We start from the raw sequence: 227,319 nt of genomic DNA on the forward strand, positions 1-227,319 counted from the left end.
GAGGCTGAGGGAGGTTTAGTAACATGCCCAAGGCCACAGAGCTAGGGAGCTGTGTGGCTGGGATTGGACCTGCATCTATCTGGCTCCAGAGACCATGCTCTTGCCCACTGAGCTACGTTTCTCCATTTTTGTAGCCAGAGCTTTCTGTTGGCTTCAGGCATGCTTTACAAGGAAGGCCAAAGTGCAAAGGCTGGGAAATATCCACCCAATGAATATTTAACATTGGGAAATAGAGTGGAGATTCTGAATCCTACCATCCCACTGAAATGGAAGGTGATCTCCGTCTTCTGTCATTCTTTTAACAAATAGTTCCTGAGCATTTAACAACATCCGCACTATGCCTGGCATATATTGGGTGATAGATCAATAATTATTTGTTCAACTATGAATAAATGATTGAGTAAATGAATGAATGGGCATCTACTGTGTTCCAAGCATCCTGCCTGGGTCTAGGGATACAGTGAATAAGACTGACCTAAAGGTGCCCATGGTCAAGTTGGACTGTGATATATAAGAAATTATAATTCTCAGACAAATATACAGGAAATTATAATTCTCTGGGATAAACCCTATAGCAGCAGCAAAGACAACAATCATCATTTTTACTGAACTCTGACTCTGAGCTTTGCCTCATTTAAACTGGCCTAACCACCCTACAAGGTGGATATGATTTTTATTTTACAGGTGAGTAAACAGTTTCCAGATGACGAAACTAAGGCTTTGGTAGAGATAGGCACAGGGGGCTTCTGTAGCACAAAGGAGGGGGCCTAATCCAGATTGTGGGCTTCAGGGAAGGAGTCTTAGAGGGGACAACATCTCATTTAAAACCTGAATTACAAGTATGAGGTAATCAGGCCTGGGTGAAGAGGGGCTGCCTTTTCAGGCAGAGGAAAAGCATGCACAAAAAGCCTGCTGGTCGGAGGAAGCAGTTGTGGCTTCCCTTTCCCCTGCACTAGTGCCCATGGTTCAAAAGTCCCAGGGCAAGCATCTGTTCTGTGCCAGCTCTTCCTCTCTTCCCCCAAAGACCTCTTTGTCATCTTGTAGACCAGAGCCTGCAACCAAATTTCCCTTTGGGAGTGCCAGTTCACTCCAAATACTGCTAGGCTCCTAGGAACGGGTGGCTGAACTGAGGCCTGTTGGACTCACAGGGCAGCCAGAGCAAGATCAGTGTGGGCACTGCTGACACTAAAGCCAGACACAAAGTCAAGCATGTGTGTATGTGTGTGGGGTCCCCTTGGTGAGCCAGACGCTCCTCTAACCCCTGAATCTCCACCTTGAGGCTTACTCCTGAGGATCAAAATTTTCCTTCTAAAATATAAATGGCCCCCTCAAATGGGCATCTTCAACCCTTAACACCTTAGAACCAATTGTATCAGTTATTTGATAAGGAATGAGGAGAGAGATATATTTTCTCATTCAACAAATATTCATTGAGCAGCTACTTTGGGCTAGCCCCTGTGCTAGCTCCAGGGTGTAAACGGGATAAAGTTGCAGCCCTCATAGAGTTCACATTCTAATGGGGGCAGTGTTCCAGCTACTATGGCTACATAACCAATTACCCCAAAATTCAGTAGCGTAAAACAATAATTTATTATGCCCATGGATTCTATGGGTCAAAAATTCAGACAGGGCAGTGTAGATGGCTTATCTCTGCTCTGCCATGTCTAGGGCCACGGCTAGAAGACTCAAAGGCCAGGGCCTGGAATCATCTGAAGTTTGCTCACCCACATGTGTGGTGGTTGATGCTGGCTGTAGGCTGAGTCCTTATCTGGGGCTGTGGGCTGGAATACCTATATGTGAAGGAAAGAAGAGTGCCCTGAGGATGAGACCCTGCAAAGGGCTGTGGCACTATAATAACAGCTCATGTTTATTAAGTGTCTTCCATGTGCCAGACATAGGGAAAACATTATCCCGTGTAACCCAGGAGACTGGATGAAAAAGGATCATCAGTAGAGGGGGAAACCGGACAGGACTGAATGGAATTGTGACTCTACAAATTATTTGAACATGGCTAACTTTCTCTCTCAAAAATTCTGTGTGTGTGTGTGTGTGTGTGTGTGTGTGTGTATGGTGTATAAAATAAAAAGCAAGAATTCCACCCGTCTCAAATATCCCCTGAATCCCACTGCCTGGGACTTCTGTTGTTACTAGTGTGGCATGTATCCTTCCAGACCCTTTTCTTTGCATTTTTATCTCTCTATATAAAATTGTGGTTTATTTTTACATAAATGGAATCACACTATTTTTTTCTGCAACTTGCTCTTTTACACATCAATATATCATGGACATCTTTACACATTACATGCGGGACTACATTTTAATTTTTAAAGACTGTAGAGTATTTTTTTTTTTTTTTAAGATTTTATTTATTCAGTTTTTTCCCCCCAAAGCCCCAGTAGATAGTTGCATGTCATAGGTTCACATCCTTCTAGTTGCTGTACGTGGGACTCGGCCTCACGTTGGACGGAGAAGTGGTGCCTCGGGGCGCTCCCGGGATCCGAACCCGGGCCGCCAGCATCAGAGCGCGCGCACTTAACCGCCAAGCCACGGAGCCGGCCCTGTAGAGTATTTTATAATAAGAATTGTATCATAATTTATTTAACTAGTCCTCTATTGAAGGATATTTAAGTTGAGGTTAATTTTTTAGCACATTTGTAGGAAAAATTCCTAGATGTATTATTACTGGGTGAAAGGATAGGCAAATTTAAATTTTCAATAGATATTGCCAGATTGTTTGCTAAAGAGGTTGTAAGATTTACACCCCCCACCAACAGTGTATGAGACCACCTGTTTTCCCACATCCAAAAACATCCCTCATCACAAATGAGGTCAGGCGTACCTTTTCATGTGCTTTTTGGCCACTTGTATTTCTGTTCAGAGACTTGCATGCCTATATCTTCCTGGAGCTTGGTTTCTTTATGTGTAAAAATGGGGATGTAGACTCTGGGAACCCCAAGCGTGAGAATTATAAGATCAGGAATGAATGGCGGGGGCCGGCCCTGTGGCTTGGTGGTTAAGTGCGCGCGCTGCGATGCTGGTGGCCCGGGTTCGGATCCCGGGTGCGCATCGAGGCACCACTTCTCTGTTCATCCTGAGGCTGAGTCCCACATACAGCAACTAGAAGGATGTGCAGCTACGACACACAACTATCCACTGGGGCTTTGGGGGGAAAAAATAAAATAAAATAAAATCTAAAAAAAAAAAAAAAAAAAGAATTATCATTAAAAAAAAAAAAAAAAAGGAATGAATGGCGGACCGGCCCTGTGGCTTAGCGGTTAAGAGCATGTGCTCCGCTACTGGCGGCCCGGGTTCGGATCCTGGGCGCGCACCGACGCACTGCTTCTCCGGCCATGCTGAGGCCTTGTCCCACATAGCACAACTAGAAGGATGTGCAACTATGACATACAACTATCTACTGGGGCTTTGGGGGGGGGAAAGGAGGAGGATTGGCAATAGATGTTAGCGCAGAGCTGGTCTTCCTCAGCAAAAAGAGGAAGATTAGCATGGATGTTAGCTCAGGGCTGATCTTCCTCACAAAAAAAAAAGAAAAAAGAATGAATGGCAATGCTTGTGCAATTCCTGCCTCCTTCACCCCTACTGCCATGTGTGAGAACCCTACGAGTGATGGCTCTTTTTTTGAAGAAGGCCCCTGGCCCTGAAGGGAGGACACTAGGGACTTCTTCTCTGAGTGGCTTTTGAGCCCTTTTTGTAACTCATTGGAAGCCCCCAGCCAGTGGTAGCCAGTGATAAACAGCAACCACGTCCACTTATAATCCTAGGTGACACAGCTTTATGGCAGTGGCCAGAGACTCTACAAATTAAACACAAGAATGCTTGAAAGGCATCATGGGAGGCTCTAAATTGGCCCACCCAGGGGCCGGCCCCATGGCTTAGCGGTTAAGTGCGCGCTCCACTGCTGGCGGCCCGGGGTTCGGATCCCGGGCGCGCACCGACGCACTGCTTCTCTGGCCATGCTGAGGCTGTGTCCCACATACAGCAACTAGAAGGATGTGCAGCTATGACATACAACTATCTACTGGGGCTTTGGGGGGAAAAATAAATAAATAAAATTTAAAAAAATAAAATAAAATAATAAATTGGCCCCCCCAGCCCCTCCCTGAAGGTCAGTGTCCAAGAGGCAGAGTTGCCCACTGGATGGAGATTCTGGCATTGCCATTTACTTTGCTGAGTAATATTGGGCAAGTGGCTTCTCAAGTCTGAGCTCAGTTCCTTCAGCTGTAAATTGGGGATAATAACAGCACTGACTCAAAGGAATTGTAGGATTTGGTGAGCTAATGTATGAAAACACCAGGCACCTAACCAGGTAGTTATTATTCTTACAGGTCTCTAACAGAAAGTTTCTTTTTTTTTTTTTTACGTTATTTATTTATTTTTCCCCCCAAAGCCCCAGTAGATAGTTGTATGTTATAGTTGCACATCCTTCTAGTTGCTGTATGTGGGACGCAGCCTCAGCATGGCCTGACAAGCAGTGCATCCGTGCGCTCCAGGATCCGAACCCAGGCCGCCAGCAGCGGAGCGCGCACACTCAACCGCCAAGCCGCGGGCCGGCCCTAACAGAAGGTTTCTAACCTCTCTATTAATAGCTCAGTTAACATTGCTGTCAGTAGGTAAATAAAATCCCTCTTGCAATCTAATCTCAGTACCTCCTACTGCTGGTTCAGCTCATTCACGTGAGTTCTCTAGTGAGGGAAGGTCATTTTTTTTTTTTTTTTTTTTTTTTTTTAAATTTAAATCTCTTAACCTCTTTAAAGATTTTATTTATTTTATTTTCTCCCCCCAAAGCCCCAGTGGATAGTTGTGTGTCGTAGCTGCACATCCTTCTAGTTGCTGTACGTGGGACTCGGCCTCAGCAGATAGCTGCACATCCTTCTAGTTGCTGTACGTGGGACTCGGCCTCAGGATGAATGGAGAAGTGGTGCCTCGATGCGCACCCGGGATCCGAACCCGGGCCGCCAGCATCGCAGCGCGCGCGCACTTAACCACCAAGCCACAGGGCCGGCCCGGGAAGGTCATTTTTAAGGCCCTCTTGTAGCTTTTTCTTTTTTCCCCTGGTTCCGGGCACTGTCCGTCAAGGTGGCATGGGAGGGAGGTGTTCGCGGTGGCTCCTCCCACTCTTTCTTTGCCCTGAATCCGTCTCTGGAGACCCAGATGCTATCAGCTGCATGAGAAGGAGGGGGGAACCTGGCTCAGCTTCTGTGGCTTTAGCCTATTTCCACCTGAATCTTTATACTTCTCCTGCCAAGACCCCACGGGGACTATTGATCCCTTCCAGAGAAGGAGAGGGCGGGGTCATTGGGCCAAGTTTGGGATTGGGCCTCTGCCTAGGGCTTAATAATCATCATAAAGGCCTTCCTGCCTGGGGAGACTTGGAGCCTCTTAAGGGGCTTTCACATTCAAGATCCTCAGGCCTCCTTTGATCCCTCATCTCACCCTGAGGGGATGTCTAGCCCGGGCCTCCAGAGGTGGCCTAGTAAGGTATAACAATAGCCTCTTGTTACTGAGCACTCACCACACAGGATCGTATCTTCAGCACTTGGTAATAATAATAGCTAGCATTTACTGAGTGCTTGTTAGGTACCAAACTCCTCACTACTATTCTGGGAGGAAGATACTGTTACTGACAAGGATAAGAAGGCTGAGGGTCCTTAACTGCCCAAAGCGACAAAGCAAGAAAAAGTCCAGGCTGGCACCTAAAGTCCTGCTGGGATTCTGAAACCAGTGCTCTCAACCTCTAGGTCAGCTACACTTCCAAACCTGTCCATCCTGTCCCTCCTACTGGTACTTCAGCTTCCCCTGACCTCCCCTTATTAGGAGTTTTTTCTGGGCCCCTCTCTCACCTCCGGCCCACCCACTGGGATTTTCAGTACCCTCCATCCTCAATCATTCATTGGTCCCTCCAATTATTCAAGACCCTCCTGGCGTCACAAAGAGATTAGATCCCAAATCCCTCCCAGTCTAGCCACTCCTCCATCCTTTCTGGGGCTAGCCAACCCACCCAAAGGTCAAAGGTCACCAGTGCCCAGAAGGGGCTCTATGGAAGTATCCCTCGTCCCAGGGTTAGCCCCTATAAGTTGGGAGGTGGCCTAGGCCTTCCTAGGGTGACCAAGTCTGGATCCCTACCCTGCTAAAGAATCCCTTGGGAGGCTCTGGGTGGTGGAGAACTGGGGGAGCATGCAGGGAAGCTGGAGTGGGGTGGCTAACTGGTCCCATAGTTATTTTCTAGTTTTACTGCCCAGGGCTCCCTAGGAATAGCTGCAAATGCAGGCTGGCTTCTTCTCCTACCCACTCCTCTCCACCTCCTAGCAGCCTTATCTCCTAACTTGACTCCTAAATCTAATGTTAAATAAGCCCATCCGTATTTTGGCAATATAGTCAAAAGTGTGCTCCCTTTGACCCAAAAAATCCACATCTAGAAATGTATCTTGAAATAAATAAAGAGTCTAGTAAGGATTTTGTAATAAGGACTCAGTGTTATTTATAAACAGAAACAATCTCCACGTCTAGTGATCAGAGATTGGCCTCACACACACACACATCTCTCCAACACAACAGTCTACAGCCATTACAAATTATGCAGCAGAAGAAGGTTTTAGTGACAGGAGCAAATGTTCAGAATGTATTTTATTTAATTTTTCATATTTTTGAGGAAAATGATAAAACTTATCAAATATCTCTTCTTGTTGCTTATCTGTGGTTTCTAATTTATTTGCAAATAATCATGTATTAATCCTGTAATGAAGGAGGAAAAGCCCATATTTGGCAAAATTTGGTAGAGATGGGAGTTCATGGCCTTTGACTGGCTTTATATTTAGCCTCTGAATGGATTCCTGTCTCCCCATGGCCCAATGAACTCCAGAGTAAGAAGCCCCAGCAGATCTAAAAGTTTGGGTCAAAAGAAAAGCAGTAGCAAGAAAGAAGACCCAAGCACTTCAGTGGTCTCCTTTTTGATACTCTTTCATCAACAGTTGTGTCTTTGACGATCTGGAGAGCCAGGACACGACCCTGGCAATGCCAAGGAGGCTGGGGGCCCCTTCTCTTTCCTTTTTTTTTTTTTTTTTTTGCTGAGGATGATTCACCCTGAGCTAACATCTGTGCCAATCTTCCTCTATTTTGTACGTGGATTGCCAACACAGCATGGCTGAGGAGTGGTGTAGGTTCGCACCCAGGAACTGAACCCAGACCGTCCAAGCAGAGCACACCAAACTTAACCACTAGGCCATGGGCTGGCGCCCCCTTCTCTTTCTTTATTATGGATAATTGATGCTTTCTTACTGTCATGCAAATAGACCTCCAAAACAAGTCCTCCAGGGCCCCCTTCCACAAAATAGGCCCGTTGGCATTCCCTGGTACCCCAAGGGCCTGAGCTACCTCCTCTAGAGGTGGCAGCCCCTCCCCCAGTCTTTCCTCCGTTGTCTATTCCTCCATTTCCCCTGCCCTCCTTCCTCCATTGTCCTCTGTTCAGATGATGAACCCAGATCATCTGTGGGGGGAGGGTGTTCATCTTGGTTAAGGGGGACTGTGAATGATAACTACAGAGATTTAAGGGGAGTAGTTCATATCTGTTGGGGAGCCTGCAGAAGGCTTAGAGGATGAGCTGGACACTAGACCTTTGCATCTTCAATAGCCTCTTGGGTAAAGAGCATCAGGTAAATATTTTTTGGTCACTCCCTACATGTCATGTATGGCACTAAGCAGTCTTACATCATCATCTGATGCCAGTCTAGGCCTCTAACCACTGCACTACATTGCCTGCTCCTAGTTCACTTAATCCTCTCACAGCACTTGTTACATCTTGTCTTCATGGTCTACCCATCTCCCCCACTAGACTGTGAGTTCCAAGAGGGCAAGAATGACATCGTTCTATCTACCTTATCCATCCAGCATTGCCCAGCCCAAGGTCTGGCACACATATTGATAAGTACTGGGGAAGAATTGAGATGGTTGGGAAGGGGTTTTACATTCTGTGCCCCTCACCTCTGTGAGGTTGGCTCAGTTGAGTGGAGGCTTTGGATGACCTGGTTGGGGGGCTGAAGGACATTGGGCATAGGCCTGGGCATATCAGGTTATTTACAGGGGTCTGCTGGGGTCTAGATTGCCCACAGAAGCTGCCAGCTCAAACCCTCCATCAGTTTGCATTGTCACAGATCTGGCTGACCTCCTCACACGTGCTTGCCTCTGGTTTTCAGGGTACCAGCTGCTAATCGGCAGGTATCTCAGTAGCACCATTCCCACAGCTGGAAAAACTGCTCAAATGGGTGTGAAGCACCTGCTCCAAAACCATATAAACCAGTTCTGTCTGGAGACCTGACCGGGTTCCTGGGGAGGTTCCCCCTCAGGGGTTGGGCATCCAGTAGGGTAATGGGTGGGGGAATTCTTTTCTTTTCTCCTCTCTCATCCTCTTCCCTTCTAATATCTCAACTCAATCACCTCCCAGACCCATCTTACCCAGAAATAGGACTATTTTTGTCCCTAAAACTAAGGACAGAGTGCTCAAGCATATTTATAATTGTGACATATTGTTCCTTAGTCTTTCCATTTTGTTTATGATAATGCCAGTTCTAGGCATCTTTTTTTTTTTTTTTAAGATTTTATTTATTTTATTTTTCCCCCCAAAGCCCCAGTGGATAGTTGTGTGTCGTAGCTGCACATCCTTCTAGTTGCTGTATGTGGGACTCGGCCTCAGGATGAACGGAGAAGTGGTGCCTCGATGCGCACCCGGGATCCGAACCCTGCGCACCAGGGATCCGAACCCGGGCCACCAGCATCGCAGCGCGAACACTTAACCACCAAGCCACAGGGCCGGCCCTTCTAGGCATCTTAAAACTCTGGGATCACTGGCGAGTATGTGACAGGAAGCCTTTTGAAATGGGAGTCAAATGGTGAGGAGAGTTTTCGCAGGTAGAGAAAACGGGAAAAGGGTATTCAGGCCAAGGCACAGAGGAGTCTATGATAAAGTCAACAAAGGGTGTGGGGGAGGAAGTGATGGGAAGTGACAGGAATGAGACTGAAAGGGCCTTGTAGGCCAAACTAAAGGTGGGGACTGGATCCTGAGGGCAGTCAGAAGCCATGGAAGAGTTTGGGACAGGGAGTATATTCCAGTAACAGAGAGAAAAGTGTTAAAATAGATGACATTTATTGACCACTTGCTTCGTAATGAAAAAGATTATTTCATTTCATCATCCAACAATCTTATGAGGTGATATCTAATTTTAAGAGAAACTAGAGCATGGGAAGATTGTTTCTTCAGGGTCACAGCTAGGAGTCAATCCTGGAGTCTATTCGTTTAATCATCATGCTAGCGGGTCTGAGAGAAGGCAGAGGTCAGGGAAGGGTTCTGGAGACAGTTCAGAGACAGAATCGACAGCCAACTCCATGACCGTCTGGACGTGGGTGTGAGGATGAGAGCGCTCTATCAAGTATGGTGCCCAGGTTTCTGACTTGCGCACCTGGAGAAACGTGCAAAAACACAGACTTTCTGAGCAAAAACGCAGATGTAGGAGCCAGAACCGGCCAGCCAGCGGCCCTAGCCCCAAGGCACTGACCGCTCAGGCAGGGCAGGTCCGGACTTACAGCCCAAATGACGCTGGAACAGGAGCTGGCAGGCCAGGCAGGTCTTCCTGGCAGCTCGCTCAGCGCGAGCTGAGCGCGGCAGGCGGGGCCGAGGTGGACTGCTGGGAGCAGTGCCATCTAGCGGAGGCCGAGGCCTTGGCTCCCGAGCCCCATATGGTCACGGCCCGGAGGCATGCCGGGAAGGGCAGCCGCTGGGGCAGGTTTCCAAAGGGCCGGAGGGAGGGTATGGACCCAGCTGAGGTCTGGGCCTCTCTGGCCTCTGTCTAGCTTGGACTCAGCGCGTACCCGAGTGTGGGGCCTCCCGACTCTGGGGTCCCCGACATGTGGTACCTTCCCCACCCCCACCCTCAGGCAACGGCCACTGCCACCATGGTCTGTCCCTCTCAGACCCCTCAGATTCCACATTGGATCTCTTCCTCCCCTCGTCACACTCCTCTGACTTCCCTTTCCAGGTTTTGGCTCCTTGCCACCCATTCCTCTGCCCTCTGGCTGCCTCCCTTCCCTTATCTTAAAGCAGGTGCATTACCGGGTCCTGTGGATGCTCCTGTCCCCCCACCTCTCCCCAATCCGGCCACTTCTCTGTCCCCACTGCCTCTTTCCTGATTCAGGCCAACATCTACTCCAGGCTGGAAGGCCACATCAGCAAGCAGTCCTGCCCTCTTCAACCCATTTTCTACAATGCAGCTAGCAAAGGGATCTTTGTAAAGATTCTTGTTCCCAGGACAAACGCTCTTCAGCGGCCTTCCTATTCCTTTGGAATAAAGATCAAACTCCTCCATCTGACCCACCAGCCTTTTACAGCCTGGCCCCTGCGACCTCCAGCCCATCTTTCACAACACCTCCCTCACATGTGAGCCACAGTCCCACCTGCATCAAAATCACTGGTGAAGCTTGCTAAATGCGTAGATTCTGGGTCCCCACCCCAGGCCCACCAAATCAGAATCTCTAGGAGTGGCACCTATGTTTAAGAAGGCTCCTGTGGTTAAGACCCACTTCTTGCAGCTCCTCAGGAATACCAGGGCTCTCTTCCCTCCTGGCTGTACACGGGTTCCCCTTGCCTAGAGACAATATGTCCTTTAGTTCCTTCAGATTGAGTTTAAAGGTCACCTCTCTCCTGCTCTCCCCAAGCCCTGGGCTTACTCATAACACAGCACCTGTTAAGTGGAGTTTTGCCTGTCTGCTTCTTTTTCTGTCCCCCCAACCAGCTCCAATGGCAAGGCACCTGGCACAGAGAAGGGGCTGAATATTGAATGAATGAATATCTGGGCATACTCTAAGCTCAAGGCAACTTGAGGACCTGGCATGGTGGGGTGAGAGAGAAGAGTAACCTAGAATAAGCCAGCCCTGAGGATGGAGGCGAGGGAGTGAATGGGGGGTAGTGGGTCCTTCTAGTTCCCCTCAACCTACCACCCACAGGGATCTGGTTTAGGGGCATACCACCTCTCAAGGATGCCAAGGAGAACCTGCACCTATATATCAGCTTTCTTCTCTGTGGCCTCGTGGACCTATCCCTACTCTTCTTGTGGGAGTTTTGAGTGCCCCCTGAGCCATCCAGGGCAGCTGGGGATGGCATCTTTATACGCCAGCAGCACCTTGTCTCTCTGTTTTTTGACCCATTGGAGAAATCTCAAGCCCAGTCCAGACAAATGACTCATTATAGCCTCAAGGAATGAAAGCTGGAAAGCCAGGCTCACACAGCAAGGCCAGCCCCTGCCCAATAATAGGGAAGGCGCGAAGGGAAACTAGCCAGCAGATGCCCACTAGAGCCTACAGAGACCACTGCTGTGTCCTAGACCTTCTCTGGATACAGAATCAAGGTACTCTGCCCTCTGCCCTCAAGGATGTCTCCATCTAGTTGGAGGTTGTGGGAAGGACTTGAATTGGATCTTAATTACAATAGCAACAGTAATAGCAGCTATGATTCTTATTGAATGCTTGCCATGTGCCCAATACTATTCAAAGCACTTGACATGCAGCTTCTCTCACACCTCAAACAATCCCTTTGCTTTAGGGCTTGTTTTCCTAATTCAGATTAGGAAACTGAGGCTCACCAGGTCAAGCCCTTCCATACAGTTGAAGGGATGGGTATAAAGCAGAGTGGTTGAAAGGAAAATTTTGGGTGAGTTGAGAGGGGATACATATTCAGTTTGGAGCAGACAGTGCCGCAGCTGTTCAGCTGGAAGAAAAGATATGCACTGGATGGTGTCACGAGTAATGGATAAGCCCTCCTTGCCAGGCTAAGGTGCTTGTACTTGCTCCTCTAGGCTCCACACCAACTGTTCCTTTCCTCTATGTCTCTATCTTAGGTGGTCAAATGCTATGATTTGACCTAAGGAACTGGAGCTGGCAGTCCTGGCCCTGCTACAGTCTGGCTGTGGGACCTTAGGCAGGTTCCTGCCCTCTCTGGGCCTCAGTGTCCTCTCTCTGAAAGGACCCCTACTCAGGCACTTCCAACACAGCCCACCAGTCTCTATTCATAGCTCCAGAGCACAATTAAGCTCATATGCGAGAGCAGCTTTTAATTAACTTTAGCCTTTTCCTGAAACAGCCTCTTCCCCCCACCTCACAGAGGCCTCTAGGACACAGGACAGGCACAGAGGAGGGGGGCAGGAGAGACAGCAGAGGCCCTTTTGTCTGTATATACTTGAGTGGATGAATTGTCTGGCCCTCTCCTGCAGTTCTGGTTGGTCCCTTGGTTAGGTCTGCAGACCCAGAGAGACAGCATCTCTTCTTCCTTCTCCTCTTTACAGTCTGTGTTCATTCATTCATTCATTCATTCTTCAACGTGAGGGCTGCCTCTATGTCAAGCATTGTACTATGACCTGGGATACAGCCACGAACCAGATGGACAGGTAGGTGGTGAGGCTGCCTCTGTCCTAGTCCAACTGACCACCAGGTGTCACCAGTGCCAGCTATCCAGCCTCTTGCAGGTCTGAGAAAAGATGGGCTGGGATGAGGAAGTATGGACGGGTGAACTTGACCAGCTCTGCTCTGTCAGCCTGAATCAGAAGCAAGTTCCTCAAGTGGAAAAAAAAAAATCCACCTCCTCACCCCTCCCCTACTAAAAAGACACCGTCGTGACTTCCTCAACAGCTCGGCTCGCCTGGGACCTTGGGAACTCACAACCTCTGTCCAGTGTGGAATTCTCTCTGTAGCCTGTCCCTCATGGAGAGCCCACCAGGCTTTTTGTAAACCCTTTTAGGGACCACCGCTCACAGACAGCCTATATTATTAGAAGATTATTCCCAATTTAGAACTAAAATTTCACACTCACTTTGATTTGTCCTAGTTCTGTCTTCTGTGGTCAGAAAGAGGAAGGCTCTTCTGCCCCATGCAGCCCTTCAGACAGTTGAAGAGATTGCTCAGGTCTCCTGAGTTTGTTTGTTTATTTGTTTGTTCATCATTCATGACTATATACAAAGCATTTACTATGTGTCAGGCCTTGGTGCCACAGCAGAGAGCAAGCAAGGTTGATGCCTGTCCTCCCATGGCTTATAGTCTGTCCAGGAAACCAACAACCAAACCAGTAGTGACAATAAAGTATGCACAAGACTAAATAGGAGAGATTTGTGCTGACTCATGGCAAGAGGTGAGGCCCTCACCCAGCTTGGGAAAACTACCTGGGCAGACTTCCTGGGGAGATCTCCCTGTGGTCAGGCAAAGGATGAGCAACTTCAATGCTGTTCAAATATCAAAGTTTTTAAGAAAAAAATGGGAGAGTTTTGCCGGTGCCCTGAGTTTAGTCTGCTCATTGGGAAATGCAGCATCATGGGGAGGGGTGGGGTGTTTGGGGGACAGCACAGGGGACAAGAAGAGCCATCCAGGCAGTGAGAGAAAGCACAGAGTGTCTGGAGCACTGACAGGGCCCAGTCTTGCTGGAGCACACAACTGAGGGAGGAGCTGTGAGGCAAGAGCCCCAAAAAGAAAGAAGAGGCACCTTCAGGCTCTTCAATGGCTTCTGGACACCAGTGTCCAATGCCCAGATCTGGTCCGACGTGAGGTCTGGGGGAACCACGAGGTCACCTCCTTTGATGCAGATACTGCATTCCCACAAACACAGTCCGGGAAGGCAGTGGCCTTTTGATGGCAACTGGCAGTGCGCTGGTGGTACTCAAACTGCTAAAAGGGCAGAGTGTTCTCATTTGGGGATCACCCAGCTGAGTTAATGAACCTCAGACTGAGCTGTATTTCCATTGTTCTCTTGCTCATTTCCTTTTTTCTCAGTTTCGATTACACAAACAATACGCATTAATTTTAATAAAAACTTACAAATGTGATAAACAAAATGAAAATCTAAAATTACCTTGTATTATTGTATTTATTGCTATGTAACAAATTACCCCCAAACTTAGCTTCAAACAACAAACATTTATTCTCTCACAGTTTCTCAGATTCAGGAATTTTGGAGTGGTTTAACTGGGTTTCTCATGAGATTGCAACCCGGATGTCAGCCAGAGCTGCAGTCATCCGAAGGCCTGACTGGGGCTGGGGGTTTCACTTCCAAGTCTGCTGATTTGTATGCCTGGCAAGATGTTGCTGGTTGTTGGTAGGAGGCCTTGTAGCTCACCACTTGGACCACTCCATAGCTGCTTGAGTGTCTTCTGACACAGTGGCTGACTGTTTCCAGAGCAAGTGATCCAAGAAAGAGAACAAGGAAGAAGCCACAACACCTTTTATGATCTAGTTAGTCCTATATTTGAGAGGGGAATTAGGCTCCACCTTTTGAAGGAAGGAGTATCAAAGAATTTGTGGATATCTTTTTAGACCTCCAGCTACCCCAAATCCCCTTCCAAAATAAACCTTATAAACATTTTGTTGCATTTATGATCAGAATTTTTCTCATGCAAATATATACATCTACTTTAAAAAATAAAAATGGTGTCATAATATACATACTGTGGTTTATTACTATTTTATTTAATGTTTGAATAGGTAGTAATGCACACAAATAACACTTAAAAGTACAAAAGCACAAAAAGATTTGCAGTTAAAAGTGAGCCTCCCTCTCTTCCTTGCTCTCAGCCTCTCAGTTCCCCTCCCTGAAACTCACCACCTTCACCAGTGTCTTGCATATTACAAACAAATATCTGTATCTATCCTTTTGTTTCCACACTCACTGTTCTGCAACTTGCTCTTTCACCTTACTATATATCTTTCAGCTATTTCCATATCAGTACATATGGAGCTGCCTCATTTTTTAAAGAGCTGCACAGCATTTCATTGAATGGAGGCACCAGAGTTTGTTTAATATGGACTATTATGTAACTAGTTCTGTGACTTAAAAAAATACTATAAACGTCTTTCAGTGTCAGTAAATCTAGTGCTACACCATCATTGTTGTAGTTGTTCATCATGTACTGTCATTATTTTAACTGATCCCTTGGTGTTGAAAGTTTGGGTTGCTTCCAATTTTCTCATGGTGGCTTTTATTTTATTTATTTATTTATTTTTTTGTGAGGAGATCAGCCCTGTGCTAACATCTGCCAATCCTCCTCTTTTTTTTGCTAAGGAAGACTGGCCCTGGGCTAACATCCGTGCCCATCTTCCTCCACTTGATATGGGACACCGCCACAGCACGGCTTGCCTAGCAGTGCGTTGGTGCGCACCCGGGATCCGAACTGGCGAACCCCGGGGCCACCGCAGTGGAGCGCGCGCACTTAACCGCCTGCACCACCACGCCGGCCCTCATGGTGGCTTTTAAAGCAAACAGCATACATCTAGTGAGTCTTTTGGTACTATCCATCAGAAGCCTGAAAAATATGCATAATCTTTGACTCGGCAATCCCACTTCTAAGACTCTCTCCTAATAATCAGAAAAGGAAGTGCATGAAGATGCACCTCCTTATGTTTCTTGCAAAGTTGCTTATAGCAGAGAAAAATGTAAAAGAACTTAAATGACCAATAATAGGTGACTAATTAAATCAAAATTCATAATTCTATACCATGGAATGCTGGGTATATACCTAAAATTATTACGTAACTTTATTTTTATTGACACACAAATATGCCTATTATATGTTCCTTAGTTAAAAAAAAAAGGTTACAAAACTGTAGGTCTAATAAAATTAAGAAAACAATTCCATTTATAATATCATTAAAAAGAATAAAATGGAGGGGCGGCCCTGTGGCTTAGCAGTTAAGTGCGTGCGCTCCGCTACTGGCAGCCCGGGTTCGGATCCCGGGTGCGCACTGACACACCGCTTCTCCGGCCATGCTGAGGCCACATCCCACATACAGCAACTAGAAGGATGTGCACCTATGACATACAACTATCTACTGGGGCTTTGGGGAAAAAAAAAGGAGGAGGATTGACAATAGATGTTAGCTCAGAGCTGGTCTTCCTCAGCAAAAAAAAAGGGAGGATTAGCATGGATGTTAGCTCAGGGCTGATCTTTCTCACACACACACACACACACACACACACACACACACAAAAAGAATAAAATGGAAAACTGTTTGGTGCTTCCTTAAAAAGTCCCCCCCTCCAAAGCCCCAGTAGATAGTTGTACGTCATGGTTGCACATCCTTCTAGTTGCTGTATGTGGGACGCGGCCTCAGCATGGCTGGAGAAGCGGTGCATTGGTGTGCGCCTGGGATCCGAACCTGGGCCACCAGTAGCAGAGCCCGCACTCTTAACCACTATGCCATGGGGCTGGCCATAAAAAGTTAAACATAGAACTACTATATGACCCAACAATTTCACTTCTAGGTATAGGCCCAAAAGAATTGAAAAGAGACTCAGACACTTGCATGTGAATACTCACAGCAGCATTATTCACCATAGTCAAAAGGTGGAAACAACCCAAGTGTCCGTCAGCAAATGAATGAATAAACAAAATGTGTTATATACAGACAATGAAATATTATTCAGCCATAAAAAGGAATGAAGTTCTGATACATGCTACTACGTGAATGAACCTTGAAAACATTATGCTAAGTGGAATAAGCCAGACACAAAGGACAAATATTGTATGATTTCACTTACATAAAATATCTAGAATAGGAAAATTCATAAGACAAAAAAGTAGATTAGAGGTTACCAGGGTCTGAGGGGAGGGAAAAAACAGGGAGTTATTTCTTTTTTTTTATTTTATTGATGTCATGATAGTTTATAACATTGTGAACTTTTAGTTGTACATTATTGTTTATCGGTCACCACATAAATGCATCCCTTCACCTCTTGTGCCCACCCCCTAACCTAGGGACTTATTTCTTAATAGGCACAGAGCTTCTGTTTGGGATGATGAAAATTTTCAGAAATAGGTAGTGGTGATGATTGTAAAGCATTGTGAATGTAATTAATACCCCCGAATTGTACATTTAAAATGCTTATAATAGCAAATTTTATATTATATATATTTTACCACAATAAAAAATTCCAGAAAAAGAATAAAATACCTGGGAACAAATTTAACAAAAGAAGCCCAATACTTATACTCTATACACTATAAAACATTGCTAAAAGAATTAAAGATCTGAATAAATGGAAAGACAGCTCATGTTCAGGGACTTAACATTGTTAAGATGGTGATACTCCCCAAACTGACCTGTAGATTCAACGCAATCCCTCTCAAAATCCCAGATGACTTCCTTAAAGAAAGTGACAAGTTGATCCTAAAATTTATATGGAAATTTAAGGGATCAAGAATAGCCAAAACAATCTTGAAAAAGAAGAGCAAAGTTGGAGGACTCACACTTCCTGATTTTAAAACTTACTACAAAGCTACAGGAATCAAGATGGTGTGGACTGGCATAAGGATAGACACATAGATAAATGGAAAAGAATTGAGAATTCCTAAACAAACTCTCACATTTACAGTCAGTTGATTCTTGACAAGGGTGCCAAAACAATTCAATGGAGAAAGAACAGTTTTTCAACAAATAGTGCTGGGACAACTGGATATCTACAAAAGAATGTGAACCCCTAAATCACACCACATACAAAAAACTCAAAATGGACCACAGACCTAAATATAAGAGCCAAAACTATTAAACTCTTAGAAGAAAACATAGGCATGAATCTTTGTGACCTTGATTAGTCAATTGTTTCTTAGATATAGCACCAAAAGGACAAGAGACAAAAGAAAAGATAGGTAAATTCGATCTCATCAAAATTAATAATTTTTGGAGCCAGCCCTGATGGCCTAGTGGTTAAAGTTCAGTGTGCTCTGCTTTGATGGCCCAGGTTTGGTTCCCAAGCATGGAACCACACCATTCATCTGTCAGTAGCCATGCTGTGGCAGTGGCTCACATAGAAGAACTAGAAGGACTTATAACTAGAATATACAACTATGTACTGGGGTTTTGGGGAGAAAAAAAAAAGAGGAAGATTGGCAATAGATGTTAGCTCAGGGTGAATCTTTCCCAGTAAAATAATAATAATAATAGTAGTAATAATAATAATAATTTTTTTGCTTCAAAGGACACCATGAATAAAATGAAAAGACAACACACAGAATATGAGAAAAATTTTGCAAAGCATATATCTGATAAGGGACTTGTATCTAGAATATATAAAGAACTCTTAGAATAATTACAATAGTAAATAATAATAATAAAAAGACAAATAACCCAATTAAAAAATGGGCAAAGGATATGAATAGACATTTCTCAAAAAAGATCTACCATGGCAATAAACATGTAAAAAGATGCTCAATGTCATTAGCCATCAGGGAAGTGCAAATCAAAACCACAGTAAAATACCACTTCACACTCACTAGGATGGCTATAATCAAAAAGACAGATAATAAACAAGTATTGGCTAGGATGTGGAGAAATTAGAACCCTCATACATTGCTCGTGGGAATGTAAAATAGGGCAGCTACTTTGGAAAACAGTCTGGTGGTTCTTCAAAAGGTTAAATGTAGAGTTACCAAATGACCCAATGACTCTACTCCAAGAGAAATGAGAATATATGTCTGCACAAACACTTGTACATGAATGTTCATAGCAGTATTATTCATAATAGTCAAAAAGTGGAAACAACTCATATGTCCTCAATTAATGAATGGGTAAATAAATGTGGTATATCTATTCAATGTAATATTATTCAGCAATAAAAAGGAATGACATTCTGATGCCTGCTACAACATGGGTGAACCTTTAAAACATGATAAGAAGACAGATACAATCACATACTGAATGATTCTATTTATATGAAATGTCCAGAATAGGTAAATCTATAGAGACAGAAAGTAGATTAGTGGTTGCCTAGGGGCGGAGTAGGGGTGAGGGTGGTTGGCAAGTGACAGTAACAGAATTTCTTTTGGGGGTGATGAAAATGTTCTAAATTTGATTGTGGTGATGGCTGCACAACTACGTGAATATTCTAAAAACTACTGAATTTTAAATAGGTGAGTAGTGCATTTTCAATAGGTGAGTAGTATGGTATATGAATTATATCTAATAAAGCTGTTACCAAAAACTAACAAACTAAAAACAACTGTAGATCTCTCCACCCTGCTGGATAACTCCTTCCAGGAGCATGTGGGTCCATTATTCACTCCCTGAAGATACAGTAGCTGAGCCAGCTGTGCTTCTCCATCCCCAATCATGCATCATTCAGCCCCTCCTTCTCTATCACATCTACTGGGATATTGTCCTATCCAGGAAAGACCATGACACACTAGTTGGCTCCATGAGGGAGCAAAAGAATTATAACAAGGAGGTGGCTGGAGTCAGACTCAGAACCACGCATCAAATCTCTGTGTCTGCTGGAGAGGCGACTTGAGCCCATGGTAAAGGCCAAGAAGACAGGGCCTGGCAACTCCAAGAATGTGATTGTCAATAGTGATGATGGTGGTAGTGATTAGAGTTAGCAATTACTGAGCATTTATAACAAGTCAGGTCTACAAGTGCATTATTTCTTTTCATCCTTATGGCAATCTTATGAGAAAAAAGGTATTACCATCCCCATTTTAGGTATGAGGAAATTAAGGCTCAAAGAAGTTAAATAATTGGACCAAGGTCACACAGCTGGGAGAGGCAGAGGCCAGATTGGATCCCAGGTATACCATGGTCAACGGATATTAAATCTCTCCAATGTCCCTATCCTAGCAGGATTCAGGGACCTTTACACATGAATATCAGAGACCTTTAAGCATGAAAGGCATTGTCTGGGCAAAAGAGTGACTCCTTAGAGGCCAGAGGCCTTCCTACCCTACTCATGCTCTGTCCCAGGGCCAGTGTCCACTGAACAAGTGCTTAGGGGTTTATTTCTCTCCCAGGAACACTGATGATGAGTTTCAGGGAAGACCCCTGGGAGCTGTAACCGGGCTAGACATAGAAACAAGAGCCATCCCAGACCAACTTCCGGAGTGTCTAGAGAGAAGAAGTAACTATCAGGAAGTGAGGAGGAGGCCCCAGGAGCAAGCAGGTTGTGGAGCAGGGTGTCGGCACTCAGCAACATTGGCCTGAGGGCAGCAGCCAGTGAGCCAGGCAGCCTGGAACTTGGGCCTAACTTCCCTCTGTGCTCCTCAGCTTCCTCCTTGAATGCCAGATGGTCAGTCTAGAAGAGCTTGAAGGTCCCTGCCCATCAGCACAGCTGGTCTGTCTGAGAGTTGAAGACAATCTCATCCATGCGGCTGTCATGATGCTCCCCAGGCCCTGGCCTCAGCCCACAAGGCTCCCACCCACTCTCCAGTCCCCTTCTTACACCACTGATCCTCTTATAGGTTGAATTGTGTCACCCAAAAAGATATGTTAAAGTTCTAAACCCCTAGTACCTGGGAATGTGACCTTATTTGGAGATAGTGCCTTTGCAGATGCAATTGAGTTAAGATGAGTCATTAGGGTGGGCCCTAATCCAATATGACTGGTGTCTTTATAAGAAGGAGAAATGCCTGTGAAGACAGAGACACACGGAGAAAAAACCCTGTGATGATGGAGGCAGAGACTCAGGTGCTGCAGCTGCAAACCAAGGAACACCTAGGGCTGCCAAAAGGTGGAAGAGGCAGAGAAAGATCCTCCTCTAGAGGCTTTGGTGGAAGTGTGGCCCTATGAACACCTTGATTTCAGACTTCTACCTTCTAGAACTGTGAGACAATAAATTTCTGTTGTTTTTAGCCACCAAATTCGTGGTACTTGGTTATAGAAGCCTTAGGAGACTTAATGGAGACCCCCAACATGCTTACATGCTCCAGCCACACCTGCCATTTCTCTGTTCCTCCACAGGCCGAGCTCCTTCCCACCCTAGGGCCCTTATATATGCTGTTCTTTCAGAATGTTCTACACCCACACTCTTCTCCCACGTCCCTCTCTTGCTCCTTCCAAAATGGCACTTCTTCAGGGAAATCTGGACTTGGGTATTCCAGGCTCCCCTCAGAGCAGCAACAGGAATGCATTCTTCAAAGCTCTCACCATATCTATAGTTAATTACCTACTTGTACACTTATGCAATGCCCATTGCCCCTGCCCAGTGGTAGGTTATGACAACAAGGCCTGGCCTGACACATTTACCAGCATGTCCCATGCCTAGCACAGTCCCTCACACACAGCAGAAAGTCAGCATACAGAGTGTGGACTGCATGGATGAAAGGTGTGTGGAAACTTCTGGCCTGGCATTGGAAGGCCCAGATGGTGGGGCCTCTGCTCCCTCAGCAGCCTTCTCTCCCTCTTCCCCTCTATAGGACCTTTCTCTCCAGTCAGACCTGGTCCCTAACTCTCCAGCCTCTGGATGGCCTCCCTGCCTCCCTGGCCCCCATCACTCCTCACTCCTCTCAGCCAGGCCACATCTTTTACTGCCTAAATGACGTGGCCCCACAGCCTCCTGCAAAGCCTCAGAGCAGGTTCAAACTCAGGAAAAAGAGCCCAGAGCAGCAGCAGGCAGCAGAGGGCCATGAGAACAGAGGGGAGCAGAAGGAGGCCCCAAGGAGGAGGCAATGTTGGGATTTTTTCTTTTTATGGCATACTGTAAGCATCAAACAACTAATATATGTTCAATGTTAGGAAAAGAAACCCTAGAAAACATAATCAGCAAAAAGGGGAAAATATACAAGAAATCACCCATATTCCCACTGTACAGAATAATCATTGTTAGCATTTTGTCATATATCCTTCTAGACCTTTTTTCATGCAATGTCTATGTCTTAGAATGCAATTATAGGGGGCCGGCCCTGTGGCGTAGCGGTTAAATGCACGTGCTCTGCTGCTGGCGGCCGGGGTTCGATCCCAGGCACGCACCGATGCACCGTTTGTCAGGCCATGCTGTGGCGGCGTCCCACATAAAGTGGAGGAAGATCGGCATGGATGTTAGCTCAGGGCCAGTCTGCCTCAGCAAAAAGAGGAGGATTGGCAAGGATGTTAGCTCAAGGCTGATCTTCCTCACACACACACAAAAATAATAAATAAATAAAATGCCCACTTGGAGATTAAAAAAAAAAATGCAATTATACTGTTTTGTACTCTTCTTTTTTCCAGTAAGAAATATACAATAAGCATATTTAAGAGTCAATAAATACAAAACTACACCATCATTTTTAGTGGCTGCCCAACGTTCCACTCTAAGATGAACCATGATTTAGTTAACCAGTCCCCTATTGTTGGGTGTTTAGATAATTTTCAGTTTTTCTCTGTGTAAATCACACTGCCACAAACATCTGAAAAATGGGCATCTTTGTGCTCTTGTCTGATTTTTTTTTTTTTTTTTTTTTTGGTGAGGAGATCAGCCCTGACCTGACATCTGCCAATCCTCCTCTTTTTTTTTGCTGAGGAAGACTGGCCCTGGGCTAACATCCGTGCCCATCTTCCTCCACTTTATATGGGACGCTGCCACAGCATGGCTTGCGAAGCGGTGCATCGGTGCGTGCATGGGATCCGAACCGTCGAACCCTGGGCCGCCGCAGCTGAGCGCGCGCACTTAACCGCTTGCGCCACCCGGCCGGCCCCTGTCTGATTATTTTGTGATGAAGGATTCCTAGAAGTGGATTGCTAGGTCCATGATTCTGTGTGTTTTTTAAGGCTTCTGATGCATAGTGCTAACCAGGCATATAAAATAGAGAATCTTCCTCCAGGAGAAGGGAGCAGGGATGAAGAACAGGTTGTGGGAAATGATGACCAGTGTGGAGCAGTGGAGCTGGCAGCAGAGGAGTTAGTGCTGGGCAGCCGGGCAGGATCCTGGAGGCCTGAGGCTGTTTGGCACAGCTGGACCTTGAGGCAGCTATGGAGTGCCCACTCTGGGAGGACTCTGCTCAGGCCTTCTCTTGGGCCACTTTGACTTTCTTTGGTTTTGAAGCAGCTGGGCCCTTGCCCACCTCAGGGGGCCCGTTCATGAGCCAATTGTAGGGGAGAGAAAGTGTATGGAATCCTCTCCATTCTTAGGAAATTATTTTCAAAAACAAGAGTATTTTCAGGAAGCCTCCTGGCTCCTGGGAGGCCAGTGGCATCTATGAATGTTGTGTGTCTTCTCGTGTCTGGTTGTGATGTGGGGAAGGGTGCAGGCAATGGCCCCCTGACCTGGGCAGGAATGAACTGCTGCTGCTCTGTGGGGCCACCCCAATCCCACTCTTCAGGTCTGCCCCATCCTGGAATCTTATCAGTTTATCAGTTTGCCAGGGAGCAGCCAGAGACACTCCTCACCCCATGGGAAACTGTAAACATGAAACTTGCCTGGGCATCTTCCACCCCTTTCTGGGAAATCAAGGACCGGAGCAAGCTGGGCTTTGGAGCAACCCACCTGCTTCACATCCCCTCTCCCTCATTTACTAGGTGAGGGACCGGGGCAAGTTAATTCACCTCACTGAGCCTCAGATTACCCAACTGTAAATTGGGGATAGTATTATTTCTATCTGACAGGGTGGCAGAGTGGATTAAGTGAAATAACATATGTAATACTCTGCATAATGTCTGGAGCATGGTAAGCACTTTATTATTATTATTATCCACACAACTGCCTTTTTGGCTGAAACCACTGGGTTCACTCTGAGAAGTCACAGGCGTGGCCATTTCCTATGAGAGCCCAAACCCCACCCCTCCGCAGGCTTTCTGCTCCTACCAAGCCCTTTACTGGAAAGGCTGTTGTTACAGGAAATAACCGCCCACTCTCCCCACCTCCCTCATTATATCACAGTCTTCAGAAAAAGCGGATCTGCCTCTGGAAATCAGAATAAAATAATCAGGCAGGGCAGCATGGTGTAGTGTGCGTGCTGCCTTTGGCTGAGTGTGCGCAGTCCCGCGTGGGTGTTGGTAGAGTGTGTTTTGATCGTGGGGGTTTGAGGGGAAGCTGGTGTTCAGGGTTGTGGCTACAGGGAGCGTTAGGGAGTTTCTGAACACCCTTGGTTTGGGGTAGCAAAGAGCAACGGAAAGAGGGCCTTCCCAAGCTTTTCCCGCCAGCCCACGCCAAGACTGGGGCGTGGCTCGTCAGCGCTTTGGTGGGAGGGCTCCTCCTCCCTCCCTGGGGAGCAGGAAATATCCTCCTCCCCAGCGCACTCTAAACTGGTAGTCGGGTGAGCTGCCAGGGCTGGAGTATTGTGGAAAAAGCTTCAATTGCTTTTAACCTTTCGTTTTTCAGGCTGCACCCAGAGAGGCTGCCCTTGGTCGCTGGGAGCCTTTGCACCGGACCTTCTCTCCCTGTCGTCTTCCAGAGACAACCTGCGGTCTGGCAGGTAGGAGGTAGGACAAGGAGCAGCCCAGCCAGAGCTCTAAGGCTGAGGCCCTGGGGGACCTAGAGGTGGATGGCAGCCTTCTGGCTGCCCTGCCCCCACCCCCTGAACTGCGGTTTTCAGCTTTGCTGACTAAGGTCCTCCCTGGGGTGGATTCTGGGGAGAGGGAAGCCCAGGTCCCCACGGGTCCCTAGATGGGTGGCACCTCACAGGACACTTTGAGGTCTGGGTCTGGGACAGTTGCTGCCTTCTTTCTTGACCACATCTGTGGTCTCACTGGGGTTGGGTGGGGTGTATATGTGTGGGTGCATGCACTTCTCCACCTGCTCTGTTTTCAACAAATCTCTCCTGGACAGGAGCTCTGCGATGCTGTATGCCCAGCCTGTCTCCTAGAGGTGTCTCCAAGAGCAGCCTCTGGGTAGAGAGCTGGGGGAGGTGCTCAGCCAGGGCCTCAGTCCCAGAGCAGTAGGAGAGGGAGGGGAGCACAGCCGTGGACTTCTTGGTACCCACAGATGGCCCACTCCAGCCTCCACCCATCCATCCCGCAGCCCAGGGGTCACGGGGCCCAGAAGGCAGCCTTGGTCCTGCTGGGTGCCTGCTTGGTGGCCCTTTGGGGAGTGGGGGAGCCACCAGACCACACGCTCCGATGGCTGGTGCTCCACCTAGCCTCCCTGCAGTTGGGACTGCTATTGAAGGGGGCCTGCAGTCTGGCCGAGGAGCTGTGCCACATCGATTCCAGGTGACTCCCTGCAGTACTCATAGCAATCGGGCACCCATCATGTCTCACTCCCTTGACCCCAGCCCCATCCTTCCTTGAATCTCTCTGGCCGAACTAGGCTGGAGTCTGCGGCTGGGCTGTCACCTGCAGGTACCAGGGCAGCTACTGGAGGGCTGTGCGGGCCTGCCTGGGCTGCCCCATCCGCTGTGGGGCCCTGCTGCTACTGTCCTGCTATTTCTACTGCTTCCTCCCAAAAACGAATGGCCTGCCCTTCACTTGGATCCTTGCCCTCCTGGGCCTCTCACAGGCACTGAACATCCTCCTGGGCCTCCAGGTATGACACAGAGGGAGGTGTGGAGGGTGTTGCCAAGTGGAGGCTGTGGCTAGTGTGACCTGCTCTGAGCTCAGTACTGGGAGTAGGGCTAGTTTAGAGGTTGGTCCTTAGATTGGAGCCTATGATGTCCTGGAACAGTGAGTTCAGCAATGGCAGAGAAGGGAGCAAGTAAGCAGCAGGCTGGGAAATCTTTTTGGAGGAGGAGGGCTCTGGTTGTCCTTCATGGAGGTTCCCCAGCCCTACCCTGCTGTCCACAGGGCCTGGCCCCAGCTGAGTTCTCTGCAGTCTGTGAAAAAAGGAACTTCAATGTCGCCCATGGGCTGGCATGGTCTTATTATATTGGGTACCTGCGGCTGATCCTACCAGGTGGGCCATCCCCTATGCCCCTATTTCCAGATCTACAAGACAGACAATAAGATACATGGCCTCTTGTGTTTCCAGAACTTGCTATATTTTTCAAAGAATTTTCATGTCTAACAAATCATTTGATTGCCAAAGCAATCTTGTAGGCATGAAGGATATTATTATTATGCCTGGTTTACAGGAAGGAATATGGGGCTTAGAGCCATTAAGTGACTTGTCCAAGGTCACCCATGAATTCTTTCAATAAATATTTACTGCATGCTCTGTGCCCTTCATGTGCATTTTCTCTTTTAATTCACACCCTGTGAGGAAGGGATAATCATCACTCCTGTTTTAGAGACAACAAAATTGTGGTTCCGAGAGATAACGTGACTTGTCCAAAGTCACACAGCTTAGTAAGAGGAAGAGGCAGGATTTGAACCCAGGTCTATCCAGAGCCTGGACCCTTGACCACTCCACCGTGAGCTCATGTGTTGTGTCTCATTCTTCTGACTTGCTGGCCAAGGCTCTGGTTCTCCCATAGCTCATTGCTGTCCTCCCTTGACACCAGGGCTTCTGCTAAGAAACGGGTCTAAAACCAAAGGCCTGGCTCAGTACACCTCAGAATGCTGGGAATGTCACCTTCCAGAGCTCTGCCTGCCTCTCAGAGCCCTGAAAGCTGTGGTGGGAAGGAGTGGGGCTGACACAGAAATCTGGACAAAGGACAAGTGAAGGGAGAGAGGGGTGGTGGAAGTAGGTGAAGGGGTGGGGAGGGTTCCTGGATGCTCTGCCCCTGGTGGCCTTCTGGATAATGTGAGTGGAATGGACCCTTGATTCTCTTGGACCCACACATTGAGGGGACCAATGACCCAGGTCTCTGTGCTGGGTGCAGTGGAAGACAGGATTAGTGGGAATGACTTCTTGGGCCTTTCCACCCAGGGCTCCGGGCCCGGATCCGAATTTACAATGAGCTCCACAACAACGTACTATGCAGTGCAGGGAGCCATCGGCTGCACATCCTCTTCCCATTGGATTGTGGGGTGCCTGATGACCTGAGTGTGGTTGACCCCAACATTTGCTTCCTGCATGAGCTGCCCCAGCAAAGCGCTGACCGTGCTGGCATCAAAGGTCGAGTTTATACCAATAGCGTCTATCAGCTTCTGGAGAACGGGCAGCCGGTGAGTTTTCAGGGAGGTCTGCTGGGGAGTCTCAGGCCCAGAGCCCCAGAACTTCAACCCCTGGCCAAGCACTGATAAAATTTCACTGCCCTTCTCTGAGCCTCAGTTTCCCCAATTGGTCCCAGGGCTGGGCAAGATTCAGCTCTGAATGATGATAATGATAAGTACATTTATTGAGCACTTACTGCACGCCAGACGCTATTCTAGGTGCTTCATCTGACACCTCATCAAATCCTCACCACCACCCCATGGGGTAGGGACTGTTATTGCCCCTTACTTTACAGATGAGGAAACTGAGACTTAGAGAATTAGCAAGAAAGTGGATGATTTCAACCTGACTATACCATGCTTTGGACCATAAAGCTGCCCTAGATGAAGGTTGTGAGAATATTTGAAGGATTTCATCTGAGTGGAAGGAAATTCAGACCAGGGTTGAACCCCAGAGTCCAGCCCCCAGACTCAGTTTCCAGCAGGAGCACTTGATAGCTCAGCTTGGTGGGCCTTGCCCTGGCATCTTAGGAGGAGATCTGTGAAGGGTAAATTTAGCACAGCCCTGCCCTGATTTTAGGAATGGGGTGTCAGAGGCAAAGGCCAACCAGACAGCTTTAGACCCCCATCAGGGTAGCCATCTCCCAGGATTCCATCTCTACAGACTGAGGGAGTAGGGCCCCAGCAGTGGCACTGGGGTCCAGAGTCTGTCTGCCTGGCCCCTGGTTGAGTCTGATCTTCCTCTCACCTCCTCCAGGCAGGCTTCTGTGTCCTGGAGTATGCCACCCCCTTGCAGACCCTGTTTGCCATGTCACAGGATGGCCGAGCTGGCTTTAGCAGAGAGGATCGGATTGAGCAGGCCAAACTCTTCTGCCAGACACTTGGAGACATCCTGGCAGATGCCCCTGAGTCTCAGAACAACTGTCGCCTCATTGTCTACCAGGGTGAGGGGTTGATAAGCTGGAGGGCAGGAGAAGTCAGGGGTCCCAGCGGTTGCCCAGAGGGTCAGAAGGAGATATGGCAGCACCATGCCCTGGGCCTTCCCAAGTGGTCATTCAAGCCCTGCCCCTTCCTCACTTGGGACACTTGATTGCTTTCTGGGTTCTTTGGCTTTGGGTCCTGGGTGGAGCATGAAGAGGTGAGCTCTAGGGGCCTCTCACTTCAAATAGGGATGCCAGAGGAAGCAGATGAGTCCCAGGCCAGGAGCCAAGAGACTGGGGTTGCAGCCTTAGCTCTGCCAATCCCTTGCTGTGTGACCTTGGGCAGGTCTCTGCCCCTCTCTGAGCATCATCTCTAAAAGAGAGAGGGTGGAATTCTGTTATATGTAAAACGACTTCTAGCTCTAGGATTCCATGAAACTCTAGCCCCAATGGCTAGGGGTGGGGAGGGGGTGCAGGGAGGTAGGAGAGAGGGAAGGTTGGAGGATCTGCCCAGCAAGTCCTCTGGGTATGTTGGAGTGGGAATGTGTGAGGGCCTCACTCCACTCCCTGCACTTTCCCCACCTCTGTTCCAGAATCTGCAGAGGGAAGCAGCTTCTCCCTGTCACAGGAGATTCTCCGGCACCTGCGGCAGGAGGAAAGGGAAGTTACTGTGGGCAGTACGGGGACCTTGGTCGTGCCCAGTTCCTCCATGCTGTCCCGAGACCCCGAGCTCCTCATCAGTGGCACAGAACAGCCTCTCCCACTCCGCTCGGATATCTTCTGAGGCCCACGGCCACCTTGCCTGAGCCCCCAGCCATCCCCAAGACTCCAGATTGAGGGCTTTCTTCAACAGCTGGATTCCCAGCAGAGCCATTTTGTCTCACAGGAGACCTCTCAGAGAAGGTCCCTGGACTTAACATCTCAAGATGAGTCCCATAACTTTGGGCAAGTTGTTTCACCTCTCTGAGCCTCAGTGTCCTCATCTATGAAATGGGATTATAATCATTGCCCTACCTACCTTGCAGGGTTGTTGTGAGAACTATGACTATATGGAAGTTCTTTGTAAACTCTAAATGCCAAGTAAACTTAAGGGATGTGCCAGGTGTCTTCCACTGGACCCTCTGGACCTACTTTCCACCCCTCTCCTCCTCCTCTGCACTGGGATGACATCAACAGGTTCCCTTGCCCTTTGGCTTCCGGTCATGTTCTGTCAGTGGGGAGCCCCAGCGAGAGAATGGAGGGAAGGAGGAGGTTGAGGTGTTTATTCCCCCAGCTCCCTTCCTGTGGTATCAAGGTCACTGTGGGCTCTCTGCAACTCTCGACCGCAAGTCATAGTTTGGAGACCCTCTCAGTAACCATGTCTATCTCTAGGTTCCATTAACTGCTTCCTCCCCCTGCCCCTTCAGGCCTAGCAGCTGGCTCCCCCTTGATGCTCATCTTGGAGCACTCACTCTCACTTGTGGTTTCCTTATACCTGCTCTTTCTAAATAGTCCCCTTTGTAAACACTTCTCTGATTACCCATTTTAGTGTGCCATGTTTTTCTGGCCGGACTCTGACTGGTGCAAGCAATTGGCGTTTATTATCCACAATGTCCAAATCTGCTTGCACAGACATACTTCCTTACACCCCTCCTCATCCTAGTACAGGGCAGTGGGGTCGTGGGACAGAGCCTACCAGTCGGGCTGTGGGCATAGAGTTGGGCAGCATTCCCCACTCCACCTGCCCTTTCAATGTCCTTGTCACTAGTGGTAAGCTTGGGGGAGAGGGAGGGGCATGATCCAGCATGCAGATGCCATGAGGGGTACACAGCTGCGTCCTGGGCAAGAGGCTGCCCAAAGGAGCAAGGGCCATTGAATAAATGCCCCTAGATGAGAGAGCCTGCGAAGGGATAAGGGGGGAAGAGGGTTTGTGTGAAGAGATGGACGTACTCTGGGGGACCTTGGACAATACAGCCGGCTACAATACACCTGCTATATCTTATGCCATTACTGTTAGGAACTGAGCTGCTGCAACAATACTCTAGTGGCAAAACTGTCCCCATCTATGAGGGCAGGTGACCCATTTCTACCAGTTCCATCCATCCCACCCAGGACTTGTTCCCTCCCTCCCACCTTTTTTTTTATCACAAATGTTCAATATGAATTTCTGAGTACAGCATCACTGTGAGAAAGGCTCCACATACAGACACACATTTGCCAGAAGGAACTGACTGCCCCCAGGGATGACAGAACCAAGGGACTGAAGGGGGAAACAGCCCTCTCCTCTCCCCAGCTGTCTCAGCCATTCTGCCCCCAAGGCCTGAGGATCCCCCAACATCACACCAGTCACTCCTACACCTAGAAAGCAGCCCCAAATCAAAGGCCTCCCCAACATGACCTTCCCTCACGCATCCAGCCCCCAACATAGTGCTCAGATGTGGAGCCTGATGGCCCTGGTTTCAAATCCTGACTCCACCACTTAGTACCTGTGTCCACCTGGGTGTCTTGATATCTCCAACTGTAAAATGGGGATAACAGTGGCTCCTCTTCCCAAGGTTTTTATGAGGAGTGCACAGTACAATATCTGTAGGTCCACAGATGAGCCTGGTGTCCAGAGCATAGCTGGCCTACAAGAAGGAGCAGCTATTAACATTATAGCTGCCTCTCACCAGTCCCAAAGGAAGCAAGCCAGTCCTCTGCACACATTACAATCTCAACCTCTGTTCCTCTTCATCTTCTGGTATTTCCCAGCCTCCCTGACTGTGCTGGGGTCTCACTGAGGGCAGGCCCCAGGGTTGACTTGCTGCCCTCAGGTGTTCCGGAGGGTAAAGCACCCAGAGGTCCCTCCATAAACGTCGATCTGCATGTTCTTGACTGCACATAAGTGACATTTCGAGGTGTCAGGGAAAGGGGTGCCTTTCCAGAGAGCCACTGGGAGGCTCAGCTTTGCCTTCCTGGCCTCCTGCATCTTCCCAACCTCGATGTCCCTCTGCCTGCAGGTCCTCTCCCCACTTCTTCCTTCCCTCAGACAAGCTCCATGGAGCTCCTTTTCCTTTCCTGTTTTCCCACCAGCTGGAAGGTTCTGGATCTGGGAAATCTCCTAGGATAAATTCTAGATCGGTTCCAACAGGCCCATGCGCATAGAAAGTGGGAGGTAATGGGAGCCTCCAGATTTCCCCCATCCCATCCTGGGAAGGCAAGGCAGAGTCATGTGCCAAGATAGTGGGAGCCATTTAAAAACAATTTGGGGAGCTATAATTGGTACTTGGGGCTTTGCAAGGGCATTGGAAGTGTTGACAAGGCCTGAGCCCTCACAGCCAAAGGGATGTCCCCCAATTAGTGAAGTGCAACAGATTTTCCTTTCTTTCCTGAGTCCCAAAGACGGCAGACCCCTGGGTTCTTTACCTTGGCTCTCCCTGGCTGGCTTTCACGGGACCTGGGGACTGTGGGGGCAAGGCCTCTACAGGGAACCTCTGACACCCCTGCACGGGGGTGGGGTTGGTGATGGAATCTTCCAAGCTGGACTCACTTTGACACCAAAAAGGGAGGAGATTAGGGGTAGGAGGAGGGAGGAGGGACTCAGAGAAGGAGGTTCAGGGCTCTGGTGGTCCCCGAAGAGAGGAAAGTAGCTTTGTAGGGGCAGCCTTGGGCACTGGGAATGCTCACGGCAGCATGTTTCTGGGCAGGGCCCTCAAGCTTCTTTTATTTCTCCTGTCCACACAGGGCTTTCTCTATAAATATTCTGCTGAGAGGGCAGCTCGTGCTGAGTCCACGTGTGCCCTTCCAAAGCTCTGAAGCCCAGGCCCCAAGCTTTTGACCTAATTCTCTGTCCAGTTTCTTGTTCTGAGCCACGTCAGGCCAACTTTCCAAAGTCTCCCTCCTACAGATATGTGACTTCATCAATGCTGAGCCTAGGCCCATTTGGCACAAGGCAGGAGCCAGAGACAGGAGGTCCCTGCTGGGCATCTTCGTGACTGTCTTGAGGGCCAAGCACTCGCCAGCGGATGAGGTAGATGCCACCCTCAGGCTTTGGGGCTGGTGGTTCTGTGGAGAAAGTGGCATGGCCCTGGTGTAGCCTTGGCCCAAAGTGGACTGCCACCACGATACAGACTGCCAGCAGGACAAAGGCAGCGACGATGACGGTGAGCAGGGGCAGCCCATTCCCTTGAGGTGGTTCCCAGGCCCCGCTCAGCACCTCTGGGAGCTGCCTCTGGGGCTCCTGCCCCGCTGAGCTGTTCACAGCTGAAGGCCAGGGATAGTGGCCAGCCTGGGAGGGGAGTGGCAGAGAGAGAAGGTGACATGAGCAAGTACACATAGAAAAAGACCAAAGGAGAGAGAGACAGACACCCAAAGGGAACTGAGAGAGAGAGAGAGACAGAGAGCCTCAGAGAGAGAGAGATAGAGAGAGAAACAGACATAAAGAAAGAGAGACAATAAAGACATGGAAAGAGAGAGAACAGAAAGACAGAGAAACATAGATAAACACACAAATAGCAATAGAGAGAATAAAAGAAAAAGACAGATGGGGGGATACAGAGAGAAAGAGAAAGATACAAAGAGAAAAAAAGAGAGATGTAGAAAGAAAGAAGCGAAGGTAGATACAGAGAGATAGAGGCAGAGAGAAAAGAAACAGAGATAGGGAGACAAAGTCACTCAGAAAGGGACAAAGAGGAGGCTTCATTACAGTCTGGTATGTAGAGTTTGGCCCCCCAAGTCCTCCTACTGCTCTCTCTTCCCAGGTCTCCAGCAAAATTCCTAAATAAATCCTATGTCCTGGGTCAGGAATCTTAGCGCACTATGGGCTGCTGTCCCACGTCCTGGCCAGTGGGCAGGGAGCGGCTGTTTCTTCAAATCCAGGGAAAAGGGAGTCATTGTGTCCAGCATCTTAGGTGCTCACTACTCTCGACTCACATGGAAAGCGGAGGGGTGGTACCCGGGGGGAGGGAGAGAGGAAGAGGAGACATGAACCCCAGAAGCTTGGGGTGAGGCAAAGGGGATACCTCATCCTATAATGTCCCCCCCAGGTCTCAGGATCAGGTTCAGGGGCCTGGAGAGGAGGGCCCTGTGTGGATTCCTGGCTCTGTCCAGGATGGATTGAGGAGACCTCATGCCAGCCTCTTTCAGGGTCCCAGCGTTCTTCTGCCAAAAGCTGGAGGTCACGATCCCTACCTGTCTGTCTCCAACCTGCTAAGTGTTGAGTGGGGGTGGGGTGATTGCCATGAAGGTAGCAAGCCTCCAAAATGTAAATCCCAGAGCTGCCAAGTTCACCACAGGCTCAAGAAACTTTTTCTGTCTAGCCTCCCCTTCCTCAGCTAGACCATCAGGAGCAGACCCTCTGGGGAGGAGCCCCTCCTCTCACCCTCAGCCCTCAGCCTGGCCCTCCCCATGGGTAGGCAATTGAGGTCCAGGAAAGGCATTCAGGACAAACCCACTCCCTTTAGTTCCTCAGTCATACTGTCCACCCCCTCCCATCCCTAACACGTGTCCCTTCGCATGTGGAAAGCAATACCCACCCCCGCTTGAAAGTCTGAGGCTGTCTGAGGCTCAGGCCAGACAGCCCCCAGGGCAGGGGCGGGGAAGCAGCTCCGGTTGTACAGGCAGAAAAACGGAAGCGCAGGCTGGTGACAGGCTTGGGGCCCCTGCTGGGAGTCAGGCCAGCCTGGCAGGAGGGGGTGAGTCCGGGAGAGTATACCTGATGCATTGTCCGGGTCGGCGCAAGGCTCCCTCAGGACTGGCGGCCAGCTGGGCAAAGGAGAGCCTGCTGCCCCAGCTCAGCCCCTACCCGGAGCTGCCACGTCTGTGGGGCTCATGGGGCACACACCCTCTGCACACACACCCTCACCGCTCTCTCCCGCGCTTTCACTTCCGTGAACACCGGGTCCACCCTGGGCCCAGCCCTGAACTCTGATAGTACCTTGACCTTACTCTTTGGCACCTCCTTTCATGCCCCCTGCCAGCTTCAGGAGCCTGGGTCTGCCTGCCCACCCATCCTCCACCAGATCCCAGACACTTGGCCAGCCCCCACCCTGCCCTGTCCCCACCAGGACCTGCCAACCCCCCACCCCAACTGATCTCAGCAAATTACTGTCCTTTGATTTTTTTTTTAATGCAGTATCTCAAAAACACTGGAAAGTGTAGACTATAACATATTAAATCTATCTGGCCCAACCACCAGCTCTGGGTCCATCTCAATAGTTTGTCACATTTATTTCAAAAATTTTTAAGAACTAAAATATTACAAATAAAATAGAAGCCCCACTCCCTGACCTCTCCCCTCCTTCTCACCCCAGGGATAATCATTTTGTTGAATTTGATGTTTATCATTCTCGTGCAAGACATTCTTTTCTCTTTGGGTTTTTCCTTCTTCAGTTTTTACAAATATGAATTCCGTATGTCTCTTTGCATTTGTCTGAATGTAACTTCATTTGAGAATGTGTGTGCTTTAATGTGTCAAGTCACAAAAAGTGCCCACCAGTTTCCCCTCTCTCTGGAGAGTTTCTAAAGGATAATTTTTAGTCCCAACTAACTCCATGGGACCAGCCATCCCTCATTCTGTCCCTTGCTGTGCATGCACCACACTCTGTTCCAGTCTGGAGACATGGACACCACCCAGAACTCCCCTCACCCAGTGGCTTAATCCCTGGAAGCAAGATGTAGCCTCCTGATTCCTTGTCTCTCAGCCATGCTGCTCCACACCCTGACATCCAGGAATTCATTCAGATCTCCAAGCTCAGCTTTGCTCAGGTCACTGTACTATTGACCTGACCTGCAAAGTGAGTAAGACCAGTGACTGGCTGGCCTTGAAGCCAGCTAGGAGGCTGACCCCCTCCCAATGCGATCAAAGGCTCTGGTCATGCTCTCCCTCTCTTGCTGGTCCACTTAGACTTCAACCAGAGGAAATCTCAATTCTGCCACAGTCCAGAGTTTTAGCCACTGCTATTCGCTTCCTGCCTCCTCAAGACACGTCTCATTGCTCTCACAGGCACCACCACTGGGGCTCCAGTCCCTGAGTCCAAAAGCCCAATTTCTGATCCTTCTGATGGCTAATTCTTCCCTTTCCCTCCCTCATCAATCCTGGATCTATCTCCTAAAGGGCTTCAGAAAGGATAAGGGCTTTAAGAAAGGTGGAACTTCTGGGACCAGACCAGACCATTGTCCTAGCCTTATCTCACTTTTCCATCTCCATGCTCACTGTTGTGAGCTGCCCTTCCCACCATCTAAACCTTAATCATCGTTTATAGCTTAGTTCAAGTGTCACCTCCTCTAGGAATTTATTCCTCAGCCCACTAGACGGAAGCAGCTTTCTTTCTTTTCCTTAAACCCTATAGCAGTATGTTTCTTACCTCACTCCTGACATTTGTCACACTTTGTCTTATGTTACAGGCATGTGGGGCTCATTTTTCTTCCTAACCTGTGAACCCCATCAGGGCACTCCTGTCTGTGTCCCAGAGTCTATCAGAGTACCTGGTACTACACAGCAGGTGCTAGACAAAAGTTTGCTGAATAAAACTGGAACCTGGAAGAATCTCCCCACCCCCATCCTGTTCTTAGTCCTGGAGGCTTGTAAGCGAGTACCCTTCACCTGTGGGGAGGGCCCTTCTGAGTCACTACAAGTGTTCACTTACGCACTCCCTCTGTCTCTTTTTGGCTTTTTGTTGTCATGGAGCCTCTTAGATGGGTTCAGAGGGCTAAAATGATCAAGAATCTGCTCTTATTTCACAGAGAAGGAAAGCCCTGACTTTTGAGGTTTGAGCACTGGAACCAAAGATGAAAAGACTCTGGGGTCCTCCCCACCATCACCCCTCCGGGCTGGAGGCCCCTGACTTGGTTCTGTACACTGGGGTCACTTCTCTTTTCTAATTCCCCAGGGAGGTGGAAGAGGCCCTGTCAGCTTAAAGCAAGCAAGGAGCAGCCCTTCTTCCCTCTCTCTGACCCCACTGAAGGAAGCCAGGGTTAGAGTCTGAAGCGGGAGCTGAAGGAGAGGGACTTGTGGAGAGACTCTGAGCAGGCCAGCAGGAGGTTGTCATGATAGGGGAGGTCTGAGAGCCAGCTGACTTTCGGGCCTCATCTTAAGCTCAGGGTCACTGGAGGTGAGCCAAGAGCAAGGCTACCCATCTCAACCATACCCTACTTCCAGCCTTCTTATTAGAAGCTATAGGTCTGTAAGGGGTGTGGGATTTCTTTGCAGGGTAATGAAAATATTTTAAAATTGATTATGGTGATGGTTGCACAAGTCTCTGAATATCCTAAAAGCCACTGAATTATACCCTTTAAATGGGTAAATTTTGGGCTGGCCCCGTGGCTTAGCGGTTAAGTGCGCGCGCTCTGCTGCTGGTGGCCCGGGTTTGGATCCCGGGCGCGCACCGATGCACTGCTTGTCCAGCCATGCTGAGGCCGCGTCCCACATACAGCAACTAGAAGGATGTGCAGCTATGACATACAGCTATCTACTGGGGCTTTGGGGGAAAAAATAAATAAATAAAATTAATAAAAAAATAAAAATAAAAATAAATGGGTAAATTTTGTAGTATGTGTCTTAGTCTGTTCAGGCTGCTATACCAAAATACCATAAACTGGTTGTCTTATAAACTACAGAAATTTATTTCTCACAGTTCTGAAGGCTGAGAAGTCCAAGATCAAGACACCAGCAGATTTGGTATCTGGTGAGAGCCCACTTACCGGTTCAGAGACAGTGCCTTCTTGCTGTGTCCTCACATGGCAAAAAGGGCAAGTTAGCTCTCTGGGGTTTCTTTTATAAGAGCACTAATCCCAATCATGAAGGCTCTACTCTCATGACCTAATCACCTCCCAAAGGTCCCACCTCCTAATACCATCACCTTGGGAGTTAGGATTTCAAACATATGAATTTTGAGGGGACACAAGCCTTCAGCCTATAGCAGTAGGTGAATTATATCTCAGTGAAGCTGTTAAGAAAAACCACAATGAAAAACTACACACCTATTAGAATGGATAAAACAACCACAATAACTACAACAACGTGATAGGCCTGTTGCTGTTCATGGCAGTATCAGTCATAGAAGGAAAAATTGGAGGCAGTTTCTCTCTGTTTAAATATTCAAACAGAGAGATGATTAAGTAGACCACAGAATACTAAATAGGTTGCCATTAAAAATGATTCCAGGCTGGCCCCGTGGCTTAGCGGTTAAGTGTGCGCGCTCCACTGCTGGCGGCCCGGGTTTGGATCCCGGGCGCGCACCGACGCTTGTTGGCCATGCTGAGGCCACATCCCACATACAGCAACTAGAAGGATGTGCAGCTATGACATACAACTATCTACTGGGGCTTTGGGGGAAAAATAAATAAATAAAATTAAAAACAAAATGATTCCTATGAAGACTGTGAGCAGGAGAAAATGCTTATAATTTTTTTTTTTTAAAACAGCCCGTTTAATAATTTTATTTATTTATTTTCCCCCCAAAGCCCCAGTAGATAGTTGTATGTCATAGTTGCACATCCTTCTAGTTGCTGTATGTGGGACGCAGCCTCAGCATGGCCGGAGAAGCAGTGCGTCAGTGTGCGCCCGGACCCGATCCGGGCCGCCAGTAGCGGAGCGCGCACACTTAACTGCTAAGCCACGGGGCCGGCCCAGAGTTTTGTTTCTTTTTTTTTTTTTTTTTTTTTTTGGTGTGAGGAGGACCAGCCCTGAGCTAACATCCAATGCCAATCCTCCTCTTTTTTTTTTGCTGAGGAAGACTGGCCCTGGGCTAACATCCATGCCCATCTTCCTCCGCTTATAATTTGAAAATAAGAGAAAAGCTTCCTCTTCCTTTCCCTTCTGGAACAATTCAATCCCAAAGATGAGGCAGAACAAGGTCGGCAATGTGCCTGTGGGGTGGGGGGAGTCACTGTGGCCCAAAACTGAGTGTCAGAGCCCACGAAGGGCGAGGAAGGCATCCATATGGTGAGGGAAGAGCCCAGCGTAGAGGGTCAGAGCCTGAGTGGGGTGTGGAAGGCATCTGTGAGAGAAGGGTGGTGGCAGAGATGGGAGCTTGGTTACAAGGGGAGTAACCAAATAAGGATAATCAGAGCCAGATTTCAGAGAAGGGCCTTGGAGAAGCTCCCAACTACTAGCAATGAGCACACCCACCACCTGGATCTCAGTTTCTAAATACTATTTGCCACTAAAAGGAACTAGGGCTCCTTGGAGAAATAGCTGATTCCAGGACTGGGGCATGAGATAAACCTGGAACATCTCGTCATGCCAGAAAGTAAGGAAGTGCTCAAAGAATGATGGAGACATGTCGAAAGAGCATAGAAGCCAGCTTGAAGGGGCTCCCAGCGACCAAAATGGGGACAATTTGAGCATCGAAATAAGTGATTGTACTGTGTAACATTCACATACTTTCAAAGTATCTCCCCACAAAATACTTATTAATTATAAAGGGGAAAAGAATAACTTTAAAGTGGAGAACGCTAGCTGTAGTGGCTGCATGGTGGCCCCCCAAAAGATATGTCCATATCTTAATGCCAGAACATGTGAATGTTACCTTACTTGGGAAAAGAGTCTTTGCAGATGTAACTAAGTTAAGGATCTTGGGATGAGGAGATCTTCCTGGATTATCCAGATGAGCACTAGATTCAATGACAAGTCTCCTTGGAAGAGACACACAGAGAAGGTGATGTGAATGATACTGGCTCAAGACAAGGTTGACATAAGGGAAGCCATATTGTAGAACAGAAGCCCCACTGTAACTCTGAATGACCTCTGACTAACTAACCCAGCTGGATACGCACCCTCCAAGAGATCTAACTGACCTGTAGATTTTACGACCCCAGCTTGTGCATATACCTCCCAGTTGTGATAAGAAGATAACTTTGTTCTTTTGAGTTCCTTAGGAATGTGATGACTCCCGAACAGAGAGTCTATGTTGATAGCCATCATCAATGAAAACTGAAAGATCTGGTGTGGCACTCCCAGTCTGTAACACCAGAAGGTCAACATTCCTAACCCCCTTCCCTATAACTTAATGGCCTATATAACTGCTGTAAGATTTTGTGCCCCCTCAAGATGGTTCTTTGAGACATTAGTTGGCCATCTTCCCCCTTGCTAGCAAGCTGTAATAAACTATCCTTTCTTTTCCACCATCTTGCCTCTTGATGACTGGCTTTTGTCTCGCAGTGAGCAGATCATGCCCTTTATGCGGTAACGTAAAGACGGAGGCAGAGATTGAAGGAATGTGGCTGCAAGCCAAGGAATGCCCAATGGCCACCAGAAGTTGGAAGAAGCAAGGAACACATTCTCCCCTAGACCCTTCAGAGGGAGTGTGGCCCTGCCAACACCTTGATTTTGACTTCTGACCTCCAGAACTGTGAGAGAATAAATTTCTGTTGTTTTAAGCCACCAGTTTATGGTAACTGGTTATGCAGCACAGAAAACTAATTATGTAGGAGACTGTCCTTGTTTGTACGAAATATACACTACAGTATTTGGGGGTGATGGGGCATTCTGTTGGCAATTTACTCTCAAATGGCTCTTGGAAAAAAAGTTCTATGTAATGTACTTCCAACTTTTCTATACATTTGTGATTGCTTCAAAATAAAATATTTATCAAAAAATAAAAAATAAGGGAGAAGAGGATACCAATCATACATATGATTGCATACATATATATATAGTTACCGACTGGAAGACATAGACCAGAAGGAAATCCACAACAATAATAATATCTATATTAAAGAGGTAGGATTGTGGGTAACATTTCTCTGCTCCTAAATTTTTTGAGTTTAGTTCAATAAATATATGCTGAGGATGTGCTATATGTCAGGCATTGTGCCGGGTCCTAGAGATACTGAAAAAAGTGACAATGCTGGCCTGTGTCTGCAGGAGAGAGTATCGTGGGGATACGTGCTGGATGGATGCTAAAATAGGGTGCTGCTGGAGCACAGGAACTGGACCCCAACGCGAGGGGAGGGCAGAGGAAGGAATGCCAGGAATGTGGTCCTCTTGTTTTTCTATAAGAATAAAAACAATGTTTTTAAAGCCTCCCTGAAAGATTTTGGGAGTCCCATCTGCATTGGGAGCCCTGAGGAGGGAGAGGAATGTGGAGAATTCAGAGTCTACAGAGCATGGGCAGCTGGTAGGCTGAGCTTTAGGACTCAATCATGAGATAGGAGGACCGGGTCTGAAACAGTATGGGGAGAGATTGGAGTTAGACTCCAGGAAAATGTCCAGGTGGTGTGTGGAGGGACCTGATGGAGCCCTCAGAGAGGAAGAGAGGGGCATGGGGCCAGGTTGCCATCACTGGTCTTTGTACACAGGCCCTGGAGGAGACCACAGAGGCTCTAGCCCAGGCCATGCCGAGCCCCAGGCAGAGTCCCTGTTATTTCAGCCTTACATCCTCATCTGGGCTGCCCGGCTAAGCAGGGCCCCTGGAGCCAGTCCCAATCTGTTTCCTTCTATTCTTTGACAGGAAGCTCCTGGAGAGCCAGCCCCCACCCCCACCCCACCCCAGCACTCCCTTTCTCTTCTCCACTATGGATAGAGCCTCTACGGAGCCAGAAGCTGCCTGCCTGCCACAGACCCAGCTGACATGGGGACAGTGGGAGCTACGCAGTGTTGGTGCTGGGTGATCCTCGGCTTCCTCCTACTCCAAGGTAAGAAGCACTTGCCACTCTCCTTCAGAAGTTCCTGTCCCACAGCTGGCAGTCCTGGGCGCACTGTCCCTCCTTCAGGGCACACACCACACATGCTCTCCTTCCAGGGCTGTGCCCAAGGGAAATTCCAGGTCTTTTCGTGAAGGGGATCAGTTGGATTGTGAGGTGGTCATTACCAGGCAGGGGTAAAATTGAGATATGGTTAAACTCTTTTGTGGGAAAATGTCGAGGGTGAACTGGGGCCCCCATAGAGGCTGGCCTCCTGAAATGTGGGTAGTGACTGCCTTGGTGTGAGATTGAGGCCCAAAAGTTCCTTCCAGGGTATTCTAGCACAAAACTGTCTGTACCTTGGGCTTTACAGGTGATCTTTTTTCCTTTTCCATATGAGGAGTAACAACCTGGGAATTCCAAATATTGACTTTAAGCTCAAATCACAGCAAAAGGGACTCAGGTTAGATATAAAGAACTATTTGCCAAAGAGGATGTATACAACATCCTCACCGAGGGGGCTAGATGAGATGACCTTCGAGGAGATGACTCTGAAACAACACCTCTCAGACAGGGCTGTACTAGCTGATGAGTTGTGAAGCAGCTCATAAGGAATCCTCTAATTAGGGAGCAGTTGCTGGGAACCATGAGAAATCCAGGAGATTCTGACTCACAGGGCAGCAACTTCCCTTCGGTCATCCCTTCCCCACCCCCACCTCACCTTCCATAGTCCTCTGTGGAAGATCCATGAGCCTGTGCTCAAAGCAGCAGCAGAGAGTGCAAGAGTGCTCTGATGGGGAGGGAGGATGGCCCTTTCATGGTGTGGGTGAGAAGGCATGAGTACCAGACACTCTGCCTCTTGGAGAGGTCAGACATTTCTCTAAAAGCCCATGGGCTGGGGGTGAAACTCTGATCGCCCCCATCACCTGCACTGCCCCCCCGCCCCGCCCCGAGGATAGAGTCATACATTTGATCTGGGGCTGGGGGAACAGGCTGTTGTAGAAACTGCAGAGGTGGCAGAGGGGGAGATTAAAAGGTGAGACTATGAGGTGGCATTTTCACAGGGCTGGGCTTCTCCCATCTTCCCTACTGTCCTGTCCCAGGCAAATGCCAGGGCTAGGAATACCCTGTGTGAACTCTACCTAACTCCACCTACCCTGTGTGAGCTCACCCCTTGAGTTTCCCAGGCTCCCCTCCTGAGAGCTCAGAGCACTCACTGTCTCCTTCATTTTAGTGGACTGAGGACATTCAGGCCCACAAAGGGACTTGACTGTGGATACACAGAGTCAGGGCAGACTTGAGACTTGGGGGACTTAAGAAAATGGGGCAAAAATAAAGACATCTAGCATTTATTGAGCATGGACTATCTGTCAGGCACTGTGTTAAGTGCTTTATATGCATTTTCTTATCCTCACAACTTATGCGGTACTAAAATCACTTGCATTTTAAAGAAGAGAAAACTGATACCCAGGTCAGATAGTAAGTGATAGAAGTCAGGACTTGAACTCAAGCCTGTCAGACTCCAAAATCCATGATTTTAACTACTAAACTATGCCGCTGAGGAAAAGAGGTGACAGTGGTGGTGGAGGGGGAGGATAGAGAGGCTGGAGGGGAAGGAAGCAGGTAGGGATTAGGGAGGGGAGACCTAATAAGAAAATAAGAAATGCCTGTGGCCAATGTTCTTCAGGTATCTCTGTGCCCAGTGGTTAGAGGCATTCTGGCCTATAGAAACAGATGCTCCCTAAGTCCCTCCTCTACCATCAAAGGAATCTACTGGTGACAAAAAGTTCCCATGGGGAAGAGGCGGGAGACAAAGAGAGAGCAGCTACTGGGACTTAAAGCTTCTGACTTGGGAACTCCTTCCAAGACATTAGTTTTGTTTCTCGATAAATGTGGGAAGGCAGTGCACTGTGCTTCCCACTAAAAACTAAAGTTATAACCTTATAGAGCTTAGACAGTACCTTAGATATGCTGGATCAATAACCGATAGATGTTTTCAGGATGAGCCTCGGATTGAAAGGGTTCTCCCGGGGTCATCCCCAGCTGGGAAGAGTTCTCTCTAGCCTGGGGCCCCTACAGGTTTTAACTCCCCTCTTAACCCTGACTCAACAAGGGAAGGGGGCTGTCAGAGATGGTGACCTGGAAAAACACGGCCCAGAGTTTGGGCAAGCTTGGGCTTGGAAACCATTAATTCCACACTATCCAAGTGATAGCCCCATGGAGGAAGGCAGTGGCTAAGGAAAATAAACAGACCAGCAGGCTGCCACAGGCTGGGTGGGCCCCTGGCCTCTAGCTGCCTCTGTTCACCAAGGCCTGGGCTTGGTGCTTCCCTGATGATGAGGGACTGAGGGAGCAGGAGGGCCAGGCCAGGGGCTGCAGTCCCAGCCCCGGTGGAGGGAAGGGAACCCAGCTGGGCGGCTCCACTTTCCAACGTTGTTTTCCTTTCACATTGTTCATGGGTTTCAAGAATGATTTCATTATGGAAAATGAAATGAGCAAACACAACCCGACCTTTCAGGTCTCACACACACAGGGGACACATGTATGGGCAGACAAGCACACACACACATTTGCATGGCCTGCCGGCATACACATGTACATGCAAAACTAATGAGGGCTTCCGACTGGGGCCTCCTGGTAACTGACTCCTGTCTGCGTTTGGCAAACAACGACCAATTTGGAAGTAGCCTCTGGCTGTGAGAGTAAATTGGTCACTCCTTCTACCGCTTCCCTGCCTGCGTATATACCTCAGAACTTATGTCCTGTGCAGGCCTCTATCTCCAGCAGGAGGAGGGCAGATAGCCTGGATACCAACTCCAACCCCTAACCCCATCTTATTCACTACATCTTCTCATCCTCTTCCCTTGGGGCAGGACCAGGATGGCAATATTCACAGGGGAAAATGGATGGCTCCATGGTACTATAGCAAGAACATTAGCCTAGAGACCTGGAATCTTGGGTCCTTGTCTAGATGTGGCAGGTCACTGGCCCTCTATCCTTAGGCATCTCACTAGTTTGAAATAACCTTCCCCTGACCTTGTGTCAGGTTGGTATGAAACCTATGTGGGACTGAAGAGACAGGAAAGGACTCTGGGACACGGAACCATGAGGTGGTGGTGATGGTGCTATTGAGTCACCGTGTCAGAGGAAGCCAGCACCGTGAGCTGGAGCCACATCCTTTCGCCCTCTGCCAAGCGTGTCTGCCTTCCAGCATGGGAGGCTTGGAAAACCAAAAGGACTGGGTTCTTCTACGGGCTCTGTGCTGGGCAGGAGACTCACCAAGCTAGTCTACGTGTCTTGCTTTCTCTTGCAGGCCACAACTCCCAGCCTTCCACAACGCAGCCCTCTAGTCCTCAGGGTAAGACCAAACACACAAGGCCAACTCCAGCAATTAGGGCTGGGAGCTCAGGAAGGGTGAGAGGAGCTCTAGGTCTGTTTTGCACTGATCTCAGGTGATTAGGGCTGGAGCCAGAGCTCTCAGGACATCCAAGGCTGAGCTCCTCTAGGGACCTTTTTCAGCTTGGCCCAGTCTAACATGCTTTGACAGAGGAGAGAGAGAGATGGGTGGAGATGGGGGTGGGGGTAGGAAGAAAGACTAGAAAACACTAGCTATAGGGAAAAAGAGAGGGAGACAGAGCAATAGGAGGCAGTGGACCTTCAGCTTCAGATGATCTGTTTCAGGGTACTTCAGCAGTCTAAGTCTGACCATAAAGCCAACCTCTCTAAGTGAGTATGGTTGCTGAGGGACCAATCCCTAACTCCTGCCCAGCCCTTCAGACCTGCTCGGAGCCCAAGAGTTCTCAGATGGGCAAGAGAGTGTGGTGTTACCAAACCTGCCTCACCTCCAACTTCCCCTCTGCCTCTGTCCTTGCAGGAGATAGGCCTTCCTCAGAGACTAACAGCCCAAGCCTTCCCTCCAGCACAAGTACCCCAGGTACTCTGCCGCTCAGACTACAAATGCCATCCAGGGAGGGCCCAATGAGGAAGCAGACACAGTTCCTGCTCTAAAGGAGAATACAGACTGGTGGGGGAACAGATAAGTGAACAGGACAATTACAAAGCTGAGTGAGAAGGGCTGTGATGGGCATAAGCAGAAGGTGCTCTGGGAGCCCAGACAACTGTCAGCCACTTCAGACTTGGGGGCCAGGGAATACATCCGAGAGGGAGTGACCTCTGAAGCTGAGGCCTAAGAAGGAGTTAACTAGATGAAGACTGTGGGGCAGAGGGTGGTAGGACAGATTCCAGGCAGAGGGAACTGCACAGGTAAAGGCTTAGAGGTGAAAGAGAGGATGACTCTTTCTGGAATTGAAAGCAGTAAAGAAAAGGAGGATTTTGGATGAAAGAGCCCTCCCCATGTACATGCTGGCTGAGGCCCTAAGCAGGCCCACGCATGCTTCCTAATCCACAGCAGATTCAAAAGAGGCCTCACAAGCCTCCATCGTAGCCGGTAAACCCGTGACGCCAAGGTCAAGCTCCGTGGACGGTCACTCCCCGTCCTTGATGGGCCTGACCCCATCACAGACACAGAAGCTCACATCAGGACTTGGTGAGTACCTGGGGCTGGGGGTGCAAACACTGGGGCAAGTCTGGCTGGGTTCCTTCTTCCCCTCTTCAGGAGGCCCATGTCCTGCTCCACAAGGAGAGGTCTCAAGGCCAGGATCCACATCAGCAGCCCCCTGGTTTGGCAGAGAATGAGAGAGATTTCGTGGGGAGTAGAGACAAGAACTTGGGCCTGGTCACAATGAAGGTGAAAGGCGCCTGGACTCAGGACTGATACAGGCCTAGATGGTGGGGCAGGGGTAGAGAACCCCAAATGATGGAAAGGGCTACAGGCTTCTCAGAGCAAGCTGGCCTTCCCCCAGCAGTGTGGGAAAGAGCTGGGCGGGGTGGATACCCTCCATCTTGGCCCTGCTATTTCATGGCACAGATACAAGTGTCCCAAGCAGTGGCAGCAGCAGTGGCAGCACAAGTGGAGGTATGTCCCATCTGCTCACAGTGAAGAGCACCCTGACCCTTTCTCTCATACTACCCCTTGGCTCTGAGATTTTTTTAAGTCCCAGACTTATTTGGGAGGTAGGTGAGGATAAGGAAATGGAACAGCAATCAGGCCTGCAGTACAATGAGTTAAAGAGGGGAAGAGACAGGTGACCATACCACTTTTAAGAGGGCCAGAAACTTGTGCCCCTCAACTGGTAGCCTGGCTTATTAGATCAGTGCTTGGGGACAGACATCTGGTGCCCTTCTTTCCTCCCACTTCAACCTTGGCAAAACAAGGATGGCTCTGTCTTGGCCAGTCTGGCCCCCTATCTCTGCAACATAATCCCTTTCCTCTGGGCCTCAAAGGGGTGATGAGAAGAGCATAATGAAGGAAGCATCCCAAACTTTCTGGAGTCTTCTGGAACTAGTAACATGAGCAACCAGCAATATTATTCACGTGATCCCACATCACCCAATTCTGGCCTTCATCCTCATGGAATCTGTTCAGAGTGGCAGGGAGGAAGTCTTTTTTTGTAGGGCGTGAGCTCTCTCTTCAGTCTTTTGCCTGGGGGAAGCAGGAGGGGAGCAATCTCTCTCTGGTAGGCTGTCAGTCCCTTCACTGACACACCCATCCCCACTCCATTTTAGACATCTCTCAAAATGTTACTCCCAAATCAGCTACTATGAGCCTGAGGACAACACAAGACTCAACCATCCTGCCCAGCCCCACGTCAGAGACCGTGCTTACTGTGGCTGCATTTGGTGAGAGGGAGAAGGTGGGGTGTGGCAGGGGACCCACCCTTGAACTGACTTGGACTCTGGATCTGGAAACACAAGTGCAAATCTCATCCATTTGTTCTAGGAGAGTTTGGCTGATGAAGAAGGCCCTGGTGGGAAGGAGCCTCCGCCAGCCCCCCAGTCAGCTCTTCTGGGCTCTGCCGGGTTCCATGTTCTTATGGGAGAATGGGGCGGGGCTATGGAGCCCGCTCTGGCCAGGGGCAGCAGGCTGAGAGCTCATTCATTCAGCAGAGAAAGGGAATTCACTTTGCTCCCAGAGCCTGTCTACACAGCACTTAGCTGAGAAGGGAATTTGGACTCCTGTTGCCCCCTTTGTCCCCTCATCTTCCTCCCCTTCACTCCATCCTTTTCCCTGTTCAGGTGTTATCAGCTTCATTGTCATCCTGGTGGTTGTGGTGATCGTCCTAGTCGGTGTAGTCAGTCTAAGGTTTAAGTGTCGGAAGAACAAGGAGTCTGAAGGTACATGCCCTGACTCTCAGGGCTCCCTTTGCCCCTCTTTGCTGGTGAACCCAGAGCTAGATTCTGGGACTGACACTCAGCCTGGAGCTGAGGGAAGGAATGGAACATAAGCACGATTAGATGAAATGAAAGCCCACTTGGGTGGGCTTTGAGGGACAGAGTGGGCTTCTGAATTTACAGCATGTGACCCCCAATCTATGCCTTTGGATTTTTACAGATCCCCAGAAACCTGGGACTTCAGGGCTAACTGAAAGGTAAGACAGTCAGAGGTGTAAGGGAAGGATCATCTATCTGACCTCCCACTCCCCTACTCCAAGAGGGAACCAACACTTTCTGCCTTCTCCACACACACACACACACACACACACACACACACACACGGAATCCTGACAGCCTCCATTGAGTGAGTGGGCAGGACAGAGGCGGACCTGAAAGGAAACAATCAGGTGACAGAAGATGGACTGGAAATCTACAGCCCCATGGTTAAACCTCTATAAGCCCTTCATGAAAAGTATAGGAATTCAGATTCTAACATACCCCTTAAATAAGAGGACACTTATCTAAGGAACCACTTATTGAATACCTTGCATGTGCCAAGCACTATGGTAAATATTTTGTAATATTATCTCAAATCCTTACAGCAATTCTTCAAGGCAGATATTACTGCATTTTATACGTTTAAAAACTTGAGACTTAAAGGAGGTTGTAACTTGATCAACATCACACAAGTAGTAGGTGGTAAAACTAAGTTAAATACAAGTCTTTTGGGCTTCAAAGCACACTCATTTCATTACGGTCCACCAGCAAACTACAGGTTTATCAAAAAAAGGGTCTAAGTTTCAACTCCCCCATCACAGTTCCTTGACCCCCACATTGCCCTCCTGCTCCTCCTCTCTATAACCCATGTTCCCGTCCTATCCCTAGCTGCTCCACAGCCAATGGTGAGAAAGACAGCATCACTCTCATCTCCATGAAGAATATCAACATGAATAACAGCAAAGGACGCACCTCAGCAGAGAAGGTGCATTTTTCCTTATTCCTTCCTCCCTTCTCCCACCTCCTCCTCCCTTCAGGCTCTGGTTCCTTAACCAGAAAGAAGATACTTTCAAAGACTTGGGCTCCTCTCTCCTCTTCCTCACCCCACCACTCCCAAGAAGTTCACCGTTCCTTATTATGTATTTATTTTGCAGGTTCTTTAAAAGCAACTTTGGGATCCCCATGGGTCCGAGGATGATGCAGCTGCCCTGTGACTGTAAGGAGGAAGGTGATGGGATTGATAGAGGCAATGAACCACATATAAATTATTTTGTTTCACATCTACTCCCAGATCTAAAGGACACACATTCCTCCAGATCTGGGAGCAAGCTACCAACATGAGAGACTCTTTCCCAAATGCACAGCCATTCTAGAAACACAGCTTGCTCCTCCCACCTTCTCAAAGAGACAGGAAGGAGGAGTCTACAGAACAACAGCAAGGAAAATGACAAAGTGGATTGGTCCTTTCTACTTTGTATTAAAATTATGTTCTGGCCTGCAGTCTAATTTCTTTGAAAGTCTATGCTCCTATGAGCATTTCTTAACAGCAGCTTTGGGGCCTCCTTTCCTAGGCGATGCATGTATGCAAGTTTCTGCCCCTGTGGGGAGCTCTCTGAGAAACCTGAGAGGTGGAGAGAACCTTTTGTCAGGTCTGCCTCAGTTCACCTGGTTTATTAAGTAGGGATAAGGTGACTGACTAACCATTCCAATAGAAGGGAGAGAAAAGGAGCTGTAAACAGCGACCAATCGCCACCAGTAAAGAAGTTTTAAATCTGAAGCATGAGAACATGGGAGGCACAACGCACTCTGACTAGGAAATTCCAGTGGGGAGAGCTGAATAGTATGAGGGCAAATGTGATTTGCTTGCCCCAGGGTAGCATGCCTCGTTTTGGTCCTAGCTGTGGGAATAACACTGGGAAGGTTTGGAGCAAGGATAGGTCTGTGACTTCATAAACCAAAACCCCACTCACTTTACCCCATACAGCTATTATCTTTGTGTCCTAGAAATTGAATAAAGAATCACAAATACTGTAAAGTAATTTAAAGAGAAGGAGGAAAAGAAACCAGTTGTCTGTTTTCTTAGGAATCTCTACCATGACACTGGTTTGGATATGAATCTTGGCTGGGGAGAGTCAATGGAAGAGTCATCTGTGTACGTCTGCATGGAGTGTTTAACTTTATCAGCATCTGCTAGTCGGCAGTTTAGAACACAGGGAGAATGCAGATTATCCATTCTGAAGCAACAATATGCTCTTTTCTTCTAGATTTAGACTCTACAAGGTGATCTGAGAGGGAAAGCCTAGAACAAAAAGTTTCACTCTGTCTCATTGAAACTATTCAAGTGGACTGAAGAAACCCACAGATTTTCTAAAATCCTCTAGGGCAGGGCCTGTAACCTGCTCATGTCTGTAGCTCCTGTGTGGTACACTGTGCCCAGCATATCAGAGTTCATAACAACTGGCTCTCCAGTGCAAGAAATCTAGTCACAAGGCTGGGCTCTGCCACAGACTTGCAGCTTGACTTTGGTGAAATCACCCCCATCTCTGAGCCTATTTTCTTACTTTTAAAGTGAAGGGGCTGGGCCGGCCCCGTGGCTTAGCGGTTAAGTGCGCGCGCTCCACTACTGGCGCCTGGGTTCGGATCCCAGGCGCGCACCGATCGGATCCCGGGCGCGCACCAACGCACCGCTTCTCCAACCATGCTGAGGCCGTGTCCCGCATACAGCAACTAGAAGGATGTGCAGTTATGACATACAACTATCTACTGGGGCTTTGGGGGAAAAATAAATAAATAAATAAATAAATTTAAAAAAATAAAGAGAAGGGGCTGGACTACTTGGCCTTCACTATCTTTGCTGGCTCTTATATTCTACAGTTCTATAAACTCTAGATGTAGGAAAAAATGAACACAATCTTGTTTTTTGTTGTTGTTGTTGTTGGGAAAGATTCACCCTGAGCTAACATCTATTGCCAATCTTCCTCTTTTTTTTTTTTCCTCCCCAAAGCCCCATTACATAGTTGTATATTCTAGTTGTAGGTCCTTCTAGTTCTTGTATGTGAACCGCCACCACAGCATGGCTACTGACAGATGAGTGGTGTGGTTCCAGGACCAGGAACTGAACCCAGGCCGCTGAAGCAGAACACGCCAAACTTTAACCACTAGGGAATGAGGGCTGGCTTAACACAATCTTTTCAGTAGAGATCACTCTGGGTGGGAGCCAGAGACAAGTCCTGTGATTAGTCTAGGTGACTCTGGGCAAGTTTTTGACATTCTCTGGACTTAGATTTCCCTGTGTATTAATGTGTATTAAGGGAAGGATGATCCCTACCTGGCCCTGTCAACCTCACAGCCTACTTGGTAGGTAAAAGGAATAGTAAGTGTGGAGATACTTGGGAAGTAAAATTACTAGTTGGCAACAGTAGCAGACAACATGGAGCACCACCACCCAGGTCCCACTTCAGGATCAAGACATTTGTTCCTCTAGCTGCTGGGAGTGTTGGCTGCTGAGGGCTCAAAGCTAGTTGATGACTGGTTGATGGGGGTGGGGGTGGGGATGAAGACCTGGACATCCTGCCTCAATTTCTCCCTCTGCTTAATTCTATTTCCCTTACTCCTCACAGCTGTTGTTCCCAGGAGCACTCACCAATAAACCTTCAGCATGCACATGTCAGAGTCTCTGAGTCTATTTCTTGGAGCACCCAACCCTTGACAGAAATACTACAGCATTTAAAAAGTAATTCAGATATATTTTATTTAGGCCACACTGCAAAAAGCACATGACTTCCTAGCCACTTCCAGTATAAAATTCCATCATTGGGATAGAACTCTCCTGGTGACATAACAATGTAGGACTAGATTCTGTTTGAATTGTTATTGTTATTCTGACTGCCATGGGCACTTAGTTCAGCTGCTTATCATACTGGACTACTTAGGTCAAGGACATGGGTTTCACTCTAGGTAACTCAGTTGACATCTCCATTATAAGGCCACAAACTTCCTCCTGACTCTGGAAAATGTCCTGCAAATATGAGCTGCTAGTCATAAGGTATTTATTTGTGGGGGAGAGAGGGTGAACTGGTATGAGATTGGAAGCCTTTTACCCTGAAACTGACACTGCAGTACCACATTAGCCACGTTGATTTTCCTGTTGCTAAGTAACTATCCTTTGGGAAGGGGTCGCAGATGAATTCACTTAATGCTGAATTCTGCTCTCTAGCAAACTATATTAGAGGAGGTTCTGTAGAGGATCCTATTCATGCAAATACAAGACCCCGTCTCTGACAGGAAATCTGAGTGCAGCCCCTGCAGCTTCCCTGAGACCATATCTCTTCCTCCATGTCTAGACAACAGGATGGTGGCCATTTACAAGGCAGCTTCCTAGCTTCCTCCCTATTCTAACACAGGACTGCATGGCCCCAAAGCAGGAACAGGTTGGGGGCGGGGGGGGAGGGCGTTGCTGTAGTGTCCTCTCACTTCTTCCCCCATCCTCTGGGAAGGCGACCAACAAACCAGCTCAGGAGCACAGGCCCAGCAGAACAGAGGGATCATTTACTCAGTATCTTTCTTCCAGGGCTGGATGGGGCAGCATCTCAACCATATAGGGCACTCGGCAAACCTCAGTATCACCAGCAAAAATTCACTACGGTTCAAGTATTTCTAAAAGTAAGTAGAGAAAACTGATAGGAACCTGAGGCTGGCTCTAGGTAAAATGGTTTAGCAGATGAAGAATCACTGCAGGCCCCTTGGCCTAGTTCTTGCATACAATTTCCCAAAGCCAGCCTACTACTACTCAATTCTATTTGAATCTGCTGGAAAACATTGTGTGGCTCTGCTCAGCAGCACCCCCCCACCTCCCCCAGATTTGTGGATGTCCTTTCTCACCTCTTTGAACTTCTTTCTACACCTCCCTCTTTCTCTTTGAGAAGTGCCTTGGAGATCTCAATTTCTCTTCCCTTATTTCCTTCCCAGCTGCTCTCGCACTCTTCGTACTAGTTACTTTCCCCTGGCACCTCCATCCTGAACCCTTTGAGCCCATAGCTTCCTCTTTTATCAAACACAGAGATTGAATTTGACAGTGGGAGTTATTTTGTTGAGTGGTTGGTGTGCTTAAGCAAAAACTGGCACAGAAGTGTTCTAAATGTTGAGGTTTGGAGTTCTAAGTTAGTCCAGGTGATACAGTCATAGAAAAATTCATCCATAGGTGTTAATTGAGGTGTAAATGAGCTGAGGGGTACATTTGAGCGGCAATACCTGAAAAGGCTGCAATGCAGAACCATTTTTTACTGATCAAGGAGTAAATCAGTCGTCTAGGAAAGAAGGGGAAAGTGAGGTTTCAGAGGATGATAGGAAAGGATGTTGAGGTACCAGACATTTCCAAGAGGTCCCAGCTTCCCAAATCTTGCCCAGCATTCTTTTTTTTGGTAAGACTGGCCCTGAGCTAACATCTGTGGCAGTCTTCCCCTATTTTGTATGTGGCTCGCCACCACAGCATGGCTTGATGAGTGGTGTAGGTCTGCACCCAGGATCCGAACCGGTGAACCCTGGGCTGCTGAAGTGGAGCACATCGAACTTAACCACAATGCCACCAGGCCAGCCCCTTGCCTGAACCTGGACTCTACTCCTAATTAGCTCCATAATTCATAGTACCCCTTCTCAATACAATTACCCCCTACAGTGTTCTAGTACCTCCACTCTCAACCAGATACCTATAACTTCATGGTACTCTGACATCTCTGAGAACCTCCAGACCTTAGTCCTGTGCCCCTGATCTCCAAGGCATACCCCACCTTCCCCTGTCCATCTTCTGGAGCAGTCTGTCTAGCCCCCCAAAACAAATAAACTTCCTTCTCATATTCAACCACCTGTTGGATGTCCCTGATCAGGTTTCTCTTCTGCAAAGCACAAATGGCTTCTTCAGGACCCAGCCTTCTGTGAGCACAGTGATGCTCATATATCCTAGGGCCATGACTGCTGGGAAGGGATGGAACTGCATACCACTGGAGGCTTTTACCCTTTCAGTTTGCGTCCAGGGCTTTACATCTCCCCACCCCACCCCAACTGCCTAAGTAGCTGCTGGTTGATATCATAATGGACATAATTGATTTGGACTTCCTGGGTCAATGAATTCCAGATAATTTTTCATTTAGGGATGAACATGATCATTTTTCACTTTTGCAGACCTGACCTTTGGCCATTCCAACTCACCTGCAGGCATGAGTCAGTAAGGACACTGTCTACCCATCCATCTATGAAGAATTGCTTTTATTCTTTGCTAAGCTCCATGCATACCTGAGTGGGGAAAAGCAGGAATATTTCTTCATTTCCTTTTTACTAATCTCCTAGGGCCCGATCTCTCAGAAAAAAAGGGAAGGGGCTAAGGAAACGACTAGGGTGGGATAGAGAAGTCTCAGAGGGCCCCGGAGTGGGATGGAATGGATGAAGCATAAATAACAGCAAAGATAGGAGCTCTAAAGCCAGCTCCATTACCTGCCCTTTTCTTCCTTCTCTACCCCCGACCGGACCCCTAGCAATCCCTCTAATGACACTGTGCCAGAGGAGCTGGGGGGAGGAGGGGCATACCCAGACTGCCCTCTAACCACATAAATCCACTTCACTTTTCTATTGTCTTGGCTCTTAAGTTCGGAACTTAAGCCCCCAAACCCGTCTCTGAATCTCCAAGACCTAGCATACACTTTGCACAGAACACGCATTGGCGTATATTCAACAAAGACATCCCTGAGGAGAAAAACAGTCACACTGTCACCCTCTAGCCTATGGAAAGTTTTTGCAAAGCCTTTTCCAGGCAGGATCTCATCGCGCCTACCAGAATGTCCCCAGTGTTAAGCGGGGCCGAAGTCACTATCCTCACTCTACAAATGAGGAAAAGCCCGGCCCGAGGTTGCCAGTTTCCTACTGTGAGCCACTAGCCGCGCAACAGTCAACTAGCAGCAACATACTTCCAGAGGCCTCTCTTACAAGGGTCGAGCTCCTTTACACCGCTGCATCTCCGACGGCCCCTCGCGCGAAGCCTGCCGGGAGTTGTAGTCCAATATCTTGCAGCTCCTATGGGTTGGACTATAGTGACCAGCATGCCCTGCGCTTCTTGCCCCCTTCCTTTTCAGCCTCCCGCGCGGGGGAGGCTCCACAGACCAGCGGACTGGGAACCGATATGGCAGCGACTCTGGGCAGCGGGGAGCGCTGGACAGAAGGTACCAGGTCCTGGCCGGAGGGTGGGACAGGGCGGGATCGGGGAAAGATCGGGGTGCGGCTTCTGAAGGCGCCTAAGGGCTGAGATCCCGGGCCTGAGGTGAAGGATGGAAGCCTATGAGAAGATGCTGAGCCTGAGTAGGGTTCCGGATGAGGTGGGGGACCGCCCAGGGCAGGAGCCGGGATCCGGAAACCAGGAGCGCTGGCTCAAGCTGAGGAACCGGCTGGGAGCCCAGAGTCACCCGTGACGACTTGTTGCCTCCAGCCCCGGCCCGGCCCGTGCCCCGCCCAAGGCCTGCGGCGGTCAGGCTCCACCCGCGCCCCGGTGGGCCGAGGGTCAGAGAGGTGATGCGGTCTTCCGCAGCTTGCTTATCTGGCCTTTATCCTCGCCGCCACAATGGGCCGCCTGACCCTCGGTCTCGGTTTGGTCTTGTCCCTGCAGCCTGCATCAGGACCTATAGGCCGGCCTTTTCCATCCTACAGTCAGGCAAAGAGTATTGACCCAATACCTATTGCTTACCCTGCAATATGCTGATCCTGCAGCGGGGATTTGACAGACATGGGCCCCTGAGCTCACAGAACTCAGTCCACTGAGGGAGTCTGACAGGTAAACAGCCAATTACAAAACAGGGCCAATAGTCCTAGGCTACACAGCAAGGTCATATGTTTGGGGAGCACACTTGCAAGGCATCCAACACAGCCTGGGTGTCAGAGGAGGGCAGAACTTTCCAAATGTAGGAAGAGGTTATAGATGTTGGGCAGTCAAAAAAATGACAAATAAGAAAAATGACAAGTAACCACCATAAATATTCCCAGTCTCATTCCTCTCACTGCCCCAGAAGCAACTGGGAACTCCTTGAATCATTCCACTAAAATGGAAGCTTCCTGGTAGTCTTGGTAGTCTAGGCCTTGTGGAGAAAGTGTTACATATGATGACATGAAGGATGTGTTGGAGTTAGCCAGGCCAACTGAGAGGAAGAGTGTCACAGGCAGAGGGAACAGCATGTGCAAAGGCACAGAGAAAAGAGAAAGCATTGCTGATCTAAAAGGAGTTTGCTGTGGCTAGAGCATTGACTACAAAGGAGCATGTGGTGAGAGATGAGGCTGGAGAGGCAAGTTGGGCCCATGATAAGAAATCTGGACAAGGAGCAGTGGATAGTCACTAAGAGATATTAAGCAGGAGAAAGATGTTTTTAAAGTCTTTGCCAGATCCTCCAGACAGGACATGAGTACTCTGCCTTCTTTGACTGGATTGCTATGGCCCTCTTTACATTCTGTAGGCATTATGATTAATTGAATCCTCTCTCTTTAAACTATAACCTCTTTATAGTCAGGAGTGGGTCTTAGCCATACATCTCCTTGATCTGTCTAGCCAAGTGTCTTGTATATATTAGTTCCATAACTGTTATTTTAAAAGAATACAACTGATCTCTACTTTAAATCTTAGTGGTAGGAGGCATTGCAACAGAAATATTACTTCATGAGCAATGTCACTTCTGACCATGGACCACAGAGAAATAGGCTTCCCCCTGTGCTGCACTAAAGGCAAGGTATTGGGCAGACACCTCTTGAGCCCCTTTACTGGCTCTGGGTGAAGATTATTTGCTCACTGACCACTGTAGGTATGGTGGACATTATTATGCTTCATGTTTCTGGCATTATAAGTTTTTCATGGTTGCCTCTGTATTTTCTGTATTGTTTTCTCAAGGAAGATGTTGTTCAGCTTTGTATGGATGCTTAAAAGTCAGCATGACATCATTAGTCTGGCCCGCACACTCACCTGCTCATGCCTACAAGCAGCCTCCCAGATAGCTAAGGCAAGTAGCAAAGTTGATTTGCAGGTCAGACCGAGGCCTAATGGAGGGGCTATTGCTTTGCAGCTTACATTGATGCAGTTAGAAGAAACAAATACCCAGAAGACAGACCTCCTGAAAGTCATGATCCCTGTGGTTGCTGTAACTGCATGAAGGCACAAAAGGAAAAGAAGTCTGAGAATGAGTGGAATCAGACCCGGCAGGGTGAGGGGAGCACCACTTATACTGAAGAGCAGCTGCTTGGAGTACAAAGGTGAGCCTGTGGTGGGAGTAAATGAGCGATTTTATGTAGAGTGCCTGGCATAAACAATGTGCTATGTAAGCGTTGACTGCTATTTTTTTTATTATTATTATTGAAGCACAATAGCTTCTTGGCCTCAGAGGCAAGACTAGGTGGAAGTGGAGTATATGGGGTAATCTGAGGTAACTGCCCTGCTTCTACTGTAAGAGAGGCAGAGAAAAACAACTAGACAGAACAGACATCTTTACAACTTTCTAGCCAACAACAGCAGAATACACATTCTTCTCAAGTATACATGGAACATTCTACAGAACAAGACTATATGTTAGGCCATAAAACAAACCTCAATAAATTTAAAAGGATTAAAATCATACATACATACAGTGTATGTTCTTTGAAATCAAAACAGAAGAAAATTTGGGAAATTCACAAATATGTGAAAATTAGACAACATATTTCTAAATAACAAGTCACAGAAGAAATCACAAGGAAAATTAGAAACTATTTTGAGATGATTAAAAATGAAAACACAACATACCAAAACATATGAGATGTAACTAAAGCAATATATAGAAGGAAATTTATAGCTATAAATGTTTATATTAAAAAAAGTAATCTCAAATCAATAACCTAATCTTCTAGAAAAAGAAAAGCAAACTAAATCCAAACAAGCAGAATCAAGGAAATAATATAGAGTGGAAATAAATGAAATAGAGGATAGAAAAACAATAGAGAAAATCAACAAAACCAAAATTTGGGTTTTTGAAAATATCAACAAAATTGACAAACCTTTAGATAGACTAACCAAGAAAAAAAGGGAGAAGACTCAAATAACTAAAACCAGGAATGACAGAGGGAACAAAACTACCAATCTTATGGAAATAATAAGTATTATAAGAGAATACTATGAACAATTGTATGCCAACAAATGCATAGATGAAATGGACAAATTCCTAGAAAGATACCCTGTAACCAAAACCAGACAAAGGCATCATAAGAAAACTAACCTATCAACCAATATCCCTTATGGATATGGATTCCAGCAACATATAAAAACATATAAAACTGATAAAAAGGATTATATACCTTGACCAAGTAAGATTTGTGCTAGGAATGCAAGGTTGTTTAACACACGAAAATCAATCAATATAATACACCATATTAATAGATTAAAAGACAAAAGCCACATGATCATTTCAGTAGGTGCAAAAAAAGCATTTGACAAAATCCAACACGCTTTCATGATAACAATACTTAGCACACTAGTATAGAGGGGAACTTCCTCAACCTGATAAAGGTCATCTACAAAAAAATCCACAGTTGACATCATACTTAATGGTTAGAGCAGGAACAGGACAGGAACAAAACAAGTGTGTTCACTCTAGCCACTTCTATTCAACGTTGTACAAGAGGTTCAAGCTAGGGCAATTAGGCAAGAAAAAGAATAGAAGCCATCCAGATTGGAAAGAAGAAGTAAAACTGTATTCAGATGATATCTAGCATAGAAAATCCTAGGAATACACACATACAAACCCACACAAACTATTAGAGTTCAACAAAGTTGTAAAATACAAAATCAATATACAAAAATCATTGTTTTTCTATACACTAGCAATGAAAAATCTGAAAATGAAAAAACAATTTCATTTATAATAGCATCAAAAAGAATAAAATGCTTAGGAATAAATTTAACAAGAGAAGTGTAAGATTGTACATTGAAAACTATAAAACTTCATTAAAAGAAATTAAAGAAGACCTAAATAAAGGGGAAGATAGCCTGTGTTCATGGTTTGGAAGGCTTAATATTGGTAATACGGTAATACTCCTCAAATTGATTCACAGATTCAACACAATCCCTATCAAATTCCCAGCTGCCTTTTTTGCAGAAATTGACAAGCTGATTGTAAAATCCATATGGAAGTACAAGGGACTCAGAATAGCCAAAATAGTCTTGAAAAAGAACAAAAAAGTTGGAAGACTCACACTTTCCAATTTCAAAACATATTACAAAGCTACAGTAATGAAGACAGTGTGGACTAGAATAGGATAGACATGTAGATCAATGGAATAGAATTGAGAGTCCAGAAATAAACCCTTATATTTATGGTTAATTGATTTTTGACAAGAGTGACAAGACAATCTAATGAGGGAAATAATAATCTTCAACAAATGTTGTTGGGACAACTGGATATCCACATGCAAAAGAATAAACTTGGACCCTGTCCTCACACAAATACAAAAATTAACTCAAAGACCTAATGTAAGACCTAAATGTAAGAGCTAAAGCTATAAAACTCGTAGAAGAAAACATAAATGTAAATCTTCATGACATTGGATTAGGCAATGATTTCTTGATATGACACCTAAAGCACAAGCATCAAAAGAAAAAATAGGTAAATTGGATTTCATTGAAATTAAAAACTTTTGTGGGCTGGCCCGGTGGCGCAAGTGGTTAAGTGCATGCGCTCTGCTGCAGCAGCCCCGGGTTCGCCGGTTCGGATCCCGGGCGCACACCAACGCACCGCTTGTCAAGCCATGCTGTGGCGGTGTCCCATATAAAGTGGAGGAAGATGGGCACAGATGTTAGCCCAGGGCCAGTCTTCCTCAGCAAAAAGAGGAGGATTGGCAGATGTTAGCTCAGGGCCTATCTTCCTCAAAAATAAATAAATAAAAACTTTTGTGTTTTAAAAGATACCATCAAGAAAGTGAAAAATCAACCCACAGAGCAGGAGAAAATATTTTCAAATTATATATCTGATAAGGGACTTGTATCTAGAACATATATATTCTTACAACTCAACAATAAAAAGACAAATAACCCAATTGAAAAATGGACACAGGATCTGAACAGGCATTCCTTCAAAGAAGATATACAAATGACAATATGCACATGAAAAGTTGTTCAACAACATTAGTCATTAGGGAAATGCAAATCAAAAGCACAATGAGCTACCATACCACCTCATACCCACTAGGATGGCTATAATCAAAAAGATGAACAATAATAAGTGTTGATGAGGACATGGAGAAATTGGAACCCTTATATATTGCTGGTAGGATCTAAAATGGTGCAGCCAGTTTGGAAAACAGTATGTCAGTTCCTCAAAAGGTTAAACATAGCATTTGTCCTAGCAATCCACTCCTAGGTATATACCAAGAGAAAGAAAAAAATACTTCCACACAAAAACTTGTACATAAATGTTCATACAGCATTATTTATAATAGCCCCAAAATGGAAACAACCTGGATATCCATTAACTGATGAATGGATAAACAAAATGGAATATCTGCACAATGAATACTTGTTGGTAATAAAAAGGAATGAAGTACTGATTCATGCTACAACATGAATGAACCTTAAAAACATTATGCTAGCGAAAGAGACCAGACACAAAAGGCCACATATTATATAATTCCTTTTATATGAAATGTCCAGAATAGGCAAATTTATAGAGACAGAAAGATTAGTGGTTGCCAGGGTTTGGGGAGGAAGGGAATGAGGAGTTACTGCTAACAAGAATGGGGTTTCTTTTAGGGGTGATGAAAATGTTCTGTAATTAGTGGTGATGGGTGCACAACTCTGTGAATATACTAAAAAATCCACTATTATACATTTTAAAAGAGTGAACTTTGTAATATGTGAATTACATCACAATAAAGCTGTTATTAAACAAATAATAAATTCATGAAAGAGAGAGAGGCAGGGGAGTGTCTGCCATGGAAGCAGGGACTGGAAACTGGGCTGGGGATGCAAAGGATCCCCGTGGGCAGCTCTTGGGGAAGGGCCCTGACTGACATTCCATACCCTGCATTATAAACCAGCCTATGTTACTGACTTACTATGAACTCTTCAACAAGGCTCTGGGCCTCTCCCTGCCTAACTGAATTGTGTAGTAGCAAAAAATCTGGAGACATTCTAAACGCCCATCAGTAGGGGATGTATATACGTCCATAAAATGCAATAATATGCAGCTTTTTTTTTTTTTTGGGTGAGGAAGATTAGCCCTGAGCTAACGTCCGGTGCCAATCCTCCTCTTTTTTGCTGAGGAAGACTGGCCCTGGGCTAACATCTGTGCCCATCTTCCTCTACTTTATATGGCACACCGCCATGGCATGGCTTGACAAGCGGTACATCTGTGCGCGCCGGGGATCTGAACCTGTGAACCCCAGGCCGCCACAGCGGAGCACGTGCACTTAACTGCTGCACCACCTGGCCGGCCCCAGTAATATGCAGCTTTTTAAAAGAGTGTGGTAGATATATTATAATAGCCAATATTTATGTCATGTCAGATGCTATCAAGCATTTTAATGAATACTTCATTTAACCATAACAGATCTGTGAAATATAGATATAAGTATTAGCCCATTTCAGAAGAGGCACAGAGGTTAAGTATACAGCAAGATCAGATCCCAGCCAAGGCGTTTTGACTCCCGAGTTCATGCGCTAGTCCAGCAGTTCTCAGAATGTGGTTTGGGAACCCCAAGACCCTTTCAAGGTGGGGGAGTGGGGAGGGACTGCAAGTATAAAACTATTTTCATAATAATACAAACACATTATTTGCCTTTTTCACTCTCATTCCTTCATAATTACACAGTGGAACTTTTGAGAGGCTATATGACATGTAATTATATCATCCTTCTGTGTTTTAAAATTTTTTGTTTTCATTTCTAGTATGGTAAATATTGATAGATATAACTCACATAAAATCTCTTTTGGGGTCTTCAATAATTTTTAAGACTTCTTAGATCAAAAAGTTCAGGACTGCCACTTTAAACTATAATCCTATACTGCTCGTCTCTATAAGTTATGTATCAATCTCCAAGATAAATTGTTAGTTAAAAAAAGAAAAAGAAGATGTAGAAAGGTGATTATAATATGCTTCCATTTAGGTAAGAAAAAAATGGGGGGTGTCTCTATACTCTTCTTTGGACATGTACTCTCTTTGGACGTAGGATTCACAGAAAACTTCTAACAGTGGTTGTCCTTAGGGTGGGAGACTGGGGGACAGGGAATGGGGAAGCAGGAAGATTTTTCACTGTAGTTTAGTACGATTGGATATTTTTCTTCTACCATGTGTATATATTAACTTTTTAAAACAAAGTGTAAAATGATAGCCAAAAGGAAAAAGAGAGAGAAAAAAAAATAGGGTGGTTAGGTGTTTCTTCTGGCTTTGCTGTCCTGTGGTTCAACTCTCAGGACCTTAGCCTGCACCTTGATGTAAGGATTAGTATACTTGTTCTGCCCGCTTGCAGGAATATAGAAATAATAAAATATTAGGTATAAAAATACTTTGAAAGGCATTAAGCTCTCAGTGGGAGGAGATATTGTTAATGAATGTTTCATTAATGTGTTCACCAGTTTTAGGTTTGTTTTGGGGCTTACAGATTGGAGGGAGGATTGATATACTATTTTGCAGTTAATTGTACAAAAGGGGCCTTTGTAGACATATATGTTTCTGATGTGTGTTTTTAGGATCAAGAAATGCAGAAATTACTATGAAATTCTGGGAGTTTCGCAAAATGCCAGTGATGAAGAGCTTAAGAAAGCTTACCGAAAACTTGCCCTGAAATTTCACCCTGACAAGAACTGTGCTCCTGGAGCAACAGATGCTTTCAAAGGTCTGATCCTGAACTAATGCTTGATTCTGCCCTTCTTGTGATGTTTGGTCCTAGCAAGTTGTTTTCAGTCTCCACTGTAATTGTTTTCAGATTATGAGACTGACGTGCTGCCAACTGCACCAAGAGGGCAGCCTATCTAATTGTTTTATAAGGCTACAAGCATGGATTTTTTTTCTAGCCACATCTCTTAAATAGTGACAATCAGCATAGCTCCCTCCTGTCCTCATTCACTTACCTTAATTTCTTTTGGAAAAAATATTTGGTTTCTCTGTAATACTTTTTAGAACCATTCATTCATTGATTCACCAAATATTTATTGAAGATCTATGTGCCAAGCGCCATGGTGAAGAAAGCAGACATGATTCCTCTTGTGGAACTTATAGGCTGATGGCTGCTTGCAAATAAAGAACTAGACAACATTACCAAACTTCTTTGACCATGATACTCTTTGTTCGTGAAACCTCTGTTAGTAACATGTTCATATGAAAAAGCTGTGTATAAAGAGCATAAATACAGTTACGGATAAAATCTTTTTTCCATTGGTTTCCGTGACACTTTCAGAATGTATTCTTAAAAAATATTTTGGACCCCACACACAAATAAAAATCTTACTTAAGAGCTTTACCCCTGAAGTCACTGATTTGGGCAAGGATTACCAATGGATGCTGAAACCACTGGATGGTAGGTTGTTGTTGACCAGGATATTCACATGATGTCAAAGTATCACCCCATGTAATGTTTACTCATTACAAAGGGGAAAAATTCCTTTATAATGGAGATATCTAGCTGTCACCCCTTTAACCAAGTGATCCAACTTATCATCACCAATGCTGGAATAACCTAACATTACATGGTATAGCACCTATGTGGTATTCTTGCCAAAATGTTTGACCTGAATCTAATAATGAGAAAACAATCAAAATATGGGACATTCTACAAGAACACTGACCTACTCTTCAAAAAAATTCAATATAATGAAAAACAAAAAAGGTAGGGAGACTGTTCTCGATTAAAAGAAACTAAAGATTGGCAATAGATGTTAGCTCAGAGCCAGTCTTCCTCAGCAAAAAGAGGAGGATTAGCATGGATGTTAGCTCAGGGCTGATCTTCCTCACACACACACACAAAAGAAACTAAAGAGACGTAAAACCAAATGCAATACATGAACCTTGCATGGATTCACTGAGTGATAATGAATTGATGTTAAGTTTCTTAGCTGTAATACGGTATTGTGATCACGTAGGAGAATGTCTTCTTCTTAGGAGATATACGCTGAAATATTTAGGGATGAAGTGTTATTATTTTTTTTTTTTAAAAGATTTTATTTATTTATTTTTTCCCCCCAAAGCCCCAGTAGATAGTTGTATGTCATAGCTGCACATCCTTCCAGTTGCTGTATGTGGGACGCGGCCCCAGCATGGCAGGAGAAGCGGTGTGCGCCCGGGATCCGAACCCGGGCTGCCAGCAGCGGAGCGCATGCACTTAACTGCTAAGCCACGGGGCCGGCCCAAGGGGTGAAGTGTTATCTGCAGCCTACTTTCAAATGTTAAGCAAAAAAATGTATACATATGATATGTATGTATGTATAGAGAGTTGAGGGAAGCAATGTGGCAAAATGCTAACAAGTGATGAGTCAAGGTAAAGGGTACACATGTGTTTATTATTCTATTTTTTCAATTTTTCTGTAGATTTGAAATTTTTCAAAAGAATAAGTAAAAAACAATAGATCTGAGAAATTTTTTAAAGTGGTCATTTACCTCAGAAGACAATCTACCCTTGTTGATGTGCCATTGTGAATCTACTTCTTTTTTTTTTTTTTTTAGCACTCTTTTTTTTTTTTTAAAGATTTTATTGATTTTATTTTTTTCCCCCCAAAGCCCCAGTAGATAGTTGTATGTCATAGCTGCACATCCTTCTAGTTGCTGTATGTGGGACTCGGCCTCAGGATGGACGGAGAAGTGGTGCCTCGATGCGCACCCGGGATCCGAACCCGGGCCACCAGCATCGCAGCGCGTGCACTTAATCACCAAGCCACAGGGCCGGCCTGTGAATCTACTTCTCCCCACAATTTCTACAAGGAAACAAATAGATAATCCACATTCTCTTTACACCTTCATGTATGGTTTTTATAGACTAATGCCATTTCTTTGAGAAATCTGCCAGATTTCAAGGGAAGTGAATGTTTAAGCAACACTGTTTAGGTTTTTTCTGCTTAGCTGTTTTATTGCTGAAAACATTTAATACAGTTCCCTAGCTAGAAGAATCATAAAGAAATGCTCTTTCTGACTGTGTTTCTGATAGTGCTGACTGAATTAGAAGTAGTGGGTGGGGATGTCTTAAAAGATTTTTTTTGAGGTTTCTTTGATTGGTGGTACTGATTGTATGTTTAAATGAAATTGGACAAAGTTTGCACATTTGTGCATAGGGAATAAAGGTAATGGTAAGAATATGTAATCTATTCAGCTTTTAATCCCTCACTGAGACATTGGAGATACATTTCTTAATTTCTGAAGACCATTTTCTAACATAAGCTGAAATAAGACTGTGATGAGTGAGGACTTTGCTTTTAGCAAAGCAGAAGGATTTTGACTGATTATTTTATTCAGGAGATTGTTTCTGACTTCAAGTTAAAATACCACTACTTATGTATGAACTGTTTCCAGCCATAAACTATTGCTCTCAAGTGAAATAAGAACACATTTTTGATGAATGAGAGCAGCATTTCTTAGTTCATCTTGAGTCCAGTGTTGTTTCTGGCTTTTCAAAGTAGATCATGAAAAATTTCAACGGCAGGCACTTTGGTGAACTTTCTAGGCCCAAGCAGGTCTCCTTGGCCCCCTGTGAAGTTACCCAGCATCAGTCAACTCTGGGCTCTTCATTGCTGCTACTGCGATCATCCTCAGCTATAGCAAAGACTATGTACTCAGTTGCTTTGTGGTTTTGGTTGCAGCAATAGGAAATGCCTTTGCAGTCCTGAGCAATCCTGACAAGAGACTCCGCTACGATGAATATGGAGATGAACAGGTGATTTTCACTGCCCCTCGAGCCAGACCTTATAATTATTACAGAGACATGGAAGCTGACATCACTCCAGAAGAGCTATTCAACGTCTTCTTTGGAGGACATTTTCCTACAGGTTAGTATCCCAAAATTATTGTTTAAAATTTTATATATATTTATATATGGCTCTCAACAAGATTCTGTTTGAGGATCTGAATAGAGGGACCATGGTATGGTGGAAACAGCAAGAATTTGGAATCAAATGACCTGGAGTGTGAGGCAAGCTTCAGCCTCCAGCTGGGCATGATTTTGACTAAATCACTAGTATCTCTGATCCTGTTTCCTCACCTGAAGAATGGGGCTGATAATATCTACCTCACAGTGCTACTGTGAGGATTAGATATTTTTAAGTGCTTTATAAATAAGTAGCAAAATGCCTATTATTGTCATTATTGCAAAATAGCAGCTTTATAAAGATAAAAGTTAGAAAAGTACCCCCAGAGAGTTGGAAGTTGGGATAATTAAATGCCCAGGAAGTAAACTGAATTTTATGAGTTGCTATTAAAGATACTAGTGACATAATCTGATATTGGGCTAGGAAGTAGACATGATCCTGTCAGACAGGATTCATGGCCCAAATGCTCTTTCTTTTTTTTTTTCTGAGAAAGATTCTCCCTGAGCTAACATCTGTTGCCAATCTTCTTCTTCTTCTTCTTCTTTTTTTTTTTTTTGTGAGGAAGATCAGCCCTGAGCTAACATCCATGCCAATCTTCCTCTTTTTTTGCTGAGGAAGACTGGCCCTGGGCTAACATCTGTGCCCATCTTCCTCCACTTTATATGGGACGCCGCCACAGCATGGACTGACAAGCGGTGCGTCAGTGCGCACCCGGGATCTGAACCCGGGCCACCAGCAGCAGAGTGCGTGCACTTAACCGCTACGCCACAGGGCCGGCCCAATCTTCCTGTTTTTTTGCTTGAGGAAGATTAGCCCTAAGCTAACACTTGCGCCAATCTCCCTCTATTTTTATATGTGGGTTGCTGCCACAACATGGTTGGCGAGTGGCGTAGGTCCACGCCCAGGATCTGAACCCACAAACCAGGACCACCGAAGTGGAGCACGTGGAACTTGAACCACTCCACCATGGGGCCAGCCCCCAAATGCTGTTTCTTTTCTAGCCTTTGAGGGTTCTCTCACTCACTACTTACAAAAGACTATTTAAATAAAGGCAGGAGAACTAAGCATGTTCCATTTCCATCTGGTTCCCTTGCTTACCTACTGTCTTATTTTTCTACTGGGTAAAATGGGAAAATTCTCTACCCTCAGAGAATCTGTTTAGGAGCAAGGACCTTGGAAAAGGCAAGGAAGGAGTGTTTGCCATATCTCATACTAAGTATTTTTCTTTCTTTTCCAGGAAATATTCATATGTTTTCAAACGTGACAGATGACACCCACTATTATCGCCGGTGGCACCGACATGAGAGGATGCAGACACAAAAGGAAGAGGAGGAAGATAAACCTCAGGTACCCAGGGAGGACAGGAGAACTGCTGCTCATAAACACTTGTACTAAGCTGACCTTTCTGGCGTATGATCAGGTTTTAGAAGTTCAACTTGAGATATGTCGCTAAAATGCGCTTTAGGAAAGTAGAGGCTAGTAAGAAGAGCTGGAAAATTGACCCAAATAGGCCAGAATGGTACCCCCCTTCCCCGCCCATTCTTTGGTGGCTCTCAGGGGATCTCAGATCCCTTGTGGGGCTGTCTTGATCAAGGTTTTCTTTTTTATGTGTGTGAGGAATATCAGCCCTGAACTAACATCTGTGCCTATCCTCCTCTTTTTTGCTGAGGAAGACTGGCCCTGGGCTAACATCCGTGCCCATCTTCCTCCACTTTTTATGGGACACCGCCACACCATGGCCTGACAGGCGGTACATCGGTGCCCGCCCGGGATCCGAACCCGGGCCGCCAGCAGTGGAGCGCGCGCGCTTAACTGCTACACCACAGGGCCGGCCCCAAGGTTTTCTTGACTGCAGAAAATAGGAACTCCTTTCAAAATATTCAGAACTAACGGGGGTTTAAGGTAAAGGATCCAGGGAGTCTCATGAAGCTCAAGGGTAGGAAGCACAACTGGGCCTCATGACAGACAAGAACCAAGAACTGGGGTGCTATCAGGCACCCACACAGCTGTGCTCTCCATGATTGTTTGGGGCCAGATTGTCTCCAGTTTTCCTGCCTCCCTGCATCTGCTTTGTTCTCTCTAAGCAGCCTGGCTTCTCCTACTTCCCCTTGCAAATGGCCAGTCCACAGTGCCTAAGAGTGTGTGTCCTTTCTTCAAGGGACTGCCTAGCAGTGAACAGTGATGAATCTCAATCCCAAATTCCTAAGAGGGAGAATGTGTTTATCCCTGCTAGAGTTAGATGTCCCCCGGTCCATTCAGCTGTAGCCAAGGCAACAGAGTTGCATAATACTAATATGGCCCCATGAGAGTCACAGTCTGGGCAGACTCACCCACAGGTGTCTCCTTCTTTGGTCTTAGAAAAGGAGGCTGCAGGAGAATTACTGGGTGTCAATCCAGGTTGTGGGTGGGCCTCCTTCAGCCTTCTCAGCAGAGAGAACAAGAGTTGTTTGGTACCTCTTAGCAGAAAGTACAGCTTTCTCAGAAAACACATGGGCTTTGTGCAATGCATTGGTAATTTGTATTTTCTTTGGGAAAACTATCTTATTTTCAATAAGCTTTATAGTGATGAAGAACACTTACACCAAATATTTTTTCTTTTTCAGACTACATATTCTGCATTCATTCAGTTACTTCCAGTTCTGGTGATTGTGATTATATCTGTCATTACTCAGCTACTAGCTACTAATCCCCCATATAGTCTATTCTATAAATCGTAAGTCAAATATTTATAAATCTTTCTTAACAGTATGGAGGGTGAAAGACTTGTAGGTTTTGATGGTACATCACTAACATTTCATTTCACCTTTTGTTGTAGAAAACACTGATTTTGTGTTTAAAGGAACAGCTGGGTGGTAATAGTGCAGAGACTCAAAAATACTGTAGGCAAGTTTCCTGTGCTCTCAGGACATGGATTGTTTTGTTCTACAGCGACATCATCTGGTCAGTTGCAGAACTGCAACAACTGGTTTCTGAAGGATTAATAGAATAATTCCAGGTTCAAATTAAATCCTTATCACACCGTGTTAGAGTTAGAAAGGACCCTATTGAGCTTGTGATAGGATTGCTGGACCCCTGTGGGTCTGGGAACATAGTAACTGAGATCCAGTGATTGTTTTCAATTTAAGAAATTGCAAGAATAGGACATTTATTCATGATAAGGCTGCATAGTCAAACCATAGTATCATATTTCTTTGCTTTTGCTGAAAATATAGAAATTCATTATAATGTTTGTATTGCATGAAAATTATGAGATCTGATAGGATTTTTTTTATTTCTTCAATTAATTATTTCAATTAATTCAGTTCTCCAAGTTTGGTCCCCAGACCAGCATCATTAGCATCAACTGGCAACATGTTAGAAATGCAGACTCTTAGGCCTCACTCCACATCTATTGAATCAGAAACTCTGTGGGTGACAACCAGCAATCTGAGTTTTCACAAGCCCTCCAGATAACTCTAGTCCATACTAAAGTTTGAGAATCACTGGATTAATTATTTTTTTAATTAATAATAAGAAATAAGTCATTACTCATTATTATAGTTTAGTAGACAGAAACCTTCCAAAATGTGGAATCCATGGGGCAATACATAACAGGAAGAGTTTTTGTTGGTGATCACTGTGGAGTGAAGACTATCATTCTAGATCAATATCTTCATTTTACAGAGAGGAGAGCTGAGACTCAGAGGGAGGATATTGCTCTCAGGTCACGCTGACCTGATTCCCTCTATTTCCCAACTTCCTGTGTTTCTCCATATGCTACAGCTAGCTCCTTTCCTGTCAGGCCACTGAGGCAGGCAGGAACCTGCCCTGATAACACCTTCCCAGAGACAGGTGGGAGCAGTCATGGCCTGAGCTCTTAGACATTTAGCAAGATCCCTAAGTCGGGAGATCAAAGGAGAAAGCTGAGAAAAGGTCAAATATAACTCATTTGAGATGGAATTTGTCCAGTTTGAACAAAATCAGCTCGGATTTTGCACATTATTGTCACATTGTTTTATTTATTTATTTTTTTTCCTTTTTTGTGAGGAGATCAGCCCTGTGCTAACATCTGCCAATCCTCCTCGTTTTTTGCTGAGGAAGACGGGCCCTGGGCTAACATCCGTGCCCATCTTCCTCCACTTTATATGGGACACCGCCACAGCATGGCTTGCCAAGCAGTGCGTCGGTGCACGCCTGGGATCTGAACTGGCGAACCCCGGGCTGCTGCAGCGGAGCGTGTGCACTTAACTGCTTGCGCCACCGGGCCGGCCTGTCACATTGTTTTAACTTGAGTTTGCACTCCCTTCTATACTTTCTTATGGTTAGAATTTAGTTAACCCAGACCTGTTAATGCTTCTGAGCACCAGATACCATTGGATATCTTAGACCCACAGAGAGTTAACCCAGAAGTATCACTGAAATCCATTTTTTTGTGTGTGTATGAGGAAGATCAGCCCTGAGCTAACATCCTTGCTAATCCTCCTCTTTTTGCTGAGGAAGACCAGCTCTGAGCTAACATCTATTGCCAATCCTCCTCCTTTTTTTCCCCCACAGCCCCAGTAGATAGTTGTATGTCATAGTTGCACATCCTTCTGGTTGCTGTATGTGGGACACGGCCTCAGCATGGCCAGAGAAGCGGTGCGTCGGTGCGCGCCCGGGATCCGAACCCCGGCCACCAGTAGCAGAGCGCACGCACTTAACCGCTAAGCCACCGGGCCGGCCCATCACTGAAATCTTTTGTCTGAGTTTTTTTGCAGTTCTGACTTAGCAGCTGTGTGTGAAGTGCTTTTTATCATGTCCTAAAATTGGTGCTAAGTTGGTATAAGCTATCGGGTTATTTGTAAATAGTTTACTGTAACAATCAGTTCATCCAACCAGCATTTACCAATAGCCTATTCTGTGCCGGGTACCAGGCTAGGTCTCACACAATATACAAATTGTTTTTCTAAGCATTCAGCATTCTTCTTTTAGCATAGAAAGCAGTATTAGAGAGGTGAATCCTTTAAGATAATAAAGTAAATATGTTGTAGCTGAATCTACACTATTTACATGCTCACGTAATAGCGATAATGACGTTACACTTACTGCTTTGCTAGAGAAATAATAAATGTTAGATGTATTAGAAAATGAAATTTGCATCTGCCCTATGGAGAGGTGATTGTGATAATGATATCTGTGAAGCCAGTGCTAAGGCTGATATTGCCAAATATAACAAGCTTCACTGAGCTTCTCTCTCTTTGTTTCAGGACCTTGGGCTACACCATTTCTAGAGAAACCCAGAACATGCAGGTGCCTTACTTTGTGGATAAAAACTTTGACAAGGCCTACAGGGGAGCATCTCTGCGTGACCTGGAGAAGACGATAGAGAAGGATTACATTGACTACATCCAGACAAGTTGTTGGAAGGAGAAACAACAAAGTAAGATGCTGTAAAAGAGGCTTTAGCTGGTAGCCGTGCTTCCAACCTGAGGCATCCCCAGCATCCTGATCCCTCCTCTCTCCTTGTTTGAGTCGCACATGTTCATGTGAACAGAGACAGGACAGAGGCCCTTCAGGATACTACCAAAAAAGGAGAAGTTTATTGACAGGATACATGTGGCCAGGACTTGGAAATCTTAGGAACTTAGGCAGCACTAGTTGCCAATCTGTCTGTCTTTGAGTCTCTACCTCTTCTCTGCCTGTCTGCCTCTCTCTCTGCCAATTGCCTTCCTTTGCTTCTTCAAGTTCTCCTCCTTCATAACCTTGTTTTGCCATGGTTTATTTGGGTTCCAATCTCCCAGCAGCTCTCCCAGCTTCCCCAGCCCCACCAGTCATTGGCCCCTTTGTACATCACAAGCCTCCTCTTTAAGTTGTAGCTGGTTTGGTCCATAGTTTCTTAACTCCACATTCCCTAGAAGGAAATCTGATCCAGCCTAACTTTTTGAGCCAGACCCAAGGTTCATAGGTCGTTGGTATTGAGTTAGGTGCCCCCTTTCCTCCCCTCCAGTTGGCTGTGGCCACACAGAACAAAAGTGACCTTCCCTAGGTCTGCCCCTTCAGTAAGGGTGGGGGTGAGCAGACCTTCCACTCTGTTTCTCTCTCTAGAGACAAGGCAGGTGACAGTGTCTGCCACTTGTCTTACAACTCCAGTGCATGTTAATGGGGAGTGCTGGTAGCAAGGATAGCCCTGTCTCTCAGCCAACAGCGTCACTTTTCGTTCCACTTGAATTCAACACACTCACACACACACACACCCGTTAGTAACCATCTTATAAAACATGGCTTTGGTTAATTTTTAAAAAGCAAACTCTAACTCATTTTTTTAAACCTTATTACTGGGTATTATTAAACATCTAACGGTGTCTGGTAAAATTAGCTCTTCAGTCACAGTGCTGCTAAGTCCTTGCTGACCCATCATGCATCCCAACCCCACCCCAGGTTAATCTCTCCTTCCTCTGTCTTCTTAAAGCACTTGGTTCATCCTGTGAACACAGTACTGCTCTCACAGTGTTAGTGTTCCGTATTTACATGTCAGTCTCCCTGCTGGACTGTGGGCTCTCTGAGGACAAGAATCATGTCTTATTAATTTTGTGTCCCAGGCCCCTGGCACAGTCCTTGCTTCAGAACAGGTGCTCAACAAATGTCTTTTGAAGAGAGGATTCTCAGGACTGGAAAACAATGAAAATGCTGAGGATTAGGAATCACAGAGCAGAGTTAGTGTCTTAACCTTAGCCCTTAGGGATCTTGTCTCTGCCCTCTACTTCTGTAGGGCAAAGCCCAGCTGAATTCTCAGGTGCATTAGGGGCTTGGTGGGCAATGACTCAGGGATGTAACAGGGAATTAAGCAGGAGGAAGAAGTTGCTTTTTTTATCAAAAAAACTGAGGAGTCTGGAAGTACCCTATATCATGTTAAACTAAGTTTAGCAAGTTTCAAAAATGAGGAAAGAATTCTAGAGCAAGATAAACGCCTTAGACTAAAAGGCAGTATATATGTGGATCCAAATCAGGTGAAGGCAACAGTGTGTGTCCTAAAAGTCGCCATTGTTTTGGGACGTGAGAGGGTTTTGAGTTTGTTGCTTTTTGCAAGAACTGGATGAAAATCTGCATTTCACATTCTTCAAACACACACACACACACACACACACACACACACACACACCCAGCTGGAACTGTGCGAAGAGCTCATGGTAAAGATTACACCTAAGGTGGCTTCTAGGCTTTTGTCCCCATCCCCATGAGGCCTAGTTTCAGGGCTTTGGCACTCTCCAGGTATAAATAAAAATCCAGTGGGTAAGCATCATGCATGTACCCACAAGTTCCAAACAGGGGCTTATCGGCACACACCCTTTAAAAATCTATTTCTGGCGTTTAAGGATGGTGGCTGTCCGGAGCCTCCACACAACCCAAGTGCCATTTGAGAACAAGTAGCACCTGCCCTCCAGATCCAGCAGCAAGTGCAGCCAACAAGGTTAAATTTAGCACTTGGAGGTTGTAAAAAATAAACCCACTTGAGAACAAAGTTTACTCTTGGCAAAATACCAAATGGAAACTGTTTTTAGCCAAGTTTGCCATTGCCTTTTTAAATCTTTTGTTCATTTCTTTTCTTTCTTCTTCCTTAGAATGCTTAACCTAAGTGAACTTCTATAATCCTAGACTATGAACACTAATTGCCCTATTTACTCCTTCATAGCTGCATCTAGATAATAAACCTGATGCTAGGGGAAGTCGCCAGGCCACTGGGCTGGGATGGACAAAAGTAACAGGCAGGAACTGCCTCCTGGCCTGGCTGAGCTGAGCTGAGATCCTGGCCCTGCCTCCCAGGGGAACACTTCTTTCCATGTCCTGGAGCAGGGTAGCAGAGTGGGTAGAAGCTTAAGCTTTGAAATGAGGATAAAATGAACTTCCTCTTAGAGAGGCTGTATGGATTATAGAAGATGGTATGGATATAATGCTTAGCATGGTGTCTGGCACGTAGTAAGTACCTGGTTCCTGGTAGGGTCCAGGCCTTGCTTGGCCTTGCTATACTGGATGCAGTGCTGTCTCATGGGGCTGGATCATGAGGGTGGTTGGGATCTGTTGGGGTCTTCTAGCTGTCAAGAGTCCCATCTGGGCTCTTTTGCAGAGTGTTCTTGGGAGAAGCTCTGGGACTTGCTTCTCTTGGCAATTTCCCTGAGTCAGTTTACCTTGAAGCCTCAATGATCTGTCCATCTATTACACTGGCATTCAGGGCAAGGGAAACATTTTGCAAAGAAGAAAAGATGGTCTCTTGATCCTGCCCCTCCCAAAGATTTTTTTTCTTTTTTTTACTTAGAAGTTATTGAATATTAACAGAACTTGTCAAAAGTAACATATTCATTGAGTTGACCTTTTGCTCATTGCAGAGCAAAGGGATTCATTGGCAGTTTAGAGAGAAGTTTGTCTAAGCATGGTAGTGGGGATGTGGGTCTTGGTTCCTTGAAACACGGACCTGGTACAAAGTCATTGCTGTGGAGCAGGGGTCTCAATCTCTGAAGCATTGATACCTGGTTTCAGTGAACTTTATGAAAAGCAATGTGATGTTTTATGAAAAGCATTCATATATGTGCTTTTATCTTTCATCAGCTTGTTACAGTGGTCATCAATGTAGAAAATAGTAAAAATCATTAGCCCTTAATGTTTTCTGGAGTGAGATTTCAGGCAATGGGGCATTTAGATAAGCCCAGTAAACAAAAAACCTAAGGAAAAGCAAAGCCACAGAATCTGTTCCATATAACTATGGGTATAACTGTGACTCCAGAGGACCAAAGGCATAGAATGATTTTATAGAGGCCTCCTGAACAGGTTTCCCACATGCCAGAGAAATGGAGTTAGTGCTGAGCTCTGGGCAGGAGGCAGGAGCAGAGGGCTTTGTGTGTGGCACATGATCCTCTATGAAGCTGCATCACCCGCAAGGATGGCTGTGCCAAGGCAAGCTCTGGCGAGCAGGCCCTGCAGGCACCCGCGCCAAGGGGTGAGAGCACATTGTTCTGGAGCCTAGGAGACCCATTGCTTGCCAAGCAACTGCTGAGCTAGGGTCCCAGCTCTGAGCGCCATTGTAGAGGGAGGGTTTTCATGCATACACACCCCTCACCCTGTAGTCTTACACTTCATGTACACTTTGGGCCTTACTTGATGTAAATAGAATCATTGTGAGCAGAAATGCCAGGCAGTGTTTTGTCTTGATAGAAACTTATTCAGAAACCAATGCCCACTGTTCTCCTAGGCTAAGTATAATTCTTGTTTCCAGGCAGTTTGCTGATTAATCAAACAGGTGCCTCTCACTCCACCAAGAAAAACAAAATCTGTCAGCAAGATGATTAAGAATGGATAGACATATTTCAAAATGGTTAAAATAGCATTTTTACAAGAAAGGTCCTTTAAACATTGAGTAGCTGCCTGCTGTTGGCGAGTTTCAGAAGCCACACAGCCCATCCAAGCCTGCCATCCTGTTAATACACAACACATCTCTGTAGGTGCTTTTCAGGCATTCCCTCCTGAGAATGTTTCTGAAACTTTACAAAAGAATAAAAAATAAAGGCAGCCAAACCACCGTTGAGTCAGGGAAGACAGCAGAGATTACATTCTAGTTAAAAATAGAATGACTTTCTCCACCATGAAGAGAAAATGAAATTCATTTAGTCAAGGAGACAGAGGTCACCAGATCCAGATGATTTCACTTTTAAAAGAGCCCAGCTGCCTTTGGCCTTTGAGTTAGGGACCCCACATGTGGTGAGGGAATGAAGAAAGCTGCCAGCAACCTGGCCTTCTATAGAGGGCATACCCAGCGGAGGAGGCTCTGCGTCAGTTAGCACGTATGAGTTATGATCCCACCATGCAGGGGAAAGCATGAAGCAGCTGTCTTTGTTTCAGATGACAGGGACAGGCAATTGGACTCCATTCTCTCCCAACTGCCATCTGAATCCCATTCGTAGGAAAGCCATGAAACAGAGTCTCCTCTTACTGCACACGTGCAGGTTTCCTAAGTCTGGTGCCAAATGTTCTATTGATAAGAACTAAGTCCAGTGCTTTTATAATAGAGCATAGATATTGCAGGACTCCGGGATCACAGGTGTCCTTTAATCCTCAGCACCTGGTGTAGTGTAGCTGCCTGATAGTCTTGAATAAATGAGTTTCTTAATTTAATTGAAAGAGAAAGCATTAAGTAAAGTAAAAGGAGCTTTGATTCCAGAAATATTGAAATGAAACGAAGAAGCTCAACTCTCTTGATTAATTGGTTACTTCTTTTATCTTTCAGAGTCGGAGTTGACAAATTTGGCAGGATTATACAGAGATGAACGATTGAAACAGAAAGCAGAGTCGCTGAAACTTGAAAACTGTGAAAAACTTTCCAAACTTATTGGCCTGCGCAGAGGTGGCTGAGAGGATGGTAGTCCTGTGCAGGGTTGGGGTTTTGCTACTTGTTACTATTTATGTTCCTAATTCCATTTTATAATACAAAATTAGGAAATGACGAACATTTTACAATTTGCTAATGTTGTTTGGTGGGCAGAGTTGAAGGCGCTTGAGCATGGAGCCAGACTTGTCATCAGAGGATCCTTCCTGGGGATTAGCTCCGGGGGCCAGGAACAGTTCATCTAAACTGAATTAATGGCAAAGCATTTGATTCAGCCCCCCTGTTCCATGCCCACCGTGCCTCGAAGAATGTAGTTCAGGGCATCCCACAGCAGATTCATGTTTTCTTCCTTCTTCCCTTCTCCAGTGAAGTCTCAATACCCAGTCATTCCTAGGCGTAGCCAAAGCAGCTTAACATTAGTTGTTTACAATGTGCACCAAGAATTACATCTCTCCCTTATTAGAGTCATCATCTCCCCTAGAATTCAGCCTTTGGAACATGCTGCTAGTCAGCTTTCTATTTTCTAAGGGGAATGTGGTGAAAGGTAAACTATTGTAGTCAATAGTTTTCTATTTGCCTAATCTCTGTTCAGAGTTACTAGCATTAACAAACTGCCTGATTTGAGTTTCTTTTACTTCCTTAACCCTCTCTCTTATAGAGGGTCCAGAAATTAAAAGCTATTGAGTGAAACAGTTCAATGGACAACTCAGCAGCAGGAAGCAGGGGCCGGGGTGAAGACAAAATGCAAGACTGAGTCTCAGCTTCTCAGTACAGGTTTCCAGTCCATCATAGAACCCAGAGAATGTTCTTTTTGTCATTTCCCCTTGCAGCATCACACTTGAGCTGAGTCCCTACACCCCACAGAGGTACAGTGGTCAGACTTAAGAGGAGGCATTGCCAGCCAAGTGGGCTATTTGCTCAAGCTTAGAGATAGAAGAGAAAGACTCTCTTTCCGTGGCTATGGGGGTCTGGTCTTGGCCCCAGCAGTCACTTTGTTTAACCCAGTGCCCTGTAGTTTGTGATACAAGATGCTTTTCCACGTAGTCAACATCTATTAAGTGCCTCGTATGAAGCAGGGACTCTCACATATATTTTCTTACTTTAGCCTCCTCACAACTCTGTAAAGTAGACATGTTATCCCTGTTTTTATGAATGAGAACTTTGGCCCAGAGAGGATGAATGGTTGACCTGGGTCGCACAACTGGTAGTGGCAGACCTAGATGGTAGGCTGATTATCAAGTAGAAAGTGTGAGATCATCCCATTTCTCAGGTGATTCTAGTCAGATTGATAAAGCAGGATCTTTCCCAAGGATGTCCCTGTCCCCCCTGACCCTGTGACCCTGTATCCTTTCAATGGCAGTCCTGCATCCACTCAGGACATCTTCCCCCTGGTCTTTAGGAAGGAAGACCCTCTCTACACCAATTCTGTATACAAAACAAGAGGTTCCTCAAAGGCAAGCAGCCCTTCCCACTGGCGACAAAGAAGTGGTAAGTTGTTGCCTGGGCTACATGATTCTGGGCCTTCATGCGAAGGCAAGCTACCAGGATCGAGCTGTCTTGAGTATCATGAACCTGAACCTGGAAGGATTAGCAGGGGACTGTAGTCTACCCTCTATGTTTTCTTCAGGATAGAAGAAAAGTTCCTGTTGGAAGGAAAGTCTACCTTAAAACTGATTCCCAAAGTAGAGTTTCTCCTTTCAGATGCATAGCTACGATTTTGGCAGACATGTCTAGCATGGTTCAACATGTGGGCTTTCCATAGGGTTAGGAGATGGGTCCAGAGGTAAAGAGTGGAGCTTTGGTGGCTGTAGGAAACAACTGCCTAGCTGTGTGGAGGAGGGGAAGCTCCAGAGATGGCCAGATTTTGCTGCCCAAGTAAGTTTATCCTCCTGGTTTTCGGGGGCTTCCTTGATCCCCTGTGAGTGACTAAGAGGATTTAGTCTATAAAATGTGCCTGTGAGCCAAGCAGGCTTATGGGAAGTTTTCCTATACACACAAAAATCAAAGCTCTCCTCTTCCCAACACCAACCTCTGCTAGAAAATGGGCCATAATTAAATTGGCTTGACAGCTTAAAAGACCCAGCTCTAGAAACCCATGAATAGCGTAGTCACACATTTTATGGATTTCAAGGCAGAGATGAGTTATCTGTGATGATACTAAATAGAGGCAATGCTAACCAACTCCATTAAATGTCAAGTCTATTGTGTGTGTTTATAGCATTGATGGTACTGTTTTATTTATTACCTAATAGACCACAACACTCACATCTGGTTTTCCTCCAGGGAATGGTATTTGCTTTTGGTTGAAGGATAGTTTATTTGGTACAGTCCAGAATATTGTTAAACTATAATTTCCTGGGTTATATTTTAGATGGATTGTCTGCATGGTGGTAAAATAAGCGTTTTCCTCTTGGCTACATTCTTTGGAGGGTTTCCTGACCATATATAAACTCTTTAGGTAAGGCTTATTCTTGCTGTCAGACTTGGCGTGCAGCTCTAGACCATTTCTGTGAGCATTAATGCAGATTGGAGACGTGTGATAGGAGTGGGGCTAAGAACTAGGGCTTGAGGCTCAAGCAGAAACTAAGCTCGCATTCATTAGAAGGAAAGTGCTCTGTGCACTGCATGATCAGCAGTGAGGAGGGGAAGATGAAAATCCTTCTCACCACAAACAACACTGCAGCTTGAAGGAATCTGTGTCCCCAGATTAGTAACATTGGGGTTCATCTGCTCAAACCAGAAAACTTCTGAACTTCCTTGATCAGGCTTAACAGCTTGGGAGAAGTGACCAATAAGAAAATGCCATTGCTATGCTTTCTGTTGGAAACTATTAGAAATTAACACTGAACTCCAAACCCCACTGGAACATGGAATCCAGCAGCCTGGCCAAGCTATGTGTTATTCTCATTTTCGTCCTCACACTCAGGACTGGCTTTGTGAGGAGGCACTGTTGGATTCCAGAAGCTTTCTGTTACAAGTGGCCACACACACAAGTTCATTGTCTCTGCATGCACTCTTCCTCACAGGAACTGGCACTTAATTAGTATTTATTTTGGATTTATTTAAGATGTAAGCTTAGTGTCCTACTATGTGTATTTTTGGAAAGGGCCAAGTTACTACACAGCTTATTTTTTGAGCTTGCCATCATTGATACCTCGTGCAGTGACCACCAAGTAACTATATACCCATGTGTTAGATATTGATTACATGATTTGCATCACACTCAGTATTTAGAATTAAAGATGTGAATGTTCTCTGACCAGAGCCAGGTTTTACACAAATGGAATCAACTCCTGGTGGAGTATGAATCCTGAAAATCTGGTCACCTGATCCACTGCATCTGGATTGAGTGTATTTTAACAGAGAAGGAAATTAAACGATTTTGTATAAAAAGAATGGCTTTTTATTTTTCCTTTGTTCTTTTACCTTTGTCCATGGCACCCTTGGGCACTGCATATTGCCTGACTCCTTTGGAGCCACTTAGGACTAGAGAAGGTATTGACCTCTGCTCCAGTCTTCCCTCATCCATCAGCGGAATTATTGGTTTCTAGAACAATAGACAGCATTGGTGGTATCACCAATTCCATATTTATTTTCTATCAAATAATAGCAGCTGCAGCATATTAGAGCCAATATACAGATCAACTCTACTTAGCATCTGAAAATCATGTGTTATCCCAAGTTCCTTGCTGGCTTTGTTCCTAATTGCCCATATTTAGGAAAGTCTTCGTTTAAAAATACAGTACATGGATGGCCGGGACGGTGCTGAGGGTCGCCGGGCGCCGGCTCAGCCGGCACAGCGGGTCTGGAGCCCCCCTCCTCCTGCGGCTGATGTTTGAGCCCAAGAGCTGCACCTACACGTACCTCCTCGGTGACAGAGAGTCCCGAGAGGCCATTCTCATCGACCCTGTTCTGGAGACAGCGCCTCGGGATGCCCAGTTGGTCAAGGAACTGGGGCTGCGGCTGCTGTATGCTGTGAATACTCACTGCCACGCGGACCACATTACGGGCTCGGGGTTGCTGCGATCCCTACTCCCCGGCTGCCAGTCTGTCATCTCCCGCCTTAGTGGGGCCCAGGCTGACGTGCACATTGAGGATGGAGACTCCATCCGCTTCGGGCGCTTCGCCGTGGAGACCCGGGCCAGCCCTGGCCACACCCCGGGCTGTGTCACCTTCGTCCTGAATGACCACAGCATGGCCTTCACTGGAGACGCCCTGCTCATCCGAGGGTGTGGGCGGACAGACTTCCAGCAAGGCTGTGCTAAGACCTTGTACCACTCGGTTCACGAAAAGATCTTCACGCTTCCAGGAGACTGTCTGGTCTACCCTGCTCATGATTACCATGGGCTCACAGTGTCCACTGTGGAGGAGGAGCGGACTCTGAACCCTCGGCTCACCCTCAGCTGTGAGGAGTTTGTCAAAGTCATGGACAACCTGAACTTGCCCAAGCCTGAGCAGATAGACGTTGCTGTTCCAGCTAACCTGCGCTGTGGGGTCCAGACACCCCCTTCCTGACCAGGTCTCTGTTGGTGCTCATATCGATTAAGAATGCACTAGGTGGGGTGCGGGGAGAGGTTTCATCACTGGAGCCTCTCTCCTCTTCCCCTCCCTCACCAGCCCCTCGAACTTCTTAAATAAAAATCTTTTTTTTTTTTTTTTTGCTCCAAAAAAAAAAAAATACAGTACATGGTCATAATAATACCTTTCATTTGAAGAAAGATTGAGATGAGATTCAATTCAGCAAAGATGGAGAACTTACTATGTGCCAGGTGGGCTGGGCTTTTGGGATGGAGGTCAGGGAACAAATGAGACCCAGCCTAAGGTTCCTGGAGCTCACAGCTAATGGGGAAGTTAACTTTAGACAATGTTCCCCAGTGGGATAAATGTCAAAGGAGAGACCAAGGGAACTCTGGGAATCTATAACAAAGGGATTAATCCAGTATGAGGTATCAGTGAAAGCAATTCTGAAGAAAAGAGAAATTGAAACATAATCACCCTTCATACAGAGTGCAGGGATTTTTTTTTTTTTTTGGCAGGGAAAGATTCACCCTAAGCTAACATCTGTTGCCAGTCTTCCTCTTTTTTTCCCCCTCCCCAAAGCCCTAGTGTATGGCTGTATATCCTAGTTGTAAGTCCTTCTAGTTCTTCTATGTGAGCCACCGCCACAGCATGGCAACTGACAGATGAGTGGTATGGTTCTGCGACTGGGAAACGAACCTGGGGCGCCGAAGTGGTGACAGCGTTGAACTTTAACCACTAGGCCATCAGGACTGGCTCAAGTTTTTTTTTTTTTTAATGGAGATAGAAGCAACACTGTTTGGGTGCTTCCAGTTCCATGAATAGCACCACCATCCATCCAAGTACAAAAGCCAGAAACCCAGGAAACTTTGTGTGGTAGACTTAATTTGGTGTCCCTCAATGGACTACACCTAATATTCGTGCCCTCATGTAGTCCCCTTTCTGATCTGGGCTTGTTTTTGATCTTTAACCAATAGAATGTGGCAAAGCTAGCAGCTTCCATTTTTGCACTTAGGGGAGGACGCTGCCATGTAAGTCCAAGCACCCTGAGACCACTAAGCTAACCACATGGAGAACCAAACAACTGAGCTGGCCACAAGAACTTAGAACCCAGACATATAAACCAAGCCAAGATGTTTGTGCCACCCCAGCTGATGGTCAGAGCAGAAATGAGCTGCCCCACCAATCCCTGTTCAAACTGCAGAATTGTGAGCAAATAATAAAATGGTTGCTGTTTTAAGCCATTACATTTTGTGGTAGTTTGTTTGCAGCAGTAGACAACCAAAACACCTTGACTCCCTTTTTCTCTTATCCCCTCATTACCGCCTATCAATTTTACCTCCAGAACATCCTAAATCCATCTTTTCTCTTCATCTCTGACACCATCTGACTCACAAACTACCATCCACTTTCTCTGACAAAAACTACTACAGAAGCCTGCTAAGTGTAAGCAGTCTCTGTGCATCTACTCAGGGTCCCCTCCAATCTGTACACTTCACTGCAACTAGAGAGATCTTTTCAAAGCATAAATTATATCATGTCACCCTACTGCTTAAAATATTTCAATAGCTTCTTTTGTCCCCAGAATAAAAACATCAGTCTTTAGCATGGCCTGTTGCTTAACAAGACTCTACCACATTTCTGGTCTCTACCCCTGCTTGCCCTGCACATCTTTTTCTTTTCTTCCATACTAGCCTTTTTTTTTTTTTCCTGAGGAAGATTGGCCCCGAGCTAATACCTGTGCCAGTCTTCCTCTATTTTGTATGTGGGTCACCCCCACAGCATGGCCGACGAGTGGTGTAGGTCCACGCCTGGGATCCAGGCCCATGAACCTGGGCTGCCGAGGCAGAGTACACCGAACTTCACCACCAGGCACGGAGCTGGCCCCCATGCTAGCCTTTTAATTACTACGCTCTGCCAACCCCTTTTCCCCCTAGGGACTTTGTGTATACTGTTCCTCTTTCTGGAACATTTTCCCCCTCACCTGCCCCTACCCCCTTTGCTAAGTGTCTCCTGGTTATCTTAATAGGTTTCAGCTCAGACATCACTTCCTCACAGAAGCCTTCCCTGACACCCCAGACTGGGCTAAATCTCCCTTTACTCTCATTCCTCTTTTTCTTAGCACTGGTCATAGCTATAGTGCTATTTATTTTAATAATGACTTAATTTAGGATTTATTTGGGTGTTTGATTATTGTCTGTGTCCCCTACTAGACTGAGTTCCAGTCTGGTTTTATCTGAGCTGAACCTTGAAGGGAATGACATGTCATCTGTCAGGACTTTCTCTGGAAGTGCAGCCCAAATTCTTTGAAACTATTCCCATCAAAAGGTGGAATGTGTCCCCTCTCCTTGAATCTGGACTCTGGCTCCCCTGACCAATAGAATACAGCAGAAATGACACTCTGCCAATTTTTAGGCCTAGGTCTTAAGAAACTGGCATCTTCCATTTCTTATCACTTGGGATGCTTTCTTTTGAACCCAATCACCATGCTGGGAGAAAGCCCAAGGAGCCCATGGAGAGGAACAAGACCCTTGGTCCTCAGCCTCAGATGAGCTCCCAGCTGACAGCACCAACTTGCCAGTTATGTGAGTAAGCCATCTAGGAAGCGAAACTTCTAGCCTCCCCTCCAACCCCACACCTCAACCATCCCAGCTGATACTTCATGGAGCAGAGATGAGCTTTCACTATTGAACCCTGCCTATATTGAAGACTCCTGAGCAAAATGATTTTTTTTAAGCTATAAATTTTGGATTGTTTGTTACACGGCAATAGATAACTGCAACATCAACCAGGATGACACCTCTGTGCAGAAAGGCAGCCCTCCTGGGGCAGGAATACAGAGCTATTTGTGATGACATGTCATTCTGAGCCTCACTAGGCCCCTGCTGGCCGGAAGCCCATAGTGTTTGTTGACTCACAGAGTGGGAGTCTGTGGCAGTCCTTAACCAGGGTGACCACCCCTCATGTTTGTGCTGGTATACAGGGTGCAGACCTGGATCCAGGGTTCTCTCTTTCTTATAACCTCCCGTCCCCAGGGAACTGGCTACTGGAGCCCACTGCACTCCAGGGTTTTGTCCTAAAGGTGGAGGGCATCCTGTTCCAGCTGGTGGAGGTGAACTTTGAGTGGCAAGGGATATAATTATATATATGATATCAAGCCGCACCTCATGAAAGACCCTTGAGAGAGGACAAAGTTCAAGAAGAAGATTCAGGGATCACTGCCCTAGAGGAATGTGTGCCTTTGTCCAGGGTGATTCAGGTGAACATTCACATTTGATAGACAAAGTTCCAAGAAGGCTCTGTGCTGAGGCACACAACCTACACAACACCCTCTAGACCCACATTGTCCAACAGAGTAGCCACTAGCCACATATGGCTATTTAAATTTAAATATTAACTAATTAAAATTTTTAAAAATTTAAAAAGCAACTCCTCAGTCCCATGAGCCACATTTCAAGTGCTGAATAGCCACCTGTGGCTAGTAGCTGCAGTATTGGACAGTGCACATGTAGAACATTTCCATCACAGAAGTTCTATTGGACTGTACTGCTCTAGGCCCTTAAGGTTAGTCAATAGAAATGGCCTTGCCCTCAAGGGCATGAGAATAGACACAAGAAACAAGGAAAGAAAAAACAAGGGCTATCACTGGGAGACTCACAGGAATGGCCATGTTTGTCAGGCCACAACATCCATCCCAAAAAGAGGCCCCTAGGGAGCTTTGGGGAGCAGTGTGGGAGGCTTACCTGTACTTTCACCTTCCCTTTCTGGTCACTGATAACATTTTTTCCAAATTCCTTCTTTATATAGCCATTTCCTGCTTGGGAGTATCAAATATCATAAGTTGAGTATCGTTATATTCAACACAGATGCAGCACAGCATCATGGTTAAGAACATGGACTCTGAAATCCAACTGCCCACATCAAAACTCTGTTCCAAGTCTTACTAGCTTGGGTGACCCTGGGCAAGTTATTCATTCTCACAGAACCTGCATTTCCTCATCTGTAAAATGGGGACATTAAAACCTACTTCCCAAGGTTATTATGAGGATCACATGAAATAATACTAACAAGGCATAATGGTACCACAAAACAGTAAATTTTAGCTCTGATTTTCCCCAAGCTTAATCTTATTAGGGTTTCAGAAAAAAGCCCTCAATGGGGATTTGGTGAAGACGTGTAATCACCTTATCCTTCCCTACTTCCGTTTTAGAAGTCTCCTTCATGCCCCACTTCAGTTCCCTAATGACTTCAGGCTCTTCAGGGCCCTTCCCAGCACCTTGACGTGGTCGCACATGGTTCCAGTGTGGCTGCTCAGAGCCTGGTACATAAGAGTATGAGAACTCTTATTTTGGGTAAGGCCACTCCCCTTTTCTGTTCTTGAGCTGTCCTTCATTGCTTAGGCTCAGGTCCCCTAAGTACTAAGTGTGTCCCTAGGAGGAAGAGAGATCACAGGAGGCTAGATTCTCATACTCTGGGGGAAATTTAGAGATTAGGGTGGGAGAAAGAGGCATGTGAAGCTCAAGACGCAGAGGTTGCTTTAGGTGACTCTTGCTTCACGGTCTTGCATGTTAACAAGCCCTGGGAGAAGGCTGAGGGCTGGTGTCTGAGTGTTGCCTGTTCACTGGGCCTTAAAGGAAGTATAAGCCGGGCTCTGCCTGCTCCGCAGGACTAAGTGAGAAACACAAGATAAAACAGATGGGCAAATTTCCTTTGGACTTAAAGCCCTAAGGGTTATGAGAGGTTCCCCTGGCCCCGGCGGCTCCTTTAAGAGGCGGGCCCCATCGCCGCTAACAAAGGAAGTCCCCGCCCCACGTTGCCAGGGTGCTCTGTGGCGTCGCATTCTCATTGGTGGGCGACGGTGGTGAGGCTCCCAGGGGCGGCCATTTCCAACGAGCTGGTGGGGGCGAAAGATGGCGACGCCCCTGGGGTGTTCGCAGTGGGGGTCAGGATCGGTATGTCTCGCCTTCGATCAACTGCGGGACGTGATTGAGTCTCAGGAGGAACTGATCCACCAGCTGAGGAACGTGGTACGCAGCCAGAGAGCTGGAGGAGAGGCCGGACTGGACGCCAAAGTGGTGGGGGCGGGGCCAGACCCTGTCCAGATGCCAGGGGCGTGCAGGGAGCACGTTCTCAATGGCGTCACCAGGAGGAGGCGGGGCCCAGAGGTGTGCTGGCTGGTAGAGGTGGAGCCAGAAAGGGTCAGAGTCTTTATGAATATTTACCACAGAATTTCAATCAAAATCAAGTTGTTCTCTACTCTCTTTGCCTGATTGTGCAGGGCCCAGTAGATACTGAGCCTCAGTTTCCCCATTTCTAATTGGAGATGACTTTACTGACTTCCCAAGGCCCTCGTGTGCAGGCCGAGAAATTATAACATCTTTTCTATCATGGACAGCCCCTCCGCAGTGTCTAATGCAGTGCCATGCTGAATGCAATAAGCACAGGTTTGGCTCTTGCACACGTGAATTTAAGGGCTTCCATCCCCTTTATGCCCCTTTGCTTTTGCCTTCTCAATCAAACCCCAGTTCATGGGTGCAAATCATTGGAGCCACAGATTACCTGCACAGGCATGGTAAAATCGTGGTCAACTAGAGTTCATGGTTTTTCTGTTTTTGTTTTCTTTCCTGATAAGAAGGTGGGGAGAGATCTCCATCTCAGAAATAAAATTGACATTACATTTATTTCTCATTCTAATGGCTGTATGCAGCTCTAGGCACTGAATTACCTTCAGTTCCCTAAGGGACCCAGTCTTTCTCTTGGCAGCTGGCCTTTGCGTGTGTGTTCTCACCATCTGGAACACGTTTCTCTTCCACCTCTCTTCTTCTGGCTGACCCTTGTTTAGCAGTCAGATCTCAGGTCTGACATCCCCTTCTCCAGAAGCAGTTCTGACCCTTCCCCAGGCCAAGTCAGGGGCCTCCTCTGGGCAGTCCTTTGTGCTTCTACATCATAGTACACCCCATGTTAGAAGTGCTGGCCAGGGGCTATCTCCTCCATGAGGCTGGTTGCTCCTTGAAGGCAGAACCTAGAGCTGAGCCTCTGTGAATCTTGTGGAACGGAATTCTCCCTTCTGGGCCCAAGTCTCATCCTAGGTGCCCTGGGCATCATCCCATTTTCTGTCCTTGGTCCTGGTCCCTAGAGGGCACCCCTCCCACCCCAGCCCCAGGCCCTCCCTGAGCCAGGCTCTGTTGCAGATGGTTCTCCAGGATGAAAATTTTGTCAGTAAAGAAGAGTTCCAGGCAGTGGAGAAGAAGCTGGTGGTAAGTAATGGCCTCTGCAGGCTCCTAATCTTCCCCATTTCCCAGGATCTCTGTGACTGGGCAGAGTCATTGAGTATTGGCCTCTGAGAGCCTCCGGCCCCAGTAGTGAAGACAGAATCTTCCTGTATGGCTTCTATGTGCCCTTCAGAGAAAGGGGGCTGGTTAAGGGAGCCTAGGTAACCCAGGGTGGCTTGGGGTAATGAGGTCACTGCTGCTGCCCCTGCAGGAAGAGAAAGCTGCCCATGCCAAGACCAAGGTCCTCCTGGCCAAGGAAGAGGAGAAGTTGCAGTTTGCCCTCGGAGAGGTAGAGGTGCTGTCTAAACAGCTGGAGAAAGAGAAGCTGGCCTTTGAAAAGGCGTGAGTGGGCCTTGGTAGAGGGGGTGAAGGTTGGAGGTCTCGTCTGCCTGTCACCCTTCCCATCCTTTCTTCTCTTCTCCACCCAGGCTCTCCAGTGTCAAGAGCAGAGCCCTGCAGGAGTCCAGCAAGAAGGACCAGCTCATCACCAAATGCAATGGTAGGCGGGAGGCCCGCGCTGCCCCCCATGCTTACATACATGGGCTTTTCCCTAACAGCCTGGTGCCCGTGTCCAGGGCAGGGTTTCACCCCAACTTCTGTCCCCGGCTGAGGATACAGGCAGGCCCAGGCGGGCCACACCTTCGCAAAGGTCTTCAGGGACCAGGCAGGCCACGGAAATGAGGGAAGCAGTTGGTGTACAATATTCTTCATGGCCATAAAGGAACGGGCTCGCTCCCATTTTTCTTGAAACATACAACCTTCTTAGTCCACCTTTTGTTTTCCCACTTTTGATGGGTATTAGAAATAGTGTACTTTACTCATAACTGTTACAAGAGGAACAACAGGGCAAGCACAGTCCTATTTGGGAGCTGACCCTTAGTCTCAGGGTTGGGGACCTAATAGGGAGAAGTGGGGACTGTGGTGGTACAGAGAGCCATGCCCCCTCTCAAGGGCTTAGCACCTCTGCTATGGGAATGGGGGCCCAGTATTGTTAGATCTTTAAAAAAGAAACTGAAATCCAGGCTTTAATGGCAGCTTTTCTGACTTTTTAGTGTTGACAACTGATTTAGAAATTTTAAACATATTGTATGGGCCAAGTAAAAAATGTCTGTGTGCCATTAGTTTTCACCTCTGCTGTATGCAGATGCCTGTGGCCACTTGTTGGCTCAGTTGGTGCTGTGAGTTGTGGGGTACTTCCAGTCAGCTACTCAGTGTCCCTAGACCTCAGAAACCCCTTTCATCTTCCCAGAATGCTGAATTCCCCTTACCTAGTTTAAGAAGTGGGTGTAAATTCTATATGCAACATCTGCTTCCTACACTGCAACAGATTTTGAGTAGGCCAGAGACCAGAGCCCAAGCCCCAAACAGGTTCAAGGTCTCTCCTTATGGGCTCCCACCTGAAGCCTTGGGCACTCCTACCGACCAATCCAGCCCTCTCCCTCCCCTGGTGAATACTCTCACTGGTAGGATGCCAGCCCAGGTGGCCAGATCAAGGGGGTGGATGGACAGGCCTCATGGTTGTTTGGCCTCCTGGGGCCCAACAGGCAGTCACTACCTCCATACCCCAGGCCACTGGACCTCAGTCCTTTCTCTCTCCCTGGGCATCCCCCCACTTCCCTAAAAGGAACCTAGGGTTCTTTCCTGGTGGTACTAGAGACATCTTTCCTCTAGGGAATTTCCTAGAGATCAGCCAAGGCCGCAGGGCTCTGTGTGCTTGTGGAAGGTGTGTCTGAGTCATGGAGATAGAGCCTGGCTGCCTCCCCCCAGAATGTCCTGAATCCCTCCAGTGGGGCACAGACCTGGTGACCTGAGCCTCACCCTGGCCTGTGACCCCACCTGCCTTTGTGTGTGTCTGCTTTTACACTTACATAGTTCATTATTCTTCTCAAATGGATTTTCTAACCATTCTTTCATTGGGTGCCATTTATTTAAAATTTTTGAATCTTTTCTCATTTATTTTTAAAGATTCACACAAATTTCTGATGCCTTTTCCCAAAAGAACTTCACAAGCAATCAGTCTGGATTAGCTGGATGACCTGGGGAAGGAGGTTCAAAAGGCCTGGTCCTCTAACCCACTGACCTCAGCTTTTCATTCTCTTCCTTCACCTGTGTCTCTGTTTCTTTCCTCTTTTCCATGCGGTACCTTAACTTTTCACCAGGTCTTCTCTTCTGAAACCTTACGTGCTTCAGTATTTCTGCATTTTCAGAGCTTGTGTTCTAGTTAATCTTTGTCCCATCTTTAAAGGCAGTGGGATTTTCTTTCTGTGAGGATCAGAATTTTCCAGGGCTGCCTGAGGGACAGTTATATAAATGAAGCACCAGATCACTACAGCCTCATTGGATTTTGACCCAAGACACAAAAATCATCCTTGCATCTAATGAGCACTTAATTTGGGGGTAAGCTTTGCCACCACTATCTCCCTGGATCCTCCCACTCCCCTGTGGAATAGGGGCTGTCTCTGTCCCCATCTTACAGAGGAAGACATGGGTCTGAAAAAGGAGGCAACTTGCCCAAAGTAATAATACTGTCTCATCAGTATTAACTTTATTGAAACGTCACCTCCTTCTGTTCTCTGATCAGTTCCTGCGTCTTAACTCATCTTTCAGGAGCTGCCTCCTCCAGGGCGGGGACCCTGTCTTCTCCCCTGAGGCCCTAGCACAGGGCTGGTGTCCAGCTGGCCTTCAGTAGGTCTGGTTGGATTGAGATGACTTAACTAGGTGATGTTTCTAAGTCCTAACCTCCCAAGGGACCTCCTGTTCATTCATTCCACACATAAATTTATTGTGCACCTACTGTGTGCCAGGGATTGTTTTAGGCCTTCGAGTTAAAGCAGTGAATAAAACAAAAATCCTTGTCCTTGTGGACCTTACATCCTAGTAGGGAAGAAGCCAAATGAGTAAAATATATGATATATTAGATATAAGCGCTAAGAAGAAAAATAAAGCAGGAGAAAGGGATAGTATTGGGAAGGGTTGTAATTTCTGACTAGGAAGGGACTGGCCAAGGAGGTAACATCTGTAAAGATCTGCACGAGTTGAAAGCAGGAGCCCTTCATTCTCCTGCCTTTGGGTGGGGCTGCCCACCTCTCTCCAAGGGCCTTGGCCTGCCCTCGTGCGAGTCACCTGGTCCAGAATAGAATTGTGAAGTCACTGACACAGTCATCAGACATTGTGCCCCCACCGTCACCCTGTCACGACTCCATAATAAACTCATTCTTACTAAAGTATTAGCAACTACTCATGGAGAATCCCTGGGTGGGGGGAGCCAGGTTCTGAAAAGACTCAGGAAGGAGCCCATGGGACGGGAACCACCCCTCCTCCCTGCCTCTCTCCCCCACAGAAATTGAGTCTCACATTATAAAGCAAGAAGATATACTTAATGGCAAAGAGAATGAGATTAAGGAGTTGCAGCAAGTTATCAGCCAGCAGAAACAGATCTTCAGGTGAGGGGTCTGGGCCAGGCTGGGGGTTGTTGATGGAAGCAGGAAGCTAGACCTCTGGCCCCTACCCTGGGCTGTCCCCAGCCCACGCCCAGCTGGCTCCGTTACAGGAATCACATGTCTGACTTCCGGATCCAGAAGCAGCAGGAGAACTACATGGCCCAGGTGCTGGACCAGAAGCATAAGAAAGCCTCAGGGACGCGTCAGGCCCGGAGCCACCAGCGTCCCAGGGAAAAATAAAATGGTCGTCGCCTTCCTGTTGTCTGGCTGTAATGCCGACTCTGCCTTCTCTGCTGTGGGGGTCCCCATCCTGAACCTTCCTATCCCTGTGGGTCACCCCAACCCAGGCCTCACCAGTGGCCTGGCCCTCAGGGAAGGGGCAGGGGAAGAGGCAGAAGGTACTCTCCTTATTTCTTCCCTGCCTGCCTCCTGGGCCTCGGTGACCTAAGTGAGAATCAAGTTACCAGGGACTGGGTGGGGAACAGGCCTTGGACCACCACCTCCCAGGCCAGTGAGCCCTAGGCTCAGAAAAGGATGCTGCTCCAGCCCTCAGCCCCTGCTACTTCCCTCCCTCCCTTGGGTAGTAGTTGGGGTATAGGGTTGTAGCCTAGGGCAGGACTACTTTGTTGTCTAGTAGGCAGTGTCCCTTGTTACTCTCTGTATTTAATCCCTCCCAATATAAACAGCCCTGGTTACCCCAGTAACACCCTACCCCACTCCCAGTGCCCTGATAAATTTAACTCTCCCAATTTGGCCGTAGAGCAGGAAGGGCTGTGTGTGTGTGTGTGTGTGGATGAGGGTGTGTAGCCCTGACCAGAGATGTTAAAGACGGTGGGTTTCCAGGACCACAATGATTTGGGAAATCAGTTTCCATCATATAACAGAAATGTTATACCTGTGATTCACATTTGTACCTTCTTATACTTCCCCCAGACAGAAGCTTATCAGGCTTCACAAATGGGAAGAAGGGAAAAGGACAATGCTCTATTTTTAAGGTGGGAAAACAGTCTATGAAGGGGCTATAACTTGCTGACGTTGCACATGCAGGGCTGGATGTGATGGACAGGCTTGATTCTCTCAGAAAGCGCTCATTGATGGCTAGGTGACCATGGGGACACACTCAGGCAGGGGCCCCACTCAGAGGAGGCCGAGTGAGATTTATCGAGTCTAGCCTTTCCTGGGTCATTGTGAGGATGAGTGCAGGAGGGGCCAGTGCTCTTGCTCCAAGGCCAGCTGGGGCCTGAGTCATAGCAGGACCTTGAAGCCAGAAGTTTAAGGGCAAGTGGTACCCATTGTCATTGTCCCAGAACAGTGACAGGTGGTCGCTACTTCCCCACCAGTGCCTGTCCCCAGAGCAAGTCCTGAGGTGGTGGGGGCTGGAGTGAGGGTCTTGTGAGTGCTTGGGGGAGCACAGGGCTATTCCTGCCTCAGAGGGGCTTTAGAGAGGGGACCACAGGTAGCCTAAAGGTTCCTAAGAGACCCCACATCAGCTTCCAGGGCTTGTTCTGTTGCAAAGGCAGCCTATAAAAGCTAGAGCTGTCCTCTCCAGCTCTTTCCAATAGGTTCCCACTAAAGGCAATAGATCCACCCAGGGACAGCACCTTCCTGAGGCCCCAGTACAACTTTTGGAGTGGGGGAGCCCTCCAAGTGATGCTCATCTATCAAAGATTATGGGGTGAGGGGTCAAGGAAGGTGGTGGGTACACCCTATGAGCTCTAGCTGGGACAGGTGATGAGAGGGCCAGAGAGGAGGGTGTAAGGTGATGATGGGAAGATGCTGGGGGCTGAGGGAAAGACGAAATTGCTAGTAGGACCTGAGTTGCCTGGCCTGAAGGTCTGGTCCCCTAGCTCACACTCTGATCCACCTGCCATAGTGCTTGACCTCAGGCAGGTCCCCACTCAGCCTCAGTTTCCTCACCTGTGATGAGTGGTGTTGGGCCTAGCTCCTGGTTCCAAGTTGGACGCCTGCCTTCCCCTCACCTTTCTGTCAGCCAAAGCCTGGAGTGCCACCTAGGCACTCCGGCCCGCGCCAGAGGAGAAGGGGGTGGGAGGGTAACGCCCAGGTCCCTCTGGCTGCCGACGCCGCTGGCTCAGGAGTGGATGCGGCCGCTTTAAGGCGGGGTGACCCCACGGCATCCGCGGGCGGGGCGGGGACAGTGCGGGCGGCCGCTGCAGCAGCGGAGGCGAATGCGAGGGAGGTAGTGCGCCGCGTCCGGCCCCACCATGCTGACCGCGCTCGCCCTGCCAGCCCTGCGCGGGCTCCTCGGGCGGTTGCCCGCGGCCTCCGCGCGGCGCCAGGACTCCTCCGGTTCGTCAGGCTCCTACCACACGGCTCCGGGTTCTCCAGAGCCCCCGGACGTTGGGCCGGACGCGGAGGGCCGGGCGAATTGGCCCGGAGTGGCCCCTGCGCTGGGGGCGGGCGCGCAGCCTCGCCTGTCCGTCAGCGCCCAGAATAGCCGCCAGCAGCTCGGGCCCGGCTCGGGTTTCCCGCGAGGCCCGGGCTCGGGCCCGCGGCCACCCCAGCCCCAGCTGCGCATGCTGCCGTCGGGGGAGATGGAAGTCATCTTCGGCGCCGGGCCCCTCTTCAGCCGCTCCGACGCGGCGGATAGCGAGGTGCAACAGCTCACGGCGCGGGCCTTCCGCAGCCTCTCTCCTCCCGGGTCCACGTCTCCCACCCCCCCTGCACCTCAGCCCCAGGCCCCCGACGGTGGCTCCCGCTGGGCCACCTACCTGGAGCTGCGGCCGAGTCCTGCCACCCCAGCGCAGTTCGAGTGTGTGGAGGTGGCGCTGGAGGAGCATGCCGCTCCCGCCAGGCCCCGGACGGTGCCCAAGCGGCAGATCGAGCTGCGCCCCCGGCCCCGGAGTCCCCCGAGAGAGGCCGGCGCGCCACGCCCCCGACTGCTCCTGCGCACCGGCTCCCTGGACGAGTCTCTGGGCCGCCTGCAGGCCGCCGCAGGCCTCGTGCAGACGGTGCTAGCCAGAAAACTGAGCCCCACGACCCCTGCCACGAGCAGTGCCACCTTCAGACCCACGGGACGGCTAGAGCCTGCGACCCGAGAAACGGCCCGCAGTACTCGAGTGGTCCTGGAGGAGGCCAGGTCTCGGCCACCTCGCGTGCAGTGTAGTTCAGCCCCCGCCAGGGCCCCACGGCCGTGGCCCAGCCTCCGCGAGCGTGCAATCCGGCGCGACAAGCCCGCGCCCGGGACCGAGCCGCTGGGTCCGGTTAGTTCCAGCATCTTCCTGCGGTCAGGGGAGAAGACCCAGGAGGCACACAACCAAGAACCTGAGACTCAGTTCCCGCGAGAGACTCTGGATCGAACCGTCCTGAGGGCACAGAGTCCGCCTTTCGAGTCTAGGACCCCCTGGGAAGCTCCGAGTAAGACTGTGAGGCCGAGGAGCCCGTCCCCGCTGTGGCAGGCTCCAAATGGGACGATGCGGGGTCCTCACTGCCGGTCTCCCCAGAACCTGTCTCCGTGGAATCGGGCTATTCAGAGGGCGAATAGCCCGTCGTTCCCCGAGGCATCCTCCGCATGGGAAAATCAGGATCCTGTCCTCAAGGAAACTGTCAGCAGAAGGAGCCCTTCGCCTCCGACCCCGTCCCAGTGGAATCAGAGTGTTGCCAGGGCAAGAAGCCCATCTCCCGAAGCTCCTTCCTCGTGGGAGGTTCCGCATCCGGCAGTCGAGGATACGGTAGAGGGGAGTAGGATCCCGTCCCCGCGGGCCTTGTCCTCATGGGAGGCCCCAGATCGTCCTATTGGGACGTGGAGCCCATCGCCCCAAGAGACTTGGGATCCCACAGTGCAGGGCTCATCGGTAGTATCTACGCAGGAAGCTCTGAATGGCTTAGCTCAAGAAGAACTGGCGCCGCCCACGCCTTCCGCACCCGGGACTCCAGAGCTAACAGAGGCGCAGAGTCCTTCCACGCGGGAGATGCCACATCTTGCCATCCTAGGCAGTCAGGTGTCGCCACAGGTGGCTGCACCCGAGCTACCCCTCAATCGTCTCGTGGGCACCGTGGATGCCGATGCGCGCCCGGAAGCCTTGGGCCCTGGAGAAGCGGCCTCGGGGCGGCCGCGCGTGGCCATTCCGAGGCCCCGCGACGTGCGCAAGATAGTGAAGACCACATACGCGCCAAGCTTTCCGGCAGACACCCCAGGCTCAGGGCCGCCTGCGCCTCCTGCGGACCCCCGCGGGGAGGAGGGCGGTTCATCCAAGACGCAAGAGCTCCAGGCGCTGGGGTCCCACGCCCCAGCTCACTACACTTCCGTTTTTCTCAAGGACTTTCTGCCGATCGTGTCGCACCCCTACGAGCCCCCAGAGCCGTCCCCCGACACTGTCCCCCGGGACGCTTCGCAGCCCAACGGAGTCCTGCGGCGGAGAGCAGAGAACAGCACGGCGAAACCCTTCGCGCGCACAGAGATCCGCCTACCTGGTGCCTTGGCCTTGGGCCGCCGGCCGGAGGGAACCCGGGGAGTCCTGGTGCGCGCTCCTGGTGGAGAGAACCGGGAGGCTGAGGCCCAGCGCCTCGTCCCCGACGGCGAGGGTCGGACCAGCCCTCTAGGCGGCGCTCGCCCCTCACCCCAGCGGTCCACCATAGGGCCGGCAGGGGCCCCACCTCCCCGACCATCCCGCCCCAGCTCCCCGCAGGCGCACCCTAGCCCGAGCCCTCGGATAGCACCCAAACGGGAGACACCCCCTTCGGCCCTCGAGCCCGCGACCGCGGTCCAGGCGCCCTTCCCGCGGGAGCCCCAGGCGTCGGCTAGCAGAACGGCCCCGCCCCAGGCCCGCGCTGCCTCGGCGCCTCCGATGGACCGGTACTCGGAAGGCCCCTCCCAGGGGGCGCGCAGGCTGCCCGGGGCCGCGCACCCGGGGAAGGTCTTGGTGGACCCCGAGAGCGGCCGCTACTACTTTGTGGAGGCGCCGCGGCAGCCTCGGCTGCGGCTTCTCTTTGACCCCGAGAGTGGGCAGTACGTGGAGGTGCTGCTGCCGCCCTCGCCCCAGGGGCCAGCCCGCCGAGTCTACACCCCGCTGGCCCTGGGCCCCGGCCTCTACCCGCCTGCCTATGGGCCTATCCCTGGTCTCTCACTGCCGCCATCCCCGGGCCCACCGGCCTTCAGCGGCCCTCAGCTACCCTGGGCCTCTGAGGTGGGCCCCCTGGACGGGATGTACTACCTGCCAGTAAGTGGGACCCCTAGCCCCGCACCTCCTCTGTTGCTCTGTGCTCCGCTCTCCAGCTCCGGTCCTGCTCAGCCCGGCAAGGGCTCCTTGTTCCCGGGGTGAGGCCGCAGGGCCTGATCCCCATGGTGTTGGGGCCTGTTGATGGCCTTGGAGGTTCTAGCATCCTGTCCCCTGCCCTCCTTGCCTTCTATTACCTCTTTCTTTTACCCATCCCATCGGTCTTCAGACCAGCAGTTACCTTCAGACAATGTATCTGAGACACCTGGGGCTGATGGAGCTGGAGCTTGGGAAATGGCTGCCTGCTTCCTCCCCCAACAAAATTGTATACCCCTTTCCCAAGCATTCCCATAGTGTGCTGTGTTTTTGTGTGTGTGTAAAAATGAGGAGTCCTAGGACATGTCCCCAGGAGCCGACCTGAGGGGGTGTTGGGGTTCTGGAGGAGCAGCAGGAAATGGGAGCAGCAGGGGACAGGGCTGCCCCCAGAGGTAGTGAGCTGTCTGTCCCTCCCTGAAGGTGGGCCCAGCTGCCGTGGAGCAGACTAGCTGGTGGGATGGAGGGAGAAGGACTGGGGCTATCAAATCCGTTATTTTTTGGAAGAGGATCTGAACCTTGGCCTGGGAGGCTGTGGCAGAAAGTGGCTAGTGCAGCCCCCAGGCCAGGCTGGGTCTGAGAAAGGGAGCTGTGGGGACAGCAGGTGGAGATGGAGTAGGGAAGTAACATGCAGGGGCTGTGGAGGGTGAGCCCCGGATTTGGAGTGGGGATAATGGGGGATGGGGGAGGGGAGGTGGCTGTAGTCTCCAGCTGGGAGCCCCATCTCTCATTCTCCTCTCAACCCCAGCCTCTGACTTGGCTTCTCTAAGCCCTCAGAGCTGAGCTGGCTCATCCTGGGCCCAGAAGTGGGGGCTTCAGCCATTCCTACCTAGGGTAGGGGGCAGATGAAGTGAGTCATCAGGAAGGGCATACAAGCAGGGAGGATGGTTGAACTGTTGTCCCAGAGGAGCCTCTTGACACCTCTGGGTGGGGTGGAGGGTGGGTTAGGGCTGGCGGTAGAAGGGATGACTTGTGTGGGGCAGGCCAGAGAGACTTGGAGCCCTTAGCTGGTTCCACTCCCCTAGTAACAGATGTAGCAACTATGCCCAGACAGGAGCTGGCTCTTCCTATGGTCACAGCAAAGGAAGGGACAGGGCCTATGTTCCAATTGCCTGGAGATTCTAGGAGCCTCTGAGGAGAGCAGAGGGAGATGCGTGGGGTGGGAGGTGTTCTGTGTAGGGCTCTGTGTGTAATTCTGAGCTTGAAGCGGCCGGGCCTTGCTGGACTGGTATGTGATGGGATGAGTTTGGGGAAGAACAGTTCCCATTAGAAGCAGTGTTAGGGATGGAGATCAATGCCTTCCTTAAGTTCCAGGCCTCTGGGGGACCCGGGTCCCATGGAGTCCCTGCCCCCTGCCTTGGGCTGGAAGCTGACTGGGAGAACTATGAGTCAGAATAACCAGGACATCTTGTTGTGGCCGGAGACGCTGGTTCCGATGGCATGTAGGGCCCTGGGCCACTCCTGGACCCCTCACCTCATGCTGGTGTGCAATAAATCACTCACTCAATGAGCCATGATGGCTGGAACAACTGGTGTAAGGTGTCTGATTTCCTGCCGCGGCCCCTTACCACCCCCTACAATGCCCTTCCCTGCCTGGGTATGGCCTGGGTGGAGGGGATCTTAGGGCACAGGGAAGGAGACCATGTGTGTCTTTTACACACTGTGGGGTCCCTGTCTCAGCAGACTTGCCTCTCAGGGAGGGAGCCCTAGGCTGGTAACCACACCTGTGGCCTCATCCCTCCTGATGGCTGAGTGGCCAGTGGGCTTTGGGGTCAATCAGGCTTGGGTGCCAATCTCAGCATGGCCCCTCTAACTGTGTGACCTTGGATTTGTCACTTCTCTCTGAGCCTTCGTGTCCTCAAGAGTAAAGGTGACAGTGACAACCACCTCCTCCCCCAAGGTGCTCAGCACAGTGCTCGCCACGTGGCCAGATCCCAGGATGTGGGAGGTCTCAGAGCCCAGGTGTCCTTGCCCAGGCCCAGCCCCTCTGCTTGCCTCATTGTTCCCTATGCGTGAAATGGAGCTGAGTTGGCTGGAGCCGTGGTCCCACTAGAGGAGGTGCAAACATGGTGTCCCCAGGGCCCTGGGGGAAGGGAGAGAACGGGAGGGGTGAGGTGTCGGTTCCCCATTGGTCTGGGCCAGGCTTTCCGGGGCGGCCTCCACTGCACACACGCACATGCACACCTGCACCCCAACCACAGCCCATACTCACTGAGCCAGCTCCACGGACCATGAGGCTGTCGCTGCCACTGCTACTGCTGCTGCTGGGGGCCTGGGCTATCCCAGGGGGCCTTGGGGACAGGGCCCCGCTCACGGCCACTGCCCCACAGCTCGATGAGGAGGAGAAGTACTCAGCTCACATGCCTGTTCACCTGCGCTGTGATGCCTGCAGGGCGGTGGCCTACCAGGTGAGTCCCTCCCCCAGCAGTTCCCCTGCCCCTGCCCAGGCCCCTCCTCAAGCCAGACCACTCCATCTACCTCAGATTCCACCACTGGCCTTTGATCCCCAAACCCCCACTTGCAGGCATCGAGCTAGACTCAGCCTTTCATGATATTGTCATCTTCACCTCACCTGAACCTCCATGCCTCAGTTTATCCATCTGTCTGCCCAACAGAGAGCAGATAATCTGGGACACCCCACAGTACCTTGAGACCCCAGGGAGTCACCAGCTTGTCCTCTGAGACTCCTCCCTTTCCAGGCCCATCCTTAGGTCTGGATTCCTTCCCAAATCATGACTGGGGAGGGGCCGGCCCCTTGGCGAAGCGGTTAAGTGCATGCGCTCTGCTGCTGGCGGCCCGGGTTCGGATCCCGGGCATGCACCGAGGCACAGCTTGTCAGGCCATGCCATGGTGGCGTCACATATAAAGTGGAGGAAGATGGGCACAGATGTTAGCCCAGGGCCAGTCTTCCTCAGCAAAAAGAGGAGGATTGGCACGGATGTTAGCTCAGAGCTGATCTTCCTCACACACACACAAAAAAGTCATGACTGGGGAGCATTGGTATATGTGTGCATGTGTGTTGAGTACATGAATGTATGAGTATGTGTGTGTCTGAGTTCACACACAAAACTTCAAGTGTGCCCGAGTACCTCTGTGTGGGGAGGGGAGCCTATCAGTACACGTGTCATTAAAGCCTGGGCTGGGTTTTTTCTTTCCTCATTCTTGTGGTTTAAAATAGCTTATGCTGACGGGCAGGTGTGCCCTAGGGGAGGCGCCCCCGTGCCCAGGCCTAACCTTCCACCTCAGCTTTTCCCGCCCATCCACCCCATCCCAGGGAAGTGGGTCCTGCCTTAGCTCGCCGGGTCCCAGCTTTCGGTACCTAGGGGAGGGCTGTGAAGTCTGCCTCACAGGTGCTTCCTGCTCAAAAGGCTCCCTTGCCACCTCATTCTCCCCCAGAGACCCAGGCTCTTGTCCTCCCCTCCCCACCACTGAGCAGCCCCAAAGCCCTGATTCTCAGCCCCTCCTTGTTCCAGATGCAGCAACATCTGGCAAAGGCAGAAGCCAAGCTTCACACCCAGGACTCCAGGGGGCAGCAGGTGCTGAGCGAGTCAGTATACACAGACGTCCTGGACGGGAGCTGCAGCTGCTCCCAGACCTGGCAGGAGTGAGTTGAAAATCCAGCCCTATCTTCCTCCTCCAGGGGCAGTGCTGATGGGTGGAGGTTCCCACTCTCCCACTCACACTGCACACAGACTCCACTAGGCTCTGGTCCAAGGTACAGGGCTGTCTGAGACAAAGTCTGAGCTCTGGAGCTGGGAGCAAGTAGAAGGGTAGGTGGCCAGGGGACAACGTTGCTGTGTGACCTTGGGCCAGGAGCTTCCCCTCTCTGGTCCTCAGTTTTACATCAGGGAGGATCAGAGTCTGGGCACTGAACTCAGCAAATGCCTAGTGTTCCCAGCTTCATGTGGAGGTGGGTCCCTCACTGGCCAGGCTCCCACTAATGTTGTATCCCTCCCCTCCCCACTGCCTCCAGCTATGGGGTCCGAGAAGTGAACCAGGTGAAACGTCTTACGGGCCCGGGGCTAAGCAATGGGCCAGAGCCAGGCATCAGCGTGATGATCACGGGGGGCCCCTGGCCCACCAGGTAATGACAAGAGGGTAAGGGGTGGGATGGAGCCCTTGGGGCCTTGGTCTCCCCCTCTGTGGGCTGGGCAGAGCCTGAAGCTCCCGCTGGACTCCCCTAGGCTCTCCTCGACATGTTTGCACTACCTGGGGGAGTTTGGAGAAGACCAGATCTATGAAGCCCATCAACAAGGTGCAGGGGCTCTGGAGGCGTTGCTGTGTGGAGGCCGCCGGGGAGCATGCTCAGAGGAGGTGCCAGTCACCAGGGCAGAGCTCTAGTCCTTCTTCCCCGTCCTGGTCAGCCCCTGAAGAGAGCTGCGGCTTCCTCTGGATCTGCCCCACACCCTTCTACAGGCTGCCGCTCTCCCTCCCTCCTCCAGCTTCGGGGCACTGGGGCCTGGGCAAGGGCCAAGGCCTTCCCCTCTGGACTCAAATAAAACCCAGTACCTCAATTACTTCTCTCTGCAAAAGATGTTTGGGCAGCTGGGAGGACAGACATTGGTGTTTCTGCTGATGTTGCTCCTAGAGAGGGCCAAATACATGTCCCCACAGTTTCCCAGGGTAAGTGAGATCTGTCATGGTTGGAAATGTGAGCGAGCTGTCAAAGGCATATGGAAGCAGTTATATGAACGGTGAAACCTCCAATCCATGACGAGAGAAAAGAAAAACCAAGGAAAACTCCACAGGCACACTACCTTGTGGACACGCCTACTGCAACCACTCCACACCATCTGTGTCCTCCCAGAACACTGGTCTCACTGGGCCTACGCCCAGCAGCTGCTCACTTCCTAAACTCTGCCTCTGTCCCCAGCTGGCATGGTTGGAGCCTAGGTGCCCACCTGGGACAGGACAGGGCAGGGTTCCTGGAATGGGCTGGATTCAGCGTCTTGGTGCTAAGTCCTGCTCTCCCCAGAAATTATTCTGACCTAGGGCCCTTTCCTCAGCAACAGAGGAAAGGGCCCCACCTGGGTCTGGGAACCTAGGGTCAGGTGGCGCTACAACTCACAGTTGCCTTTGTGAGTATCTCTGATCCACGGAAGCCCTGGGAGGTGAACAGAACAGAGGCTCTAATCCCCAGCTGACAGACACAGAAGCCGAGACTTAGACAACAAAAGAGGCTCAGGCCAAGTCCCCGGCTGAGTAGTGGCAGGGCTGGGAGGAGATTCAGATTTTGGGGGTTGGGAAAGGTCTTTGCTGGAGGGATGGGGGTGCCCCAGGCAGGCCCTGACCACTGCAGCTTCTCTGAGCTATACTGCAGCCCAGCCCCCTACATTCCATCACCTGTTCCCGATCTGCCTGAGGTCCCTCCTCCCTGGCCCTCTCCCCAGGAGAGAACCCCTAGGCACCAGGAGGAGAGCCAGTGCCCAGGAACTGGCTGAGCCACCAGTAGTATCAAGCGTGGAGCTGGGACCTGTGATGTGGACCTGTGTGGCCCTCTGTTTATGTGGAGTGATTTGGAGAGACTCTGAATCAGAGCCTGGGTGTTGTGGGTCCATTTGTGTGACTGTATCTGAGACCATGTGCAACTTCCCGGCCTTGTCTCTGTGTATGTGGTGTGTGGTTTGAGTTGAATTGAGTGTCTACTGGACTGTGCTGGTGGAATAGTTGGGGCTCTGTTTGCACAGCCCCCTGGGGAGTAGAGGAGAGGAGAAGGTGGGGAAGAAAGTGCTAAGGAGGGGCTGGCCCGGTGGCGCAAGTGGTTAAGTGTGCGCGCTCTGCTGCGGCGGCCTGGGATTCGCCGGTTCAGATCCCGGGCGCGCACCGATGCACTGCTTGGCAAGCCATGCTGTGGCGGCGTCCCATATAAAAGTGGAGGAAGATGGGCACGGATGTTAGCCCAGGGCCAGTCTTCCTCAGCAAAAAAAAAAAGAGGAGGATTGGCAGATGTTAGCACAGGGCTGATCTTCCTCACCAAAAAAAAAAAAAAAAGAAAGTGCTAAGGAGCAGCTTAGAGGCTTCAAACTGGTCAGACAACTTTGGAAGCTGGGAGCTGGAGCCAAGAAGGGGGAGGACAGGGTAGGCAGACAGAGGAACAGCCTGAAGGCTGGACAGGCTGACAGATTCAGGGCTGTGGCATGAAGCTGCTGCCCAGCTGGAGAGCAGTGCTGCCCGTGGGCCCTCGGGGCAGGGCCTAGCCATGAGCACAGCAACCCAGAAGTAGGTGGGCCCTAAGAGGACTGGGGCTGGGCTGGGGCAACACAGAGGAGAGCAGAACCAGGGACCGCAAGCCCAGCCCCCACCAGCTGAGGAGCCTCAGCCCCTTGAGCCCTTCCCAACCCCCGTCAGCCAACTCCAGGCCCGATGGCCTGGCTGGGCCAGGCCACCCAGGAGAAGACAGGCTGGGCCCAGGGCTGACTTCAGGGGCTCTGTGACATGCATTCACACAGGGCCCAGTGCTTAGAAAGGCCCTACATTTTGTTTAATGCTCTGCTGGCGCTGTCTTAAAATTTTTAATGTTTTTGGAACAGGGGCCTCACATTTTCATTTTGCACTAGGTCCCACAAATTATGTAGCCAGTCCTGGCTGGGAGGGGAAGGGAATCCTTGTCCTGACACAGGGGACAAGCAAGGCTGGGCCAGCCTCAGCAGCTCCTTCTTCAGAGGCCCATCTGTTGTGTGCCTCAGGGACCTTGAGGGGTGAGTGGCAGTGGAGGGGAAGGCAGTCCCTTAACACTTTTTTTTTTTTTTTTGCTGAGGAAGATTAGCCCTGAGCTAACATCCCCTGCCAATCTTCCTCTTTCTGTATGTGAGCCACAGCATGGCCACTGACAGACGAATGGTGTAGGTCCACACCCGGGAACCAAACCCAGGCCACCGAAGCAGAACGTGCCAAACTTAACCACTAGGACACCGGGGCTGGCCCATCACACATTTAATGTATGATTTACAGCAGGAGCTCAGGAGCTTGGGCCAACCTGAATTTTAGGAATGGTTTTCTAAAATCTTGCTACCTGTGTGGCCTTGGTCAGATCTTATCTCCTAAATCTGTTTCCTCAGCTGTAAAAACCACCCAGTGCCTGAGGTTAAACACAACAATACATAGATGTTGCTTGGCACGTAGTCATTCCTCAGTAAGGAGAGTGGTTATAATGATGATAATGATTAACTCGTTATTAATAAGTGAGAAAGGGCTTCATGCAGAGTGTGATAGAGTAAGTGCCCATTTCTACTTCCTGTCCTCTCACCTCATCTAGGGTTTGGTAAACTGCCAAGACCGCCCACTCCTCACCCCCACTCTGGCCTTCTCTTGGAAAACAAGAATGCGTCTCGTGCCCAGGCTCAGGTGCCGGCGGTGAAGTGAGTGCTCAGGAGATAACTGTGGCAGAGGCTTGGGCGGGCTTTACCACTATGGCCAGAGTTAATAATGACCTCCGCCCGGGTCCTCCTTTCGTAATCAGAGCTGGGGATCTGGTTACAGATTTACTTCGAACAATGTCTGATATGCGGAGTAAAGTCCTCCTTGGCCTTCATAAAGCCATCCCCTCTTCTCCTCAGGAACTGCACACGCCTATGCCCCAAAGATGAGGGCCCAAGAGGACCCCAAAGGCCAGACACAGGTGCTGGGGGACTGGGTGGAAGTTGGTGGGGGCAGGGCAGGGTCGGGGCTGGAGAGCCTATGCAAGCCTTCTCCCTGGGAGGGCAGAGACAAAGGTTCTGATGAACTTGATCAAGAGTGACTGTTCTCAGCTGACTGTGGCAATTGGGGGATGGGGTGGGGATGGTAGTAGGGGTGAAGGAGCCTTTAGCTTTGGGACTGTATGACTCCAGGTTCGGGGCTAGCAGGGGCCCAACCTATCTCCCCCTCAGTGACACCCTAAGGACCTCCAAGGGGCCGAGGTGGGACCAGAGTAGGCCCAAGAGGGCCTGTCCACCATCTCCAGCCCTCTTTGCCTCCCTCTCCTGGTGCCCCCTAGACATTCTGACTTAGGGGCCCACTCCTTTGGCTAGAATGCCCGGGTTTCGAGGGCTCCAGGAGCCAGCACAGTGGACTCAGCCCTATACGAGCTATTGCCTATAAGGCAATGTGAGGTGAGAGCCAGGTGTAGCCAGGCTGAGGGACATGTGGGTGGGTAAACCATGAGGGAAGGTGGGGCTTGGGCCAGGCTTGGACCCCATTTTGATAGGCCACTCAGACTTCATGATTGATTCTGGGGCAGAATGGACTTTGCCAATCCCCATCGCTCCACCCTGAGTTGCTTCTCTCTGCTGCCTCCAGCATGAGTCCCCAGGCTCAGCAGGGACCTCTATGAAGGACCCCCCAATGTCCCTGCCCAAGTTTGAAGAGCCCAAGTTTGACATGTTGTACAAGATCGAGGACGTGCCACCCTGGTACCTGTGCATCCTGCTGGGCTTTCAGGTGGGTTTCCCCCCAGGGCCTCCCACCCCCACTCTGCATGCTCCCCAGGTTCCCAGCCCCCTCCCTGGCCAACAAGGTTATCTTGGGTAACAGAAAGAGAAACCTAAGGTCAGCAACAGTGACTGTCACCAAGCAGGGGTGGGGGAAAAGGCTCAATGGTGCCTGAGAGATCCTGTGTCACCTGCCAGGCAGAGTGTCAGTGACGGAGAAAAGGGCCCATTCCACAGCAGCCATAGGAATAACTTGGGGGCAGATTAGTAATGCCCAGAGAGGTGAGCAGTAGGTCTCTGGGAATCCCTCGTGGGAGGGTCAGTCCTGGGTGGGCACATTGCCAAGGGAGGCATGGGTTCAGGCCCACTGAGGCAGGCATGAGGGCTGTTAGGGGCCCGTTTCCCTGTGAGCTCCATGTGCCCTGCCTCATGCACTCTCTCCCCTCCCCCTAGCATTACCTGACATGCTTCAGTGGCACCATCGCTGTGCCCTTCCTCCTGGCTGAGGCGCTGTGTGTGGGCCGCGACCAGTACATGGTCAGCCAGCTCATCGGCACCATTTTCACCTGCGTGGGCATCACCACCCTCATCCAGACCACACTGGGCATCCGGTGAGCTGCCCCGTCCCCACAGGGACACACACAGTAATCCACACAACAGGAGCAGGTGGTTTCTCTCAGAGGACTCTTATGGGACAAAAAATGCTTGAATCTGCCCCCACTTCCAGGCCAGCCTTAGAGCCAGGCACTTGGGGTCCTACCCTTGGCCCTGGGCAGTCCTCAAGGGCAAGGAGTCTGTGGGTTTAAGGGAATGTGTCCTAGCTGGGCTCTTCCCCTGTTAAGCCCTACTCTGGGTAATCAGGACCACCAGGGCCTGTGTGGTGCTCTTCAATGGCCCATCCTCCTGGGGTCCCCCTGCTCCTGTATGCACAGCCCTAGGCCTGGGTGGCCAAAGGACAGCTGTTTGTGTGGTGGGGGGATGGAGGGAGGCTGTGAGTGGAGCTCGGATGCAAGAACTGAGCTGTCTACTTCTGTGCATGTGGCTCCTCACAGTGTAGGAGCTGGTGTTGAGAAGGAAAGGGGGCAGGTTGTGGGCGAGGGGCTCCATGTGTTTTCTTCTTGGGCCCCCAAATGTTACAGTCCTGCCTGGGGCCTCAATGATTTCCCTCTGCTCTGCCCCTGCCCTGTCCCTCTGTGTCTCTGTCCCTGTGTTTGATTCTCTCTATCCCTCCCTCTGTGCCCCTCTCTCTGGGTCTCCCCATCTCTGTGTCCCTGCCTCTGCCCCGCCACCCCGACCCCGGCCCTGCTCCTCTGTGCCTCTCTTTCCAGGCTGCCGCTGTTCCAGGCCAGCGCCCTTGCATTTCTGGTCCCAGCCAAAGCCATCCTGGCCCTGGAGAGATGGAAATGCCCGCCGGAAGGTGGGCACACTTCTGGGGTCTGCACTGGAGAGGGGAGGCCCAGGAGCCTGGAGGTCTGGGTGACTGTCCTGAGTCCAGACACTGGTGTGCATTCTCTCCTTCTCTTCTCTGTTCCCTGTCCATGTGTATGTGTGTCCCTTTCTCTGCCCCTAGAGGAGATCTACGGTAACTGGAGTCTGCCCCTGAACACCTCTCATATCTGGCACCCACGGATGCGAGAGGTGGGTTTGCACGTGGGGTAGAAGAGACCTAGACCTGAAGAGGGGGCTAGATGGGAAAGAAAGCCCACTGATGAGTTGGGGGATGCAAGGAGGTGGTCCAAGAGCTTTTTTTATGTGGAGGTCATGGCCTCTACATAGTGACTTACAGCTGATCTTTGCTCTTCCAGGTCCAGGGCGCAATCATAGTGTCCAGCATGGTGGAGGTGGTGATCGGGCTGTTAGGGCTGCCTGGGGCCCTGCTCAGCTACATTGGGCCTCTCACGGTTACCCCCACTGTCTCCCTCATTGGCCTCTCTGTCTTCCAAGCTGCTGGAGACCGAGCAGGCTCCCACTGGGGCATCTCAGCTTGGTGAGCAGGCACCAGGCTTGATCCTTGCCCAGCTCCAGCCTCCTCACCCCCTTCATGTCTTGCTCCCTTAGTCCTGGCTCCTGCCCCCAGCCTCGCCTACCAGCCATCTCTTCCTTGTGCCTCTGCCCCCAGCTCCATTCTCCTGATCGTCCTCTTCTCCCAGTACCTGCGCAACCTCAACTTCCTGCTGCCTGTCTACCACTGGGGAAAGGGCCTCACTGTCTTCCGCATCCAGATCTTCAAGATGTTTCCCGTGAGGAGCTGACAGGCAGCTGGGTTTGGGACTAGGGCAGGGGTTAGACCTGTGTCCAGGGCTAAGGTTGTGGGCAAGGGCTGGGACAGAGGGGGAGCTAGAGCCAGAGCAGAGATGAGGTCCCAGCCAAGGACTGGAGTAGGTGTTGGGGCGAGGTCTGAGCTAGGGCTGGGGCAAATGCTGGGGCTGCAGCTAGGGCTGAGGTAGGGGCTGGTTAGCCTGGACTGAGCTCTCCAGGGCAGCTCAGTGCACCCCTTGCCCCACCCCACTTCAGATTGTGCTGGCCATCATGACTGTGTGGCTGCTCTGCTACGTCCTGACCCTGACGGACGTGCTGCCCCCAGACTCCACAGCCTATGGCTTCCAGGCACGAACGGACGCACGAGGGGACATCATGTCTATTGCACCATGGATCCGCATCCCCTACCCCTGTGAGCCACCCGATCTGGGCCCTCTGCCTCCAACTGAGACCATCTCAGGCCCCTGGTGACCCCAGTTCAGCTGATAACACAACTAGCATCAGATGCCTATGTATAGCGTGCCAGGCAGAGTGGTGTTTTGCTCAAAGCCTCACTCCAGCTTCATGACTCTGAGTGATCCCAAATAAGCTCCCACAGCTTATTTGTACAGCTCCCACCTCAGCTTGACATCCCTTCCCCTGCACCCCTGCCCAAGTCCTGCCTAGTCTACTTCCTGGCCCACCTAGGAGCACTGCATCCATCCTCCTGTCTCCTCATAACCCAGGTCAGTGGGGCCTGCCCACAGTGACTGCGGCTGCTGTCCTGGGAATGTTTAGTGCCACACTAGCAGGCATCATTGAGTCCATCGGAGATTACTATGCTTGTGCCCGTCTGGCTGGTGCGCCACCCCCTCCAGTACATGCTATCAACAGGTATGCCCACCTGCTCTCCCCAATATCTGATCCCCTCAGGGGCCACACAGGAAGCAAAGGTAGAAACAGGGTTGAGGCCCAGAGATGTGGACTTGGGCAAGTCACTAACTCTCCAGACCTCGTTCTCCTTCCTCATGAAATGGGGATGCTCTCATCACTCACTCTGAGTGTTTCCAGTAGCTGAGGAGATAATGAAGTCCGAAGGAAACTACAGTCATTGACAACAGTCCATGTGCCTAGCCGTTGATGTGCATTCTTTTATGCAGTCTGCTAACGACTCTGTGAGACAGGTACCCTTATTATCCCCATTTTACAGATGAGGAAACTGAAGCCCAGAATAGCCTAACGGAATAAGTGCCAGGGCACTGGACTACTGCTTGGACCTGGGCTCCTGGCTCCCAGACCTACCTCTGGCCTGGAGTGGGAATTACTACGGACACATAGTTGCAGCTAGCACAGACCCAGAGGCGGCCAGCAGCCCGGTCAGGGTGACGGGGTGATGGGAGGACACAAGCCGGTGCAGAGGCTGGACCAAGCCCCCCACTCGCCCTTTCCTTACAGAGGCATCTTCACCGAAGGCATCTGCTGCATTATTGCAGGGCTGTTAGGCACTGGCAATGGGTCCACCTCGTCCAGCCCCAACATTGGCGTCCTGGGGATTACCAAGGTGCCACGACAAACCAGAGCAGCACTAAGCCCCACCCCCATCCCGTGTGCCGCAGGTCTAGCCCCACCCTGTGTTTGAGAGGACCCGCCCTGCATCAAGCCCTGGCCCATTTGTGCCTCGCTCTCTTATCAGGCTCCGCCCCCGGAACTACCCCGCCCCCGCCTGGCCCCGAGTTTAGCCCCGCCCCCTGGCTCTTTGGCAGGTAGGCAGCCGGCGCGTGGTGCAGTACGGTGCGGGTATCATGCTGGTCCTGGGCACCATTGGCAAATTCACGGCTCTCTTCGCCTCGCTCCCGGACCCCATCCTGGGGGGCATGTTCTGCACCCTCTTCGGTGAGTGCCACGCGCGTGTCCGGGGACGCGGCGCGGTTGCGGAGTGGTGGAGCCCACTCAGCCCGCGCAGTGCCTCCAGCGGTTCTCCTGCGCCCTCAGGCATGATTACGGCTGTGGGGCTGTCCAACCTGCAGTTCGTGGACATGAACTCCTCCCGCAACCTCTTCGTGCTCGGGTTTTCCATGTTCTTCGGGCTCACGCTGCCCAATTACCTGGATTCCAACCCCGGCGCCATCGACACAGGTGCTTCCGCCTGTCGAATGTCTCTGGGGGTGGGGGAGGTGTGGTAGGCCCGACTCTGAGCACAGCCCCCTTTTCTCAAAGGCTCCACACAGCTAGAGCTACAAATCCTGCCCAACTCTGGATGTTAAATAGCAGCTGTCCTTTACGAAGACACTTTCTATGGACAGGTATTGAGCGGTACACGTGCTCATTTAATTTTCACAACAGCTCCAGGAGACAGATACGATTATTATCTCCATGTTAACAGATGAGGAAAGTGAGGCTCAGAGAGGGTAAATGATTTGTCCCAAGACAACAAGTAGCAACTAACAAAACTGGGATTTGAATCCAAGGATGGAAGAGGATGTGCAGAGAGGCCTGAAAGTCAGTTTTGTACTGTCCCATCTCCACACCTGCTCAAGGAAGTCAGCAGGCTGCACAAGTGGGGAAAAACTCCCTGAGCTCTGTTCTCTCGATGGAGCCATGACATCCATTGGCCCTTGGCCTATTCCACAGGCATTCTTGAAGTGGACCAGATTCTTACTGTGCTGCTGACCACGGAGATGTTTGTGGGTGGATGTCTTGCTTTCATACTGGACAACACAGTGCCAGGTATGGGTCAGCCCTGGGAGGAGAACACATAACAAGGCTGGACTCACAGGCACTCCAACAGATGGCCCCTGAGCCAGAGCGCAGGTCCAGTGCAATGCAGGCCCTGCAGGGAGAAGCAGGAACAGATGGGCTGGTGCAGTGCCTGCTGACTGGAGGGCGAGACCAATGGTTAGACAGAGGCACAGATATACCTCATAGGTCTTGAAGATGGTGGGGCTAGGAGTCATTCCAGGGCCTTGAGTTGTTTCCTCTCCATTTCTTGACAGCCATCAGGTTGAGGGGTGCCTTTGCTTTCTTAGAGTAGGACAGATACAAATGCAGTATCAGTATGTTGGTAACACCCCACCAAATATGCCAGCAACCGGTCAACCTGGCTACTAGAAGAGTATCAAGGCTTTTTGAAAGGATCATGGAGGATATTTTGTGGGGTCCCTGAGAACCCTCCCAGCCCACGTTTATGTGCCCAGTAAATATATTTAAGAACTACATGTCACTGGTTGCTCTAACTAGTAACAAGCATAGTTAACATTTACCAAACACCTATGGGTCAGGCATGGAACCATTTCATCCTCAAAAACTATCCTGTGAGGCAGAGACTATCAACACCATTTTATATGAGGAAACAGAATCAGAGAAGTTAAGTGACATGTTGAAAATCTGGGATTTTAACAAAGTCCGTCTGATGCAGTCAGTCCATTGCCTGTGTTCTAACAACTGCACCACACTGCCTCTGCTGGAAGTTTTCAAGGGAACTGGAAGATCAGGGAAAGCTCTGTGGAAATGGGTTAAAGACTGCATTAGTCCAGGGAGATGAGGGATGGGAGTAGCAGGATGATGGCCTTCCATCCCTCACCACTTACCAGCCTGAACATAGCTGCAGGCCCTGCTTCCTTCCCTCTCTCTGAAAATACAAGTGTCTATTCAGAGCACAGGAGTCAGAGGCTGGCTGTGCACAGCTAGTGGGTTGGAGTTTGGGCAAGGCAGGGCGAGGGATCCCTGGCACTTTTAGGAATTTTAGGCAGCATCAGATGATGAGGGAGCTCTGGGTAGCAGCTACCCCTTGGATGGATGGGTGGTACCTGATCATGGCACCCAACACCTCCAGGCCATTTAGAGGAAGCTGGGATGGGGGCTGCAGCAGCCCAACCTGTGACCTGAGACAGGGAAGTGGCAGCCTCAATGCCTAGGGAATCTGGAGAGGAGGGCAACTGGGTGGGCAGCTGTACACTGAGGGGCTTCTTTGTGATTTGGGTAGCTGAATTAAACTACCCAGATGTTAACAATAGCCTCAGACTGCCTGAGTTCCTCACATCCCCATCCTTCAACCAACCCAATTGCTCATCAGTAACCATCCCTGCCAGGGATCATTATATGTGTTATGCTACATAATATTCAACAGTACTTCAATGTGTATTGATGCTGAATCTGAAACTCAGAGTGGTTAAATCACTTGCCTAAGGTCATACAACCTGGATTAAAACCCAGGCGTGGCTGGTTCAGAACCCAGTTCTTAACCATGAAATCACACAGCTTTCTTCTGTGTGATGGGCATACTTTCCTGATGGGCCACTTTGCACTGGTTCTTTCTCTTTACCCATCCACAGCCCAACTTTAGAGGGGCAGGCAATTTAGTTCAGCAAATGCTAGTGGGGCCTGCCAGCTTGGCCCTGGCTTAAACACTGAAGGGGATGTGCAAAAAAGACTATAAGTTACAGTTTGTTTTGAGGAGCGCCTAGCACAAGATAGGAAGTAAAACTGTGTTTAAGGCAATTTAGAGCAATTAAGGTCAATGACCCTGGGCTGGAGTCACCTGGAGGGCTTCCTGAATGACACCAGATGGAGCCTAGGAGAATGCAAGGGACTTGGAGAAGCAAAGGAGGGCACTGTAGGTAGGGATGTGGAGGGTAGGCGAGGGAGCTCTGGGCCAGCTGTTGTGTGAGGGGGGCAGGGCGATCAGACAACATAGTCCTGTGCCACACCTACAGCTCTTCCCCCTCCACTCTGCCCATCTGTGCTCTTTGTGCAGCTAGCCCAGCTCAGATAGTACCTCCTCCAGGTAGTCTTTCCTAAGGACCCCAGCCCTCCACTCTCGAGATTTTGGAATACATTTGGTTTGCACTACTCATGCGGTTGTCAGCCTGGGCTGCCAGCACGTGGAAATCTCACTCTTTCTCCTAGATTTACTATATGTCACAGTCTTTGTCTACCCCATCCCTCTTGTGAAAACCTCAGAGATCTCAGGCACCCCTCCCCAACCTCCTCAGAATTTCCCTAGTTGTAAAAAAATCTCTTATATCACTACCACCACTGAAGATTTTACTTAGCTTGAAATTCTCAGGTTTGTATTAAAAAATAAGACTTTATTTTCCAAATTTGGAATCATAATATTAAATATTAATACCTATTATAGTGTTTCAAAATATACCTCCCTGCCCCCACAGCAAAGTCTGGGCACTATTTAGTTCTCATGGGCCCAGCACACACTAGCTCTAGACTCAAGATGTAGGTTGACAATTACTTAAAATTTCTGCCTGTTTCTTCATCATAAAATTTTATTATAGTGCCTATACACCTCCCACAGGTGTTTTGAAGAAATGAGAAAATGAAATTAAAGCACTTAGCACAGAGCCTGGCACACTGTGGATATGCAATAAATACTAATTATAGCTGTACCCTTTAGAGTTCCCTAGAGCTCTGGCCAATTTAGGAGCCGAGAAATCATGGATTCAACAGCTTTTTAGGACCAGAAGATATTTCAGAACCAAGAAACTTGACTCCAGAAGTCGTTCTAAGGACCAGGTTAAGGGGAGGCAGCAGAGGGTTGCTGGCCCTGGTGACACCGCTGTCCTTTTCCAGGGAGCCCAGAGGAACGAGGTCTCAAACAGTGGAAAGCTGGGGCCCATGCCAACAGTGAGATGTCTACCAGCCACAAGAGCTATGACTTCCCCATTGGAATGAGCATGGTAAAAAGGATTACCTTTCTGAAATACATTCCTATCTGCCCAGTCTTCAAAGGCTTTTCTTCAAGGTCAAAAGGCCAGCTTCCAGTTCCAGAAGACACTCCAGAAAATACAGAAACTGGGTCTGTGTGCACCAAGGTCTGAAAAATTACTCCCAGGAAAGGTAGGACGTGTGTTTAGTCTATGACTTTTGTGGGAGGGTTGAAAAATCACAACATCTTTATGCTTTTACCAAAGAAAAGCCAAACTACTCAGTTTCCATTTTTGTGACCTGAGTGTATTCAAGCAGAAGGTAGAACTAGGTAAAAAGTCAATATATGGATTGCTGGTAGAATTCCTTAGCCATTTTAGTCAGAGTGGAACTTCCCAACTGGTATGGGCCACTAAGAGGTTACAAGTGTGCTGAAATATTGATCACTTCAGTCTTCTGGGTATCTGGGCAGAAAATGGGTCACCTGGAGCCCATAAACTCCAGCCACAGGCAGCCTCATCCTTGCACTCAAGTATACTAAACAAATATCACTTCATGACATGAAAAAGGTTGAGAAATAGTGACATAGCACAACAACAGGAAAAATCCCCTCACACAAGCTGCCTTGTTTCAATAGTGGTCATAAAATAAAAACCCCATGAAAACAGGATGACTTCAGTTACCCTAAAATGATGCCATATAGGCCCTGATGGGGTGATCATTTATGCCAAGGGCTTCAAAATAGAGTAGCTGAAGCTCTGAAACTTTCCATCTCTACTTGTAATGCAGATGCCTGGCTCTCTAGTTAAACATCAAAGTAGTTTTAATGTGCATGTTCCCTCAGACAGGCAAGTTCGAACAAAATGAGAACTTAGCCTAGATGATTCCTTAATAGTAGTAATAACAACAATTGCTTAGAACTTTCTATGTGCCAGGGACTGTCTTAACTGCTGCTTGATGTATATTAACTACACAATCCTGAGATAGATACTGTTAACATTACCATTTTAAAGAGGTGGAAACTAAGGCACAGAAAGGTTAAGTGACTTGCCCTCGATCACTGGATTCACATCCAGGAAGTCTGGCTAATCCTTGCTCTTAATCATTAGGTTACAATGCCTCTTTAATTCAAGTTTATAATCTCCAATTATACTGCACTATGATAATTTGGCAGTATGTGGAAATGAACTCATTTGCCCTGTATGAGCTCAGAGAGAAAGGATCTGTAAGCTTCAAATATTTGGCAGTCTGCTGTGCCACTTGTGGTACTGAGCTGTTAGAGAACAGAGGGAACTGGTTGTATCAAGGCTCCAAAAAGAAAGAGAGCCAAGCAGGATCATCTCTGCTTCAGTGTTTCTCAATAAATCTACCCGATTATTAGTTTGTTAAGGTGGCTATTAAAAGACACTGGGGCAGGACCGGCCCTGCGGCTTAGCGGTTAAGTGCGCGCGCTCCGCCACTGGCGGCCCGGGTTTGGATCCTGGGCGCGCACCAACGCACCGCTTCTCTGGCCATGCTGAGGCCGCGTCCCATATACAGCAACTACAAGGATGTGCAACTATGACATACAACTATCTACTAGGGCTTTGGGGAAAAAAAAGGAGGAGGATTGGCAATAGAGGTTAGCTCAGAGCCAGGCTTCCTGAGCATAAAGAGGAGGATCAGTATGGATGTTAGCTCAGGGCTGATCTTCCTCACAAAAAAACAACAACAACAACAACAAACAACACTGGGGCACAAGTGCTTACATCAAAGGATCCCCAGGGAGAATGTGAGCCAGAATTGACTACATGGCCTTCTTAATCTTCTTGAGCCCAACAAGCTCAAGAAAAGCACAGAAGACATCATCAACAACTAAGTTAGAGCCATGAGGCAGAACCGTATGTGGAACCAGGAAATTGCTAGTCAGGAAATTGCTAGTTGGTTGACAGCCTATTCCAAATAAAGATTAGCCACAAACATATTCTAAACAAGCTTGTGAGGGGAAAAAGGGGAAGGTCCAGGTGAATCAAAATAGCAAACCAGCTCAATTATGACCAGCAATGGCTTGTGAATGGCAGAAACCAATGGAGGTTATACTAGAGTAAGGTTACCATCATACTGGTCAGCGAAAAAGTTTCTTAACGTGGATATCTACAATTGCCCTGACAGTGCAGCCTGAGGTGCTCAAGGTGGGTTATGGAAGGGACTCTGGGGTTTATTTTACTAGTGTATTTCAGACAGATACTTGCATAACATACTTGACACTATAATCTAATAAAGCTTGCTCTCTCAGCATATCTTGCCAGCAGGGTTGTCCTAACGTACTGAGCCCATTCTAAAGTGAATATCACCACTGGAGAGTCTGCATTCCAGCATCAATAAACACAACCATCAGCTCAGTTCTACTATTATTTATTTTTTTAAATATTTTTGAAAAAATATAATTTTTTTACAATATTTTCAACTTAAACACTATTCACACTGAACACGTATGGCAGCTTAACCTACCCAAATATGAAGTTTAAGAAGCCAAAACTGTTCTAGCTTTGTTAAAAGAAAAGTTGTGCTGTAGACTACTGTAGTGATGGTTAACAAAGCAAGGAAAAGCACCACTCAAAGCATATGTCACAATTTCTTTGTTCAATTGGATTACGGATTGGTCAAATGTTAGACTTTACACAGGCATAGCTACAATAGTGACTCCTTAGAAGAAGATGCAATTTTCAAATCACATACTTCCCCAGATGTAACATTAGGAGAATTCAGATTTCTTACATGATAACATACCATAAAAGCCAGGACTAATTCTCATCTGATCACTACCCTGTAACCTCAGTAATGAAAGACATACTTGTCTATGATGAATTATTTCAAATTAACTAACAAGCTTTCTTCAGAAAAAGGAGATTCTTTTTGATGGGGACAAATGCAAATTTAAGTCTTAACTGAGAAGTCTGCTTAACAACTACAACTTAATTTACACATTTAAAAAAAGTTTAGACATTAATAAGTGTTAGTTAACCATAAGGAACCAGTTTAGTCTAAAAAAGACAATTCACTAAGATTTAGCGGTCATTTAATGTGGTGCTTTGTCACAACTTGACTGGTGCTTCCTTCCTCGCTGTCTTCACATCAAGCCATGGGGCCAATTCTATTTTCAGTAAATGTTGGACAGCTTTTTACTTAATAACAGTCTCAGCACTTTTATTAAGCATGCAAGACTAACAAAACTTTGGCAATGCATAAGTGTAACACAGTGACAAGAGAGAGCTTTTACAATTAAGTCTTCTAATACTGCCTTCACAGTGTGGAAATTGTGCTACATCCACCAAAACAGGGCCCCGTCTACTCAAATATTTTAGTACTTCACCCCAGGAACAAACTCCTTTGCATTTGGATTCAGATTGCTCTTGACCTGGAAAATAAGTACATAAAAAAGCAACTTCATTAACAGATGGCTTCAGATACTCAGAAGCATTCAACCCAGATCCACATGCAAAAACATCTTCCAAAAAATACCAGACAAACCCAAGAACTCAGATTGTAAGGTTAAACTTAACCCCAAAAAATCTATGGCAGGGAAAGGAGGAAACAGATATAAGCTATATATATCAAATTTTATCAACTTTCTTAAGAGAAAGTAAGAATTGAAATTAAATTTGCTTAAGTGTAACCATAAATCCACTAACTTCACATAAACTAAAGGAGTTTCACAGAACAAGGAATTCTATTCATTTCATTATGATATTTGACTTTCTTCAAAGAGTTGCATACTATGCAAAAATTTTAAACAAGTGTTGAAATGATGATTAAAGTGACTGGGGAATTGTTTATGGATTAATTTTACATTCTGATGCTCACTGAAAATATGGAGTTGTTTTTCTACAGCTGCTGTATTCTAATTCCCACAGGAAGCATGGTATATAACAGGAAAAGAAAACTACATGGGGAGTTAGAAGACCTAAGTCGGATTCCCAGCTCTGCCCGTAACTAACTTCCTATGTAAGCCTGAAGAAGTCACTCTCTCTGGGACTCCATTTTTGCATTAGTTTAAAAAAAAAGGGAAGAATGGGCCAAAATCTCTAGGAGCCTTAAAGACTTGTACCACCATTATTCTCTCTCTCTCTCTAAATCCTTACTTTCCTAAGCAGATGTGTCAGCATACAGGGAACAGCTGGAAATTTTCCTCTACCACATCTTGGAATGCAACTTGATAAAAACAAAAAGAAACCAGGACGGATTCCAGGACCTGAAATGTAGGCATGCTGGCAGGCTTTTAGACTGAATCTGACCCCCTTCCATTACTTACTTCAAAACCAAAGCATATTAAACATGTCGGAGCAATAATTTTAGTTTCATAATTTATACACAATCACTTCCTTAGAACGTATTCTCCCCTCTCCCAAGGGAAATATATATAAACTTTAAAAGTGTGACATTTAAATAAAAATGCACCGTTCTTGAATATGCAATCTTTTGGCAGCTACAAAAGAATGAGAAGGAATTAAAGTAATCTCAAATAGACCGAGTTGAACAAACCAGTTTCTATACAATGGAATTATACTGGGTCCAGATTAAAGTTATACATAATGCCCAGCAAAGGGCTTTACTCATCGGGGCAACCAGGGTCATCTGTGGAGTGATTAATGTAGCCATAAGCAAGCATATCCCAACAGACTATTCAGATCACACATCTGCTCAATTGGGTTACTGTCATTTACTGCAACAAAGGCTATACCACAATGTAAAATTCAGCGTTTTCTATATAGCCCTTTAGAAGAATGGTTTACAAATGCCTGATAGGGCATCCTGGCTGTCTAATAAATCCTCCCGAAGTGTTTTTCAAACATTAACATGCCTAGACGATTGATTCTGCAGGTCTGGGATGTAGTTGAGGAACTTATTTTTGTTTTTAATGCTTCAAGGTGATTATGATATACAGCCGGGTTAGGAAATCACTACACAATGAACAGAAGACAGGTGCAAGAAATACTTCTGAGTCTAGTGGGCAAATTCCAGAGAACTATCTTGTAGAAGCAACTAGAGATTGTCAATATGGACAGAAAGGTTAACATTCTGACTTTATTTTATCTTAATTTTAGTGAAGGACTCATCAGATTTTACTCTAGTACTAAGGTTTAGTTATCACAAGTCCTGAAAAAATTTTTTACTACAAATATACAACTAGCAATGAGACACTGCGAATAAGTAAAAACATAAATAAATTTGTGTTCCTTTTCTGCCAAGAGCTTATAAAAGTCCTTATTACATCACAGTTTTACTCTAGTACTAAGGTTTAGTTATCACAAGTCCTGAAAAAATTTTTTACTACAAATATACAACTAGCAATGAGACACTGCGAATAACTAAAAATGTAAATAAATTTGTGTTCCTTTTCTGTCAAGAGCTTATAAAAGGCCTTATTACATCACAGTTCTAAACAAAGTTAGGGTTCTCAATGAAAATCCCGGATCAGGAAAAAACTCCAAAATTGTACCTTTCAGATAAAAATTTGCAAATTTCACCAAATGTTTAAGACAAAATTAAAGAGCAAAACCTCACCATCAAGCTACTTTTGTATAGGCCACTCACACGAACATACTGTGTACTCCTTTCAGATTAATGCTTTAAGACATTTAAGTATCCTAGGGCAACACAATTATCAAAACTAAAAGCGGTGGCAAGAAATCTGTTAGTGGTCTCAGACTAGCTCCAGAGTGTTGCCAAAAGTCACTCCATGTCATAAGTGAGACTGGGAGGTCTCTGCTTCCATAGTAAGAAGCAGTACAATTTCTGAAGGGGAAGAGATGTAGAACTCTTCTTAAACAGATCTGCTGGCTTTTCCACTTATGGGAAAAATGAGCTGGGTTTTAAAAAGATGAAAAATAACTTTTTACCACAAGATCTTCCAGAGAAGAGCCATCACTGATAACAAGGTCATTAAATTGGTCTTGGATTTGGTCCATAGTTTGTGGGAGATCTCGAGCTGGAATAAACCACTCATGTTCTTCTTCCTCTTCCAGCATTTCTTGGAAACAGCGTTCAATAAATTCTTCTTCCCATAGCTCCTCTTCTATCTGGATTTATAATAAAGGATAATTTATAGCACACTTGGTAAGACATCACTAAAAACAGCTTAAAATATCTTGAAATAAATCATTTAAAAACACAATGTTGTATGTCCTCCTTTGCTTCTGTGCTAAGGAAATAAAAATGTTTACCATAAGACCTGTTTAGGGTTTTGCTATGTCTTGTTTTAGCAGAATATTCTTTTTTCTATTGCGAGTGGCAGGGAAGAAGTAACAAAGGAGTGCTCTCATTGAGGAATGCATATCAGAATCACCTGTGATACTTTAAAACTATACAAACTCACTCAAAAATGCCTGAAGAAAAATCTTTAGAGGGTAGGGTCAGGGCATGGGTAATTAAAAAACAAAAAACCCAATTGATTCTCATTGAAATAAGACTACACTGTTTTACTCTTAAATATCCATCATTGGATATGGCAAAATCTAGCTGGCTACTGATACCAAAGTGATGATCAGGGAGGAACTAGATGAAAGATGGGAACAGGTGCCAGAAGTATGGGAATAAAAGATAACATTTATCAATGTATGAGAGTTGTCTAAAGAGAACAGTGGTATCAGATTTTCAGGCTAATCATATTGAGAACTTTAGGTGAAAAACAGCACAATTCTGCACCCTTGAACCTGTGCCCATCTGCTTCTGATTCCTGAATTCTCGACTTTCACTGTAGCAGAGCAATCTGATTAGTCTAAGGCAGTGGTTCCCAAAACTAATTGCTCACTGGAACTATCTGGGGGCTTTTAAATAACAAGTTTCCCAGGCTCTACCCTAGTCCTCCTGAATCAAAAATCTCTGGGGTGGGACCCTGAAAAAAGCTACCTGGGTTATTTTAATCAGCAGTTAAATCAGGTAGTAATCAGCATCCAAATAAAACAGGAGTAGTGGCACATAAGTCCATATATTTCATATGTAAGGGACCAGATAAAAACCATATTTCAGGGACAAGTTTTTTGTTAGTGCCCTTGAGTCAAGGTGATTCCTACCCCTAGCAATCCTGTGTACAGCAGAGCTGAACCCTGCCTGATCTTTTTTTTTTGCACCATCCTCTCACCTTCTGGCACTATCCGACAATGCTCTGCTGCTATTCGTGGCCAATTTTTTGGGAAGTGGGTGGCCAGGTCCTTCTTCCTAGTCTGTCTTAGCCTGGATGCTCCACTGAAGCCTGTCCACCATGGGTGGTATTTGAAATACCGGTGGCATAGCCTTCAGCTTCACAGCAAGAAGCAGCTGCCACAATATAACAACCAGTAGATGAGTGGTGTGGTTCCCTGATCAGGAAACGAAGCCGGGCTGCGGTGGTGAGAGTACCGAATCTTAACCACTAGACCACTAGGGCTGGCTGGCTTCAGGGATAAGTACAATTATGTTATTTGACGGCTGTCATGGACCACGAAAAAGAGCAAGTTTGTACACAAAACTAACTTGTCTGTTGAATTCCTCTTCGTTTTCCATCCACATGTACTCTGCAAATGGATTGTCATCTTCGTGAGAATGACCATTAATTATCACATCTTCATTGATGATGCTTGGGCTAGTACTGCTGCGACTTGGATCTTTCATGGTTGACGTTAGTTGTCGTTTTTAACCTTAAAAGAAGAATAATACAGTTAATTTAGTCAGTTGGTAATCCTTTCAGTCTTAGTGAGCATCTGTTACTACCAGGCATCACGGTTAAGTGTTAGATGCACACGATACATTAATGCACATGATAAACTGAACAATTGGAAAGCTTCATTTTTTCCCAAATGATTTTAAAGTTTAAGAAACAGCTGAGAACAGCCTAGATTCATCTAATGTTTGCTGATAACAGTCGACGAAGGTAACCAATTGCTTAAATTGAATCCCCAAACCAAATAATTTTTTTTTTTTTTTTTGGTGAGGAAGATCAGCCCTGAGCTAACATCCACGCCAATCCTCCTCTTTTTGCTGGGCAAGACTGGCCCTGGGCTAACATCCGTGCCTATCTTCCTCCACTTTATATAGGACGCCGCCACGGCATGGCCTGACAAGCGGTGCCTCAGTGCGCACCTGGGATCCAAACCCGGGCCGCCAGCAGTGGAGCACACGCACTTAACCGCTACGCCACGGGGCCGGCCCCCATCCAATTTTTTTATATCGGACATCCCTTGCTTTATAAAACAAGCATGGTCTAGAAGACTTAAGTCATCAAGCGACAATGAAAAGCAAATTTTTTTTTTTTTTTTTGTGAGGAGATCAGCCCTGTGCTAACATCTGCCAATCCTCCTCTTTTTTTGCTGAGGAAGACTGGCCCTGGGCTAACATCCATGCCCATTTTCCTCCACTCTATATGGGACGCCGCCACAGCATGGCTTGCCAAGCAGTGAGTCGGTGCACGCCCAGGATCCGAACCGGGGAACCCCGGGCCGCCGCAGCGGAGCGAGCGCACTTAACCGCTTGTGCCCCCGGGCCGGCCCCAGAAAATTCTACTTTTTAAAACCGATATTAGGTGGGCCGGCCCTGTGGCTTGGTGGTTAAGTGCGCGCGCTGCGATGCTGGTGGCCCGGGTTCGGATCCCGGGTGCGCATCGAGGCACCACTTCTCCGTTCATCCTGAGGCCAAGTCCCACATACAGCAACTAGAAGGATGTGCAGCTACGACACACAACTATCCACTGGGGCTTTGGGGGGAAAAAATAAAATAAATAAAATCTTTAAAACCGATATTAGGGCCGGCCCCGTGGCTTAGTGGTTAAGTGCGTGCTCGCCGCTGCCGGCGGCCCGGGTTCGGATCCCGGGTGCGCACCGAGGCACCACTCCTCCAGCCATGCTGAGGCCGCATCCCACATACAGCAACTAGAAGGATGTGCAGCTATGACAGACAACTATGTACTGGGGCTTTGGGGGAAAAATAAATAAATAAAATCTTTAAAACCGATATTAATAAGCCCAGGGGCCAGCCTGGTGGTGTAGCGGTTAAGTTCGCGCATTCCGCTTCGGCGGCTTGGGTTTCGCCAGTTTGGATCCTGGGCACAGACCTACTCACCGCTCATCAAACCATGCTGAGATGGTGTCCCACGTAGAAGAACTAGAAGGACCTACAATTAGGATATACAACTATGTACTGGGACCTTGGGGAGAAAAAAAAAAGATGATGATTGGCAACAGATGTTAGCTCAGGGCAAATCTTCCTAAAAAACAAACAAACGAACAAAAAGCCCAGAGATTGAAAGTGAAAACAAACTTTTTTTTTTTTGTGAGGAAGATCAGCTCTGAGCTAACATCCATGCTAATCCTCCTCTTTTTGCTGAGGAAGACCGGGTCTGAGCTAACATATATTGCAAATCCTCCTTCCCCCCCCCCCCAAAGCCCCAGTAGATAGTTGTAAGTCATAGTTGCACATCCTTCTAGTTGCTGTATGTGGGACATGGCCTCAGCACGGCCGGAGAAGTGGTGCATCGGTGCGCGCCCGGGATCCGAACCCCGAGCCGCCAGTAGCGGAGCACGTGCACTTAACCGCTAAGCCACCGGGCCGGTCCACTAACAAACTTTTAAGAAACCTCTTAGTTCTCAGTCCCAAGGTATAGCTCTGAATCTCTCGACTTTATAGCGATTCTCTATTTGCTTTATCTCTGGGTCTATGTCAAGTTCCTCCATGTCTGGATTTCCCCACTGTACAATGAGTTTCAGGCATCTAATCTCTTTTTATGTGAGTAAAAGTAGTATCTAATACAGTAGGTCTGGTTTCTCACACTCTGCTCAATAAGTGATAACATGATCTAACCTAATCAACATATTGCAGGCTAAAAGATTGAAGCATAAAGTTTCAGATTCTACAGTATTGTACCAATTTATTAAGTCTAAAATTGCTAAAAATGGGTTTACATAAAAGATCCACTTGTACATAATTTCAAACAGTAGCGTCATTTGCACCAAAGGAAATGGCATACCTAATATGCGGACAGAGTTAAAAACAAACAAAAAAAAAACCTCTTTAGGCCTTCTTACTCCAAAGTTATCATGATCAAGTAAAACACTAAAACTAAAACCTCCTACTAGAAATAGCTTTTTCCTTGGGTTAAGGTTCAGGGAGGGACTTGCTCTGTGTTGCCTTGCCCTTTAAATTCATTTGATAGACTTATCCTTAAAAGGACCTAAGTATAATAAAAATTCATAGCTGTTCATATAATATAAATTTACTCTCTAAGCTGGGGGTAAGGGGTCCTATTCCAACACACATATGTATTTTCTCAAATACTGAATACTAATAACAATGGCATCATAGTGGTGACATTTTTAGTCAACTAAAAATTACTGGCAACTTCCGCCCTACTTGTTGTTGTTGTATGTATATGAAAGAGAGACAGAGACAGACTCTAAGATTTATGTGCCAGGGTGTGAGTAAAAAGAAAACATAATTTAGGTTAGAAAATTGAGGCACTGTGAAAGCAGACAAGTCAGAAAACAGACAATGGATATCTTTGATATTTTTATTTCTCATTCATCTTGGATGAACTAAAACCCTTTATTTTGATAACAAGTTTTGACTAAAGAACAATCAATTCCTCTAAAGAAAATTACTCATTCTTTTATGTCAGGCTACCAAACATTTATATGCTCATCTTTAAATGAATTACATTTTAGATTAGCCTCAAATATCATGAATAGCATAGGTCAATCCTGTTTTGCAACTGGATGGAACGTTGTTTACTCAGCGAGTGAACTGATTGTTAAACTATGTTCAAAGATACCACAATATATACAGCTTTTCATTATTATTTTCCCAACATGTATCCTATCCCAATTTATATCCATTAAATCCTACCTTTCAGAAGACTACAATATTAACAAGTAACTTATATATTAAGTTAAAAACAGCAAAAAAATCATGTTTAGCACAGAGTACAGGATATTCAATATTCAAATGGAATTGAACAGCTTAGTAGCAACTATATGTGTGAGACGTGTCCATCTAGAAATATTTCTAACTTGTTTTTAAATATCCTTCAGGGGCCGGCCCCGTGGCTTAGTGGTTAAGTGTGCGCGCTCCGCTACTGGCGGCCCAGGTTCGGATCCCGGGCGCGCGCCGACACACCACTTCTCTGGCCATGCTGAGGCCGCGTCCCACATACACCAACTAGAAGGCTGTGCAACTATGACATACAACTATCTACTGGGGCTTTGGGGGAAAAGAATAAATTTTAAAAAAAATTTAAATATCCTTCAGGTGACTAAAGTGTATCTAAGTGCAACCTTTTTTTTTTAAGAAAAAAGTTTTTTCCACACATTTTATGAGCATAAACTTGTATAAACAATGAAAAATCTGCCTCAGCAAATTCTGTAGTCTGGGAATCTCAAGGGACTCCTCCCTCCTTGTTTGATGCCAACCAGTAACAAATACATTATTAACAGTGCCTAGCAAAAAGGGCCCAATCTCTATTTGACAAGGCTCTATGTCAGCTTTTTGCCCATTATCACCTCATCAAACAACCTGTGGCTTTGGTATAGATCCCAATGAAAGAGTCTATGAAGGACAGTATATGAAATTACTTTGTCAAGCAATATTTGGGAAACAAATCATAATTGAAGCCAATAAGAATGAACTGGAGGGCCGGCCCCGTGGCTTAGTGGTTAAGTGCGTGCGCTCTGCTGCTGGCAGCCCGGGTTCGGATCCCGGGCGCGCACTGACACACCGCTTCTCCGGCCACGCTGAGGCCGCGTCCCACATACAGCAACTAGAAGAATGTGCAGCTATGACATACAACTATCTACTGGGGATTTGGGGGGAAAAAATAAATAAATAAAATCTTTAAAAAAAAAAAAAAAAAAAAAAAGAATGAACTGGAGCCTGGGTATTAATCTTATACCTTAGACAGCTGAGGGAAGAAAAAACTGCTGATCAGATTTCTAGCTACAGGCAGCCAAGTGAAAGCCAGAGGAGTAAGGATCATTTACTTTCAGAACGTTGACAGACCTACAATTATTGAATGCAAGGTGTTGTAATAAAAGGTAACATATCAGATTTTTAATTTTCTTCTATGACCTGTTCTTGCCTCTTCTTGGACCAAAGTGCATCCTTTATTTTGCTATTTTTAAAAACTGAGTATACAGTTCAAATACCAAAAAAATTTACTTTTTAAAGTATCTGACCGTGGGCCGGCCCCGTGGCTTAGCGGTTAAGTGCGTGCGCTCCGCTGCTGGCGGCCCGGGTTCGATCCTGGGCGGGCACCGCCGCACCGCTTCTCCGGCCATGCTGAGGCCGCGTCCCACATACAGCAACTAGAAGGATGTGCAGCTATGACCTACAACTATCTGCTGGGGCTTTGGGGGAAAAAATAAATAAATAAAATTATAAAGTATCTGACTGGCATTTGTTGAAAACAGTTAAAGGCAAATGTAGTAGCCAATGCGGCCTAGGGCAAGGAATAACAGTTGGAGCAAGTAAGACAAAGCAGATAACCTGGGAGGAAAGGCTGGTGAAGGAGATGATTTGGGAGTAAGAGCTTTGAAAAGCTCCTGCATATTCTGGGAAACCCAGAAGGCCATGGGCATGCCCAATGCTGGGAGCATGCTCAGAGAAGACCTGAGAAAGCCTTACACTCTCACCTCTGGCTGACATTCAGGCTCTGCACATCAAGTGAAGGCTAAGAAAGAATTGTAAATTGCCTGAGTGTTGAAGGTGTGCCTCAACATACACTAGAGCCCATCTACAATGACTGGGAGAGTTTTGTTTTTTGCTTACAAGTATTTAAGAAAATCTCTTTTAAAAACTAGCTGACTGGGGTCAGCTGCATGGCCTAGTGGTTAAGTTTGGCGTTCTCTGCTTCAGCAGTCTGGGTTTGGTTCCCAGGCACCAACCTACACCACTCGTTGGCAGCCATGCTGTGATGGCGACCCACATACAAAATAGAGGAAGACTGGTACAGATGTTAGCTCAGGGAGAATCTTCCTTAGCAAAAAACAAAACAAAACAAAACCTAGCTGATCACTAAGCTAATGGAACAGAGACTTCAATGGCACACAAAAAAATACAAACTTTTACAAAATTAGTTTAGAAAAGTCAATGAACAAACAACTACAACAAGCAAAACAACAACCCCGGGAGAGGGGAGAATCTGATTTCCAGAGCTGACACAGTATAATATTCAAAATGTCCAGTTTTCAACTAAAATTATGAGGCATGCAAAGAAATAAGAAAATATGGCCTATATACAGGAAAAAAAGAAACTAATAGAAACTGTCCCTGAGGAAATCCAGACATTGGACTTATTAGACAAAGACTTTAAATCAGGTATTTAATATATGTTCAAAGAGCTAAAGAAAACCACATACAAAGAACTAAAGAAAATCATAACAATGACGACTCACCAAATAGAGAAAAATTATAAAAAGAAATCAAATAGAGATTCTGGAGTTGGAAAGTACAATAACTGAAATGAAAAATTTACTAGAGAGCTTACAGCAGATTTGAGCAGGGAAAATAAAGAATCAGCAAACTTGAAGATAAGTCAGTTGAGATTATTCAGTCTGAGGAGCAGAAAGAGCAAATAATGAAGAAAAATCAAAAGAACCTCAAAGACCAGTGGGACACCATCAAATGTACCAACATATGTATAATGGGAGTCCCAGAAAAAGAGAAGGGGTCAGAAAGAATATTTGAAGAAATAATGGTTCCAAACTCCTCAAACTTGGTGAAATCTTTGTTAGTCTACACATCCAAGAAGCTCAACAAACTCCATGTAGGATAAAACTCAAAGCGATCCACACACAGACACATTTTATCAAATTATTGCAAGACAAAGACTAAGAGAGTATCTTTAACACAATGAGAAATGACTTGCCACATACAAGGAATCTTCAATAAGATTAATAGCAGATTTCACATTGGAAACCACAGAGGCCTGAAGGCAGTAGGACAACATATCCAAAACGCCAAAAGAAAAAAACTGTGAACCAAGAATTCTATAGCCAGCAAAATCATCTTTCAAAAATGAAGAAGAAATTAAGACATTCCCAGACAAATAAAAAGTGAGAGTTCATCACTAGTAGATCTGTGAAAGCTAAAGTGAGCCCTTCAGGCCGAAACAAAAGAACACTCGACATTAACTTGAATCCATCGGAAGAAATAAAGAACACTGGTAAAGGTAACTACACAGGTAAATACAAAACGCAGTAATAATGCATTTTTGGCTTATAACTCCTCTTTTTCTCTATATGATTTACAAGGCAAATGCATAGCATAAAATAATAATTATAAATCTACGTTAATGGGCACACAATGTATAAAGATGTATTTTGTGACAATAACATAAGGGAGGAGGAAAGAGCTATACAGGAGCTAAGTTTTTACATACTCTTGAAACTAAGCTGGTATTAGTCCAAACTTGATTGTTACAAACTAAGATGTTGTATTCCCCAGGGTAACCACTAGGAATATAACTAAAAAATATATAGTAAAAGGTAGACAGCTGAGGCAGCCAGAAACAAGCAGCTTAAAGACTTGAAGAGTCAACGAGCTCAAATCTATATGTTAGTCTCCTTTCACTGGGGGAAAAAGCTTTTCTCCAGAACAAAAACTTAAGAGGAAATGCTGGAAATACAAAAGCAGCACCTAACTTGCTTGAGTGATGTTTGAAGGCACAAAGTAGATAATGACTTGACAAACACAGTAAAAAACAACGCGGGAATTAAACCATACCAATCTGTTGCTATCTTATCTTTGCTCATGCTTCAATTTGACCCACTTTAAAACTGGCAGAAATGAAGCGAGAAAGCCAATAATTTACCCCCAATTTTTTAATGTTCGCTATTTGCTTCAAAGCATGTTTATTATGCTTTAAAATCCTAAAATAATCAGAAAATATAATTCAAAGATTATAATTTTTTAGCCTCAATTTCACGCAAAGGATTTTTTATTCATTTATTTCTTTTGGTGAGGAAGATTGGCCCTGAGCTAACACCTGTTGCCAATCCTCCTCTTTTTGCTGAGGAAGACGGTCACCGAGCTAACATCTGCGCCAATCGTCCTCTATTTTGTATGTGGGATGCCGCCACAGCACGGCTTGATGTGTGATGTGTAGGTCCACGCCTATGATCTGAACCTGCGAACCTCGGGCCACCAAAGCGGAGTGCGTGAACTTACCCACTATGCCACCGGGCCAGTCCCAGGATTTAAAAAATAACATAATAATACTAACTCAGAACAGCAAGTTTAATATATCTAGGAGTTGTTAGAATACATGTAATTAGACTTCCCTAAATGAAAATCACAAAAATTGTAGAATAATAACGTATCACCTGATAGTGTTTTCAGTAATCATTTGAAAAATTTTGGATAGCAGGTCTTTGTACACAGTTAGGAAATTTTGTTGGAAAAGGAAGCATTAAAGTGAAAGAAATGTATGTAAAAGTACACAGTACTTTAAAACAAAAGAAGAAAAGAAAATACGAGTTAGATGTACAAAACAGGTCTAAAGCACATATAAGTTTTTTCTTCTCCATCTCCAATCCTACCCAGAAATAATCAATGTTAACAGCTTAGTATGTATCCTTTCATATTTCTTTGCTTATACAAACACACATGAAGGATTTACATATTTTAATAGAATCATGCTAAATATATTACATGAAATTTCCCTACTAGTGAACATGTACCGGTATACTTCACTTTTCTGTTTTTTGCTGAGGAAGATTCATACAGAGCTAACATCTGCTGCCAATCTTCCTCTTTTTTGGCTTGAGGAAGATTAGCCCTGAGCTAACATGTGTGCCAATCTCCCTCTATTTTGTATGCAGATCACCACCACAGCATGGCTGACGAGTGGTGTAGGTCCGTGACCGGGATCCGAACCCATGAACCCAGGCCGCCAAAGCAGAGTGCACCAAACTTAACCACTAGGCCATGCGGCCAGCCCCTATACTTTACTTCTTAATAGATGCAGCACCACTCCCCTCTGAGGCACACTTGTGTTCCCAGTTTTTGCATTACTAACAATCCTGCTTTGATCGCCCTTGTATACATATCCTTTTCTATTTGTGCTTTCTGTAGGATATATTCTCATAAGTGGGAATAACCAGGTCAAAGGCCATGTGCATTATTTGCCGAAAATGTTGTGGTAATGTACATTTTTATAATACTTTAGGTGCTCCCATTTCTCTGCATCCTCACCAGTTCTGGATATAACCAACATATTTTATTTTTGCAATCAGATGGTCTAAAAATGAAATCTCATTGTTTTCCTTTACAGCTTCTGGGATATGCTTATCTTACTTGGGAATTAAGAAGTCTTTTCCTACCTTAAGGTTATATTTTCTATATTTTCTCACCATATTTTTATAGTTTCATTTTTTTTACATTTAAATCTTTAATTCGTGTGAGCGTTTCTTTGAGTATGATATAAAGGATCTGTATTTTTCCACATGAATACATCATAATCATTATTTAATGAAAGCTTATTCCTCATGTTTATCATAACTAAATTCCACTTACACTATCCTTCTAGATTCTTTGTTCTATAATTGTATATTGTATACTGTTTTTTCCCCAACTTTTTATTTTGAAGAATTTTAAACCTACAGAAAAGTTGTAATAATACTACAATGAACACTCTTACCTTTCATCTGGATTGCAACTGTTAACATTTTACCACAGTTGTTTTCTCTATATAAATTTTTTTTGCTTAACCATCTGATAAGTGCAAACATTATGCAGACATCATGACTTTTCATCCTCAGATATTTCAGCACAATATCTTACTGTTTTGATCACAGTAGGCTTTCAGTAAATTTTAATATCTAGTAGCACAACTCCCTTCCCTGTCTTTCTTTGGGGGCAAATCTTGCACATCTATTCTTCATGTGAACTTCAGAATCATTTTGTCCATAATAGTCTGACTGGAATTTTATCAAATTTTGCAATTTGCTCAGGATCGATATTTTTATATTAAGCCTTCTGGCCAGGAAGATGGTATATCTATCTACTCAAAATGGTTTTAATTCCTTAAAATATAAATGAATCCAGACTTCTTTCTACCAGTAATGGTGGGCTAGATAATTTGGACCAGTCTTTCCACCGAAACCTAAGTGTTGGATGACATATCTTTAAAGAGACCCTTAAAAGCACTAAAGTGTTGACAAGAAAGTAAAGTGGGAATTCAGAGAGCAAAGTAGAACTTTTAAACACCGAAGCTGCCTTTGTGCTGAGGGCTTTTGCCCACTAGGCTTCTTTGGGTTGAGTGCTTGGATGCTTCATGGGGCAAGAGGCACAGAAGTCAAGGTGGGAAAATAAAATAGGAGATCCTTCCCACCCTAAGTTGGGACCCTAAAGGGCTATATAATTAGGGTGAGGATAAACCAAAAGTACCACCACTCCCCACTAAACAAATCAAAAGGAAAAGGTGGGAGGGAAAACAGACATTATGACTATGGCTGGTCCTCCTGTGGATAGCAGGAATAAATTGTCATTACCTGGGAGGTCCAGAACACCTCAAGTCATGAAGTGAGTATAAAGTGGTCCTGAATTGGTAGTGTCCTCAGTGCCAGTGCCTGATAAAAGCCAATGTAAAACTCCTTGGGAGAAAGCATCTTTATTCTAGGCCTTGGGGACCTCCATGAATAATTTTTCAAGGGCAATGAACAGAACACAATGAAAGATAACCAAATCCAGAAGGAAAAAACAAGACACAATGAGAAAGAAGCAGCGCAATTTACAGAAAGCATAATCAGACCCATACCAGACTTCAAATATTGGGATTATGTGGCACAGATGACAAAACAAATGATTATTACAGATCAAGCTTCAAAGTACCTTCAGAGAACAGCGAAGCATAAAAAGTGCATAGCAGATTTGGAAAAGAGCCAAATAAAACTTCTAGCTATACAGAAATCACAACATAAATAAAAACGTAATAGGCTTGGCAGATTAGATACAATGGAAGAACTAGAAGATAAAAAGAAATTATCCAGAAAAACACAAAAAGAAGATAGAAAATACAAAAGAGGATCCAAGCAATGTAGAGGGCAGAGAGAGAACTACCAAATTCCAAAAGAAGAAAAAAGAAAATGGGGCAGAGCCAGGATCTGAATATTTCAGATCTTGGGGCCGGCCCTGTGGCTTAGCGGTTAAGTGCGTGTGCTCCGCTGCTGGCGGCCCGGGTTCGGATCCTGGGCGCACACTGACGCACTGCTTCTCCAGCCATGCTGAGGCCGCGTCCCACATACAGCAACTAGAAGGATGTGCAGCTATGACATACAACTACATACTGGGGCTTTGGGGGGGGGGGGGGAGTGTGCACGTGCTCCGATGCTGGTGGCCCAGGTTTGGAACCCCAGGCGCCCACCGATGCACCGCTTATTAGGCCATGCTGTGGCAGCGTCCCATATAAAGTGGAGGAAGATAGGCACAGATGTTAGCCCAGGGCCAGTCTTCCTCAGCAAAAAGAGGAGGATTGGCATGGATGTTAGCTCAGGGCTGATCTTCCTCACATACATACATACATACATACATAAAATTATGAATATTCTAGATCTGGTGAAAGACATCAACCAACATGTTTAAGAAGCCCAAGAATCTCAAAGTAAGACAAATAAATACAAACCAAGACACATTATAGTAAAACTGCAGAATATCAAAGAGAATTCTTAAAAGCAAAAACAAAAAAGAGGACACTATTTTCAAAAAAGTGACAAGAAAAACCAGCTGCTTCTCAATAATAATGAAAAGCAAAAGACTACACTGAAAGAAAATTAACTGCAAACCCAGAATGCTAGACCCCTGCAGAAAAGAGCTTTCAAACATAAATGAACTAGAAATTTTCCATCCTTATACTCAGGAATAGTTTGAATAACAAGAATTATGACATCCCTGAAAGTAAACAAATCTAAAATTATCGTACTTTATAAACTAGTGCACCTTTAACAACCTTTAATTTTGTTTTTCTTATTATGATTGGTCTATTCAGGTTTTGTATCTCTTTGGTTAATTATGGTAATCCATATTTGACTAAAATTTCTTTTTTGTGTGTGTGTGTGCTTTATTTTTTTTTATTTTCCCCCAAAGCCCCAGTAGATAGTTGTACGTCATAGTTGCACATCCTTCTAGCTGCTGTATGTGGGACACGACCTCAGCATGGCCGGACAAGCGGTGCGTCGGTGTGCACCAGGGATCCGAACCCAGGCCACCAGTAGCGGAGCGCGCGCACTTAACCACTAAGCCACGGGGCCGGCCCTGACTAAAATTTCATTTTCGCCAGAATTTCAATTTGTTATAAAACTGCACCAAATGTAACTGTTCTAATTTCTTCTGTTTCATAGTTAATTTGATTATATGTTCCTCTTTTCTTGCTTAGGCCAGCAGAGATTTATCATAGAAAAAAAAAATCCAGCTTTGCAATTTGTAGGTCAGTGTAATAAACTCTTCATAATGTAAAAGAGGGAGATCTGTGTGTGTGTTCACCATTTACAAATGCACAAAACCTCTGGAAAGATATAAAAGAAACTGAGAAGCAAATCATATCTGATAAGTGATTTGTATCTAGAATATATAAAGAACTATTATAACTCAATAATAAAAAGACAAACTAGGGGTGGCACCATAGCACAGTGGTTAAGCTCGGCACACTCTGCTTCAGTGGCCTGGGTTCACAGGTTTGGATCCCAGGCACGGACCTACACACTGCCCATCAAGCCATGCTGTGGCGGTGTCCCACATACAAAATAGAGGAAGATGGGCACAGATGTTAGCTCAGGGCCAATCTTCCTCACCAAAGAAAAAAAAAACTCAATTTAAAAATGGGTAAGGGGACTAAGAAACAGGAGAGGAGTCAAGATGGCGGCGTAGGCAGACTCTGAACTCACCTCCTCCCGTGGACACAGCCAATTTACAACTACTCGTGGAAAAATTACCCCTGAGACAGAACTGAAAACTGGATAAGAGGAACTCCTGCAACAACGGACAGGCCTAACTGAGGTAGAAGAGGCAGAGACTCCCTTCTGGAGAGGAAAAACGCTGCCTTCACAAGCCGCCAGCGTCACGGCCGCCGGGAGCAGCTCACAGGTACGCACCCTCCCTGGAGACGCGGGGCCCTGAGCCGGGGAGCGCCCCTGCTGTGGGCATATTGTGGACCCAGCACAATCGAGACCAGCGGCATAATATCTGACTGTGCCTGCTACTAAAGCATTGGGGAGCACCCCCAGAAAACCCGGTTCACAAAGAAACTAAAACTGGCTCTTAAAGGGTCCGCGCGCAAACTCACCCATTTCAGGAAGCACCCTAAAATCACCAGAAAGAAAGGTGTACAGTGCTTTGGTGACAAGAGACTCACCTAATAGGCCCTGAGTGCATCTCGGTGAGGGGTGAGACCTCTCCAGGGACTGGGACATTGGCGGCGGCCATTCTTGTGGCCTGGTGTGGGCGTGCTGACACAGACACCATTGGAGTTCTCCCTGAGGCCTGCTAGCCCAGGGTCTGCCCCACCCACTAGAGCACGGATTTAATCCAGCTCAGCCAGGGCAGGCAGCCCACCCTAGAGACTGGCCACACCCAACAACAAGCCCTCAGGCAACTTGTGGGCCTGCATAGATTGGTGACTGGATTCTCTGCAGCCTGGCAACTGAGCCGACTTGAGCACGGCAGGTTGTGCACAAGGAGCGGGTGGCGAGTGTGGGGTGGTGGCAGAGTGTGTGGGGCTCCCGCCGTGGAGAGACTGGGTCCGCTTGGGGAGGTCGGGGCACTCACACGGGGCAGGACTGTGTTGACTGTGTGTGTGGACCTGTGGGCGGCAGGGCTTCTCAGCCGCAGAAGACTTGTACTTCTCAAAGACCCACATAGGAGGTTTGCTCCACCTTCCAAAACCTGAAACAATTGGGTGCTCCTGTGCCTGAGGCCAGCCCCACCCAGGTGCAATCCTCAGAGAGCTGACAAGAGACCTAATAGGCTAGAGGCTTACGGCAATTGTAAGGCCCTGAGCCTAACAACCTGCCACGGTGGGGGCCTACTCACTTAAAAGAAATACTGCAACACAAATGTGGTATTAGAACTTGCAGCCAACTGTGCTGGGGATCCCCACACCTGATAAAGAGACTGAAGGGCCCACAACAACTACAAGCAGCTGAGCATTACAACAGCTGGCCAGGAGCATAACTCAGCCTCCCTGGGCGCCTACAGGGAGAGCAAACAGGCCACAGCAGAAGGATACACGTGGCCCACATAGGGGTCACCCCTGGAACTTTGAGAACTGAGGGAAGCACACTGGAAGCCTCCTAAGCCATCACTTACATAAGGTCACCTATCCAAGAGCAGGAGACGTAGCTGACCTACCTAATACGTAGACACAAGCACAGGGAAAGAGGCAAAATGAAGAGGCAAAAGAATACATTACAAGTAAGGGAACAGGACAAAACCCCAGAAAAGGAACTAAGTGAAACAGAAATGAGAAACCTACCTGACAGAGAGTTCAAACTAAGAGTGTTAAGGATGCTCACTGATCTGGGGAGAAGAATAGATGAACTCAGTGAGAATGTCAACAAAGAAATGGAAGATATAAAAAAGAACCAATCAGAAATGAAGAATACAATACTGGAAATGAAAAATTCATTAGAGGGACTCAAAAGCAGAGTAGAGGATACAGAAGAACGGATCTGTGAGCTGGACGAAAGACTAGAAGAAATTACCCGAGGTGAACAGGTAAAAGAGAAAAGAATTAAAAAGACTGAGGACAGTCTAAGGGACCTCTGGGACAACATCAAGCGCACTAACATCCGTGTTATAGGTGTCCCGGAAGGAGAAGAGCGAGACAAGGGATCAGAGAATCTATTTCAAGAAATAATAGATGAAAACTTCCCTAACCTAAGGAAGGAAACAGACATCCAGGTACAGGAAGCACAGAGAGCCCCAAACAAGATAAACCCAAAGAGGCCCACACCAAGACACATCATAATCAAAATGTCCAGAATTAAAGATAAAGAGAGAATCCTAAAAGCCGCAAGAGAATGTCAAGTTACGTACAAAGGAAACCCCATAAGGCTATCAGCTGACTTCTCTGCAGAAACCTTACAGGCTAGAAGAGAATGGCACGATATATTTAAAGTGCTAAAAGGAAAAAACTTACAGCCAAGAATACTCTACCCAGCAAGGTTATCATTCAAAATGGAAGGAGAGATCAAAATTTTCCCAGATAAGCAAAAATTAAAGGAGTTTGTCACCAAGAAACCAATGCTACAAGAAATGTTAAAGGGACTGATTTAAGGGGAAAAGAAAAGACTACAAATAGGAAAAATTATCTATTTCCATGATTAGAACGTAATGGATACAAATGCACAACAAAGAGGTTAGATATGATATCAAAAACATGAGGGAGGAGGGGAGTTAAAGAGTACAGCTTTCAGACAGAGGTCAAACTAAAGTGACCATCAATTCTGTATAGAAGAAGAAAGGAACAGAGAAGGACTACTAAAACACTGAGAAAAAAAAAAAAAAGTTAAAAAATGGCAGTAAGTACATACTTATCAATAGCTACTTTAAACGTAGCTACTTTAAACGTCAATGGACTAAATGCTCCAATTAAAAGGCATAGGGTGGCTGACTGGATAAAAAAACAAGACCCATATATATGCTGCATACAAGAGACACACTTCAGACCTAAAGACACTCACAAACTGAAAGTGAAGGGATGGAAAAAGATACTCCAGGCAAATGGCAATGAAAAGAAAGCTGGGGTAGCAGTACTCATATCAGACAAAATAGACTTTAAAACAAAAACTGTAAAAAGAGACAAAGAAGGGCATTACATAATGATCAAGGGAACAATCCAACAAGAGGATATAACACTTGTAAATATCTACACACCCAATGTAGGTGCACCTAAATATATAAAGCAATTATTAACAGACATAAAAACAGAAATAGACAGTAACACAATAATAGTAGGGGACTTTAACACTCCACTTACACCAACGGATAGATCATCCAAACAGAAGATCAATAAGGAAACATTGGCCTTAAACGACACACTAGAACAGATGGACCTAGTAGATATATACAGAGCATTCCATCCAAAAACTGAAGAATACACGTTCTTTTCAAAGGCACATGGAACATTCTCCAGGATTGATCACATATTAGGCCACAAAACAAGTCTCCATAAATTTAAGAAGATTGAAATAATACCAAGCATCTTTTCTGACCACAACGGTATGAAACTAGAAATCAACTATAGGAAGAAAATCAGAAAAGCCACAAATACGTGGAGATTAAACAAAATGCTACTGAACAATGACTGGGTTAACGAAGAAATCAAAGAAGAAATCAAAAAATACCTGGAGACAAATGAAAATGAAGATACGACATGCCAGAATTTATGGGATATAGCAAAAGCAGTTCTAAGAGGGAAGTTTATAGCGATACAGGCCTATCTCAACAAACAAGAAAAATCTCAAATAAACAATCTAACAATGCACCTGAAGGAACTGGAAAAAGAAGAACAAACAAAGCCCAAAATCAGTAGAAGAAGGGAAATAATAAAAATCAGAGCAGAAATAAATGAAATCGAGACCAAAAAAACAATAGAAAAAATTAATAAAACCAAGAGCTGGTTCTTTGAAAAGATCAACAAAATTGACAAACCTTTAGCTAGACTCACCAAGAAAAAAAGAGAGAAGGCACAAATAAGTAAAATCAGAAATGAAAGAGGAGAGGTTACAACAGACACCTCAGAAATACAAAAGATTATGAGAATACTATGAAAAGCTATATGCCAACCAATTCGACAATCTGAAAGAAATGGATAAATTCTTAGAATCATACAACCTTCCAAAACTGAATCAAGAAGAAGTAGAGAATTTGAATAGACCAATCACCAGTAAGGAGATCGCAACAGTAATCACAAACCTCCCCAAAAATAAAAGTCCAGGACCAGACGGCTTCCCTGGTGAATTCTACCAAACATTCAAAGAAGACTTAATACCTATCCTTCTCAAACTCTTCCAAAAAATTGAGGAGGGGGGGAAGCTCCCTAACTCATTCTACGAAGCTGACATTACCCTGATACCAAAACCAGACAAGGACAACACAAAAAAAGAAAATTACAGGCCAATATCACTGATGAACATCGATGCAAAAATCCTCAATAAAATACTAGCAAATCGTATACAACAATACGTTAAAAAGATTATACACCATGATCAAGTGGGATTTATTCCAGGGATGCAGGGATGGTTTAACATTCGCAAATCAATCAACGTAATACACCACATTAATAAAATGAAGAATAAAAATCACATGATCATCTCAATAGATGCAGAGAAAGCATTTGACAAGATACAGCATCCATTTATGATAAAAACTCTGAATAAAATGGGTATAGAAGGAAAGTACCTCAACATAATAAAGACCATATATGAGAAACCCACAGCTAATATCATCCTCAATGGTGAAAAACTGAAAGCCATCCCTCTAAGAACAGGAACCAGACAAGGATGCCCACTGTCATCACTCCTATTTAACATAGTACTGGAAGTCCTAGCCAGAGCAATCAGGCAAGAGAAAGAAATAAAAGGGATCCAAATTGGAAAGGAAGAAGTGAAACTGTCACTATTTGCAGATGACATGATTTTATATATAGAAAACCCCAAAGAATCCACCAGAAAACTTTTAGAAGTAATAAACGAATATGGTAAAGTTGCAGGATACAAAATCAACATACAAAAATCAGTTGCATTTCTGTACACTAACAACGAAGCAGCAGAAAGAGAAATTAAGAATACCATCCCATTTACAATTGCAACAAAAAGAATAAAATACCTAGGAATAAACTTAACCAAAGAGGTGAAAGATCTGTACACCGAAAACTATAAAACATTTCTGAAAGAAATTGAAGAACACACAAAGAAATGGAAAGATATTCCGTGCTCTTGGATTGGAAGAATTAACATAGTTAAGATGTCCATACTTCCTAAAGCCATCTATAGATTCAATGCAATCCCTATCAAAGTTCCAACATTTTTCACAGAAATAGAACAAAGAATCCTAAAATTTATATGGAACAACAAAAGACCTCGAATAGCTAAAGGAATCCTAAGAAAAAAGAACAAAGCTGGAGGTATCACACTCCCTGATTTCAAAATATACTACAAAGCTATAGTAACCAAAACAGCATGGTACTGGCACAAAAACAGACACACAGATCAATGGAATAGAATTGAAAGCCCAGAAATAAACCCACACATCTATGGACAGCTAATACTTGACAAAGGAGCCAAGCACATACAATGGGGAAAAGAAAGTCTCTTCAACAAATGGTGTTGGGAAAACTGGATAGCCACATGCAAAAAAATGAAAGTAGACCCTTACCTTACACCATACACAAAAATTAACTCCAAATGGATTAAAGACTTGAATGTAAGACCTGAAACTGTGAAACTTCTAGAAGAAAACATAGGCAGTACGCTCTTCGACATCAGTCTTAGCAACATCTTCTCAAACACCACGTCTGACCAGGCAAGAGAAACAATAGAAAAAATAAACAAATGGGACTACATCAAACTAAAAAGCTTCTGCACAGCAAAGGAAACCATCAACAAAACGAAAAGACAACCTAACAATTGGGAGAAGATATTTGCAAACCATACTTCTGATAAGGGCTTAATCTCCAAAATATATAAAGAACTCATGCATCTTACCAACAAAAAAACTACCAACCCAATTAAAAAATGGGCAAAGGACCTGAACAGACATTTCTCCAAAGAAGATATACAGATGGCCAACAGACACATGAAAAGATGTTCAAAATCATTAACTATCAGGGAAATGCAAATCAAAACTACAATGAGATATCACCTGACGCCCGTCAGAATGGCTATAATTAACAAGACAGGAAACAACATGTGTTGGAGAGGATGTGGAGAGAAGGGAACTCTCATACACTGCTGGTGGGAGTGCAAACTGGTGCAGCCACTATGGAAAACAGTATGGAGATTCCTCAAAAAATCAAGGATAGGGCCGGCCCTGTGGCTTGGTGGTTAAGTGCGCGCGCTGCGATGCTGGCGGCCCGGGTTCGGATCCCGGGTGCGCATCGAGGCACCACTTCTCCGTTCATCCTGAGGCCGAGTCCCACATACAGCAACTAGAAGGATGTGCAGCTACGACACACAACTATCCACTGGGGCTTTGGGGGGAAAAAATAAAATAAATAAAATCTTTAAAAAAAAAAAAAAAAATCAAGGATAGAACTACCATATGATCCAGCCATCCCACTGCTGGGTATTTACCCAAAGAACTTGAAAACACCAATTTGTAAAGGCACATGCACCCCTGTGTTCATTGCAGCGTTATTCACAATAGCCAAGACTTGGAAGCAACCTAAGTGCCCATCAAGGGACGAATGGATAAAGAAGCTGTGGTATATATACACAATGGAATACTACTCAGCCATAAGAAATGATGAAATCCAGCCATTTGTGACATCATGGATGGACATTGAGGGTATAATGCAAAGTGAAATAAGTCAGAGGGAGAAGGTCAAATACCGCATGATTTCCTTCATTAAGTAGTAGATAATAACAACAATAAACAAACACATAGGGACAGAGATTGGATTGGTGGTTACCAGAGGGGAAGGGGGGAGGGAGGAGGGTGAAAGGGATAATTCGGTACATGTGTGTGGTGATGGGTTGTAATTAGTATTTTGGTGGTGAACATGATGTAATCTACGCAGAAATAGAAGTACAATGATGTACACCTGAAATTTTTACAATGTTACAAACCAATGTTACTGCAATAAAAAAAAAAGAAAACTAAGAAACAGGGAGATTAAATAATATGCCCAAGAATACAAAACTAATGTTAAATTAAACAAGGAGGCCATTAGACTGAGGTGGCTTTATGCCTTAGTAGCCTGTGTAAGGAAATCAACACCTAAGCCTGAAATGCCTCAAGGTTAAGAAATCAAAACCCAAGGACAACCAGCCACAAAGAGCCAACGAGGCTTTCTCAACTAAGGCAACAGCTTGAGCTGTAGGCAGTCAAATCATTTCCTTTCTTTTCTACTCCGTCTTCTCTATAAAAGTCTTTCCCTAGCTCATATTGGTAGAGTGCTCAGAACCCCTTCTGGTTTGGTGCTTCCTGATTGGATGGAATGGATTTTTACTCAAATAAACTCTTAAAATTTAAAAAAAAAAAAAATGGGTAAGGGACCTGAATAGACAGTTCTCCAGAGGACATACAAATGGCCAATAAACAGATGAAAAGATGCTCAACATCATTAACCACCAGAGAAATGCAAATCAAAACCACAATAAGATACCACTTTACACTAGAAAGGCTATAATAAAAAAGACAGATAATAACAAGTACTGGTGAAAATGTGGAGAAATTGGAGCCCTCATTCATTGCTGGTGGGAATGTTAAAATGGGCAACTGCTTTGGAAAACAGCCTGTCAATTCCTCAGAAGATTAAACATGAAATTACCATATAACCCAGCAATTCCACTCCTAGGTATATATGCAAGTGAAATGATATATGTCTACACAAAAACTTGTATACAAATATTCATAGTAGTATTATTCTTAATAGCTAAAAAGTGAATACAACCCAAAGGTCTACCAGCTGGCAAATGGATAAATACAATGTGGTATGTCCATATTACGGAGTATTATTCAACAATAAAAAGAAATGAAATACTTGATATATGCTATATCATGGATGAACACTGAAAATATTATGCTAAGTCAAAGAAGCCAGTCACAAAGGACCATATATTGTATGACAGCTAAGGGGTACAAGGTTTCTTTTTGGGGGTAACGAAAATGTTCTAAAATTGTGGTGACTGATGCACAACTCTGTGAATATACTAAAAACCACTCTACTATACACTTTATTTATTTATTTTTTTTGTGAGGAGATCAGCCCTGTGCTAACATCCGCCAATCCTCCTCTTTTTTCGCTGAGGAAGACGGCCCTGGGCTAACATCTGTGCCCATCTTCCTCCACTTTATATGGGACGCCGCCACAGCATGGCTTGCCAAGCAGTGCGCTGGTGCGTGCCCGGGATCCAAACCAGCGAACCCCGGGCCGCCGCAGTGGAGCGCGCGCACTTAACCGCTTGCGCCACCGGGCCGGCCCCCTACTACACACTTTAAATGGGTGAATTGCATGGTATGTGAATTACAGTTTAATAAGAGCTGCTAAAAAACACAACTGAGAACGCTGGTTGCTTACAGAGAGGAAAACTAGGTGGCCAGAGATATTTTTGTTGTACTTGTGAGTTCTGAATGAATTACCTATGAAAAATTTCAACTTTAATAAACAAAACACTTGCTTTTGGTTTTATTGATCTTTTCTACTTATTTTTATTTTACTAATTTCAGTTTGCTTACTTTATTTTCCCTTCCTTTCTACTTAATTTCAACCAATTTGTTGCTTTGTTTTTCAAGCTGACAAACATGCTTATTGTTAACTTTTCACTTAATAAAAATTTTATATCTATAATTTTCCCTAGAAGTTTTTATTTATTTTTTATTATTTTGTGTGTGTGTGTGAGGAAGATCAGCCCTGAGCTAACATCCATGCTAATCCTCCTCTTTTTGGAGGATTTAACTGTTAACACGCACTTAACTGTTACGCCACGGGGCTGGCCCCTCCCTAGAAGATTTTATATAAAATATAGTCCTTATCATTTTTAGGCAATTACAAATTATTTAATTTATAAGGAGCGAGAGGTTATGTGGAAGAATATTTTTCTTAATTTTCAAGTGCTTAAGGTCCTTTCGGGTACCTTTTGATGCCCTGATTTCTAGTTTTATTTTATTATGTTATAAAATGCAGCCAGAAAAACCTTAACTTTTAGGGATTTATTACAGTTTTGTTTGCAGACAACTATGATTGATTTTTGCAAACTGTTCCTTGGGCCTTTCAATTCTGAAAGCGGTGTATTCAAATTCTCTACTATATTATTATTTGACCCAGTCTGAGGATGTCTCATAGGAAATAAACATTTTTGATAACTGATGTTTGGTTTTATGTCTTCCATCATAATTTCATGTTTACTTTTCTTACAGTTTTTTTTTTTTTTTGTGAGGAAGATCAGCCCTGTGCTAACATCTGCCAATCCTCTTCTTTTGCTGAGGAAGACTGGCCCTGGGCTAACATCCGAGCCCATCTTCCTTTACTTTATATGGGATGCCGCCACAGCATGGCTTGCCAAGCGGTGCGTCGGTGCGCGCCCGGGATCCGAACTGGCGAACCCCAGGCCGCTGCAGCGGAGCGCGCGCACTCAACCGCTTGCGCCACCAGGCCCGGCTCCTCTTCTAGTTTCTTTTTACATTCTATTCCTGTAGTGTTTATTTTCCTATTCTAAATAGATTTTTTAAAACCACGATTCATTTTCTGCGACCTACAAACTACTGAGGAATCACAGTCTCCTCCCTCACCCCGTTTGAGATATAATTGACATACAGCACTGTATAAGTTTAAGGTGTACAGCATAATGATGTGACTTTTCAGTAGTCCCCCACTTGTCTGCTGGCGATGCGTTCCAAGACCCCCCAGTGGATGTCTGAAACCGCAGTTAGTACTGAACCCTGTATATACTATGTTTTTTCCTATACATACATATCTATGATAAAGTTTAATTTATAAATTAGGCACAGTAAGAGATTATCACCACCAATAATAAAATAGAACAATTATAACAATATACTGTAATAATTTGCCAGCATCACTACTCTTGCACTTTGGGGCCATTATTAAGTAAAATAAGGGTTAGGTGAACACAAGCACTGTGATACAAGCACTGTTGCTCTTATAACCAAGGCGGATGGGTAGCCAGTAATGCATACAACGTGGATATGCTTGACAAAGCGATCATTCACATCCCTGGCATGACTGAGCAGGACAGCACAAGATTTCATCACCATACTCACAACGCTGCACGATTTAAAACTTATGAACTGTTTATTTCTGGAATTTTCCATTTAATATCTTTGGACTGCAGTTGACTGTAGGGGAGGGGAGCTACTGTACATCTACTGTGAAATTAAATAGATTTAAACAGTTTCCTATATATTAAAAATATACTCTATACATCCCCAACCAATTCAAGACATTTAGAATGTTTTTCCTTCTTCAGTATACCCAACCCAAGCCCGAAACAAGACCTTTAGAATGATTTTACTTACCCACTTCCTCCCCCACACCCCATCTTCTGAGTTTGGTGGAAATATTTAGCATTGTTAGATTGACATTACTAGGTTTTCCCTTACAGTATATATCTTTTTAAAGGATTTTTTTTTTTTGGTGAGGAATAGTGGCCCTAAGCTAACATCTGTTGCCAATCTTCCTCTTTTCGCTTGAGGAAGATTGTCCCTGAGCTAACGCCTGTGCCAATCTTCCTCTATTTTGTATGTGGGACACCGCCACAGCATGGCTTGATGAGTGTTGTGTAGGACCGCACCCAGAATCCAAACTCACAAACTCCAGGCCTCCAAAGCAGAGTGCACGCACTTAACCACTACGCCACCAGGCCGGCCCCTTTAAAGAATTTTTTAGGGGCCGGCCGGTGGCGCAAGCGGTTAAGTGCGTGAGCTCTGCTGCGGCGGCCCAGGGTTCACCGGTTCGGATACCCAGCGCGCACCGACGCACCGCCTGGCAAGCCATGCTGTGGCAGCGTCCCATATAAAGTGGAGGAAGACAGGCATGGATGTTAGCCCAGGGCCAGTCTTCCTCAGCAAAAAGAGGAGGATTGGCAGATGTTAGCTCAGGGCTGAGCCTCCTCACAAAAAAAAAAACAATTTTTTAATCGAACACTTACAATTCACATTATCTTTTTTTTTGTTAATAATTTTATTTATTTATTTTTCCCCCAAAGCCCCAGTAGATAGTTCTATGTCATAGTTGCACATCCTTCTAGTTGCTGTATGTGGGACGCGGCCTCAGCATGGCCGGCCTCAGCATGGCCGGAGAAGTGGAGCGTTGGTGCGCACCCGGAATCCGAACCCGGGCCGCCAGCAGCAGAGCGCGTGCACTTAACCGCTAAGCCACGGGGCCAGCCCTCACATTATTATCTATTTATACTTTACTAGATTCATCGCTTATCATTGTTTCTTTTATTCATCATCTTTCCCTAACTTGACATCTTTGTTTTGGTTTACTCTTCAAAAAGTTACCTGAGGATATATATTTCTAAGTCACTGAATGTCTGAAAATGTCTTTTGCCTTCGTATTTGAATAATAACATAAGTGGGACAGATTTACACTTCTGTCCCTTCTGTCATAATCTACAAATATTCCAGCTTTCACTGTTGTAGAAAATTAATTTTCTTTCTTTTGCAAACATCCTGTTTAGCTGAGAGCCTAAAAACTTAAATTCAGAAATTTCACGAGATTCTGGTTAGGTGAGAGCAGTTTTTTCCAATTAATGCTGCCTGGCATTTTCAACCTACAAACTCATATCTTCAGCTGTGTTTTCCCTCCTGAAATGTCTCTTATACATATTGGTTTCCAGCAGTGTCCATTCTTTTCTATTCTCGGAGAAGATTTTTTTTCTTTTGCAAAATTTTAAAATGTGGAAATCTTTTAAGTTTTAGAAACTTCCCCGACTAGTTTCATCTCTTAAGAATTCTTATTAAAATTCAAAGAGTTCTCTTGTGACTCCTAGACACCACCTTTTCTTATTCATATGTATATAATTTTAGCCTACTAGTTGTCTCTTCAGCAGTGAGAGAGGATAAATATTTTTGCATCAGCCTCTGTTTTCCACTCAGAAGTCTGTGAGCAGCATTCAGTTTTGTGCTTTAATAATTGGCAGTATAAAGTAATAATTAAAAGCATGGGCTCTGGAACCAGACTGCCTTTCTAGCTGTGTGACCATGGGCAAATTATTTAACCTCTCTGTGTCTCAGGTTCCCCAACTGTAAAATGAATAATAATAATAATACCTAGGCAGAGAGCCTGGCACACAATAGTATTATCTATCTTGGTGCTTATTAAACATTTAGAGAAATCAAAAGTTGCTAGAGCAAGGTATAAGGTAAAAATCACAGGTCCAAAAACCTGTATGACAAACAGTATCAAAGAAAAATCCCAAAGACTATAACCCTAATCTCAACTGTAGTATAACAAAGATGGCTCAGCCCTGCCTATCATCTCTACTGATAAAAGCTCAAAGCACATAGCAACACCATCCTTATTTATAAAAACTGATACAAAAACATAAGGGGCGGGCTGGCCCCGTGGCTTAGCTGTTAAGTGCACGCGCTCTGGTACTGGAGGCCGGGGTTCGGATCCCGGGCGCGCACTGACACACGGCTTCTCCGGCCATGCTGAGGCCGTGTCCCACATACAGCAACTAGAAGGATGTACAACTATGACGTACAGCTACCTGCTGGGGCTTTGGGGGGAAAAAAAAGGAGGAGGATTGGCAATAGATGTTAGCTCAGAGGGGGTCTTCCTCAGCAAAAGGAGGAGGATTAGCATGGATATTAGCTTAGGGCTGATCTTCCTCACAAAAAAAAAGAAAAGAAAAGAAGGGGCAATTCAAACCTCTAAACCTACACCATCCAATGTGGTAGCCACTAGCTACATGTGGCTATTTGAACTAATTAAAATTCAATACAATTAAAAATTTAGTTCCTCAGTCGCACTTGCCATATTTCAAGTGCTCGATAGACTCATGTGCTTAGTAGCTACCTTATTGGACAGCACCTCTCTAAACAATGAGCAAATTAAGAAAAAGATTGAGTTAACTGGAACCGAACCTTGGGCTGTATCAAATGTTAATGCACCTGTGCCACAGGATGGTCCTGATCACAAAGGCAATAACTTGGACAACTTTAACCTCAGACTGGGTTTGAATCCCAGATACGCCACAAACCACCCACAAGACCCTGCATATATCGTTAAATCACAGACAGCACGGCACAATGCTTAAAAGCACATAATCTCTGGACTACTCGGATTTGAATTCCAGCTCTTACTAGCTGTGTAACACTGAGCACGTTATTTCACATCTCTCATTTGTTATCTTCATTTTACAGTAGTACTTACTCCCTAGAGATAGTGAAGATTAAACACTTGTAAAAGCATTTACAATACCTGGAATTACTAAATGCTATAGAAGTATGTGCCTAATAAAATAATCTCTCAAGCTTCTATTTCCTCAATTTCAAAATGGGCGATATAAAACTTGCTCTGCCTATTTCATGTTATTATAATGAATATGAAAACAGTTCATAAATTACAATATGGAAAAGCACAAAAGGAAGGGAGGCAGGGGCCTTATTTTCCACTTTCTTTCATCTCCCACAATACCCATGAATAGCTGTGCTAACAGTGGACATTTTATAAATGTTTACATTTTCATTAAAACTGGAGCATCACTCTCTATAGTCATAAAGAAATAAACTTGCATAAGATGCAGAGTGCTTACTTAAGGAGAAGCCTACTATAAACTTGCTCTGTCCCAAACAGGGTGGAGATTATCCACCTCAATTTGAGCTCTTAAGGAGCAATATGCAATACACTATAATAAAAACATCCCAGCTCCCAAGCCTTTAACCATTACAGTGAATCTCCATTGCCTAACTCCCAACCCTTAAAGAAACAAATAGGCTATAATTTTTGGAAAATTATCTATCTTTATTTGTCATAGACACTTATTTTCGAGAAAAAATTAAGTTCCGTTCAAGTTCACAATTAACAAGTGGCATAAACATGCTAATTTGCCCCAAATATCCTCTCTCAAACCGGAAACAAGCACAAAACAGCAAACATGGGGAATCTCATTAACAATCCTTATCGAGACCCTTTTCTTATCTGCAAACATAACCTGCAGCATATGAAATTCCAAAGGCTATTTAATGAAAGTGCAAACCAACACCTGATCAACTGCTCAAATGCAGTTTGTGAAAAATCATGCCACCAGGGTTCAAGACAAGATTAGCCAGCACAAACAAAATGGAAATTTGTCTTCTGTCGAAATAAATGTCAAAAGCTGTCAGCTGTTAGACCTTCTCCCACGACAAACTGGAAGCTAAATTCTTTCCAGAGGGTGCGGATTCTGAGGCGATGGGGCTTCAAAATCAGGGAAAACAAGACAACAAAAAGAAGCAAAGATCCCTTTTTGGAGTCACTAGAAAACACCACTGCTGGCGCTTCAACAAATGTTTTGAAACACAGACTTCACCACAAATCATATATTTTTGGTGGTGGTGGAGAGTAAGCACAGAGAAAGATTAGGAGTACCAGAATCAAAGAATGTGAATTCGATGGGCCCTTAAAATTCATCTGGCTCAAAAACTTCCTGGAGTAGGGGTTCCCAGTACCCTCAAGGCCCTCCTATCCAGAGCATGGTATACAATACAACTAAAAATAAGGGGTAGGCGAAGAAGATGGAGAAAGGGGATCTGAAAGGTACAGGCCCGTGGACCGTTGCAGAACCCTCCCCTCGTACGCTCGCCAGCCCGCCAGTCCCTCCGCCCCTTTCTCTTCCTCCACCCCTGCTTCGGGAGGAGCGCGCACGCGCGGCAAGTAGGCGCTGCGCGTGGCGACGCGCAGGCGTAAAGTGGGGAGAAACAATGAGCTTTGTTGCCCGCGCGGCGGTGGGGGGCAGGGGGAAAAGGGTACCCGCCGGTGGGGAGGAGTGAAGGGACTGGAGGGAGGGGGAGACGCGAGAAAGTGCTCTCCCGGCAACCCTCGCGCGCCACCGAGGACCCGGATAGAGAGCTGCGAGATCCAAATCATAAATAATAATGACAATGAGAAAAAAGAGCGACGGCCATGTCTCAGAGAAGAAAGAGACGAAGTCGGTCCAAGTTCATCCTTCAGACTTGGCTGAAAGGGGTAAGGAACACCGGAGGCCATACGGGGCTTGGTGGCCAACAACCCGGGGGACCCGCTAGGCCCCTCAGCCGTCGTCGAGGTGCTGTCCCTCGACCGCCGGGGCCGCCGCACCCTTCTGGCCGCTCCGCCCGAGGGAATCCCTCACCCAGTGCACGGCAGCGGGGACGGCAGCCAACGAATCCGGTCGGCCTCCGCGGGTCTCCACAGGCAGCGCCGCTCCCCCGCTCGACGCGCGCTTCGCCCGCCGCCTCCCTTCTCCAGTCCAAACAAACACCCTAGCCCGGAAGTGATTTCACTTCCGCCGCCGTCGGCCCCGCCCTCTCGTTCTGTCTGCGCTGCCCTCTGAGACCACTAGAGAGCGCGCGAGAGAACGCGCCACCCCAAATTTATCTTCGTCTCCTAGGCTGCACGCGTGTGCATGCGCGTCGGCCTTTCCTACGTACCCTGGTGGCCCTGGTGCGGTATGCTGGGAGTCCTGAGTGGGGTCGGGCCAGTGTCCCCACACCCGACCATCCTTCAAGAATGGTGGGAAGCAGTGAGTAGGGGAACTGGGGAGCGAAGACGACCCTGAGAAGATACACAGACTTAGACGTTTACAGACCGAAACAGTTACTTCAAACGCAGCGACACCAAATAGGAACATCTAGATAACGACAGCGCACTCACACACCCAGACACACCAAAGGTAATACACATTGCACACTAACAGTGACACGCACCAAGTCACATCCAGAAATTCTGACGCAGAAACAATAAACACAGAAACAAACTAAGACGTTCACAGAGGCATACTAACATCTCCAAGCACCTGCACTCAGACACGTTCAGGCACACTTTGAAGCTAGACCTTTACACATGGACGAAAATTATGAGTTTATGGTTTGCAGGCAGTCTATGGAAACTTCTTTGTGGCTAAGAGAGGAAATACCCTGTTCAGAGATAGGATACGGTGAGACCTCAGGGTCCAAGAATTTCCTAGTCTATGAACCTGGATGCACTGTACCCCATACATTGCTCTAATCCATGCTTCCTTGCTGTCATCATTGGCAAGCCCCAATGTATATTTTTAGTGATACTAATCAAGGTGCAGTGTATAGTATGTGTAAAAAAATTTGGATGTTTGAATATGTATGCACTATTTTTGAAAGGGGACACAAAAACTATTAATTTCTTCCCTCTGGACAAGGAAAATGAGGGACCGAGATTTACCTTTTTACTCTCTTGCGAAATTTGTAATTTTTTTTTTTTTTTCCCCCCAAAGCCCCAGTAGATAGTTGTATGTCATAGATGCACATCCTTCTAGTTGCTGTATGTGGGACGCAGCCTCAGCCTAGCTGGACAAGCAGTGCGCCAGTGCACGCCCGGGATCCGAACCCAGGCTGCCAGCAGTGGAGCACGCGCACTTAACCACCAAGCCACGGGGCTGGCCCGTCTCTCTTGCGAAATTTGAATCCCTAAAAAACCACATGCTTTTAATAATATCTACTAAAACTCCAAAAAAAAAAAAAAAAGTTTCCCTCCATGGGAAGGCCTGAATCCAAAATAGGGCTACTCTTCTTTAGGGCCATTTCATTCATTGAAGGTCTGCTTTGGGTCAGTCCAAAACCCCAAAGAAATGAAGAGCACAGTTGTTCTGCCATAGGCTCTGGTCAACCACTTTGGCCACATTTGCAGATATGTATCCTAAACTGGGAGGAAGGGTTTGGCTTTGTTGTCTGCTGAGCAAACAGCTCTGGAAGGAGATGGTGCTGTCTTACAGGTCTGTGGAGTATGATTCATCCAAGGAACCTGGAAGATAAGCTATCAACCTGAGGCTGGAAGAGGCATGAACAGGACAGGAGGAGAACACAATAAAAATAGGAGTTTAGATAATGTGTAGTTGACCCTGACATTCTTAGCAGCTAATCATGAGATGAACTGAACTTGTTACTTAGCAACACAAACCACTTAATTGATTATATTGGTAATATTGAAAAATCTTTGATAAATCCTGGTTTATTTTTTTGAGAGGAAAATTAGCCCTGAGCTAACATTTATTGCCAATCCTCTTTTTGCTGAGGAAGATTGGCCCTGGGCTAACATCCGTGCCCATCCTCCTCTACTTTATATGTGGGACACCTGCCACAGCATGGCTTGGTAAGCGGTGTGTAGGTCCACGCCCGGGATCGAGACCTGCGAACCCTGGGCCACCAAAGCAGAGCGTGTGAGCTTAACTACTACACCACGGGGCCAGCCCCTGGTTTATTTTAATCTGAACCATTCAAAGGCTTATGTTGTTTTTCCCCACCCAAACGGGTTAAGATTTCAACTCCCAGCTCACAGGATGAGTTCGCCATTGTAGTTGAGAAAGCTTAAAGATATCCTCTGGATATCTCCTTCCATGGACCCTCTGCTCACTTCCAAAATGGGGTTCATTATGTTCATGCTATGCCTGGATGGTGGTGGTGATGGTATGAGTGGAAAACACTTTCAGAAGAGCAAAGGTGGGACAAGTTTGCCAATGATGAGGACAAACACTTCAATGGGACTATCAGAGGTCCACAGTTTACAAATACTGCAGAAATTCATCTGTTCGGTTCACATTAGTAACAATCCTAATTTGAGATGGAGGTTGAAGTAGGAATCACAGGAGAGAGGATGATAATGAAGGCCCAGGATGGCTGCAACTAAGCTTCGACTCTAAACTACCATCTTCCTATAGGCATGAGTTTTATCAAAATGTAAAATGTGTCAGTCTTCTGATTCAAACGTTCCATGTATAGGAATCTGCCCAAATAAATTGGACATATGTAAAAACATGTAAGGATATTCATAGCTATGTTATAATCAATCAAAAAAACCTAAAAGCCTATCAATAGGGAATTGGTTAAATGAATTATGGTATAACAGAATAAAACATTAGTTATTAAAAAGATGTATACTCATTGTTATGGAATTATACTTATGTCTTTTTTTTTTAAGCATGCTGCAAAAAATAAGCCTCTAAAATTATATATGTAGACATAGGCATGCGTGGGTATAAATGCAAATATCTGATAGAATAGCAATATCTATAATAGCAATATCTCTAGGTGGTCAGATTTAAAAAGATTTACTGTCTTCTGTATACATTTTTATATTGTCTGAATTCTCTATGAAAGCCTGAATTGAATTTATAAACAGGAAAAAAAAAACCACACCTCGAATAAAATCTAACATATGTTCCTATAGTTGTTTGGTAATGGCCTTGTGCCTATGCTCATTTGTATCATGTGGAAGCATTATTGTGTGTTGAGTAAAGGCCTAGAATTGTGGGGGTAAGCAATGGTCCCTGCTCTAAATGTTTACACTTCAGGTGAGACAAAGCATCATCCAACAAACTTTTTTTTTTTTAAACAATTTTTTTTTTCCCCCAAAGCCCCAGTAGATAGTTGTATGTCATAGTTGCACATCCTTCTAGTTGCTGTATGTGGGACGCGGCCTCAGCATGGCTGGAGAAGTGATGCGCCGGTGCACGCGTGGGATCTGAACCTGGGCTGCCAGCAGCGGAGCACGCGCACTTAACCACTAAGCCACAGGGCCAGCCCTTATCAAACAAACTTTGAATGCCTACTATATGCCTGCACTCTTCTAGACACTGAGGATACACAAGGCAGTAACTGGCATGATTGTTTCCCAGAAAAGTTGTTTTAGTGAAGCTTAATGAGATACCACCTCACACCCATTAGGATGGCTACTATCAAATAAACAAAAAATAACAAGTGTTGGCAAGATGTGGAGAAATTGAAACACTTGTGCACTGTTGGTGGAAATGTAAAATTACCATATGATTCAGCAATTCCACTTCTGGGTATATACCCAAAAGAATTGAAAGCAGGGTCTTGGAGAGATATTTGTACACCAATGTTTATAGCAGCATTATTGACAACAGGTAAAATGGACAAGCAACTCAAGTGTCCATCAATGGATGAATAGATAAGTAAAATGTGGTATATACATTGAAGTATATACAATGGAGTATTATTCAGCCTTTAAGAAGGAAATCCTGCAATATGCTACATCATGGATGAAACTAGAGTACATTGTTAAGTGAAATAAGTCACAAAGAGACACTGTATGATTCCATTTATATGAGATAGTCAAAATCATAAAGAAATTGTAATGATAGTTGTGAGGAGCTAGAGGGAGGGGAGAAAGGAGTGTTATTGTATAATAGGTACAGTTGCAGTTTTGTAAGATGAAGAGTCCTGGAGATGGATGGTGGTGATAGTGGCACATTACTAATGTATTTAATGCCACTGAACTGTACACTTAAAAATGGAAGATGGTAAATCTTGTGTATTTTTTTAAAAATTAGTCTGACTTAAAAGGTGTACCAAATTTGTATAGGTTGAGTAGGCAGGATGAGCAGGATTTAGAAAATAAGGTGTAGATGTGGAATAGGTGAAGATTTTTGCAAAAGGGTGAGTCAAATAGCCCATTAGAAGCCACTGATTTAACAACTCTGGCAAAGTTGAGCAAATAGGAATTAGTCCGGCTTTTGATAGACAGGTGCAATGACTGAAACTTGAGTATTTTGTCCTAATCAAAGGAAGGACATTCCCGCTGCTCTTGGTATATCCTATTTGGATCAGGTCCATAGAATCAATACCTCATCAATGCTACCATGTATGAAGCACAATGATATCATGGTTGAAAGGTTACTTAACCTGTATCTAATGCCAGTTTTTCATCCTAAATTTACATATGCTATTGGGGTGGGCATATGTTCATCAGCTTTTGTCTACTACACCTAATAGATTGCCTTTCATTTTCACCTAATTTTCCTATTCCCTACTGTACATCGGGCTTTACAGAGTTCTTAAATTCTGTGGAAATTATAAAACTTTCTAAGGCTAGAACTACTAAGTTCAAAGAAAGGCCAGGTCTAAAAATATTTAATAATTATGTTAATATAGTCATTTTAATCAATCGGAGCCAGCCCTGATGGCCTCATGGTTAAAGTTTGGCGCTACACTTCGGCGGCGTAGGTTCGGTCCCCTGGCGTGGAACCACCCCACTCATAGGTCAGTAGCCGTGCAATGGCGGCAGCTTACATAGAACCAGAAGGACCTACAACTAGAATATGCAACTATGTACTGGGGCTTTGGGGAGGGGGAAAAAAAAAGAGGAAGATTGCAAATAGATGTTAGCTCAGGGCGACTCTTTCCCAGAAAGAAAACAGTTGTATACTACCTTCTGATAATCCTCTCACCCAAAATTTTTTCAATCTAATCCCCATAAGTAATATCATCTCTTTATAGCTTCAGACTTCTACCTAATTAGTACTTTGAGCTCTACCCAAGTATCAACTATAAAGTTTATCACCCAGCATTTAGATGTACCCAAGTGAGGAGAGGTAGCTATTTCCATTTTGCTGTCCACTTGAAACGTCAACAAAATTATCAAGCTTTTTCATTGATACCTTTGTTGTGATTAAGAGTGGTACACAGTAGAAAAGGATAAACAAAGTGGAAAAAAAAATCTGGCCAGGCAAAATGGAGAATTCCCAAGACTTCATGTTTCTGCCCCACTAGCCTTCCTTGAAAGTTTGTTATCAGGTGCCCAGAAACGTCCAAGACTTTTTTTTAACATTCTGAGCAAAAGATAAAGGATAGACTTGGGACAGCAGTATCTAGGGCTCTGAAGTGGGGTCTCCCATTGATGATTCTTTTAAATGCTTTGCACAGGCCCCCCAGATGGTGATTATTTTCCACTGTTTCCCTTAGTTTTAGGTTTGGAATAGCAAAAACAGTACTTCACTAGTATCTAAACCAGGCATCTAAATACAACTGCTTAGCAAACACTTCTTCAGCTATAGGTAAAGCAATCATTTTCAAAGTGTGGCCTCTAGCCTTGACATCAGCATTACCTAGGAATTTGTTAAAAATGCAAGTTATCCAGACCCACCCTAAACCTAGCAAATCAGAAATTGAGTGGGACCCAGCAATATTTTAATGCAGCTTCCAAGTAATTTTGATGCATGCTGTTTGAGAACCACTAGTCTAAAGGAATTCACACAACCATTTCGTTTGTATACTAGTGTTGATTCTAAGGATCTTGGCTTTACCCCTGACAGTCATAGAACTTGCAACAGAGTAGAGGGACACTTTAACCACAGCTCAACAAACAGCTCAGGGTCCTTGCCAGGGAATACAATCTCAAATTCATTACCATTCAGTACTTGAGCTTTCAGCTATCCTAAACCATATTCTATGATGGAGACCAACAAAGGAAAGTACACAGACCTGCTCCTACCCCTAGTGAAAATTATCTTAAATAAACCAAAGACTCTACCAAACATTTTCGTTACTGATTTTTAAAAAATGTTCTGCAGTATTTCTGCAGATTTCCACTACATACCATGAGCCTTTTGTCAAAATTTTTACTCATGGTAATGTTATATTTTACTGTTCAGAGTCACCAAAAATCCATTGTGAACGCTAGGCAAAAAATGTGTACTCTTCCCTTTTTATAACCTTAATACTTGCCATAATATTTAACAGTGTATATTTCCTTTCTTGTCCCATCACCCTAAAAAAAGGGGGTAAGGGAACCTTTCCCTCTTACAAGGAATTCAGAGAATGGATATAACCTTAAAAGTTCTTTACAGTCATACCATTTAAATCACCTTCCTCATTAAAAAATTTTATTTTAAATGAAATTATTTTTAGGATAGATACTCAAACCAATACTACAGCTAGCCAACTCAAGCCTTACCAAGGTCATTCTGAGATCCCTAATTTATCAACAATGGGCTAAAAAAAATTGTAAAACAAACAAACAAACATGTTTCTAAAACTTTCCCTTACACAGGATTTACATAAGATTAAACAAAACGATAAAATGGTGGGGAAAATGTTCTTAAATTTTACAGTATGTTTAGGTGGAAATATTCCTTTTAAATAAAGGTTTGCCATATTCTGGGAAATAGCTGTTACAGATTTATTGATCACTAGCAGCTTCTTTATGAGAATTTCTGCTTCCTAAATGCTATCAAATGAAAATATTAACATTCTCTTCTACATCTCGGTACATCCAACAAAGTAGGACCTATGGAAAACAGCTATCATTGACAGAAAACAATAGGGATTCCATTGTACACATAATGCTTTATGTAGCTGCTGTTAGTTAAGTTGGAATTAAGCAAAAGTGGGTAATTAGTAAAGGCCAAAATTAAACTTCGGAACTAAACTGGCAAGGATTTTTTGTGCATGTCACATTAAAAAAAGTCACCTGCCCTTCAGAGGTAGACTGCAACATTTTATCCAACTATTTGATATATCCTTTAATATACTTGGACCTAAGAGTTTCAAAGAGAATCCCTCTTAAGTTCTTATTTTTTTAAAATTTTTTAAAAATTTGTTTTTTTGACAACAGAAAATCCCTTATACCAAGAATCCCAACATATTTTGAAAGGCTGGTAGAATTAATTCTTGCTATTCCATGTTATTTCCAATTTTACTGTTAAGTACTTAGACATGTCTAAACATGAGCTTTTGCTATTGCTTTACGCTTAGAACATAAAACTCCCAGGGTTTAAAAGAAACCATGAATAGCCCCATTTTTAGTTATGTAACAGGAACAAGAAATCCACCAGCACCAAAAATTTTAAAACTCAGATCTTTAGTAGCAGTTTTTAGAACACTTCAGATTAAAAATGTAGTAATTTGTTAAAGCATGCAAAAAAGTTTAACAGTGAATAATAAACACAACTGACAAATATATTGGTTAACATTCCAAACATGTATAACCAATGAACGTGGCCTAGGTTTTTTATTGGTATTCACTTCAGAAACTTGAATCCACAGATATAAGCAGTACATAACCAGAAAGTTACAAGTAAACACAGATTATACATGCAAATTTCTGTTCACAAAGGTCACATGTGCAGGTATATGAATTAGAAGCGTGCGCCTAGATTATGGTCAAACTTTTTAAAATGCAGAAATGTAAAATTACATCTTAAAAATATGAAGAGATGGTCTACACACTTCAAAAATCGAATGTTGCTTATACCAGATGTATGACAGCTACAGGATTCAAGTGACAAGCAATAAGATCTCAAGGAATTAATACTGGTCAAAGAGAACGGGAATATTTTTACATTTCACTGAAAATACATTGACTACTAGAATACAAAATCTAGCAGGAACTTAGGGGAAAAATTACAAAATCTAAAGCCAGTTACTTAATATATCTTATTACCTAAACAACAGCATGACATTAAAAGAAAACTGCACCTGTATTTTAATTGCCAATCTGACATTAATGAAGTTCTCCAAAAATGAAACACAACCAAAAAAGCTTCAAATTCCAAATAAAAAGTCTGCAAGGCTCAGATTAAAATGTGGAATGTTTCAGATGAAAGTAATAAAAATACAACTGGTTTTGTTCTTTATTGAATGGAATCAAAGTTGACATTTCTTTGAAGCTCGGAACTACTAAATTTCATTTCTCTCAATGGTTCTATGCATCTTTTTCTTAGTGGTGCAAGTTGTCTTAAGTAGCTTACAAAGTCAGTCTCTACGAAGTACTTCTGTCTGTTACCATTCTGATAAAACAAAAACAATTCTTCATTAACTTAACCGTGTATGTATTTTTGCTATTACACAACACATGAACAGACATCTATTATTTTTCCACTAAAACAAAAGAGTACAATAGTTTTCTTCTAACTATCAGTATTATATTTAAAAAAGGTTAACATTAAAAACAAAGAACCATTATTTTCTTTGAAATCATTAAGCTTCTTGCACATCTTAAGCTTCCTTCTTCTGCCTGCGTTCTTCTGCCAATTTATTCAGAAATTTCTGACAAGAAAAATAAAATTACAGGGATTAAGTCATGTAAGAAACATAACAAAAGGATTAACTCCAAAATATTCTATCCAAGTTTAGAGACTTAAGTGTAATTTAACTACAACCTTATCAACATTTTTAAGATTCAGCTATTTTTATTAGTCAGTGGACAAAACTAAACTGGTTCACAGGACACCACAATAAGGCATGGGAAAAAATGGTAAAATGCGAAAAAGTTATTCCAATGTGCAATTAACACTAACAGAGATGAGAAAACAAAGACCATAGAAGAACTCCTGCTACTCCAAGAACATAGACTAGTTAAAATGATGTGCCTTTATTCAACGCCCCCTCCACTAAAGCAAGTTGGCAAACGTTATTTTAAAGGGCCAGTAATAAATATTTTAGGTTCGTGGGCCATTTGATCTTTGTTCCAACTACTCAATTTTGCCCTTATACCAATAAAAGCAGCCATAGACAATACTTAAATGATCCTGGCTGTGTTCCAATAAAACTTTATTTACAAAAGCAAGCGGACTACAAGTGTAGCTTGCTGACCCCTGTATTAGACCTGTAACTTCTAGAGTTCCTGGACACCAGAGATCTGTTAACATATTAACAGAAGTACAAAAAGAAAAAAAGACATAAAGAAAAAAAAAAAATTAAAAATCTAATCTGAAAACCAGAAGTTTATTTTGGCTGGAATTTATCAACTCTATAGTTATTGCAAATTGATGAGAGGATTAAAAGCCATTATACCCTTAAAAAGGGGGGAAAAGCCAATTTAAGAAAGTATCAAGTCGTTTATCATTAGCAAGATACTGTATTGCATAATAACTTAATAAAGTTGATCAAGTTCCATTAAAATAGAAGGAAATAATAAAGAGAACCACCTCCAACACAAGTATCTAGAAAATCAGAATAACTAGAAACTATTATAAGACATAATATTGTTTATAAAGCATCAAGCATCTAAAGACCACTTTTAAATTATTTCAGTACTCTTCTAGGTAATACGTATAGTTTCTGCCTCCAAACAGCTTAATATCAAGGCAGATAAAACATTTTTATTAAATTGCTGCTACCATTGAAAATAACCACCATTCTTTTCTCATATCCATAATGGTAAGACACATATAGGCAGCAAAGAATATTCACATTTATAACAAGTGATACAGCCAAGAACGGGAATTATTTTCTAAATTCAAGGCTATCTTATCCATCTAGATAACATATAGAACATGTCTGATGACTGAATACTCTAATAACTTTACATTATAAAACAGTGTAAAAAAAAAAAAAAGAAAACCAAGTTATTTACCATTATGAATTCTTTAACTCCTACTTTCAAGTTTTTCCCATTATCTATTTCAATACTTAGTCCTCCAAGAAGGCACTAACTGAAATACATAATTTCAAAATATTCAAATAGGAATTTGTTATTATTATGTTGTGCTTTATTTATTCATCCTTCTATCTTTATATTCTGTTGGTCATAAAACTTACTGAAGAGTGTCATTAATAAATAATCATTTAGGGCCGGCCCCGTGGCTTAGCGGTTAAGTGCGTGCGCTCCGATGCAGGCGGCCCGGGTTCGGATCCCGGGCGCGCACAGACGCACTGCTTCTCCGGCCATGCTGAGGCCGCGTCCCACATACAGCAACTAGAAGAATGTGCAACTATGACATACAACTATCGCCTGGGGCTTTAGGGGAAAAATAAATAAAAAATTAAAAAAAAAAAAAAATAATCATTTAAAGTCAATATAAAGTCATTAAGTATGAAGGGACGTGGCACGTTATAAAGTTGGAAAAGCTTTTTACATTGTTCCACTTGGCTTTCAGGCCTCCACTATCTTCCAAATTAGAGAAATTAATAAAACATTCATTTGAGAATACTTAACATTAATTATATCACAGAATTTATAACATGGTTAGAAATTACTAAATTATCATCATTTGAGTGTTCTACAGAAAGAAGCTCAATAGATGTTTCTAGAATTCATTAAACTGTTCAAGGCCCATCAATAAAGAAAGAAAAATGTTAGCTCCAGGATAAAGCATCGTGCTGGGTCCGTAGAAGGTATTGTACACATTTTACTTTCCATAAATTTACGTAATTTGTTAGTTTTCACAAAAGAACTCTACTCTTTTAGATTCAGCCTTACCTTTAATTTCTGATAATGAGGAAGGCTGCTGCAATGAGTATTCTTTGCAACTTCTTCATTTGTATAAAAGAGTGAACACAGCTTACAGTAAAACCCTGTTTTAGGTATCACATAGTCTATACCTAGAACACAAACATACATTCTTACAAATTCAGTAAACTGAAGATTTTAATTAGTGTTCTCAAATCTTTTTTTTCTGTCAATATAATCTGAATAACATCTGTGAGAAGTCCAATATGGCCTAAGCTAAAACAAAACAAAAAACCATGACATTATTAGTTAACAGTTTGTACTTAATTGATGTTTGAGGTCCCACCTAGTTATACTCTTTAAAAGGCAGAAATAGAACAGATAAACAAAACAAAAAGCAATGTGAAATTCTCAGAAACCTTTCTGAGGAGAAAAGGGAACATACTGTGGAATGATAACAAAAGATAATACAAAATCAGGAGACATGGGTAAGAGGAAGAGAGAATATATCGACTAAGATTTACAAATTATTCTACACAGAAATAAATTTAAGATGCTAGCAGAGCTTATGTAAGACCAATTTAAACACCTTATTTAGTAAGAGTTTGGGGAGGGTGAGAAGGGAAGAACAAAGCCTTAAATCTCACCAACAGGAACATTGGGCTGATATGGTCCAATTCTATACTCATCTGGGATTGTATAGTCCTCCTTGTTTTCATCACTTTGGCCATCTGCATTTTCACTTGTATCCTTGTTGGGATCATCAGCATTCTCAGCCGATTCAGCGCCTGGTTCTGTATTTTCCTCATTTTTAATTCCATTTTCCAACGCTGCTTCATTTTCTTGATCAAGTTCCTCGATCTTGTCCACCTTAATTTCAACCAAACCATCATCATTTTTGTCACCAGATTTAAATGCCATGCCTGATTTACGAAGTTTCTGAAGTTCCGAATCTTCCTCATCACCAACCTCATCTAGAGTGACAAAACCTTCCATACTCCCTGGGAAACGACGCTGTTAAGAAAGACAAATTTACTCTGCAACAATTATCCTGCAGCATCCCTTCCATTTGCTTTACTTGAAGGGAAAGAGATAGCGTCTTTGTCTTTATTCATCCTCTCAAAATATTGACTTTTTCCTTTCTCTTCCAGAATCACTGTTTTTTTTTTTTTTAACAAACAACTTTGTTGTTTTTTCTTTTTTTAATTTTATTTATTTACTTTTCCCCCAAAGCCCCAGTAGATAGTTGTATGTCATAGCTGCACATCCTTCTAGTTGCTGTATATGGGACGCGGCCTCAGCATGGCCGGACAAGCGGTGCGTCGGTGCGTGCATGGGACCCGAACCCGGGCCGCCAGTAGCAAAGCGCGCGCACTTAACCGCTAAGCCACGGGGCCGGCCCCAAACAACTTTGTTTTAAAACTAAATAATCAGGGCCGGCCCCGTGGCTGAGCGGTTAAGTGCGCGCGCTTTGCTGCTGGTGGCCCGGGTTCAGACCCTGGGCGCGCACCGATGCACCGCTTCTCTGGCCACGCTGAGGCCGCGTCCCACATACAGCAACTAGAAGGATGTGCAACTATGACATATAACTATCTACTGGGGCTTTGGGGGAAAGATAAATAAATAAAATTACAAAAAAAAAAAAAAGTTTTAAAACTAAATAATCAAAGCCTTGCCTCACAGAAAGAGCAGAAAATAAATGATATAAGGACATTCATATTCTACACTTTCTCAGGCTACTATGCTGCAGGGGAATGTATCAAAGAACTGATTTGATAAAAGTTGAATGACATCCTTTGGAAGACAGTATCTCATGATATAACTCTTTTTTAAGAGAACAGTCTAGAGCCAGCCCTGATGGCCTAGTGGTTAAAGTTCGGCACACTCTGCTTTGGTGGCCTGGGTTCAGTTCCGGGGGGCGGGGGCGGGACCCACACCACTCGTCTGTCAGCAGCCATGCAGTGGCAGCGGCTCACATAGAAGAACTAGAAGGACTTAAAACTGTAATATACAACTATGTACTGGGGCCTTGGGGAGGAAAAGGAAAAAGAAAGAGAGAGAGGAAGATTGGCAACAGATGTTAGCTGTTAGCTCAGGGCAATTCTTTCCCATGGGAAAAAAAAGAGACAACACAGTCTAAAATAGGTTAGTGGTTAAAAAATCAAGCTCTGGAGCATGACCGCTTAAGGTTTAAATTTTGGCTCTGCCACTTATAAGCAGTATGACCACAGAAAACTTATTGAACTTTTCCAGGCCTCAATTTCCTCATTCATGAAATGGGGATGATGAAGGTTTCTACCACATATGGTTATTGTGAGGATTAAGTTAATTAGCACACACACAAAGAGCTTACAAAAATTTACAGCATGTAATAAGTGCTCAATAACTACCAGCTCTTCAGAGTGCAAACACATTACACAACAATCATCCACTTCAGCCAGAGAAATAACCTCAAGACTAAGTTATCTGGGGGCCAGCCCAGTGGCGCAGCAGTTAAGTGTGCACGCTCTGCTTCGACAGCCAGGGATTCACAGGTTCGGATCCCTGGCGCACACTGATGCACTGCTTGTCAAGCCATGCTGTGGCGGCGTCCCATATAAAGTGGAAAAAGATGGGCACGGATGTTAGCCCAGGGCCAGTCTTCCTCAGCAAAAAAAGAGGATTGGTAGATGTTAGCACAGGGCTGATCTTCCTCACCAAAAAAGAAAAAAAAAGAAAAAAGACTATGTTATTTGACTAAGCCATCAAAATCTGGAAGTAAATATTAGTTTTCTAACAGTTAAGTGTTTATAAGGAGCCAATGGAATAGGATTACAAAAATCTCATTTCAAGAGCCATTTAACATAAGGGGCTTCAAAGGCATTTTAATGCTCTAAATCCTTAATGTAGGTAGTCAGCACACCATGGGTTTTTTGTTTTACTATTCTTTATACCATGTATGTATTTTTATATTCATATTCACCTTGTATATTCTTATATGTGACGTGTTCAAAGAAAAATGTTTTAAAAGCTATTCAAGTATCTGGATCAAGCTTACGTTTTTCTCAAACAGGAAAATTCTTCAACAATTTTTGAACGAGTGGCAAAATGTTTTAAAAAGTATCTTGGGTCAGTTAACTTATTGTAAACTCATACCCCATCTTTTTAAAAACAAGCTGAACTATAAGGTTGCCTACCAGTACTTACACACTACCACTATAATACAGAAATATATAGTTTTAAGTCTTTCTCCTTCATCACTAAAAAGTTCCCTTTGTGAACTGACGTGTTTTTTGCAACTATAATAAAAAGTTCTATTCAATCTATTTATTGCAGAGTTTAAATTTAAATGTTTATATTATGGTTCTGATTTTTTTCTAAATGACTAATTCTCTTTAATCTGACCCTGCTAGGGTAAATAATCTGAAACATTTATTTTAGTTTCCTATTAAAACAGGCCAATATACAATTTTCCTTTACCTTTTTAAGCTTTTTCTTTGCAGCTGCTGAAGCACTTGCATTTGCATCTTTTTTCACAGCTTTGTCTGAAGGTTCCTTTTTCCCATCAGAAGCCACATCACCTAAATTAGCAAGGTCTGTCTCATCTCCCACTGAACTGCCACTTTCTAGGAGTGCTGCTGCTTCTTCTTCATCTACGAGTAGCTCATCTTCAGATTCAAGAAGCATGTTAGGTTCCTGTTCTACCTGGTCATCCTTTGTATCTTTTTCACCATCTTCACCTGACTTCTCTTCTTGTTCTTTACCTTCAGTTGTACTTTCAGTCTTCTGGGAACCATCAGTTTTAGATTTCTTATCACTTGGAGATTCTTTGCCATCTGGAGAATAAGATCTTTTTCTGAAATCAAAAAGATACCCCTCAATTAATTCTCCTATGTTGAAAAACAAAACTTTAACATATTAGTGTATACACACACACCCACACATGAAATTACCGAGATTTATCTTTTTTCAGTAAGTCAATGCCTCTGTTAGGAATCTAAAAGACAAAATTTTGCACAAGTTAAAAAACTGCATTAGAATATATTCATTTGCAGAACATAATTATCCAATTAAATAATCAACTAAGTTTATTCAATCCCCGTAACTATACCTACAAATTTAAGGTGCCTAAAGCCAGCAGTTCATTACAATCAACATTTCAATAGAGCAGTGGATAATACAGTCGCTAGGACACATAATGATATTTCAGTCAATGATGAATCGCACACGTGACTGTGGTCCCATAAGATTAGCACCACATAGCCCAGGTGCGCAGTAGACTATACCATCTAGGTTTGTATAAGTACTGCAAGGGAAGAAGAAATTTTCCCCTACCTTTCTAGTTCTTCTGGTTGGTCTAAGAATTAAATTGACATGACACAGCTTAATAGGAGAAAAAAAGTTTAACAACGTATATACATGCGAGAAACCCAGGAAGACCAAGTAACTCACCCAAATGGCCGAAGCCCCCTCACCTTAAATACCATCCTCAGCTAAAGACAAAAGAAGATATTGGGGGTGGGGAGAGTCAGGGACTTCAAAGGGAAGGAAGGCAGTTCACAGGTAGGTGAAAAGGAGCAAACATTTGGAAAACAAGTGTTTGGCCACACAGAAACAGAACACAGAGCTGAGCCCAACAAACAGGTTTTTCTAGGTTCCTGTCTACCACCTAGTTCATGTTATACTAAGGTGATAGCTGGCTTCCTGAGACACTTTTTTTTTGTGTGTGTGAGGAAGATCAGCCCTGAGTTAGCATCTATCACCAATCTTCCTCCTTTTTTTTCCCCTTTTTCTCCCCAGAGCCCCCGTAGACAGTTGTATGTCATAATTGCACACCCATCTAGTTGCTGTATGTGGGATGCTGCCTCAGCATGGCTGGAGAAGCAGTGTGTCGGTGCACTCCCGGGATCCGAACCCGGGCCACCAATACCGGAGCTCGCGCACTTAACCGCTAAGTCACGGGGCCGGACCCGAGATACGTTTTTTTTAATCTGAATTCTTTTAGGCAGTTAAAGAGGAGGCCACAAGAAAAACTTCCTAAGTCTTTTGTTTCTCAAAAACAATCAGCCTAAAATAATCCCCATGTTAAAGAGACACATTTTGGGTTGGCAAATTTTGTTCCCCTTCAGTACACTCTATATGATGTTCGCACAACAAAGAAATTGCCTAAAGGTAAATTTCTCAGAATGTAACCGCATCATAAGTGACCCATGACTGTAAACATTTTGGTAGCAGAACTCTGTTCAAATAAAACTTAAATACAATAGATAAAAGCAATAAAGGCACTTCTTACAGAATACCAGTTAAAAAACTACTGCTACTGAAGATGACCAGAACAAGAGAAAAGGTTGCTGTCTTTCAATAACCAAATCCTATATTCTTAGCATGTAAAAATATTTATAATATATAATATTTATAATTATATAATAAATTTTATAAATTTATAAGTATATAAATATAACATTTATAAAAATATATATTTTATATAATATATATTTATTATATATAATATATATTTGTGGTGTGAAAACAAACTTTATAATGAGGATGAATTACGTACTACATACCCTCAGTACCAATTTTTTATATTTTTCAGACAGATCAACTTTCACACATCTCCCCTGAAACCAAAGCGCCTTTTTCAAACAGTGGTCAACCATTGCCATTGCATCTTCTCTGGTCTCCATCTCAATAAAGGCCTTAAAAGAAATAGAATATTATTTTTCAAAGAATTGTACAGAACTCTGGTGCTTATTATTTTTTCTATCCACTTGTTAGGAAAATTTAATCTTTAACACCGAGACACTGCTAAGAGTGAAAAGTCACTCAATAAAATAAGGACAACCTGTCAGATTTACAAAGTAGCAAGTATTAAACCACCTATATGCAGTGTTTCTGCAAAAAAAATAAGCTTAGAAGATATCACTCAAAATATTGTAAGAAAAAGAAAAATCAATAAAAAAATAAAAGTCAGGAAGGATACAAACTCAGAATGCTGTTACAAAAGAGTTAACAAGAAAAAAATAAAGCACTCCTGGACAATGCTGGTGTGATTATAAATTGGTACTATTTTTTGAAGAGCAATTTGACAATATCAAAATGAAGAAAGCGATTATCAAGATCCAAAATTCCATTTTGAAATTTTATCCCTCAATTGCATACAAATATGCAAAATTTCACAGGCTGCCAAGTCCACAGCAGCACCAATGGTATAAGCCAGAAAAACTAGCAACTCTAAATATCCATCAACTCAGGAAGTCAAATTTGTTCGAGTTTACCAATGGAACCATGTATAAAGTGGAAAGCAACAGTACAATATAATCCTAGTGGAAGCAAGAAAAAACAAGTATACCTATATTCACACAGGAAGAATTGTGGGAGCAAATTCTGGAAACAAGTAGAGTTACTAATCTGGGCAAGAGAAGAGATCTTTACTTTCCACTTGATCCTTTTCAGTATTTAATGCTTTATACCTTAAGCACCTACTGTGACTTAGAAAATCACTATTTATCATTGTTTGGCTAAGAAAATTTATCTATAAGATGATAAAATGATTCCCCCTGCTTTTTTCACTAAAACTGAGGATATACACAAAAATCTTCAAGCCTTTGAGAAATAATTTTTTTCAAAACCTCTACATGTCTACTACCTGACTTTTCATCCTCATCAGTATGTAATTCTTTATTTTCCCATACGGCTCAGCAAGCTTGAGGACAGCACTGTCAGAATAGCCAGAATGAGGTAAATTGCTGAGATGTATCACACGTCCAAGTTCTTGCTTTTGATCAAACTTCTGGTCTGGCTTCCCTTCAGGTTTCTTTAATTTAATAAATAGAAAAACGTGCGAGTCAAATGTCGGTAGGTACGCTATAATTATTAATAGTTAATATTATTCTAGTTAGTAACAATTTTAAATAGCTAATGTTAAATATTAAAATGATGTATTAAATGGTTGGTGAATAGAAGTCTGGAAAAAACAGGTATTACCTTTATTCTTTTATACTTCTGGGATAAATGAACTCTCACTGGCTTGCCAAATACTAATGCTGGTGTGGTTGTATAATAATCCACTGCAGCCTGAGCATCTTCCGTGGTTGCCATTTCAATAAATGCCTGAAATTGCATAAAAAAATTACTAAAAAAAAAAAAAAAGTCCAAAGTCTTCCTAGATATATTTACGTATTTAATCATTAATTAGAAAGCATTTTTAAGACTCTAAAAGCAGAACAAAAAACTAACATTGTTAATTTGCTATTTTATTAAAGGTCATCTCAGATTTTATCATCTTTATGCTACTAAAAATATTTACTATGCTTACTGGATTTGAAATAATGATTGGTACCATTTTAGTTTTAAGTTTCAAATGGCTTCCCAAAGAATTATCCTTTTACAGCCCTTAAAGCAGTTAAATAATAATGACAATTTTACTGTTTAAGGATCACAATTTATAAAGTTACTAATAATCCATTAGTACAGTTGTCCCTTGGCATCCAAAGGGAGACTGGTTCAAGGAATTCCCCTCAGATATCGAAATCCGAGAATGTTCAAGTTCCTTATATAAAATGGCACAGTACAATGACTACAGTCGGCCTTTCATATGTTACAGACAGGGATGGCCAACTGTACTAGAATTTATTATTCACATACTCCAACTATTGGCTTTTTCCTCTATTACATTCCATATTGATGATGTAAGATTACATTTAGTTCTTTTTCTAACACAAAATCATAAATTCCTTTAGGAAATATTTTAGTTTATTATATATATATATTTATATATTTTATTTCAACTCATACCTCATTAATTTTATTTAGAATCAGATGATTCGAAATGACTCCAAATGGTTCCACCAGCTGTAACAGTTGATATCTCAAGTTTTTCCCTCGCTGAAAATCCATGATGTGAACAACTCGGCTAGTTTCCTATCCGTTAGGGAAAAAATCATGTCAATAAGTCTCTTTAAAAGCAATATGAAACAGGTTATGCATTAGAACTTTTATAGTCTATAGTTAACCAGAAAAGATTAAGTATTTAAAATAACAACTCATAAATATTCTAGAGAATTTAAAAACTACAGAGGAAATCAAATGTCACTGGGGTAAATCTCAAAAGTTTCAGAAAACAGTCTCTGCACTGATTTTTAAATTAAATACTGTGTACATAACTGGAGAGCAAAGTTCTTAAGGCTGTATCAAGGTGAGATCTCCAGCCTATGGGCATATAACAAAGTTTTAGCTCTTATCATGGTCATATAAGAGCCTGACGGATTTCAAACAACAGCAGTCCTATAATAAGGAGTTGTGACACAGATTCAATTAGCAAGGATTTCAGTCAAATCACATTCCTCCAAACAGCAAATATAGTAAAAGCAAGAGCTACATTACTGACCACTCTGCCTTTCTGCATGTGTCTTGGTCCTTGCAGGTTCCCATTTCCAGCACCTTATGGGAGAAAAAGTATTTTTTTCAGGCTTGTAATAAATACACTTGCTATAATAGGCTATTTTAATTGAAAAATGGACATCTTTCAAACACAAATGAAAGGGTATTAAAAATATCATGAGTACCATACCATGTCTTTTCATGCAATGTTATTTTTGAATAACATTTCAACGAGCCTTCTTTTGCCTATAATCACTTCATTTAATGCTTATGGTAAAAGCTCTTAGGGAAAGGTAACATGAATTTTATAATCACCCAGATTTCCTCTTGGTCCAACTGCTGGTCCCCCAAGATGAAATGAGGGAGGTGGAGGTCCCAAAATTCCTGGTGCTGGGTTTGTAGACTGCTGCAACATGAATGGATCACCCCTAGTAATGTGAAGACATAAAATATAAAACATCTGATAAACAGGTCCATCAGAAATAATTAACATTTATTGTTAAAACACCCCTTTGGGGACATTTATGTGCGAAGCAACTAGGGAAAAATCTATAATGTCAATAAAATAAAATTTACTACATAGTTTCTAAAAATTCTTTCATATTCAATAAAGAAACTCAGAAAAAAATTTTTTTAATGAAATGTTGAGAGTTTAACCTGAATTCCTTACACTGATTTCCTTTACAAACAATAGCTTAAAAATTTTAACTTACATTGTGTGTCCTGTATCATTGTCAGGATTCCATTCTGGGTAGCTTTAAAAAGACCAGAAAATTAACTTTAAAATAAAACCGTCCTTTTCACAAAGTAGCCTTGTTTGGCCTTTAAAATAGAGATTATTTATTAGTAAAGTTATATGAGAGTCTAAGTGTTAGAAATATTACAATTTAAAACATGTCATATAGATATTTCCAAAGAAAAATTTCAGAACTTCAAATTAATTCAAATGTATTGAATAAACTTGTTCTGTATTGCTTGAAAAGTAAATGTACTGTCACGTGTTGCTTAACGACAGGGATACATTCTAAGAAATGTGTCATTGTGCAAACATCATCGAGTGTGCTTACACAAACCTATACAGTATGGCCTACCACATGCCTAGGCTATATGGTACTAATCTTACAGGACCACTGTTGTGTATGTGGTCTGTCATTGACCAAAATGTCCTTTTGTAGCACATGACTGTGTTTTAATTAAATTTTTTTTTCTGTATTTGTTAAGTCATAAGGAGGAAAAGTGCTGCACGAGGAACTGGCAATGTGGGTTATATAGGGAAACAAGAACTGACCACAGATTTTCCTTCTCCAATATTAAATACCAAAAGCAGAGGTGACTTGCGGCACTAGAAAGAAGGAACAGCCCCAACAGAGATAGACATGTGTGAAAATTGCCACTCCAATGAACAATGGGTACTGTGTGCTGCTTGGGCAGGGAGATTCTTTAGGAAGTCAATTCATTCTAGCAGCTTAAACTCAGAGTATCTCAAAAGCAAAAAATACATCCTGAAGAATTTTGCTTGACAACTAACTTCTAATGACCCTCCCCCTTTCTGTATCTTTTATGTTTTTAGAGCATGTATTACAGTTATTGAAAATGCTCTTAAGAATCTATTCTACATATCAAAGGCTATCTTTAAGTCTACTAAAAATTCTTTCAATTTACATAAAGAGCCAATGTTTATTTATCCTAGAATTAACAGTAAATAAAGTACCACTACCACTGTAACATGCCATATAAACATTTTGTTTGTAATTAGTATTGCCTGGATAGTATCAACTATGCAGTAATAACAATGTGGATATTACAAGTAAATGAACTCCCAAAAGCAATCAATGGCTGTTTTCTGATTCACTATAAGGATGCTTTAAAGGTATTTCAAACTCCTACATTTCAAGAAGCAGCTGGCATCGACGACTGTGACTTGCTCCATTGATATGTTGACTCCACTCCTGCAGCAAAGTAAATTAGTAGAATTAACAAAAATAAAGCTATAATATTTTCATTCGAACCATTCAAACTCTAGAATATTTATCTAGATGCAATTATCATAGGCTGTACAAACACTTGCCCATTCACCAATCACACTGAATTAATTTAAAACCATTTCTCTGAATCCTTGTAGCTTGATCCTGCCCTCAAATACGCCATGCACATTCTTGGAAAAACTGGATAACTTGGTTAACATATTAATAGACCTGACAGGGAAAAGATACAGAGTTAATAAAGATCAAGAATAGTAACTGACCTTGAGATCAGCTAGACATGTTAATTTCTGCTGTGGACCAAACTGAATTATTCATGTCATATTATTAGAATTGCTCTTTTATAGAACTCTAAATATGATAAAATATTCATGTTTATATCTTATCTACTTTCCTAGAAAATATATGCTGTAAATGTGAACAATTAGTTAAAAATCTTTAATTTCATCCAGGTTTTGAGGTATGTTCCCAGTGTACTACAGCCATAAAAAGCTAAGATGATTCAACAGGAATGACTTTTCTAAAAAATGCTCCCCATTTACCAAAAAAACTAAGCTCCTAATATATTTCCCAAAAATAAAGAAGCAAATTTCAGGAATGCCTGTTTCCAAATTTTAGGGAGGAAAACATTACATTCTATCAGTATTTGCTCTTTTGTGGTTATTTTAAATTTGAAGGGATTAACTTTCTTCCTATTTTTTTCAAATTTTCCTTTCTTTAGTTAAAAATTCACGTATAAATGATTAACATTTTAGGCAACATATGAAAGAGGAGTTAGGAAAAGTAGGCTCTGCTGCCAGAAGGCCTAGGTTCCATTCCCAAGGTGCCACTTACTCCACGTGAATCCTTGGTACAAGTTATTTAAATTCACTGTGATTCAATATTCTCCTAGGGTTTTGTGAAAAGTTAATGAATTAATAAAGATAACCCGCTTATCAGAACACTGCTAGGCATAGGCACATAAGAAGTGCTCAAGAAAATGTAAACTATTATTACACTGCTTATAAGGTTACCTTGTTTTACAATTCCTGCTTTACAAGTATTGTTTCACAAATTCTCACAAAATGAGGCAACTTTTGTAATACCCACACTACCTGATATAATTATATTTGGCATAGAAAACATGTTCAGGCAATGTTTTTAAAAGGGGTCTCACTTAGAGCTAAACTAAAATAAGAAACCAAATTACAAGAGATACTTTCTTGAAAAGCTTCTGAATGCTATAAAATGAAAAGCTTCTGAATGCTATAAAAACGGGATCCTAATTTTAAAAAACTGATTTACACTACAACAGTTTACATACATTCCTACACCCTAATAGAATTAACTAAAATCCTGTGCAAGAACTAAGATGCAACACATCCAAACAGAATGGTACTTCTCAGAACTTGGGGAGCTATCTCTTAAAGCTCGATTGTCTTTTAAAAATAATGGCTAATAGCTAAGGAACTTGAAGAGATCTCTCCAGCTGGCTCTACAACCAGATATTTGAGACATAAAAAGTTTGTACTTGCAAAGTAACAGACCACTGGCTTGTTGGAGGTCACTTTTAAAATGGCTGTAAGCAAGAGGCACCATAGGTACACACAAAATTCAGGAGGAGGAGTAAACAAATACCTTAGGATTTTTGGAACTAAAAACATTCAGATTTTATTTAAAATATCCTTGAGAAGCAGTGTGTTGGGAGAAGAATAAAAGTAACCCTACTAGCCATGCTTATAATTCATAGGAGATGGAAAGGGTCTCTAGTTGAACGACAATTGTTTGTATCTAATCCCCCACGCTCTTTAAAGGTTCAAACTTACGGTTAAAGTGTGGCTGGTCTTTCAAAGTACTAGAAGCAAGGCCAAGATCAAAGAATCAGTTATGTACCTCCCAAGCCCACACATTACTATCTGCACTACTACACTTGATCTTTTTTTACTGTCTGGTTTAAGGTGAGGATAACAGTCAAAAGGGTTTTAAAAAAACCTGCATTTGGATTCTACATTGAGGTAACCCTCACGTCAGATAAATAAAGATTAAGAATTCACTTTTTGAATTCAGAAGTTCTTTAGGAAAACCACATTCACCTTGATGTCTTTGAGATACCTAAATTATATAAAGAAAAGATAATTTGGACAAGCACTTCTGGAATGGCAGAATAAAGAATAACTTAAGGGCTTCTAGAATAATACTAAAAGAAAAACAGGAACTTAAGCGATAAGACAACGAAAGGGCTGTAGTGGGAGTTTGCTTTAAGTCAAAGGAATTTGAGGGAAGTTTAAGGTTGTTTAGAAAAGCAACTTGACGTTCTAAAATGACCTAAAAAGAATTAAAAGCAACACCGTCACTAAAAGTCATTTAAAATACCAAAAATAATGATGACAAATTAGACCATGTTTTTCACCTAAAAGTTTCTTATTTCATGTTAAGAAGAGATTTTGATCATGTAGGCTATTTAACATTATGACTAAATAAAAAGAACAGATTTTCCAAGTTATGCAGCAATACCAGAGAGCAGGATTAAATGTTTAAAAAATTTTCATTGTCTACTTTCACCACAGGAATTTTCTCTAAAGTCACTGATTCTGTTATCAGCTATAATATGAAAAAGGACTACTGCTAAAAGTGAATATTTAATTATTTTTTCAATAACGCAGATACTCAGAAAACATAGCTATGTTAAGGAAACCAGAATATATTAAGAGCTTCCAAGTGCTTAAACTTCTTAAAATTGGTCCAATTTACAAACACCATAAATTTTGTAAATCAATCAATCAAAACAAAAGGCCTCTAAAATAATTCTTAAATGTTCCCATATTGTGACAGAATACCGAAGTTAGCTGGGGCCCTAAGCATTTTTACAGGTTAAAAGTCTCTCTGGCACTAGGTAGGGTATCTTACTTTTGAATCTAAAGTTTCATCAAATATTCTTAAACTATTCTTTTGTTAATTCAGATCCACTGACTATCGTTATTTATTAACATTACTGTTCAGGAACTAGAAGGTAGCAAGATTTAGAGAGAAAAGAATACTCATATACAAAAATAGAAACTTTTCTCTGATTAAAGTCCTCTCGTGGTTTCCTTTTGTGTTCCTTTACTGAACTGTTTTTTTATGTGTAAGCAGCAAGATTAAATTGCTGCTCAAAGTCAGGATAAGGCGACTTCCAACAACAGCTTTTGATTTATGAAGACTCTAGCAGCAAAGATTTTAAGTCCCTTACAATCACTTTCATTTGAGACACTATAAACTAGCTATTTTCTTTGGAATTTAGAGATCCTCTCTGAGAACATTGGTCACATTGCCATTTCTGCAAAAAGACAAGAAGTAATAGAAAAAAATTTGAGTTACCCAAGTTTAATGGACCTTTTCATTAAATCAACTCACACCAGACCTAAAACTTGAAGTTCAGTACTGAACAAAAACTAAATTCCATGATATACCTAGTATATCCAACAAATTTGAAAAAAGACAACACCAAAAACCCCTACCAAATAAAATTTTCTAATTTTTATGAGTTTGTGCTTCTGTCTTAAATGAAAATTAATCTATGAACTTATTTGATGTTAATTTATTTTGGTATGGATTAAAAATTAAAATATTCCTTGTCTGTATACTTAAACTATATATTAATTCAGAAGATTTTTGTATTACAAGAAATACATACATATTTAGCTAAGAATTATTTTTTAAAGACTTTTTCAAAGTACTTTGTAAATTCAAATATAAAGGTTCTTCTCTTAATTATCTGAGACAAAAAACACTGAGATCCAAACACAGATAAGGGAGTGAATGGTAATACTTTTAAAAAGAAGATTAAAAACAAAATCTCTAATGATCTATATGACTTAGTGTACTCAAAAATCAATACTCACTAAAAAAAAATGCATTTAAAGGGACAGATGTGAAAAGAAAATGACCTTTCTAGATGTTACTGTAAAGAAAAAACCCTGTAACAGTAACCATCAAATCAATTTCATGGCAGCAAATGTTCCAGTTAAGTAGAATAACTATACAGCACATCAGGAAAAATGGACAGTCACAGATTATACATCAAGCTAGTGGAGTGCTATAATGTTGACTTTAAGTCAACTGCACTGTATATTGAAAAAAAATCAGTGAGAATGAGTAACATCGAAAATGTTGAAAGAGAAAGGACAACATATTTAAAAGGGCATTTTGAAAAAGTTCCCATTTTGCCAGATGTGATAATTAAAGCAAAGGAGAATTAGATTTTTTTTTTTTCTCAAATGACTACACCAGAAGTCTAAGTCAGAAAAAGAATATGCTTACAAGGAACACAGAGCAGGATACTGCAGTAGTTGATTTTTCCAAGTCTCTAAAGGGATAGATGCAATATGGGATAATAAAAAGTGAGTTCTGAAGTATGTTTAAGAAAGTTGTGGAAAAGGAGAAAAAAAATGATGAAAAATTGCAGTCATAGTATGAGAGTCTGTGTTAAAGGGAAATTAAAAAAGGAAGAATGAACTAATCTAAAATATGAAACATACCGAAACACCAGGGCTCTACATTAACTCTTTCCCTGTAGCCACAGATAAGGAAAAAAAGAGAATTGTTCAAGAATACATCTTTACTACATACAAATCAGCAATCAAGACAGATGGAGAGCTGAAATCTAGCATCCTGAATGGCAGAGCACATTGACTTCAAAAAATATATATATACTTAAAACAATTCAACAAAGCAGACAAAAAACCTGCTTAAATATATGATTAAGAAGAATATATTGATGCCAAAAACCAACAAGATAATCCCAGTGGATGACAGTTTTGTGGCCAGAAGTAATCTAGGCAGATTGTATTAATGTAAAGCCCTGGTTTAAAATGCTCAAAAACAATTACCTTCCAAATAAAGTATTCTCAAAAGTATAAAAAACTCTTGATCAACTCAGTGTCATCAGACTGTCATGAGAATTAGAGTAAAAGATATAAGTAAATACAGAATAGGCACTGCAATGTAAAAGAAATTAGAAGTATCTGTTGCATTAACTCACCTTATTAGAATGAACTGGCAAATCACATATAGAGCACAGATGGGGATAACCCTTCGGTAAGAGTCCATGGAAGTCTTCAATATTGCTACTTGGAGGAGCGCCCCTCTTTTTCTCAAAGAGAGATCTCTCTTGTAAGGGGCCAGGACCACGTCCCATTCTCTCATACTCACTGTCAAATTTATGATAGTTATGCGAGGTCTCACCAAAAAAAGAATCATCCCTACACCTTTCTCCATCTCTTAATCTGTCATCTTCATAATCCATTCTGTCATAATAACCAGATTCTTGAGAACGACTTCCATGGTCATAATCAAGCACTGGGTTGAGACTAGGACCACGATCATCAAAACTATCTCTTCTAAAGTGCCTTTTTTCTTCCCAATCATCCCTAGGTACTCTGTATGGTGGCTCCCGTGTAGCAGATCTGCCATCTCTACCATAACTCAATGTAGGGCCTTCTTCAGTTCTCCTCCTTTTAAGCTGTAGAAGGATTTGGGGCAAATTCTCAGGAGTAATCTTGTCCTCTGGATAACGACTCAGTTCATCTAAGTCTCTAGCAGACAGACCAAAGCTGGCCAAAATGTTACTGGCCTGGTCTGCATCTCCACGGTGTTGAGAAGACAAAGGGAGTGGACCTCTACTTCCAATGTTAAATATAGACTGCAAATTATGGGAAGAAGTACTAGCAGAAGACAGTGCACTATGAGCTCCTTGTTGATTCAATGAAGAACTCATTCCAAGATTCATTAAACTAGCAAGGCGTGCAGTACCCTGGTTCATCCTTCCAAGAGATGCTGGCATACTTAAAGACTGGGTAGCAGCAGCAAGAAGGCCTATTCCTGCTGCAGACAGGTCACGCCCATGACCCTGCGAGTCCCTACCGAGAGATGACTGCTGGAATGACTTGGACATTGTAGAACTATCTCGTGTCTAGTTTATAGATTAAAAAAAAAATTTTTTTAAAGATGGCCAAAAAGAAAGCTCAAACTAGTAAACTAGGTTAACTTTGCTTCAAAAAATGGTAACGCCAAGAAAAAGGATCAATAAGGACTGTAGAATCTTCTTCAAGCTGAGAAACAGCAGACAACTCTGTAGAAAAATAAGCAATTTTAGTCATAAATCCCTTTAAGTAGATGCCGTTTTTTAAGAAAAAAAAAAAAAAAAACCTTATGCATCACGTTGATTAAAAAAAAAAACCATTTAAGATCTCAAACTTACAAGAAATTTATTACATATCTTAAACAGATTCCAGATGTATGCAGAGCCTGCATATAGATATATAAAAAGTAGTCTTTCATGCTAAAGTTTAACTACTAAAGGGAATTTCATACTGAATTTAAAAACACTTCAACTGAAGGGTTAGATGTCTGAGTACATCAAAATTTCAACAAAAATATAGATGGGTCTCTTCTTTTAGAAGAATAAAAATACACCCTATAGTATGATGCTTAAGTTCCAGGAGAAGACTAAAAACAAACAAAAAATCAAGGTCAACAGGTCAAAGATGAATCAGTTGCATTCTGCTTTAGAAAATGAGACCTATTATCACTATCAGAAAGAACCAAGTAAAATCACAAGTAAATGAAGCTTAGGTGTCAAGTACCTAGTATAAGATCTAAGACCAAACACAGTAGTTGAGATCTTTATGCAGCAAAATCAATTTGAGTTGAAGACAGATGTGAAGAAAAACAAGTGACTTCCTACAGTTTAAGGATTTCTGCACAAATTTAAGCCATATAACTAACTGCCTTCTTACTGTCCACCCTATATCAGGCAGTGCTTATTTCATTTCTAATCTTATAAGGTCTAAGGAGAACTAAGTATGGTCAGTACAGAAAAAGGCGATCTCCCAAGAACAAACCCAGGTACAGGAAGTACAGGTGATTTAAAGAAGTGAAACTCCCCAAATTAGCATCCATCAACACTCACTTAATGCTCAGGGCTACAGCACCCGTAGAGCTCAAAACAGGTAAAAATGAAAAACTAGATCTTGTTTACACAGATTTCTGTACTTTTCACAAGAATAGCCCAATCACCTGGGAAATTTAAATTCTGAAAACGATCCCACAAGATGTGTTTCTGGATGAAATAATTTTCATTTTCTTTCTTAAGTCATTATTTTACCTCAGAAATTGTTACATAAGAATTTGCAAAGCATTTACAACATATGATTCTCATAAAATATCACTTAAATGATGTATGTAACGAATGTCCTTGATGAAACAATTTTATAATCACAACTACATACAGAGGTTAAGTCTTAAATCGTTTGCTACAGAATTCTATTAGGAGGCATTACTCAGTTAAGTTTTTATACGTCTGATTACCCACACATCTAAGCACTGGTAGTCCAATATGTTAAACTTTATTACAGTAAAAACCAGGCAGTAGTCAATGGTTACAAGTCTATTATGGGACCAATTCCATCAATGATGGATTAAAGCAAGGAAACACTGGACGAATACAGTGGCAGAGGAAGTATAAAAAAAAGTTACAGGCAAGTTAGATTTCACAAAAAGATGTAACAAAGTTAAAAAGACACAGAAATGCTATCAGGGGTGACTGAAATTACAGAAGATGTTTTTGCATACCAAGAAGGATGAATTTGGGAAAGGACACCAGAGAAACTAGTTCTAGATGAGATCCACTATGTAAACTACTTCGGCTTTAAGATAAGATTAATAAAATAAAGACAAGAGTAAGTGACTTCGTTGGATGAAAGTTTCTTTAACATGTCTTATAAATGCCATAAAGAATGGCAGTTGAAATACTGTGTGAACACTGGTAGGACCCTCTGAATATTCATGTATACTTTATTTTAAAATATCAAAACCTTCAAAGGGTTTTTCAAAATCAGAATTTCAAAGTATCAAGATTATTATTAATTGCAGCTTTGCCCATCATGTTATAGCCAAAACTTTGTTATTACTGAAAAGCTGGTCTTTTGAAAGAACTATTCTTTTCCCTCAGGGAAATCACACAAATAGTATTATGATCATATGTAAAAAATTTTAATTGATCATATTTTAAGCAAATGATTCTTGTATTACAGAGATCTAAACTGCTTTTCTTTGTAGTGTATATGAAAATGGTGGATCTGCAAAAATGAAAGCTTAAGAGAAGTAAAGGTAAAAGATGATAACCTTAAGACAAAACAGAAAATGGATGTCAGAAAAACTTAGAAAAAAGGGCAAGACAAACAATGTAAATCCCATGACAACTTGTAATTTTGTAAGAAAAACCTTAATATTTTTGAGACTCAGAGTTTCAACTTAAAATGCAGCTCCACACAAGGACACGAGAGTAATATTGCTGAAAGGGAACTTAAGCCAGATTTTTGATTGAAACAAATAAACGAAATTCTTAAAAATTTTTTATTAGAACAAAGAAATTGAGAGAAATCAGACATGACAGCACTGTTGAAAGCATTTACGAAAACAGTTCCTTAAGTATCTTTGGCCAATGGTGAACGTAAGACGAACAAGTCATTTTAAAAGGCTCATTTAAGTGAGACCTACTGCCTATTAAAGTTTAGTACAATACTGAGATGTTTACTAAATTACTAAAGATTTTTAAAGATTAGCTTCTTTTATTGTATTTTTCCCCAAAACTATAAAATTGCCTTTTCATAGTACATTATACTAGAGGTTAACAAAGTTTGAAAATAGTTCCTTTGAGATAACTAATCTAGAATGTCATGTCAAAATCTAATTTACCCATTTAAAATCTTCATCCAATAAATTCTAAATGCCCATCAATGCAGAACCTGTCACTTCCAAGAAAGAAATTACCCCCACTCCCAAATCAGGAAACGTTAAAAAAAAGAACGACTAACACTATCCGTTCACAAATGCTATTTACTACAAGCTGATATTCGAATTCTTAAACAAGTTTAAAACTCATTTTTATCGACAATTCTATAATTAACCTGGAACTTAAACCTAGTTCATGACATAATCATAAGTGCCACTAAAAATGTTAGCTTCACATTCAACATCTGAATAAATATTATCTATATGTATGGTCAAGAAATAAGTTTCAGATAACAATATTCAACCCCTTCATTCCACGAATAGCTGATATTCTTTATTCAATTTATTTTCTTCTATTAAAAGAAGCGGAATACTAAAATATTTCAGGTAACAACTATGCTTAACACACCCAGAAAGTTTACTGAGAACAGAAGCAAATGGTTGTTCCATATCTAGATTTCCTCCTATGAAAAATAAAGATTATCTCTTAGTCCTATTATTCACTCTTACAGAGGATTATTTAGTAGGATTACTAAAATAAGCATACGTGGACTCCAGTTCTTTAAAAGATACTATAGAAAAAATCTTCAGCTTCTCAACTCAAAATTTAAAAATGCTGTTTTAAAGGTATTTACTACCACCATAAGGATCTACTACCATATGGATCTTTAGTTACGTTTTCAACTGTGTAAAATAACCACTTCTTAAAAAAACAGCTAAATTTAAGACTTATAATCATAAAAGCTTGTAGAGATACTCAGGAGAAAATATTTTCACATTGACATTATTTTAACCCTATAATCTCACATAAAAACTTACAAGCATCAGCTAGAAAACGATCTCACATAAAAACTTAAAAGCAACAACTAGAAAATGATAGTTCCTTATAGAATTTTCCCATTCTGAATTAAAAACTTAAAAGGGTGCAAGCAATTTTCAGATTTTCCAAATGTTCTATCAAGGTCAAACACTCCTGTGATTTATTAACGTATTCATGTGAAAATATGCCCAAGATGTTTACAAGGTAGCAACCAACCATACCAACACAGTAAAAAATGTCCTAACGATGTCATCAATAGATGGCAGGAACAGTTCACTATTAGTAATTTCAAAGAAGCATCATTTGTAAAGGGAGCTGCTTAATTTTTGCCATCGATCACACAAAAGCACTGATTCCTGTGGTCAGAACTTTCAAATCAACAACCTGACTCATTTCCTATTAAAGAACAGGGTTAGGTTAACTATTCCTTATTTAAAATTCTCTCACTTATTAATTTTATAATGGTTTTACAAATAATTTATCAACGGTTTCCATTTTAAAGTGTTATAAAATTTTCATTTTAATGTTAATTTACATCACTATATCTTCTTATATTTTATAACTTGTACTTCATTTAAAGGTTTGATTTTTAAAAATGATTATAATATCTGAGGAAATATTCAATTTTTCATATAGGGCTTTAAAACCTTATACTTGAATCCGTGCTCTTCAGTACCATAATCTCATGTCAATATGGCATACTTTTGAGTGACTTAAGTTTTTGTTAAAAGTAAACTACTAATTAATTTAAACAGTAAACCTCTTAGGAAATGAAGTCCCAGCTCTATTAATTTCAGTTTTATATAAAGCAATATGTGCCTCATCACACAATAGGAAAGATAAAAACATTTATAAAATGCAGTGCCAGGAAGGCAAAAAAACAAGCATTAATATTTTTAAGTGCTTTAAAACTTGCTCTTAATCATTTTACAGACCTGGATTCAATATCTAGCCCACATCTTGATCCTCAGGATAATGGTAAAAGTGTGTTGCGGAGTGCCTTCAGCTGCTAAGATAGAAAACCTCATGTTAATCAGTAGAAGGGATTCCTATTCAGACTTGAATATTTTTCTTCTTCCTAGATTTAGAAATTTTTCCTAGTGCCGTTCAAGTAGACATTAAATATCTTCAGATTAAAGCAATACAAGAAACTGATTAAGTAAACCCATACTATGGTATGGAAAGTTATTCCATTTACCTGATAATTTTGACTCGATTTGACCTATGATACTAACTCGGCTAACTCTCTTCTCTACTTAAAAGCAAAATTAGTGGCTTTCCTCAAGGTGCCATTCTGCACCCTTAAGATTTTCCCCTCCACTCACTTTATGGTCTATTCTCTTGGCTTCCACAAACATTTGTACAACTCTTTGATTTGGTATATACGTACTGAGATTTTTGGAGCCCAAATACCTTGATTCGAATCCTGGTTCTACTATAAAATAGCTGTGTGACCTTGGACAACTGAGGTAGCATCTCTGTGTTTGTTTCCTCATACATAAAAAGGTAATAAAAATAATACCTATTTCATTAAGGCTGTAAAGATTTAAAAAATTAATCCACATAAAACACTTAGAATGCTGTCTGGCACATGGTAAGCACCTCAGTCACCATCTACTTTTATGTAATCTGATCCTCTCAACCAATGAGGAAATAAAGTTTAGAGAAAGAAAGACTGAACCAGAGACATACCAATAAAGAGCTTATATAAACCTTTCACTTGCATGGTACTCCCTATTTCATATACCAACTTTAACGTCCCATCCATTTCTAAACAAAGTTGAATTCAAATTTAAACTTTGTTAATGAACTAGAAGTCAGCTTTAAAAGATCAGATTTAAAGACTGGTAGTAACCTAGATAAATAAGATTGAAAAAGAGAAGGGGATTCTAGTGAAAGGGGACAAATTAAGCCTCTTCCTTCCTCATTCTCTATTGCCTATCTACCTTTAAATTACCTTCTCATCTTTCAGAACACAGTCCTTACCTCTCCATTTCCTCTGCCATAACATTACCAGAGATCCTCAGTCCTCTTGCCCTTCAGCTGGCCTCCTTGCATCCACGCTCACAGCTTCCAATATAAGCCTCCTAAACATCACTCATTATTTTACACTCTCCTGCTCAAAAACATACTACTCTCTACTATTTACCACATGAGGTCCACACTATGGTTTTCAATGCCTTTCATATATCAGTTGCATCCTATTTCTCGAAACCTATTTTCTTCCATATGCCAACACCTTATTAGAATGGTCATTTTGGGCCGGCCCCGTGGCTTAGTGGTTAAGTACACGCGCTCCGCTGCTGGCAGCCTGGGTTCGGATCCCGGGTGCGCACCGACGCACCACTTCTCCGGCCATGCTGAGGCCGTGTCCCACATGCAGCAACTAGAAGGATGTGCAGCTATGACATACAACTATCTACTGGGGCTTTGGGGGAAAAAATAAATAAATAAAATTAAAAAAAAAAAAAAGGTCATTTTAAGAGCTGTTACAGAGACTGCTTAGTACTTGTGCAAATATAATTATTAGCTGGAATGGGTCTCTCCTCTGTTCATTTAATACTAGTAATTCTCTTCAGGTCCAGCACACTCCCCTAGCCCTTGTATCATGGGTTATAAAAACCACAGTGTATACAAACACCCAAATTCAGAAACACAATATTAACAAGACCTTAGATATCTTCTACCAACAATTTCCAATGCACTCCTCCTCCTTCTGCAGTCCCTTGTTTTTAAATTTTACCACTTAACACACATATATAACCTTACTTAAAAAGTGTGCTAATTTGGCACTTCTGAGTTTTCTACAAATAGGCTTTATGTCTATGTATTGCTCTTATTTGCTTTTAAAAACTGATTTATACATGAGGTAAACCTACATTTTCACTGCACTATAGATACAATTACGGCACATAGACATCTATTTTGCAGATGATAAACATTTAGGCTGTTTCCAGTTTCTTGCCATTACCAAGAATGCTGCTCTGAGTATTTCTTGGTGTCTCCTGATGCTTAAAGCAAAACTCTCTCCTCCATGGTGCTTTTCCAGAATACCATAACCCACAGAAGGATACACAGTTAAGCATTAAAATCGTTCTGTTGTTTCACATCTTCTCACAGCAAGAATGTTTTAAGTACAAATGTTTGTATTTCTTTGACATTATTGTTCCTTTCCCAACTACTGCATGAGTCAGGTTTAAAGCCAAACACGTGACTTTAAATTGTCACATATGGTATAGTTTCTTCCCTTATGAGTTACTATACCAAAGGGAGATGTTTAACATGCAAGTAATCCCCACAAAGGGGGAAAAACCCATGCAAATCACCTTGAAAGATCAGAAAATTATGTATCTTCATTAGCAACCTGTGATACTGCAAATCAAAGATCCCATTTAGACCCTAAAAATCAACTGATTACTTTCTATAAGTGCTGCATTTACAACCTGCCAACTACAACATCTACCAAAGACATCCAACACCCGCCCCCTCCCCCCCCAACCTGCCTCGCTCTTTTTATCCATCAGCAAATCCAACGGCAGTACCTGGGAAGAACTACCTCGGCACCCTGCACCATCTGTGTTTTCCTGTTTTCCTAATCTGTTTCTGCCTTAAAATAGGTATCAGCAATCACAGGCTATTGGGACTCTAGGTCAAAGAGAATGTCGAGATATGTCATTTTTAAAACTTTCCAGAAAAAAGCAAATATTTTATATCAATCAGCCTTTAAACTCTGGAATAGCTTTTTACATTGTTTTTTAAACTAAATTTCTTTAATTACAAACATTTTAAATTAAAATCTGAAAACAAAAAAAAATGTTAACCTAAATTGCCATTACTACTTCATGTAAATTTTAATTTCAGAGTCTTGAGCCTTATTTATATACAACATTAAGGCTTGATATACAACTGGAAAATCATACAGAAGCCAGATCACATCTACTCACATCTGCCACAGTAATAAATTATATACAGGTCAGGAAAGATAGCATACATAGTACTTTATCATATATCTTCCACTGAATTACAAGTTTATATTTAAGCTTATAATAGAAATGAGCTGCAGTAAGTCAAAGGCTAAAGTACAGAATTTTAAAAAATCCCTTATAAAAATCTTTTAAAGGCTACATATCTACAATTCTCTCAATCCATTGGCTTTTCTCTCTGCTCTACTTTCATCTGCTACACTTTTCTACATATAAACCTTTTAATCAAGAATTTCAAGAACCCTTGATCCTAATGATCCAATCAGAAGGCCCATTACACAGCTAACTATAAACTGCAGCACTTTACTTCCTGGACAGTGTTAACCTTGGAATAACTATGTACATAAAAAATTGCAAACAATCTTCCTCAAGTAAGAAGAGGAAGATTGGCAACAGATGTCAGCTCAGGGCCAATATCTTCCTCACAAAAAAAAAAAAAAAAGTTACAAAACTATACTGTCTACAACCCTTCCACCCCCCCACCAAGGACCTTAGTATTCTCCATCCCAAATACTGCCAGTCAAGTAGCACACTTAGAACATGTTGCCACAAGTGCGGGGTAGTTTTAATGCAATTCTAACTAAAAGACGTCTAGAGAAAAAAAGTACTTTTAACTAAAAGATGTGCTAAGAACATCTAACAAACTATTACCCAATTCTTTGGTTTTGACCCTTCTTAAAATAATTAATGGCTGCAGTTCATACTGTAACCTAATTAGCATTAGTCCCAATAGCGACAAATTTAATATTTTTACATAAGATTGTCTTCAGATTCCTATGTTTGTTTACACATAATAACCAGGGTTATCTTACACAAGCTCTACTTTTTGTCACTTGTGAATACTCTGCAACTTCAGATTTCAAGCTGCCTCACTTCTATCTCAATCTCCCTCAAAAATACATGAGATCCTAAAAAACAATAAAACATGTGATTCTGGTCTTTTAAGCAGTTCCAGCATTTACAAAAAATGTTTCACCACTCCCTCTCCCCCACCAATTATAAAAGTAAAGGTAGTTTCTTGTGGAAATTTCAGAACAAGAGGGAGGCAATACAAAATCACCCATAATGCCAACATCCAGAGCTAACTTTTTTGGGTGTATCTCCATTTTTATGCTTATTTACACGTTCCTTTAAAAAACAACAAAAAGTGATCCAATTCGGTATCAGCAGTTTTATTACATTTTCTTTCCAATTAATACTACATTCCATTATCATTTTCCCATCATTACTCCCCTCTTAAAACAGCTGTAAACAGCTGTATAGATTTCCATTTGACAGCCACACTATAATTAGCGGATCTCCAAATGTTGAATCTTGAGATTTTTAATGCTTAATAACCAAGATTAACATCTATGTAGTACACAAATATTTGACACACTATTCCCTTAGGAAGTCTATCCTGTAAGGATAGTCTTTCCATTTTTAAGCCTTATTATAACATGAAAAGTCTGAATCAAGCACCCAATGAAGATGCAAGCGTTCTAGAACACAATGGAAGCACTGCCAATGGTTAACTATGTAACAACCACCTCCTTGGGCTTTAACCTTCTCCTGTATAAAACTAGGGATTTGAACTACATTTTATTTCTAAAATTATGTAAGACACTTTCCTTCCATCCTTCGGCTGTTAAAATTTGTATACTTATCATTAATCGACTTGTAATAGCATTTAGCGTTTACAGTTCCCTAAAAGCATTAGTGAAATTAGTACGTTTAGAGACTCCTTTAACATACAGTGTTCACATCAAGGGTGGTTAAATGCTTCCGAATTAGTTCAGAATGCTACAGAAAAGCAACTCTTCGTACACAGAGCTGAGAAGGGAAATATGTAAAGATGATAAAGTGAAAACTTCCTCTCTGGATAAAGTATACCAATGCTATAAGCATATAATGTTAAGTGCAAAGGAAGAAATGTTAAGTTTAAAGCACTTCAACAACATAAATATCTTCCGCTAAAGACCTCTTGTCCAAATCTTACATAACCAACCAGAAGACTCTTCATGTAGTACTTCAATTGTATTTAATTTCAAGTTTGCAAAAACATTCTAGTTAAGTGGAAAAGGCATACATAGCGCGTTTTTGCAACAAAAATCTGTTTTCCTCGTCTTCTTGATTTCTAACAATACTACTGTTGAAAAATTATGTCGATAGGTTGTGTAGACGTCTGAGCCACCGAGTTTTTAAAACAAAATTTTATTTTGAACATTTATGACAACAGCCCCAAACAATTTTTGCCCGCCGAGTACAACTGTTTAAATTTACCGGGGAAGAAAGTGTTTCATCGACTATTTAAAAATCTTAAGCTCTGTTCAGGAAGCAGAACGCAGCATCAATACAAAATCCCATGACTATGACCTGGGAAATCAACGACTCTCATGTTATCCCAGCGGTCTTGAAAGACTAAAATTTCGGAATCGCCATAACCGTTCTAGAAATATCTGGCTGGAAAACTGTAACTGATCCAATAGGAACACTCCACAGAATACGGCTACGGAGCAGGATAAACACTAAGGAGACATTCCTCCACGGTAAATAGGAAAAGTCCCTGTAGGACACAGAACATGGCAAAGGATTGGCAATGAAAAGAACAACGATGCGGCGACTACACCGCGGTATTCCAAACCCTTTGTCTGGAAACCGGAAGGTCCCACACCACACTATCCTCTCCAGAGGAACCTTCACTGACAATATTTTAATAAAGAAAAAAGGAAAGTGAGATGACTTTCTAAACAAGAACAAATCTCCTGCCTCGCAGCGCACTGCAAAAAGCTTTATCCACGACGCAACAGGAAAAACAAGCGTTAACGTTTCATTTTTCGGCCATTTTTACGCGATGGGGGTGGAGAGGATTGTTTCTGAGGTCCGGCTAAAATCGCGCGCGCATGTGTGTGGGCGGGGGACAGGGGAGTCTTAGGGGGCGCTATGAAGCAATGGGCGAGGAGCAGAGCGAAGGTCGCGACGCCAAGAAAGAAATGCTGCTCAAACGGCTAAGCTTTTCCGAGTCTGCGAAATCCTCCATTTTGGGACACGTTTTCAGGTGCGAAAGGGGAAAAAAGCAAACACTTATCTGGGGCTGGCGCTACTCAAGGACTTCGCTATCTTAACTATCCTTCCCAAACGGCAGGCCCCCTATGGACAGTCGGTCCCTCAGGCCTCGAGTGCTCCTCCCTTCTCCTCAGCGCTGCAGCCCGCGTGTAACGGGCTCGTCGTCCCGCCCCCGCCCACAGCAAACCTAGGACGCAGTTAGCTCGGCCGATCGCCTGCCCTCGACGCCCCCCGACTCTCCCGCCGCATCCCCGGCCCTTGGCTGACCGCATGTATCCCTCCGGGGCTGCTCACCTCCGCCGCCCGAAGAGGCTGCTTGCGCCGCCACTGCGCTCCTAACATGGCGGCCGCCGATCAGGCGGCTCACATACGCAGCGCGGAGGGAGGCAGAGCGGGAGAGCGGGAGCGAGCAAGAAAGGCGCGCCGCCGGCTCCCTGCAGCCCGTTGCCGTCGCTGCCTCCTCCCGGCGGACGCGGAGAGCCCCCGGCCACCCCACCCCAATTCTTACCCGCTTCACGCCTACCTTAAGGAAAGGGAGAGGGAAAAGGAGAGGTACCTCTCTCCTAGCGAGCGGGACGCGGAGGCTCCCACAATCCCCCGCAGCAACGGCGCTTGTAAGAGGTGGCAGCGGCGGCTTCAGCCCAAGACCAAACCCACTCTCGCGAGAGAGCTCGCCCCCACCCCTTCTTGGGTCCCGTTTCTGCGCGCGCCAGGCCCCTCCCCCTACTCAGCGCGCGCACATCGCTCGCGCCCTCCGCCGGCTTGGTTGTTCGCTATTCCTGGAGCCCGCCTGTGGCGGGAAATGGAGAGGGAGGCACAGGCTACGAGTTCTAGTCCCATTCCCCAAAAAGGCTTTTTCTCACTCCCTAAATTGCATGGGGCAAAATTTAAATAGGGTATGCCTTAGAAGCGAGTCAAGGGAGTCCCCGGTTTAGACCCGATTGTTATCCTCTCTGGTTATTCCCTGCTTATTTGCCGAGGAGTGGTAGGAAGCGCCAGGAAGAGGAAACCAATATCATTTTGACTGTTTTGTAATACCGGGAATTCCGTGCAGGAAGGTCATCGAGGCGGAAGATTGCGAACTCATCCCATAGAAACGACCGCCGCCGCCATTTGGTGAATTTGACTGTAAAACACTCAAGACTGATACAGGTTCCCGATGAGCAAAGGAATAGTACGTGTGAAAACCTTGAGGTAGACTTTGAGAAACGGCATAGATAAAGCTGGAGGAAAAGGCCATTTCCCTGGGGTTTCGAATTCAAATACGGAGGGAAAGGCAGTCACCTGAAGCCTGAGGTAAATTAGTGAATACAAGTACTGATAGCACTCAAGTTTTTAAAATCTTCAGATTCTCATCTTTGAAAAATCATTCTTGGTCCACTGTGAAGACAATGATGGGGGCAAAGATGGAGACCAGTGACCAGTGGAAAAAATCTCAGAGATCAGTGAGGACAAAAAGAAGCAAGTCTTGTTAATCGGATTGGATATGGAAGATGAAGACAAGGGTCATGGACAAATGACAACTCTATATAGTTAGCAGTGCTATTGAGCACTGGAAGAGGATCAGCAGGGAAAATAAGGCAAGTTGTTTGGCATCAATTTTAAAGGATGTTATTTATGGGTCTTGAGCTCAGGGGAAGAGTGTGGGTTAGTGATAAATTTGAAATGATATAAATGAAACTGGGAGTAGAAAGATGAGTTGGAGATAGTACTGTGAAGAGAGGCCTTAGGACCAAGCCTTGAGAAACTAATCAGGTAGAGCTGAATTGCAAAGAACCAAGCAAGTACCAAGGTAGGAGGAAAAAAGCAAAAAAAAGATATGGGAAGTAGGAGACAGAAATTGTGCTGCCTTGACAGCCAAAATACTTAAAGGACAAAATGACCAACAGGGTCAAATGCTATCAAGAGGTCAAGACTAGGACTAAAAATATCTACAGAAGATTAAGTAACATGGACATCATTGTTAACATTGAGTTGCTTCCAGTAACATGGGAGAGGAAGTCACACTGGAGGTGCTGAGTGTATGGAAAGCAGGAAGATGGAAACCACTAAATGCAGAAAAAGTTGGGCTATGAAGAGAATGGAAGAGTAAGCAAGATTGAGGAAGGTTGTTTTACTATGGGAGAATTCTGAGCCCAATTAAAATGTTGGAAGAGTATCTCAGGAAAGGATTGGTTGAAAAAACAGGGAAGAGAAGGGATAATTAATGGACACTCCAAAAAGAATGAGATGCAAGAGACATGCCTTTACTGTAACAGGAGATACGGAGAGGATGATGCCGAGTTTTCATTAGGCTTGAAGACAGGAATTATAGTCAGGTGACTTCAGTTTTCTGTGACTAAGTCATCTGTTGAGGGCTAGAGCTGCACAAGGGAAAATTTTTCAATAGCCATTGTGAAGACTAGGATTGCAATCCCACATCTTCATGTACATTGTATGATTTTCTATAGTCTTTGAGAAGGTATTTGGTAGAATTCATCAAGGGCTGGAGCGCCCCTGAATAAGTGATGTTTAAGCCTACTATATAGCTAGCTTTGGAATGATATTTTGGGGGATCTTAATTCTTCAGTGAATCTTCCTTCCACTGGAATCCAGATCTGCTTTCTACTGTGAGCCTTTGATTCCAACTAATCTTGGCTAAGACTTCCCTTTATGCTGTCCCCAGCTTTTAGATGAAACAAGAGGCTCTGCTCCTCTGGAGAAACGTAAATCCATCTTAGTTCAGATATGCACTTACCCATATTTTTGTATAAGGCTGTAATGCCATCTGGTGATCATACAGAGAAGAAAAGTCAAACTTTTTCAATTGAGTAATTATTTATTGAGGATGTGCTTAGTGGCTTATCAACAAAAAAACACATTGGAAACCAAAGTTAATACAGGATTTCAGTCATCAAATGCCTATTGCATGAAGAACACTGTACAAGGGTGGGGACACAATGATGGATAAGACAAATCACTAGGTCTTGAGGATCCTGGTCTAATGAAGGATACTGGACAAGGAGTCTGGCCTCAAGATGGGCCTGGCTGTGAGCAGAGATGGATCAAGAGCTTTATTCACATTTGGGTTATTTGGGAGTGGGTGTGGTGTACACCAGGGATGGTAGAGAATGAGGCTACAAAGCAAGAATTTCTGCTGAGACTTTGAAAGGTCTAAGTGACAAGTTTGGTATGGCTATATTATCTAAGACTTCAAACACCAGGATAGGGTCTGGATTTGAGCTGATAATGCAGACCTTTTACAGTTTCGAGCAGAGAAGACATATTGAGGACATGTTTTGACACCACACAATCACTAAGCAGCTGGTAATGCATTATAATGTCATAATTCTGAGGATATAGTACCATTATTCCTGTTTTACATAAGAGATTAAGAAGCTTGCCTAAGGTCATGTAGCTAAATAGTGACAAAGCCAGGATTTGAACCCAGTTCTATATAAATCCAAATCCAGAGCTTTTGAGCATTATTCTGTCCTGCCTTCAGCAGAACTGTGGTCTCAGAATCTTCTGGCAGTCTACCATCTAGTTATTTTTTAACAGATTTAACACTCTGAAACCAGGTCATTTCTATACTTTAGGCTATTTAAAAACAGAAAACTGTTAACCAGTGGCTCTTTTAACAGTGGCATGGAGGAGGGGGGTTTAAAAAGGATTTTTTGAATAAGTAATACATATAATAAAACTCCAAGAACACAAATAGAGTTTTCCCCAACCCCTATTCCCCTACATAAAGGCATGGATTTTCTATAAATATATAAACATTTTGTATGTCTGTATATACATACATACATACATATACATATGCTTGTGGTGAATTAAAGATGGCCACAAATTCTTTGCCACTCTTCTTATGGAATACTGGAATCAATTTCCCCTCTACCTGCATCTGGAAGGACACTGTAACTGGCTTTGACCAACAGAATGCAGAAGTGACTTTTAAGATCTGCTTTCATCTGCTGGGAACCCAGTTGCCATGCTGTGAGAATCCCAACCAATATGAAAAGGCCACATTAAAAGAACCAAGGCGCTTAAGTCAATAGCCCCAGCTGAGCTCTCAGGTGGCAGCCAGCACCAACTGCCAGCCAAAGTGAAGCCTCCAGATGGCTGTAGTTTCAGCGCAGTCCATGTGGAACACAACCACCCAGCTGAGCCCAATCAACCCAGAGAATTTTAATAGTAGTTGTTTGAACTACTAAGTTTTAAGGTGGTTTGTTATGCAGTGATACACTAAACAAAGCTTTATTTTAAAAAAAGATTATCCAGGGCCGGCCCTGTGGCTTAGCAGTTAAGTGCGCGTGATCCGCTGCTGGCGGCTGGGGTTTGGATCCTGGGCGCGCACCAACGCACCGCTTCTCCAGCCATGCTGAGGCCGCGTCCCACATACAGCAACTAGAGGGATGTGCAGCTATGACATACAACTATCTACTGGGGCTTTGGGTGAAAAAAAAAAATAAATAAAATTATAAAAAAAAAAAAAAGATTATCCATTGTTCCTGTTTTACTTAATTTCTTAAGCTATCTTCCAATGAGGCTGCTCAGTATTCCATGATATGAGTGGTACAAAATTTATTTAACCAATGTTCTTCCAAGGGACAATTTAGGTATTTTCCTACTTTCTGCTATTCAAAGCAGTGATTAAAAAAAGTTCATGTACATATTACTCCATACATGTAAAAGTATTCATATAGTGTAAAATAAGCACCTTGTTTTCTAGAGCTATGTTGTCTGCTGTCCAATAGCCTTAAGCTACACTCCTTTTCTCAATCTTACTATCTACATTTAGCTAGTGGACAGCTTGGAGAACATTTTTGTCATTGTAGAAATTTTTATGACACAGTGTTGTTTTAGAGCAGGGATTAGGCAAAATTTCTGTAGAGGGCCAAATGATATTTTAGGCTTGTGGGCAATACAGGCTGTCAGATATACTCTGCAATTGTAGTGCAAAAGCAGCCACAATCGGTAAATAAATGAGCATGACTATGTTCTAACAAATATGAATGGCTTAGTCAGAGTATATGCATTTTTTTTGGTGAGGAAGACTAGCCCTGAGCTAACATCTGATGCCAGTCCTCCTCTTTTTTTCTGAGGAAGACTGGCCCTGGGCTAACATCCGTGCCCATCTTCCTCTACTTTACATGGGACGCCGCCACAGCATGGCTTGACAAGCGGTGTGTTGGTGTGTGCCTGGGATCTGAACCTGTGAACACTGGGCCGCCAAAGCAGAGTGCATGCACTTAACCACTGTGCCGGCCCCAGAGTATATGCATTTTTAAGTTACTAGATTCCCCTCCTTAAAGAGTATACCAGTTTACTCTGAACAAATGAGTACCTGTTCCCCCATTCCTTTGATAACTGTGTCAAAATCTATTTGAAAATCTTATTGCTGGAAAATAGAATCTCAACTATGGATTTTATTTGCATTAATTTGGGTTAAGCATCATTTAACTGTTCATATCTTTTGCCCATTTATCTATTCATTTGTTGAGCTTTTACTTTTTGATTTATAGGAATTATATTAAAGAAAAATTAACCCTTGGCAAACATCTTTTACCAGTTTTGGGTTTTTTTGTTCATAGTATTTTTCTATCCAGAACTTTTTAATCTAGTCACATCATTCATTCCTTTTAAGTATTCTTCATTTTGTTTTTAACTTTAAAGGCAAAGCCACTACACAATTATATAAAGAAAACTGTCTGTTTTCTTCTTGTACTTTTAAAATTTAAGTTGTGTTTTACGGCCTATTTCTGGATTTCCTTACGTGTTGCATTCATTGAGTAATCTATTCAGGTGCCAGTACCACCCCGTTTTATTCTTTTGTAATGTTTTAACATCTGGTGGGGCTAGTTTTCCTTTATGACTCTAATTTTGTACATTATACCTATTCTTATTTTTCCATATGAGTGTTCGAATTAGCTTGTCTCATTCCAAAAATAATCCTGTTATTCTTATACTTGTCTCTAATTATTCCTAGTTTTAGCTTCCTTCTAGTTTATCTTCAAACTGATTAGTAGCTACTTCAATGAACTATTTTCAGTTGACACTCATAGCATTTTCTTTTTTTTTTTTTTTTTAAAGATTTTATTTATTCAGTTTTTTACCCCCAAAGCCCCAGTAGATAGTTGTATGTCATAGGTTCACATCCTTCTAGTTGCTGTACGTGGGACTCGGCCTCGCGTTGGACGGAGAAGTGGTGCCTCGGGGCGCTCCCGGGATCCGAACCCGGGCCGCCAGCATCAGAGTGCGCGCACTTAACCGCTAAGCCACGGAGCCGGCCCGTAGCATTTTCAAGTAAACTTATTATATGCAAATGATTTTTACCTCTTTCCCCACTTATACATTTATTTTTCTTCTCTTACCTAATTGCCTTTGCTAGTATTTTTCAACAAAGCTTTCTCTTTTTTAATAGGAACACTTCTAGGATTTCCCTATTAAGCATCACACAGGCTTTTGGAATAAGATACATTTTATCAGGTTAGGAATCTTGACTCACAGCAATATTAGCAAAGGTCATTTTAGCATGTAGGGAGAGTATGTAATTTTTATTGAGATCCATAAATTGCAAATATTCTTGATGTATTCTTAAAATAATCTAGGAATGACTTTTCTGTTGTATTATTATATAATGGTTCGTTTATAATGTGTACCTACTCAAGTCTTTATGCCCCTAATTTAGCAGGTGTTTACCACTATATATATACGAAGCTAAAAAGGGAACCCAACTTCACTTCCATCCTAATCCCTTGAGGAATTTTTAAATGCCTTGAAATCTTCTGACCCTCATTGAACCCATAGTTTAGTAGGGTAAGCACTGAAGAATTTTAATAAAATGTGATAAACCCTATCATAGGGCAAGACTAGGGGTGGGGATGTGACCCACTAAGGCCTTCCAGAAGGGACATTTTAAAAAATCTAAGAGGGGCCGGCCCCGTGGCATAGCAGTTAAGTACACATGCTCCGCTGCTGGTGGTGGGGGTTTGGATCCCATATAAAGTAGAGGAAGATGGGCATGGATGTTAGCTCAGAGCTGATCTTCCTCACAAAAAAAAAAAAAAAAAAAAAAGACTCATGGGTGTTATGAGAGGAAGAATGATGTAGATAGGGACTTTTTTTTTTTTTGTGAGATCAGCCCTGTGCTACCATCTGTCAATCCTCCTTTTTTTTTTTTGCTGAGGAAGGCTGGCCCTGGGCTAACATCCATGCCCATCTTCCTCCACTTTATATGGGATGCCACCACAGCATGGCTTGCCAAGCAGTGCATCGGTGCACACCTGGGATCCGAACCGGTGAACCCCAGGCTGCCGCAGCGGAGCGCACACACTTAACTGCTTGCGCCACCCGGCCGGCCCCATAGGGACTCTTTTTAAAGCAAGGTTAAAAGGTATGTCTGTATATGTTTTAAGAGATAAAGGAAGCTTCCTCAAGCTATAGCAAGAGCGGCCAAGATGCTGATGGCATTTGGCATTTGTAATAGATGTAAGAGACTACAAGTAAAAAGACAGGCATTTCAGTAGTCCCTGAAAGATGTTAGTCTGAATCAGGTTGATGACTGAAGACAAGTAGATATTTGTGATTATTAGTTGGAAAGACTTGGTGGCACTATATATGAAAGCCTGAAACCAACCACTAGCTTTGGAGTCAGATTTATTGAACACCATAGTAGTTCGTGGATCCACTAACTATGTGACCTTGGGCAAATACAGATTTTACCTTGTAGAGCTGTTGAGAGGATTAGGAGATGTGTAGAATGAATTTAGTAGTTCTTGCACATGGTCAATGTGCAGTAAATGTCAATATTCTACAGTGCCACACGTCCTGCAGTATATTTACATGAATATCCTAAAATGACAAAACCACGGATTCAAAGATTATTCATTTTTATAAAGCCCCAGAGAAAACATGTTTTATGTTTTAAGTTTTATCCTGGTACTTATTTGTCAGTGCAATGACGGCTAGTAAAAGAGGTTCTGCAAGTTATAATTTATATACAAAGATGTTAAACTAATTTTCTTAACTATAGACACTCACAGATTACCAAAAAAAGTAACAAAAGCCCACACACATATTTTAGTCAACATGTCTCAAATTTGAACAAATTCTCTGCAAATCCACTATTTTCATTTAACACTTTTCCAAGCTAAATTTAGTGTCAAATAGTTGTGCGCTACGTTATATTTTTAGGGTGCACTAGCAAATGTTTAGGAAATCTGACACTTTTGTTTCCATGATTTTTCTGTTTCAAAATTTTAAAAAAAGAAACCGTAATCCTCACTTACTGGGGTATTATTGAAAAGCAGGATATGCCTATGGCTTAACTCTATTTTGGGTACATTATGACACATGGATATTAATATTTACCAGCTGAGACTCTTTAGTCAGCTGTCAGTAGAACTGAGGCTTCTTGGGAATGAGGTAAATCTTTAGAAGCTGGTGAATACCACCTTTTCAAAGGACTCTTCTTACATGGCATTTGTCTAGCTCTGTGGTAAAACAGTGCAATGACACATATAATGGGTGCAGAATCAGGGAAGGTGGCTTCTCGGCAGAAGTGCTATCTGAGCTGAGATCTCAAAGTAGACAAAGTAGAGAAGATGGAACTAGAAAGGGAAACAGCATGTGCAGAGACCTAGTAGCAATAGGCTTATCAAGGACTGAAAGAAACCAGTGTGGCAAAGATGAGGTAAGAGAGCTAAAGGCTAAACTGTGCATGTTAAGTGAGCAGGGACTGTGTCTTGTTCATCACTTATCACCAGTGTCTAGTAGAGCTCAGTTAATAAAAGTCTTACGCCCATAAAAAGGGTATACATTAAATGACCAGTTTTTTGACAAGAGTAATTACCATAGGTTATTGCCTCTTCCTCTAACTCAGCCCTGGAGATATTACACAAATAAGAGGTAAGGTAGAGATCTGAGAAATAAAATATGAAGAGTCCCTTGGAAGAACAGATCATGATTGGGTCTCAGTATACAAGGTCAAGAAATGGAAGTCCAGTGTAGAAAAGGGTAGAGTGCCATGGGAGTAGGGATAATATTGACTGGGACGAAGCTTTTCTATTCTGCCTTTGCCCCCTGCTGTTCACTGCCTCATGTCCAACCCACTGGCTGGAGTGGTCAGCATAATGCAACCTTACTTATTAGCCCCTCTAGTTTTCTAGAGAATTACAACTCATGGGAAGAAGAAATTCTACCATCTGCCACCCTGGTGAAGCCCTGATTCTAACTCAGAGCCTCTGTGCCTTGAGGTCATCTCCACTCCCCTTCAACTCCTTAGGACACTAGGGCCTGGGCTTGGCTCCTCCCTTCTACCAGCAGCTGATACAAAATTCCCATCCTCTCCTGTGAGCTCATAGGGTAAAAATAATCAGTCATCTGGGGACTACAGCATCCACTATCAAAGACAACAGGGTCAACCACTATTCTAGATGAAAGAGAATAAACACAGACCATAGAATAAAAGGTGATTATTAAAAGTGGAATGTTTATAGAATATAGGGGGCTATGAACTAAGGATCCTGATTAATGTACATATATATTTCATTGCTCTATCAGCTGACAGGGCCTAGAAGCAACAACATCTCATTACTAAGAGCACATCTAGTGCCCAGATCTTGGTTCCTTAATATCATTCTACAATAAAGGAACCAGGGCGCCTTGGATAAATGGTTGACACTGGGACAGGAAAGATACAAGATGAGCCTGGACCATCTTATAGTGCCATAAAGTGAGAAGTGCTTAAAAACAACAACCTGCAATGATGGGGGCATATCAAAGGGACGCAAGAGCCGAGTGAAAGAGCTCCCAAAGGCCAAAGCTGGAACACGTTTTTTTTTTTTTGGTGAGGAATATTAGCCCCGAGCTAACGTCTATTGCCAACCCTCCTCTTTTTGCTGAGGAAGACTGATTGGCCCTGGGCTAATATCCGTGCCCATCTTCCTCTACTTTATATGTGGGACACCTACAACAGCATAGCTTTTTAAGTGGTGCGCAGGTCCGTGCCTGGGATCCAAACCCGGGAACCCCAGGCCGCTGAAGTGGAGCACGCAACTTAACCATTATACCACCGGGCCAGCCCCAGAGCTGGAACACTTTTAACAAAATAAAGTATTGGGGCTGGCCTGGTGGCGTAGTGGTTAAGTGCTTGCATTCTGCTTCGGCGGCCCAGGGTTCACCGGTTCAGATCCTGGGTGCGCACGGACGCATCGCTTGTCAAGCCATACTATGGCAGCATCGCATATAAAGTAGAGGAAGATGGGCATGATGTTAGCTCAAGGCCAACCTTCCTCAGCAAAAGAGGAGGATTGGCAACAGATGTTAGCTCAGGGCTAATCTTCCTCACAAAAATAAATAAATAAATAATAAAAATAAAGTATTATTGGATTTTTTCCCCAAAGTATAATATCCACAGGTAGATAGTGCTATAAATAAATTGACTAAATGGGGGAGAAGAGATCAATTTATTTCTGAAGAATTCCAAGTAACTTACATAGAAATTCCACCCTCGAGGAGAGCACAACTCCCCTCTCCTTAAGTATAGGCTTCACATAGTGACTTTATTCCAAAGACTATAGTGTTGCGTGAGTAACTTTACAGTGCAGAAACCCGGCAAATAAGACCTCAGCCAGGTGATCAAGGTTAACATCAATAGTATTAAGTCATGTTGATAGTATATACTCTTGATATGTGATGAGAATGGCACTTTACCTCTGTGTTCTTCCTCTCAAAATCCCTTAAAGCCCAGCCTAATCATGAGAAAAACTCAATCCTAATTGAGGGATTTTTGGACAAAACACCTGACTCAAAACTCAAGGTCATGGGCCGGCCCTGTGGCTTAGTGGTTAAGTGAGCGTGCTCCACTGCTGGCGGCCAGGGTTCGGATCTCGGGCGTGCACTGACGCACCGCTTCTCCGGCCATGCTGAGGCCGCGTCCCACATACAGCAACTGGAAGGATGTGCAACTATGACCTACAACTATCTACTGGAGCTTTGGGGGGAAATAAATAAATAAATAAATAAATAAATAAAATTGTTAAAAAAAACCCTCAAGGTCATAAAAAACAAGGAAAGTCTAAGAAGCTGTTACAGCCAAGAGGAGTCTAAGGAGACATGATGACCAAATGTAATATCCTCAATGGGATCCTGGAACAAATAACATTAAGTAAAAACTAAGGAAATCTGAATAAAGTATGGACTTTACTTAATAATGTATTGATATTAGCCCATTAATTGTGACAAACATACTATGCTAATAGGACCAAAGTAACAGGGGATCCACTGCTTTGAACTAGGCCTTAGGACACTAAATAGACAAATATATGACTCAACAAGTTGGCTCATTAAAAGTGTTCCTAAATAGTAGTAAAGAGAAAGATATTGCTAAACAGACATTCTAAGTATTACAGTTGATTTGTTCAGTGAAATTGTTTTCCAAGAGAATATTGACAGGGCCATTACCTGGAGCTGTTCATAAAGCCCTAATTAAGCAACAAGATTCACAGGAGTCATGGTCACTCTTTTAAGTTCTCAATTACTTGCTCTTACCTGGTTGTTTTCCTTTGTGTGAATTCCTAGGCACTGAGCCACCTTTTTATGTGCCTTTGGTGCCTGCAGAATTTATTCCTCTGGGGTTTTATTTTCCTGATTAAAATTTGAGACATGATCCAAAATTTAAATGCAACAGTCCCTTGACTGTAGTTTCTTTCAACCCTGAAAGAAGGGAAGTAAATTATTTACAGCGCCAGGGATAGAACTCAATATGTGTGACCCCCACCCCACTCACCCTGCTTTAGTTTTTCCTCTTAATATGGTACAGGACTGGGGCATGAAACTTGAGCAGAGCAATGAAGAGGGGGCACTTGCGTTCCTTAACCTTAACTGCTACCTATGGCAGGAGGTAGCAGTTTGGATATTTACACACCAGCAACCCTCCCAGTCCAATTTCAGTTTCCATTGCAGCACGGGAAACGGATGAGAAAGGGAAGGAATGAATAAAAAGCTACTTTGAAATGTTTTACTTCATCTTCTTAGACTCAACAGGAAATAAAAAAAAATCAAGTCAGCAGGGAGTAGTCACTGACTAATTAACTTCACTTATCAAGTACAAAATGCCATTAAATTATTTTAATATGCATTAACAAGCCATTGAAAACTCTTGGGATATTGATTACAGGCACAAACACCAAATGAATTATACCTTTTCAAGTAGCAACGCAGGGGCCCCTCTCTGCACCGGTACCCTTACCATGGTCAGGAAGGCAATCTGTATGCTTAGAGGAACTCGAGATCCCAGATTTTAAACCCTGGCAACTCATGATATATAAAATTTTCCTCTTTCCTTAGGGGCCATTTCTATTTCACTACTTGGGACTGAGGATCAGACTCTGCTGGAAATTGAAGACTGCTGTTCTTTCTTGGGACATCTTTCTTAGGTATACGCTAAAAGTTGAAAGAATCACTGATAAAAGTAACTCACGTGAAAGGTAGACATGACAAACTCCAAACACAAGAAATCAGGACTATTCTACTACTGGATAATTTACTAGTGTCACCTTAGTCCTCTAAAAGATGAAGAGTTTAAGGCTGTATAGTAAAGGCTTGCTATAAGGCAAAGATATTGATAACATGGAATTTTTCAGTGAGACATGTTGGTACTGGCCTTGAGCCTGACACTAAAGAGCTGTCAACTCTCAAGGCCTGAATTTCATTCTCTAGAACAGGGGTTGGTAAACTATAGCCAACCCACATAGAATGGTTGGGGGAAAAATTTTGTTGTGACACTGAAAATTTTATGAAATTCCCATTTCAGTGTCCATAAATAAAGCTTTATTGGAACACAGTAATGCTCATTTGTTGCCATATTGTCTACAGCTGCTTTTCATACTACAACTGCAGAGTTGAGTGGTTGCAGAGACTATATGGTGCACAAGCCTAAAATATTATCTGGCCCTTTACAGGAAGTTTGCCAACTCCTGCTCTAGAACACCAGTGTATAATAAAATTTTCTGCATTGGTGGAAATGTTCTCCAAGCTGTCCATTATGATAGTCTCTAGATACAGTCACATGTTGCTTAACAATGGGGATACGTTCTGAGAAATGTGTCGTTAGGTGATTTTGTCATTGTGTGATCATAGACTGTACTCACACAAACTTAGATGTTATAGCCTACTACACACCTAGCCTATATGATACTACTCTTATGGGACTACCATCGTATATGCAGTCTGCCGTTGAATGAAACGTCGTTATGTGGTGCATGACTGTACTGAGATGGAGAAACTGATTTTATTTAATTTTTGTCAATTTAAATAGCCACATGTGGGCCAGCCCAGTGGCATAGTGGTTAAGTTCGCACACTCCGCTTCAGTGGCCTGGGGTTCGCTGGTGAGGATCCCAGGTGTGGACATATGTACCACTCATCAAGCCATGCTGTGGCAGCATCCCATATACAAAATAGAGGAAGATGGGCACAGATGTTAGCTCAGAGACAATCTTCCTCAAGCAAAAGGAGGAAGATTGGCAACAGATGTTAGCTCAGGGTCAATCTTCCTTACCAAATAAATAGCCACATGTATTGCACAGCAGAGCTCTAGAAAATGAGGGCTTAGTTTAAGTCTTGGAGTTTAGATTAAGCATTCTTCTCTAAAATTCTGATACTCTCCATTATTTTTTAGTATTTTAAGTTTTTCTACCTGTAAAGAAAACCTCACTTCTCCTCCTATGTTTTTCCTTTACTCTCACACTACTATGACACCCTCAACACTTCTAACCCAGATGTGTAGGGGTTTTCCCCACATCAAGCAAATCTACGTCACCAGCTGGGTGTCCTACAATTCAACTCAATTCTGACACTATCTACACCTGGAGCTCCCACAAGTTAAGGGCAGTCCCACAAGACTGCCCCTCCCCCACTTCAGATGCCAATCACAAGTCCAGCTTTTTACCTGTGCTTCTGACCAATCAGCTATAAATCGGAGGTTCCCACAACCCCTTCCTCGAGTTCGATTAATTTGCTATAGTGGCTCACAGAACTCAGGAAAAGTTTACTGTTTACCAGTTTATTATCAAAGGATATGATAAAGGATACAGATGAACATCTAGATGGAAAAGATGCATAGGGCAAGGAATGTGGGAAGGGGTGCCAAGCTTCCATGCCCTCTCTGGGTGTACCAGTCTCCCAGTGCCCCCAAACGTTCACCAACCTAGAAGTTCTCTGAACCCCATACTATTGGGATCTTTATGGAGGCTTCATCACAAAGGCATGAGCAATTATTAACTCCATTTCCAGCCCCTCTCTCCCTTCTGAAGAATGGGGGGTGGAGCTGAAAATTCCAACCATCTAATCATTGCTTGGTCTTGCTGGTGACCAACCTCATTAGAACAAGACATCCCTATCACTTAGGAAATCACAAGGGTTTTAGGAGCTCTATGCCAGGAATGGGAGCAAAGACCAATATATATTTTCTATTATCTCACACTACCCATCTCAGCTGATGCAAGTTAATTAGAACCTACATGACAAAAGGACTACTTACATTACTTATCTTGGTGTCACACAGGGCTGTCAGACATCTGAGGTCCTGATGGAGGCAGGTTTCTCACTCAGGTGAAGGCATCTAGGATTCAAAGAGTAAAGGAATGATAGGCTGTCCCTAAGACAGGGTCCTTTTCTAACAGAAATAAATTGTTTGCACCCAGACTAGGACCAACTCCACAGGAGGAGTTATTCCACTCTCAGAGGTGCAAAACGCTGCCCAAAGGTACTCAGCCATAACACCAAAACAGTGCTGGAGCCAGACCTCAATAAAGGCAGCGTTTACTCTTCCACCAGTGTAACACCATCCGAGGCATCACACTAGCCTGGATAGCTGACAACTGCTGGATGATTCCTGAAACAGCTTTATTTCAGACACTCAGGCACTCCACATAGAAGACATGGATATAGGTATCCCCATGAATTGAATATTGACTGCAAAACAGAGACCTGGAGGCACTGATTGCAGACTCTGCTGCCAAATCCTTTAAACAAGTAAGAAACAGGAATCCCTTTCCCATACCTTCAGTCATTTTATCCAACATTCAGGGAGCTCCTGCGATGTGCCAGGCACTGTGATTGGGATCTAGCAGTGAACAAGGCAAGATATACTCTCCTTTCCCTTATGAAATTTACAATCTCTCCATAAATCCCTCAGATGGAATGATACAGATAATCTCAAAGATTTTAGGTGCCTTCAGAGCATAACGACCAAAATCCCACTCAGCCTTTCACTGACTAGAGGCTGAATTTCTTGGGGGCAAATATACATGATTTTGCCTCCCAACTGTTTTCTGATAGACACCAACTAGCAAACAGGCCTGGCACATAGGAGGTAGTCAATGTTGGAATGCATAGGGACATTTACCTGAGAACTCCATACACAGACTATCCATCTGCCACTAACTGCCTCTCTTCAGGAGGGCCAAAGATGCCCTACTTTCAAGTCATCCTAAAAAGAAAAAGATTTCAGTGTTCACCCCAGACTAGAATGGCTGCTTTTCTGCAGAAATAGAAACAGAAGGCTGTCTGCCATTTATGATTTACCATGTTTTTTATACCCTCAGGAATTTATTCCCCATTGTTTGCCTTTTTCCTGCCCATGATTACCATTAAAGCTAACCACCCCCCAAGCCCTCTAGATATCACTAGTCTTAAGACCCTATTTGTAAAAGGCTATTCACAATGAACATCTGAGGTCTTCACACAAAGCACTCAACGTTTAGCTAAGAGAGTCCTTTTAAGGGAAAGCCAATTGATAGAACAAAACTAGCTTTGATAAATAACTCCCCTGCCTTCCAACATCCTCACCAGTTCCCCCTGAGGAAACCAGGATGTCACTTTTCACAGAAGCAGCAACTAAGTCAGCCCTATTGGACAATCTCCAGCATCACCCCGAGTGATAAGTGTTTGCCTAGAACTGAGAAGCATCTCTTCTCAGAAAATTAGCATTCCAAAACAAAATCACTACGAAGGGGACTCAATATTTACTGCTCTAAAGGGGCAACAACTCTCCACTCCTGAAAATGAAGAAAGCCGCACAAATATACTGTCAGCCTAAAGCAGAAATTAGTATGGTTGTAGCTAGGCCTACTGTCTAGAGCCCCTCAATAAATTGGTATTTTTATATTTTATTAAAGAGCTAAAGAAGAATGCCCATAATTTTAAAACAAATTCACACCAATATTTCCCTGATAAGGCATTTCTGTAGATAACTACAGCTATGAAATCCCTGTACAAAGGGAACATGAAGACTAGCTTTGTATGGTGCGGGGAGTGGGAGCCACGCACTTTGACTTCAATGAAAATAGCAAAATTCCCATTGACCTCCTCCCTGCATAAGGCCCCTTTTGAGCACTGGGTAGACACTCAAAAAATAAAAGCCTGACTTTCCCCGTCTACTTACAGCCCTCCATGGCTTGATTACCTTTGTTCTGTTTCCCAGGTATGATTCAAGTAACTTCATACTAGCCAAACCTGTTGAACCAGAATCACTCAGAAAGGTCTGGATTTTTAGGTTTCTCCCTGCAAAGTTGTGCTCTTGCAGATTTAACCTTAATGGACAAAGAACTATGCTGGCATCCTGGTACAGTAAACAACAGAGTTGGCATGAACCAGGCCCAGAATGCCAACCAGCTATCCGCTGCTGTTCTCCCAGCAGTGTAACACTTGCCTAGGTACAAGGCAACCTAGGCAGCTGCCTACAGCTGGGGCCAAAGGTAGGCTAATGGAGTTGCACTCACCTGGGGTTGCATTTGCCCAAAGTCCACAGCTGGCCCCTCTGCAATCAAAGTACCCCAGGATAGAGTCAGCCAACAGTTAGTGAACACTTGTGTGGAGTTCAAGCCCCCTGCCCTCAAAAACCCATAACTTAGTAAAGCCTGAGCCACAGAAATAGCAGACAACAAATAGCTTTCCCTCGGTTAGCTTCATTTTCACGTTGTTACTTATGTAACACAGCAGTTCAACAGAAGCAAATCAATGGCCCAGTCAACAATTATCAGGAAGCTTGGCTCTATCACTTAACAGCCAAGTAACAGTGGACAAGTAACAACCTCTCTGTGCCTCAGTCTCCTCATTTGTAAAATGGGAATGTTATTAATAATATTCTGTACACAGGGTGGTGGGGAGGCTTAAATGGAATATAAATTAGGATAATATCTGGTATACAGTGGGCACGCAGTAAATAAACACTTGCTGTTATCAGGAGCTACATTCCAGGCAAGGAGATGATGAGTAGGGGTTAGAAGAGGGCAAGTTACCCTGAGAGAGCAATGGGCAGTGAAAATTGGAAAAGCTGGTTAAAACTAGATTGAGGAGGGCCTCGATTATGAGACCTCTTGAAGAACAATAAAAGCAGGGCCGGCTCCGTGGCTTAGCGGTTAAGTGTGCGCGCTCTGATGCTGGCGGCCCGGGGTTCGGATCCCGGGAGCGCCCCGAGGCACCACTTCTCCGTCCAACGTGAGGCCGAGTCCCACGTCCAGCAACTAGGAGGATGTGAACCTATGACATACAACTATCTACTGGGGCTTTGGGGGGAAAAAACTGAATAAATAAAATCTTTAAAAAAAAAAAAAAAAAAGCAGAAATTTATTTAGAAAAATAATTGAATGCAATAATGGATGTGAAAGGAACTAGAGACAGGTAGGTAGCCATTCCTGCCAACGACCTCATCTATTGGTTGAAAGTGATTATCAAAATGTTTGCAAGCAAGTTAATAAACATTCCTACGCACTCACCCTTATAATTTACTTTATTTAGATAAGGTTAGGGTATCTAAGATCATACCTTTTCCCAGCCATCCTCCCATTTCACTCCTAACCCCCTCCAAACAATTTAGAGTAAAAGGAAAATAGATGGGGCTCATAGTGCAGGTCTAGAAACGAATCTAAAAATAGCCCGCCCCTTTCAGGGGTTTGGGTTGAATGGACGGACGGAGCTCCACCCGGACACGTGTTCCTCACAAACCTTCCCAAGTCCCTGTCCCTGGCGCCTGGGGAGCGAGGCTCTCCGAGACCAGCTCTAGGTGACTCTCCAGGGACAAGATGGATGGTAGAAAACAAGGGGCGACTCTAGGGCTACGATCTCCCGGTGTCTCTTCAAGATGCCCTCCAAACCCGAGGTCACGAGGGAGCGAATCCCAATTTCGTCCTGTACCTCACAAAAAGCCTCCCCACAGCTGCCTCTCGCCCCGGGCTGCTAAACCTCCAAGGGCTCTCCCTATTTGGCCCTCACTCACCCGCACGTGTCCGGAGCTCGGCCGGGGCACTCCAACCCGGGCAGAGGCGGCAAAGGAAAGGGCAGCACTGAGCGGAGGGGAGCCCCGCCCCGGGTCGGCTGCTGGGCGGGGGCCCTCAGTGGGCGGGGCCTAGAAGCCCCGCCCAGGAAAGGCCGGGTTAGGAAAAGACGAGGGCGGTGGCAGAGGTGAATATACCGCTTATAGGAGCTAGACCCCAGAAGAGAAAGAGTAGGAATCCGAACAAGGGCTACATTTATTCGGCTCCCATCCCATTTGGTACTTACGGATGGAAGGGGTGCTGGGTTTAGAGCTGCTAAAGAGAAAATCTGGTGTGTCCTGGTGGGGCCGGGCTTCCTGCCTGCCCACACCGGGCGCCCCCGAGACGCCAGTTCCTCTCACACGTGTAGCACCTTTCTGTTCCTGCAGGCTCAGCCCACGCTTTTTCCACCTCCCACGCAGATCCTCTTTTTGGCTTTCTCCAGCAGCGCTGTCACTAGACTAATGGATCTCCCACCCACAGGTCACCTTGGTTTTCGGGATCTCTCTAGGAGGTTTTCGGGTAGATTCCCCCCAGTCACTCTTACAGTCTAACCCTGAGGTGCCCTGCAGTGTGATCCTTAGCTGAACTACAGCAGCTAAAGAATACTAGTTTTCTCTGCCAGACTTGCCTTTCACGTTGGCACAATCAGCAAAAAGAGGCTACATTCTTGATCTGAACAGATTGCCCACCAGGTTACCAGCATTTCTTTTGAACACTGAAACTTCCTTCCCCCACTAGCTAGAGTCAATATGATTCTGTCCTGCTAAACAGTTGGTGAAGCTGGGGCCCAGAGCAGCAAGGCCCAGCAGCAGTAATTCCTAAATCCATTCCATAATTCCTCAAATTCTAGAGCCCCTCCCTTCCTAGGCCCCCTAGCATCCTACCGGCTCTGCTAATCTATTGCACCTGGCCCTTTGCCAGGCAAATGCCTGGGAATCAGCCACTGCCCTTGGCATCTGCCAACATGTTTTATTATCTATTTCTTCAGGTATTTCTTAAAGAAAAAAACGTGCTTCCTGTGCACCCCAACCCTTGCAGACCTCTGCTGAGAAAGCCCAGAGGCCTAAATTGATTCCAGCAAGAAACCCTTGGCTCTAAGGCCAGGGAGCCACTGGAGAAGTGGCAAGCACAAATCCTCCCCAGTTTTGATGGAGTTGGACACAGGCTCTGGTTGGAAAAAGGCTTACATAAATACAGTAATTTAAAAAGTCACGTGAGCAGTGCTGTGCTGGTAGGCAGGAGCTCTGCTTTGCCGTTAAATAAGGAACGTAACTGAAGACTGCTGCCATAATCAATGCCTGCATCCGGCTGTCACAGTGTGTTCATAAAAGAGAGTTATGAGAATTATAAAACCAGGCAGGTTGGGTGGGTAATTATCCTGCGGAGCTCTGCTAAAGGAGAAATTGCATTGGCATCTCATATATTTTGCTTTCTTTCCTTCCAAACACACAAAATGGAGAAGGCAGAGCTACCCTGAGGATTCACGAAAAGGAAAGATGAGGTTTGTGTGAACATGTGCATGTGTGCTTTCAGAGAAGAGACAGGAAGTAATTGAGGCTAGGGAGATACTAGGGCCTTTGGGGAGAGAGGAACCAATGACTTGGTGACAACTGGATTCACAGATTAGTCTAGGTAGAAAGCAGGATTTGTGTGAAGGGAAGGCCAGCCATTAGGAGTAAGGCTAAGAGATGGGCCATGTTCTCATGTCATATTGAAAATGTGGTCACCCTTTTTAGGTATAAGCCATTCAGTGTCCTTTGGAGGAAAACCTAGATTATGATTTCTTCGTTTCCTAGGTAAAAAAATCCTTCATAGTCAACCTACTTAACCTCCATCCTTTTAAAATCTGAATTCATTTTGTGGAGTTGATTTATGTGGTCTTTCACCTCCAATATCAACTACTTTTCTAATTTCTTGTTTGTTCCTTATTCTTGCAAAGACAAAATTGTTGGGAATAATAACAAAAAAGAAAAGGGAAAATTTCTAGAAAAAAAATGCAGCCAGATGAAAGGCAAAGGATTAGAGTGGGTCCATTAGCTCTGAGTTTGACCTCATAATTGAAAGGCTGGCTCCAAGGGACACTAGGTCCCCAAACTTCTTGCCTGCCTTTGCATTTCTCCTCCATCTATCCTCACCTCCTTGATGCCTTTTACCCCTGAGACTGCTCTTTTCCTCTCCTCCCTGGACAGGAACCACCAGTGGAGAAATATTTAATCCTTTGTTCAATCAGTCAGTCAACATTTACTGAGCATTTCCATTTGCCAGATTCCAGTTCAGGTGCTGCAGATAAAGTCAAAGCAGTAGAAATCCCTGCCTGCCTAAAGCTTATAATCTAGTATGGAAGAAAGACAAGTACTATAGGTATACTTGGGCGTATGTCAGGGGGCAGCTAACCTAGCCCGGGAGGTCAGGGAGAGTACTAGAGATGGCAGTATTCCCTCTAACTGCTCCTAAAGTCTTAGAGTAGAAGAGGGATCCTTCCTCCATTCCTGTACTCCTCTTGCTGCTGCTCTGTGATAGCTTCCCAAGTTAGAGTGAGGGCCTGCAGTTTCCTTGTTATTTCTCAAAAGCATAGTTGGATTGGCAAAGATATAGAGAAATTGGAACCTTCATACACTGCTGGTGGAAATGTAAAATGATGCTGCCACTTTGGAAAACAGTTTGGCAGTTCCTCAAATGATTGAGCATAGTTACTTTATGACTCAGCAATTCCACCCCTAGGTATATACCCAAGAAAATGAAAATGTATGTCCACACAAAAACTTGTAAACAATTGTTCATAGCAGCATTCGTAATAGCTAAAAAGTTGAAACAACTCAAATGTCCATTAACTGACAAATGGATAATCAAAATGTGGTATATCCATACAATGGAATACTTGGCCATAAAAAGGAATGAAGTACTAATTTATGCTACAACATGAATTAACCTTGAAAACATTACATTAAGTCAAAGAAGCCAGACCACATATTGTTTGATTCCATTCATATTAAAGTCCAGAATAGGAAAATCTATAGAAACAGAAAGTAGATTAGGGATTGCTTAGGTCTGAGGGGGGCACAAGGTGATAGCTAAAGGTTGTAGGGTTTCTTTTTGAGGCGATGAAAATGTTCTAAAATTGTAGTGATGGTTGCACATATCTGTGACTATAATAAAAACCATTGAATTGTGTACTCTAAATGGGTGAATTGTATGGTATGTGACTTACATCTCAATAAAGCTGTCAACAACAGTGAAAAGCATACTTGGGGACCTGAAAGATCTGCAATTCTGATGAAAATTCTGGTCTGTGTAGTCATTGCCAATTTTAAGGACTAGAAAGGACTTTTTACTATGGGTCCTGTGGCCTCGCAGAATCCTTCCTCAGCATACAGAGAAACTTAATGCATTTGGGTGGGCAAACAGATGCAAAGGGGTAGACTATGCATTCCCATACTACCCCTCCCTAACTTGACTCCCTCATAACAATTCAGTTCAACATTTCTGGTGTACCTACTATGTAGAAGGTGTATGGACCTGAAAGAGAGTCTCTTCATTCCTTCTAATGGTTGAAATTAAATTATTAATATAATGCCCTCCATATAAACAAATATAGTTCTTTAGAAGACAGGCAAGGTGGTACCAAGAATAGTTGCAAGGCATCCTGGGATTCTGGGCTCCCTCTATAGCATGTAGAGAAATGTCATAATGACATCAGCTAGAGGAAGACCAATTTTCATCCTTCTTGATGTAGAGCAAGTTCCAAGACTTGGCTCCCTCCTCACATGCCTCCAATCACCCCTTCATTTGGTTTCTAGACTCATTTAGTTAGGCTATTTTCATACCCCTCATTTGCTCACCAACCCCACCCCCACAATGTCCAAATTGGCCCTCCAATACTGAAACCATTTGCCGGAAATTCATTAAGCTGAACACATGGGAAATTACAGAGGAGATTTCACTTGTCACTTAGGCTCAAAAATAGAAAGTAATTTTAAAAGGACAGTGGTGAGAGGCTATTTTTATCTTGCTTGTTTGTGCTGAGTTTTCTTATCTTGCTGTCTCTCATTCTCCTCTTGGCCATCTCTCTCCATCCTTGCTTCTTTATTTATTTTTATTTATTTTATTTTTATTTTTTAAATTTTATTTACTTTTTTTCCCCCAAAGCCCCAGTAGATAGCTGCATGTCATAGCTGCACATTCTTCCAGTTGCTCAGCATGGCAGGAGAAGCAGTGCGTCGGTGCACACCCGGGATCTGAACCCAGGCTGCCAGCATCGGAGCATACGCACTTAACAGCTAAGCCACAGGGCCGGCCCCATACTTGCTTCTTTAAATTAAACATTGGCCTTTTAAATTTTTGACTCAGTTTCTCTTATCTTGCTTTATAGAGTCTTCTCTTTCTGTCTTCATCAGTCATTAATTCAACAAATGTTGAGTATCTAACATGTAGCAGGCCCTGTTCGAGGCACTAGGAGGGATGGAGTGATGAATAAGACAGATATGGTCCTTACCATCATGGAGTTTATAGTCTGATGAGGCAGGTGGACATCAGGTAGTGTGAGTTCAGACGTGGTCACAGGAAAGTCTTGAGGGAGTCACTTGCACTTTTCTGATGCTAAGTTTACCCTGCAGTAAATGGACATGTGAAAATAGCCAGAATCCCAGCATGTTTGTGGGATTAGGAAATAAACCAAATATATCACAAGGAATGCAAGGAAACCAAAGACCCAGGTTTCTGTGTAGTATAGGCAAGCGCCCTGGATAGAGAGAACATGGATTTGGGAGTCAGATGTGGATCTGATTATGACTCCACCACTTACATGTTAGCTGTTTGACTTTAAGTGACCTCCGGACCTCAGTTCCCTCATCTATAAAATGGGAATTGTGATTTCTACATTTTAGGTTGTCGTGAAGATTAAATGAGATGTCATATATAAGGGACCAGGCAGGTGCCCAACTTATGTCATTTTCTTTCCCATTACCTCCTTATCCCACATTTGAATCAGACAATTCCAAAAAAAAAGAAGCCAAGTCTCCCAGTTGGTAGGAAATGAGGTTCCTCAAATGGTATTCACCAATCATATGCCCAGAAAGATGGGGTGTGATTATATTGGTTACTATATTGTGCTATATATGCAAGTTATGATAGTCAGATCACTCCCTTCTTCTGGGATAAGGGAAAGGCAGTAAAAAATGAAATTATAGGAAAAAAAACTGAAATGAGATATAACAAAGGACTTCCTCACTATGAGGGCTAGAAATGTGAGTGGTGTTAAAAAACAAAATTCAACTTAGTAAATTTGAAGATCTAATTGGCTTTATTCAATGATTCATGAATAGGGCATCCCATCTAGAAAATAGAAAGGAGCTCCAAGGAGCTGTACAAAATGGAAGGCTTTTATAGGCAGAAGGGGGCAGAAAAAGGAAGTTGCTAGCAAAGAGTGGATTGTTGTAGGCAAGGTCACCTTCCTTTGGAGGAAGATGAGGGTCTCTTAGGCAGATTACTTCACTAATGCTGACCAGGTAATTCCAGATTGACTGGTTAAAGGTCACATTCCTGTGAGAGGCTGAAACTGCAATTAGGTTACATATTAAGTCTTGGTTTGCTGAGCACAGTCTTGGGCTTAGCACAAGTGACTCCATTTTGGTTCTGTTGTTTCTTTTTTAAAAGTGAATGCCAGAGAGCGCTACAAAATCTCCTTTTCTACAAGTATGTTTGGACTGGGCTGGGGCAGGCCTACCTGGAGGTTGAGAATAAACCTGCCAACTTCTTCATGTCCCATTTATCCTAAGGAATCTTTGTGGGAGGAATTGCTGTTCCTCTTCCTTTTCCAAGCCAGGCGTGCTTTGGGGAGAGGAATGCTGCCAAGAAGGCTTATTGCTCGCGAGGAAAGGAAAAATGGCAGCTGCCATTTTAGGCACTTAATAAGTACACTAAATTGAGAAGCTGCTGATTTGGTATACCTGATCCCTCCTCCCTGATAAAGAAGAAATCTCTTCAATCAGAGGTTCCTTGAAGCTGAAAAGAAAGCCTGAGCTCAAACTGCGGAAATTGGCAGAGACAATACTCAAAGGAATAAGCCAGGCTCAGCACCAGGATTCCCAGATTCCCTCCCTGGCCCCACCCATTGAAAATTTCAGGTTGCCTTTATTCTGCAGAGTTCTTTTCAAAGGGCGTGCATTTAGTTGTCCTTTTCTCCCTTCACTACCATTTTTCTTTCTTCTTCCTTCTCCTTGTTCTTGCTTTCCTTCCCTTCTCTCTCATGCCTCCTCCTATTCATTTTCTCCTCCTCCTCCCTCCTCCCAATCTCCATTTCAGCTGTTGGATCTCATTGCCCACCCCACTGGGATTTCTGTTACAAAAACTTTAGAACTCTTTCTTGATCTAAAGTAACAATACTATCCTGATAACAAAGGCAATGCTCTGTATTTGTAGAGAGCAAGGTTTCCCCAAGTGTAGTCAGGTGCGCTGGGGGAAGATCTTTCATGCAGAATTTTCAGAGCTTTCATATGCTAATGAATTGTGAGTGTCCATGAGGGGTTAGAATATTGGAACCCACATTTCTCAAACCTCTTTGATCTTTTTCTTTTTTTCCACAGAGCATATCCTGGGACACGTGGTCTTTGGAACACATTTCAGAAACACATCATGTGTTAGATTTTTTTTAATGCTGTAACATTCATCATCATTTGATTTCTACAATTACCCTATAATAGGACAGGGAAGTTAAAATAACCTCACTTTACAGATGAGTAAAACTGAGGCTGGGAGAGGTTACATGCCTGGCTAATTGTAACATAGCTAGCCAGCAAGCAACAAAGCCAGGTCATCTTATTTATAGCCCTAGTCTCTCTGCACTGCCTTGTACTGCATTTAAATATAACAGATATGTGACATCATAATATGACATGGGATCTAGAAGACATACATCCTATAATTGGTGAATTATGACATTCATTTTTTTCCCATTCAACTAAATATGTATTGTACATCTGTTATGTGCTTATCACTATTCCATGTGCTGAGGATAGAGCAGTGACCAAAATAGACAAAAAGACAAATTCTTGCCTTCATGGAGCTTACATTCCAGTGGAGGAGAAAGATATATATATGTAAAATATATTTTATTATATTTGTTATATAATCATAAGAGCTAAGAATAAAAATAGAGAAAAGAATAGGCAGATGGGAGTTGCAGTTTAGGGGTACAGGGGGATCAAAGAAGGCTATACTGAAAGGCTACATGTGAATAAAGACCTGAAGGAGATAAGAGGGTGACCTTGCAGAGATTTAGGGGTAGCTTAGAGGGCACTCCAGCAGAGAGAAAAGCAAATTCAAAGGGCTTGAGGCAGGAGTGAGCCTAGGGAGAGGCTGAGCTGGGGAGAGGGTGGGGTGGTAGGAGATGAGGTTAGAGAGATTGAGGGAGTGGGATCCAGATGCCAGATCTTGTAAGGAAAGGAAGTGATGTAATGTGGATGGTATGCCATGATATCATAATAACACCATGTGACAGTTTTATGTTGCTGCCTAAAACATTACCCCGATTTTTTTCCCCCCAAAGCCCCAGTAGATAGTTGTATGTCATAGTTGCACATCCTTCTAGTTGCTGTATGTGGGACTCAGCCTCAGCATGGCCGGAGAAGCGGTGCCTCGGTTTGTGCCCGGGATCTGGACCCAGGCAGCCAGTAGCGCAGCATGTGCACTTAACTGCTAAACCACGAGGCCGGCCCTACCCCCGGATTTTAAATGCTCATCTCACACTGCTTCTGAGGGTCAGGAACTGGGGGCAGCTCAGCTGAGCTGGCTCAGGGTCACCCACAAGGTTGCAGTCAGGCTGTCTGCTAGGGCTTCGGTCATCTGAAGGTTTGCCTGAGGCTGGAGGATCTGTTTCCAAGCTCACTCAAGTGGCTGTTGATAGAACACCTCAGTTCCTTACTACATGAGTTTCTCCATAGGGCTGTTCATGACATGGCAACTGGCTTCCCCCAGAGCCAGTGATGTGAGAGAGAGAGAGAGAGACACACACACACCAAGAAGGAATCCAGAGTGTCTTTTATAATCTAATCTTGGAAATTACATACCATTCTTCTGTCATAGTCTATTGGTCACACAGATAAACCCTGGTACCATGTGAGAGGGGACTACAAGTATGTGAATACCAGGAGATGAGGATCGTTGGGGATTACCTCAGAGGCTGGCTACCACAACACGTTTGCAGGCAATTTCCTCAAACTAACCATTCCTTCAACAGATATCAACAAATATGTGCCAGGCATTAGAGTATGGCCCTGAAAACACTGAAGCTCACAACTCTATCTGGGTTGAGGCCTGAACAGGGACAACACAGAAAGCAGGAGCTTCAGAAACCCGCTGAAAGTCTGAAGGTTTTATTTCAATTCTGCATGAGCATGCTTCTTTCTTCAAAGCCCCACTTCCTCTAGACCTGGCCTCATTATTTCATTCACCTAATTAATACAACTTGAAATAATCTTACTTAAACCTGCAAAGAAAAAAAATGCTTTGAAAAAAGCTGTAGAACTTTAAAGCCAGGCTGGGAGCCATCTGAACAATTTAACCTTGAGATGACACTGGACTTTTTTTTTTTTTTTTTTTTTGGTGAGGAAGATCAGCCCTGTGCTAACATCTGCCAATCCTCCTCTTTTTTGCTGAGGAAGACTGGCCCTGGGCTAACATCCGTGCCCATCTTCCTCCACTTTATATGGGACGCCGCCACAGCATAGCTTGCCAAGCGGTGCGTCTGTGCGCGCCCGGGATCCGAACCGGCGAACCCCGGGGGGCCGCAGTGGAGGGCGTGCACTTAACTGCTTGCACCACTGGGCCGGCTCCAGACACTGGACTTTTTAGAAGGGCAGAGCCAACCTACCCATCCCTCCAGAACCCTGAGGTGCCTTCTTGTAAAAAAGAGGCACCCTGCCTAGTCTAAGAAGAATGACAACAGGGAACAGAGCATTTGCTCCATTCCTGAGTTCCAGTACTAGGTCTATCCAGAGACAAAGACAAGGCTCTCCTGAGACCCAGGCAGTCCCCCTGCCCAACTTCTGCCAGGCTAGGCCTTGGCTGTGCAGCCAGAGTTAGCCAGTTTTCTAAAATGCCAGCAGATGGCATCACAGACTCAGGAGCGAGCAGCTGAGGCTGCTGGCAAGAGCAGAGGGACTATTAGGAACTCAGGCTCGTGCTTGGCATCTAGGGGCTCCTGGCAGGGGTGCTGCCTCTCCAGCCCCCAGCTTAGGGAAGTTTCTGTGCTGTGCCTGCAGACTGGGATACTGTCAGGTGGGTAACTCAGAAAGCAGAGCCTGGAGCCCCCAGTTAGGAAACAGATGGTGAACACAGAGTCTTTTCTATGATCTTATCTGAGAAAGATGAAAATCAGGGGTTGCTGTTCCCAGAGCAACTGTATTTTTCCATCATTGCCTGTCCCTTGCTCATGAAGGTCCCCCTGGAGCATATCCTGATTTGGGGGCTGGCAGTTCCCTGGCAGAAGCCTCCTGGGGTGGCCAGATGGGACCAGAGACAATTTGAGGGATCAGAGGGCTCTGGAAAGCATCTAGGGAATCCCAAGGGCTCAAAATTGAGTCCTCTTTTTTCTCCCCAGTGACCCAAAAGAGGAGCTACAGCACAGAGCTGCCTCCCAGCAACACAGGCAGGGTCAGTCCTCCTGCAGGCCTTCTGTTTTTGCCTCAGTCTTCTTCCCTCTCCTTGTATTTCTGACTCCTCCTCCTCTTCTCTGTTCTACTTTTTCTCTCCTTCCTTTTTGCTCTGTCATCTCTGTCCATTTGTGTCTTTCCCTTTGTGGATCTCTGTCTTTCTCTGCTCCAGGGAAGAGAAGAAAGCCAGTTACCAAACTGCCTTGGCAAAGTGCTTGTGGGCACTGGGCTGCAACACCATTGTCTGTCTTTAGCGACTCAGACTGGACCGTCTCCACTCAGCCCTCCCTCCCTCCCTCATTCCCTTCCTCCCCGCTGCTGCTGTTTGATGGTTAGTCCCGAGGAGACCTGGACAAAGGGAGGTCCAGAGGTGACCAAGAGAATATACTCTCCTATCCCAGAGCCTGTGTTCCTTGCTTTGTAGCTCCGGATGGGAAAGCTGTCAGGGGCTTCCCAGTAGGACTGAGACCCACTGAACCTCCTGCTCACTAGGCACTCATATATGCCACTAGAATGTGAGCTTGAGGGCAGGGCCCTGTCTACCTTGTTGACTGCTGCATCCACAATATCTAGTACATAGAAGATACTCAATAAATATTTGTTAAAAATAATGAGAGGATGGATGGAAGGATGAATGCTGAGCTCGGTATTAGGCACTAGAGTACAGATATTAAAGGTGCCACCCCAGTCCGTAGTGAGAGGAGCACCCAGAGAAGCAATTGTGTATAATCTAGAATAGTAACTAGAGGATGGTGGTGGTAGAAGCCGCAGTGGGTGCCTGAGTCTGCACCGTGAAGCCAGAGAGGCTTTGTTCACTCACCACTCCAACAGTTGTTCATGGAGAGCCTCCCAATACCAGGCTCTGGGTTATAGCCGGGAATAAGGTAGGCTTCCAGCTGGGTGTGGGAGTGAATAAATAAGCAATAACAAACAGGATATATGCTGTTCTAGGGGGAATAATGGGCAGTGGGGGCAGAAAGCAGAGGCAGCTTGCCTAGTCTGGCAGGTTCTGGAAGACTCTGTGGTGAAGCAAGCCTAGGCTGAGACCTCCCTGTGGTGAACCGAGCCTAGGCTGAGACCTCCCTGTGGTGAACCGAGCCTAGGCTGAGACCTCCCTGTGGTGAACCGAGCCTAGGCTGAGACCTGCCTGAAGGGTTAGTAGAAGTCAGCTGGCGAAAGAGAGTTTTAGGCCAAGGGAACATCACATAGGGTCAAGAGAGAACAGGCAAGTTTCAAGGAACTGAGTAAAAGTGTCAGGAAATCTGGCTGGAGTACCAGTAGGGTGATGGGCAGGGCTGGAAGACATGCAGCAAGAGAAGTGGGTGGGAGTGGGGTGCAAAGCCCACCAAAACCAGGTTAAGGAGTTACAACTTTACCTTGAGGTCGTGGGAAACCATTTAAAAGTTTTAAGAAGGGAAATGATAAGATCAAGTTTGCATTTTAGAAAGATTACTCTGGGGGTAGTATGGGAAACAGATCATGTAGGGCCAGCGTGGCAACCTGGAGACCAGTGAGGGAGTAGTCCAGGCAAGAAATGATGGCCGGAATGATGATGACATCAGTGTGGGTCGTGTTTGAGTCGAGACTGATGATAATTAAGAGTTTTCCTGGTGAAAAAGTTGGGGTAGAGGAGATGTGGCTCAAGAGAGAGAAAATGCACATGCAAAAGTTTCAAGAACTTGGCATGCTCTGGGAAGCGCACGTGGTTATATATTTTTAGCCTGTGAGATGGCGTAGGGGTAGGTAGTGGGAGGTGAGGTAGGGAGGAGCTAACCTTTGCTAAGAGTCTTGGAAGCCCAGAGTGAGGCCAGATGCCTTTTAAAAAAAATTTTTTTTACTTTATTGAGGTCATATTGGCTTATAACATTGTGTACATTTCAGGTGTACATTATTATATTTTAGTTTCTGTATAGACTGCATCGTGTTCACCACCAATAGTCTAGTTTTAATCACTGTACATATGTGCCCCTTGACCCCATTTGCCCTCCCCCCACTCCCTTCCCTTCCGGTAACCACTAATCTGTTCTCCTTATCTATGTGTTTGTTTATCTTCCAAATATGAGTGAAATCATATGGTGTTTGTCTTTCTCTGTCTGACTTATTTCACTTAGCATAATACCCTCAAGGTCCATCCATGTTGTCGCAAATGGTGCAATTTTGTCTTTTTTTATGGCAGAGTAGTATTCCATATTCCATTGTATATATGTAGATCACATCTTCTTTATCCATTCATCCCTTGATGGGCACTTAGGCTGTTTCCAAGTCTTGGCTTTTGTGAATAATGCTGCAGTGAACATAGGGATGCATAAATCTTTTTGAATTGTTGATTTCATGTTCTTTGGATAAATACCCAGTAGAGGAATAGCTGGATCATATGGTATTTCTATTTTTAATTTTTTGAGAAATCTCCATACTGTTTTCCATAGTGGCTGCACCAGTTTGCATTCCCACCAGCAGTGTATGAGGGTTCCCTTTTCTCTACATCCTGTCCAACATTTGTTATTTCTTGGCTTGTTAATTATAGCCATTCTGACAGGTATAAGGTGATATCTCATTGTAGTTTTGATTTGCATTTCCCTAATAATTAACGATATTGAACATCTTGTTATATGTCTGTTGGCCATCTGTATTTCTTCTTTGGAAAAATGTCCGTTCATATCCTCTGCCTATTTTTTGATTGTGTTGTTCATTTTGTTGTCGAGAGACCTCTTTTGTTGGAGTTGGGGGAGGAGTGGAGTGGGGAGGCCATCTTCTCCAGATACCTGAATAATCTGGAGGGCTTCCAGAGGGTCCTAGTCCATCCAGGCATTTTCAGAACAATTGCATCACCTAGAACCTGAAAGACAAGGGCAAACAGTATCCAAGGAGGTGAAGGAGGATGTGGGAACTGGAGGAAGCAAGTGGACAAAGACAGGGAGTGGGGAGAATGGGAAGAGACTGCCTGCCAAGCACAGAGAGGTGAGCAAGCCTGGGTGAGATAGACCCCATCAGAATGTGGAAATCCCTTTTCCAGAATTGTCCAGTACTTGCACTCACTCTTCCCTGTTCTCTCGCCAGACCTCAAAGGCCTCCTACAGACATCTTTAATTTTTCCCCTAAAGAAGAGATTTGGGAAAGGGTAGAGAGCACGGATCAACTAGTGTAATAGTTAAGAAATTGGGCCCTGCTTCTGCCTTGATTTGTAACTTAGGGCAAATCACTTAGAGCCATTTTCCTCACCTGTGATGTGGGGACAATACTAATGCCTACTTCATCAGTGCTGAAAGGTTGAAATAAGGTAATGTGAACAAAAAGCTTACACAGTGAAAGTTCTCAATAAATCTTTGGTGTTATTAAGATTTTGGTATGAGCCAAATGGGACGGGAGGGTAGGGGACAGAAAGAGACAGGAAGGGATATAAATGAGGAGGGCTGAGTGAAAGGCAAGGAGTTCCAACCTGTGCACAATTCTTCAGTGGCTTCCATGGCCTATGGGACAAAATCCTCCACTAAGGCTGGTAGATGAGGCCTACTTGTCCTGTCTCATCTCCTACTCTCCCACTGCTCCCAACCTCACTTTACAGACTAAATGTGACACTACCACCTGTGATTTCCAGAACATACCAGGTTCTTCAAGCCTTTACATGAGCTGTTCTTTTGGAGAGAAAATGGCCTCTCAAACCTGTCTTATACCAAATATCAGGAAGCTTTCAGAGAGCTGGAGCAGATGTTGTGAAGGGACCCCGGGTGTGTATATTGTGGGAGGGACATGGGGGACTAAGGGAGGGAGGAGCAGGGGAAAGAAAATATGGCTTAAATAAATGGCATTTGACTTAGTACTTGGGTGAGGGAGGGGGGCAGGCAGGCTGATGGTATGCTTCCTTAGTAGTGGGGTTAAGACTGGAGGAGAGGAGGGAAAGGGGAAAGGTTTAGGGGAGTCCCAGCATATACCTGGTCTTCCAACCCCTCCCCTGTCTTCTTTCTCCTTCCTCTCTTTAGGGTCCACGTTCCCTGGGAGGGAATTGCAAGCCTGGGAGTGTTGCCCAGGGACTTACTTGTTCCTGTTAGGAGCTAAAGCCCCAGGATACAGTGGTCTCATTACTATAAAATGTGGAAAGTGCCTTCTAAAGACTTGTGCAAAGGACTATGGGAGCCTAGAGGTGCATGTAGTTAATGTAGCCCAGGGGAGCCTGGGAAGGTATCACAGAGGAGAGGAGCCAGGCCTTAGCAAAGGAGTAGATTATCAAGTGGGAAAGGGTTTCCAGGCAGTAAGCACAGCATGAAGGGAGGTAGGTTCTGCCTGGTCCCTGTGAAGACAGAACATATTCTTCACTCCCTCTCCTTTCCTCCAGCTACAGAATGGAGCTCTTGTGCCTTCTTCTCCCAGCCCACTCTTAGAATCATTGACTATCAGAGCTGAAAGAAATCTTGGTGATCTTGTGGGTTATCCTACTCTTTTGAATTTTTCAGTTGGGGAAACAGAGACCCAGAGGGAGGAAGAGACTTGTCTAAGGGCTCTCAGTGGATGAGGAACTTAGACTCGGAACTCAGGGTTTCAGACTCATCTCTGTTCACATTTCCCAGGGCCACATTTCCCCCATCCTCCACCCCAACCCAAGGGACTGGGTTTTTTTCCCCAGGTGAGGACAGGGAAGGAATTTTTACCTAACCCCCTGTTATGCAATAATAATAACTACAACGACTATCCTTTATTGAACATTTACTGCGTGTCAGGCACAGTTCTAGGTGGTGGGGTCATAAATAAAACAAAGTATCCACTCACAGGTAGCTCACATTCTAGTGTAGAGACAGAAGTTAAATTAACTTGTGTTTTTCTTTTCTTCAGAGCAACATGTCAGCTATGAGGAAAATTAAGTTCAGAAAGAGAGATGGAGCATGATTATAAGGAGGCTATTTTAGAGAGAGGGCTGTATTGGTTATCTATTGCTGCATAACAAATTACTCTAAAACTTAGAGGCTTAAAACAACAATAAACATTTATTGTCTCTCACAATTTCTGAGGGTCAGGAATTCAAGAGTGGCTTAGCTGGGTGGTTCTGGCTCAGGGTCTCTCTTGACATTGCAGTCAAGTTGTCAACCAGGACTGCAGTCATCTGAAGCCTTGAGTAGAGCTGAAGGATCTGCTTCCAAGATGGTTTACTCACATGGCTGTTGGCTGGAGGCCTCAGTTGATCACCATGTGGCCCTCCCCGTGGGGCTATTTGAGTATCCTCATGACATGGCATGTGATCCAAAAAGAGAGCAAGGAGGAAGACATAAAGCCTTTTTTTTTTAAAAAAACTTTTTACTTAGAAATAATTTTAGATTTATAGACAAGTTATAAAGATGGTACTCAGAGTTCCCATATACACTTCACCCAGCTTCCTCTAACATTAATATCTTACATAACTATGCTACATTTGTCAAAACTAAGAAATTAACATTGGTACACTACTATTAACTGAACTATGGACTTTATTCAGATTTCACAAGTTTTTCCATTAATGTCCTTTTTCTGTTCCAGGATCCAATCCAGGAGATCACGTTGTGTTTAGTCATCATGTTTCCTTAGTCTCCTTCAATCAGTGACAGTCTTTGTTTTTCATAATCTTGACAATTTTTTTTTTTTTTTTTTAAAGATTTTATTTATTCAGTTTTTCCCCCCAAAGCCCCAGTAGATAGTTGTATGTCATAGGTTCACATCCTTCTAGTTGCTGTATGTGGGACTCGGCCTCACGTTGGACGGAGAAGTGGTGCCTCGGGGCGCGCCCGGGATCCGAACCCGGGCCGCCAGCATCAGAGCGCGCGCACTTAACCGCTAAGCCACGGAGCCGGCCCAATCTTGACAATTTTGAAGAGTACTGGTTAGGTATGTTGTAGAATGCCCCTCAATTTGGGTTTGTCCAATGTTTTCTCATGATCAGACTAGGGTAATCACAATGCCTTTTATGACCTTGTCTTATAAGTTACACACTGGTACTTCCATCAAATTCTATTCTTTAGAAAGCAGTCAATAAGTTGGGGAGGGGAATTGAGTTCTACCTCTTGAACGGTGGAGTATCAAAGAATTTGTGGGTGTCAAAGAAGGCCTCCCTGATAAGTGACACTTGAACAAAACTTGAAATAAGCAAGGGAGCAAGCCGTGGAGATATCAGGATAAAGCTTTGTAGGCACAGGGGACAGCCAGTGCAAAGTGCCTGAGGCAGGAGTGTGTGCAGCAATGTCTGAGGAATAAGTCAGGAAGCCAGTGTGCCTTACCAGAGAGAGCAAGGGGGAGAGGAGTAGGGCATGAGGTCATAAAGCTTGTGGGTTGGGTGTTAGGGAGGTAATGTAGGGTCTTGTAGGACATAGTAAGGATTTTGGACTCTAGGCTGAGTGAAATGGGGAGCCATTGAAGGATTTCGAGCAGAGGAACGAATGATTTTAAAAGGGTCACTCTGGCCGCTGTGTGAATAGACTATAGATGGCAAGGGCAGAAGTTGGCTATCAGATGAGGAAGAACTCAGTGTTCTTCCCAAAGGAAGCTCTTTCTACAGTCCAGTGAGAGATAATGCTTATTGTCTCATTTAATCCCTAACTTAAGGGCCATTATGAGAATTAAAGAAGATAACATATTTAGGGTGGCTGGCACACAGTAGGTGCTAAGCATAACAAAGTCTCAAGGAACAGCAGTGACTAGAGGAAGAAAATGAGTATCTGTGAGTCTGGACAATGTCCTTCTTTTATGCCCAGCATATGGCCTGGCTCTAGGGATGCAAAGAAACAAAACTGAGTTCTTAACTTGGAGGAGCTCCGAGTGTGGTGAGTTGGATATTTCTGCAAGAAACAATCCCAACTCAGCTGGCCAAGTACTACAACTGATTTGGCACAGGGGGCTCTGGCCATCCTGGAAGAATGCCTGATTTGGGGAAAATATAAAAGGACTCATCTGACACATAATTTCTGCCCTTGCTGCCTATAGTTTGTTCACACGAAGCTAGGCTTCAAACTCAGGACTGCCCAGATCTCGAGGCCCACATTTGCAACCACTCTGATGTACTGCCAGACCTGTGGTGCATGGTCCTCCTACACTTAACCCATGGCCTTGTCAGTTATATCCTCAGCAGACGCTGTTAGGTGATGGATTGAGGAGTTGTCAAAACCCTAAAGAGAGAGGGAAAGCCAGGCTTATTATCCTCTGATTTATATTTACTGCAAGTAGCATTAAATAGCACATACAGTGGGAGAGGAAATAGCTCTCTGTTGGGTATGGGACTTCTGTGGTCAAGGCTTTGGTGAGGCTTCTCTGGATGAGGATGTGGGAAGGTCAGTGCTGTGGTCCTAAGATTCCCTCCACCATAGGCCCACCAGCACTGGTTCAAAAAACCCTGCAAAAAACTCTGCCCATTTTACAGAAACTTCTGCCCTCTGTAGGGAGAAGGCTTTGGCACAAGACTGAACTTCCACTTGGTCTCTGAAATCACCAATTGTGATTCAGTTGGATGAGCTTTCTTGAGAGAGAGGCACGGAAAAGAGAAGCAAAGAAGCAGGGAGGCAAAAAGAACAAGAATGAGAGTGAAACAGAAATTGAGGAGGATACAATTAAAGGATGCAGAATTAACCATGGGACAGGAAGAGGCAGAACATCTGAGGGAAGTTAAAAAAAATAAAATAGCTGAAGAGAGGGAGGAGAAAATACACATCTTCTCACTAAATAAACATCTGCTGATAACAGTCCCCTCCGCGCCTGTGGGGTGATAGAACACCTCCAGCACCTGCCCTCAGTTCACCCTTGCCATCCCCCTGTGTAGGAGGCAGTGTGGTGTTCACTTCCCAGGAGCTCCTCATGCCTTCATTCCTTCAACAAATAGTAATAAAGAACCTACTCTAGGTCACAAACTGCTCAAGGTGCTGGGGATATAGGCAATAAGCACATAAGTGAGTTAATAAGCCCAACGTAGAGAGCAGTAAATACTATGAAGAAAATAAAACAGGGTAACAGGATGGAGTGTGTCGGGGAGGCTGCCCCAACTAGGGTGTTGTCGTCTGTGCAGTGGGGATCATAACAGGACCGTCCTCACTGGGTGGCTGTGAGGATTGTAGTTGTTGATACATGGAAGCTCTTAGCACAGTGCCTGACAGAGTGAGCTCTCAACACTAACATCTTAGCGTGGGCAGGGCCTACTTCTTGGAGGAAGTTTTGTTACTTTCATTGGGTCGTGCTCTCTTTGAAGGAAAGGACTGTTATCTATCTTGTTTTCTGTTGTATAGACAATGCCGTAGGACACTGCCTGGCATAAACAGTCAGTAAATATTCACTGGATGGATGAATAAATTCCCATTTTACCAATAGAGAAACCAAGGCTGAGAGTTTAGGGGATTAAATCATCCAGCTAAGTTAGCGGCAGAGCAGGGACTGCAGTTGAGCCTTTGGATCAGAAAGACTTCAGGAAGGGCCAGCCCCGTGGCTTAGCGGTTAAGTGCATGCGCTCCGCTACTGGAGGGCCCGGTTTGGATCTGGGCGCGCACCGACGCACCGCTTCTCCGGCCATGCTGAGGCCGCGTTCCACATACAGCAACTGGAAGGATGTGCAACTATGATATACAACTATCTACTGGGGCTTTGGGGAGAAAAAAAAAGGAGGAGGATTGGCAATAGATGTTAGCTCAGAGCCAGTCTTCCTCAGCAAAAAGAGGAGGATTAGCATGGATGTTAGCTCAGGGCTGATCTTCCTCACAAAAAAAAAAAAAAAAAAGACTTCAAGTGTAGGGATTCTAAGAGCTCAGGCCTGATGCCCCTAGAGCCCACCTGTTCTCTGGACATAGGCGGATGGAGAGTGGTGGGACCTGATGGGAAGAGGTCCAGAGAGGCCTCTGATAACACCTCAAGTGGACTTAAAAGGAGCCCTGTGCCCTGTGACTCTCCTTACTCTCCCCGCCAGCTGCAAAGGTGAGAGCCTGGCATCTACCCAAAAGACCTCTGAATTTTTTTCACCCCCACTACTGTGGGCTGCTCCCCAGCAGCCAGCCACAATTTGTGCAGAATTATTCCATTCCTTTCACTACTAAACCCCTGACTGCTGAAATAGCTTTCCTTCCTTCCTTCATTCCTTCTTTCCTTCCTCTTTCCACCTTGCCTAAAGCTCTCCCTTTCTCCTTGTCTCTTCCTCTTTCATTCATTCCTCTCTTTCCACATCTCTGATCTTCCTCCCTCCCTTTCTCCTTCTTTCCCTCCTTTCCTCCCTCCCTTCATAAAGCAATAGCCTTGCTCATTCCTCCCTAAATTGAAGGCAGTATTGTAGTAAAACAAATCGCTGTCAGCGAAGTACATTTCCACTGTATTCATCCCCATGCAGAGAAGACTTATCAGGGTCTCTCACCCTGCACTGTTATGTAAATGTGGTAATCCAGTGGAAATATGATATCTGAGGAGTCTGAGGATAAAGTCACCATAAAAACCATCAGTTACTCACTGGGGCTTGGGTTTGGTTAACTCACTCACTGCTTTGCCTTGCCTCCTTCCTTTCTCCTTCTGGGAGGAAAACTTGACAGGTGGTGACACCTTATGAAAGATGTTTTCTGCCTCCTTGGGTCCTAGGAGGTCATCTGGAGGATCAAATGTTTATAAAGTGTCTGAGAAATTATAAAGTGCAATATAATTCAAGAGTATTATTATTTCTATTGTCATGTGGGCCATCTCTGTGCCTCTTTGGTGTGACAGATGTCCGTTCTGTCTGCAAGCTAACCCCAGGCTTGGGTGTCCGTAGCCTCCTTCTGCTGGCCTGCACCTATAAGCAATGCTCCTTCTTTCCCTCTGGGAGCCCCTGGGCACCCAGAATCACACTGATGTTTGTTTGTCCTAGAAGTTTAATAGGAAGATAAATTCTTGAGGGGGTTGAGAATCCTCTGAGAAGCCCTCCACATTCCCATCCCTCAAGAGTGGAGATTGGGGCAGGTCCACAAGAACTATCTGGAATAGGAAGGAGGCTAGGGCCAAAGCCCTTAGCCCCAGCCAGACCTCAGGGCAGCTGTCCTGGGGACCTCAGGATTGCATGTGCTGCCCTAGATTACTCAGAAGCCCTGCTCAAAGAGGCCCACACTGCCTTCTCTTCCCAAAACAGGCAGAAAAGCCTGGTGGTTAAGAGCCCAAGAGCTGAGTCCTGGGTTTGAGCCCCACTCTGCTACTTTCCAAATTATTCCCCCTCACTTTTCTCATTTTTAAAGTGGCAATGATAATAGTATCTGCTTAATAGAGTTGGTGTGAGGAAGAAATGAGATAAAGCTTGTGAAGCACTTAGCATGTAGTAAAATAATTTTGTTGTTGTTTTAAGTGTTGCTCAGAATGCTTTCTACATCATGGACCCTGCCCCTCAAAGGTCTGGCCATGGGGATACAGTCCTTGTCTGGCCACCTTCTCCAGGAAAGGGCCCCTAAGTCTGGGTTGTGGTTGTTTCCCTTGGGATCAAGCTATTTCAATCCAGCAGCCCCTGGGCGCTGGAATTGAGGGACAGGAGGTGGCAATGGAAAGGCAAGAAGAGTTTTGGGGGTTGGGTGTCTCTTACATAGAAATGTCAAGAGACAGAGCTGGAAGTGGGGGAGGTGATGGGGGTGTGGGGAAGAGGGAAGAAAATAAGATGTCTCTAAGCTGCCAGAATCCGCATGGGGCTGCAGCTCTGGGGCCCTGGCACTTCCTGCCACCCCCATTCTTAGGAATGAGTCACTAGAGGGAGGAGTGATGGAGGCGTTGTGCTCTGCCCACAGAGCATTGGGCTGTTCCCCAAAAGAGGGCTGGTGGGAGGGACAAGGAGATCCAGAGGCTTAGGGGCTGAGAAGAGCTAGGAACAAGGGGAGAGAGGAGGAGTTCCTAAGGCTCAGCTCATCTATTCCAAGGCCAGGGTAGCAGGCTCCATCTTCCGCTTCTTATGCCAGCTTCTCTGCCCATCCTGGCCAGAAATAATCAATCCACAATTGCTCTTTTGAATTCTGTCTCTGCTTGTGGTGGGTTGGGTCTATCCAGTTTTCTCCACAGGGGGGTGCTTCACATCCTTTTGGTCTCCCATAGCGGGGGAGGAGACAAGGGTCCACTCGTCCCTTTTCCACCTGGCCAACTCTTAAAGTCTTCTCCCCTTTATAAGCCTTTCCCTCTGCCTCTGAGCAACCTATCCATAACTCCATTATAGCACTTGGCTCATTTTGCTGGGATTTTTTTTTCAGGAATCCCTGATCCCTCAGGCTTCCAGTTCCTCAAAGTCAGGGACTTCTTATGTCCCTAGAGCCCAACCAAAGGTTAGGCATAAATGTATGGATATGGCTTGGCCCACAAATACTGTTTTTTCTTCTTCTCTCCTTCTCTAGTTAGGCTGTTCCCTAACACTTCTTTATAGTTTCCATTTACTGAGCACCTAGTATGTGGCAGGTGTCTTTACTTGTTAATTTATTTAATCCTCATAATGACCTAATGCCCATTTTACAGATGAGAAAACTGAGCTCAGTGAGGTTAAGTAACTTGTCCAAGGTCACAGTCAGCAGGTGCCAGAACTGAGATTTGCCAGCAAAGTTCTCAGCTTTTTTTTGTTTTAAGAATATTTTTATTATTTTTTTAAAATACAACAATCAGACCTCTTAGTTGTAACAATTTCATACAGACTTTTTAGTTAATTTTTGAGTTGCCTGTTGCTTTCCTTCATATATATGTATATGTATATATGTATCTTTATTGAGGTATAATTTAAATACTATACAATTCACACAAAGTGCACAATTCAATGGTTTTTAGTATATTTACAGAGTTGTGCAGCCAACATCACAATCAATCCTAGGACATTTTTATTAATATTAATGGAATGGAATAATAGTATTCCATTGTGTGGATATTGTATAGATATAACATCAATATCATGTTGTATTTACCTATTTATCAGTTGACGGGAATTTGGATTGCTTCCACTTTATGGCTGTTATGGATAATGCTGCTATGAACATTCATGTATAGATTTTTGTTTGAACACCTGTTTTCAGTTCTCTTGGGTATATATCTAGGAGTGGAATTGCTGGGCCATATGGTAACTCTATGTTCAACATTTTGAGGAAACGCCAGGCTCTTCCAAAGCAGCTGCACCATTTTATAATCCCACCAGAGGTGTATGAGGGCTCCAATTTCTCCACATCCGTCCAACACTTGTTATCATCTATGTTTTTTTTTTTTATTATAGCCATCCTGGTAGTATGCAGTAGTATCTCATTGGGGTTTTGTTTTCCATTTCTCTGATGACTAATGATGTTGAACATCTTTTTATGTACTTACTGGCCATTTGCCAACATCTTCTTTTTTTTTTTATAATTTTATTTATTTATTTTTCCCCCAAAGCCCCGGTAGATAGTTGTATGTCATAGCTGCACATCCTTCTAGTTGCTGTATGTGGGACGCGGCCTCAGCATGGCCGGACAAGCAGTGCGTCGGTGCGCGCCCGGGATCCGAACCCCGGCCGCCAGTAGTGGAGCGCGCGCACTCAACCGCTAAGCCACGGGGCCGGCCCGCCAATATCTTCTTTAGTGAAATGTCTATTCAGATCCTTTGCCCATTTTAAAATTGGGTTGTCTTTTTATTATTGATTTGTAAGAGTTCTTTGTATAGTCTAGATTCAAGTCCCTTATCAGATAGTATATGATTAGCAAATATTCCAGCCATTCTGTGGGTTGTCTTTTCACTTTCTTGATGGTATCCTTTGAAGCACAAAAATTTTTAGTTTTGATGAAGTCCAACTTAGCTTTTTTTTTGGTCACTTGTGCTTTTGTTGTCTTATCTAAGAAGGCTTTACCTAACCTAAAGTTATGAAGATTTACTCATAATTTCTTCTGGGAGTTTCATAGCTTTAGCTCTTACATTTAAGTCTATGATCCATTTTGAGTTAATTTTTGTATATGATATGAGGAAGGGGTCTAAGTTCATGCTTTTGCATATGGATATCCAGTTGTTCCCACATCATTTATTGAAAAGACTATTCTTTCACCATTGAAGTGTCTTTTTTTTTTTTTTTTTTAAAGATTTTATTTATTTTATTTTTCCCCCCAAAGCCCCAGTGGATAGTTGTAGTCGTAGCTGCACATCCTTCTAGTTGCTGTATGCGGGACTCAGCCTCAGGATGAACGGAGAAGTGGTGCCTCGATGCGCACCCGGGATCTGAACCCGGGCCACCAGCATCGCAGCGCGCGCACTTAACCACCAAGCCACAGGGCCGGCCCCATTGAAGTGTCTTGACATCCTTGTTGAAAATCAACTGACTATAAATGTGAGGGTTCACTCTGGAGTCTCAAGTCTATTCCATTGATCTATATGTCCATCCTTATGCCAGTACCACACTGTTTGATTATTATAGATTTGTAGCAAGTTTTGAATTCAGAAGGTGTGAGTTCTCTAACTTTGTTCTTCTTTTTCAAAATTTTTGTGGCTGTTCTGGATCCCTTGCATTTCCGTATGATTTTTAGGATGGGCTTGTCAATTTCTGCAAAGAAGCCAGCTGGGATTTTGATAGGGATTGTGTTAAATCTGTAGCTCAATTTGGAGAGAAAGCCCCCACTTTAACCAGGATATCATACCATCTATCAATCCCAATACAAAAAGGATACAGGAGGAGCATACAAGAGGACAGAGAGAAAGAGAGAGAGAAGCAAAAAGGAGGAGGAGGAGAAGAAGAATAAAGGAAGGCGTGATCATCCATGTGGAACAAGCAGAAATGAATCCAGATGTAGGGAGTTCCCAGGCCAACCAAGTGGTAGAATCTTGGAGACACTAACTTTTTCCTTACCAGACACATCTTCCATTAACCCAATGGAAGTTCGTATGTCAGTAGATGGTATGGCTTCTTCCTTCCCAAAATCATTCCTTTCTTTTCCTTAGGATGTCTTCCAAATACCTGGAGGTTATGGATACCTTATATGCCTTGATTTGTGGGATTTAATGAAAGCTCCCTGTTGAAAAGTGCCAGGTCTCAGTAATAGAAAGAAATGAATCTCATCCCACCCCCCCTTTTCTACAGTAGGAAGTTTTATAGCCCCTTCTTGGTTAGTACCAGGGAAATTGGCCTGCTCTGGGGCCTCTGTTCTGGAGAGACTGGCATATGGAGGGTGTACATGGATCCCCATAGGGTGCTCTGGGGTGTGCAGGGTGAAGAATGGGGCTGCTACTCTCTTACAGCCTCCTGAGCTGGTGAACTCAGCTGGGCCCAAAGTGTCTTGTTACAATCTGTACCTCAACCAGACCATCTTTCTTGCTAAGAGCTGGTGATAAGAGTGAGGATATGGGAGGTGGGAGTATAGGCTGGAGGAGAAGTGAGCTTAACTCCCTCCTAGTGGATGGAGAAGGGATGATTGAAATTGCTCATTTAGCAAATGATTTAGCCTGCTGTAGAAAATCCTATTAAATGACAATTCTTATCTCAGTCTCCGGCTCCTGGGAAGAGCAGCTCTTTGTGAAGACCAGGGCACTGTCTTTTCTCAATCCAGTCAAACAATCATCACAAGTAAGAAGCTAAAAGCGAGAGGCAGGGAAACTTCACCAGGTTTCCTTGCCTCCTTGCCCTTTCAGCCCACTCCCTCATATCATCCATCAATTATCTGGTTAGTTGAGCCCATTGTAATATAAATAGCAAGCATTTTATAGGTCCCCATTAAGCAATGTGATCAGCATCAATTACCTAATGAGACTCTGGAAAGTTGTGATTTAAAATCCTGTCCTCAATTGTGACTCGGCTTTGTCTGGAGCCAACATGATAATTGCAGCGACATCCAAACTAATGGCACTCCAGATGTGGGGCTTCTGCTCCCAGCCTGGGTTTGGCCCTGGGGAAAACTCACCCTCTGCCAACGGGGCTGATTTCTCTACTTTGTTCTGAAAGGGAGAGTTTTGTATGCCCTACCAGTGCTCAGAGGGTGATGGGTATATCTGCCCAGTTCTGCCCTGTAGCCTCAGGGCCTCTGGGCCTGGAGGAAAGAGGTGAGACTAGAGGAAAGTACAGAGACACAGGAGACTATCTGCTCTTGAGTGCAGGGAGTTTTATCTGTTTTGTTCTCTGCTGTTTCCATAGAGCCTATAGACTACTTGGCACATAGTAGGGGTTCCATAAATACTTGATGAATGAAGGAATAGAATCCCTGGATGGTTCCTCCAGCCAGCAAGCCCTTCTCTTTGCAAGTTTAGGTATAGTTCCCTGGAAGACAGGGAGAGATTTTTGTGTTTAGTGATGATCTTTATAGCTTGAAGATTTGGTAATTGCCCCATTTGGGCTGGTGGCCTGAGACAGAAGTATTTGATGTTGACAATCTGGAGGGTTTCATCTTTCTCTCTGAATATCCCCACCTGCCACCCCAGACAGCCTGGCTAAGGATTATATTCTGGCTTTTTTCCAGAGCAACACAGATAGTTCCTTTTCTTCTTCATTTTTCTTAGCTCCTCCCTTGGAGGAGAAGCACCTTGAAGCCACTTGCCAAATGCATTTGTCAATTTTAAGTTGTCATTTATTCTCTGTCTCAGCAGTATTTGACCTAGTTGATAACACCCTTCCTTTGGAAACACTTTCTTCACTTGGCTTCCTGGGCACTAACACTCTCATGGTTTTCCTCCACTTTCCTGGCAGCTCCTTCCCCTATCTTCATCCCCTCTACACGTTCAAAGCTCCAGAGATCCATCTTCTAACCACAGACATTTCTAAGTGATTTTCTCTAGCATCAGCTTAAATACTTTCTATACTGATGACTCCTAATTTATATCTCTGATTCAGTCCTCTCTTCTGAGATCCAGACTCAGATATCTAATGCCTACCTGACATCTCCACTTGTATGTTTAATAGGAATCTCAAACTTGATATGTCCAAAGAGAATTCTTGATTCCTTGACCCTCATTGCCCACCATTCCCTGCACAATCCTAGGACCCAATTCTCTCAAGTGGCGTCTCCA

The 227,319-nt window shown here is 44.3% G+C and overlaps 10 protein-coding genes, 1 non-coding gene and 1 pseudogene across 35 annotated transcripts; 8 read left to right on the forward strand and 4 right to left on the reverse strand.

Moving 5' to 3' along the window:
• Positions 1 to 23,677: 23,677 nt before the first annotated feature.
• STING1 (stimulator of interferon response cGAMP interactor 1) lies at positions 23,678 to 28,785 on the forward strand. 4 transcript variants are annotated; one of them, XM_087429707.1, is made up of 8 exons: positions 23,678 to 23,762; positions 24,098 to 24,198; positions 24,545 to 24,927; positions 25,057 to 25,240; positions 25,498 to 25,606; positions 26,522 to 26,760; positions 27,506 to 27,692; positions 28,262 to 28,785. In XM_087429707.1, the coding sequence occupies exons 3-8, from the start codon at positions 24,701 to 24,703 to the stop codon at positions 28,450 to 28,452; spliced, it is 1,137 nt and encodes a 378-aa protein (XP_087285833.1). In that variant the 5' UTR covers positions 23,678 to 23,762; positions 24,098 to 24,198; positions 24,545 to 24,700; the 3' UTR covers positions 28,453 to 28,785. The 4 variants fall into 4 exon arrangements, with proteins under 4 accessions (XP_087285833.1, XP_087285834.1, XP_014650944.1 ...); XM_087429708.1 differs by having other exon boundaries at positions 23,761 to 23,777; XM_014795458.2 differs by lacking the exon at positions 23,678 to 23,762 and having other exon boundaries at positions 23,786 to 24,191.
• A 2,609-nt stretch (positions 28,786 to 31,394) lies between these two features.
• SMIM33 (small integral membrane protein 33) lies at positions 31,395 to 33,348 on the reverse strand. The gene is made up of 2 exons (XM_087430322.1): positions 33,340 to 33,348; positions 31,395 to 31,914 (listed from the first exon to the last, which is right to left on the reverse strand). The coding sequence occupies exons 1-2, from the start codon at positions 33,346 to 33,348 to the stop codon at positions 31,528 to 31,530; spliced, it is 396 nt and encodes a 131-aa protein (XP_087286448.1). The 3' UTR covers positions 31,395 to 31,527.
• Positions 33,349 to 39,734: 6,386 nt separating this feature from the next.
• Positions 39,735 to 50,056, forward strand: ECSCR (endothelial cell surface expressed chemotaxis and apoptosis regulator). Of its 8 annotated transcripts, XR_015551954.1 has the most exons (11): positions 39,762 to 40,262; positions 43,564 to 43,608; positions 43,932 to 43,976; positions 44,125 to 44,184; positions 44,659 to 44,796; positions 45,876 to 45,989; positions 46,386 to 46,484; positions 46,702 to 46,738; positions 47,409 to 47,505; positions 47,675 to 47,736; positions 48,785 to 50,056. XR_015551954.1 is itself a non-coding variant. In XM_087429710.1 (10 exons), the coding sequence occupies exons 1-10, from the start codon at positions 40,199 to 40,201 to the stop codon at positions 47,681 to 47,683; spliced, it is 708 nt and encodes a 235-aa protein (XP_087285836.1). In that variant the 5' UTR covers positions 39,763 to 40,198; the 3' UTR covers positions 47,684 to 48,020. The 8 variants fall into 8 exon arrangements, 3 of the variants coding, with proteins under 3 accessions (XP_087285837.1, XP_087285836.1, XP_087285839.1); XM_087429710.1 differs by lacking the exon at positions 48,785 to 50,056 and having other exon boundaries at positions 39,763 to 40,262; positions 47,675 to 48,020; XM_087429711.1 differs by lacking the exons at positions 45,876 to 45,989; positions 48,785 to 50,056 and having other exon boundaries at positions 39,750 to 40,262; positions 47,675 to 48,020.
• A 3,565-nt stretch (positions 50,057 to 53,621) lies between these two features.
• Positions 53,622 to 75,022, forward strand: DNAJC18 (DnaJ heat shock protein family (Hsp40) member C18). Its single transcript, XM_004420112.3, has 8 exons — positions 53,622 to 53,728; positions 55,607 to 55,793; positions 61,255 to 61,400; positions 64,351 to 64,536; positions 65,813 to 65,922; positions 67,179 to 67,288; positions 69,801 to 69,973; positions 74,807 to 75,022. Exons 1-8 carry the CDS (start codon positions 53,689 to 53,691, stop codon positions 74,929 to 74,931), a joined length of 1,077 nt encoding a protein of 358 aa, XP_004420169.2. The 5' UTR covers positions 53,622 to 53,688; the 3' UTR covers positions 74,932 to 75,022.
• A 2,240-nt stretch (positions 75,023 to 77,262) lies between these two features.
• LOC101399251 (persulfide dioxygenase ETHE1, mitochondrial pseudogene) lies at positions 77,263 to 80,672 on the forward strand (annotated as a pseudogene).
• A 3,634-nt stretch (positions 80,673 to 84,306) lies between these two features.
• Positions 84,307 to 89,699, forward strand: SPATA24 (spermatogenesis associated 24). 2 transcript variants are annotated; one of them, XM_004420114.3, is made up of 6 exons: positions 84,313 to 84,450; positions 85,615 to 85,680; positions 85,907 to 86,037; positions 86,124 to 86,194; positions 89,036 to 89,138; positions 89,246 to 89,450. In XM_004420114.3, the coding sequence occupies exons 1-6, from the start codon at positions 84,334 to 84,336 to the stop codon at positions 89,373 to 89,375; spliced, it is 618 nt and encodes a 205-aa protein (XP_004420171.1). In that variant the 5' UTR covers positions 84,313 to 84,333; the 3' UTR covers positions 89,376 to 89,450. The 2 variants fall into 2 exon arrangements, with proteins under 2 accessions (XP_087285852.1, XP_004420171.1); XM_087429726.1 differs by lacking the exon at positions 89,036 to 89,138 and having other exon boundaries at positions 84,307 to 84,450; positions 89,246 to 89,699.
• A 117-nt stretch (positions 89,700 to 89,816) lies between these two features.
• PROB1 (proline rich basic protein 1) lies at positions 89,817 to 95,077 on the forward strand. Its single transcript, XM_004420515.3, has one exon. The coding sequence runs from the start codon at positions 91,358 to 91,360 to the stop codon at positions 94,412 to 94,414; it is 3,057 nt and encodes a 1,018-aa protein (XP_004420572.1). The 5' UTR covers positions 89,817 to 91,357; the 3' UTR covers positions 94,415 to 95,077.
• Positions 95,078 to 96,446: 1,369 nt separating this feature from the next.
• On the forward strand, positions 96,447 to 98,916 carry MZB1 (marginal zone B and B1 cell specific protein). The gene is made up of 4 exons (XM_004420115.3): positions 96,447 to 96,810; positions 97,876 to 98,006; positions 98,376 to 98,486; positions 98,587 to 98,916. The coding sequence occupies exons 1-4, from the start codon at positions 96,469 to 96,471 to the stop codon at positions 98,741 to 98,743; spliced, it is 741 nt and encodes a 246-aa protein (XP_004420172.2). The 5' UTR covers positions 96,447 to 96,468; the 3' UTR covers positions 98,744 to 98,916.
• A 3,053-nt stretch (positions 98,917 to 101,969) lies between these two features.
• On the forward strand, positions 101,970 to 115,308 carry SLC23A1 (solute carrier family 23 member 1). The gene is made up of 15 exons (XM_014795530.2): positions 101,970 to 102,020; positions 102,680 to 102,820; positions 103,264 to 103,421; positions 104,139 to 104,227; positions 104,381 to 104,448; positions 104,616 to 104,797; positions 104,930 to 105,050; positions 105,325 to 105,481; positions 105,795 to 105,942; positions 106,504 to 106,609; positions 106,812 to 106,941; positions 107,041 to 107,184; positions 107,680 to 107,775; positions 110,632 to 110,898; positions 114,600 to 115,308. Exons 1-14 carry the CDS (start codon positions 101,985 to 101,987, stop codon positions 110,877 to 110,879), a joined length of 1,824 nt encoding a protein of 607 aa, XP_014651016.2. The 5' UTR covers positions 101,970 to 101,984; the 3' UTR covers positions 110,880 to 110,898; positions 114,600 to 115,308.
• PAIP2 (poly(A) binding protein interacting protein 2) lies at positions 113,085 to 145,854 on the reverse strand. The gene is made up of 4 exons (XM_004420118.3): positions 145,707 to 145,854; positions 118,198 to 118,361; positions 116,586 to 116,765; positions 113,085 to 114,103 (listed from the first exon to the last, which is right to left on the reverse strand). Exons 2-4 carry the CDS (start codon positions 118,333 to 118,335, stop codon positions 114,047 to 114,049), a joined length of 375 nt encoding a protein of 124 aa, XP_004420175.1. The 5' UTR covers positions 118,336 to 118,361; positions 145,707 to 145,854; the 3' UTR covers positions 113,085 to 114,046.
• A 7,330-nt stretch (positions 145,855 to 153,184) lies between these two features.
• MATR3 (matrin 3) lies at positions 153,185 to 201,783 on the reverse strand. 14 transcript variants are annotated; one of them, XM_087429717.1, is made up of 21 exons: positions 201,724 to 201,783; positions 200,228 to 200,265; positions 198,853 to 198,936; positions 197,986 to 198,066; positions 194,995 to 195,159; positions 191,167 to 191,295; positions 177,367 to 177,440; positions 171,860 to 172,948; positions 166,766 to 166,827; positions 165,592 to 165,633; positions 165,194 to 165,306; positions 164,886 to 164,938; positions 164,294 to 164,419; positions 163,484 to 163,609; positions 163,146 to 163,313; positions 162,064 to 162,195; positions 160,450 to 160,493; positions 159,977 to 160,352; positions 157,165 to 157,531; positions 156,548 to 156,669; positions 153,185 to 154,392 (listed from the first exon to the last, which is right to left on the reverse strand). In XM_087429717.1, exons 8-21 carry the CDS (start codon positions 172,769 to 172,771, stop codon positions 154,342 to 154,344), a joined length of 2,694 nt encoding a protein of 897 aa, XP_087285843.1. In that variant the 5' UTR covers positions 172,772 to 172,948; positions 177,367 to 177,440; positions 191,167 to 191,295; positions 194,995 to 195,159; positions 197,986 to 198,066; positions 198,853 to 198,936; positions 200,228 to 200,265; positions 201,724 to 201,783; the 3' UTR covers positions 153,185 to 154,341. The 14 variants fall into 14 exon arrangements, with proteins under 14 accessions (XP_087285843.1, XP_087285845.1, XP_087285844.1 ...); XM_087429719.1 differs by lacking the exon at positions 191,167 to 191,295; XM_087429718.1 differs by lacking the exon at positions 177,367 to 177,440.
• On the reverse strand, positions 198,134 to 198,333 carry LOC147917256 (small nucleolar RNA SNORA74). Its single transcript, XR_015552119.1, has one exon. It is a non-coding gene; the product is annotated as a small nucleolar RNA SNORA74 (small nucleolar RNA).
• Positions 201,784 to 227,319: the final 25,536 nt, after the last annotated feature.

The sequence above is a fragment of the Ceratotherium simum genome, chromosome 4 (genome assembly GCF_057802395.1).
Source record: "Ceratotherium simum simum isolate JZ-2026a chromosome 4, ASM5780239v1, whole genome shotgun sequence".
In the NCBI taxonomy this organism is placed as follows: Eukaryota; Metazoa; Chordata; class Mammalia; order Perissodactyla; family Rhinocerotidae; genus Ceratotherium; species Ceratotherium simum.

Coding starts and splice junctions, on each gene's coding strand:
- MZB1 (XM_004420115.3), top strand. CDS start 96,469: ATGGTGTCCCCAGGGCCCTGGGGGAAGGGAGAGAACGGGAGGGGTGAG. Junction 96,811..97,875: donor GCAGGGCGGTGGCCTACCAG/GTGAGTCCCTCC, acceptor TCCTTGTTCCAG/ATGCAGCAACATCTGGCAAA. Junction 98,007..98,375: donor TGCTCCCAGACCTGGCAGGA/GTGAGTTGAAAA, acceptor CACTGCCTCCAG/CTATGGGGTCCGAGAAGTGA.
- SLC23A1 (XM_014795530.2), top strand. CDS start 101,985: ATGAGGGCCCAAGAGGACCCCAAAGGCCAGACACAG. Junction 103,422..104,138: donor CAGACCACACTGGGCATCCG/GTGAGCTGCCCC, acceptor CTCTCTTTCCAG/GCTGCCGCTGTTCCAGGCCA. Junction 104,798..104,929: donor CACTGGGGCATCTCAGCTTG/GTGAGCAGGCAC, acceptor CTCTGCCCCCAG/CTCCATTCTCCTGATCGTCC.
- MATR3 (XM_087429720.1), bottom strand. CDS start 172,771: ATGTCCAAGTCATTCCAGCAGTCATCTCTCGGTAGGGACTCGCAGGGT. Junction 163,314..163,483: donor AGAAGTATAAAAGAATAAAG/GTAATACCTGTT, acceptor ATTAAATTAAAG/AAACCTGAAGGGAAGCCAGA. Junction 156,670..157,164: donor TCAGCCCAATGTTCCTGTTG/GTGAGATTTAAG, acceptor TTTGTGTTCTAG/GTATAGACTATGTGATACCT.
- SPATA24 (XM_087429726.1), top strand. CDS start 84,334: ATGGCGACGCCCCTGGGGTGTTCGCAGTGGGGGTCAGGATCGGTATGT. Junction 84,451..85,614: donor TCCACCAGCTGAGGAACGTG/GTACGCAGCCAG, acceptor GCTCTGTTGCAG/ATGGTTCTCCAGGATGAAAA. Junction 85,681..85,906: donor CAGTGGAGAAGAAGCTGGTG/GTAAGTAATGGC, acceptor CTGCCCCTGCAG/GAAGAGAAAGCTGCCCATGC.
- PROB1 (XM_004420515.3), top strand. CDS start 91,358: ATGCTGACCGCGCTCGCCCTGCCAGCCCTGCGCGGGCTCCTCGGGCGG.
- PAIP2 (XM_004420118.3), bottom strand. CDS start 118,335: ATGAAAGATCCAAGTCGCAGCAGTACTAGCCCAAGCATCATCAATGAA. Junction 116,766..118,197: donor AAGAGGAATTCAACAGACAA/GTTAGTTTTGTG, acceptor TTATAAATCCAG/ATAGAAGAGGAGCTATGGGA. Junction 114,104..116,585: donor CTTCTCTGGAAGATCTTGTG/GTAAAAAGTTAT, acceptor CTTATTTTCCAG/GTCAAGAGCAATCTGAATCC.
- STING1 (XM_087429707.1), top strand. CDS start 24,701: ATGGCCCACTCCAGCCTCCACCCATCCATCCCGCAGCCCAGGGGTCAC. Junction 25,241..25,497: donor ACATCCTCCTGGGCCTCCAG/GTATGACACAGA, acceptor TGCTGTCCACAG/GGCCTGGCCCCAGCTGAGTT. Junction 27,693..28,261: donor TCGCCTCATTGTCTACCAGG/GTGAGGGGTTGA, acceptor CCTCTGTTCCAG/AATCTGCAGAGGGAAGCAGC.
- ECSCR (XM_087429710.1), top strand. CDS start 40,199: ATGGGGACAGTGGGAGCTACGCAGTGTTGGTGCTGGGTGATCCTCGGC. Junction 45,990..46,385: donor GCTTACTGTGGCTGCATTTG/GTGAGAGGGAGA, acceptor TTCCCTGTTCAG/GTGTTATCAGCTTCATTGTC. Junction 46,739..47,408: donor ACTTCAGGGCTAACTGAAAG/GTAAGACAGTCA, acceptor TCCTATCCCTAG/CTGCTCCACAGCCAATGGTG.
- DNAJC18 (XM_004420112.3), top strand. CDS start 53,689: ATGGCAGCGACTCTGGGCAGCGGGGAGCGCTGGACAGAAG. Junction 53,729..55,606: donor CGGGGAGCGCTGGACAGAAG/GTACCAGGTCCT, acceptor ATTGCTTTGCAG/CTTACATTGATGCAGTTAGA. Junction 69,974..74,806: donor TTGGAAGGAGAAACAACAAA/GTAAGATGCTGT, acceptor TTTATCTTTCAG/AGTCGGAGTTGACAAATTTG.